The sequence below is a fragment of the Pogoniulus pusillus genome, chromosome 22, assembly GCF_015220805.1.
Source record: "Pogoniulus pusillus isolate bPogPus1 chromosome 22, bPogPus1.pri, whole genome shotgun sequence".
In the NCBI taxonomy this organism is placed as follows: domain Eukaryota; kingdom Metazoa; phylum Chordata; class Aves; order Piciformes; family Lybiidae; genus Pogoniulus; species Pogoniulus pusillus.
The window spans coordinates 12,257,130-12,525,056 of NC_087285.1; the positions used below are offsets into that span (position 1 = coordinate 12,257,130).

At 39.7% G+C, this 267,927-nt stretch overlaps 1 protein-coding gene and 3 long non-coding RNA genes across 14 annotated transcripts; 2 read left to right on the plus strand and 2 right to left on the minus strand.

The window, feature by feature from the left end:
* Positions 1 to 7,387: 7,387 nt before the first annotated feature.
* LOC135185044 (uncharacterized) lies at positions 7,388 to 8,667 on the minus strand. The gene is made up of 3 exons (XR_010306343.1): positions 8,612 to 8,667; positions 8,488 to 8,501; positions 7,388 to 7,544 (listed from the first exon to the last, which is right to left on the minus strand). It is a non-coding gene; the product is annotated as an uncharacterized LOC135185044 (long non-coding RNA).
* Positions 8,668 to 8,771: 104 nt separating this feature from the next.
* LOC135184997 (uncharacterized) lies at positions 8,772 to 134,471 on the plus strand. The gene is made up of 4 exons (XR_010306316.1): positions 8,772 to 8,853; positions 128,502 to 128,603; positions 128,947 to 130,026; positions 133,642 to 134,471. It is a non-coding gene; the product is annotated as an uncharacterized LOC135184997 (long non-coding RNA).
* Positions 134,472 to 143,835: 9,364 nt separating this feature from the next.
* Positions 143,836 to 211,565, plus strand: ATP10B (ATPase phospholipid transporting 10B (putative)). 7 transcript variants are annotated; one of them, XM_064161753.1, is made up of 27 exons: positions 143,836 to 143,992; positions 148,075 to 148,219; positions 149,018 to 149,112; positions 154,536 to 154,625; positions 157,036 to 157,163; positions 160,185 to 160,477; positions 161,495 to 161,689; positions 173,640 to 173,844; positions 176,390 to 176,475; positions 179,180 to 179,286; positions 182,833 to 182,964; positions 184,411 to 184,538; positions 185,605 to 185,857; positions 186,734 to 186,969; positions 191,952 to 192,131; positions 192,660 to 193,245; positions 193,796 to 193,902; positions 194,611 to 194,737; positions 196,212 to 196,396; positions 199,764 to 200,076; positions 201,253 to 201,329; positions 201,880 to 202,005; positions 203,373 to 203,573; positions 205,354 to 205,434; positions 205,545 to 205,649; positions 206,091 to 206,278; positions 209,249 to 211,565. In XM_064161753.1, the coding sequence occupies exons 6-27, from the start codon at positions 160,203 to 160,205 to the stop codon at positions 209,754 to 209,756; spliced, it is 4,401 nt and encodes a 1,466-aa protein (XP_064017823.1). In that variant the 5' UTR covers positions 143,836 to 143,992; positions 148,075 to 148,219; positions 149,018 to 149,112; positions 154,536 to 154,625; positions 157,036 to 157,163; positions 160,185 to 160,202; the 3' UTR covers positions 209,757 to 211,565. The 7 variants fall into 7 exon arrangements, with proteins under 7 accessions (XP_064017823.1, XP_064017824.1, XP_064017822.1 ...); XM_064161754.1 differs by having other exon boundaries at positions 143,836 to 143,940; XM_064161752.1 differs by lacking the exon at positions 143,836 to 143,992 and having other exon boundaries at positions 147,465 to 148,219.
* Positions 211,566 to 217,872: 6,307 nt separating this feature from the next.
* LOC135185213 (uncharacterized) lies at positions 217,873 to 257,514 on the minus strand. 5 transcript variants are annotated; one of them, XR_010306405.1, is made up of 10 exons: positions 257,084 to 257,514; positions 255,681 to 256,347; positions 255,368 to 255,580; positions 254,967 to 255,145; positions 249,201 to 249,285; positions 245,422 to 245,581; positions 242,608 to 242,731; positions 240,241 to 240,413; positions 220,665 to 220,888; positions 217,873 to 218,875 (listed from the first exon to the last, which is right to left on the minus strand). It is a non-coding gene; the product is annotated as an uncharacterized LOC135185213 (long non-coding RNA). The 5 variants fall into 5 exon arrangements; XR_010306406.1 differs by having other exon boundaries at positions 217,873 to 218,130; positions 218,698 to 218,875; positions 255,368 to 256,347; XR_010306408.1 differs by lacking the exon at positions 255,368 to 255,580.
* Positions 257,515 to 267,927: the final 10,413 nt, after the last annotated feature.

Consider the following 267,927-nt stretch of genomic DNA (forward strand, 5'->3'; position numbering starts at 1 on the left):
AAGACAATTTCTTAAGGTGTTGTACACCTGTCCCCAAAAAAACTTAAAGGATTGACAGCCCTTTCACCTCAGTACAAAGAGGAATTAATTAGCTAAATTCAATTTCCTTTCCCCAGCCCCATTTTAGCATTTCCAGGGCTCTTTGTCCTTTCCCCCCAATATCTCAAGCCTCAAAAATAGCATACACACACACACTCTTGCTACAAACAGTCCAGGAGAACAGGCAGTGCTATCACTAAAAGCCAAAAAATATCAAACCAGGGGAAACTGCTGAGTGCACAAGTGACATGTGATGAACTTTAAAGTTCTTTGATTTCAGTGAATATTTTACTCCTCAGCCAGTGGCATAAAAGGCTTCCGGAGCTTCACTGCTTCTAAGATAGTGAGCAGGGAGTGGATTGTAGCCAAAAGCTCCTTGTCCATTTAGCTGCATGAACATCTAGAAATGTCATGCTACAGTATTGAAGGATCTGAAGTACTTTTGGTGGAGCATGAGAGAGGAAAAGAATTATTGCTGATCAAAACTCCAAGCTACTAAACATTCATCTTTTCACCTTTAATTCTGTAGCTTCAGAAAATTCATGGTGAATTGTTTTCTGAATGTGTTTGAAGTGACTTACTTCTGCTTTATGTTGTTCCCATAATTACCTTTCTAATGACTATAAGAATTAACTTGTAAATATTTTGTCTCATTTAATGCATGGTTGCACAAATTTGTACTGAAACATCTTTAGAGCTGGCTTGTCTTACTTAAAATTCATCCTATAAGTGTATATGCTTTATAATATATAAAATAGCTTATTTTAACCAATTCTTCTTGTTCTTACTGGTAATTTTTCAAACGTCTATGTATGTATGTATTGAGGCAGGGAGAATTGATAAGCAGTGGTTCATCTCTAAGATGAGATGAATTTGGTGTTGCCAAAATGTATCAAAAGCTGCTGGTCTAGATAGGAAATTATTTCCCCAGTACTTACTCATTATATAAGTAGTTCTTAAACATGCAGTACATTACTGCCTGCCTTATTTGCATTTGTCATGTTCCAGGGCTATTCCCTTATCAATATAATACCCTCTGCAGTTGTACTGCTTGCAATAAATTGCTTCTGCCTTTTCTTTTGTTCTCAAGGTTATCCTAATCTCTCAAGAACACCTAAGGACACTAAAGCTATGAAGAAAAAGAGAATGACAACTGGAAGTTTCTTTGCAAGCTAGTAAGTTCAACATTTTGACATTTAGTATTTAGAGTGAAGAGTAGAGGAAAGATATGGAGTCCTTGCATTATTGTGCACTATCATTGCACTCTCTCAGCTTGTACTGTGAACAAAAAACTTCATAATGGTGATATGGAAAATTTAAGAATTTAAGAATTCTTAGATTCCCTCTGGGTCAAGGCAATGCCAAGCAGAAATATAGGCTGGGCAGTGACTTGCTGGAGAGCAGCCCTATGGAGAGGGACTTGGGGGTGCTGGTGGATGAGAAGGTCAACATGAGCCAGAAGTGTGCACATGCAGCCCAGAAAGCCAATCAGATCTTGGGATGCAGCAGAAGTGTAGCCAGCAGGTCGAGGGAGGTGATTTTCCCTCTCTACTCCACTCTGCTGAGACCTCACCTGGAGTACTGCATCAGTTCTGGAGCTCCTAATATGAGAGGGTTGTGGAGCATGTCCAGAGAAAGGCCACAAGGATGATCAGAGGACTGGAGCACCTCTGCTATGAGATAGACTGGAAGAGTTGGGGCTGTTCAATCTGGAGGAGAGGAGGCTCTGAGGTAACCTTCTTGTGGCCTTCCAGTGTCTGAAAGGGGCCTACAGAAAAGCTGGGGAGAGACTTTTTAGGCTCTCAGGGAGTGACAGGACTAGGGGGAATGGAGCAAAGCTGGAGGTGAGGAGATTCAGACTGGACATGAGGAGGAAGTTGTTCAGCATGAGAGTGGTGAGAGGCTGGAATGGGCTGCCCAGGGAGGCGGTTGAGGTCCCATCCCTGGAGGTGTTTAAGGCCAGGCTGGATGAGACTCTGGGCAACCTTATCTAGGGTAGGGTGTCCCTGCCCATGGCAGGAGGGTTGAACTAGATGATCCTTGTGGTCTCTTCCCACCCTGACTGATTCCATGATTCTATGAATCTGAGGAAAAAAGAATTTTGATCACAAAAATGGAATTCATAGGTCATGTAATGGAGAAAAGTATCTCAAGCAGTCTATGGAGAGAACTCAACCTTTTGTCACATGCTATGCAGAGGCAATAAATCCAGTACTACTTTGAGATGTTTTGTTTACATAAATATAGATAATTTTTAAACTACAGAGTATTTATCACTTTGAAAGCAAGGCACAAAATCAAGCTGACATTACTTTGGCTATGATGTGCATGGGAGAGACTAAGTTTCTTTATTCTTAAAAATAAAAGGAATTGCATGAGAATTACTAGAGATAATAATTTTGTAATATTTTATATTTTCATTATTATTTAAATTTATCTGAATAGTATCCAACTTTTGACATTTCCCTGTATTTCACAGCTGAATTTCAAACCAGTCATAACATCACTGTCAGAAATTCCTGAATGTTACAAGTTTTAAAATGTTTTAGTTTGTTTGGCTTATTTTTATCTAGTGTATCCAGCCTCACTTTACTCCCATTGTTTCATTTCTTTGGCTCTCAAACTAACCCACTGGCATTAATTTCAAACAGGTTAATGCAGTTCTAGACACCTTATAAATTATGGCAGCAGTAGAGCTGACTTGTTTGGTCGTCTTTTATCCTTCATCAAAATTCAGATAATATTGAGGTCCACTTTAAGTGGTGTCACTGTTTTGAGGTACTTTTCAGCCAAAAGGATAATTCTGCTTTTAATTTTCTTGGGTGGGGGGAGTTGTGAATGTTATTACAACAAATCTATTATTATATCCTTAGAAACACCTCCAAATGTACTTATTTTTGACAGTAACAATCTACATATAGAAAGAAATCTACATCTTGAATGAAATATTATTACTTGCTCTGTTTTATGTCCAACTAGATATTAAGATAATTTCTAATTGAGAGAAGGTTGGACAATGTAGTAACAGTTTGGAAATGGGAGTAATAGCAAAATTAGTTGCTCTGGCACAAGCTGTTGGCTTGTTATGGAGGATGATGATTACTATAATCAGTGGCAGTGAAGATGTACCATTCTCTTTATGAAATGGCTGTAGATGAACTCCAAAAAATTGTTATGCTGTCTGGCCAGAAAAATATGAAAGGGGGACCACCTGTGTTCCAGATAGGAACAGCTGTAAATAAGTTGTTACATAAGCAGTTACTCTACACTTAAGTGCTGTACTTGTTGCTGAAGTTGGCCTAAATTGAAGAATTGATTCCATCTGAATAGAAGGAGAGAGAGGTGGACAACAACTGATCAAAGATCCCTTTCTTTCATTTTTCTTCCATACTGTTTTGTATTACAATTGTGCTTGTATTGTGGATGTCAACCCAGGAATCCATCTTCCCAATTGTCTACTGTAATTTATAGACCACAAAGTAATATTCTACCTTTCCTCTGCTCCTAATCCCACAACAAGTGATCTCTGATTTCTTGTATGGAAGATGGCACAGCCTCCATAGGAAGCCTAGAAATGCCTTTGTCTTTATAGCTGTGCATCATTCTGGTCATTTTGAAACAAATAAAAAAATATTTCTGTGATTTTTCTTCTATTATTTTTTTTAAAGATAATGAGTTTGCATTATGTTTTAAAACTTTCAGGTGTAAGTAGGAAGGGGAATGCCATTTGCAGTGAGGTACATGACCCTTAACTCTTTCCACACTTATTTCTCACAATTTAGAGAAGCTGACTTCTTTTTATCTGAAGGACTTTTATACTGAACTTCCCCTTTGGTACATATGCTACCCCAGAATTAATGTAATCATGGGCACAGTTTCAAGGTCATGTCTTTGAATCTGGGAGTTTAAATCCCATGAATTTACATATTAGACATTTAGGTTCACGTTCTCAAGCTTCAGTATCTTATCTGTTTTGGGGTGATGGTCATTTAAAATGTGCTGTATGTATGTGTGCAGGCAAAGAAAAAGTCTGTGAACACAGCTGATCTGGTATTTAATTATCAGTTGTCCTACTACTGTGACACATTAACAATCTTATAAATCATATATCTCCCTCCTATGACTTCCCAGCCACTACTCACCACATATGGTTTATTTTCTCACCCTTAACAGTGCTGCCACCTATGATGTAGGAAGAATGAAGAATAGCTTGTAACAGTAGTTCTACACAAACTTTTAGACTGAGGAGAGAAATGCAGTGAATCCAAATGAAGATTAAAGTGAATTTGCAGAGCAGGAACTACCTGATTTGGAATGAAGTCAGGAACCCTATGGCTAATGAGCTCATCCTCAAGAAAAACCACAAGGCAAGTTATGAACTCAGGCCCAAAAGAACAGGCCATCAGAAATAGATCATTAGTTCCATATATTTAATGAAATATCAAAAAATATAATTCAACAATATCTGAAGTCATGGCTTAAATGACAATGATAGGATAACATTTAAATCTAAAATACATTTCTATGAGAAATCATGTTGCCCTTCTAAGATGAGGAGAAAATCTGTCTCAATAGATGACAGCAGAGTCCTTCTACTTTTTTTTTCTTTAATCTGTTTCAAAGGCCAACAGTTATTTTATAATGGTCCCCTTCTTTCCCAAAGCAGGCATCTGAGAAGGCCTTATATTTGATGCTCCATTTCCCAAACTAAAATCCCCTGCCTTGACATTGTTCAAGGTGAGCTTAAATAGGGCAAGACACATGCTGTTCTTACAGCTGTATTTGTTCAGGTGCACAGTTCCCAACTGCATGGGGCTATCCACTCTCAGTAGTAGATGCCAAGAAGACAGAAAAAAAGGGAAATAGGTAGGGAGGTGAATTTTATTTAAAGGTCCTGCTATTGTTAGAATACTTGCAGTATCCAAAAGCATTATAAATAACAGTATCAAACGTATGATTTTTTCTCCATTACTGTAAAAGAAAACAAATTATGTAATTGTTTAATGATGATAATGCTCAGATTTGGCTGTGGTTAAGAAACAGAGCAGTGCCCTCCTCTTTCTTTCCAAGGAAGTGCAGGATCTACCTTTTTGGGTTTTTAACTTCTCATGGAGTCCTTAAAAAAGAAAATAAATGTTAATAGGACACCTCTAGCAGTATAATTAAAACATTCTGGCTTGATTAAAGTGTGCAGACTGTCAACTGCTACATCGTAAGAGATTCTGCCACTGACATTTTGGAATATGCAACACATTCAGGGGAAAATGTCCCAAAGGGGGTCTACTTTCTTCTAAGTAAGCATAATTCATGACAAAATCTAAAGAAAATCATGAAGTGAGATAAAATAAACAAGACACTTGTAAGTATGAGTGAATCCTACTAATGTTCAACCAAAAATTGATGCTGTATTCCCGAGATAAGGCATTATACATTTATATATAAATAATGAGAAGTTATATAAAAATGTATGTGCTACAGACAGCATTGGTAGCTGGGCAGATGCCTTGCTTACTAATGAGGCTAAGACACTGGAGTGAGTCATATTGCCAAGGAATATGTTCTTGTGTCAATTTCAGAGAGAAATTCTAAGATCTGGGTGTTTCATTCGAAAGAGGGGGGGTGAGAGGAAGGGGCCACTAAATAATGTGAAGTAAGAGGTGGGGATGCCAAAGTAATGTGAAAAATTATTGTATGTTCTAATACAAATTATTCTGTCATCAGAGACTGAAATAAACTCTCTGGGCAGGTCAAGAGGGAGTTATAATAACTTGTAGAGGCTGAAAACCGTTCAAACACAAAATGACAAGAGAATATGATTCTATCACTCAATTATCAGTAACAGTCCCACTATTTTACTTTTCTTTTTTTCTGGTTGTTTCTGTAAGTGACCCAGGAATTTACCCAGTTTTCTTTAGAAAGAAAATACCCTTTGATTTGTTTTAGCTAGGTGTTTTTTTCTGTACATAGACTGAAACTTGAAACATGCCATTAAGGATTTCATATGAAATGAAAAACATCTCTGTAGCAGGGGTTTTTTTGTGTGTTTTTAAAATTTATTTATTCAGCTCAAGTCTGCTTCTTGTTTAAGAAAAAGATCTGCAGTGCATGAGACTGAGATAGGTGAGGCTGTGACATTGCATTGTGAGTAAATTCTAGCATCATGCCTCACTTTTTCAGTAGAACTATTCAGGTAGATGTGTTTATGCAAATATAAACCATGACCAACATTTGCATGTGTGCTTTAACAGTCTCAGTTAGAACTTTCTAGTGAGAAGGAGCAAAGCTGGAGGTGGGGAGATTCAGACTGGACGTGCAGAGGAAGTTGTTCAGCATGAGAGTGGCGAGAGCCTGGAATAGGTTGCCCAGGGAGGTGGTTGAGGCCACATCCCTGGACGTGTTTAAGACCAGGCTGGATGAGGCTCTGGCCAACCTGATCTAGAGTAGGGTGTCCCTGCCTGTGGCATGGGGGTTGGAACTAGATGATCCTTGTAGTCCCATCCAACTCTGTCTGATCCTATGATTCTAAAGTAAGGCAGAGATCCAAAATATGATGGGGTCCTTCCTCACGATGGTGGTGTAATTCATCTGGCTTTGTGCTAGGCCTTGTTTAGCTTAAATCAAAATTGCTTTACAGCATGAATCATACTAAGCACAAACAGCCCTTTGGAATGCTTAGTAGGCTTTCTTTCACTAATTTTATTTAAAGATATCTTTGGTGATTCAAATTTAACTATGGCTCAGCTCTGAAACTTTTGCCATATGGGTTTCCCTAAGTTGTTACGTAATTTCTCACAGGCTGAAGAAGTTCAGCTATTAATGGTTATATTTGAAACAGTTATTTTAATGATGTGGCAAAGATGAATAATAAAAAAAAATCCACATTAAAAAAAGAGAGGAAGAGAATGAGCATTGTTTATTTCATGTTCTTTGAGAGGCACAAGATTATCTGCTATCTTGTAAATGGGTTGTGAGTTTATTTACCCTCAAGGTGCAAAATGTCCCTGGAACATTACAGGGAAAATGGTTTTCAAGACTCATCTCTAAATGTAGCACTGTCATAAATTGTCAGCTTCTGTGAGGATCAATGTTTTTTAATGACTGCTCATCATGGACTGCTTCCTAACTTAAGTTTTCACTTTGATTATGTGTTTTTCTTTCAAGCTTTTGAGGACATAATGATCTTGGGAAAACTGAAATGTTGTCTTGCCCAATGACAATGATATTAAAAACTGTTGCTAATACCATCTGTAATTAAGCAAAATACTGTTAACAAGTGAAAGAAAGAACAAGTGAAAGAAAGAACAAGTCAGGAATTTCCACATTTTTAATAGACATCCAAATATGTCCAGTACCAAAAATGTCTTTAGTATCTTTTTAAAAAGTTCTACTTCATTGTTGTGGATGGAACTTCAATGGTAAGATTCCCAACTGTACAGGAAGAATAAAAGAATATCACCAATATTTGAACTTGAAAGAATTTTGCAGGTAGTATCTGTTACAATCTCCTGTGAAATGGAGATTTAGACAATTAGTTTTATTGTTTGTTTGTTTGGGTTTTTTTTATGAATACCATGTAAGCTTAAGTTACACATTAAGCTCTGAAGTTGTCTTTACAGTTACATGGGAATTTTCAGTAATTTTTCCTGGGAGTGTTTAGACACCTCATTAAGACAATTACAGGGAATCTAATTGTGGTGTTTTGGCAGTTCTCCCCCGCCCCCCACCAACCTGGAATCACCAGGCTAACTCAGACAGCTGGAAGTTAAAACGAAGCTATATTTACAGCACAGCACATGTTTACAAGCATATATACACAGTATATACAGATATTTACAATTATATGCAACCTAGAAGTAATACAGAAATTCTTTTCACAGCCAATGATTTAATTTCTCTCATTAAAATATTCCAATCAACATCAAACCAGCACAAGGAAAATAATTTGTGCACATTGTAACACAAACACTTTAAAAACACAGAACACAGATTTGTGCTCAGTAGTCAGAACTGAATGTTTCAGAGGGTTGTTGATACGCCTTGAGTTTGCTCTGTATGAATCTGATGCATACTTACAAGACTGCTGTTAGGTGTTGTAGTATGTTTGGAGAATTTTGTGTACCTTAGTTTCAGGTTGTTTTTTTTTCCTTCAATCATGAAGATACTAAGCCTTATCAAGGTTGTTTATTTTGGTTTACCACGGGCATTATTCTGATGGGTTTGGGTTTTTTTTGTTTTGGCTGGGGGGTTTTTGTGGGTTGGTTTTTTTTTCCCTTTCCATTTCTTCAGACCCTTTTTGACAAAAGGGAAACTTCAAGTAGTTAAGAGTGTGAAATGACAAACTTAACATATAAAAGGTCAATAGACAAAGTGCAAGACAATGTCAATGTTTGAGTAAATCTCAAAGCTCTTTTTGGATTTCATTAAATAGGCTTAGAAAAATGTTCTTACCTCTCATGTTGAACCTGTGTAAAACCAACAAGATACATAAATAAATACAAAGGAAGTTTTACTACTGCTGTTACTTCTGGGGTGTACATAAGATATTTATTCTATGTAACCAGAGAATACTTACCTAAGCATTTATATTCTGAACTGATACCTAATTTTTTAAACTTCCTAGGGTTTAGTCTTACCAGTTATAAGGAATAATTACCCACTAAAGATATAACCTGAGCTTAAGACCCGAGGACTTCAAATTGAGGCTCCTCCCACCATCTTGATAAACAGGCTAGAGCTAAAGCATTGCACCTGTTGCTGCAGGGCTGCAGTTTCCTTCCAGAAGCCAAGCAAGTTACATGGTGGATCTGTTTGCCAGTGAGTACACAGAAATTCCTTGAAATAGAATGCCTATAGACATGATAAAGAGTGTATTAATCTTTATGTAAGCATATGGAATACTATGACTGTTGATGAGCAGGAAAAATATGAGTGTAGCACTTGCTTGAACCTGTTGTGTTGAATTGCTGGAGAGACAAATTGAAGTAATGCTGTGTGACACACTGTTAGTGATGGTACCTTACTGCTACCAAATATTTGGAAGCTTCTCTGAAATGTCAAGAGGCCATTTTGGTCTAGGGGAATCAAACATGAGTAGCTTGTGTGAGCCTGTTTGAATGTTTCTCCTGAATGTGATGGGGAAAATGTGTCTGATCCACTTAGAGAGTAATTTTGTTAATTTCCTAGATGAAATACAGTGAAAGTTGTTTGGAGACATGGAGCTTTCTTGATTTTCTTGCTGTTTGCCCTCACATTTATGGTAATGTTAAGGGACCTGTAACCTTGAATAACAGACATACCCTCTGGTACCATGGGAAGTTGTTCTCCTTTATTCAGGGCAGTAACATTTGTTTTGTCTTGCTTTAAAGTGTTTGGAACCAGCATGCTATCTCTTTGTAACTGAGAAGTTTTCCCACTGTCTATCTGCACTAACCCTCACTGTTGACTTCAATTTGTTCATCCAATCCTTGCTCTACAGTTGCACAATTGTTGTCAAAAGTTCATAACTTGCTAGCTTATTAGGTCATGTGCTACACTTTGAGTAACTGGTACAAACACTCATTAATAGCAATGAGATACCCTGCCAGACCCATGGAAACTACTGTTAGTAGTGAGTGACAGTCTTATGAAGAATGGGGAATAAATCTTATGACTGAGGGAGCTGGAGGTGTTTAGTTTGAAAAAGAGGAGGCTGAGGGGAGACCTCATCACTATCTACAGCTGTTATGAATTATACAAAATTAATAATCAATACTAATTTTGATATCCAGGTGAAGATTGTTAATAACCATGAAAATTGTTTATTAACATTAAATCTCACCAGAAAACTTATTTACCATGTTCAAAACACATGGTTTGGATACTTATACACACAGGGAACAGGCAAAACTAGAACACTTTCAGAAACAACTAGCAAATGCAAACATTGAACTTAGAACTGGAAAGAGGTTCTTAGTTTCAGTTATACCTCTTGCCCACCAGGGGACTGGAGAGGCTCTACTAAGGCAGAAAGGCACAACGGAATCTAGTTATAGAATTTCTCAGAGAGAGGCTTTGAGTAATTTCCCACAAAAACTAGCTCCAGGGCTAGCTACAGCTTCAAACAGCACTCAAACATTTTCAGGGAGTTCTGTCGATGCCTTGTTCATCACTGAAGCTTCTGATTCTTCTCAGACTCTATCCAGGATGCTGGGAGAGAAGGCAGACAATCTCTGACCTGGTCCTGGCCCCTCTTGGGCGATCTGTGTGTCCTTTCCAGGGCTTCCCAGTCTTGGCATGAGGCTTGCAGGCGTAGGCAAGATGCCTTGCAGGCGGGTGGTCGTGGCACGGGTGTCACATTGGCTCTGCAGGCCTATCACGTGGCAGCATTTAGAGCCTGTTCCTGATACGTTCACAGCAGCGTAGCTCCCAGGCAGATAAGCATCAGGGCTTCTTATTAAACAGCAAGGCTAACTTATAGTTAGCACAGTATAATGCTGCAGAGGACAATGGCAGAATCACTGCCAGAAGCAGAGAGCACGTTGCGGCAGAGGCCATGGCAGTAATGGCAAGCCAGCAGCAGACAAGAACGCAGCAAGCATGTTGTCTCTGCCTGCTCATCTCTCTGATCAGTGCAGCCTGAGACTGCTGAGCCTTTGGACACACAGTAGCCAGTCGGAATGGCAGTTCCCTGAGCTTGGCCATATTAGGTGAGGCCATAGGCTTGCTTTACCCAAATTCAGCAAAAACACAGGTCTTGCACGAGGCAGGCACAAGCCAAGTGTGTGTACCTTGTCTACCACAGCATGTCAACTGGAGTAAAACAAGTCTGGGCAAGCCAGGACAGGTGCCGGCCTGTTTAGGCCTACCACGACAACAACGACCTGAGAGGATGTTGTGGAGAGGTTGGCGCTGGTCTCTTCTTAGAGGTAATTACTGATGGAACAAGAGGGAATGGCCTCAAGCTGCCACTGGGTAGGTTGAGAGTGGACATTAGGAAAACTTTTTTCACAGAAAGAGTGGCCAGACATTGGAATGGGCTGCCCTGGGAGGTGGTTGAATCGGCACCCATGGATGTGTTTAAAAGTCATTTGAATGTGGTGCTTGGGGCTATGGGTTAGGGAGAACCTTGTAGAGTAGGGTTATTGGTTGGACTTGGTGATCCTAAGGGTCTTTTCCAAGCTGAATGTTTCTGTGATTCTGTGAAATAAGCTCCTTAGCTGCTGCTAAGCCCCAGGAAGGCCGATGCACCTGGTTATGGTTTTTTGTCCTTAGCTGTACGTATCTTGATGTATGCAGAGGGACTGTTGTCTTTGCTCTCTGTTTCTCATGTTCCTTACTGCATTGTGATTTACCTAAACTGGATTTCAAATGACAAAAACAAATCGCCTCAGAATGAGTGGTCACTTAAACACAGTGAAAGATACCATTGCTGTGAACAGGAGAACCCATCTGGCTCTGCTGACAGGCTGGCTATTTTGCTGAATATTTTGCCAATTATTGCTGGTTTGCCTCTGGTGTGTGAGTCAGAAGTCACAACTGGTACACAGCAGGCCACAATGTCAGAACGTGTTTTACCAATGTAACCATAAATGAGCTAGAACAACAACAAAGAAAAGAAATCCTACAAGGTGTATTTTCTTTCTGTCTTTTGTGTCCAAGAACGTTCATAGCCACTTCACTCATTGTGGCACTACGTACACCATGGTGTAGGCTGAGCCTGCAAGACTGAAACCTTAGGCTCAGGTTTATGGTTATAGGCTTTCTGCTGAGATACTGCTATTACAAAACCCCAGGACTAGACTTTGATTATGGGCATGGTACAAAGGATGTTTGTGAACGCAGCTATTTCACCTCACTTTGCTCTCTGTAGTTTGGATACAAAATACTATGAGCATTGGGTGGGCCCATGAATTTCCTGGCATGCAAGATGAGTAGCCATTGAACCAAGAGCGGGCTGCACACTTCTGGATCCTGAATGGGAAGAGATAATTTACTGAGGTCTGATCACAGGGAATAGTTCTGGATTGAGTAACTCTGATATAATTCAGTTTAAATTTAAGAAAAACATAAACCAAACAGGTTAGTAATTACATTCTTTAATTACTTCAGAAGGGCAGGCTTTGAGAGACTAAGGAGGCTTGTCAGAATTCAGCTGTGCTGAAGAGCTCAAGCTCTTCAGTGTCAATGAGGCTTGATGGCTGTGAGTTTTGTTGTTGTTAATTAAAAATTAATAGCTTTCCAGAGTTATCTTTAAGAACTTTTGAATTTATTGTAGGAAATGGTTTCAAACCTATTGGCTTTTGGCTGCTTAAAAGAAGAATATTTCAAATATGCTGAGAGTATTTAGAGAATGGAGAGATTAATTGATCAGCAAATAAATCTACTTCAGATACCAGAAAGCTTAGAAAAAAATAATAACTGGTAGGGGGGGAAAATGTTCAGGTAAAATTAAAACAAGCCTGGTAAAAATTAAAGCAGATACTGAAAGATTTGTGGAGTAAAAATAAAGGATAATGTCTGCCCACAAAGGAAAATATTGCTTGTTTTTCAATGGAGGCAGATTCAAACTGGAAAAGGAGAGATCATTCCATGATAGCAAATAATCTAGTGATCACAGGTTTTATGGAGAGTGCTACCTCCTCCACACCCTTGGAGCATGTCTTATCATTTCTGGGGAGATCTATTTCAAGAGTGTTGTAACTTCAGGGCTGTGTCACTCAGGAAAGACCAGTTAAGCTTTGAGTCATCACATCTGTGATCTCTGCTGTATTTTTGTTTGTGCACTCCAGCCAAGTGCTCCCACATGTACCTGTTGATCAATTAGATTCTTGCTGTTCATGGATTACATTTAACCTTGCCTTGTAATTCATAACTCAAAAATGGTTACAGAGTTTTAACAATTATAATTTAATGGTAATTGTCAACTCAGGTTTTTGTATATTGTGTATATGAAAACACTCCCTTGTTTTCTCTTGCCATAAAAAGGGACCAGTGTTTGGTTTGTGGGGAAAAAAAAAGCCAAATGCCCTTGTCAAAACAGAATCTTCTTTCTGAGCATGATTTTTATCTGTGAGGTTTAATGGCATTCTTCATGCTGCAACCATCTTTGAAGACAAGTGAAAATAGTGTGTTAGTTGCCATGGACACATCTATGTGAAAACCCTGTCTTCCTCTTTTACTGTGTGACTGCATACTGATATGTGCTATACAGAACAGACTGAGTGTCCTCAGCTTAATTCCTAACATGCACTGTGACTTTTATGAAACTCCCTACACAGCTAATTTGCACAGCTTGCTTTCATTGCAGTCTATATCAATTTTGGCAATTTCTTCTGCTAGACATGGCACCACAAGCGCAGTGATAGCTCATAATAAGCCTGTATCTTTGCTGTAAAGATAATTGTGAACATTGTTAAATGAATGCTATGCCAGGGGGAATGGGTATCCTTCCAAGAAAGATTTTAATTTATCCTGCAGTGTCAAGCACAACAAACAAACTGTAATCATCTCAAGCTTCTTGGGATTTCTGGAATTGGAAATTTCTCCTACAGTGAAAATTCAGTACACTTATATATTGAGGGCATCAGTGCACCTTTCACCTTCTAGTAGCACCCTAGAAGTCCTAAGGTAAACCTAGTTTGTGATTTACTTCAAAAAATCTACTCAGCCAGATGCTTCTGGATGTGGAGTTAGGTAGATTTATCATTGTAATAGTGGTAAAAAATGAGATTAAGGGAATTGGGAGATACTGACGCATAGGAGTAATGTAGTGAATGCATTTTACATCCTTAACATTTTGCTGTAAACATTTATAAAGGGTATAGGTTATATATGGGTTATAGATGTTATAAATCTAGAATAAATAATAAATGAAACTGTGAATATCTTGCTGAGTATATCTCTAATAATGCCTTTTACTATAAAAATGACTTTATGCAGACATAATAAGAGTACTTTGATGAAATATGCAGCTGATAGATCTGCTGCCCTCTTCATCAGATAGTGTATATGGTGCAATTTGGGAAAAGGCTATGTTTAATTCATGTTTTGTCCGCTCATTCTGAACTAAAGGCAAGTCCTAAGGTCATAAAAATGCACAGTGGTCTTCTGACACCCTCAGAAGGAATGACTGTTTACTTTGGGGCAATATTGGATCCTTCAGATTTTGTATGAGCCTGGACTTGAAAGACAAAGAAGTAGCAACCTTAGCTGTTACCTACATAAACAGCAACGTTCATGTACACTAATAATAGCTATAGTCCCCCATTAAAGCACAACAAAGATCAATGTTACTTTATTCTGTGAAAGCAGCTTTGGTAATATTATCTAAAAGTTTTCATGCACTTATATTTTTTAACAAATGAAATTCAGCTTAGAGGGCTGGATTTATTCAGTCAAGAGTAGAGAGGAATAAAGAAATTCTCATTTGAAAAAATATGAAATCACAGTGGTTGTGTGGGAGACAATATGCCACCCTCTATATGATTCATGTGAGTCCTAGAAATATGTATGACAATGAAAGAGTCTGCAGACCAGGAGGAATGCATTTGTGCTTCCCTAATCATAGATGACAGGATATTGCAGCCAGCTGGGCTGCCCTACGTTGCAATGGCCCCATTAGGAAAATTGAATTGCCATAATGTAAGTGTATTTGCTTCCATCTGCCTGGAAATTTCCTGAGCCTGTGGTGAAAGCACTGAGGTATTTGTCTAGGATCTGTTCTGCTATTTTGCTCTGATCTACCTGTTAAAGCTACTTTGCTTTGATCTATGTAATACTGACAAGACAGAGAGTGACACTAAGCAGCCAGTTCTGCAGCAGACAGGGTGAAAGGCTTGTGCCAGAGCTGCATATCTACATTACAGTGAGACAGCATCAGCACTAGTGACCCTGAAGGAGATGGAGTGATAGGGTCATGAAGGCAGCAATTCATTAACATGGTTAGAGCACTATGGCAGCATAATGAAAAGTTTCAACACTAGAGGTGGATCATTGCAAAATATCTACTCCTGGCTGTTCACACTTCTCTGCTCTTGGCTTCCTACACTTGCAGATAGAGGCACTTTGTTTCCTTTTCTCCTTTATCTTTATCATAAATACAAGCCTATTCTATGTTAGAAGTGCTCTGGATTTGTTGGTGCCTCTCTTAACTGTGGTTCAAATATAGAAGAGATTTATACAGGCATCTGGATAGTTGCTTGCTCCTTCAGTAGAGCTAGTACAGGAAACATCCCTATCTATACAGCTCTTCTGTGGGCCTCCTAGATGGTAGTTCCATTTAATCAGGTTGTGTTTGAAAGGCAGAAGCTTAGGAATAGCAAAGTTGTTTGGTTTTTTTTTTTTTCTTATCCTATATATCAGGAAATGTGGAAGCAGAAGAGAGCAGTAGTATGCATGTGTCTGTGCTCTATAGACAAAGGAAACTGTTAAATGATACCATCCAAAAGTACAACAGGACTAGGCAGATCTTTAAGGCACTTCTTGCTTCCTCTGAGAGATCCCAAAAGCTTCTGTAATCTCTGTGGGATTCATCCCATCCTTCCTTTTCCAAAGCAAAATACTCCCATGGGTTTATGTAATAACATGATAATATTGTACCTGTTCAAAATAGATTGTTACAAAAACATCTCTTAGAAATCAGTCTGTACACTGAGCTCTTTTCATGGTGTTGTTGAAGAATTTTCATAAACTAAGTTTATGTTTTTTGAAAGCAAATAGGATTGTTTCACATCAAAAATGAACTAAACTTTCAAGTCAAAATAAAAATCCATCCTAGAAATAGCATTTCATAATGTAAAACTTTTCTAGTAAAATATTTTCAATTTCAAAAATTTGTTTTTTATATAGCTGAAATTTCCTGGTCAATTAACTATCACTGATGAACAGAAGAGGAATTTATTGAGCAAAATATTGTGTAACATTTTGGCATTCACTTCATTACAGTCCTAAAACATATCAGAGAATGGATGGAGCCATCTGGAAAAGGAGGGGGTGGGGAAACTATGTGTGTGTGTCTCCTGAGGGAATTCCATAGCTGCCCAGATAAATCATGAAGAGGTAAAAAATTTGTCAGCATCATCTAATCCTTCCACTTCCATATAGTTTGGCAATGCAGTACTTATTTCTAAAGGACTGATAATCAGAAGGGAAAGTCATCTTTTCCCACGTGCTATGTGATTAACACAGAAGCAGAACCAGCTTTGTAGTTCCCTCACCGTTATGATGCAGAATTGTAGGAGAGCTGTGAGGTCCAAAGTAGATTTATTACTCTCCTTTCCCTACTTTACCACTCTTCCTTAAAGGAAAAACAATACATGTGTGTTTCATACAGTGTAGAAAATGGAAGGGTCTATCTCCCTCCTTAAATTGCGTTAACCTTCTCATACCTCCTGAGTATGAGGAATAACTACCATTAAATTATGCATTTGATATTGCTTTAACAAAATATGGAACAAATATCTGAATATGTAGCTGATACATTTTTCCTGACAATAACCAGCCTGTTGAAGAGGATGGGAGGGTTTCAATGTGTAAGTCAAAGGCTACCTGTTGCACAATATTGCTTTTTCAACTTGGATTATATGTTCTTCGTCATGTATAGTTCACAGTGTACTGTGAATACCAAAACCTCTTCTTTGTCCCTCTTAACACCTTGCCACAGTTTGTAATACCACATCACTCATGGGCTGTATTTTAAGGAATCACATATAAGAGTAAGGTTCATTTTGTCTGTGAATTATTCAAGGCTTTCATGGGACAAAATTTCACAGTTCCAAAAGTCACCGAAAGTGCAGTACTTGGTGAGATTTGTTGCTTTCCCAAAAGCTGTCAGGTTGTGCAAACATTCCAAGTGCTTTTGGTGGTAAAGACTTTGTGTCAGACAGTGTCATTTTTAGTGGCTTTTTGCATATCTACATAGGTTTAAAAATATCTCTGCTTAAATGTTTATGTGCTTCTTTTAATTGGCACAGTTTTATTGCCATTTCCTTTGCAAAGCTTTGGTTATTTTAATTTTACAACATGTATCAGTAGAAATAATGTGCTGGCTGATTTAGAAGCATGACTGTTACTCTTACAGTATTGTGGGAGCTTTGTTTGTTTAGGTTTGTGGATTTTCTGTGGATTTGGTTTCTATTTTATTGGGTTTAACACTGTTTAGGTAAACTTTTATCCATTGTACAGTATGTACAATAAACATTACTTGTGTCCCGCACTGAGGATTGCTAATAATGACAATTAGTGCTTAAAATGTTGCTTATATGTTGTTATAATATGTTCCGCAATGTTGGATTATCTCAGAACAGGCATAGTTTTATGACTCAGTTGCTCATTAAAATTACCATGTTTAGTAGCAGCAAGCTACACATCTTATATTTCCACTAATTCTGAGTCTACACTACCAATGGGAATCAAATTAATATGGGCAGGTTAGTTCAGTACTCCATAAATGTCTTTGCCACTCTTCGTTAGGCATGTTGGGAATTACAAAGCAAACCACAGCAATAGAGAACCCATTTGCACTGTACCCAAGCTGTTTTGTATGCCTGCAGCATTACAGGTCAACATTTTGTCTCTCTTTGACCATTTTTATGGACTTTGGTGCACCAGACTAGCTGGCCATACTTCAAAATAACATTTGTAGTTGTCCCCTGTAGTTGTTTAGCTCCTTCCCTTCTTCCACCCAGGGTTTGGGATAAGTCTCTCATCCAGCACTCTAAACCTTTTTTCTCCCATGGAAACCTCTGGATCACTACCTGTCATTGCTCATCTGTAAAGCAAAGTAATTCCAAATCTGCTTTAATTCTTGTATTCCAGTGCACATGGGGATAGAGCAACAGTTGCACTATTCATCATGGCTTCTAAAAACACATGCTTCCTTTGCATAGGATAGATCAAAAGACACAAAACACTCTACCTTTTTGATGTAATATTTTATTTTAACAATAGCATTAGGAGTTAATGTTATTTCTCCAAGAAAAAAAAATGTTCTTTTCTGCCTTTTAGCAGCACCTAGGAATTGCAGGTATACATTTTAGATTTTATTTTCATTGGGCTTTTTTTCTTCTTTTAAAAAAGCCTAAACGTCTTTTTAGTCAGATCTCTGTGACTTTTACATCCCCTGCATCTATCACATCAGGTTGCCATGGCAATGCTATGAAAATATTCAGAATTACAAGGCATTCATGAATCATTCTAGCCAGGTTTCAGAAATTAAAGTTAAAACAAGTAACTTAAATTGACCCTGATGTCAAAGTGTGTCTTGAGACTTTACTATACAAGTCCTGAAATCAGTTGCCAGAACTAACAATGATGTCCATTTACATGTGTATGTGTACATTGTGGATGTTGGTACACTCATAGGACTCATGCAGTACTTATACTCCAGGGGTTTTCTTCCCTTCTCCCACATCAACTCCCAGTAGTAGAAAAGCACAAGGTTGAGCCACATAAACATCTTCAGTCACAGTTCTGTTTCTGTACAAAAGACTAACACAGAAACGTTACCTCATTTCCTCTGTCTTCAGGCATCATCAACAGTGCTGTGCTGTTCTTTACAGATGCTTGTGTAAACTTCTGTTGTAGCCTCCATTAAGAGATGGGGCTTCAGTCTTACAGGTAGTCCTACTTGAGAGGTCTTTAGATGTCCTTACTGCTGAAAGTGTTTTTTCCCTAATGACTTACCTCAGTCTTTCTTCCTTGAAGTTATTACTATTACTTCTTGTTCCATTCCTACCAACTGACAAGAAGAGTTTGTTCCTCTGCACTGTCCAGCACTTTTTTAATATAGTAAGGACTCTAACCATATTTCTTAGTATCTATCCAACTCCCTGTGCAAGAACTTTTGGATAAAGAATCATAGAATCAACCAGGCTCTGCCAACAACTTCCTCCTAACATCCAGCCTAAACCTCCCCCAGCACATCTTGAGACTGTCCCCCCTCATTATGTTGCTGGTTGCCTGGGAGCAGAGACCAACTCCCTCCTGGCTACAACTTCCTTTCAGGTAGCTGTAGACAGTGATGAGGTCACCTCTGATCCTCCCCTTCTCCAGGCTAAATAACCCCATCTCCCTCAGCTTCTCCTCACAGGGCTGTGCTCCAGGCCCCTCACCAGCTTTGTAGTCCTTCTCTGGACACGTTCCAATACCTCAACGTCTTTCTTGAATTGAGAGGCTCAGAACTGGACACAGTACTCAAGGTGTGGCCTGACCAGTACAGGGGAAGAATAACCTCCCTTGTCCTACTGGCCACACTGACCTGTTTCTAGATCTACTGTCATTTTGCTTGTTCTTTTCTGGGTATTCCAGCTGACACTTAGTGCATAAAATCAGATGTAATGCATCATCTGGGATCATAGGATGTTAGGGGCAGGAAGGGACCCAAAGAGATCATCGAGTCCAACCCCCCTGCCAGAGCAGGACAATAGTATCTAACAAAGATCACAGAGGAACACATCCAGACAGGCCTTGAAAGGCTCCAGAGAAGTAGACTCCACAACCTTTCTGGGGAGCCTGTTCCAGTGCTCTGTGACCCTCACAGTAAAGAAGTTCCCTCTTGTCTTGAGGCAGAACCCTTTTTTGCTGCAACTTACACCCATTTCTCCTTGTCCTATCACAGGGAGCAAGTGAAAAAAGCCTGTTCCCCCCATCCTGGCCAGCCTTCAGATACTAATGAACATTTATCAAATCCCCTCTAAATCTTCTTTTCTCCAGACTAAAATGCCCCAGGTCCCTCAGCCTCTCCTCATTAGCCATGCCCTCCAGTCCCCTAATCATCCTTGTAGCTCTCTGCTGGACCCTCTCCAGCAGATCCCTGTCCCTCTTAAACTGGGGAGCCCAAAACTGAACACAGTGTTTAAGATGAGGTCTCACCATGGCAGAATAGAGTCATTGCAAATTTATCTTGCTCTTTAGAACATAATTTTTTTTCCAGACAGATCTCCTATTCATCAAGACCAATGAGAGTTCTGAGCATATCATCCTAAGTACTGACAATCTTTACTAGCCTGATAATGTAATAAGCCTAATCTTTATTTTGTCTGCTGTATGAAATTATGGACTAAGAAGATAAACATATGGAATTCTATTCAGTGCACCCTGCTTTGGTAATGATTCTTATCTATTCTTTTTTTTAACACTGAATGGAGAAAACTTCAAAATTACCAAAATTATGGAGAACTGCCTAGGAATCTTTTATCTCTCTAATTCTGCCAATCTTAAGTTATACTGCAAATTGAATACAGTGTCTGCATTTCACTGAAATATATAAAATAACTAAGGCAGATATCTGGTATGAGAGCTGCTTCAGATGTCTTAATGTGGAGCTCCAAGGTGTAACCAGACAAACTTTTGTGGTACCTGTACTGCTCTGACTAGAATCTTCTGGAAATCTGAACTGTACTGTAAAGTGTAGTATTTCAGGCTGCTAAGAGAAGAAACAAAAGCTTTAGAAAAAAATTGCTTTATGACTGTAAATTACAAAGTGCAAAACAGTCAAGCTGGCTCCAGCAGCAAATGTAACACTTTCACAAGCCTCTCTGTCTCAGCTATCAGTCCACAGTAGCTAATTGGTTTGGTGACCTAATCAGCTTTTCCTTTCTCTTATCCTGTGTTTTATAAAGCTATCATTCACTTGCTCTATGGAATATGCAGTATTACTCAGCAATATTAAATTTGTCTTAAAAGAAGGAAAACCAAAAGTCATTCCCACTGAAATTAATACTCCTCAAAGTTATTTCTGGCAGAAATAACTAGCTGTGGAATGTACATTGCAATGGAATGTACAGAGTGTATCTGAGTGTGCTGCAAGTGTCTGCAGCAGTTCCACCAGAACGTTCTGGAAAAGACACATTTTAAATTGTCTCTGACAAAGTGCAGCATGCTTTGTAAACTGAGGTCAAACCCAGCACTTTGAGATGAAAACTTGTGTGAAGTCAGGAAAGAAGGAATTGTAGGAGACAACAAGGAAACATTACCCATTAGGATCCAATTCACAAATCTTTGGTGCAATACCTGTAATACTTCTTTTCAAGACAGCTTTTCAAAACAAGTTTCCACTGAAGCTGACTTTGCCACTTTTCCTGTTGTGTATCTTAGTGATGTTGTTGCTAGGAAATCTTTTACGAGAAAAGAGTTTAGCTGAACTAATGAGCTTCTACAGAGCTCTGTTGTTTCAGAGGAGACTTTCCCGGCATAGTCTTTTGCAAAATGTTCTTTAAACTTGCACTAGAGAGGCAGCTGTAGTTTCAATATGGTTGTTTTGCCTATAGCCATTGCAAGTTCTCTGCCAATCTTTTAGCCAGTGCCCCAGTGTGTGTTGTGTTTGCCTGGAACTGTCTTCATGGTGTGAGTCAGGATCACATGCATATTGAAATCTTTCTGCTGTTTCATAAGGTTATTAGCCTTGCTTTTGGCTTTTGTTAAAGCTGCCCTGTTGATTTTTCTTTCAGTCATATTGCCAATACTCCATCCACTTTCCAGTGTCAGGAAAATTAAGTATAGAATAAAGCAACAATTGTTAGCAAAATTATGCTAGTTTGTTATTCTAGACCCGAGTCATGAGTGCTCAGATGTGTTCATTTAAACTCTAAAATGGATCTACAATTCTTTTTTACTCAACTTTCTACACTGATTTCCCCACTTTTAAAATGTTGCATTTGCTGATTTCTAAGCAATATTTGATAGAGGCCTTAACTGGAATGATAAGTTTTCTAAAAGTGGGATGGTACATGAAATGGAAAAAGCTGCTCAGAAGGAGAGAAATCATGTTAGAGGATATGACCATCTTGTAAGTTCTGTATCTCCTATGGTGGTATTTCCTATCACAGTTATATGAAGTGATAACTTACTGTAACTGGTGTAAGATATCACTTGAAATCTTTTAAGGGAAATTTTCCCTTGCTCTCTTTGTGACTGCTGTCACAAGGGGGTCTTTCAGGGATTCATATTGGGCTCAACACTGTTTAAAAAAATTAACAAAGGAAATGTCTGCAAATCATCTGCCTCTCCTGCATCATTCTTTTTCTTGTCCTGCTACAATTTAGAATATAAAAGCAACTATGACAGAATTCCTTATTTCTACTAAGAATATCAGGTCTTTACTTACCACAGAAAGTCAAAACACAGGTATCTTTGAATAATGTCTCCCAATATCTGGAGACTCCATTATTGTCTCTGTTGTTTCTGTACATGAAGTGTCTGTGCTTATGTTCTAATACATCCAGCAGAGTTGAGTCATCAACATAATCTGTGATTCATGGTGCTGGCAGAGAAGTGAAATGACTCTGAACTGTCTTCAGGTTATGTGAGCTCCTTTGCCCGAATTTGAATCGCCAAATAGAAACACGCAGAAAGTGCAAGAGGTTTATTTGCTCTGTTTTGTTTTCTGTTCTCCCCAAATGTTTGGTTATATTTAATTCCCTTATAAGAAGCTTTGAGAGATTTCTGTACGTGTGTGTGTGTGTGTTAGAGACAGGAAGAGGGGATCGAAAGGGCTGGGACTGAAAGGTAAGAAACAGCCTGTACTTATATAACCTCTCAAAAGGCAGGGGAAGAGGATTTTGAGGTTTCATGGCTTTTGAGTACTCAATAGCAATCAGTGCATTTTGGGTGGAATTTTATAAATTGGCAATCAGTTTTGTAGTTAATATTACGCATAACAAGCATTTAGTTTCCAAGTTTTACCTTAGTTGTTTCATCCATAGAAATTTTCATCACTAAGTGTAGCTTCTGTTTCTCCATGTGTTGTTTCATCTGCTATTCAGCAAGCCATACAGATATCATCATATCTCAGCCCTAGATATACTTGCATCTGAAATTACTTTCTTGCTTTCTTAATACTTCATGTATTTAATTTGCTGCCCTTTAAAATTTCCTCCAAACGATGCATCTTTAATCAACCTATTTCTTGCTATTTAATAGGTAAAGTTGGATTCTTTGATATTTGCCATGTTATAGGCTCCTTTTTCTTCTGTTCTTTACACTGCAATTTCTACTGTTAAAATTTATGAATAAATCACAAACCTGAAAGATAACAGGAAAGAAATGAAGAAACAACAGCAACACTCATTCTGTGGTCCAAATATTGCTGTATGAATGTATATGAAGTAAAAATAACTCATTTAAAATTTCTGCATACAAAATGCATATAGAACCTAAACTGAAATATTTCGCTGAGGCAGACCCAAGAAAAGAGGCAGAAAACACAAGATGTGAAAACTCTGACAGACAATAGCTGAAAGGCTGAGCTCTGCCTGCTAGGCAGGTTTTTTTTAGTTCTCCTGACAACAGAAACAGCAGCCACCAATGACATATTATTTACAGAACATTATCTCCTTGGAGGGATATAAGCATGACTCTGATATATTTGGGCAAGTATTTAGCTAAAATTGGCATGAGCAGCTGTAGATGTCTTCAATTCAGTGACCGGTAGTGTTCAAATGCACTGCAGTTTTGTCTCTTCGGTGGAAGTGGTTGGCTTCTTCAGCTGCCCTGGAGCAGCTGTTTTAAAAAATTGGGCAAATATTTCTATTACCATCTTCAAAAACAGATCCAAGACCACACCTGTATGAAAACTTACGCTGAAGTAATAAGCTCTGGTAATGACATAACCCAAATGTATTTAATGTTACTTTTCTTATTTGGTTCGTTCAGGTGGATAAAGAGATGTGATATATTTCACTTCAGTACTCTTGCATGCCACCAAAACCTGACCTGCATTTGCAGTGGTTCCTTTGATCTGTTTCTTGCCTTAAGCAGAGTATCCCATGATGCTTAGGATTCATTAATTAAAGAATTTAACACATAGATGTTTAATCACAAATTAGGTGTGAACCACCAACTACCAATCTAAAATGCAATTCTGCTCTGAAACAGCTTTGGGTGAAGTCAGAAATTGTACACTGGGCAAATAATATTATATTTTACAGGTTTATACTCATATGCTCTGTTTCCTTCTTTTGTTTTAATGTAGAATGCAAATATCAAACCAAGACTGTTGGATTTGTATACAGAAATAGTAGACACAGTCCAACTGCCCATATCAATACTGGGGTGTAGGTACACTCTGCAGGGCACCATTCACCAACTGTGTGCCCTGATGTCTGTGAGCATATGGATAAAAAAACAAACATTAGTATTTTTTAACTAATAGAATAGGATTTAGACCATTTGGTCACACTTCACTAGGCTGTATCTACTTACATAACAAATGTTTTTATCAAACCCAAAACATTTTACCAGATTTGTATTTCCTGTGTTTCACTGCTGCTTAGTACTTACATATCTGCTTTCTAACCTAATTTTGTACTCTTAAACCCTTACAAATTTTAACAGAGTACTAGGAAAATATATTCTTCTCAAGCTGTCTTTAACATCCTACTAACAGACTGAAAAATGCTTATATTATACTTTTTTGTTTGGTTGGTTCTTTCCTTGATGAACTTTCCTAAATATTAAAGAACTTTGTCCCTTTTAAGTCTTTTTCTGTCTTGCACCTATGATTTTCCTTCATCATTATAGCCTTCCAGTGTTCATATTTGCCCCTTCCATTTAACCAAAGCTCTGAATATGTCTGCAGATCTTTCTCAGCTACGGTTTTTCTACAGTTGTTTGGAATGTATTTCTTACATTCTCTATGATTATTGATTACTTTTTTAAAAAGTCACCAGAATTTTCAAAATAATGAAAAAATTAGCTTTCAACTTGCTACTCTCTCCCCTCTTCTTCAGATTTCAGCATTTTTCATATCCTAGTCCTTTCCTGGTTTAGAAAAGAGTCTTCCTTCTCATCAAATCTTTGAGGCTTTGGCTGAAGTTTGCAAAAGTCTGGAAGTCTTTCCATATATTTCCCTTTTTCCCCTCATGAATATTGTGGCTAGCATACCTGTCCCTCACCTGAGCTGACACCGTATCCTGTCTCTGCAGCCCTCAAATATGTTCCATTACTAAGCTGCATTGATGTACAGGAGTAGTGCTGAATAAACAAGAGCATAAGTGTTAATTAAAAAGAAACAAGCAGACCAAGGCTATTAGAATACTTTGGCTCCTCCAATATTTCACAAGAGGTGAGGAATAAATTTCAGATACAGTATTATCTAGAGAAATATAAAGAAGTTAGCTGAGCATGCAACAGTTAGAAATATAAAAGAATCTGGAGAGAAGGAAATGTGCACTTTCCATTTTGTCAGGATGAAGTGTACAGGCTTGAAAGAGCCACTTAGATTTGTATTTTCACTAAAAAGCTTATGTTAAGCCTCTTACTAAATGCAACTTAATTGTGAAGCAGTAATATACAATTGAGAAAAGAGTTTTCTAATTTAAGTATCTCTTCCTAATAACTTACATGGTAAAGAAAACAATGATTTTCTCAGCCTAAATTTCACCTTCTTTTTAGATACAAGTAATCTAGCAGGCTGTGTGCATATTGTTTTCAGTATTGAGAAACAAGATGCTAAAAATGATAGGCAATCAGTTTTGCCTGCCTGGCTTGGAGTCTTTTCAAGGTGGGAGGATCTAACTTTATTCAAAATGAGCTGAGTATCAACCCACAGAAATCTGGCTTGAAAACAAAGATTGCTTTTAAGGAAAACAACCTGCCATAAATACATCTTTCTGTTTGTATTTGTAAGTTAGCAATATCTGTTCTGCTTTTATTTCAGCTGGGAGAAGAGAGGAGGGGAAAAAAAAGAATAAAGGTCAAAATCATAGTATTGGCCAAAAGTTTTGGTAGCTGCATTGTAGAACATTAATTATCTGACAGGGATTTGAGTTTGATCCAAGTCTATTGAAATGAATGGAAAAAAGATACTTTAATATTCTTACATGATTGAAAAATCACAGGATCAATTCACAGCAAAGATCAAAGTATCTTTTGAATGTCTCAAACGTCCACCAGGCCATCCCCATGCCCTCCCTTTCTCTTTAAATTCCTTTTTTCAATGCAAACTGATGATTCACAGGGAGGACTAAGAATATACTTTATTCCTTTTTAAAATGACAGCACTAGGTTCTGAAATCTAGTATAGCTGAGAAGAATATACTTCAATAGAATTTAAAGACTACTGCAGTTCTTTGTACTGTGCAGTGGTAGGTGTCTTCTGTTTGTTGGGTTTATGCTTGTTTGTAGGTTTTTGGGTTTGTTTGGGGGTTTGGGCCTTTGGTTAGGAGGGACATTGAGGTGCTGGAGCAGGTGCAGAGAAGGGCAACAAGACTGGTGAGAAGTCTGTAAAACATGACCTATGAGGAGCGCTGATGGAACTGGGGTTGTTTAGTTTGGAGAAGAGGAGGCTGGGAGGGGAACTTATTGCCCTCTACAACTACTACTAGGAGGTTGTAGTGAGGCTGGAGCTGGTCTCTTCTCCCGAATTACTAATGGTAGGACAAGAGGAAATGGCCTCAAGTTGTGTCAGGGGAGGTTTAGGTTGGATGTTGGGAGGAAGTTCTTCACTGAGCAGGTGGTCAGGCACTAGAACAGGCTGTCCAGGGAGGTGGTGGAGTCATCATTCCTGGAGGTGTTTAAAGAAAGAGTGGATGTGGTGCTTGAGGCTATGGTCTAGTGCTGAAGGATGCTGGGATGAAGGTTGGACTGGATGATCCTGGTGGTCCTTTCCAACCATAGCGATTCATGGTGATTAGATGTTGTGCTGAGGGATTTGGTTTAGTCAAGGACTTGCCTGTGAGAAACTGATGATTGGACTTGATGATTTTTCCAATCTAAGAAATTCTGTGGTTTTTGTTTGTTTATTTCTTTTGGGGTTTATTGTTTGAGGGTGTGTATGTTAATTTGATTTATTTTTTTTAATGGACTCCCACTGCCTTAAATGATCCAAATGTTTATATCTTCAGATATTTTTAATTAACTTTCTCACTGTTTTAGGGAAAAAATACAATAATGCAGAAATGCAAATAGACTCTTATCTACATTCTTTCTACTTCTGAATTGAAATTAAGTGGGGATAGCCTTGCCAAGTAAAAATGCCTTGGGTTTTGTGGTTTTGATTTTTGTTTTTTTTCTTTCTAATCTTAATGAGGAGTTGTTTTGTAGAGCTACACTCATTTTCACTACAAGATTACTATGTACACATTATGTATTTTAAAATACTGATTCCATGAGTTTTTCAAGAGATTGAAGTGTTAATTTATCACACTCTATGTCCATCTGTTGGGAAATAAGATCTTAAGACGTTCTAGAAAGTGATTACAGTTCTTCAATGAAATATATTTTTCCTAAAGCATCATGAGCTCAAGCATCTGTGATGCTGGCAGCCACCATATTCTTATTGAGATCATTTATCTGTCTTTCTGCTATGATGTCAAAAGCCTTGGGTACCTGAAAACTCCCTGTTGGGCTGTATATCTCATATTACTTATTCTGTTACAACAACTTTGTCATGTGGTACCTAAACTTAACAAAAACTATGATTAATGGAATTGCTGGGATATATTAAGTTCTTGGCAGGAAGAAAGAGTTCAAGAGGAGGCAATCAGATCTTCATAAACATTCAATAATGTTTTTTTCCCTTCAGATCAGGGTTATTTTTATTCCACTGCTCCTAGTGAAGGGTAAATAATGAAATGACCAGATTGTACTGTTCCGGGGAGATGCTGTGTTGCCTTAGTGTATCTTTAGTCCTCTTTCAAATGCCAGCGTGTCTGAATGTCACAGGCAGATTCCACTTATGAAATGCCACTTCAGCAGTTATCATTTGCAAAGAAGGAAGTGCAGAGAAGATGAGAAATGCAAATCAGTTTGGCTTTCTGTTCTAATTAAGATTTTGATCAAACATCCAACTATCTTTCCTGATCCCTACTGTTGGAAACAGAGGACGCCTAGATGTGAAGATGGGCAAAGACAGGTGTGATAGTGTGAGGGATCCTAGACCCCCCTCAAACAAAACAATAGGGACAGAGGCCCATCCCATGGGGGTGGACTGGCTTGTCCCAGGATATTCTAATGCTGTTATTCTATTCCTTATCTTCTCTGTTTCTCTTGATTCCCACTTCTCCAAGCAGTGCGCTCTTATTTCATGGTCCATGGGAGAGGTGGCGGGCAGGGAGTTGAATCACCGAGGCCATATAGGCCTCAGCTGGGGGCAGGGGTGGGGAAGGAGGGTGGTTTTCAGCCTACCTTCAGGCAACTGAGAGTGGAAGAGGTGGAGGATTCTAGAAAGCCAGTTTGGGTCTAGTGGATTTTATGCTTATTGTACCTGATTGCCTTTTGTAGATATGCTCTTGTAAATAGAATTTCTCTTTAAACCTTCTAATCAGTGTGCAGTATCCTCATTCTCATTCCTGCAAAGGGGTAAGAGTCAATTCTGTTCTCCAGAACCGGGTACGCTTGTGGTCCAAAATGGGACAATAGTTTATAGAAAAGAACAGACCCCATGCTTTTGAAGAACTAGGTCTCCTGAAATGCAAGGCTGCTGCAGTCCAGGGCAACAGGCTGTCCCTGGTGCAGACCACCAAGCCTGAATTCTGGGTTTAGAGCTGTCTGCTGTGGCTTGTCTTCCTGCCTTCATGATCCCTTGTGTTCTCTTCTCCTACTCTGATGCAGAATGATAAAACAAGCTCTTGTGATGCAGAGGGTAATGAAAGGGAGGTACTAAGATGCCCTGATTCTCTTTCATCTGGAGATCACAACATGATTTGGAGATGCACAGTTTGCACCATATTTTCAGTTTCTTTGCATACCTTGTAACACATGATCTTAGAAAATTTATAATTGCAGACTGAATGGCCTTCCAATTGGTCTTAGATTGATTTATATTCCTTAATCCAGATATTTAAGCTTGTTATCATTTTTTCTATTTAACTTCACCACAACCTGTAAGATTCAGTAATGATGCTATATGCAACTTGTAACATGAGATATAGGGAGGTTAAAACCAAACATCACTTATCTCAGGTTAGTACTGGCTTGGTTTAAAGGCATATAATTAGACAATAAGAAGTGGAGAGGTTTTGACAGAATTCTGAGGGGCAGAATCTCAGTTTATGTGTTCAGTCCAAAATAAGATGGAAAGTCTGTGATTTGCGTACAGACTCTAATTTCTGGACAGTCCTTTCCAATTCAGTTATTCCAGCAGGCAACTGGAACTAAGCCACAGACATACCCAGTGATGAGGTTAGTTACTCTGGCTGGAACTGAGGCAAGGAGCACCAACACATTGCAAGGCAAATGCTCTCAGTTAGCAAATACAAGCAAATTTTATGTTCTGTTGCCCAAAAGCTGTGTTCAATTTGAATGCAGAGTTTAATGATAGTTATTCTTGATACCTGATGTTTACAAAATCTTTTGAAATGTATTACACTGTCCCTGTAGATCTCCTCCCAATTTGTTCCAGCTATGTTAACAATTCTAAGACAAAAATGGAAACACAACTGAATAAGCTTCTGTTTTTGCATATACAATAATAAGAAATGCTAAAGTAAACCCAGTAGAGGAAATAATTGTGGGAAAATTCATTGGACTGAAATGCTGCTTGCTTACTTTTTTTGCAATCTAAATTGACAGTTTGAAAAGGAAATTATCCAAAATTATATAGGGGAAACTTGAAGGTGAAGAAGAGACCCTAAGTTTTCTCCAAAGAAAAATAAAGATGTTGCAAATGCTTTTCTCAGTGGTTCATGAGCTTGACACAAAAAAAAAAAAATGTATATATTTTTTTCTAGTATAAAAATTGATCAAATGTTTGGTTGTATAACCAATTGTCAGCCATTTTTAGACACTGAACTGAATTCTACCCATGATTGTACGGAGTTAAAAAGCAACCCCTCTGCTCCAGTAGTCCACACTAATAGGTTATGCTAAAAGTGAAAGCTCATTTTGTTGTGATGTATTACTAAAAGGTTACAGCTGTGTTCAGAGTATCATGTCCTATTTAGAAAGATATTGTGACACTAGACTCTAGGCTGAAGCCATCAAACTCCTAAAATGTTTGAATCAAAGCTTCAAGATTTTCAGTGGCAGAATGTCTATCCTGATGGCAGCTGAAAGTAGCCAACAATCTCAGTGCAGTGTGCTTGTAGATGAAAGCCTGAGTGTTCATGACTGTTGCATCTGGAGGGATGAAGGAGAGAGGGAGCTCTGTGTCTCAGGACCCATTTTGTAGTAAGACCAAAACAAAGATCCTAAGTCTGATCTTCAAGACATAGCTTCAAACTTTCCCATATAGGCTGTGGTAGGCCAAGGCTGCTTAGGATATTTCATTGCTCTGATTTCTGAACACGACCATTTCTGAAGATCACAGCTCACATATCAGTGTTGTGTTTTAAGACCAGTTTATGGCAGTTCATAAAAAAGTGGACAACTTTAGCTCTTGTTTACCGAGAGATGAAAGCAGGAGCTCTATTGATGTTGGCAGTTCCACAAATTGATTAGCAAAGGTCTGCTCCGTTTGTCATCTCTTAGAAAAGGCACAGGCCAGATTTAGCTTAGTCGCAGCCTGGCTGGGGAATGTCACTAGAAGCACAGAACATAATCTCTCCCCCTCTCCCCTTAGAGATTTGATAGTTTATGAATTGTTTGTATTGTTGAGCCATATTTGGGATGTATTTTACTGCTGATGAGCATGAGTGTTTTCACCCACATACTATATTTGAATTGGTTAAGAAACAATTTACTATAATTCTGAAAACTATCAACAGAGTTATAAAAACTACTTAAAACTAATCCATGTGTCAAATCCAATGAATTCTGGAGGTGAAAAACAATACAAGGGTTGTTTACATGACTTAAGAAGTAGGCTATTAATTTGCAAATACAAGTGCTTCTGCTGTGAGGATTTATTGTCTCTTAGTGTGGTATGCAGTAAATAGGAGTGATATTAAGCTGAAAAGATTTGAAGTTAAAACAGGTTTGTTACTTCTTGTAGAGTATTTATAGCAAACATAATGACACTTATTAAAAACTTTAATTCAAGTGCTTTTGTACTGTGACTATTCAAATGATACCTAATGTCTAATCCTCATTGCTGTCAATTAATATATATTTCCAAATCCATGGGGAGCAAACGTCAGTAAGTGATAAATGCAACCATCATCTCTATAAAGTTACTTCATTCTGCCATATGTGCAGATGGTAACACACTGTTCGATGATGTGCTATAGCTTCTGACAAGATGTTACTCTTTCATTGGTAGATAAGCATTTCCTTGAAGTGGTCATTTGTCAGCAACAAGCTGCCAGACTTAGCTGAGTTTTTCTAATCATGATAATGCTTAAAAAATAATGGTATGAAGAAGATTTTCTGGAATTATGTATCCAATATATGTTGGAGTACTGAACCATGAGCATTCTCATTGGACATTATGAAAAATATCTTTACAGTGAGGGTGGTGGAGTCCTGGAGCAAGTCACCCAGAGAGATGGTGGAGGCCCCACCCCTGGAGACATTCTAAGTTAAGCTTGATGAGCAACTTGATCTAGTTAAAGATGTTCTTGCTCACTGCAGGGAGGTTGGACAAAATGACCTTCAAGGGTCGCTTTCAACCTGATGCATTCTACAATTCCCTGATTCTACTCTACACTGTATCTGACAGGCTTGCAGATTTGGTGTACATGCAGTTAAGTTACTCCTGTATATATCAAGCACAGTTCTTTTAAAACTCTGAAAATACCCTTTTTGAGCTATACAACTGAGATCATAAGGGATAAATTGGAAATCCAAATAGATGTAAAAAATACTTTCTATCTATCAACGTTGTTCCTGATACAGTCAGAAGCCTGAAACAGCAGTTTTGCTCCTTGGGTTCTAGCAAATATCCCTACCTAGAAAAGTAATTCCACTGCATTAAACTAGAGATGCAGGCATTTCATTCTTGCAACTAGTTTCTACCTTCATATGACAGAACTTCACAAATAATGAGTCAGATTTGCTTTACATTTCAGGCTGTTGAATACACAAAGCAATTATTTTACTTCTTTGTTGCACTATAAGCTTCAGTGACAGAAAACTCATCTTAACACAATATGAATATGAAATATGTTTCAGCCCCATAGTTGAGAAGTTTTATATGGGAATGTGGTTACTTTATGTAATTTTATGTTTCTTGTATATTAAGTGAATAATTTCCCTAGAACTGAAAATTGACAAACTGGTACAAGCCTCCTAAATATTTCAGGCATTATATGGAACCTATCCTAACTCACCATAAAGCTTGCATGGAGTTTCTTTATCATGCTTGTTTAGATTCTTGGCTCATTTACCCAAGATTTCAATATGTGTTCCAGTTTGTACCATTAACAGTGTGGTTATGGAAATGTGAAATGGGACTATGACTCTTCAGGGAACACATACACTGTCAGTTTGGCACTTTGTTTTGCTCCTAGGATCTATTCACTTAGACTGTATTATGGTAATTTTCCCCCTGGGTTCCCTTCTGAAGTGAGTCATCTAAGTTTCTCTGTGGGAATTTGGGCACAGTTGATCACAAAGGCTCAAGGATTCTTCCAGAGATGCTGAACATGCTGCCCACAGCAGCTTTGGCACTTGCTGCCCGGGGTTTCCTCAGATGCCTTTGCAGCTGGTCCAGAATTTTTGCACGCCTTCCTGCCTCTGAGATGGGGTATTTAGTACTCACTCAGAGAGTGACCTTACACAAATACTTTACCAGGCTACAGTATAGAACTCTCACAATTTTAGGCACCTGAACCAAATAAAGAACACAAAAATGATTACCTTTTAGTGGTCCACAGGGATGACATGATGTATATCTGGACTCAGCTAAGTCAGCTGTGGGAATTAACAGCTATGGGCAAGGTGAATACAAGACCATCCAAGACAGCTGGTCCTGGCACAGTTCACAGGCACAGTGCATAAACCAAATTCCTTCACATTTATAACTGAATTCCACTATCTTAAATGTTTCTGCCAAGAAAAGAGTAATGAGCTCTCCACTACAGTCACATGGTTTGATGACAGAACCAACAAAGTTTCTGAGCCCCTGGAGCTGAAAGCTGAGTCCATTTCACAGAGAAGCTAAGAGAAAATCAGTAATGTCACTTGGGCAGAAGAGGCTTGAAACAGGATTTTTAAGTAGTTAGGAATTAAGTAAAGAATACACTGACAGTCTTGATATCTGATAGAAAAAAATGATCCAAATGAGAATAAACAGAATATCAAAGACAGATGAACAGAAAATGTCAGTAAGAGATGCTAAGATAAATGAAGATCATAGGGGAGAAATATAGCTGCTAGGAGTCTTAGAACATGTCACAGCTGGTGCCTTGTGAATGGTCCATGGAGAAGACAGGTCTGAAGACTATGTATAAGGGTTAATGATGTGGATACTAAACTTGAATGATGTCATAGAAACCATACTGCCAGAGCCTCTAAAATTGACTATTATATTTCCAAGAGAGTACTGTTTGCAAGTGCTCTGAAAGAAAAAGTAGGATTTCTTTCTAGGTGCAGAGTAGTATGTGAGCAATACCAGCTGATAGTTTAGAGTGTGCAGTAGCTACAAGAATAAGCAAAGCCATATTAATGAAATTAAATCAGTCAAAGCCAGTGGTACTTTGATGAGTCAGATTCAAATCTGTACAATTACAGCTGAATTCCAAATCTCATTTTGAATTATTCCAGAATCCTAAGAAAATCCAGCTTCACTGGGCTCTAACTTACATCAAAAGATGTTGTGGGAAAATTCTAAATGATTCCAAAGTAAATGTAATGCTTGCTAAGTTATAAAAGAATCAGGGATAAAAGTCCAGTCACATAAGTGTGCAGTGTGTGAGACTGGAATAAATTAGGTTGAAGGAGAGAGAAATTAAAGGAAGAAGAATGGTCCAGAGAAGAATTACTTGATATCTCAGAGATTCACCTTGTTGGCCCTTCCCACAAGTCTCAAACTGCAAACCTTCTGTGAGTGATGCCTGCTTACTGCTTCTGCATGAGCCAGACTTGCACAACCCATCCTTGCAGTCTGCTTTTCAGCTAATGTGATCCAGGTTCATGTAATGCAGTTGCAATTTCACACACTTGGACTTCAACTTTTTCTTCTTTTGAGGTGAAATCGAGCTACCACACTAATTGCTGTTACAATGTGAGATACATATGCAAATAAAGGATTGGAAATGTGAACAATATTGTGGCACGAGGAGATACTTTCCCGTTAGACTCCAAAGATATGTCACCTGATATTCAGATCCCCTAGCATTTGCTAGTTTCAGAGTTAGGACATGTGTAGGAATATTACCTTTACATTCTTAATCTAAAATCCAGTTAGCTATGTAGTTACTCTAGAGTTATGAGCTCATCTAGAATGAGATCCTTTTTGTCCTTCTATCCTTTTCTCTTTAATTTCATTTTGGTTTAGCTGCTGTTGATGTTTTTTCAGCTTCTTAGGTGCTCAGTTTATATATTTCACTTCAATGCTGGCATTAGATACTCAGCAAGCCTTGATTGTTTCTGCAGTAATAGGAGTTAGGAGAATGATTTGACTTTGAAAACGGGCTACCTGAAATGTCTTTTAGAACTGTTGGTTGCCTCAATCATCTCAGTTACTTTCTTGAAGTCAGTAGTGTGAGTACTGCCCACTGGTCTCTATTACAAACATGTTTCTGTCTTCTGCTCTCATGAATAGAAATAGAAAGAACTTGGCTTCTATTATTCAAACCTGAGGTATTCTGGAGCAGAACAGTTAGAAAGTGCAGAATGATGTTGCTTTTGACATTTATGTCTGGAATATTGTGTCAACCACCTTGTCAATGTAGAGCCTTTCATTTGTATGCTATTTAATGCTGCAGGCAGAGGTAAAATGTGTCATTATTGGGCAAGATATTGCCACTCTATGACTAAAACTTCCTTATACAGGAGCACATTCAACATTTTTAATTGTTTCTGAATGACTAATAATGACTAATAAGGATAATTTTATTTTCATTTACATTTCTGCCATAATGAACGTGTTTATTCTGTGTATTGTGGTGCCATTAATATTGCATCCCTTAATGTATCTTTGAACAGTTCTTCACTAATCTTTTATACTTCTGCTGCTAATTCTTTCTGTAAGTATTGCAGAGTATGAAACAAAACAAAACCATTCAGAGCATTAATATGCAGATGCCCATGTCCTATAACACTGGAAATTTTAAACCAGTTGTTGGTACAGGAAAGAAAAGGCAGGCTGGAAACATCATTGAAACAAAACCATTGTTAGCATGGCATAAAAAGTTTGAAAATTAAGGAAAACTACTACTCTTTCTGAAAACTGATATAAATGTGCAGATGTTTGCAACAAAGTCACAAAGCTCTTTTCTCCCTAGCTAATATTTTACCTCAGAGAAGAAATAAATTTCAGTGAATCAGACAAGCAAAAAAAAGAGAGGTGTTCAAAAGCTGAAGTGCACATTTTAGACACAAAAATTCCTTTCTCCTTTTCTCAGCAGTTTCTGTATGGTTTTTTAAACTGGCCTGAAGCACACATGTCTAGCAGCTGTACTGTGGAATCTGTGAATCAAAAATGTTAGGTAGGAAGTCAGAATAGATCACTGCAGGCACGTAGAGAAAGTTCTCTTTAAAAGGAATGCAAAAGTTTTAGTAGTAAAGTTTTCAACTTTATCTCTGATAATAGCTGTGATACCAGAATGCAGTAGTAACCCTTTGAGTAGTTACTTTACAAGTGGGATCCAAACTTCTGCGGACATAGGTTTAATTCATAGTTCAGAAAGTCCTCACAGTCCATGCCTTCAAAGTGGCTCATCAAACAGTAAGCTAGTTAGCCTCATACTAAGGTATGAGTTTCCAAAGCTTCACCTGCATTTGTAAGTTTGATGTATCTAAGCAGTTCATAGAGAGCAAAAGCTTAGACTGAGTTTTGTTATATTTTCCAGTATCCTGAGGCATAATACTGTTAGTAAGCACTATATAGGGTGTTAGAAGGCATAGCATTTCCGTCACTGCTTCTATTCTAGATCCAGTAGTGCTAGTCACCATTGTGCAGCAGCAGTGAATTCTGTAGTCACAATTCTGCTTCAGTTTTAGCGTACTTATCTCTAAACTGATTATGAAAAACTCTTTGGATAATTGGAGGGTTTTTTTAAAGATTGTTAGATACTCTGTGCACTTTCTACTACATCTGCAATAACACTTCTGAAAATGTTCTAAGTTCAGCATATGCATTTTGCTTGAAAGTAGACACACAAACAGGTATCTTGTGCACTGATATCATAATGCCTTTCTTCTCATCTGAAATTACTCAAGTAGGCTCAGAACAATAAATTTTTCAGTTGTATTCATATTTTTAAAACTGACTTTTAATGATTTTTTTACCACTTTTTATTCAGTTACCTAAAGAAATATCATATGATGTCTTAAGATCAGATGGCAGTTTCTTGTTATCAGAGAACTTTTCCTTTCTAACATGCTCTTTAAGCAATCATTATTTTCAAGTTTAAGGCACAAATAAAATGAATTCTGAACACGCTGAAATGCCATCTAACCTCTAAGGTTGTGTCTGTAGCTAATTCTGCTTCAATCTTTTCTCATTATCACACAGCCATTGTCAATTAAAACTAGTTAAAACTTAGTTCCCAAATAATTGTTTTAATATTAATTTTCATCATCCAAAAATTGGCTTTCAGTCTAGGCTCCCACTATAATCAAGGCACAGAACAAGGTGTCTTCATGGCAGCTTGTCCTAGGTCTTTTGGGTACTAGCTTAGAATGAAATTACCTCCAGAAAGCACTTATGTCCATCTAGCTGAGAGCACATAAGGTGATTAGCTTAGTTAATTATCTGTATCTTTAGTTTCTTTAAAATGAAGGACAGTGATATAGTGTGAAATTCATTACAGAGAGTTATCAAAGTGCAGTACATATACAAATGCAATTTGAACACATAGTTAATGCGTAAAGTGACAAAAATCTGTTAAATCCTCCTCTATTTACCTTTTCTGTATTTCTACTTTGGACATACTCAGACAATAATAATACAACTTCCAAAGACGTTTCTCTCTAAACATCCAATGGGAGAATAACTTTCTTTAATTAACACAGACATACTTTTACTGAATCTTACTGGCCTGTTCTGGATGAGGAGTACCTGCCATTTGGTGTGTTGCACAGCTAGTCAAAGCCATACATTGTCTGTAGATTATGTGATTCTTTAGTGACCCATATGGAGGACTTCTTTCCCTCTTCATGTGACCTAAAATAAACCAAACCACAATAAATAGAAACATAATGGAGGAATTTTTATCTCTTAGACATGATGGATAGAGGTTTGGATCTTGGTTTTCAATTCCCACAATTCTGGCAATAGACTAATTTCCTTTCTGCTTCAATTGTAAAAAGATTTTCTGATAAATATGCTTATTGAAATACTGTGTGGTCAGTGGAATACACATATTGAAGTTGAAGTTGTGAAATGTTGGGGACTTGTCAAAAACAACATTTCCTGGTGCACAGCAGTTTGGTTAGAGAACTTGCAGCCTCCCCCTCCTTTCAGAGAAGTCCTTACTAATGGAAAAAGTTCCTCATAAGACCTTCTTCCTTTATATGCTTCCTAGTGGTTCTAATGAGTTTGTTTGGTGTAGGGTTCTTATACAGACAAATGTTGAAAAGATTTCCATCTTCATTTCATTTAAAGCTGATATTTGCTTGAAATTATTAATTGTATTCTCTTCTTTTGAGACTGGTATAAAAGTGGCCATACCACGGGATGGGAAGAGCTGACTCACTGTGCTAATTATAAATCTAAAGGCCAATTAACTTTCCATGACTAAATTGAATTCAAAAACAAAAAGATCAGACAGAAGCCTTTAAACAAAGATTTAAAGGCCACTAATACATAAAGTATAAAATACATTCAGGAGACTGGTTTTGAATTTGACATTGATGAAGATGTACTGTGTTTGCAAATGGTACATGCAACACTAGTCTGGGAAACGGGCGCTTGGAGCTTAACAGCTGAGGCAAACACAACTGCAATGTAGTGCTCCAGATAGCTCTAGAAATTTATAACAATATTCTTTCCTGCAGCATTGCTTCAAATTGAGATTTATTTGATCCTTATTTTAAATTAAAATGTATTAATTCTATTTTTATTCTACTTAAGGGCAAAACCCACAGAATATATGATTCCTGGCAAGCTGGGGTTTTTGTAAGTTAAACAAAACTGCCCTGTGTAATTGGCAACATCTTTGTGGACTGGGAAACAAAATTAAATTTCCCTCACTGGAGCTGAATCAGCTTCACAAGGCCAATAGCAATAAAATTTTCCATCTGTCCAAAAAAAGCAAATAAACTTTATTCTGAATGGATGAATAGAAGACACTTGGTTCTATGGTTTTTATCTGTTTCCATTCCAATAGCAACTTAAATTAGATGTTAGTATGTATTGTTTTTGTGTTTTCCCCAAGTTTTTATTCTGAGAGAAAGACCAAGTAAATACCAAAGATATAATTTATAGCCACTGTCTCTAGCCTCGCTTATTTGGAGTGAATGTTCTGCGTTATTCCTTTTGATACTTTGTTATATGACTGCTAGACACTAGATCTTGCCAGTTTGCTAACTCATATGAGGACAACTCAGAAAACTACCTAAACAGGCTCACATACACAGTGTTAATGTATGGCTTTTTGTGAGCTCTTTAAGAGCTAGGCATTTAGAGGAAAGGCTTTTCTGAGCTATTGTGTTCTTGCTGATTTTGATTTAAATATTGTAATAGCTACGAAAGTATTAACTTCTGCTGCAGTGGTTTGCCTCAAATATGTGATTCCACTTTCCCTGAATAATTAATTAAAAGCAAACGTTGATGTTTTTATTAATAACTGTGCTCTGTAAGAATGTGCCTCTGATTTCTTCTTTACTGCTGAGGGACCTTATTAAACTAAATCATCTTTCAACAAGAAGTGTCAAAATCAGATACTTTTTTCAGAGTTAAAATTGTTGATAAAATTAGCCCAGACAAGAGAATGTCTGCAAATGAATGCTGCTGAGGAGGGCTTACAGATTGTTTTAACCGGCACTCTGTAAGAGGCTGATAGTGGCTATTCCTCAGCTGTGCTTAGAACTCCAATAGCCTCATTCTGGAAGCCATTGCTTACTACAGCTTCAGTATGAATCTACAGTGCTGCTCAATATCTGTCAAATTTAGGCTACTAATAAAAACAAATGCACTGTTATACAAGAATTATAGTTATTAATAACATTATTACTTAAAGAACTAACTCCTCTGTTTCTTCACTATATCATTAAGACCTGCTGAGCTAATTAACTTAACAGTAGAAAAACTCATTTTCACTTTCTGTTCCTTTTTTATTATAAATCATTGCTGCAAGAAACTGTTTTAAGAATGGAAAAGAATACAACATTTATTAATATGTTTATGCAGGTCAAAAGGTATCACTTAAACAGTGTCTGATTAGAATGGAAAGTGGAATTAAAACAGAGATATCCCTGTACATTAGTTTGGTGAATTTTATTGTATGAAACTGGAGGTTTGTAGTAAGTTTCACGTTAATGATTGTGGTGGTGTGATTCTACTCATGGGCTGCTGGCTACAGGGTGTACCCTAACAGAAAACTCACGAGTTTTTACATTTTACACAGTTTTCATGGTCCACTTATCATTTCTTTTTCCAAATGAGAAAATGCTTTCATGGATATCTGAATAACAGTTTAAAGAAAATGAAACCTATTTGCCTTACTATACAGTTTTATTCACCATGACAACCAGAACATTTCTATTCTATTGTGCCAGACCTTTCCTAGCCTTTATTCACCATAGTATTCTTTAAACAATTAATTTGTGTGTGGGTTTATATATATATGTGTGTGTGTGTGTGGTGTTACATGTATATATGTAGGTTTTATATGTATTTGTATATGTGTGTGGTTTATACATATATATACACACACATTTATTTTTCTTTAATAGAATTTAGGGGGAAAGCACACCCTCCTTTCTATGAATGGGCATCCAGATACGAAAACCTAGACTACGACACATTTATGGCAAGCTTTATGATATGTCTGCCTGATGAAATGAAGGGTCATTAAAATTCAGGGAAGGTTAGAGAAACCTACCAGTTGATCTGCAGAGATCTGAAAATTAGGTTGTCAATTCAACACCTGTTGTGAGGCTTGGCATTTAAATAACCAGTGGCTCCTATCAGGAATTAGCGAGAAGCTAGTTCTTTAGAGATGAGTGTTTTACTGCTCAGTGCAAGCACAAGAAGTCTTGAAGCACAGCATTGCATGTCAACGTGATATGTCATTGGTTTATTGTGGTGCAAATTCCAGTTATGTACCGTTAATACACCACCATGCAAACCACCAGGTGAACTACATCATCTTCAGATTATCCCAGTCTAAAGTGTTGTAATTGCAATATAGGACAAAAGAGACTAATTTTTATAACATAACAAAGTGTAAATATGTGGATGTGATTGTTTTAGAATATATTTTTGTCCTGACTTTTTTTCCTTTTTTTCTTAATCTGATCTACTTCAGTGAAAAGCTTACTGATGTCAGCAGTGTAAGAATAGATAGCAAATCTGTTAGTTTATGGTGCTTGAGAAAAACTAGGCAGGCAAAATATGCTGCTGCACCACTTGAACTGTGGAGATACTTATCTATGCATGGGATTGCTCAAAACGTTCGTCACTCTCGTAGTAGATGATTCTTTTACACATTATACACATGTGTCTTCTTGCATCTCATTTTTCTTTACCAGTTACAAAGTAATTAAGTAATTATTGCTTAAGTTTATTTTTTTTTTCTGTAGAAATGTTGCCAAAATGATTACTGTCATAAAGCTTCCTTGAGAAACCATGCACTTGCCAGAGGTGCTGGAGTTGTTCTGCACAATACTAGTGATGAATAGTCTGAGGTTTTGCAAGTGCTGTTTTTTACCTATGCCTCCAGTGAAGCACAGACACATCATAAAAACAATCTAATTCTCTCTTTTCCAGCTTGTTTAACTACATTCCTTTGTTGCGGGTGCAAAAGGAAAAGACTTAGCAGAGGGCATTGACCTGCATTTATCATACAAGTTTGAAGTAAAAAAGTGCCACTCAAAACTGGAAGTGGCTACTATCTTAAAATGTTTGACTGTAAAATACTAATTCATTGGTCTCAGAAGAGCAGTATAATGACATAGAAAATATGAGGTTCAAGGAGAGTAAATTAGATCTGAAAATTGCTAGTATAACAGATAAATTGGCACTAGGTTTTTAAGCTTTGAGATAATTGTGCATAAGTGATTATGTTCTCTACTAAAACTTTTTACTTTAATATCTTTATAAAATTTTCAACAACATAAGAGTGCGAATCAAGAAGGTAGAACTATTTGTACTTTGTTGATAAAATAAGCTTTTGATATAAAAACAATTCAAGCTGTCAAGTGGCAAATGCTGCCATTTGTCTCCTTAGCACCTGACTAATGATCCATGGCAGAAATATCAGGGCTGAATGATAACTATACAGTGACATAATCTGCTGTAGTGGCACAGACCTTACACCAAGGGTTTTGGTGATATTTTGACCACTTTGTTGTTGAAGACTGTTGTGGCAAAGACTGGAACAGAAAGGGCTTTCCTGGCCAAATTAATTAGTCTGGGTGACTCTATTGTTTGCATATTATTTCAAAGATCTAAGTGGAGATTATACAACATAAATAATGTTCTGAAAGGTGTAATTAGGATTGTAAGTCTGATTAAATCTGTCTATAAAGCAAAGGGATGCATGATTTACAGATTGAGTTCTTCTCCATGGTATTCTGTCAGGCAATGAGAAATAACCAGATAAGATTTCAAGAAGCCTCTGCCACTGTTTCCTACCCTTCTTGTCTAAGTTCTCATCACCTCACAGAAGCTAATAAAGATTGTACTTATACAGTTAATTTTAGAAAAGCATACTACAGTGAAACATAAATTCTTCTCATATTGATGAAAGGACAAAGTTCTGTGAGTGTTTAGCAGTGTACAGGTAGAGATTTACAGTTCTAGATGGGCTGCTTTCATATTGGGTATTTAATCGATGTCCTGTGGACTATTAGGCAGTTCCAAGCAATTTGACAAATAGGTAGAGGAGACAAACCCCACATCTTGTACTACCTAAATTCAGCTTAAGTTCATATATATGAGCTGACACATTTTAGCCAGTAGCAATGCCACTACATGACTGTGAATTTATTCTGTGGCCCAGATGTTACCATGTTTATGATCTCTCCATGTCTTTTGATAGAACCTCCTTAAACTCGCTGTCACAGTATGAGTTTCTGCTCTGAACAATTTGCCTTTAAAATACTTCCTCTACATGTTAACAAAAATATTTTTATATTCATTTTTCTAAAATTCTATTGATTATTTTTCTCCACAAAATGTACCCAAATGCAGACTCTTTTCTTTCTAGAACTTCAGTTCATAAATGGTATTTACCAGCAGATTGTCAACCAAGTCTTTGTAATGATAATTGTGCAGCAATCCAATGTTTCATCTGAGAGAATATTTCAAAGTTGCATGTTCTTGAAGACAGTACTTGCATGGGGCATGTTAAAATGTACCAGGCAGACAAGCTTGACCCTTTCAGGCACAAGGATTACCTGCTCTTCTGAGATAATCCTGATGACTGATTGAATAACAAAGGCCATAAAAGAAAATCAATTCTGTACTAATGAGCACGCAAGGCTGTTGGGGAAGCAAACAGCACACAATTGGTTAGGTTAAAGACAATATTAATCTACTCATGGTAAAAAGAGAAGTGTGTTCCTGGCCCTGTGAAATGCACTGTGATTTTTTTTTTTTTAATTTAAATGTTCTTGTCCTGTATGTCTTAACCACTTTTGCCCTTGAAAGTTATGGAGTCCCACATTTCTTCATTAATAAACTTTTTTGTCTTATACATGTATTTTATTTGAGCTTCTGCAATCACAGTGCATGCTCTTTTGTGTGGACCAGTATGAGTAGTCAGAAGGTATCAGTGCTAAGTTAGTTCTTGTGTTATCAGCTTAACTGAGAAACGTTAAGGAGGACAGAGGTAGCCTCTGTGACCAATTTCATTTGGAGGGTAGCTATACTTTTCATAGACAGTGCAAAGGAGATCTAGATTCTGTAGACTGACATTCAGAAGTTATATGATAATGGAGACTTTTAGCTTTCTTCATAAAACACCTCAGAATGCATAGAGACTACGTTATTCTATTTGCAGTCCCATTTCTTATATTTAATATCTGTAGTAGCATTCTCAGAAGCTATTATACTATTATATCATGCCTGCTTGGATACAGAAACAGAGCATAGTGTTCACTGGTCTCTGGTAGAAGATAGGCGATTAGAAAGTAACAGAGATTTAATGCATAATAACACTTCTTGTTTCATCTGTCGTGCCAGTTCCCACCCTAAACTAGGCATGCTTATTTTTCTTTGGCAGTGGTCAGTTTCCAAAACTAATCATAGCACCTGTCTCAGAACTGATGGCAGTGTGCTCTTTCAGGCAAAGGCTCTCAGCATACTCTCCAGTGTGTGTAATCTAATGCTATGCACATGTCTAACTCAAAGGTGCAGGCTATGAATCCCAAGTAACTAGACAGTATTGTTATCTTCCAGAAACTGACATTGATTGTCTTGCAGATGTATCCTGTTGTCTACTAAATATAGTTCATACTAATAAAAGCTGCAATTATGACTGATTGCTTCTCTGGCTTATAGCCTCAGCTGTGTCTTTAGGACAGCAAGGTCAGCAAGTGTCCACCTTAGGTCAGATATGAGAAAGATAGCTTGATCATAATTCAGATTTCTCTCTGTGTTCTTTGTTTCACTGATATCAGTCCAGCTATTTCCAACTATGTTAAGCAAGATTGCGCTTTTTAAAGAGGTTTCATAGTTTTGATTAATGGGATTGGTTTGTTTGGAACATAGAAGTTTTCACCTCAACATGAGGAGAAACTTCTTTACAGTGAGAGTGGCAGAGCACTGGACCAAGCTGCCCAGTGAGGTTGTGGAGTAGTCTCCTCTGGAGATGCATTCCTGTGTGAGCTACCGTATGGGATCCTGCCTCAGAGGGAGGTTTGACTCGGTGACATCTGGTGGTCCATTCCAATCTCTAAAGTTCTGTGATTCTGTTTTCCTAAAACTTCTCTACATGTAACTACAGGGGAAATAATTTGTTGACATGTTAAGCCTGTATGAGAAGGCTGGAAAGTAATACTTACCTGGTCCAATATAATTTAATCTACTTGGAACTCTTAAACTCAGTCTTCCTTTTTTGGGGGAGGCTTACACTCTAAAGTTCTACTTCTACCTACTTGGCTCTAATCCAGACACTTGTATTTCTCTCTTTCACTTTGTCTCCCTGTTAATGACTAGAAAAATCCACTATTCTCTAATTCAAGTCTTACCACTCCAGGAGACAACCTAAACTAGCAGGGAACTTCAAATGAGTCTATTGCCTTAGTCTGTGAAAGGTGATGGCTCTCTTCTCCAAATCTCTGTTCACACTTCCTATGTTATATGGCAAAAGGGATGCTGTGTCTCTGCCTTAACTATTATGTTCACAGCTAAGAATTAGTGACAGTGTATTTTGGGTACTAATGTGTCCAAAAATTAATTTTGTGGTTTTGCATGTATTTCAAGACTGTATTTAGACAGGAGATCAAAAATTGCAGAACAGATTAACAAAGGAGATGGATGAAGGGGAACTTTTAGGTAGTCAGAAAACTTTTCTCACAAGCTCATTCAATTCTGACTTGAAACACATCCTATAAAAAAGGCCTTTCATTGAACATTCTTTTTAGTAAAACACCCCTGGTACTCTTCAAGTGCAATGTGCTGCCCCACAGGTGGTGGCTAGAGCTCATGTGCCTTCAGCCAATTTCATTAGAGCCTACACTAAGCAGCAGGGTTGAGAATAACCAGCCTTTCATGTCTATTCATTGTATATAATTAAAGCCCTTCATCTGGCACCTATATTTTCAACTACTGCCTTGCTCCATGGAAACATTAGCTGAATTAAAGATCCTCCTGTGGTGTGCTTTAGATTAATCGCCATTTTCAGAAATTTGGGAACTCAACAGAAATAATGTTGCATGCAGAACATTGTGTTTTTGCTGAAGTGCAGGAGTAAGAGACATACCATGCAGAAAATAGGCAAGGTAGTTATTCGACTCCGTTGGACAGCGCTCAATCCGTAGCTGAAATGCTGAGGTTTTATTTTCTACCTAACACCTTAAAGCAATTAGCATCACAATAAAACCAGGTAAGGTTTCTAGAACTGGATGTCTTCCATTCTAGACAGAAATATTAAGGAGATATGCAACCATCTACATATCTTTTCGGTGAGGCTTGTTTGGTTTTCAGAAGGAAATATTAGCTCTTCAAAACTTTTGCTTTTGACAAATAAAAATTGGTCATTCATAGTGAGAGCAGAAAATAATAGTAATTGACTTGAAGGTCTGTGAAGACAACAGAAATTATATCCCAGGGAATAATAATCTGAGATTCTAAATGTGGACTAACCAAGTCTTAGTGTCAACTACTTCTTTTTGACTTCTCTGCTATTTAGTTTATCCCAGATCTGGGGAAAGAAAATATCTCTTGTTGTACAGGGTTTTCAGTCTCAAACCAAGTTTTTATTCCTTTGTTTCCCTGTGAGAGCCCAGACACTGAAATGCTAATCAAGCCCAAAGTTTTGCATGTAGCTTTGCACGTAACGCATGCCAGTGACCCTGCGGTTGCAAGTAAGGCAGAATGTTTTTTCCCAACATAATCATGTTTATTCTATCTCTTGCTTTTACTATACCTATTTTTTGTCATTAGTATCTTCATGTTTATAGCTTTCCTGAAATTCTCACATTCAAAAAAAAAGAGTAAAGCAAGAATTGATCTGACTTATGAAAGAATATTGGTCAATGGCAAATTTGGCTATTTGTGTTGATACATATATATAAAAATCGTCCTGCACTTGGACACTAGGCTTAAAGAAAACTCCTCCTCCAAAAAAACCCAAAAGCAAACTAGACAAAACTTTTCATTTCGTTTTGTGTGGAGAAATTCTATAGAGAAAGAGAATAAATCCAGACTGAAGTATATGAAGGCAATGAAAGAAGGGGAAATGCCAGTCATGTTCATTCACTGCACATCAGAATTCTAAACTAATCTTTGAAACAACATTTGCTTTTATTCTTTCTGACTTGAGCTAATAGGATGAAATGGTTTCAGAATATACCATTTCTTTTCCAATTTCACATAGGCACAAATCCTTTATTATACAGCCATGACCTTCAACACTCCAGTAATTTTTTTTTCTCTTTCAATTTTTACCTTACCACTGATACTTTGTTTCATGTCACTCACCACTACATAGACCATGCTGATTAGCTTTTAATTGGTTGATGTACAGAATGGCAAACTTTGTTTGAAGGAAAACACTGCCTGGAAGAGGAGTTTTCAGCCTTCTTGGAAGAGGACTTTTGGTAGTCCATTACTTGTCACTCAGATACAATTATTATTTGGAAAAATAGATCAGAAAGAGAGATGCAAATGATTAGAAAAGTATATTACAAGGTGCTGGAGATAATAATTTGAAGATGGTGCAGATTTAAGGTTTTTTTTCCTAGCGCTCCAGTGTGTGGAACTGTTTCAGTTGGGGGACAACATATCCCAGTCTCCCGCTGCTCTGGTTTGTCAAACAGTTTCTTCTAAGGCTGCTCTTTTCAGGTGGAACCTGAAAATAATGTCTTCCAAAACAAAGCCTTATTCTTTTGATTCAGGAGTAATATTCCAAGCAGTAACCTAATGAGACTGAACACCAATTCCTTCAACACTTGCTCTGACACAAGCAGCGATGGCAATGAAGCCTGAGGCCATGCAAATGGACTGGAACCAGTATTTTTGTCTGTTTGAAATTCAACAGCAGGGAGTCAAATTTTCATGGTCTTTAAAAAGTAGAATGTAGTTGAAATATGGGTCAAAAGTGCAAACTTTTGGCACATACCCATGGATTCTTCTAACAAACACCAAACACTGCACAGAGAACAGCTTGTCACTAGGTTGTAGACATCATTCCAGCAGATCTAGATTGGAAATGGCCTTTTACAGCAGCAAGTCCAATTATTAGCCTAACACTGATAAGTCCTCAACTAAAACATATCCCTAACACAGGAACTTAAATACCTTCAGGGATGGGTACCCCACCACTTCCCTGGGCAAGCAATTCCAATACCTGTTTACCCTTTCAGTAAAGAAATTCATCCTGATAGCCAACCTAAACTTCTCTTGGTGTAGCTTGAGGCCATTTCCTCTTGTTCTATCACTTGTTATTTTGTTGAACAATCAATGTTGATGTGCTGATTCAATCGATGTCTCATTTTGTGTCAAAGATCCCTTCCTCAAAGCATACGTGCATACAGCCCATGTAGGAACAGGAAAGTTACCTCTGACTGCTGTATTCTTGAAGTCTTTTCATTCACTGCAGACTCTTTTATTTCAGTCTGAATGCTACATTAGAAACAGATGGCAATCTGTGATCATTTATGGGTGTTTGCACATCTTCGCTTTATTTTCCAAGGAAAGCAGCTTTATACAAATATGCTGTCTGTGACTGCTGGCTTGTGTAACTCAAATCTAATAACTACTTCTGCTTTCAGCCAATTTATTTAAAAATATAAGTAGTAATAATAATAATAAAGGCAACTTGGGAACATTTCACAAAAACAGAGGAAAAATGGCCAGTTGATTCTGAGGTAACTCCTCCAGTCCATTACTTTTGCACAACCAAATATTCAAAGGATTTAATCTCTCTCTGGTTATTGATTTTCACAGAATCCTAGGCATTTATGCATTTAATTTTAAAGAGCTTTCTGTCACCCCTTATCATCCTTCCCTCCTCACTCTTTTCTATTTTCTTCATTTTGTGTGAATGTATTTTGTTCTTTTGTGCTTTGGCTCTGAGAATGTAAAGTAATGCCCTGGCATACTTTGAATGAGAAGCTGTTATATCTGACCAGTAACTCAAAGATTAGAAAGTCTGAGGAGATCATTGGCTTGTTGGTATTTTTTTTATACTCTGTTACCTCCCAAGAAAAAAAAAAGAAAGACACCTACTGTTTTAGCAGAAGAATTTTACTTCTATTTTATGTAGTGTCTTCTTTGAAGTTAAAAAAAAAACAAACCTTGACCAATTCATGAGTCCTGCCACTTGATAAGTTTGTTGTTGTCCTTACTGTTCTATCATGAAAACTTTGTGTGCAGAAGTGTGTCTAGAGGAACATTTGTTTTGATGGATTAATCAACACGTGTATGTTCTAGCATGTTAAATTTCGGTGGTGTTTTATGCAGTGTTAAGTTTTACCTTTCAGGACTGTTTTGGTGTCACCAAACAACGCAGTTTTGCCAATTTGTAGCCTTAAACATGCCACTTCTCTAATTCTAATGATAGACTTTACTCCAGTAAGGAGTGGCTAAAGATTTGTACAGAACATGCTGCTCTGTCAGGAAATCCAATTCTGGCTCAAGCTCCTGAGCCCTCATAAAGAAGTGTGACACGCAAGGTGAATTTTTAACCCCACAGATTATTTTATCAGAATCAAGAGTTCATGACTAGTTTCATAATTTCTTATACTGGTGTCATATATATATACAGACACTACCTTTATCATCATTTGCTACAATAAAAAAAAATCTTCCACAGGTAATTGTTCAGTGAAGTGAGGAAAATGTACCAGCTTCTTAATGTTTGCTTTTCTTCTTGCTAAAAGCACAGAGATGTGGCTTTCTTTTTATTGCCTGGAAGAGATATTTAAGGATGCATTGTGGGTTTAGCCAAAGAATAGAGAGGAACAAAGTGGAAGTGGTGACCCTGAGTTCATATATTTGGTCTAGAGGTTTGTTTATACCTTTCTCTCTCTACGTTATCTCTGAGGACAGTGCAGCTTAACATTACTACAGTAGGAGAAACAGGATTGAAATGAAAGCAAGGGTCCAAATTTCTCAGTTGGGAAAAGCTGAATTTCAGATTGAGAAACATCAAATCAAGAACTTCAGGACTAGCAGGCTGTCTAAGGTGAAATCTCTCTACCATTCTCTTTGTTCATGTTCTGTCAGGTCAGTGATGGTCTGGGTTTTTTAATTAAAAAAAAAATCTACCAAACAAATGACAAAACAACCCCAAAATGAAACAGTGCCCAAATACTGTCTGTCTCCTGAACATCAGTAAGGAATATTTATGTCTTGTTACCACTCAGAAAATATGTCATAGTAGCTCCCTGTTATCACTGAAATATTAAATGACAGCTTTAAAAGAAACCAACCAGGGTATGCAAGCCAGTTCTCCAGGACTGTTTTTCCTTGATAAGCAAACAGGATTTTACTGTAAATTGCTGAATGCCTAATCCTTCCTATTATGCATTATACTCTCTGTGTTTGTTAGGGATGAAAGAGGAGAAATGCATCCTGTTTGGATTTGGAATACAGATTGAAATGCTTCATTAGTAAAGCTCAGTAATGCTGATTATCTTAAATAGCTGTCATAGAACAGAGTATGTAGTCATCTAAATCACTGGTGCCAGATTCTGGGTTGGGTTTTTTTGTGTTCTTCCAGGCAATATGGCTGTATGCAACCTATTCCAGCTGGGGAACCTTGTCAGCAAGTACTTGGAAAAGGAGTTATGCAGCATAAGGACATTATTTTAACAGTGTTAGAACATAAATACCCATTCTGCTCTGTCTTGGATTTGTCCAGCTCCTCAGAAACTGAAAAGTTTTCTCAGATGTGACTGGGAACATATCCATTACATTCCAAAACATTGGTTTGGTCCATTTTCCTTGCACTTCTGTGGCTCAGAAAAAAAGAGGAGAGGGAACGGAAAAGACAAATAAAAATACAAAAAAATCAGAATCTTTTCTTAGTGGCTTTTGGCTGGAAACGCCTTGAATTAATGATGACTTTTGTATTGATTTGTAGTCTTGACTTGCATTAAGAGATTTCCAGTTCTAACAAACTTTTTCTCTGCTGTTTTGTTCTGTCATTCCCATTGATTCTTCCCTTCCAATCCCCTCTGGTGTGCCTGGTTTAGGAGTAGGGTGTACACAGATGCTATAGAGATGAGACAGAAATAGCAAATGGTCAGCAAAGAAAGAACAAAATTATTCTAGTGTTTCACTCACCACCAGCAGAAACAGCTCCCTGATAGATTGGATATGGCAGTAAGAGCTTATAGTGAGAAAAAAAAAAAAGGGGGGGGGGGGGTGTGGGGGAGTTACTTCAGTAGTAGAGGATGTGCTCCCATTCACATTTTGAGCTTGTGCCTGTTGTTGGATAAATCCCAGTTTGCTTGCTTCATAGACTTCTGCAGATCCAACCGTAGGCACAACAGAGGCGTCAACAGCAGATTCTTAGTGTTGCTTGTTTCTGAATGTGAGAGCTTGTCTCACCATAATTTGGCATTGGAATACTGCATGTTTCATGTGATTCTGTGCAAATTTGTTTCTATGTTCCCTTGGAATGTCATTGAGAACCGTTTCAAAGTAGATAGTGAAAGATTAAAGTGAGTGCTAAATTCTGTTGACTAGAATGGTTTTCCATCCTAAAAAAGAGAGCTCAATACACAAAAGAGGCCAAATTGTGCTTAGTCTTATAACAGCAATGTTTAAAGGTTTTTAACCTTTTTTTAACCTTATCACTGACATGTCTTTCAGTAGTAACTCTACACATAGAAAGATTAATACAATGGAAAACATGAACAGAGATGTCCATCAGTGGTGTCACATATATTTCAAATGGACATCCCATTCTTTATATATACAAAAGTTGTCTGAGGAGGTAATAATCGTGATTGTCATTCTTTAAAGCATATGCTCAGCACCCTGTAAGCAGTGTGCTCAGCTGTAGAATTGCAGGAATTCCGTAATGATTGATTGCTTTTGAAAGGGTTGAAATCAGGAATGTGTTGGCAACACATTAGAAAAGGAAAGTCTGAATTCTCACTGTTTAAATTTCAAACAAAATAAACAAATCTGCTGCTGTTTTCATGCTACTGAAAACAAATCTGTGTTGTGGGATGTATGCATTTTGAATTTTTGTGGGATTTTTGTTCTCAAGGTATCTAGTTAATACTTTATTTCATACCACTACAAGTGTGGGTTTTAAAGTTTTGAAATCATAAAGCAGTAGCTTTTATATGGTATCTGATTTAAAATGTTAATGTATTGTGCTGTACTACAATGCACTGTAATTTCATTTATGGCATTTGATTATTTTGTCAATTTACATCCAGGGTAGAAGAAATTGGCTGGGTATCAAGCAATAAATTTTAATAGGTTCACCATCTGCATCATTTGGTATGGTATTCAGTGATTTTTGTCCTGATGTGACATTCTTTAGGTGCTGTTGCTCTTTAGTTTCACGTGACTAAGCAAAATATACATTGGTCAGTCCCTGGTGCCTGCTCTGTACATTGTAATAACATCTTAGAAGTAGACATGATATAAAACACCAGAATGGCAAACATATACTCCACCAGAGCTGCCATTTCCAAGATTTTTGCTATGTTCAGAGCTTAGTGTTAGAAAAGAACACCTTTTAAGAGCTTATTGTCTGATCACCATTCATTAGGGAGACTCAGGGTTTTGGACAGGCTGAAAAATGTGGAGAAGTGATAGAAATTGTGTATTATGATCAACTGTCTTACGTACATTTTAGCTCTTGCGTCAGATTCTTCTCTGCACACTTTATCTTCAAGAACAACCACTCTTTAAGATAGTTGAGTGAGGGGCAATCCTTGGTGGGTGAATGTGGTCCAAACCCCTGCCACTTTGCAGGCTGCTAGAACTCAAAGCCAGGGTTCACAAGACAGCCTCGATATTAGTATTCTCTGAGGTTGTGTCCATACTGGAGCTATAAAAGATGTGCAGAATGCTTTTGTCTGTAATGTACCTCTCCTCATGATCTGGTCCATGCCTGTAGGCCTTCTATGGTGTTTACAGTATATTGATGCAGTAGTTTCCCTTCAATTTCCTGCATGGCTTATTAGGTAGCTCCATGTTCAAGTCTTGAAGATCATGTGTCAGGACTAATACTAAGCAGTTAGTGTTTAGCTGGGTTGTTGGCTTCGTTTGAGATTACCACTGAAATCTGCTACAGCTTCAACCCTGTCCTGGATCAGCAGCAAAGCAGAATATGTCGCTCTGTGCTACATACTTGGACAACATGAGAGCCTGAGAAGAATAAATCTGTAGTATCTTTCACCAAAAGATTGAGGAAGACAAAGCAAGCAGTATGGTCTGAACAAACCCAGTAACTTCATGCATTGTTCAAAGTGAATTTTCTGTTTCACTTCCTACTCTTCCTTTTGCCACTTACAATATGTTTTTTTTCCCTTTATTGCTATGAAGACAGACTTTCAAACTAGGTTCTTGTACTTGAAATGATATGAAAGCCTCTTGAAATGCAATGGCCAATAGCAGTAAAATAGAGTTGGGAATTCCTGGTGTAGGAGATGTTTTATCCCTTGTATTTATATTCTTTCTCACACTAAGACAAGTTAGAATTCAATACAGCCAGATAAACATATGCCACACAGCCTGCAAAGACTGACAATGAATGTGTAGAAGAGCAACAGTTAATTAAGGAAAGTTATTTAGAGTATTCTATATTCATAACCAATGGTTTGTTTCATTTTATGACTTTTATTGCTAAAGAAATTTCATTTGTCTGATATTCACAGCAAAAAGAGGAAAGCAAGCAAGGAAACATAACCAGGTTGTAGTGATGTATTGAAAAAGGACTACAGGAGTAATAGAAAAAATTGAGAATAAACAGAATACATAATCTTAGTATGCTGAGAATTTGACAATGTTTGCACAGTACTTCAAATGAGAAAATGAGGGAAGGGAGGGAGATGAAAGGTTGATAGACCTTCCTTGCCTGTAAGCAGCCAAATTTGTGTTTAAACAGTGCAGTGAGAGCTTAAGCGACTAGCAAGGAATGGAGCAAGCAGTCCAAGTGCACTATAATAACTGAGGGTTTTTTTTTGCCAGCCTCAACTGGTGGAAGAGGGAGAATCAATTTATCACTTCATTTTCAAATTATGGCTATCTACAGCTCACGGCCAGCTGTCACCTTGCAGCTTGCCTTTGCTTCCTGTCAGAGGTTGAGTGGATAAACTCCTGGACAAATTTTCAATTCGTACATAGCCTGAACTGTAAATCTATGTTTATCGAGATTTAAGCAGCTAATTTATTTCTCTTAGACAACCCAACACTGCAGATACAGATAATGTTTCCAAGCCATACGAATATATATATAGTGCCTTTCATTGTCCTTATATAGTTCCTTCTAAATTCCAGCTGAGATGCAGTGAAAGGGTTAGGTTTTGATCTTGCAGTTCTGAAGGAAACCAAGTGTAAATAATTTCACATGATTAATGCTGATGAATAATTTCCTTCTGTTAATAGAGAATAATAAAAACGTGACTCATTCTCCTAGCAGATTTTTCTAGAGCGGCATAGATGTATGCTAGCATCCAAAGAATCTGCACAACTTGTTTACACACCAGGATCAGTGTTATCTGTTCCATGGAGGTGCCCAAGGAGGTGTGATTTAATTTTTCTGTTTGGTTGGCCTTTTTTAGTAAGAGGGAAAATAACATTCTGTTTGAACTGGCACCATTACATGAAGAGCCACATTCTGCCAGCAGGTTACATCTATGAGCTTTACATGTTTTCCAGAGTTCTTGTAGGTTCTTCATGGAGTCTATATGGTCCACTGTCATCACAACACCTTGATTTCAAGTTCTTGATAACTACACCAGCTGAATGGTCCTAGTCCTCTTAATGCCAAAAATCTAGCAAAGGGATTGAATTATTTCCTAGATCACATCTTCTAATCTCAGCTTCTCTTCCCTGTTTTTTAATACTGTGCCTGAAAGGTGAATCATGTAGTCATTGCTGTCATTTGCTCTGAGAGACAGAGGAGCAGTTAAAATCTAATATGGGTATAGCTACAATTTCTTGTCATTATGCTGATGACTATCATTGAGTTTCTCATTTGCTTGTTCTCCTTGCTTTCATCTTAACTTCTTTGGTTTAGCTTGGAAACGTGAATATGACAGTGACAGAACACTGGAACAGGCTACCCGGGGGGCTGTGGAGTCTCCCTCTCTGGAAATATTCAAGACCCACCTGAATGCATTGCTGTATAGGTCTGATCCTGCTCTGGCAGGGGGATTGGACTGGATGCTCTTTCAAGGTCCCTTCTGCCTTCCTAACTTTCTGTGATTCTCGTGTCAATAAGGCCTTACCAGCATGTTCTCCAATATTAAAGAAATATTTTCCCATTTTGTTAAAGTATTGTGGAGGTTTTAGGTTTTGTGGGGTTTTTGTTTGTTGTTTGATGTGTGTGTGGAGGGGGTTGATTTTATTTTGCTTTGTAATGAGATGACAGCTGAGAGGGATGAGCTATTTTGTCTATTTCATTGAAGGTTTTGTAAAGAATAGAATCAGGTCAAGAAGCTAGCACGTAATAACTACAGCATCTTCCCAAGAGGTATTCCTTCGTCTGGGAGCTGCTAAAGTGTTTATGAGGAGCAGCTGAGGGAACTGGGATTGTTTAGCCTTGAGAAAAGGAGTCTGAGAGGAGGACTTATCACCTTCTTAACCTGAGAGAAGATTATAGTGAGGTGATTGTCGGTCTCTTCTACCAGATAACAAGCAATAGGACAAGAGGAAATGGAGTCAGGTTGCACCAGGAAAAGCTTAGAGTGGATATTAGGAAAAACTTCACCAAAAGTGTTGTCAAGCATTGGAACAAACTGCCAGGGAAGTGGTGGTGTCACCGTGCCTTGCAGGATTTGAAGGACAGGTAGATGTAGCACTTGAGGATGTGGTTTAGTGGTGATCTTCTCAGTGCTGGGTTAACAGACTTGATCTTAAAGGTGTATTTCAATCTTCATGATTCTATGATTCTAAATGAAACCTTGCTGATGAATTTATGGGAGGTTTGGGAGAGGGGGGAGCATTTGGAGGGTTTTTTCCCTTTTGATGGGCTGTGAATGAGCAATATCTGCCAGCCAAGTGAAAATAGAATGGGCAAAGGCTAATACTGCCAACTCTAAAGAATCTCTGTGCTTCAGAAACAATGTTTGTTTTGTTTAGCTTGTTATAAAAGAGGAAAAAATGCAACCTGAGACAAATGACATTTGAAACTTTCATCCTACCTGTCCCAAAACCCTCCAAGCCTAGTACAATGTTCCCTTTGAGTCTACTGCTGTGGGTTTAAGCTTGTACTGTGTTCCAGGGTGAGTGATTCACTGCATATTACCTCCTACTCTTGGAAACAGTCTGTGTGGTGGAGAGAAGTGGCTTTGGTCATCTTGGTTTGACAGACTTGAATATTGAGTTGATATTAAAGCAGAGCATAAAAATAAGCACTTAAGGCAAGATCTGCAACATTTAGTGTTTTTAAAAACATAATAAAAAGCCCACAGAAAATTGAAAGCCCAAGCAACAATTATTGGAAGCGGTGAAATCACAGCTTTGGAAATGTCTCTTAAAATCTGTTTGTGCTGTTTGTTTACCACATATGATTACCACATAACTTTCAGTGGTTCAAGGAAATATCTTCTGCTTTTATTGTAGTAGCTCTGTCCCCTTTCAAAAATGGTAAACAATACCTTCAAGCATCCTGATGGTGAGGGATCCTGATTTGTTGGGCTATAGAACCAGCTGTGGAGCTATATTGAATCAAAATGTTAAGAGTTCATACATTTAGTTCTGTAAGTTTCTGACATAAGAGATCAGAATGACCATTTGATTTCAGAATTGTGTTGGGAATATCACAGCTATTAGACCAGTATAATGTGTCCCCCCCCACTTCAGCAATGCTGTTGCCCATGATGACAGAACAAAATTAAGTCAAAGCATTGGTGAAAAATGCTTTTGTATTTCCAAACATGCATTTCCCTTAAAATTTTGTATGGCTGAGCAGTGCTTAATTGCAGAACAGTATTTCTTTCAGCAACAGCTGCAACATTGTACATAAACTGGCTGCAGGTGACTGAAATAATGTTAAGGATGAATGTTGAGATAAGTGTTGGGAGGTTTTAGGTATTTTGTTTGGGGCTTTTGTTGTTTGCTGGTTTGGCAGTTTGGTTTTGGTGTTTGGGGTTTTTTTGGTTGGTTGGGTTTTGTTGGTGTTTGTTTGGGATAAAATGCTGCTCATTTTCTTGTATGAAATGAATTTTATGTGCGCCATAGTGACATATCTGAAGATTTTTCTGTGATCCATTTAAAGTCTTGGGCCAGACAAAGTGAATAAAAAGTTAACAAGCATGGTTTAGAATGAATTACATTTGAGGAAATATGGCTGGATATTTTGCCTCTTTTTCTCCAAATATAAAGTTATGATTTTTTTTTAAAGGCTATCTAATTAATTAATTGCAATCAATTGCAATGCCTAATTATCTCTTTAGGAGGTCTGAAGAGAAAGTAATGAATGAGGCATGCTTTTCTCTCAGCACGAGAGGAGCTGGCTAGAACAGATTCATAACTTAAAATAAACAAACCTTCACCACAAGTGAAGAGAGGTGCAAAGCCTTAAATAACAAATGTGTACCTGATTTTATTTATCTTGTTTAAATCAGATAAAGCTAAGAGTGTGATGTTTGCTGGCAGATAATTGAAGCGGTAGTTTAGAGATAAACCCCTTTAAAGTTCTCTCAGAATCCCAGTAGAGATTGCATTTCTGAACAATATCTGAGAGAAAAAACTCTGCAGTATTAGGAGACCTTGTTAGTAGTTTGACATATACAGTAAGTGGCTTATAGGTCCCAATGGTACAGATGGAATTGTTAAAGGAGTCTAAGGGCATAGTCCAAAAGAAAATGGCATCACGTTTTCAAGGTCATTGTATGCTTACTCTATAGGAAAAAATCATCAAAATGTATCCCCTTTTATTAAATACAGCTGAATTGATCAGGAATTTATCTCCTTTTCCCTTCCTCTTAATATATGAAAAAGGGAATTTTTGAGCTTGAGAATAAAACTCCACTTTAACCATGTTGCCATGCCTTTCATTACAGTGGTAGATCCTGGGAACTACAGGACAATAATTTCCATGTTCAGTAAGATGGTACAGTCTGTGCTAAAAAGCACAGGATCTGTAGGGGGAACTCTATTTAGCTAACTTGCTAAAGTGCTGTGAAGTTCTCAATAGACAATGGAGTTAAAGAAGATCTTGACAGTTCAATGTATTTGTGTTTCAGAAAGCCTTTGACAAATTCCAAACTTTATTGAATAAATCATTATGATATTGGATTAGGTTTAATGTTCTGTTAAGCACAGGAAAGCTGATTAAAGGGCAGGAATTCATGAATGGGACACAAAATTGTCCCCTCTCACGATGGTGAAGTGTAAAAAGGCAGGGTAGGAGAAAAGAGCAAAATTCTGGATGTGGTCAGAGAAATAGGAACAGAAGGCAATATTTTTTTACTATATATAAGCCTGGGGTGCTTGTCTGTGGGAAGTTTTGTTTTGTCCACCTCAAGAAAGAGGTGATGCAGTTAGAGAAAGTCAGAGAATGGCAACCAAAATTACTAAAAATTTGGACACTGACTTACAAGCAGAGAGACTAAAAAAATCTGGGACTCCAGTGTGGAGAAGCAACATGAAGAAACATGACAAAGGTTTAGAAAATTGTGATGATAAAATGAATGAAAAACATTTGTTCACCAAATCCTTTCAGTGTCAGAAGTAACAGGTACTGACTGACACCAGTTAATTTAAAACAAAGTGTGTACTCCTCTATTAAGATGGTTTTGCACTTCTGGAATTTGTTGCCACAGGAGGCTGAGGTATCAGATGTGCAATATCTGCAAGTAGTAGAAGGAATTAGATACATTCATTTTGTAAAAGGAGTAAATTAGTGACTATTTATTAAAGAGAACCAGCAGTGATGTATGTTCTGGGACCACTAATGCAGCAGGTATGGATACAAGGGAATGGTAAGAGAAGTTGACTATACAAAAGGGCAAAGCGTATTTGTGCTCTTATTAGCTTCTTGTATGCCTCTACCCAGAGCAGAATATGAGGCTTGACTGAGCAATGTCTTAGTCAACAGAGCATTTTTTATGTTTTTATAGAAGAAAATATGTTTTAACTTCTCATAAGAAAAAAATAACTGTGAATTGTGGAGGCTTTCTTGCCTAGTTAACTTTGGATGAGTACGCTACTTGAGATGTGCTGTCCTTTACAGAGGAGTCTGGTTACTGGATTTGTTTCATTATTGTATCTTTTTAGTGCAAGTAACTTATCTCCTCACTTGAAAATTCTAATTGACCTTTTTTTGGTTGTGTAACATTCTTGAAGTCCATAAGTGTTCCTGGTGATTTTGCAATTATTTTACAGCAAGATGAACACTTTTGCCACTTTTAGTCCATACACTTATTGGAGGTGAAACCTTGCATTTAAAATGTAATAGATTATGCTTTTTCATCCTAACTAGAGCTCTCAAGTCTGTGCAAATAAGACTCCCATGCCTTGCTTCCTCTGCTAACAAAAGATGCCAAGGTGCCATTGTATGAGGAAAAACCGAAGACAATAATAAGCCAACCTAGGTTTCAAAAAAAAAAAAACCCCATCCTATTTCAAGGGAGTAAAGATGCTAATCATTATTTACTTTGAGCAGATGGAGCACATAAAATTGCTATTGCTGTTTCCCAGGCGCAAACAGAAGGTAAAAAATACCAAACACCCCAGAGTCACAGATAGAAAGCGAAGAATGACAAGAGATAAAAGTTTTCCTTCCAAGTTCCTGAAAACAGTATTGATATCTATGATAGACAATGAATTGCCTGTCTGTATTTCATCAGTTGAAAAGTTTTTGCTTTTGGTAAACAACTCCTCCTTGAGCATTTTTCATTTACACAGAGAGCAGCCATTTAAACTTCAAGCCATTCATCAGGAGGTGTGCCATGTGTCACTTTATGAATGCCCAAGTACACTTATTATGGAACAAGAAAAATGCCTTGCGTAGAGTTCTGTTAACAGGAAAAAAAATTCCCTCAGTAACACTCACTGCATTATCTTGTCAGACCAGCTTTATGCTCTTTTTGATAAGCTTCCTATTCAGAATACACAAAGGGTCCTGGAAATCTATATATATCACTTACCTTGCTGCTTTTCGTACCCTATTCTCTAGCTCTTCTTAGAGGCTCCCTTTAAAGCTGCTCCTTTACCTCTACTGCCACGTCTTAAACCTAAACTTTGAAAGGCAAAACTTTCCAGCTATAGAATTGATGGCTTTGCTCCCACTTGCCATCTAATCTTCCCTCCTATGAGTTCTGTCCTCTGCTACAAGATCAAGCTTTTCCATGCTCCTCTGCTGGCTTGTATCACTAGAGAAGGGAGACAGAGTGATTGTGAAGATTTCCTGGAAATAAAGGTAGCTAAGTGCTAAATTTATAGAGGGAGGGGGAAGATTCAGATTTTATTGCTGCTTCTTAATAAAGGCAATGGTAGGTTTGAACTCCTTTTCCTTTTTTTTTTTTTTTTTTTTTTTTTAATAATAGATGAATGGAATGAAATGGATGAAGGGGCCAAAGTGAGAGGCAGTGGCTTTTCACAGGCACTGATGTAATTCTGCTGGAATCTGCAGCATTTGGTGTTCCAAGTGTAATAGACAATGGATTGAAATGAGATAGAAAAGGAGAGATTCACACTGAGCAAATTTAAAACAGACTTTATGAACTTGCTTGTAACAAACTGCACTGAGGATGTTTAGGATGAGTACAAAGAATTGTCACCAAATCTGAGTTGTGATGGATGTGACTGTTATCCTAGCCAGTTTAGACAAGAGTGAAAGCTTGCTGATGCCTTGCGATGCTAGAGAGCTAAGAGCCATGGAAACAGACAGTAAGGCTCAGGATTATGTGGGGACTCTGAAAAATGATGACAAAAGATATTAAATGATCATTTAAGATGCTGAAGAGATCATTAAAAAGCAATAGAGATGCTAAACAGAACTTGGATTTCTGTCTCTCCACTCTCTCCCATACTCTGAAGTGACAGAAGGCTTTTAAAGCCAGAAATTATGATGAACAGACATTTTTATAGATACTTTTGCCAAGATATTTAAAGAAATAGATCTTCCCCATGTTAGTAATATGAAACACTCCACATCTACCCACGCTTCATAACTGATTAACCCTGCACCACTCCAAGCATTTTTCTTGTTCCAACTGCCCACGATTACAGCAGAATGTGGGGTGATGAGTTGTTGTTTTGGTGTTGTTTTGTGGCCTGTTGAGTTTTTTGTTTGTTTTAAAAAAAGGTGTGGGGAGAAAAAATATAAAGAGGGATTGTGGCATAAACTGTCATAACCTGTTGAAAAGATTGAATCTGAAATGAAAATACAGACAGCTCCTCTGCCATCTGTTATACCTGGAGATATCTGGCGTATAGCTACAGCAGCGTCAGGTGGAAAAACTACAGGAGACTTTCTAAGGTCATAGGTATGATAAAAACAGAAAGAAAGGATGCTGTGTAGGTGTTAGATGCCAAAAATGGTTTCCTGGTAAATACAAGTTTGATGGGGGGAGAAATAAAGGGACTCCCATAATGCTAAAAGGAAATACAAATAGTTCTGAATAACCACAGAGGAGCTAAGAAGGAAAAGTGAACTTAAGCATCTGATATAGTCCAGAGACAGCTGCCAGCTAGCTGCCTGTATGTTGACAAGTGAGGAGGCTGATTCCTGCAAAATAGATTGATAATTCTAAACACCTTCTAGGAGGCTTTTGTAGGAATTTTTAAGTATATGAATCTCTAGGGGCTTGGGTTTGGAATCTACTCATCAATGACACAGTCATAGCCCTGGGAGAATTTTGTCATCCTACCAATTAATTTAGCCACAGGACTGCCTGTTTAATCTTTTGTCATTGAGTGGGCATCCTTGAAAATATAGCAGTTCTCTTCTTTCAATCTGTTGCTGCTCTGACCAAGTATTGTGTTTGTTTAGAAAGTGCTGTTTCAGACACGTAATAGCTTGCTTTAGATATGTTTGGCTTTGTACAAACTTGTAATGTCAGATCCCTGCTTACAACCAAAGAATAAGCTCATCACTGTATATCTAACTATCAAAAAGAAAAAAAACACATTAATTTTTATGGTGAATTCATTTAATATTAAAATCAACTATTTAAATTCAGTTGTAAAAACAGACAAAGATGAATACTGGAACACAAAGTAGGGGAAAAATATTGTGAAGCAGACCTAAAAAAAGAGAGAAGATGTCAAGAGAGAGAGATTCATTTAGCCAAGTATTTTTCTGACTGATAATTACTTCTGAAAGGCCAAAGAACATGCACTCCTTATGGTCTCTGTGATTGGAGAGGATATGAAAGTATTTGGAATTTGACTTGATGAGTTTAATTTCCAAATGCAAATCTGTAGTGGTAGAAGCTATCAAATTAGAGTAAGGTCAGCTGGGCTACACTAATTCACACCAACTGTGCACCACATTTAAATTAGTTTCCATCACTTGTGAACCTGGATCAAAGCTCATTTTACTGACAGAAATCTTTGTCTATGGAAAGGACTCACAAGTCAGCAGCAAAAAGGTAGTAATAAAGCTCATTTTGTAAAAACTCATTTTGTTCATTTTGATCTAGCTACAGCAAAATTCAAGGAATCTGAGCTGAATCCTGGTATGATGTATATTTGGGAAATATGTAAGACTGAAGGTATGCTTTGGCAAAGCTCATTCCAGGTTTTGGGGTTTTTTTGACTGATAGTTTGCTTATCACCAGAAAATTTTAAAAGCAATTTCTACTGTTACACTGAGACAATACTTAAAGTCTGGGTTTCTGGCAGGAGGGAAAGTAGGAAGGCTTTGATTGTCTTTAGGATGCCTGTTGTCTCTTTCTGTCTCCATGCTGTTTTAGAAGGCAATTGCTATCTAACTAGGATTTAAAAAAAACATCATTAGAAGGTAGATAGGAATGCAAAGATGTAGCATTCCATATCTATTGATATTGCTGCCCTGTTATCTCAACAGATATATCAGAGAGCTCCAGTATTCCACTACCCTCCCTATTATGTACAATGTTTAAGGAGTTCAGTGCAGAAGTTGCAGATGATCAGTACAGAAAACTCTTAAAGTGCTGATGGATAAAGCCAGACAAATGTTTAGTAATCAAGTGATTTTCTTAGGCTTGCTATGTTCTAGTCACTATACTATAGATAATTTCAGTGTTTTTTTTCTGGAATTAAACTTTTTCCTTAAATCTGTTCATATATTTTACTTTATAGGTTTAGAAACTCTATATAATACATTACTCTGTTCTAATCCTGAGCAGTTAATTATTTAGGTTGCTAAATTAATGGTGAAGTATTGCATTTGGGTAACGCATGTTAGCTGATCATTGCTCGACTTGAAGTCAGTTGACTTTCACATAAATACTGGCATGAATGTAGAAGTAGACACTCATACTCCTATTGGCAATAAAAATTTATGGGGCTGTTTCTTGTGGAGTAAAATATCTTTAAGACCTAAAGAGTGATTTTGCAGTTCCAAAAATTTTTTGCAGCACAAGAGTCAGGTAAGAATGACTAAAATACCCTTTCTACTTGTTCATTTTCTGAATTGTTCAGGTCGTATCTATGCTTCCTTTTGTTCTGTGCTATAAAAACTTGTATCTCTTCACATAATACTACAGAGTCTTTTTAGATTTGTCTAGCTCTTATCCTGTGGAGACACTGGTTTCACTTAGAGAAGCATGTCTTTCTCTAAGTAATCATGATGACAGTGGACAAATGCAGAGTTTGGGGAAGACTATCTAATGGATGCACTTGCTAGTATTGAAGTCGAAGTGATTTGTAATCCAGCAATGACCTTATCATATTTCTGCAGATATTTTCAGCTGTGGCTCTATGGTTGTAACTGCATACTTGCAACAAGGGAACATGTATTAATTTTACATTCATTGGACACTGTTGAAAACAACTTATTATGTAATTGAGGATGATTGTGCTGCATTGAAATAAATATCTTATCTCACATCAGTGAATCAGCTGGAACCCTACCCTTGATGCTCTGCTAACTTTCCATGTAAGGAAGCTTGTATAGATAAGTGTTCATCGTATCTCAGGCATCATCTAATTGCTGTGTGCGCCAAGAAATTACCTACTACCTTCTTCCAGATCTCCAAAAAGCTGCTATCTCTTGTTTCAATTGATTACAACTAGGCGGGGGGGGAGGCTTGGAATTGCTGCCATGAACGGAAACAGTAAGATAGGGAAATAAGAGCAGTTGTTTCAACTTGTGAACTGGAAGTATTTAGACAAGATTCATATCAAAGTCAAAAAATAATCAAAAAGAAACTTCTGACTTTTTTACTCACAGGTGCTAAACCTGATTGCATACTTGGAGATTAAAGACGGTTGCTCCAACTGTAAGGAAGGCTATCTAATACTTTTGCTCCATTGCCTTCTCCTATACTCAACTTTATTGCATGCAGAAGAAAATCCCTGAAGTGCTTTTCACCAAAAAAGGACAGTCAAAACAAATCACAACTGTAGTGCAAACAGTGTTTATTTAATTTGATTTCCATGTGCCCTTCATTGTCTACTTTCTTTTACAGTCTCATTTCCATCTGGAAGGCTGGGAAGGCAGCTGGCTTCCCAGCAGACACCAACTCCACAATTAGGTAGCTGGCAGGCAGATACTGCTTTCCTGTTTGTGGAGACTGTCTGCCTTGCTGGACCTGATGGCAGACTTGCCCACTATAATCCATTTGCACTGGGAATCTGGCTGCACCTATTGGCCCTTGGTCAGGAATATAAAGGGTTCAATTGGCTCTGTAACAGCAATGACATTGTATACAGCCAGGCATTAGGAAACATACAGATCATAACGATTTGAAGACAGTTTGCTGGATTTTCTGTACTCTTCATTTACATCAGAATAAAAACTTTTGAGTATTTCTTTGGGGTACGTTTAGATGGTCTCATCAGGATAGCACAATCATGCTTCCCTTGTCCTGCTGACTACAAATCAGAAATGTGCTCCTGAAGCTCTTTCTTACATACTGTTCTGGCAGGATGTTTCACACAGCCTGTAACCTCTGAGAAGCACAAATCTTTGAGGCTATTTTTAAGCCTGTTCAGTTTGTCTTATCTTCTCTATGGCTTTAGGTTCCCGTAATTCAGAAATACTATGAACTTCAGTTATTGCCAAAGATTGTTCTGATATTCAAAGCCCCTTCAAAGCTTTGCTGCATTATCCTTGCTTCTCTGAGAACCAGTAGAGCATGATCCATAGCTGCTTGCTTGTTCTGATTTTGGCTTGCTGACAGACTAAAGAAATAACATTACTGTTCAAAATTTGGAGAGCTAGACTATTTGAAGGCTAGATAAGGGGAAAAGGAAGAGAAGCAATAAGCTTATGTAACACACACACACCTGGAGTGATATATATTACATTACATAGGCTCCCTCTGCCCCCAAAAGTTTTCAGAAATCAATCATAGAATTATAGAATCATAGAATGGTTTAGGTTGGAAGGGACCTTGAAGAACAGCTAGTTCCAACCCCCCACCATAGGCAGGGACACCTCCCACTAGAACAGATTGCTCAAGGCTTCCTCCAACCTGGCCTTGAACACCTCCAGGGAGGGAGCATCCACAGCCTCTCTGAGCAACCTGTGCCAGTGTCTCACCACCCTCACTGTAAAGAACCCTTTCCTAACATCTAGTTTGAATCTCTCTTCTTCCAGTTTAAACCCATTACCCCTTGTCCTGTCATTGCAACACCTTGTAAATAGTCCTTAGCCTTCTTGTCGGCCCCCTTCAGAAACTGCAAGGCTACTATAAAGTCTCCTTGAAGCCTTCTCTTCTCCAGGCTGAAGAGCCCCAACTCTTGTAGCCTGCCCTCATAGCAGAAGTGCTCCAGCCCTCTGATCATCTTCATGGCCCTCCTCTGGACTCGCTCTAACAGTCTAATGTCCTTCTTGAATTGAGATTACTTTTGAACGGATAATTGTGGTTCTTGGTGTGAGTCCTAGTTCAGCAGTTTTATTTTTCTGGTACCTTCTGTCTTTTTCTTCTTCCACTTTCCTGTCATGTTGCAGAGCTCTGTCAAAGGCCTAGTATTAAGACTTTGGGACCTCTTTTACAGGCTGTGCTTCTCCTCTCCTTCAGCACCATGCATCCTTATAAAATACTGCAAAAACCTTGAGGTCTCAAAGTTACCACCAGCCATGCTCCCCCCCTTTTTTTTTAACAAACTCTGATTCTACCAGTACTAATGAGCTCAAATAAAAGGATGTTCGAGCACATTCAGAGGCAGGTCATAGACAGTTCCATGCTCCTTCAAAGAGTGAGCATTTCCTTATCTCTAAAGATGAATCATGATTGAATCTGCTAGTTAATATTGTTAAAAATTAAACTTGTTTTACTGTAGGCTTCTTTTGTGGTTAGCTTTTGTTTGTTTGTTTGTCTGACTTTTTAAATTTATTTCTTTGTTCTCAATGTGGGTTAGTCTTGCAGAAGGGATTAGGAAGGCAAAAATCAGTAACAATTAAGAGTCTCATGCTTCTGTCTTCTAGGAAAAAAACAAACCACAGTTGAGATTTTTTTTTCCTATCCTCATTTTCCAGATATGTACAACAGTTATCTAAAGAGAGCATAACATTTTGTACACATCACTTTCTGACACCAGTTATTTTTATCTTTTGCTTTCTCCAGGAGACAAAAAGCTTTGTTATCTTCCTGGTGCAGAAAGGAGCTTCAGGCAGGGGGAAAGATCACCTTATAAAATCCAGTAGGCACCAGTCTGCATCTTAAAGCTATCCTATAACCAGATAGCATCTGAAGCAGGGATTTCGTCTCCATCCTTCAGTGTTATACCCTTTCTTGTTAACCAACCTTCTAGCTTCTTTACTTTACATCTTGTGTTTCTTTGTTGTACAAAGTAAAGGAAGAGTAGAAAATACAGGAGACAGGCTTCTTCTAGAATAAAATTCTAGTTAGTTTGAGCACTGGTTGCTGTTCCACCAAGCCCACCTCCTTCTTAGACAACACAAGTACAAATGTTTTCTTTATGTTATAACAGATGTCCTTCTGTGCTAATTTTCAGAGTATCAGATTTTTTTTGTTTTGGCTCTGCAAAACTAATCCACAGGTGAAATCTTAAGAAAATAAATAGTATTTCATTAAGTAGTAGTGAACAAAACCAGAAACCATGAGTGTGAGTTCTGGAAAATGTTATGGAACCTTACATATACTCAAATTATCATGCACATGATGACAGTTTTTTTGCCAGCTTCTTTTCCTGCAACTTCTGGAGCAGAGTTCATCAGCCACATTCCAGTGTGGTTTCATCTTTTTTGTCCAGAAGCTGATTTTTCCTCCCCTTCACATGTCAAGAATGCTTCGATCTGGTTTGACACATTCTTTAGACAGAAATGCTGTGCATATTCTTACAAGTAGCATCCACCTGATGTTAGAATCACAATCCTTAAGTTTCTGACTGCTGCTGCTACCATTCTCCAGCTTTTGAAATTGCATCTGCCTAGCAAAAAGAACACTCCAGGTGTTACTTGGCTTCAGATTTTGTTACAAGATTTTTCTCATCGTTCTGTTGCTAATTTGAATGTCTTGGCCAGATTCCAGTGCAAGTAATTACGTTCTGTCTGTCTAATTTTCCCTGCCATTTCCATTGCAGATGTTATTTGTCACCACTTGCAAGAGTGCTGAGTGGCACTGGTCTTGAATTTCCAATGCATATTTGGGTAATGGAGAAGAAAAGTCTGCATGGAGTCCAAAAGGAGTTTATCTTCTTCCCTTTGAGATTAAATGTCATATCAATAATCAGTTTTTGAGGGGAAAACCTCAAAATCTAGGTCTGATGAGTTTGATGCTAAAATTGGCATAAACATTTGCTTAGCAATATGTTCCTTATATCAATTGTTTAATTACCTGAAACAAGATAGATGCAAAGCCATTACACTTGAACATCCATCACCTAAAGGTCCAGGATTTAAAAATCTCATCTAGTTTACACTGTTAGGTCACATTTAATTGACCTTAATTCAATTGCATTTATATCAAATAAGGTCCCAAACTTTCCAATACTTTAAGTTCAGTTTTCATGATCTCTGTAATCAATGACCTCGAAGACCATAATCTCTAGTAATTAACTTTATTTCACTTAGTGCAAAAGGATTGATGTCTGTGCTCCAGGAAACACTGAGATTCTCTCACATTGCTACATACCTGGTTTCTGATGCAAGAAGTAGTTCAGGAAAAGCTATCTCAGAGCTAAACTGGAAAACCAGTAGGTACAAACCTTAACTTAAATGAGTAGGGTTACCTTACTTGTGGCTTACTATCATTTATTATGATTACTGTTATTGTGAATTAGTAATTTATTGTGACCTCTTTGGATTAGTTTGATTTAGACGAATTAGATTAATTCTTCAGATTAATCTATAGGAATCACAGAAGTGGTTGAATCAGAATGACCAGGCACCACCACAATTTAGTACTGCTTGATGTCAACTATCTGTGCTCTGCTAGAAACTTCAGAACCAAGGATTTCCTGTAAACTGAAAAGCACTAGCCTCTTGATTTTGACATGATTTATTTCTATGCTTTGGGGGTTTTTTGTTTGTTTTTAATTATACTAGCTCTCTAGATCAAGGCACAAACAGGTAAACCTAATTCTCTGTGTCAAAGAGGCCTGAACCTTTTTTTCCCTCAATTCCTCCCTAAGGATGGACTGCTAGTGCACTTTTACCATCAGAGCAGTTTCCAGCTCAGTGGCACAAGAACAGGTCAGCTGATTAAGTGACCCTATAGTACATAAGGCCTGTGGGAGGAAAAGGCATGCAGAAATTGCTTTGGCATGGCACAAATTTTTCCGTTAGGTCAGTACTGTTTCTGATACAGTCAGAACTGCAAACAGCACACAAATAAACACCAAGCTCTGCTCACACAGGATAACAAATACCATCTCACTGCAAAGGAGCAGAGGTAGAAATATCTGCAGTGCACTGAATACATCTACTTTTGCAAATTCCAGTGTGGCGTAGCCTGGCAGCTTCAGGTGCTAGCACCAGTTCAGCTATGGCAGCAGGAATAAAAGATCCTGCCCAAACTGGAGACCCACAAAGGGCATTTTTCAGTGGGTTTCTCTGATTGTTCCCATCCTGAGAAAAGTACTGCATTGCAGGTGAAGATTTTTATGCAGCTTGTCTTGAAGGAGGGCAGGGAGTCCCAACATGAGAGATTCAGTTTCCCACAGATGTTGGGATGATTTTGCTAGTAGTTGAGCACAGAGAGATTTTTATCATTTAATCTCTATCTGCTAAGCAAAGTTAGGAGTACTTTGCATCTTTATGTATTATTTTTTATGTAGTGACTATTTTGGAGCACTTTAAGTTACCCTTCTATGCCACGGGCTGAACACCATGGGTATTAGAAGAGACAGAGTAAGCTTAACATAAGCAAGTTCCAATCTGTTTATTGCATTCCAAACATGTGCTTTTATACCTTTCATCAGAAGGCTACAAATTGTATTAAACTGCAATTGGTTACATGTACTTGCGTTGGAAATTACATGCTAATTAGCATAGACATTCGTCATAGTCTCTCACCAACACGTACATTGTGTCTAACAATCTAAGTCAGCAAAGATACGCAAAAGCCACAGGCTCCAGCCTTACATTTGTTTATATTTCTGACACCATCCTCTAAGGTCATTCCAACCTTCTATTTTATCTTAACTCAGTACTTCTGAGCTCGTACACTCTCGCCTGTCCATGGCTTATGTTCCAGTGTATAATATTCAGACAATTCTATAGAATCACTACAATTAATATTACCATCCCCAACAATTCTATCCTTTTCTAATGCATTAAAGTGCAACCTAAACACTTGCAATACATTTTTCAATACTATTAGTGTGATTTTTTTTTTCTTTTAAGTTGTACCATTTCACTGGTTTTACCCATTTTGAGGTTTTCTTTTCACAAGTATTCAAAGATACAAGGAATGTTCCTTCTTGCCCCCCTTAAAAAATCATAGAAAGTAAAGCCCTATGTCTGTGTTTTCACTGAGAATATTATTCTACACATTAATTTAAAGGGAATGGCACAATTTCATCTCTATGAGATTATAAAAACTCTGGTGATTAAATATTTTATCTGGACCACAAGACTGAGAAATAATTTTAGAACTGTTACAGAAAATACATTTGAGAAGTTAAGAGCAATTCAGATTAAACAATTCTGGAGTACCTAACCTACTATAGTAACTGTGACTAACTCCATTTAACAAACTGAGACCGAACAAATGAAAACACACCAAAATCTTTGTTTTCTATCAATGCCACTGCATTAGCTGGTACATACATAGAAATTTGCCCATTCTCTTCAGTGATCACAGATATGACATCTTAAGAATGAATAGCCTTTGCAAAAAGCTGATATAACTCATGGAGTTAATTGGAGTGTTATGGAATCCTGTGGAAAATAATCTTTTAAACTACATAAAAATCAGTTGGAAATCATTTTCTTGTTGTAACAGTCATATGCCTTAAAAATTTAGAATGCCAGGACATTTTCTAAGAAATCTTTTCCTTTTTATTTTCCCCCCACCCATTACACACAGTTTGCTTCCTTCTTTAAAAGGTATTCTTTAGCAATACAATGCCAAGTCTAGTTCTAACTACAGGGGGAAATGCGCAGTACATGAACTGTGATTGTCTTTTGCTTTACCTTCTGCCAGAGCAAATATTTCAGAGGAAAATACAGACTCACTGGCTTAAAGGCTTACAGAACGAGTCATGTAGTTCTTGCTTATGTAAGTACTTGGTAAGATGCTTGTTGTGATACAACTGTTCTGCTTCCCAAGGCATTAGTTTTGTTCTGCCGAAATTGTATTACATTGTGTCTTGAAATATTTCTAACTAATAAAAGCAATATAATTTTGATCATCTTTTCGTGGATATCAGACTTCTCTTGAGGTATTCATTAGCATGCAAGAATGGAATCCAGTTGGTTGTTCAAGGTTCCCTCCTTCTCTGATTTAAGCCAGATTGTATATATATGAAATTTAATTAAGATTTGCATAAAATTAAATCCACCTGCCTTATTTTTCTCCTGCATCTAGAAGCCCTTGTGAGAAATGCCTTAATTAAAGAAGTAGCACCATTCCTTTTGTTTCAGATACATAGGTTAGAACTTTAGAGCTGGCATGATACTCTGCTCTGTAAAGCACCAGACCCAGTACTGATCCCTGAGGGACTCCATTAGTTACAGCTCTCCAGCCAGAACTGGCACTATTGATCACCACTCTTTGAATTCTGTCTTGTGACCAGTTCTTAATCCACCTCACTGTCTGCTTTTCCATTCCACATTTCCTGAGCTTGCTCACTAGGATGTCATGGGGGACAGTGTCAAAGGCCTTGCTAAGGCTGAGGGAGACTATTGATCTTCCCGAATCTACCCATTCAGTTATGTCATCATAGAATGCTATAAGGTTAGTCAAGCATGATTTCCCCTTGGTAGATCCATGCTGACTACTCCTGATAATCTTCTCTTCCAAGTGCCTTGAGATGCCCTCCAGACAGAGCCACTCCATCATTTCTCCAGAGATGGAGGTGAGGCTAATTAGTCAATAGTTCCCTGGAACCTCTTTCTTGCCCTTTTTGAAGACTGGAGTGACATTGGCTCTTCTTCTGTCCTCAGGCACCTCTCCTGTCTGCCACGCTTTGGCAAAAGTGATGGAGAGTGGCAGAGCAATAACTTCAGGCAGTTCTCTCAGCACTCTTGGGTGCATCCCATTAGGGCCCATGGACTTCTGAATGTTCAATTGTGTCATTGATCCCTAACCCAGTCTTAACTGACCCACGAGGAACATTATCTCCTCCAGGCTTCCTCTCCTTCATCCAAGGTCTGGAGTACATAGGGAAGTTCAGCCTTAGGTGTAAAGACTGAAACAAAGAAGGTATTCAGCAACACTGCCTTCTCTGTATCCTCAGTTTTCAGGGCTGCCTCCTCATTCAGCAATGGCACCACACCTTCCCTATTCTTCCTTTTCCTACTGATACATTTGAAGAAGCCCTTCTTGTTCTCTTTTACTTTATTTGTCTCTGAAGAGTACAAAGTTAGCTCTGCAGAAGTCCAGGGTTGTAATTCTACTCATTGGTCTGCTTCTACCTTGTTTAATGCTAAACACCACCATGTCATGATCACCATCCCCAGAGCTGTTCCCAACCTTAATGTCCTCAACCAGTCCCTCTTTATTACTTAATACAAGGTCCAGCAGTGCACCTCTCCTTATTAATTCTTTCATTACCTGCATCAAGAAGTTATCACTGAGACACTGCAAGAGCCTTTTGGACTGACTGTGCCTGTGTGAGCTTCCCAGAAAGCATCAGGGTGATTGAAGTCACCCATGAATACCAAGGAGTTAGCTCTAGAGGCTTCTAGAGACTGTAGAAGGCCTCATCAACATCTTCCTCTTGGTTTGGTGGTCTATAGCAGATGCCTACAACATTTTCACCTCCTTTTCCACATTCCTTAATTTTTTTGCTCCTGAACATCTATTTACATAAAGCACATCTCATGTTATTGAAAACAGGTGTTATGAGAGTGATGATATGTGGGTGGATGCTTTCCTACATTTACTGTGTTAGGAGCTCTCAGACCTCTGCCATTTGCATTGGAATGGGAATGGTGCCTACAAAATCCTTTTGTTCTTAGTGGCCCACTTCATGATTTGTGTCTTTGATACAATTTAAGTTTTGTTAAATAGGCTTACCATTCACCAAGTAAACACAATCATCCTGCATTAAATATTTTCCTCTGTGTAAAACACAGAATTCAAAGTAAATTCTCTAAAGCCAATCTGATGACTTTCAGGAAAAAGAAATCAGAGAGTTAACAACGTTTTTTTTTTTCATATTTAGGCTCTTTTCCAGCAAAGCACTTAGGTGTATGCAGAGGTCCTGTAGTAAGGGAATCATAGAATGATTTGGGCTGGAAGGGACCTCTAAAAGTCATTTAACCAAGAATCTAGTGTAATATCCAACACAGTTTTGATTATTTGGAGCTAATTAGCCATTGATTCACTTTTTGTCTTAAATCTTTTTTAACTCAAGGCTGATCACATAAATACATGGTTTATAGTTCAATATACAAATGGGATGTTATTCAAGCTGATTTATTAAGTTATTAACTATGGTAGGTTTCTAACTTGGATAAGAGCCATAGTAATACCCTCTCTTCCTTAAGATTTGCAAGATACAGTTTGGACCTTGTGTAAATGATGCGAGGCTGTGTCATATCTGTGTTATTCTCAGATCACAAATCTTTCTGTTCCACAGTCTTCCCTTTTTAATGACATTAATTGTAAACTTTCCTTTTGTCATAGGATTTTTGGACTTCTATTTGCTATTTTAACTGTTTCCTCTTTAAACATTGGAGATTTGCTGGTTTTATTCTGGGGAAAAGATCACTGTTTTCCTGTAGGATGAAACAGGCAGGGTTTTTCCCTTGCTATAGCTGCCATGGAACTTTATCAATTCTGTTTCTAGATAACTCTGAAGTTGTAAAGCAGAAGTTTATGGAGAACAGCAAGGAACTGTCATTTTTTTTTTTACACTGTAGGAATAAATTATGGAAATACTGTTCTCTGCTTATATTGCTGATGACAGATTTGTTGGGAATACTACTTCAGCTAGCAGAACAACCATATTAACTGTTACCATTTGCTGTATCCTTAATTAAGAGTAATTATTTTGGAATCTCTCTCATATGCCATAGCTTTCAAAAGGTACCACATAACACTGCTTCAAAACAAACAGTCTCAGTAATTATTTGTCCTTGTCTTGCCAGGTTTGTTAAATTGTGCAGCAGCCTGATTCTGGCAGAACAAAGGAAATGCAATACAAATGTAATCATATACTTGTTCTGCAGGTTTGGCCACACTTCTGCACTTGTAGAAAATGTAATGCCCATTAAAACATCCATCCTGATGCATATGCAAACAGCTGTGATTCTTGTGTGATTCTAAATGATCCTGTTCACCATGGCACTGTGAAAATAGGCAAGAAAAACCACCCAGATAGAAAGTTCTGCTCTCTGGTCCTCTGCTTGTGTTCTGTCAATTTTCAAACTGCTTGGCTAATGTAGAGCAGTGGTTTTGACAATTATGATCTGTTTTAAAGGTATTTAGAGTCAGTAAATTACTTTTTACAGAAAGATATGAAAGCTAAAACTACGCAACGTACTGTCTCTGCTACAAGGGACTTTCATCTTTGTACACAGTATTCAAACTGACTGATCCAAGCAGGCAGCCCTGTTCACATATAAACCATGCAGAGAAGATGTCAGAACTCTGAGCATACTTCTGATCTGTAACAGAAGGACAGTTAAGAAATCTTGTTCAATTACTTAGTAAAGCAAAAAACTCTTCTGGCTCTTAAAATGGATAGCCTACAGTAAGGGTACCTTTACAAATCACCAACTTAAAATGGTGAAAACTTAAAAGATTTGATATAAACTCACTGATTTTGAGGTCTTTATATTGCAGAGAGCTTTAGGATAGCCTTTGCCTCCTTTAGTTCTCTGTCTTTTACTTTTCCCTAGGCAAGTTAATAATGTAATGCATTGTCTCCAGGATTTTGAGTGGAGTTCTTTTACGCATGCTACTTACCAATTCAGACTAACTGTACCTTCTTACTTTGAGAAAAACAAAAACACACACACAAAAAAAAATGGCCTTATCACAAGAGCAAAGTACATCTGTTAAATATAGTCTTAGTTTTAGGGATGTTAGAACAGAACTTGAGGAGATTTTTTCTTCTTCTTCTAAATACAACAGTAAGAGTTTTCTCTAGCTGTTATCAGGGACCAGGAACTTGCTCAGTATTTACAACATTAACCATGTGTTAGTGTTAACACTTACATTTCTCAGTGGTCTGTGCAGAGATGAAGTTCATGTGAGGAGGCTAACAATTGCCAAGGTGTCTGCTTCCACCCTCCAGTTTTGGACTGAAAATTCCAGTATAGCATTGTGGTGATTTTCTGTATGTTTGTTGTGTTTTTTAATAAAGCAAGCCTTTTAGTGCAACATTCCTGATGAAGCCCACACATTAACTGACTGTTCTCTGAGATGTGCAAGAGCACAGCTAGTCCTTTCCATGGGGCTTTAAGTAGCCACTCAGTTCATCAACTCTTCCTTCCTTGCATTACTCTGGGCCAAGAGAAGGTAAAGAGAATCCTTTGGGCTTGTCAAGGAGGGAATGGGGAATTCCAAGAAAGACTTTGTTTATAGACACAAAAAATATTTCTGTTCCTTTAGCAGCTTTGGATATCAAACTTCTAAACTCCTCCTTTTTAACTCCTGTACATCACAAACTACTTTATAGTCAAGGGGGACTTCTGCAAAATACATTAAGCTTTGTCTTTAGCCCAATGGTTACTTCTGAGCCTCTCAGAGGAACAGAAGATCTCTTTTTCTCACCTTTTGAAGAACTAAGGATGCCCTCTCCAATCCTACTTTCAGCCCACATTCTAATAAATTCAACAAGGCAGGAATAACTTGTGCCTCTCAATCTAACTTGCCTGCCCTCACTAGTTGTGGATCAAGGTTTTTTTTCTCTTCAAATAGGATCTTTTCTTTCAAGTGCATGCTCTAAGGAGGTAAGAAATGTCTTTTGTTCCAGACTTATCTCTGTTTGTCCTAGTACATAACTATGAAAGTGCCAGGTGGATGGGACTGTGAAATATGTAGATTATTTCAAGTCTAGAGAAGGGCTTCTTTTCTTTTCAGGCTGCTCTAGTTGCTCCAGTGGAAGCCAGAAACTTGACTATGGAGCTTTAATCTGTTTCCAAAATATTCTGGGCTTCATTTTACTGAAACTCAGTTAGTGCAGCTGCTTAATTAACTGTTTCCAAAATCTGAGAAACCATAAATCTTTATGCCAGTAGGAACTGCATTCAGATTAATATTCTCAGAGATGAAAGGGAAATGAGAGAGTGTGTCACAGCATGATGCCCCTTGCTATAGGGATAGATATTCCACCTTATTCTTAGTAGCAATATTCTGTTGGAACTGGTATAAACAGACTTGTTTAGAAAATGGAAGTGATACTTTTGTTATCTGTCTCTGGTTTTTAAGTAGACCTTATGTATTACTTAGAAGATTTTTACAGCACAAATTAAGTGTCAGTGTCTCTCCTCCAACAGAATTATTATCTGAGAACACGACCCAGTCAACAATATCTGCATAGTGTCTGCATAGTCTGTATGTTGGTTTGATTTTTTTTCATTCAAAAGATTACTAACACTTCTCTCTAGGCATGTAAATATTTGGACTGTTGACATAAAATAAGTCTTGAAGAAGACTTTAGTGATTATTTTGAAGCCCAAACAAAAGTACCTCAACGAGCTGAAATTGTGAGTCCTTCAAACAGTGTCTGGAATTCTGCACTTAGTTGTGTTCTCACATATGGCTCATATCACAAGAAGGCATTAAGGACTGTATAAAAGTCAGCTGGCTGCTGCATTATGAACTATTTGTTTCAAACACTTGTGCTGTTCTCAGATGGAGTGTTGTCAAGAGGCAGAGACCGTGCCTGTACCTGCTAAATGTTTGTTTATATCAAAAGGAAGTTCGGGGAGAAATAGTCATGTTCCATATAATTTCAGAAGTCAAGACAGACTTTTCCATGATGTCTTACTTTGCAGGATAATTCTCTTATTATTCCTTTTGAAAGCACTTTTGAGTACACACATTTTTAGGTGTGCTAAAAAACGTAAGTGCTTACTGCAAAAAAGTTATTAATGATACAGCACTGGAAGTCTACTTCGAACAATGTACTAGAGGGACTTGTTGAGGTTCATTTGGCCAGAATAAATTGACCTTAAAATAATTTCTAGAGAACAGCATTTTATCTTTGTCATTTTTCTTGAAACAGATTCATTTGAGTTTTAAATCACACTAAGACTGGTCCTTTTCCTCCCCTCCTTACTTTTAAAGTAGTCACTGCATAGGATAAATTAATTGTCACTGGGTGTAATCGACATGAATCTTACTTTTAAGAACTTGTTTGTTAAGATTAAGCTTCTTTCTATATATGAAGCTGGTGAGGGGCCTGGAGCACAGCCCTGTGAGAAGAGGCTGAGGCAGCTGGGGGTGTGCAGCCTGGAGAAGAGGAGGCTCAGGGCAGACCTTCTTGCTGCCTACAACTACCTGAAGGGAGACCGTAGCCAAGTGGAGTTGGTCTCTTTTCCCAGGCAACCAGCAACAGAACAAGGGTACACAGTCTCAAGTTGTGCCAGAGGAGGTCTAGGCTGGATGTTAGGAGGAAGTTCTTCACAGAGGGAGTGATTGGCATTGCAATGGGCTGCCCAGGGAGATGATGGAATTGCAATCCCTGGAGGTGTTCAAGGAAAGCCTGGATGAGGCACTTAGTGCCATAGTCTAGTTGATTGGCTAGGGCTGGGTGCTAGGTTGGACTGGATGATCTTGGAGGTCTCCTCCAACCTGCTTGATTCTATGATATTTCTGTTTCTTTAAGGTAGCTGTTAGTATCTGAAGCATTATTTCATGGATGAATGATTTCTTCTTCTACCTTACTTTGATGCCTACATTTATATCGATTTATTTGTTACAGAAACAGTCATGTCTCTGACTGTGATGATTTTGTTGTCAGCATCTCACTAGTGTGTGAGAGATTGAATTTGTTTCCATTGCAGTTGAAATCACAATCAAACAGCAATTTGTTTTTCAGTACGTATACACGGCATAGACGCAGGAGCTGCAAAGTCAGAAGGGAAATACTGTGAGTGCTTGAGGCTCAGTCCCTGACAAACCTTTTCACAGTGTGCTTGTAGCCTCTGTTTCCTACACTTGAAGGTGCAGTTTTCATGACTGTTTGACCCTAGCAATACCCAAGGTCTGTAAGACTGAGAAAATGAACATTTACAGCAATGATCTTGTGTCAGGCTGAATTAAACCACTGATGCATGCTTTTCTCAAGAACTGATTTTATAGATGGTATTCACTGTGGTAGTTTGAGGGGGTCCCAGGTCCTCTTAAGAAAACTATAAGGATGAAGGTCTGTCCCAGGGGGTGGACTTGGGTATCCCAGGATATTGTAATACTGTTATTCCGTTCCGTTTTCCAGTATCATAGTTTATAAGGGTAGTGCCTGTCTGATGTCCCTCCCCTCTCCTCCTTGCCTTTTCTCCCTTCACTTCTTTTCTTTGGGAAGAGCATGCATCCCTTCTCTCACAGTTTGTGTGGGGGAGATGGCTCCTAGCTGGCAGGGAATTTTGAGCTGTGTCATGCAGCCTGCTTAGGCCTAAGCTGGAGAGGGCAATTTTGGTCTGTCCTCAGGCCTGCTGAAGGTGGAAGGGGTAGAGTATTCTGGATGGATTCAATCCGATAGACTTAGCTTATCTTGTGGATGTACTTATTCTACCTGATTGTCTTTCCTCTATATGCCCCTGTAAATAGTATCTCTCTTTAAACTTCCAATCGGCGTGCAGTGTCTTCATTCTTACTCCTCAGGAGTAAGAGTCATTTCTGTTCTCCAGTCCTGGGTTACTCATGGCCTCAAACTGGAACAATAAGAAAACAGTAATGACAAATGTTGAAAGATGGTCAAACACGTTCTAATTTATTTGCTTAAATTTATCTTGTAAAAGAACTTGTAAAATATCTGCAGGGATGGGGCCTCAACTACCTCCATGAGCAACCTGTTCCAGCATTCCACCACCTTCATGATAAAGAACTTGATCTAAATCTACTCTTCTCTACTTTCAAACCATTGCCCCTCATCTTATCACTCCAGGTCTTTGCAAACAGTCCCTCTGCAGCCTTTTCGTAGACCCCCTTCAGGTACTGGAAGGTTGCTATTAGGTCTCCCCAGACTCTTCTCCAAACTGAACATCCCCAGATCTTCCATTGATCTCATTGTGCAAACTTTAAATGTGGACTTCTGGATCATAAAGGAAAAAAAAAAAAAAAAAAAAAAAAGATTTTTCTTCTTTACCCTTATTGACACCTGTGATCAGCATGAGGGAAAAAAAAAAAGACTAAGGCAATTTGGGTATCTGTTTCAGGTACTTAGCTTGAATCTAGTTCTTGGGACTTAAATTCTGAGACACGCTTTCAAAGCATTTAAATGCACATGGTTTTGATAACGGTGTTCCCCTTTTTCAGTTGTAGCAGATTTTAAAATCTGTGTGGCTCATGCTTACAAATTCCCAGACTAGCATGTTTATTCCCATTGATTTAGCTGTTGCACCATGGAAAAATGAAAAATGGTGGACTGTGCTCTTTTGAGAGGTGCATCCAAGAGATCTCATGCTTAGAAGTACATCTTGATGCTGAAAACCTCTCTGAAAAGTTAGAACCCAGCCCAAATATCAAGTCTTCACTAGACAGTGTTGTCTTTCAGGGAGAATCTAACTGAACTGTAGAATCCCACGCTCATAAATGCCACTCCCCATCCTGCATTGATTCAGCACCCATGTGCATAGGATACATGTCATCATTTATACAGATAATCACTGAATCAACCAGGTTGGGAGAGACCTCATTTGCTTTGCCAGGACTCTTGCATCTTGCCTATACTTCCTAACTTTCTGCATGTCCCTAGCTCTGATTCCCTTTCAAGTGCCTTTCACCCAAGCTCTGATAAAGTCTGTGTTTTTCAGAGGTGTGAGGACTTTTTTTATGTTTGACAAGTCTCCAAAGAGATCATGGCTATAAGGGAAGACAAAAAACCTGGACCACAGGACTCTTTCCAAGATCATGCTGACTTGAAAATATCATTTGCTCGCTCTTCATCTTCATCCAAAATAGGCATAATTTTTTTTTCTTCATTTTGCAGAACATGTCAGAATAATTTTTATGAGTTCAATATAGGCTTTTTGTACAAAGAAACTCACAGAACAGTGCAAGGAAATTCTATCTGAATGCTGGAAGCTGCTTTCTGTCCAAATTTTAGCACAATATGATTCTTTGTTTGAGCTATAATAATGCAGGTTTTTTGGTGGAACAGAGTTAGTTGAATGGAATTTGCTTTAGAAAGAGAAGAGTTATATTTGCTGCCACTAATTACATATTTCAGAGGAACAAGCAGTAACAAAAGGGGAAACTGGAAGTCAGTGGGTAACTTACCTTTACTCTGATTAGTATGTGGAACAGTAGTTTTGTTTAGTGATTGGTTCTTTTGGTGATTTATTTTAGGTGGGGATTTTTTTTTTGCTGTTGTTTAGTGAAGGGTTTTTGTTTGTTGTTTTTTTCATTAAAAATAAATGTGAAGTAGTGCTCTACTTTCATCAACTGCCTTTTAAAAAATATTGGGTTGAAATTCTTTTGCCTTCTGCTCCTTCAGGCACAAATTGTTTTGTCAAAGCAGACATTCTGGGAATGTCTTAGAGAATTGTTTCACAGAACAAGTTACTCTTTGTACTCTTCTATATTTGTAGAATGAAAAGATGATGTTTTACTCTGCCAGAATTGGCAAGTCTGTTAGAGGTATGATGAAATCTCCATAGCAGCTTTCAGTATAAATTGGTGTGTAAATTGTCTTTTTGAAAGAGGCAGGGCAGTGAATTTCAACAGAAGTGCAAAGTTAAATGAAAGCACTTATCCTGTATTTACTCATTGATTTTAATTGGCTTCTTCACAGAAAGCTGTTTTTGAAATTATTGCAGTTGCTGTCATATAAAAAATATATATGTTTGCTTATTAAAATACAAAAGATTGCTTATGCAGCAAACTGTAGTATGACTTTTGAGAGTTTCCAAACTGCAAAAAGAAACAGAGCCAAGCTATAGCCGTGACAACATTTTTTTGGCGCATTTAAGCTTATAGGTTGCACAGGCAGTTGGATTTGACCCTAAAGAGGGTTTGAAACTGAGACATCCTTAATAAAACTCTGATCTGAAAGTTCAGATCCTTGGCTTCCATTTCCACTTTCTTTCACCAGTGAGTTGGCCATTGCTTTCTCTGCTTTCATTCTGCTGTCAGATTTCTGATAGCTGTCTAGAGTTTGCATGCAGTTTGCTGTATACCCTGGCTTATATGGCACTTATACCAGTAGTGCCAAAGTTTTGAGTTTGTGTAGTAGATATCAAAATCACAGTTTTAGTTGGATCCCTGAATTAGGCCTGTTTTCAAGTGCATTATGTTCTCCGGGGTTTTCTCCTGTATTACTCTATGGAAGCCAAATGATTGTCTATGCTCCTCAGATTAAGCATTGACCCAAATTTGGAGACTGTTATTGCTGATTACGTTATACCAAAACACAGTTTATTAAAAGGAGATTGTAGTTTCTATATGTATATGTGAGATAGAAAGGTATAAACTACATGGGGTTAGACTTCTGACATGAGATTAACTTTGTAAATAATTGGATTCTCAATTTCTGTTACCCTTTTAGAGACTGTAGCTCATTCTACTTGTTTTAAATTGCTTCCTACATATTTTTTTTTAGCAGCTACTGATACTGGATCTTGTAAATTAAAAATCTGATGATTTTCAACTAGAATTAAAAATAGATACCTTTTAAAGATTTGGACAACACAGAGAGTAGATTATTATGTATAACATTTTAAAGTTGTTTTTGTTTATACTTTGGGAGAGTTTGTTTTGGTTTTTTTTTTTTTTTTGCAAATACCATTGTGGAAGTTATACTTTCAGTGTGCATATTGATAATCAATTTCAGTGATTAATAATTAATAAGTAAACCTAGCCTGTTCCATATTTCTAGTACTGTTTTGTTGCTTTGTTCAAGTTTGCATATTGAGAATATCCAAATCAAGGTTTTGTTCCTGTCTGTTCTTTCCTACACCAATGTCTATCAGTGTAGGGATGTCTCTTATTATCATGCTTGTTTGACTTCTGTATATTTAATTTAAAAAGCACTGCCAAGGAAAGCTAAAGAGTGTTTAGAGGACTGGGGTAGGTCTGTTTGTTTCCATCTACTGATTGGTTCTGTTCTGTTAGCTTGCTTTATTTTCTCTGTATATTTGGCAGGGAGCAGCAACGAATACAACTGTGTTCTTTTGAACAGCCGCCACTGCCTCAAGCTGTTTCAGCAGCTCACCTTGCCAGAACAATTTTTCTTTCCAGTTTTGTCTCCTTGAACAAGGGAGGAGATTTGGGGCAGTGCTCATCACCTAAGAGTTACTTTGAGACTAGCTGGGTTAGTATCACAAAGTGAAATATTTTCATCGTGCTGAAGCGTGGCAGAAAATGTTCAAAACTTAAAGGAAAAAACACAAACCAGCAACTTTGTGCAAACTACATAAACTTAACTGATGTTTGGTAGGTTTTAAAAAATATTTCTGCTGTGCCATCAGAGTACCTTTTAAGTGAAATTACAAAGGGTTTGAAATTGAAATTTATCACTCAGGTTAGGTCTATATCAAACTACACTGTCTTTAGTTTTTATTGTTTCAGCTTAGAAATAGCAACTTATATTCCCTTGCTAATTGTTTCTGTTTGAATATTTCTCATAAGCTTAAACAAAATATTGAGAACTATTCAAGCACCTCTAGCAGCTAGGATCCTTCCATTTGTTGCTAACTTTGCAACAATAAATACATAAATAACTCTATCACCTGTGCTTGACTTAACACTTGTTTCAAAATCTTCTACCTACATGTTACTAGTTTGCTTACAGGCCACAAAACCCTGCGTTTTAGTGAGAGGAAAGTTGTTTCATATAGGTTAAGATGTAAAAGGTTTAAAAGTGCAACAGAGAATCCACAGCTATCGGAAGCTACAGAAGGATCTACTTCATGTGACAGAGCTTCTGATTTGCACTTCACCTACTCTGTGCTGCAAAGGCAGAGGTCTGCCCAAAGTGAGTCTGTTGGTAACCAGTGACAGTCTTGTTCCTCCTGCTCTGTAATTTTTAATGTGATGTCTGATGTGGCAGCTGCAGTTTAATGAGAATTCTGGTAATTAATTCAAACTAAACTGTTGAAAATGAACAATTGGTAAATAAGTGAATGTGATGTGATGACTAATTAGTAGATGTAATAAATAGTCAGAGTGCAGTTCATTTTTTACAACAAATACTTGAATTGTTTGAGAAAACGTTCTGTAGTGCACACAACAATACTTTGTTCTTTTTCTTTTTTAACTGCAACCTCAGCTTACTAAAAAATTACTTGCAGTCTTCGTAAGAAGGCAGGTTTCAAGGTCAGACTTAATCAAAAGGTAGATTATGCCTATGACTAAGTGGCTATGGAGATAAAAACAGTCAACTTCTTTTTTTCTTCTCAGTTGCTATTGAAAAGTTTACAGTAGTTATTGGAGAGTTTACAGTGTATTCCCTATCCACAGCATGGAGTTGCAAGTCATTAAGAGATTTCAGTTTTTCCTTGAAGTGAACCACCATGGATTTATTCAAAAGTTTAACCATCTTCCTCCTCTGATTCCTGTTTCCTTATACAAGAAAAATGTATTAATGAAGTCATGATTAACAGTCTGATTGTTAGCAAGCAGTATTTTAATGGTAGTCATAGAGCATAATAGAAGGTATTATTGGAAACCTTCTGCTTGCTGATCATGAACAGCACTTAATTAGAAATGTAGCCCTGGAGCAGGAGGTGAACCTTTTCTCTGAACTGCCTCTGCTGACAGTTCCTCCCTTAGGCAGCCTGGTGGCCAGGTGAGACACAATGAGAACAGGGAAGGTGAAAGGTGCTGCTGCTTTGGGCAGAACTGATCCTCCAGCCAGGGGATCCAGAACCTTCACTTGTTTGGTGTGACCTCGACAGTCCTCCTTTCTTCAGCTCTAAGGTTCAAATACTATTCTGGTTCTCTGCCAAGCAAGGTCTGTAATGGGAGGGGAATTAGCTGAATTTATATTTTTTTTATTATCACATAATTTTTCTTCACTGAAACAACAGTGATGTTCTAGGGAAGAAAATAAGAGTCAGTGGTAGGTTAAATTTTGCCTTCATTTAAATGAAATTCTGGGGGCGTTCAGTGTGAAAAATAGAGGTATGCTGAGCTCTCTTATGATAACCGTTCTCTAAACCCAGTGTTTTCCTCAAAAGAATTGGAGTCCTAGGAAATTTTAAGCACAGACTAAAAGAAATCTCATTGTCTTGTAGGAAGTAGTCCTTTGGAGAATTGTTTGTTGTTTTTTTTTTTTTTTTATCTTTCCCAAATATTCCCTAGAGCACAGCCTTACAAGTCAAGTACAACATAAACTTCATGTGTGTGTTATGAGTACTCATTTGAAAAGCAAGGAACATTAGGAATGTTCCTTTCTTACAGCTGGAGAATTTAGTGACACTCTGAAACGCAAACCCCAGCTCATAATGTGTTTCAGTTCCTCATAGTTAGAGAGAAATGCTTTCAGGTGAATCCAAAATAGGATCAATGATCTTGACAGTAAGAATCCTGGGTGATAGTAGGGACTTCAAAATAGGTGATTGCCTTTCTGCTAGCATGTAGAATGTGTTTTCTGCTTAGATGTTCAGGCAAAAACTGTATCTGGCAGCAGCACAATTTTGGTTAATATTGTAAGTGGGATGGTTTTGACTTGTGTCTCTTGAAGGAGAGGAAATAATTTGAAAGTGAAGGGGATAAATAATGAAGAATTTTGCCTTAATTGTCAGACTTGGTTGTTTCATGGAGTGTGAACTATCCATTTCACTGTTTTCTATTTCTGTGAACTATCCATTTCATTGTTTTCTATTTCTGTTGGTGTTATTGCAGAGAAACCACCATGTGGAGATAACTGTTCTAATTAAATGATGGTTCTGTTAAAATTTGACTCCACTTATCAAAAATTGAAGACTGGAATGGACCAGTGATCCCCTCAATATGGCAGTCTACCTCTCACTGGGACCAGTGCTGCACATTATAAAAGTAGGCTACAAAAGCACCACACTGGCTGGTGTTTCACCCTGCCTAAAGAAAACCACCTGGAATCCTAGAACATGTTCTTCCTGAAACTGCAAAATACACTAGAAATGTCCATTAGATGAGCTAGTTATTTTTAAAAAGTCAGTAGGAAAATTCTGCTTGGGAAGGGTTCACCTAATTAATTTGAAGGCTGGAAGTGTGGCAGGTTTGCTCAGTACAGCTCTGAGCAGTTAGTTGTGATTCTGCTGGCTGGCCTCACTAACCCAGTTTGCACAGACTCTCATTTTATTTTTTTTCCAAATGCCTCTTTCAATTTCTCTCTCAAGTGACACTAATCCCTCTCAGTCAGTTTTGAATGCTAAAAATATGAAATGCATTAAGGAAACCAGGGAAACAGCTCTGGTTTCCTAGTTTGACTTTCCTTACTCCTTCAGAGTTGTCTCTGCTTCTGCTGTAGAAGAGTGTATGGTCTGGGGGGCTCAGAGGGCCAGTCCCATGAGCAGGGTCCCTCTGCCTCTATATCACAGAATGCCTTCCATGTGATAAGCCTTGAGGTGCACTAAGCCTTACAGTGAGGGCTGCAGGTGTCCACAGTCATACGCAGCAACTGGGCCATGTGGATTCTCCTGCAGCCACTTGCTCTGGACACCAGTAGGTATTATTCAAGTTCAGCAACTGCCAAAGGCATCTAGGAGCATTAGTTATCTGGGGAAGAGGCAAGACCATGGTATGAGAAGACAGCAGTAACAGCTATAATCTCTTGCTATATGAGATAAAAGTTGTATTGAAAAGAAATCCTACATCTGGAGAGAGAGGCTAAAGAAATATCTTGGAATAGTATGAACTTATTTCTCCCACTATCACATTTCTCTATAAGTAGACATTTTCAGAAAGATACTTTTCAAAATTCTATACAGAATAGATCCCTCAAAATGAGGAATCTGATTGTAGGATTTGAGTCTTTGTACAAGAAAAATGATCTCATTGAATCGAGGATTGTGTGCAAGCCTTGTGCTAGATGTAAACCAATCTAATGAATATTTTCATGTTGCTGTCCAAAAGATGATCTGGGCTTTGAGTCTTTTTTCACAAAGATGGCAGCTGCACCTTGCCATCAAAAGTTACTCCACCCACCCCAATCCCCAAATTATTGGATTTTTCTCTTTTGCTTTTTCAAGCCAGGCTGAAAAAGTTGTGAGCTCAGGGTAGATCAGCTTTTTGGTTTAGTTTATCCTAGATTATTCCAATGCACTTTGGTTTTGGAGGATGTATGTCTGGTTCCTTTTTCAACAGCCCTGTGTGGTTGTGGGATCTTCCATCTTCAGTGTATCCCTGAAATCAGACCAGAGCTTTACTTATCTTGGGTCTGAATCCCAGCCTCAGTCATTGCTAGTGCTTGTGGTCACTGCCTCTTTCAAAACAGGAGAAGAACTCCTATAATTTCCTCTGCTCTGGGTATTTCTGGCTTTGCTAATGTGTCTTAGAAAAATTTCAAAGAAGAGTTCCATTTCTCACTTCTATAGATGATGTAAAGCAACTTCCCAATTTCTGTTCTTAAATTAAAAAAAAAAAAAAAAAACACTTTTGTAAAAGGGACAAAGAATCAATATTAATGATTTAAAAGTAACATATTGATAATGCTCTGTAATATGAAAATTCTTTCTTCCTTTTCCCTCTTGCCCTACTGGAGGAAAAAAATAGTAAATTAAGTTTAATGTTCATCAAATATGGCAGGCACACTGAGCTTAGTTTGTACTGTGAAATGTAGTTGGTTTCCAGCCATCTAGAGGGGAAAAAAAACATTTTTTAGCTGTCTTAGTAAATTCCTGTCTTTTTTCATTTGTGGAATTTTGTCATCTCCCTCTGGTGGCAAATGCCTGAACTATCCATCACATAACTGCTGTAAGAGAGAGCAGGGAAAAGGAAAAGAAACCTTTAAGTCTATTGCAAGGTGCACACTTGAAATCAGCATACTTTCAGTTACAAATATGCAGAGTATAACAGACCTAATCTCTGGAGTGTGGCTTTGACGTGAGGGAGAGCTGGCCCCAGAGCTGGGATTTGTGGTGTCTGATTTGAAACAGTGCTAGAAGCAAGCAGGTTTTGCCTCACAGTCAGAAGAGCAGGTTTCCAAACTTCCATGTGGCACAAGCCATTAGCCTGCAAATGCATTAGTCTTCAGCAAAATTAAATACAAATTGACAGGGAGGAGAAGTTTTAAGCACAGAGAAATGAAGCAATGAAGTATCATTTGTAGCATTCTATTTTGTTATGGGTGTAATATTGCACACTTTGTATATTAAATATGTTATATTGATAAATACTTTGATGGACCAGAACCTACTTAGTTTTGTAGTTTTTAAGACACAGTGATGAGAAATAGGAACCATTGCTTCCTACCCAGCAGGAAGTACTTGAGTCTGTACTTGAATGTTATTGGTGTTGTCTGTTTGTTAAATATTTTTAATGAAACTCAGCTCTTTTGGTGAGAATCACAGTTTCATTTTTCCAGTTAGCTCACTCCCTGCCCCTTTTCAAGTGTGTACTAATATCAAAGTATTTCAAACTTATTTTATCCATTAAAACTATATTGCAAACAGATAGAAACTTGGAAGGCCACCTTAAAAATTTGTGAGTGACTTCAGAATAAGTGATCTATCTTCACTGTGTCTGTCCCGGATAATTTAACAGTGTAAATGTTCTGGTTTTCAAAAAAATGCATCTTGAATCCTCTCCATATGGCTGCATCTTTTTTACCCCTGATAGTGTGTGTGTATACATATATGTGATTGTGTTCTTCCCTATCTGCATTAATGCTCCATTTAGTCATCAGTCCTTTGTGGGTTTACAGTTCAACTTTCAGTGTGCAGAATATAAGTAGGTTTTCTATATCAATAAATTCCCAAAAGGGAACCAGATGCTGAACTTTATAGCTCACTAAACAGAACCACTGAAAGGTGATATAATATGTTTGGCATCTGTGAATCAGCATCAAGATGTGCTCTAAATACTACTGCGAACAGTGACAGTTTCAGGATGTAAGGAGCTCAATGTGTTCTCATTAGCGCTGTTGGAACCTGCTCCCAAGGGCTGTGGTTCTCGCTCAATTCAGATCACTTATGTAATTTCAGACTATGAACTGTTTCAGGGAACAGCAGTGTTCGCTGAATTTTGTACTGCTTGGTGAACTTTCTATTTAAAGGTTTCTCAGTGTTGGAGCCAAGGTGGTAAGTTCGGTAACCTCTAAGAACTCCTGAAATGTTTGGATTAGAAAATATTAGTTGGAAGATGCCCCTTGCCCTGCTTAATGATCTGAATGGAAAAACAGGGACATAAACAGAGGCGGTAGGTTGGGTCAGGGCCTGGGTTCACCTGTAACCCGTATCTTCATTAATTTTGTGTTTACATTATTGAAAAAGTAAATGCTGCCTGTAAAGTGAGATAGCCTCGTAGTCAAGTGTGATATCTGATTCTTGGTCTGGCTCTCGGTGGAATTTTAATGGGCTTCCTCTGTGCAAATGTGTGAGGCCTCGGTGATTAGAAAGTGGTTGGAGATCAGTAGTGAATGCCTGCAAGTGCTGCTGCTGTGCTCAGCTTACCTAATGAGCTCTTCACAGCCTTCCTTACACTGAGAATTTGTTTTTGCTATCAGTGAGCTTTACAGAGAGCTCATCTTGGACTGAATTTCCTTTTTTAAGGGAATTTTTGTATCAGTCCTGTTCTGTGTTTTCATTGTTACTAGCCACCACTGAGTCATGAAGGTAGTGATCTGCTGACAAGCCATTCCTTGCTACTTGCAAATATACAAGACACTGAACGGGCAATCATTGAACTGAAGACAAATTTAGTAGGCAGGCTGGCCACAGACACACTGTTGAAACTTTTCCTTTTTTTCAGACAAACTTCATGGAAGACACAGAAGTTCCATCTGCTATGACTGTTTGGTTTTGGTTGGGGGCAGAGGTGTTTGTTTTGTTTATCCTGTAGATGAGTAAAACAAAAAAAATCTGGATATACCCAGAGCTGCGATGGTGCTATTATTAGGCATACACCAATGTTTGAAAGTAACTGGCTGATTCTCTCCCTGAAGAGTGATTTGAAATCTCCCTAAGATGCAGAAACATCAAACCCCTCATAACGCTGTCCTTACCCTTTCAGTCCCCTAGTGGTTTTAAGGGCTCTTCTCTAGAGAAGGAAATTTCCACCGAGCCATATAATGGATGGTTACAAATCCAGCAGTCATTTATCTGAACACGCCTTGAGCGCGGAATGAATTAAACATTTGTAGGCTTAAGCCCCGATGTAAATTCTGAGCAAATATTCAGTTTATGCTGCTGCTCTATGCATGTTGAGTAGCACACTACTCCATAATGGACTTCTCTGAAACAGATGGGTAACCATAAAATAAATACGTTTTAATGTAGTAAGGGCATTTGAATGTAGTTACTATACTTATGGAGCACTTGCCAGTTCTTTTTAAGCAACTGGTCCTGAAATATGGGGATCTGTGGCTTGGATTTGGGGCAGAAGGTTAAGAGGTGCTGAGGTTTGAGGTTTTATTTGGTATTTTGGTTGGCTGTTTCTTGGAGTGGGGGTGTCTGTTGAGTGTGTGTGTTTGTTTTGTTTTTCATGATTCAGACAATAATAACTGAAGCATATAAAAACATGGTTTAGTTTGCAATTTGTTAATCCACTTCTATGCAGTATCGTTGGGATGTTTTGCAATTAAAGATCTTTCTTGGACAGTGTCTCATTTTATAATGCACATTTTAAAGTACTTTCAGTTAAATATTTATTTCATTATTAGTTCTGTAATATAAAGAAAATCAAATTGCAAGGAATACAGAGGTTAAAAATGGATTTTTTTGCTGATTCTTATATTTTAGCACAGTTTATGGGAAGGATGTGCCAGGCATAAGAAAATAAGGTAATATTTCACTCTTCTGACAGGAGAAGGTAAAATACTAGCAAGGATTTGACAAGCACTTTTCAACAGCAACCTTTTCAGTGTTAGGAGAGCTTTGGACAGTGCACGCTGCTCAGGCTAGCTGTGATGCTGGCTTGCCCAGGAAGGCAAACAGGTGCTTTGGAAAATCTTGATGGGTAATTACGTGGGTGTGATAATGAGGTACTGGTTTAGTTCTGTGTTCTCTTTCTGACAGCAAACTGTTGAGATTCACATTTCGTCTATGGACAAAGATCTTGCAGGCAAAAAACAAAGGCATGGCCAAGTCTGCAGTAACTTGATTATGGTATGCTGCTGAGTTTTCAATGAGCAGTTTTTGCTTTTCTTTTAACTTCAAAGAGCACACTAGCTGAAACACCTTCATAACATCCAAGGGTTATTTTTCTCTTTCTAACCAAAGCCACTGGTCTGTGTAATTTATATCATGGCTTTGCATTTCCTGTCTCTGATTACAGCCAAGTACAGAGGGCTTTACTAATCTCTTTGCAGGGATTTATGAACTGTCTGTTTTTTCTTGTTACAGGTTCCCAAGCCAGATATTTGGTTTCAATTTGGGGTGTTTGGGTTAACCCAATATATCAAAGCAAAAGACATCTAATTCAGCATGAACATCATGACTTTTAGCCAATGTTTCATAAGTTGGGAATTTCCACAGACACAGAAGGGACATAGCTTCCCAAATCTCTTTGACATTCAGAGGGTTTTGGACACACTTTAAGCTTCTTTCACAATCCTATTCTGAAACGACCCAGCTCTATTTTCTTTTTAAGTAAACATGTCTTTTTTTTCTTACATTTTTTAAACTCTTGTTTGTAATTCTCTATATTTAAGACTTGTACCTCCCTATGAGACATTCATCTTGCTTCTTGTAGATTCTGAGCTTAGTATGATTACACATGATAACAAATTACTTAAATCAACCAGTAGGTCATTTTCAGACTACTCCCATTCTTTCAGAAAATGCAGGCAAGAGATGGGCATTGGAAGCATGACCAGAAAATCTTAATTTTTGATAAATGCTATCTACATTTAAATTTCTTTTGTGGTCATAATACAGTAGGTACCAAGGACAGACATTTCCACCTTCTTAAGAAATTTTATCTTCAAGAATATACTGAAACTTTTTACTAAGGATTACCATTGTGAGCATTTTTGTTGTCAGCATTTTAACTGAAGAGTGGAAAGAAAAATGCCTTCAAGCATAGCAACTTACGTAAAAAAATACCTTAAACTTAGATATGTTTAAGACTGGAAATTGCATTTGCACCTCTGGTAACCTTTGATATTCTCCCCAATATTCTCTTTTGTCAAATTTACTCAAATTTATGAGCTCATTATTTTTCATGTACTAATACAGTTCCCTTATCTAATTAATCACTGCTTCTAACATACTTACGATGGCACTCTCACATTTACTCTGGCTTCTCTCACTTATTTCGGTGCAGGTCTCCTGCTGTATTTGACAGAGTTGATGCTTTGATGCTACTCAAGCTGTCTTCTGATGTCTTTTTGCTATCTTCTACAAGTGCACCTGGTTCCAATTCAGCACTTAACTCACAGCAATAAGAAAGACCTGATCATCTTATCTTGATGTTAGTGTTTGCACAAATGTGTTTGTTCAAAGCAAATGGCTTCTCAAGAATCATTTGAAGAGCCTGACCTGAACACACTGTCCTTCCTCTTAACATTGCACCTTATTGAAGTATAAACTCATTTCTTTCAAATGGCCTATTCATATAATGAAAGTGGGGTCTGCAAGTAGTCTCTGGCTAGGGATTCCAATTGTCCTTATCTTCTTAACAGTAGACCTATTAATGTTCTTCACACTTTTAGTAACAGGAAGAGGCACAGCTTCCTCTGGAATTTTCTTTTTCTTCTGGAAGGCTGCAGGTATAACAGCATACTTTCAGCAGTGACCTCTTATCATACCAAAGACAATAGTGTGAGGTTTGTTAATCCACTGTTGCGTGCTTCAGGCAAATGTGATGTCTAGAGAGACAAGAAATCCACTCAGTAATGTCATCTCCTTGCAGAAAAAAACAAGATCACAGGGATATGCTTTATTATCATTGCTCACAATCATAGCTTGCTGGTTTTCAAAATATCAACAATATGTCAGAAGCTTTCAGGAGACCTGTAAGGAACAGCACTTTCCTCATGTAATTTACAGTCATGGCAGGCTGTCATCTGCTGGCGTGCATGTGTATTTTCCATTTCTTGTTGCCTTTTCTTCCACACAGAAGCAAAAAAAAGAAAAACATCAAAATGTTCTCTGTTGTCAAATGAAGAGAAAATAAATGGGAGAGAAGAACTGCAACATGAGTTGGAAGTCATTATTTATTTGATTTGTTGAGGGGAAAGTTCAGATAATTATCCAGGATGTTGCAAAGCTTTGCCTGTCAGCCTTGATACTTAATGAGAATTTGTTGGGAGACATCCAGAGGGAAAATTGCTTTGAAATTCTCGCACTGAATTTTACAGTGTGCTCTTTCTGTTCAAGTGAATGGGTAGTGGTCCAACGCGTGCATTTGTGTTGAGCTGTAACCAAAACTTGTAGTGCTTGGGCAATGGGATGGTGCCTCTCTCCTCTGCATATGTGCCCATGTGGAGCTGTTGCAGTGTTAATGAGGCACCAGCCTGTCTTTTTGGTGATCCCTCTGAAAACAAATGTATTTCTTCCAGCACAGCATGACACTTATATCAGTTTCAAATATTGCAGTGCAGTCTTCCTGTTGCATATTGTAGAAAAAAAAAATTAAAAAAAGAAACCAGAGACCAAACTCCTCAGCCCTCTTAAATAATTTAACTTGTTTACTTTTACCAGATCCTGATTTCTTTGTCATGGGCTTTCAGCTGCCTGTGTTCCAAAGCTTTGCAGCTGTTTTAATTACAAAGGATAGTGAATGACTACATTTTGTTTTGAAGCTTGGCCCTATGTTAACGCCATGTTTTAAAAAGAAGTTGGAGAACTTCAACTCTTACCTGAAACTTTACTGATCATGTATCAGGATTCATTTTGCTAAACAATATAAAGTAGTTCTTACTGGGTAAATTTCAACAGTTTCTAATCTTTTCTTCTAATTTCTGTATTGATTTGAATTAATTGATATTCCGGGGATTGCAAGCTCTTTCCTATGATCATCTAATGACTTCTACCAATGCTCTATCACACTTGCTTTGAATGTTAATGATACAGGAGATGGGAAGTTTCTACAGTGATTACTGTCTAGAAAGGAAATTTAATTGGTTAAGAGTTATTGAACATGGTGTTCCTTTTAAACATTGAACATCTGCGTCCAGCAGAGGGCTACAAGGTTGATTAGGGGACTTGAGGGCGTGCCTTATGAGGGATCTGGAACTTTTTAGTCTGGAGAAGAGAAGAGAAGACTGAGAGGGGATTTAATAGATGTTTATAAACATCTGAGGGCTGATCAGGAGGGGGGGAGAGGTTCTGCTCGCTTGTTCCCTATGATAGAACAAGGGGCAATGGGTGTAAGTTGCAGAACAGGAGGCTCCACCTCAACACAAGGGTGAATTTCTTTACTGTAAGGGTCACAGAGCACTGGAACAGGCTCCCCAGAGAGGTTATGGAGTCTCTGTCTCTGAAGACTTTCAAGGCCTGTCTAGAAGCATTTCTCTGTGATCTGTGCTAGATTGTGTGGTCCTGCTCTGGCAGAGGGGTTGGACTGGATGATCTCCTTGGGTCCCTTCCAATCCCTAATATCCTGTGATCTGAATTCACTTACAATGTTTTACTTTTGCAGTGTTTTCACCAAGTCACATTTCAACAGTATAGTATTCTGAAGGATCTGAGAGATTCTCATTAGAGTCAAGAAATTCTGTGATTTACCTTACTAATTTTTCTGTATGTCTCTACATATGTACCTTATATTTCCTTTTGCTATAGAATCCAGGTTTCAGTTTTCAGGCAGGGGCAAGATGTGACAAGTGGATGGCATTTTTTATCTCTCTTCCTGCCTTATAGAATGCCCTTCCCACTTATGCTCTGTTTCCTGTTTAACTTCAAGTCTCTCAGAGGGTGAGGACGTGACTTGCCATAGAATCATAGAATGTTAGGGGTCAGATGGGACCTCTAGATGCCATCTAGTCCAACCTGCTTACCAAAGCAGTTCACTTAGAGCAGGTCACATAGGAACACATCCAGACAAGTTTTGAAAGTCTTCAGAGAAGGAGACTTCACAACCTCTCAGGGCAGCCTGTACCAGTGCTCCATCAACCCCACAGTAAAGTTTCTCCTCATGTTGAGGTGGAACCTCCTGTGTTCCAGCTTGTGCACTTTGCCCCTTGTTCTATCACTGAATACCACCAAAAAGAGATTGCCACCTTCATCCTGACGCTGGCCCCTCAGATATTCATAGACAGTCCCATTTTTTTCAGCCTTTCTTCACAAGAGATATGTTCAAGTTCCTTAATTAGCCATAATAGGGTCCTTGTTTTCTGAAGTCTATAATGTAGTAGAAATAAAACCTTTTTACACCATTTAATTTCATTGTCCAGCCCTATCCCCTTTAGACAAGATCTTTTTCCACTGGTAGATGAACAGTGAAGTCAACAGCATGTGAATTCACAAGCAGTGAATTCAGCCATCCAGCTGCTTGTGTGGGTTGTGCCTCTGTTTCTGTTTGTTACATGTGAGAATTCTTTCTCTAACTCACTGAAAATTATGAGAGAAAGTAACAGAACATTGCAGGATCCTTTGAACAGTAGTGAAGTGTTCACTCAATCACACTAGCAGTTTTAGAAAGCACATAACTGAGGTATTCATTTCTATTTTATTTTTCTTGAGCATTATGTTGGTGTTTTATGGGGACTAGAGGTCAAGCTCTGTTTAATCACATCAAACCATAGGCTAAGTAAAACCATATATTTATTTCTCTTAATGAAGCAGATGAACAAAAGATGAAAAAACAGGAAAGAAGGCAGGAAGAATGGAGAGAAAAATGTAAGAGAGAAAACACTTAGATCTGACACTAATTGGATTGGACACCAATTTATTGAAGACGAGTTTGGAAAGACTGGGGTGGGTAACACTGCAGTCCTTCCAAGGCAGATTTACAGCTACTTACTGTGTTAAGTAATATTACATTTTGTCAAAATTCAGAATTTTAGCTAATCACCTTTGAATGTTAATTGCAAATGGAGTTTATCCTACAGCTGCAGGAAAAACAGGAACAGGGTTTAGGAAGTATGAAGCAGGTTTTTCTTCTGTTTCTGAGGCTTACTCAGTCTGCTATTCACGGCAGAATGAAAAATGCTTCCATAACTATCTTTGATGGGGAAAAATTCTTGACATAATTTTCAAAAGCAGGGAACCCAGTCGTGAGCTATTCTTCATAGCAAGTTATAGATTTCTCTTGGGTGAAGCAGATAATCTTGGTAAATTGTAAAAGTCATTGTAATTTAAGAGTTTAGTTCCTAAGAGTATCAGAGGACAGCTGTTGTATGCATGATTAAAGGAGGATTGGGTAATTTTCCAGGTACATCTACTTTCATTTAGTGAGTTTTGGTGACATTCTCATGCAGCCTTTTGATTAAGCTAATGTAATACTCTGATTTTTAGGACCAGTGATGAGATGATTTATGTACCAGTATTTCCCAGTGCTGCACTGCCAGTGTGTTTGCTCTTGAGACACATGACTGATAGTTTAAAATGACTGAAAATGTTTCTTCCAATTCCGTGTGACAGTTCATTAATGAATTACACACAGAAACATCCTTAGTTACATACAAATCAGATTCATCAGCAAACATGTGAAACATTCATTTAATTCCATTTACTTACATAAAGATGATTTATTATTCCCACTTGCCTTATCTTGTATGATCAAACTGTAATCAATAAGACCTATTGTTCTTTCAAGTAAGAGATTTATAGACCTTGGTGTAATAGTCAACATGCACATAAAAACCAGTTCAAAAAGCCCTTAATTCTGTATTCGAGTGTCCTTGACACATAGCTACTGGATTGGATTCCATATCATGAAACAAACTCAATTACAGTAGCCTTAAGTCAAAGAAACTGGAGGGGGCAAAAAGGTGTGTCGGTCTAGTAACTGATTTCTTTTTCCACCCATACCATGTTGGAAACATAGCTAGACTACATTTTTATAACTATGTAAGCAAGGCAGGACTTTCAATACTTCACTTAGAACCTCTTGTTCTGTAGTATTTTAGTTCTTGCTCTGTAATGAGTCAAGATGCAAAAGGGGGCTTGAAGACCATATGCTCAGAGGAAGAGGATTCTGTAACTGCATGATGTATTCATCCTTTGATGCAGCAATTTGTACATGTTACAATACCAGCTTGCAATTTGCCACCTGTGCAGGAACTTCTAAATTGTGCTTTCTAAGACTTTAAAAGTAGTCTCACCTCAATTTAAATAAATGTGAAAAAGTTAAACTTGTTAATTTAATGCTGCCTGACTTCAGAGTCAAACCCTTAATGAAAAAAATTGATTTTTCTTGGGGCCATTGTTTCAGCCAGTCTGTAGATTTGAGTTAATACTGTCAAATCCATTTGCCCAATATTTATCTGCTAGCTGTTTTGATTATCTTAAAAGAATCTCCCTTCTGGATTCCCAGCTAATCCCTAACTCTGGATATGTACAGTTCAGGAGAAACTCTCTTATAGTAACAGTTGAAAACAGATTCCCACAGTCTCAGCTTCAGTCACAAAAATATTACCTGTGGATTAGTATTGGCTCCTCAATTCAAGAGAGATGTTGAGATACTGGAACATGTCCAGAGAAGAGTGATGAAGCTGGTGAGGGGCCTGGAACAGTCATATGAGGAGAAGCTGAGGGAGCTGGGGTTGTTTAGCCTGGAGAAAAGGAGGCTCAAGGGTGATCTCATTGCTGTCTACAACTACCTGAAAGGAGGCTATAGCCAGGTGGGGGTCGGCCTCTTCTGCCAGGCAGCCAGCAATAGAACAAGGGGACACAGTCTTAAGTTGTGCCAAGGGATGTATAGGCTGGATGTTAGGAGGAAGTTCTTCCCAGAATCATTTGCCATTGGAATGGGCTGCCCAGGGAGGAGGTGGAGTCACCATCCCTGGAGGTGTTCAAGAAAAGACTGGATGAGGCACTTAGTGGTCAGGGCTGGGTGCTAGGTTGGACTGGACAACCTTGGAGGTCTCTTCCAATCTGGTTGATTCCATGATTCTATGATTAAAGGCTTGGGATGTAGGTAAAGGAACTTGTCAAATCTGTAGTTTTTCCAAGATACATAAGCCCCCCAGGAGAAGAGCCATTCCTATACTCTTTAATATAGTCTCATATCAGAATTGTGCATTTTAATAAACTAAAGTAAGGGTTCGTATAATGTGCCTGGAGTCTCTGCTTTTCTCCACACTGTGACAGGTCTGATGATATTATGACATGTTCTGTTAAAGTTTCATTTTGACTCCTCCAGTGGGAGGCAAGTACACTGTGGGAGAATAGCTGTAGTGCTTCCTTTGTTTTTGACATTCTGTAGTAGACTGTTGGCAAACTGCTGTTACCTTAATCCTTCCACTCCAAATAGTAAATTAGATTTACAATTGCATCTACACAACAGCAAATGAATTTCATTCTCTCTCGTGGCAGAGCATTGCCTTGTGAGAACATGTGTGGCTAAGGCTGTTAAGAAGTGCTAATTTATTTTCTAACATTATATACTTGGATCTATTTAAAGCTGTTATTTGGCTTATTGTTGTGATCTTAAAAGGAAGATTTCCCTCTGAAATCATGTATGAGCTTTTCTGAGGTAAGATGAAGTTTTCTGCAGATTAAAGGCTCTGCATTTAGCCTTCCAATGTTTTCAGGTCTCAACATTGTAGTCATGACTAACAGGTGATTCTAGATTATAAACAAATTAACTGCTATATGAAGATACTAATCAGGCAATATATATATATAATTGTCTTTTGAGGATATTATAATTGCCCATAATAGTGTATACTGAATGTTTTATCTCATTGGAACTGACAACTTCTTTTTTCCTCTTTACCTGTATGAACTAATTTAAATTCTGCTTTTGTTCTAATTTGTAAATGTTGCTGATTTTGCTCTCTGTTGTCCCATCAAAATGCGGTTATGAAATCTTGTATTTTACCTTTGATTTAATATCCGTTGGGATTGTGAATATATGTCTTCATGCTATGGGCCCACTGAACTGAGTTTTAACACATAGAATGAAAAGAAAAGTTTTAAATTCCTATTCTCTCTTGCTTTCCACTTCCCATTCCTGTGACTACCACGGGGAGGTGCTGTAGATTGTTCGGAGTTCTATAGAAAGCATCTTTTCTGCTTCACCTGCACTGATGAATGACATATGAAACGCTGATTGGAGTAAAGGATGGCACCTAAGATTCCATTCCTGTTTCAGTACCTGAAGAGAGATAAATTTGCCCTTTATAGGATTAGAATGCAGAGACTGGTTAGTGGTCTGATATTAGTGCCTTTCTGGGCTGGCTTAGAGTTGAGGCAACATTGCTTCCAAACTGGTGAGCAATCAGCTTATGTTCCCCAGAGCTGCAGCCTTTTTCTACAGTCAGTGATAGCACAAGCTGAACTCACACTACTTCTCATCTGTCAAGGTTCCAGATGATTTTCTAAAATTCCAGCACATGGAATAACTCAGTCAACACTTCTTTAAGAGCAGGTGAACAGCTACTTAGTTAAACAACTGAAGGCAATTGTTAGCATTTATAGCCTGTGGTAATTTCTAGGTGGAGAGAAAGTAAGTTATATTAGATAAAGTACTCATGTATGTTAGGATGTAGTGATAACCTGAGTATCTGTATCAACTGCTTCCCACCAGATGGGCTATAAGTAGGTTGGAGTGCTGGCAGCTCAAATTTAGGACAGGTAATCTGAGAACAGGAAAGTAGAAAGCAAGGGGAAGACTGTGAGATGGAATGAAAATGGAAAGAAATAAGCAGTGAAAATAGGAACCACGATGCTGTTTTCCTGCAATATAATAGCTGCAGTGCCTAATTACTTTTCTGGGGAGTAAGTGTGCTTGTTTTGCAACAGTAGAGCAAGGTATAAAGGGAAATATTTTGACTGGAGAGCCAGAGTAGTTCCACCACAAAGGGCATCCTAGTTTAAGTGTGACAGATTCTCAGCTGAGACACACCAATGTAAAAGCTAGCCAAAGCCCATGTCTGGAGCAACAGCTGTGTAAACTAAAATGCTTTCTGCAAGGGTAATACAAATTTCCTATTATTAGTGTTTCATGTCCCAGTGACATGATGTGTGTGTCTTAAGGGGTTTGCTGTCTCGTGTACAGCTCTAGTTCTTTCTTTGTTTTTATTAATTTGTTTGACAATACATGTTAAAACAGATCCTGTCATCTACTGTACCAAATCCTATGGAGCCTGGTGAAAAAGGGAATGTGTGAGATGCTCCATTTCATGAATACAACTGACTTCTTCATATTCTCCAGGGAGTATAGGGAGACAAGATTTCACTTTAGCATCTGTGTGTTATTGCTGGCATCTGGCAGTCCACGTGCCCGCTGCTGGTAATAAACAAGACGCAAACATTCTGCCTCATTTGTAGACTACTCTTCCTCGTTAGCTTCAAGCTTACTCTTCTACCAGATGTCACTGAATTTAATGGTAATGATTTGTCCTAAATGGACTGGTGATTGCTACCTGCTACAGAAAAAGCTGGAAAAAAGTACCCTTTGCTTTTTAATACATGTTTATCTTTCACTAATGTCTTTTCTGTTGTTAGAGTTGTGACTGACTCCTTACAGGACTGCATGGTCACAAATGAGGACTTTGTAGTCCTCAGCTGTTTTTTTGCTGCAGCTATAGCCTGTCACTACTTTTGGATACCATTTATTCCAATGTTTCCTACCCTCTTCAAGTATAAATGTGCATTAACAGTGTCTCCTGGAGTATTTTTCTACTGAAGAGCTAAAGCAGTTCTTTTAAGTTAGTTTGCTTTTCCATGGTACCTTGTTTCTATTTAATTTCTGAAAGCCTATGGCCTTCTCTTCACTTGAGATGGACAGCAGTTTAGTTTGACATATATAAACATGATTAACAATTTCACTTACGCATGGATTTCTGCCTGTCTAGCAAAGCATGTACATTCAGCCACGCTCCTTAGAATCCTGTCTTCTTACTAAATCAGTAGTTATTAAGCCTTGAACCCATTTTGTAGTGAGCTTCACAAGCACTCCATGAATCAGAAATCTGATGGATTTCTAGTATGTGTTTAGGATTGTTTGTAAAATTAGATATAAACCATGGGATTTTCACTGACGTGCACAGGGTGGAAAAAACTTTACATGTCATCCCACACACTCTACATAGCTTGTTGTCAGAAGAGGCTGGTGTTTCAGGGAGTTAGTCCTTGGCCCCACATGCTCCCCTAAGCTGTCTGTCTTGAAGCAGTCACCCTGCTGCATCTGCTTTGGGAGTCTGGAACAATGACACAGGTGGTGCTTCTGCCTTCCTAAAATTTGCAACCCATAAGGTACTGTGTTTAAAAATGTCAACATAAGATGTATGCTTTGGTGCTTCTTCATGTCATTACAGTTTGATCAGAGGTAAATTCATTCATACTTTAGCCCTATCCTTCACATTTAAGGCTGAGCTGATGCTATTGAACAATGTGTCACCAGATTGTTTAGGACACAGTTTTCTAATGTCTGGTATAAATAAATTCAGCAGACCAGATCTTTTGTTGCAGCTTGTTTTCTTCTTGAATTGTTAGTACCTTTCCCGACAGCATGAAGACAGTCTTTTGTCTTCTACAACCAAGCAAATGTCACTTAATAGCTGAGCATTCTGAAAAATTCAATCAAACATGACTGCATCACTAGGGAATACACAGATTATAACCCTGCAGGAAGCACATGTATCACTGAGAGGGATGGGAGAGTGCAGAAAGAGAGTTCCAACTGAAGCTGTGTGCAAATCTCATTATGTATTGATTATTTTACATAAAGACATACTAAACCTACAGGCAGTTACTCTTCCAATTGTTAAGTAGCTGTATAGGGACCTGAAGCAAAAGAGGCATTTATCATTTGTACAAATGTTTTAGATGGGTTTTTGTCAATGCCATTTACATCTCATTATGGGAGGTTTTCTTTGGTCATGTCTGATGCAAAAGAGTAGATGTGGTAGTTTCAGGCTGTGGTACTGGTGACATGTCTTTGTTTCATTTGTTTTATGGAGACTGTTGGCATCTGATATGTCAAAAGGAAATCTCCTTTTTAAATAGAAAACTGCAATAAAGTCTTATCCATTTTCTATATTACAGCTGTAGGTGCAGGGGTATGTATAACACAAGGATGTGCTTGTAACTAGCATACTTATAAAAGCAAATACACAGTTCAAAGCAACTTTAAGAAATGGGAAAAGAGAAGCTGTGATGGACATAAAGGAGCATACCCAACAATTTGAACTACTCCTGACCATGAGTGAAAATGCTAACTGTGAAACACGTGAGTGCTCTGAGCTTACTGTTTTTTGGTACTAATAGGGCAAAATCCTTTAAGATGTTACAGCTTTTTCTTATGCTGTCTTGTAACATTTCAGTAGTCACTCCTGCTTAGGTTCATGATTCAACAAAGTTTCTGCAGTGTAACTTAATGCTGCATGACTAATTATCTCTGTAATGACTGATCTTACAGCTAAGCAAGAACAGAGAATGACCATAGGAAACTGGCTTTAACTGATTAAGGACAAGGGATGCCCTATGTGCCACCTGCTTATAAACAGTAGGGACAAAAGTGACCCCCCAGAAAAATAACATGTGGGCAACTCACTAAATACATGTTTAACATGTAGTGGATTCTTTGCTGGATTGTCATGGATCCATATGCAGTTAGAGAAATAATTATTGGTTCTGACAAAAATATGATCTGGTCAAAGCATTGCATGCAAAAAATACATATTCATTGTTTCCATTCAAAAATACAGTTTGTCACAAAAAATGAAACTGTGGGTACTGGAACAGCCCAGTATCTATCATTAAACCATGACAGGAGGTCTCCTTTCACCTCAGATTATCAGCTTGATGAAGTAATTACATTTTTATATTACATTCAAGATTTTGGAGTAAAACCTTTTAACCAAAAAAGTGGGCCAAATGAAGACTGCCAGCAAAAGGCACATCTTAGCTGTTGTAAATGGACAGATGGCAAATAGTGCTAATAAAAGGAGAAGACAGTACCTCACTGGAAGAGGTGAAAGAGATCCTCTATCTGCATTACAAATGCCACCTCTCTAAGGATAAATTAAATGCCTTTGGTGAATATGAGGAACAATGTACAGATGTCAACCTGAGGCTGAGACAAGGACTAAGCACAGATGTCCAGCCTAGGGCTGAAACATCCCCTTCATTACAGTATGTTTAAAAATAAGAGTTGAAACTACACCTTCTGTTACTGTAAATACCAAATTGTCACTCTGCTTTACTGTCATAAACAAGGACATGGGAAGGGTGGGCTTCCAGCAGTCACCATGATTTCCAGATGGGCTGACCTAGGTTAAGGGTTCTAGCCATGCCAAAGGCTTCTGCTGTGGCTTATGAACTCAACAGGAGATGGTGAGTCCAAAGACACCGTGCAAAGCCGTTAGTAAAACCTCTGCAAAAATTTCAAGGTGGAAATAAAATGTCACAAACCCTTCTGAAGCCAGAGTCCCCATTTCAAATTCTCCAGTGAAGTTTCAGTGTTAAGCTCCATTTTGCAACTTCCCATACAGCTCTTAACTCAAATTTTTAGGCTAAACTGTTGCTTTATTTCACTAATACATAAGCATGCAGATCATTACTGAAATTCCTACTTACAGAGCTTAACTAATAGGAAACTCCTACTGTGCTTATGCATCATAAAGCAGATCATTTCTGCTAAGAAATCACAGTAGAAATAGGTAGCTATTACCTTTATTATAGGAAGAGAGGTGAGAATTTGTCCAAATCCTACAACTTCTGAAATGCTGACAGAAATCAAATCTACTTTGTCTAAAGACTGTTCTTGCATGCCCTTTAAGTATTTATAAACATTAGTGAGGTCACCCCTCAGTATCCTCTTTTCCAAGCTAGAGACCCAGCTCCACCAGTCTTCCCCCATAAGGGAAATGTTCCACTCCCTTCATCGTCTTTTGGCTCTGCACTGGGCTCTTTCAAGCAGTTCTCTGTCCTTCTTGAACTGAGGGGCCCAGAACCTGACAATGTGACACAGACCTCATTGATTTGTATTTTCTCTCTTGTTGAACTGCTGAATGCAAATTGAAGGAGTACTAAATCCTTGGATTTGAGGGGATTCTGCATGCAGATTTTCAGAAGAAACAGAGAAAGATCTCTTATGCAACAGTTAAATTAAGGACACTTTAGCTTGAAGAGTATATAACTTTTTTTAAAAGTATTTTTCCTTGATAAGGTTACATGGTCTGCTCTATTCTTCTATCCAGCTTCCACTCCTCTTCAATTTAAAGCAATGTGATTGTGACTGCATTAAAAAGTCCAAAATGAGAGAGAAGAACACTTCCAGTTCATTTTCATCCCTATTCCTTTCTTCTGCCATTTTGCTGTCAAATGTATTCCTATTATTTTTCAAAGATACTCCTAGGGTTTCAGATAGGAGGAAGGAGTTTGCATTGCCTCCCAATGTAGGGAAACATTGTACTGAAAACACTTTTACGCATGTTGATGCATTGGTTTTGTTAGGTTATTACTTCTACATCAATTGACTTCCGTACGAAACAGCAGTGACTACACAGCTCGTTTCTTGTCAGATGTTCAGAGCAAGGAGTGAGCTCAGTGTTTGGTAGTTTTGGGAACAATTTCCAGCATCTTTACATGTACATTTAGACTTGGTATTCTCAGAGAATCAGGGTGCTCTCTGAGACTGTAGAGATGATGTACAACTGAACAAGAGATGGCATCTGTTCTGGTTATAATTCATAAGAGTTCTTACAGAGACTTTAAAAAGACATGAAGGTTGGCTGCATGCAGGCTCATTAAAAGTCTATGTGCTTCATATCATAGTGATTCTGGTAGAAGTTGGAGGCACACATTAAGGGTAGTAGCTGGCCCTTAGGGCAAAATTCTTAACTTGAACTCTTCCTTGCAGAACACATCCCAAACATGTCATGCCCTTGTTCCATGCATAGGACTTGGCATTACTCAGAGACCCTTGGTTGGTTGGTTTGTGATTTTATTTTATATTATTTTTAGAAAAGTCTCACTCCCTGGACCAGCTATCAGGCAGATTGGTTTGCAGCTGTGCTAAATGCTAGAATCTGTAACACCAGATGTTGAGTTCTGACATCCATGCTAGAGAAAAGGTGCAGAAGACACTAAATTTCTGAAATCTGTGAAGCTACACCATGGATAATTTGACGTCACCCAGAGCAGAATCTCTCTCAAAATGTTAGAAAGAAATACATGGTAAAACATTAATATTTTACGTTAACCTCAGAGGAACTAGCTAGCGTGATTGCAGAAGCGACATTGCAGAACAGTCTGGCCAAGCTTTCTCGCTGCTTCTTTTGAAAACACAGCAACAGCCTTCATAGTGCACTGCATACAGCTTAATTTATGGATTCGAAGAAAAGTCTTTGCAAAAGTTCCACTTCACAGACTTCTGCTTAAGCTGAAAGCTGCAGCTAGCCAAGGGAGGACATAGGAGTGGATACAGAGGATAAAAACTAGCTTAAAAAAAAAAAAAAGGAACAAGCAATTGCTTGTCAGAAAAGCTCTTCTAAATTGGAGAGAAGTATTAAGCAGGGCTCCCAAAGGGCTAGTCCTTGAACATAGACGATGTCTAATCTGTATACATGACTGATGGGGAAAGTGAACTAGTTAGTTGCTGATGAAAGTAAATTTGGAGCAGCAGAGTCTGTGGAACAAACAATAAGGGAGACTTGAAAGAATTCCAGACTGAAGTATGAGCCCTAGTGTATTAAGCTTTAATACAGACAGATGTATACTAAGACGGAGCGAAAAGCAAAAGTGCACAAAATAGAAGAAGTTCACTTAAACTCTAAAAGAATGAAACTCAAAGACCATAACTTCTGCAGTCTAAGTAGCAGATGCAGAGAGCAAACAGAAAGCATGTCTTTGCTTCTAATATTTCCTACTGAACTAATCGACTGACTGAAGTAGCACCAGGCTTGTTCTACTTGTACATACCTGATTGCTTGGCTCATGTTATGAAAGGGGCTAGTTGAAATTTGAGTTCGGGGTGAAATGCAATGAGGCCCATTCAAAAGTTATTAAATAATTTATTAATAGACACAAAATAATTCCCCCAAACTTATTTACAACTATCCACACAAGTTCTTGGATGCGGTTAGCAGAACTCTTTCACAGAGTGTCTCTATGCAATGGAATTTTGAAAGGTTTTAGAAATGGCAGTTTAATTCACTGCGCGTGAGGTTAATTAAATTCCTTTAGTAACTTGAAAAAAGAATTAAGAATACTCACTAGTCCTAATGTTTGTGGCCCAAAACATATGCAGGAAAATATTCAACAGAAGTCCTGTGGTGAATTCCATGTGGGCTGCGCTGTGGAATCGACTGCAGGCTGAGGTGGTGGGTGGGCGAGCAGCAGGTGAGTGAGGCTCGCAAGCCCCTTATTCACCTGTTCACCCCCTTTTATAGGACAGTGGCCGAGGCTAATGGTCTCATTGGCCACACAATCACCTCTGGCAATCACCCAAATAGACCCAAAAATGGAAGAACCCACAAGCTGTTGTCTTCCAAAGATGGGGGGTGCATACACCTTGCACGCAACAGGGGCGTGGGCCTTGTGAGACCCCTCTCAGGCGACCGGTTTAAACCAGACTCGGTTGCCTGGGTTTCTTTTGTCCTGTTTTCCTGCCTCTGGCTGCAATGCCTCTTGGGTTTCTTTTGTCCTGTTTTCCTGCCTCTGGCTGCAATGCCTCTTGGGTTTCTTTTGTCCTGTTTTCCCGCCTCTGGCTGCAATGCCTCTTGGGTTTCTTTTGTCCTGTTTTCCTGCCTCTGGCTGCAATGCCTCTTGGGTTTCTTTTGTCCTGTTTTCCCGCCTCTGGCTGCAATGCCTCTTGGGTTTCTTTTGTCCTGTTTTCCCGCCTCTGGCTGCAATGCAGACAGGCAGGTAAATATGTCTGGACAAGACAGGATATGCTCAAGCCCGTTTTGTGCCCTTTGGGACTATTCACCACAGCTCACAGAGGATAGTTCCCAGTCCTTTCCCTGAAACTATTTCAAAATACCAAAGTATTGGTTTGTGAGGCAATTCTGTCCAAGGGTTTTCAAAGCAGTAGGAGAAATTGAGGTAATTCTGTGGTAAAAACTGTCTCATATTCCATTTCCCCATTTGTAGGAGTCCAGTTACAGAGGAGAAAAAACAACAGTGAAATTTTGAACTATCAGATTCCAGGTAAAGGAATATTTTTTTCCAGTTACACATAGTTTTTATTAGTTAATGCTATGGCTGTGCCTTCTGGCATTGTGCTGATACACATAGACAATGCTTTGAAAAAGTATGTGTCATGCTACTGGTGGTGGTGGTCCCCTTTTTAAAATCTCACTATCTTCAAACTCCATATAAAAAGGAAGTTTCATTCTCTTATACTAAGAGACTGTATCTCCATTTCTCATGTTTATGGATTTCCAAATGCTGCTCATCCAGTTGTAGACCTTTTGTTCAAAAAACTTCAAGGTGAATAACATAAACAGGCCCATTTGTACCCAACTTACTGCAAGTATAGAAGATATGAGTCTAGTCTGACCAGTCTCTACTGCCATACCAGATAGGTGGGCCCTTTTCATGATCTGTGGCAGTGTTTCCCAGCTCTGGTCTCAGTCATGCATATGTATGTGACTTAAAACCTCATCCTTTCCTCCCATGGAAATGTATGAGTAGTGTTCAGACCATTTTCAGTATGTATTGCCTAAAAAGTTCTTATCCATGTCTTCTGGTGAAAAGATGACAGGGTAGATAGCTTCCTGCTATCCGAATCTAACCAAAAGAAGATAATTGGTCCTGGCAATCCTTTGTGGCTGAGATGAAAACCTGTAAATCCAAGCTTCTTCTCCCTTTCCTTAGAGATGACTTCTGTGAGTTACATGCCTCACTTTGCACTGTTTCATTTTTACACAACCCGTAGGAGCACTTCACGGTCACGTTAAGAACCCATTTTTCATATGGTCTCCTTATAATCTCACATAGGACTGCAGCAGTGCAGTGCTGCTGGCCAGGTGAGACTCCAAAGAAATCAGTGCAGTGAAGCAAATAATTTTTATTGCTGTTGATAGTGTAGTTATATTTTATTGTCCTGTCTGTGTTGGCTGTCACCTTGAACATCTTTTCTGGGTCTGGCTGATGTGGGTTAATCATTGTTACTGGGATAGACACAGGGTTGTCTATAAATTAATAGTTAGCTTGGTGAAGGGGGAAAAAAATCAACAGGAGTTCCACATCTTTTTTTTGCCTGCTTTTAAATGAACTGGCAAAAGTTTTGGGTAATGATTTAAATTGCATCTTGGATTTGCTTTTAATTCTGATTAAGGCAACTGCTAAATTCAACAAGATACAATTAAATATCAGTTTATTAAGTTAGGATTTGTGGTTGATTAGCAGTTACGCATGATGTGCAGCTTTAATATTCCTTAATCTTGAATTAATGGTTTGGATAACCAATTGGTATTTAACACATTAATAATTTTTATCTCAAAATACAAATAAACGCATGCAGTGCTGAGTAGTGCACTGTATCTGCCCCATCTGTTACAGACCTGAGCCCTGGCACTGTGCCACTTAAAGCAGCTCTACAAAAATTGCAAGGGAAAACTTCAGAAACTCACTGAAATGGAGTTTAAAGGCTACTCTGTGTCTTGGACATACAGATGTTTCGAAGAGAGCAGTGGTCAATGAGAGAAAAGATGACTAACCTCTGTCCTAGTCTGGGCTCAGTGCTGAACATAACTCACTTTTGTTTCTTGTACGACAGTAATTATTCTTTCTCATGCTAGAGAGTCTGGACTTAGTAAAGACCTCATGGCATTGCTGCACTAGAAATAAGTAACAAGTAATCAGATGGGAGAGAGTTGTACCTTGTGACTGCTCATAGAAATGTGCTTCTCAACTTTGTCTTCTTTAGCTGGTATATAGGGGCTATATTTCTCTGCTAATTTTGTGTCTTCTTTGCCCAAGTTACTCTGACCACTTAGTACTCATCAGCCATATTTTGAATTCCATATAATTTTAAAAGGAAAATTAGGCTGTCTTTTCTGTTCACTTCCTGTTGTGAGTTTTTTGTGGTTGTAGTTAAAGGAAATCAGTAAAAATATGAATGATCGCAAAGCTGTTGGAAGGAGAGATGACAGATTAATTTGGCTGAGACAGGTAGAAAACAGCTGTGATTGGTTTCGGTGTTGCAATTGTATTGTATCTCCTGCTCTGCTTCCCTCTTTTTAACCACACTGCCTAAAGTGTTTCCACTAGATAATCAAATTAACGTCCAAGCATTTTTGTCCTCATGGTTCTGAAAAGTCATCAGCATAGCATCCCACCAGACAGATTGGATTTGATTAAGATTCTTAGGTTAGAGAGCAGCAAGCTGTAAGACAAGAAAACTGGGAAGTTCATGGTAAAATGTAAATCAATATTCCTGGTCTCTTTCTGATATTATTTAACCTTGAGCCTATTCTTTGCTAAGAAAATTGTCTCTGATGTCAGAATCACTATCATGATCGTTAACATAATTTAGTCACAATACTAAGTTTGTTGGTACATTAAATCTATCTTGCACAGGTGACTTTATCAAAGCCTATGAAAGGAAAGACACAGCTGGAAAGGAAAATGGCTTTTTGGGTGTTGTTCCTTTGGATGTTCTTTAAACAATGTGATTCTCCCTGAATATAACGATAAGCAGAAGCAATGCTGAAATAATAGAAACATTTCAGAACTCTATTTGCCTGTGAAATTGGTGTAAGTTTCCCAACAAGAGTATGAGGGATTGCATGTTTAATGCTTCCAGGACAGCATAGAACAGTGTTTGATTGAGGCGGCATAGGCAGACCAGTAGATCTTAGTTTGCCTGGTCATTACTGTATTTAAGGATTGCTCATGTAAAGAGACATATATTTAAAGTTTTAAGAACCTGTTAAACATTGTACAGGAAATTAAATTCACTAAATGGGTGCATTTCAGCAAGGGCAGACAAAATAGCCAGGGAAGGAGGAATGGAACTGATCTCAGTACTTTTGCCTGACCCTTGCCCTTAGTTGAAGAAAAGACAAAGAGAAAAAGTTGTTTCTGTTAGACTGGCAAAAGAAAAGAAAAAAAAATTACACTTTCTCTCACATGTTTTCTGTTATGTAGGTAGACAGACTCAAGCCTTAACTCTCTGTGATACAGGTTTAAAGACAGTCTTAGTAAGAATCTAGACTTCCTGCATGTTATAAAGATGTATTATCTCTCCTTCAACTTTTTCTTATAATCATTCCTCCCAGGAATAGCCCTAAAAGTATTTCTTCTTTGCAGTCATGTACATTAGGTGCATATAATGCTCTTCCTTACTAAAACAGGGTTGTCTCCTCAAGACTGTAGTGAAATTTAAACCTAAATTCCTAACAGGTGGGAGAAACCTGGAATCCTCAGCTGACTCAATACCTTTTACATACAGAAACGAAGAATTTTGTAAAAGACTGATAAATTTACATTTCTTTCATATCTTGCTTTAAAGCAGTGAAACTACATCATAAAATGGTGGGTTGTTTTTTTTTTTTTTAGAGACAGTAATAAAACTTTAAGGCTTTACTGAATGTTGTGCCCTTATCACAACATGTTCTTTCTTAATCTTCTACTTGATGAGTATATCCAAATTATCTATAATTTCCGTTCTCAATATTTTTTTTCTGATTTTCCATTATTTTATATAGATCATTCAGTAGGATTCAGTTGTTTATTCTTACTTAGCCAGAGCAAAGTCCTTTCTTGCTTTGTCACCCAAAAAGACAGGGGTTTTCTCTCTCAGCAGAACTCAGTTAATCTTTTTCAATCACATGACTAAATAAAATCTAACATTGCCATCTAGTGTCCAAATACTGGATTATATATACTGTTTTAGTTCCATGGTATCAGACAGCCTTTCTGAATACCTTTTCTAACAGTGGGGTGCTCAGCTGACAGAAGCCTTGTTTGTTTCCAAGACTTCTATTTTAGTCTTTTCTTTTTTCTCTGAACAATAACTTCATACCTAACACCACAGTAACATTGTGCTTTATAATGGTGCTAAGAGTCTTTTGTACAGTTTTGGGAGGATTGTGATCAATATTGTGAGGAGTCAGCTGAGACAGGAAGCACAGAGAAAAACTCTGCTATCTGTGCTGTTATTTTCACTGTTCAGCTAGAAGCTGTTTGAAGAGTTGACACAAATGAGCATTGTTCCACATAGTCTGAGTCAAGTGGGGCAGGAAAAAAAATCACCCAGTAGTTGCGTGAAAGGAATGGTCAAAATGACCTTCAGTGAAACAAGTAGAAAGGAAAACCATGCAAAAAAACCCCCAGTTTATTAAAGTCTCAGGGTGTTTTAGAAATAATTTGCTCTGATAGGGATAAGCTTTTGCCTATATGCACAGCTTCTGCTAGAAGTCTGCAGTTACAACACCATAATGATGTAGGTGCATTGAAACACAAGTCACAGCCTTGTAAGAGTGAAATTGAAAATCATGTTGCAGCTCCAGCTACCCCCAGACTGGATTATGAATTCTTTTCAGAATACTGAGCATCATCACTTACTGGGGAAAGTCCATTTCTTAACAGTGATCTCGGATAGCTTGATGAAGGACTTGTCCACAGCTCCAAGCATGCTGGGTGATAACAGAAGTGGGCTGAGTGTGCCTAGTTTAGGTGCTTATGACATAACTTAAGCGTATGTGATGACTAGAAGGCATACCTCTGAGAGATGCATTGATTTTAGGTCTATTCACTTCCTAAGTAAAATGAACTGCTATGCTGAAAACCTCTTTCAGAATTGCAGCCTGATGTCCCCAAGCAGACTGTCAGACTGCATGTTTATCTACTGCTCCATTGCACCCCTATGATTTATTCTCTTTTACACGTTCCTAGTATTGATTTTTTTCTTTTCTGTCCTTCATCAAACACAAATATGAAGAATTTCCTTGTGAGCTAAGGTGCTTTAAGCACCTTTTGAAGAACCCTTTTTTCAGAGTCTGTCTTCCCATCCTGTGACAGACAGGAGCCTTTAGCATAGCCTTCCTCCAGCTGCATACACCTGCACCATGGCTTGAGCAGAGCTCAGCATGATGTTAAGTGCAGAGATCAGACCCAGCTATTACAGTGTTTCAGAGGAACTACAGAACACCCCACAGTCAAAATCTGTGCTGAGATCCTAGGTGACTGTCATAACTTGATTTTTCCTGGAGTTGAGCTGTGGGGAAAGGTGTTTTGCTTGTATTTTTAGAAGATGTTTTTATTGCCATTTTCCCATCACAAACATAGAAGATCAAGAGATGTCACAAAAAAAAAAAATTCAGAGACCCCTCTTTATGAAAAGTTTGGCAGGTGGCTATTGTTCGTGGTTAATACAATCTCAATCTTTGAAATTTCATCTAAAAATGTCAAACTATTTGGCTGGGACATGAGGTAATAAATCAGGCAGGGTTGGTTAATATGCCTTTAGATGTAGTTAAAAGAAACTTCCCTTCTCCACAGTTTGAATACGTTTACAAATTTCCCCAATTAATATTTTGTATTTAGTCTTGCCTATGTAGTTCTCATGTGGTTTCTGTTTCTAGCTTATATTTCTGCCTAAGGAGATAATAAAAGAGTCAGATTTGCTGAATCATATTGCAAACTTTGCTTATATGCACGGCAAAAGTAACTCTGGTTTGGTTTTCGAGGCTGGTTTTGTGGTTGGATTTTTGGGGTTTTTTACATTGGATGTTTTGTTGTTGTTGTTTGGTTGTTGTTTTTTTTTTCCTATTCAGTTGAAAACCAATGAAACTTTTAAGCAAGTATCATCCTGTAGGTTCTCATTGCTGTAATATTTTTATGTCTGACTGACATGTGTTGTTTAATTGTGTATACATACTGCAGGATTGTAGACAACCTGGTTTTGCAAGTCTTCTATACAAAGAAAATTATGTTTATTGAATATAAAGTAAATGTGTTGAAGTGAATTTGAATTAACTTCTTTCTATTGATATACAATACTTTATTATTGGCTTCCTTGTATTCATTAACAATATGCTTGCACTCTTCAAGACTAGCAGTTACTTCAAATACTCATGCTTCTCACATTTTATCAGAAGACATTGGAACTAGGGATATGAATTTATGTTTCCAGAAGTAAAAGTCTTTCAAGTCCATTCTGAATGTCAGACAATCTGATATACCGCTATAGGCTTGTGCTGTGAGCTCAGGTAAGTTGATCATCCATACAAAGATGTGACTGTTGTAGGTTTCTACAGGAGAGAAAGGCCAAATAGGACACCAGTTTGGGTTTTAGGTGGAAAAAAAGCACTTGTAAGATGGGTTAAATCAACCAGCAAGTTTTCTATCAAATGTCAGAGAAACATGACAGCAAGGGAGTTCAACTGTGGAAATTGGAGAGCATCCATGGTTTCTCTTGTCTGTTCTGCAATGAGCTGTCTGGCTCAGACCTTACCTCATTCTGTTGTAGCTTTCTTTGAGGTCAGTACTGCCCACTTTGAGGCTAACTAATGTCCAGGGAGATAAAGGAAAGAGTTGACCAACCATGCATGTATTCTGCCAGGCTCTTATTAATGTAATTACTAAAATAGTCTTCTAAAGCCAGTGAGATTGATTTGGTGGTGTGGATTTCCCTACAATAAAACTAACAGGTGCTATCACAAGACTTGTCAATAGTTCAAAAGCAATGCTTTCAGTAGCTCTGCTGTGTAGTGTGCCTCATGCAGCTGGAGCAAGATTAGTCCTTCATATTTTGGTGCACTCCAAGTTGCAATAAATAACACACAAATTTGCCCTTCACCCTTTGAAATAGCTACAGATTCTCATTCCAAACAAAATGATATTAGAATTGCAAATCGTTATGAATACCATCAAGCAATCAAAACCTAATATAGAAATATATGCAGAGATAAGGCAGATATAGAGTTCCCCAGGTTTAATGAAAATCTGTGTTACTTTTCTAGTCCTGTTTTCATTTGATCAATTTCTTGGGCTTCTTTGTGATGGAAAAAAAAAAAAAAGGCTATTTTCTAGCCATTTTCTTTCATAAATATCTGTTACAATTTAGAGCCCACCTCTATTTAAAAACTGTTCCCAGGGTGGGGCGAGGGGGTGAGAAATGGACGCTGGACTTACTTTTGTACCATTTGTCTTGCAGAATTTAGAACTTCCAAGTAAACAACTCAAAGTCTTTTATTTTCTTTGTACTTGCAATATTTCCAATACCACCCAAAAAAGCTTTCTATGCAACATTAAAACTAAAAGATTGTTTTTCCCTTTTTTGAAATGGAAAAAAAAAAAACAGTCTAAACCATGTAAAATTGATAAGTCTCTAGGAAGAAAATGTTATTGTTGCTTGAGGAGTGAGCTGGCTATCTTTTAAAAGGAAGGCAGTTTAATACTTGTAATTTATTGTGGCTTATTATAGTATACAGTAATGTAAAAAATATTACAACCTTTTTATCACAGAATCATAGAATCACTCAGGTTGAAAGAGACCCTTGAGACCATCGCGTTCAGCTGCTAACCCTATTCTACCAAGTTCATCACTAAACCATATTGTTAAGTGTCATTTCTTAAATGACCTTTATAAACACAACCAGGGGTGGTGACTCTACCCTTGCATGACAAAAAAAAAAAAAAAAGGTTGACACTGTATGTAACTAAAACTGAATAACATTTCAGCAAAGTGAAACACTAGTGATTACCTGTTTCTGGAGGTGAGAAAGAAGGCTGTGAATATACGAGATCTCAACTACCTGAAAGGAGGTTGTAGCCAGGTGGGGTTGGTCTCTTCTGCCAGGCAACCAGCAACAGCATGAGGGGACACAGTCTCAAGTTGTGCCAGGTGTAGTATAGGCTGGATGTTAGTAGGAAGTTCTTCACAGAGAGAGTGGTTTGCCATTGGAATGGGCTGCCCAGGGAGGTAGTGGAGTCATCGTCCCTGGAGGTGTTCAAGAAAAGACTGAATGAGGCTCTTAGTGCTATGGTCTAGTTGACTGGATAGGACTGGGTGCTAGGTTGGACTGGATGATCTTGGAGGTCTCTTCCAACCTGGTTGATTCTATTCTATTCAATCATCCAACTAAACTCTGAGGCACAGTGTTTTCATCAGTTAATCTGTCCTATTTACATATGCCTTTTTAAAGTGATTTTCATGGATTAGGTTCTTAACAATAACTTTCAAACAATTTTTTCCAATAGTTACATGCACCACTCAAAGCCAGAGTATTTATTTTATAACAGCTACTGTCTCTTTTCACTTAACAGTGAGGCTGTTCGCAGCCATAACAGCTTAATGGCAAACATTTCCAAATAGCACATTATGTGCATTATCGAGTTAGTGCTCCTTCTACTACTTAAGAAAATCATGCTCCCTCTACCCATAAATCACCATATTGCTATTTCCATGGTTGTACAAGTCTTGCCTACTTTTTTGAATGCTTCTGTTACCCTGTTTGCTGAGCAGCTAGATAGGGAGCAATGACTGAAAGATATTTGATGCACAAATAACAATAGGAGTTTAATATCTGGTTTAGCTGGTGTGATCAGGGAAGTCCAAGATACAACATTAAGAAATTCTATGCCAGCCCTGTTTCACTGTAACTCCTGACATGTAGCTGGAAAATCAGTTTAGATTAAAATGCACAGCTTTCAGAAAGAGGAATGAAGGAGCTCTGTTCCTGAGGACCTACACTTGTACTCTAGATTTCTGAAGAGCCTCATAATGTTGGACAAATAATTTTCTCACTGTTTGATTTTTTTCTTTTCTTATTTCCTTGCTCTTTTCTTCAGTGAAATTCTGTATTCCTTCAAGCAGGAACTTTTTCATATTTTGATAAGTTACATGTCTTGACACAAGAGATATCTAACTGTTGTAAAGCAGATTTCTGAGGTCTTATAAAGAAACAGTAAGAGGTATTTCAGTGACATCATATACCACTGGGTCATTGAGTCTTGCACATTTACACTCTGCAAATCTATGGCAGAAGTGTCATCTGATCTGGCAGATGAACAACTCAAAGTCTTCTGGAAGAAAGGCAGGTGCGGAAGATGTGTGTTCTGCCCAATACAAATGTTGTTCAATACATTAAATGTAAACTCACCAGGTAAGTTAAAATTAACCTTAACTAAAACCTGAAGAGGAGAGGGGTGAAAAAGAAAGGCATTGCTGACATTGGCAGGTTGGTTTTCTTTACCAGAACTTTAGTCTGCTCCAGTCCAGTCAGAACACAGTGACAGTGATGCTGTTTGAGGCCAGTGAGTCAGGCTGGCCAAATATCTTTTCTCCCATAATAGCTGGAAGCCACAAGAAATCCTGTAGTGGCTAATTATGAAATTAGTGTCTCTAAGGAAAATTTCTTCTTAACTGCATGAGCTGGCTTATTCCCTGAAGGAAGAATGTTTTATATTCCTCATATAATTATACAAGGGAGCTTAGAAAGTGCTGAAATACATGTCTTTTTCTTTTTTTAATTTTTTTTCCTCCAAATAAGTGGATGTAAGAAAATTAGAAAATCCATTTTCAACTGAACTGACATGAAATCTGGAAGAGAAGATTTTTCCTTTGAAAGGTGGATATGGATTGAATATTACCTCTTTCAGAAGCAGTTAATGGGTGGATTTCATACTGATTGCTGAGGAGAACAGGGGAAATCAGGACTGCCATTGTGGAGCTTTCCCCATGCCTAGACCTAGATTTGCCAGGTCTAACCCACTATAGGACAAAAGCTGTTTTCAGCTAATCTCAGAGATTGAAAAAAAAGTGACAAATTTCTTCTAGCTATAAAAACCCTATTAAGTTTGTAGACAGTAATATAAGTTAATTGAGCATCTCTGTCCCACAGAGACCATATAAAAGCATAACCAGAACTGACTCAAGACCTTCTGTAGTTTTTAGTCTATCAGTTTACATAGCATGGTCCACACCCTGAGGGTGGGCTGAAGTTAATAACTGATCCAATTAATCATCTACTAAAACTGTGTAGTTATGGCACAGGGGAGAAGTATGCAGTAGGGGCACAAGCCACTGTTCACTGATCCTGATAGGTTCTGTTAACACTAAAATAGGAAGCCCTGCTTTGCTGGTCAGCACTGGTGAATCCCTGGAGAGTGCAAGTGCTGTCTTGCCATGCAAGTGAGCAGCATATGTTGAAGAGTAAGACTTTCCAGTAGGTTTCATGCTCAACTTGATGTTTTTTCTGTCATTTCTCCCCCCAACCCCTTCTGTAATGTAATGCTGGGGTAGAGTGAGTAGTTGAGTGCTGTCACAGGGCTGACCACATCCATGTGGGGTGTTTTGCAAGGCCTTGGGCTAGAGCCAAGAGCTGATCTTGTCTTAAAGCCAAGAAAACCTGACTCATGAACAGTACTACAGGACATAGGATTCACAAGCCTGTCATAGCTGGGAACACCAAAAGACCTTGATTGCTGCCTGCGCTTGTCTCCAGGGTTATTGTATTACTTCTGTTTGGTTTTCAGGGACCTAGTGGTTGTCTACATGGTATTTTAAGGTGGTGATTGAGTAGATTGACCTTTCAAACAGGCTGATGGAGGCTTGGGGAGTTGCTGGGCCCTGCCAGCCCACCTCAAAATATCATTACAAGATAGAAAATAGTATATTATGTGCTGTGGCTACACACGAAGAGCAGCACAGGCACTTGCATTCAGAACTGCCTTGCACAAGCAGGTGAAAATGATTTATGCCTTTGGAAACACAAGCAGCAAACAGTCTATTGCTGACTAAAGACAGGATAATTATGATATGAAGGAGACATGCAGTGTTTAAAGCAATGTGGTACCAGGAGGGATGGAACTAGATGATCCTTGTGGTCCCTTCCAACCCTTACTGATTCTATGATTCTATGTAAGAAATTTTAGACTGAAAAAAAAACTCAACACCCTCTTAAATGTCAAATATGCAGGCTGGAACAGCTTTCACAATGTTTAAGTTATAACTATTATGATAATTGAGTTTATAATGCAAAGAATGAAAGTCTCTTCGCCAGGTTACAGCAGCTACAGGGCTATCAAAATGTTGCTTTGCAAAATGTTAAGTTGACACACATACATTATTTAAGTAATTTCTGAAAGCCAGATGTCTGCAGAGGTACTGAGGTTGCATATAAATTCTGAAATGCAAGGGATAGTGCAGGGGACAGGTACAGCACAGTGGAGCATAAGAAATCCAAACTGAATTGCATAGTATACAAGCAGTATTAAAGGAATGTATCTCAGCTTCTAGTCAGTGAACCCAAACATGTTGTATATTATGCAGACTGCTTAGCAATTTGCATAATTATAAACTCCCCTCGAAACAGTAAACATTACTGCAGAATTTGGTAATACAAAAAGCAACATTAATATGCATTCCTGGTTTGAGGTTTTAATTTTTCCAGGTTCTTTAAAAGCACCCAGGTTTTGGAACAGGCCAAGTAAAGACTTTTTCAGTAACAAGTGATCCATAATATTGGGAAGAAATGGAGCATGAATATAAAAACTTTCAATTTTAATATAGAGTAGGTGTCTTGTTGACTTTTGAAGCTGTTCTGATAAAGTTTTATTTTACGCTTCAGATATATTCTTAAACTTCTCCAAAGAGTAATCCATTAAACCACGGACTGCCAATATGTGAGGAGGTTCAGAAAAGATTATCTTTATTGCTGCAGATAGCAGACAATAAGATTACGTTAGGATAGTCTGCTGCATGGCTGTGGAGCAGAGGAGCAGAATTAGCAGCAGAATACTAATATTGATAGTACTTCACGGAAGACTGCAGAAGAGCTCCTTCCAGGGAGATTCAGGGAAGAAATATAGAAGTTTAAATATGAAAATGAAAGAATTCTCAAGGAGACAGGAATAAAAAAATAATCCTTTTGTTAACAAAACAAGAGGAGAATACTGAATTGGGAATTTCTGTGAGCTTTATGCTAGGTTCGTATTTTAAAGCAAGGCTGGTTTGGGAAGCAGTCAGGGAAAGAAGCCTACACACCACTGAAAACTGTTGTCCGCTTTATCCTAAGGTAACTTGTGTAATAGCTTTGGGTAGTTTCGACATGTTATGTGGAAATGAGTTGCAGAGAAAGTGACCCTGCTAATGCGAAGGCAGCAGAATGAATTCCCAGTATTAGGCACTAAGTCTAACTGGGAGGCAGCCACAATAAAGGGCTGCATGGTGATGGAGCAGAGAGCAGTATTTCTCAGAGGTGGAATACTGATTCTGCTTCAAGGACTGAGAAATGAATTAAGGGAAAAAGACACAAAGATGGACTGCTTGCAGAGTCTAAAAAAAGAGTTCAAAAGGATGTGTGGCATGTTAGTAATGCTGATGTGTCAGTACTCTGCTGCGTGTTCCCTTGCCCTCAGCTATTTCATTGCAGGGCCATTGTGTGAACTCTCAGAAAAGCAGTGATGTGTTTGCATTTACTTCTGTGAGCATTTTGAGTCATCCTTCACTATTCCTTATTCCACAGGAATAATCTCCTTAATTCCAGTCTTAAAAAAAAAAAAAAAAGGCAAGCTTTTAGACATTAAATAAATAGCAGAATCAAGAGAGCAAACAAGTATCAAGCAAACAAAACATAAACTCTAAGCTTCTATGCAAAAAGAGATAATTACCTCAGCAGAGAAAACTACCTCTATTTTTTTTCAGCAAGAAAATTGACATAACAATAAGTAATATGCAGTATCGCTTGCTTTCTGTTCTTAGCAAACAGAAAAGCTTCTAGCTCTGGCAAGACACAATCCAGTTAATTTCCTATATCCTCAGGCCAATTAGACAAGTGGAAAAATCAGTCTCTGTCAGTCTTGTCCATGGGCATGGATTATGTGCTTGGGGAACAGTTGTGATGAGCAATCACATTTTTTTTCAGAAATAACTTTAATAATACCATGTTTTGTCCATCTGTGCAATAATATTGTCATTAAGATTTCCAAAAGGTTAATTTGGAATACTTTCTTCACAAAACTGTGGGAGACTCAGATCTCCTTCTCATTATTGTTCTGTCTATTAGTAGTCTTCCTATTAGTGTAACCAGTAATGAGGTTTACCTGCAAATGATCACTAACTGACTAAATCCACAGTGATGCTTTATTTATATGGTAATTCCAGGAGGATTAGGAGGCAGTGGACTAGTAGCAATATTTGAATTGTGTTGTATTTCTGATGCTTAATTTGGACCACTAGCTCAGCTGCTTGTTCTTCCCATCTTTTGTGGATAAAGTTGTGTGCAAATCTTGTATGAATTTAAACGTCTTAGCTACTGAGTACTAGATAATGCAGATAGTGGATCTGTGGGAGAGAATATACCAAGCTTCCTGATGCTAAGAACCATTTTCTAAATGATTTAATGTTGCTAATAGCCATACCCTTTTGTTGGTCTCTCTGCATCCCCTGTATTTGACAGACCAAGACCTTGCACCCCATTGTCCCTATACCCATCGCTGTTCTGAAACAAAGCCAATTTTGGCAGATTGCTGCTATTATAATGCATAATAGAGACCTCTGAGTTTTACTGAAGAGTAAGGTTTTATTTGCTTGTTAGGGAGCATGCATATTTATGGCTTTGTGCTATTTTCTGCTGAACAACTTTTTCTCCCTGTTTTAGAGATGCATCGACATTTAGATAATGTTGTTCTGGGAACTGCCTGTTCCCATTTCCTCAGCTTGTGCCAACCTCAGGTTCAACATCCTGTGCCTGCTCACCTGCCCTCGTGCACCTCTGACAACAAACACCCTGGAGTTATTTTGCATTTGGGCAAGTTTTTCTCCCATGTGGTACTGCAGGCAGATCCCTCCAAGCAAGTGCCCTAATTTGACATTATCAAGTTCTAAATGGTCTTGGTCATGCTGGCACCATGCTTTTACTAGTTTCTCCAACAATTACAAAACTGAAACTTATCAAGCCTTCATTTTTATTACCAGTTTTACAAAGACTAGCAAAGGTAAGTGAAATTTTGTTGTCACTCTACCCCTGTAAGCATAACACTTAAATTCACAGAATGGTCCATGTGCTGATTTTGGGTTGGGCTGTGTCACTTATAATTCTGCCTTCAGTTCTGTGCAGCATCAGCCAAACAAACCAATCAACACTATGTTTTCTCTTCTTATTTTGAGGATGCTTTTTAATTTTTGAATAAATGTCTTGACTGAGCCCAGTTGTTTAGAGGTGCAGCCCTGGCCCTGCCTCTCTGTGTGCAGCTTGGGCTTGTGGGTATTCTCACAAAAATTCTTTGGAAAAATTGAGTCTTTGCTGTCATCCAGAGTCTCCTGTTGGAGTAAAGTTCATGTAATGAGTAAACTCAAGCAGGCTGTTTTCAGTAGTTTAATGGAGCCTATGTGCCTGGATCAAACAATGTAAGTAAGAAACAATTAAAGAAAAGCCTTTTTTTGTTTTCTTCATTAGCATTCTCCAGGGTCCTGTCAACAAGCATGTTTCACTGCCTGCAGTCTATCTGTTACCAATTTTCACCTTTTACCACAGATATTTATTTATTTATTTATTTCACTGCCCATTGTTTTAGTTTGTTCGTGGATAAAGATAATTTGCCTCAGTCTTAAAGCTACTGCATTTTTAAGTAATTGCAACTGATATGGGGCTATTAGAGCTTAGCATATTATAGTATGTATTAGTTGCTCCATCCAGCTCTTGTAAACAACCTCTTTCAGTAATATTTCATTTCTATGCAGCTGGAGGTTTGCCTGAGCATGCAGCATACATATTTTAGCCTAGAACAGTTAAAAGTATATTTGAAAAGCAGAAATTCAGAAGTTAAAACTTGCATATATTGGGCAGTGTTAAAGTTCCTGTCACACTGAAACAATTCTGCAGCCTCTTATTTAAAATTAATTTGTGGGTTTGAGTCTTGCAGAGAACTTGTAAATAGTCTGCTCTGGATTGGATAGCAAACTGCCAGTATTTACTTGAAGAAGTGTTTGGGGGGCGGGCAAGGCTGCTGTCTTTCTCCCAGGCCATCCTTCCTACACTCCTTATCTCTGCCCCTCCTCTCCACGTGCACAGTCAAACTCTTCTTTCTAATCTTCTGAAAGATGATACCTTGCTGTCCTCAAAATTGGCTCTTCTATAGTAGGTGTACAGCTCTCTGCTTGTGGAGTAAAACATGGATGGTTGCTCTTTATTACTACTTTTTATTAATTCATTGTTTTATTTTTGCCAAAAAGCTGGTAGTTGTACAAGCAACTACTTATCAGCCAGCCAGCACAGGATGCAGAGAGCCAATACAGTAATTTTCTACCTTGTCTGGAATTCCATTAGCCAGAGAGAGGTTCAGGGAGCTCCAAGGGCTGTCTGAGAAATGTGGCCAGCATCATGTAGACCTCTGTGTGTGTGTGCATGTTTTAAGGCCAAAGTCTCCTCTCATTTCAGTCTAGTCAGAATCTTTTTTTCTGGTTATAGACAGGAGTTGGCAGGTTTAGCCAATATTAAAGCCAACTATCCTATTAGATGCACATACCTCTCCTCTCTTAATTAGCCTGTTGGCACATGAAGTAAGCTTTTGTCAAAGCATTTGAGGACATGGATCACTGTTTTCCAGCACCTATGAGGAACATCCATAGTACTCACAGCTGGAAATTTGACCTTAAGTAATTCTTGAAGTATCTAAACCATATAAATAAAAAACCTGCAGATGTTACTGTAGGTTTCCAGGACTGTAGATTGTAGGAGATCACAGACTTACCATTGTTCATTTATTCTTTGTGCTATATGCTGTCTTGTCAGAAGCTCTCATTCATTTCTAACATTAACTAAAATCTTTACCTTTTGCAAAGTACATGTAGGTACCATACATGCTTCAAAACTACTCCTCTCTGGTGTGCTTTCCAGTTGTATCTTTTCTTTGTTTCTTGTGTTAGACCCGCTCAGAATAGAAACTGGCATGTGAAGGTCTTTGCTCCCATGGTCTCTTCTCCTTCGCTCTCCCCCTGCATTACATCTGCTGTGACTGACTGGTAGCTGACATAGCCATCACTTTTCTCAGACCTCAGAAAAAATGTAGGTGATGTGACAGCTATGTTACTCCCACCAGTGGTGTGATGGTGCCAAGAAATTAAATAAGTTGATGTAGACACAAAAAGTGAGAGTACAAGAAAAGTAATGATATTGATATAAGAGGAAAGTGCTGTCAAAGTAAAAACCACTTGGGAAAAGAGGCATGTTTTGCCTCTCTTGTCTCTTTGTACTATGATAATCTCAGGAGACACAGGATCTGTAAGAGGAAATTGCATGTTTTGACTATATTTTTGAGGAAAAGAAGTATTGCAGGAGTATACTAATCCTGATCTTTCATGGATGAGTATTGTCTGTGTCTTCTTGAGAATGACAAAAGCAAAACTAGGCAAAATGGCCAATTTCATAATTTTAAAAGCCTTTGGTAATGTAAACTTGACCCAAAGGGTTTTTGGAAGGTTTGACTTTACCAAGAAAGCACCCTTCATATCTCGAGCTTGATAGGCTATACTGTTCACAAGTTGTTTGGTAGTTTTGCATGCTTCCAGGACTAAAACGCCAAACAACTGAAGTTCTTATACAGTATGTTTTGTTTGCTTTGCTCTTTTGGACAGCAGCACTTCACTCATCCTTTCCTGATAATGGGAGAATATAAGTTTTGATGCTACTGTGGTTTGTTTACAAGGGCTCCAAACGATGAGGTGGGTTGAAATAGTGCCTCTGTTGTCCTTACTGTTGTTTTACTGTTTCCGACATGGTGAAGTAGTCAACAAAAGGAAAGACAAGAGAATTTCACATAAAGGCAGCTTGTCAGAGGATAAGAAATAGTACTGGAGACATTCTCTCTAGCGGGTTTTTGGTCTTAAATGAGGTAAGTGCCCATTGAGAAAGTTGTAGGGTCTAGTATTTTATATGTCCAGTAAAAGCTATGAAATAAGAGTTTCCTGTAAAAATGCTCTAAACTACCTCCCTGGAGTTTAGATTTTTTTTTTTCTTATGTTATAGTTCACAGTTAGAACTTCAATAAAATTGGCTCAATGAAATCAGAACAGATTTTTTTCCCAGTTCATGTTGTAGTGTCGAAAGAGAGAATATGGCTCCTAAATGAAGTTTGATGAGATACTACTGCTCTAAAACTGATTTGTGGATTTTCACCTTTAAATCTCCTATAGTCTCAAAATAAATATTTTGAGACTATAGTACAATGAAGAGTGGAAATTGCCTTCTTTGATAAGAAAGAGAGATAAAGTATTCTTAAAATAAGTTCAACTCTTATTAAAACTTTCTTTAATACAAAAGATAGTTTGCTCTCTCATCTTGCGCTGCAGTATCCAAATGCAACTAATTAACAAAAACAAAAGAAGCAGAAGGGAGTACAATAAGCTGCCCAGGACTCCTGCAGTATCATTGATCCTTCACAAGCTGTTGAAGACTGTAATGCAATCTGCCACCAGCTTCCATTTTATGATGGAGCTACATGCAGATTCTGTCTGCCAAGCTTTGGTGTCTCTGTAACTGAAGTTCATAGGAGCTGAAGCATTCATATTTGACCTGAAATCAGATTTTTCAGTCCAGTCTCTCCATTGTGATTATCTTTTCTACCTGTGAGTGTGCAGGTTTCTGACGGTGCAGTTCCTGAGCAGTGTAGAATTCTCAGTGCTGTCCACAACAACCAAGTGATCTGGAGAGAATTTAAACCCACAGCCATTTATCCCACATCTGCACACAATTTTGCAGTATCTCTTCATAGGTGAGTGTAAGTAAGTCTTGTTACAGCAGTTCTGGCAGGTGCTGACCTGAGCTCTGGGTCATTGTCACATAGAGGAATCAGCAAGAAGGTTGTGCTGGTTTGAAGCTAGCTAGAATGTTTTGGTGAGAAAAACTAGATTACAGGCTGTGAAAGGGAAACAGTGGTGATGTCTACTTCACTCATAGGCTTGCTGAAAGGTATGAGCAAGAATCAAAACGTAGATATGGTCATCACTCTCTGTCCGGGCTGTGGGCTGCATTCTTTTTCTCTCTCTCTCTTACCTAACCTGATTAATGCACCTACTTCGTAACCCCCCTGGCCAGCCCTCCATTCTTCCTTGGGCACAAGGCAACATCTGGGGTAAGGTAGAGGGGTGGGAGAAGGTGGAAGGGTGGTTTGGAGCCCTTCCTGGGGACTCAGGGTTCTGGGAGAGCTGTTGTGTTTCTGTATTACCTTTTACCTTATACATTTCTGTATATATATTGTAAATATCTGCTTGTATATTATGCTAAGCTGTAAATATAAGCTTCATTCAATTTCCAGAGCCAGCTGAGTCTTGTCTGGGTGATTTACGAAGTGTGTGGGGGGGGACAGGTAACACCCAAACCATCACAAAGGTTCATAGTTCCTGTCTCAAAGCAGTATCCTGGTTGAGCTAAGAGTCGATGCCCTGCAGAGCTACAGGTTTGTTCACAGGCATGTGTTCAGTCAGGAGGTGTTGTAACCTCTGGCAGAAGAGCCAGGCAGAGAGCTTATGGACACGACCTGCTGAATTGCTACTGCAGGATTTGTCAGCTGGTTTTGGTCAGTCCTGAGCTAGGATATGCAAGCTGAATTATCAAAAGTACCTGTGTGATTTAGGAGTTTGCTTCTGTATGAAACCAGTGGCTCAGGCTCTTAAAGGAAAGCTGAGATGCCTTTGCTAGCAGACTTTGCTCCACCTACTCAACACCAGTGCCTTCTGAGGTATTATCAGGCACTGAGTCCAAGCCAGTGTGTCTCGAAGGGGCTCATTAGCTTGGGCTCAGCACTTTTAACCACAGATAAACAGCTTTCTACTTTGGAATTGATTCACATCTGATGAGCTCGAAATATGGGTTGAGAGAACTCAGATCTGCAGACAAAATAAGAAGTAGATAAACCAGAGAGTCATATTGGGTCTGCTGACTTCAGTGAGGAAAAAAATGAAAGTATACAATCAAGATCATACTCCTGTAAATGGAATATTTTTGAACTGAAAATAAATTACCACATGAATGGGAGAAGTTGCCATAATCCAAATTATCTGATAATTCACTGCTGCTATCTATCTATCCAGAAGTTAATTCTAAAAGTCAAAGACTATTTCAGGAGTGTTTCCTTGTATCTCCTAGCACTAGGAGCTCTTAAATCACACTAGAGAACAAAACCAACAAACTGATGCACCTTGGCTTTTTACCTAGAAAACTGTTCCCAAAATACTGGTTGTAATAAGATCCCAACCAGGAAATATTAAAGATCCAAACTTTTTGTGTCTTTTTACCACTTTTTTAATCCCTTCTCCAATAATACTGGAGGGAGTAGAATGCTACTTAGAAGCTTAAGAGTGGTATTTCTTTTCTTAGAAAACCTTGTGTTTTCACTCTTGAGTTCATTGTCCTGTTTATTTATCTGGGCTTATCCATGAGCAGTACACTAAAAGATGTTTTGCTTTTTAAGGGTATAGAAAGTTAATGCTTTCAGTGTTTGTCAGTGGTCTCAGCAGGTGAAAATCAGCTGCAGATTTTATTGCTTCCAGACTGATGACCACTGTGAATGCTTACAAAATAAAATGTCCATTTGGTGTTTAACTTCTCTAAATAAAAACAGTTATTTTAAATATTGCTGTTACTCCATGATTAATTTTCATTTATCAAAACTTTTTCATCTATGAGAAACAAATTGATATTATGAAAGAAACATTTCTGGATCATTGATCTAATCTTTTAAGTAAAAATCTGTTGCAATGATTATTTCACAGAATCACAAAATTAACCAGCTTGGAAGAGACCTCAAGGATCACAGAGTCCAACCTATCACCTAACTCTTCTAATTAACTAAGCCATGGCACAAAGTGCCTCATCCAGCCTCCTTTTAAACACCTACAGGGATGGTGACTCCGCCACCTCCCCAGGCAGCCCATTCCAATGCCAATCACTCCTCCCACGAAGAATTCCTTTCCTAATGTTCAGCGTAAACCTGCCCTGGTGCAGTTTGAGACTGTGTCCTCTTGTGCTATCACCGGGTGTCTGGGAGAAAAGACCAACCCCTGCCTGACTACAACCTCCTTTGAGGTAGTTGTAGACAGCAATAAGGTCTCCCCTGAGCCTTCTCTTCTCCAGGCTGAACACTCCCAGCTCCCTCAGCTGCTCCTCATTGTCTTTTTCAGCATGAATTGATGTAGGATAAAGAGAATAGACAAGTCTGTGAATTGTAAATTGTGTTGCCATGTCTTAATTTAAAATATTTAACTGGGTAGAACTTGGACCTTTTTGATTGAAGGCATTCAGAATGGTGATTTTGAAAAAAAAAATCAGTAATATCAAATGTGTTAAAATTGTCATAGTTTAGAAGTAGTTTAATATATTACTTAAGAGTAAAATGGCAATGCTGACCACTAAACTCACAAAAAATTGGGAAGACCTGAGGCAAACTGAAAGACATCTATGTCTAGCCTAGTCCCTCAAAACTATTTCATAGTGTTCTCAATATTCTAGTTTAATAAATAATTCTGTTTACAGAAAGTGATGAAACAGGACTGATACAGGGGTTTAGGAAAATGCAAAGTACATTTTGATCATCACTTGACTGTAAAGAGATGTTTAGCACAATATAAAACAGGATAGCTCAGGTCTGTGAGAGACACCCTAGGGCATGTCCTTGGGTAAGAAGAGAGTAGTAATGTGGTCATGTTGACGTGATAAAAGCTATAAGAGGGGAAAGAAATTACTGAAAAGCTGCAAGCAAAGATTGATTTACAAAAGGTTACATAGAAAGGAAGTTCAAGAGTTATGTAGTGTGCTAGTTTGAAGCAAGCTAGAATGTTTTGGTAAAAGAACTAGATAACGGGCAGTGGAATGAAAAACAATTGATGTCAACTTCTCTCACAGCCACGCTGAGAACTCTGGGAAGAAGAAAGACTTTTTCTCCATTTTGTCTTCTCTTGCTTTTGCCTTAGACTGAGACACATCTTTCTAACATCACTGCTTTCTGACCCTGCTCCCTAACCTCTTGGCTGCACCTCTCTTCTTCCTGAGAACTGGGGTAAGGTTGAGAGGGACCGGGGGGAGGTGTTGGGGTGGTTTGAGAGCCCCTCCTGGGGACTCAGGTTTCTGGGAGGGGAGTTGTGCTTTTGTATCGTTTATCCTTTGTATATTTCTGTATATAACTGTATATAACTGTATATATTGTAAATAGCTGCTTGTAAATTCTGCTAGCTGTAAATAAATTGCTTCATCTATATTCCCAGGGTCTGTCTGAGTTAGCTGGGGCAAATACAAAGTGTGGGGGGGCGGGTAAGAGCCCAAACCATCACATTTTTTAATTGGCGCCCAACGTGGGCGCCCAACCATCACATGTAGGTAGTGTGATTAGTAGAACCATTATCATAAAAAGGAAGAAACACAAGTTTGCAGAGAAGTTCAGAAAAAGACTACAGAATCCTTATTCCTATCACACATTCCTGGAATGTTTTGCAGTCAGGTACAAGGTACTTCAGTAATGCACACAAGTGCCATGAAATAATAAGGTAAAAGAAATGTGAAGTTCTCTACACAGAGAATGTGGAACTTTTTCAAGTAACTTCCATGGCAATATTACCTTGAATGTCATAGCTGAATTACATGACCACAGATCAGTGCATAACAAAATCATTTCTAGTTGACAATGATTCTTCCATTTTCCAAACTTAAATTAGGGAAATATATAATCTAGTTTGTCCTTCATGGCTTATTGCCTTGGTTGACTAGTTGGGTAGCATCATGTTTAGCACAGAAAGTTTAATGACCCATGATTCTAATTTATAAGCAAGAAATTAGGTTTTTAAAATGACTGTCTGCAGAGCACTCTTTAGGTTTGCTTGCCTAGACTTTCTGCCAGTCAAATCGCAGCGGCATGTTCTGATACCACTTGTCACTGTTTATTTGTTTATGCAGTAGAAATAAAATTTCTAGAATTATTGCCCTTATGAACAGGAGTGCAGAAATGTTTGTATTCGTTTTTGGCTGATGTGAAATCTGTCCTTTAGTTATGTATGTGTGTTTTCCAAGGGGAAAAAAGGAACACTTCTCAAATGCTCATTGACCCAATGCTTGATGTGTAAATAGGGGATGGAATGTTCCACTCCAGTGAAAGAGAGCAAAAAATATCTGTATGATTATTATTCTTATTCTTGTTTCCATGAACTTCATTGTCATTTATGGTAGCAAGCAGCGAGAGTCTATTCTAAGTCATCGTATTGACTTTTGATTAATTGCTTTTAATCTTACTATTGTAAGCAGTCTTAATGCTAAAATTGTGTTTACTGCAAAATGGAGCATCTGCTATACAAAACTTAACACCATAACTATATTTTGTATTGAAGCTCTTTCACTGGGGTTTCTTTTCTTCTTTTGCCTAATCAAATTTTTAACAGACTCTTCATTGCAAAATCAAAGGGCTTTGGTGTTTGTCATCTCCTTCACCTAACACACTTCAGTTTTATAATGGTAATAATTTCTCCTTAATTGTGGGGCTTAGTTTTGGTTGTTGTTTGGTTTTTTAACCTGGAACTACACAGATTTAGGAAATTTTTTTTAAATATTTGTTCCCCATACTACACTTGATGACAAACTTCTAAGATGGAAACAGTGATTCTCCTTGACAAATGGAACCTATAAAGGTGTTGGTGCAGATAGGAAAGAAGTGTTTTTGTAAGCCATGTCCTCCCCACTTTGAATACAAATGTGTAAGTTTTGGGCTATGACAGAGTTCTGAAATAAAGGCAATTTTTTCTAACTCTAAACTAATTGAAACATTTCTCAGTCTTCGCATTGTTTTATCTACTTGTTTTAATAAATCTCTATAGATAGTTAAAAATAAAAGAGGAAATAGCAAGTCTCAAAACTGGAATTTCTGAAGAAGCAGAAAAAGTAGAATACCCAGCCCCTCAGGTCCTTTAGTTTTATGAAGTAGCTGCTCTTCAGCACCCTCAATGCTTAACCTACATTCAGTAAGTGTATCTGGCAGTTGCTTATGATGCAGGATCTTCGATATAGTAGTGTCTTTGATATCCATGTTGACACTTGAGCCTGTAGCCCTCCCCTGATATCTAGATGAAAATTTCATTAACATGTAGAGAACAAGAGCTTGCTTCTGTAAGACGAAAAAAGAGGGATATTTCTATTTTAAAGAAAGCCCAACTTGTGTATCTGCAAGCTATTAGACATTTCAGTGTTCAACACTTTCTCAGACTTTTCTTTTTCTAAGCATCTTTATAAAGAAGTTGCAATGGAAATCTAGAATGTAACCTTAGGGGTGAATGTTACTAGATTTCCACTATTAAGAATGGAGAGGAACACTCTTCTACTAGGCCACCATATTTCCTGGGTTTGTCAAAATGTTTGTTCATTAATTGTCTAGAATATAATTAGCAGTGACTGTCCTGTTCTGAGGTAATTGATGCTGTATTAAAACAATCTCCTTCTCTAAAAACACTTATATTTGGGATATCATTTTAACCACTGGAATTTTCATAACTCTATTTAGAAGCAGTTCTGTTGGACCAGTGCCTCAGAAGTGGAATATCCAGCCTGATGAAGCTTCTTGTCCCATCATCCATGATAATAGTCATCCTCTTATGTGCATGATGTAAGTCTTATTAGTCTTGAATTTCTCATGAGAGAATAGACAAACCAATTTTAGATCTTCTGTGTACTTGAGAAAGTAGTTGCAACCTTTTTGTATCTAATGGGATGCTTTTGTTATACTTCTACATAGGGATTTTTTCGTTTGTCTGTTTACTAGTAATTTAATTGAGTGTTTCACCAGTTCCTGTCAATGTGTCCCCATACTGATATTGACAAGCAGCAATGTGCTGTATAGAATATTCTGGTTTGCAGATAGCATCAAGACCACACACTTTAAAATTATGTGCTTTAATTAGATATTGACATCTGCTTTGAGCTAAGAATGTTTATTTGCACACCTGCAGGCTATTTGATATGAAGACACCCAAGTATCTGGAGAATTTGTCTGCAGATGGAGTTCAGTGATTTGATTTATCATAGTGATTGGGCAGAATGCATAGAATTTGTCAGTATTGTAAAATTTGTGTGCCACATAGGTTTTATGCACTTGCAAGCTCTTCATCACATAAATAACACTTTTCCATTCTGTTGATTTTCATAATTGATTGAACGGTGAAGGGATAATCTAGACAGCATTAAAATCTTTGAGAGTGGAAAAGGCTTCATTGAAACCTGCCTTGATTTATAATAGCATTTAAGACTTAACCAAGGACTGAAATGGTTATCCATGAAGAAAATACGTTGTACAGCAAGCTCATTTTGGTTGAGGTGTATGTGAGGAATTTCACATCAAACAGAGGACAGTGAAACTCACTCAATATTCATAATTGCTGTAATGACCTTGCTTGTTCTGGGGTTTAGTTTTATTCACAGAGTTTAAATTGAATGTGTTCCCATGCCTTTGTATAATAACTATTTTGTCCTATCTATAAGTACTTAATGAGAACACTGCAGAGTCTTGATGTTAAAGATCACATTAACAATTTGTCATGGCAATGCTGAAATTTTGTGTTTCAGGATGTGTAATTCACTGGCATTCTGTACTGCTCCCTCTTATTCGTAAAACTGTCTCAAAAAAAAAAAAAAAAAAAAAAAAAGACAGTACTGGCAACAAGACCTACACTTTGAGTTTAGTGGCTTCTCCTGCCTAAAGTTACAAGTCCTCATTTTCCAAATTGTTTTGTTGCTTTCAAGTAGGAAAGAGAGCTGAAAGAAAAAAATGTGAGAGAGGACTTAATTAATATGGGGAAGCAGAATAAAGAGTTACTTTATTTCCAGTAATGCTGCATGCTCTGCCTCTTAAACTATGTGCATCCCTCTTATGGTACTGATTGTCCTTGCAAAGGATAGCTTCTTTGTTCTATCCACTAATCTCAAGGACAAAGCATGAAGTCACTGGTGCCTCCTCTCTGCTACTCTAGCATGAGAAAGGGATTCATCTGTGGAAGCTGCAGCAGATGTTGGAGCTGTCTCTTCCCCTTCTGGTATGCAGAAGCCTTATTCGAGTCTTATTTAGGTCTTGGTATTCTGTCTGAATTGCAGATGTTTATTTGTTCACATACAGGCATATAATATAAGGACTTGCAGGGCACCAAAACATGTGCCTCGAGATGTATAACCTCTTTTATAGCTTTGTATCATCTGGAGGAAATTGTACCTTGTGATTTACATTTAGTTCCTAGTGATCTTGCTGTCACTATCTCCACCAGGAAAAATTCAGAATGCTCACATTTGTTGGCTTGAAAGGGACCTCATACAGCACACACACTACAGTATTGTCAAGTTCGTCACTCCTGGAGAAAATATGGGTAGGCAAATGAGGTGGTTCAAAACAACAGAGCTACCATCAGTATATGCAAAGAAATAGGAGTGGAATTGGATTAGGAGAATGAGCTTTACAGGAAGAGCATCACTTCCATTCAAATGGCAGAGAATACCTTACTGAAGAGCTGCCATCCCACTAGCTATGATCTATTTTTACAGCTGGTCAAAAGCAGTGACTCTAAAGCTTGCTTCTTAATTGCTCAGTTGGAAACACTATGACTGTGAGATGTACAGCCTTTCACTATAACAGTTAATCACACATAAATGCTACATCATTAGTGCCTGCTAATAGGGAAATCCTGCCATCCTGTTTGACCACCAGGCATGACTGAGTGACACCGCATACACTCTGCTAATTTTCTTTGGCTACAGAAGAGTCTAACAGCAGAAGAGAGGGGTTATATCAGATGACTGTTTTCAAAGGTGTGTGGCAGTGGTGGTTGACCTCTGTGCAATCTCTGAAATCCTACACAATTTCTGGATAGTACATATTCATTTTCAGTTACTAGCTATTTTGTCAAGAGGATGAGAGACTGAGATTATTCTGAATGTATTAATTACTGTGCCAAGTTCAGGCTCTTTCTCAGTGGCCTCAAAAACTTGAACACCACCAGAGCAGGTGCAGTAACAGTGCGAGGGAGTCTTACTTGTCTGATGCGATGAGAGACTTTGCTGTACTATGTTCCGTAAGTTCACTCTGTTCTGCTGCCTTTGTAGAGCTGTTGTCAAAGGAATTTAGCTTATCTGAATTTGGTCGCTTCTCTTGATCCAAAGTACGTTGCTATTATTTCTGTATTTTCACTATTTTTCCCTTTACTGCCTTGAAGTTGGACCTTAATGTCCTTAAGGATAATAATGGAAAATAAATACAAATTGTTTTGTTTTCCTAGAAGGTGCTACCATTTGGCAAATAAGCCTTTTAAACATACTGCTGGAAAATGTATGATTTCCTTAGTGGAAAAAGATGAAAAAAATATTTGCTATGAGCTCAGCTTTTGGTACCTTGTTTCCTAGTTAATGTAGTTTATAATAGCATCAGAAAGATGTTTCAGCCTTTCTTCTTTGAGAATGGACACAAACCGCCTCATCTACAGCAAAATAAAACATCTTTTGGCCTACCTTGTTAAAGTTTCCTATATCTACAAGAAGTAGGAGTAACAGGATTAGAAACTTAAGTCTGTTCTCATTATAAGTAGAATGATCCTCCCCACTCCTAGCAGAGTCCCTGACAGCTCCCTCCCCAGTGTATCACTCTTTTTCACTTTCTTCAATATTGTGTCATTCTTTCAGCTAATTGGGCAGTTTTAACTAGGTCACTCAACTCATTCTCTGGATCTGCCTGGCAAGAGCAGAGGTAGATGTAAGAGTACAAACTGAAATATGTCTGATTCTCTTGGCTTTAGCTCTAGATTTATAGTCTGTTATTACACAGTTGGGCTTCTGTTTCTGTCAAACAAAGTGCTATAAGCCAGAGCCACATGTGGACAAGTGAAAAAGAAGTATTTCAAAGCCAATTGTGTAAATTTTATCCATCTTTCAGTTGATGATGTTGCTGTTGATTTTTTTGGAGTTTTTGTATTTGTTTGGTTGGAGTTTTTAAGCTTCCTGTTCCCAACTATCAGTTCTGATCAGCAACTTTATTGACATGTTTAACACCTCATTTCAAAGGCTAGACTTGTACCTTCTCTGTCACTATGCCTTCCCTGGGGGAGTCTGCCTTTCCCAGACTAAATGCAGACTTGCAGCTAGTGTCAGCTTCAGCATCACTAGCAGCTTTGACAGTCTCTGGTTTCCTTCAGCTCTGGTAAAGCTGCACTTCTTTCACCCTCAGGGTTAGCCACAGCTCTGAAAAGTCATGGTTGCTCTAAACCAAATAGTAAACCTGCTGAATAATGGGGGGACAATGAATTCTCCACAAGAGCATTGACCTACGCTGCATGCTAATGGGAGAACATGAAACACAACTACCAATTATAAAAAGTTAATTTATGTAATGGGCCAACAAAACATACCTCATGCAGCTCTAAACCTGAGTTTAAATTGGTGTTCGTGGTGCTTCTACTATTGAAGTTCATTTTGCCTGATGTTCATGTTCTACATCTGAGTATTATTAAGGATGTACTTGTGTATCTGCAAGTTTGTGCTTTGGAGAGAAGATGCTTAACAGTGACAATGTTTAACTCTTTCTCCTTTGAAGGCTTGTTTTAAAATCCTGGTTAGATGGCAAATGAAACCTAGCTTGACTGACCCTACCCTCACTAAGCAGCTCAAGTTTTCTAGCTGTTTGGACAGAATTTGGCAGATATACGACCCTCACAATGAATGTCTTTCTAGGTCCTGCACAAAGCTGGATGCAGCACTGTGGAGGGGAAAAGTAGGAGGCAGCAAAGCCTTCTGTGTTGCTTGCAATGCTGTCTATTCAATGAGTAAACCTACTTCAGGTTTCTAGCTGGTTCACCCTTTCCATGAGTAGTTATTCTGTGTCACTGAGTGATATTTCAGGAACCAAGTCACACATGTTAAAAATAACTATTTCCTATCATTTATTTTTATGAATTTCTATTATTTTGGGCAGCAATTACTGGCTGACTCAGTCGCTGTCAGTTGAGAACTGTCATTTTAAGTAACTCAGGCCAAGATTTAAATAAGAATGAGACTATTTGATAAGATGTCAACAAATGAAGGTTGTAGCCTTGTCAGTGATGATATTACAAGTTCTATCGTGTCCTGTGCGAACTGTCATAACCTTTAAACAGGGGCTTCAACAAGATGAATTGCTTATGTCAAATAAAGCAATGGGTCGGAGCTAGACTGGAATAAATGAAAAGTTCAATAGGCTTTTATTTTCTGGGATGCTAAATCAATTCAGAGGTTTATTAAATAAATATTTCATAAAGATTGTAGCACAGCTTCCTTGGCTAAAGAACCTGACTTTGGGATTTAAGAGGCATAAAGTCAGACTTTTAAGGCTTTTATGTACTTTGAAGCTTGTCTTTAAAACCACAAAAATCCTAGATGCCAGAGTAATTGGATGTCTGTTTCTGGACTAATTAAGTGTAAAGTAAGGTTATTACTACGTTACTGTAGAACAGATAATGCCATATATAGTTCTGAATGCAGATTCTTTCCATGCATCAGTTTTTGAACTGAAGCAAACATCTTTACACTACAAAACCTTTCTGCTGTTGAAATAATTTCTCAGCCTAGTGCACTTTTCTGTATAGAACTGGAATGAAATAAATAACTCTGTGTGTCAATTGTTTTTTTCCACACAGAGTGAAAAAAACAGATTTGGGACAGCAATATTCTGGAGGATAGTAGGCTGGATTGCTAAAGCTCCCTCAAAAGTGAATGGAATTGGCCTATGAGTGAGTGCACCCAGCACACCAAAAGGAAAGTAAAAATACAAATCAGTTTTTCCTAGAACTGTAGTGCTCTCTGAATCCTCCCTGAGTCATGAAAGTTGCTATCTTAGAACCAAGTATTTACTCAGAGATGTTCTGTGCAAATATAATCAATGGGACTAACATCAAATGAAAAAACATTGAGAAGCTGATGGAAAAGATGTGACAAATATAAGGAAGTGTGCAAGTTTTAGCTAGTGCACAGTAGTGTTTCATTTGTAGCTGTTCATATCTGTACAGATGGTAACAGTTTCTTATTATTTCTTTCTTAGCAACTGGGGGCCTTTCATCTTCCTCCTGCAGAGTGAACCATTCTTTTCTAACTCTGGATGTGTGTGGTTTAATAACTTCTGCTTCACTTGGACAGTAGAATGGCATCTGATGCGTTTTCTAAAGCATCCTCTTTGCAAAGCTTTTAAAACCTATTTTTATATTAGTTCTTTGATGTAAGACTGTTTTCTTCCACCTAGCTCATAGTACATGAAAGGCAAAAAGATGTAGGTGCAACAATAATTGCCAGCTGAGAACACTGGACTGGAAATGACAAGTTCTTTCCAATAAAAGAACACAATGGGTTTTATACAGATTCATTCTAATCTCTTTTAAGAAACTTATATTAAAGATTGTATTTCTATTTAAAATTTTACAGTCAGATGCTTTGAAAGATCATCATCGTCATCATTCCCTTATGACAAATAATTAAAGAGCTTTTGGGTTTTATTTGTTAAGATATTTCATTAAGATGTCCACTGTCATGAATTTCCTAGAAGAAAGTGTCTGTAGTCGAGATAATAGTGACCAGTTTCTGTGACAATCACTCCAGATGACAGACAAAAAGTGGAGAATTGGCTGGCAGTGCCTCACCTAACACTCCCTGCAGCTATTATTCTTTTTTTTCTGTTATATCTATTCTTTATATGCATTGACTTATTGTCATCTTATCTCTTCAGGTATCTTTTTTTTCCCCCCTCCAAATGGTAAAAATCCAATCTTGTCCTTATTTTTGGACCATCCAAAAATAGCTTTGATATCTTTCAATGTCACTGTCTTTCAAGCTTCATCTAAAGAATGAATTTGTGTTCATAGATCATATTGAGCCTTAGCATTTGTTGCTTCTTTTTATGGCAGGGGAGCTGAAATGGCATATCAAGACATAACTTCCAAAAACTCTTTTGTAATTATTGATATCCATTCTTTTCATAGCAGTATCCTTTAAGTCATAGAAGTCATCCTCAACAGTGCAGCACTGCCATAATATGGCACAATAGTGGAGGCTTCTTGTTTGTCTTTTCCCTTGCTGAGATTTCGCATGTGAAGTTATCCAGCCAGGGCAATAATCAGGAAATCCATCTGTGCTTTCCCAAATGCTGTACTTGTATTGAAATTCATCTACAGTAATATATTATGTAGGGGTTTTTTTCCTACCCCAGCCATCAACAAAGACCTGAAAAAAAATGCAAAGACCCAAATTTTCTTGTTAAAACCAAGTAGTACTGGAATTCAACAGGGAATTTATAGCAGCTAGTCATGGAGACTAAGTGCATCCCAAAGCCCAAGGGGAGAGAGAAAGGATCATCCCACTTCTGAACGCTTTCCTTCAGTGCTTAGCTAACCTCAATCTGAGTTAGATGCATGCCCTAGGTCTTCACAACTATACCATGAGTCTTTATGAATTCAGCATCATTAGCCCCTAGTGTTCTAAGTAATTAATTTCAAATGCTACAAGCTGCAGCACAACTGTTACATTCAAAGTGCAATTTTTGCCTTTACATTTGGGGCTGCTTCTAGCCAGTTCCAGAAGGTCTCTTATTCTTCCATCTGCATGTTGCAAAAAGTGAGAGAAAATGTCTTTAACTGGTTTACTTCAGAAATGCCAAAGCAGATCCTTCAAGGCTGAGGGAAAAGCAGGGATGCTTGTGGTGCAGCTGAGGTGGATAGGTAAGAATGATAATAGTAGGGCCTGAGCCCAGACCCTAAAGATCCTGAGGGGAGCTCCTAAGTTGGGATTTATTCCAGTGCCATTTTGATCCAGTTCAAACATTGCATATTGAATCTGACAGTATGGCCTAGATTGCTTTACTTGTCTTAACCCAAACAAGTTTAGAGATGAGATTTTTGGGGTGTATGAACCATCACTATTTCATCTTCCAGCGAATACACTTACTGGTTAACCACTACTGAAAACCACCATCCAGTGTGTACTACACATAACAGAAAGACCTTTTCATCTGTTCTGCACTGAAAGATTCTCTCTTTCATCAACATGATGCCATGTCTCCTGAGAAGAACTGATTCCCACTCTTCTGTATTCTTTGCTATATTTAAAATGTTCCTTTAGATCTGCACCAGCTCCAGAGAGCACTTCTATGGGCAGTGCGTTCTCCTGCTTGTCTTTTCAGGTCTTCATTTAGTTACAATATTCAAAAGACATCAGGTATTTTCACTGCTCTGGAAGAGTTCTTCCCTCATTTCAGAATGGCATTGACAGAGGGCCAGGCTGTTTTGTGTGTCAGCATGCCCAGGTGGCTGAACAGTGTACTGGAGCTGCAGCAACCGAGGGATTTCTACTGCTAGGGGCTCAGCAGAGCCATTTGCAGGAGATGAGCCTGCATTTTAAACTCAGCCTGCTTAACTGAGGCACTGTTTTTGGGTTCCTGCATGGAAGGGGAAGTTGTAGGGGAAAGCAGAGGAGGCAGGCTGCTGAGAGCAGCAAAATACCATTTCAGTCTGAAGGCCTAAGAGAGCTTCTGCTGGGGTGGGGGCCAGGGGTGAAGGTGAGCAGTACTTCAGACTAGGCAGCCTTCCATCTGCAGATGAAATCTGCTCTCCCTATTACCAGAACTGTTCCCTGCACAGTAGTAACAAGATGGAATAGACATACTCTCATATAGTCTTGCTAAAAGACAGACTATGGCATCTACTCCACTTTAAATGTCTCAGGGTCCAGAACATCAAATATGTTTTCTGTCTGAAAACAGATAGAATTTTTCCTTCACAGTTACCAATGTACTGTGTATTATATGTGGCTTTAAACTGGAAGAGAGGAGATTCAAACTAGAAGTTAGGAAAGGGTTCTTTACAGTGAGGGTGGTGAGACACTGGAACAGGTTGCCCAAGGAGATTGTGGATGTTCCCTCCCTGGATGTGTTCAAGGCCAGGTTGGATGAGGCCTTGAGTGACCTGTTTTGGTGAGAGGTGTCCCTGCCTATGGCAGGGGGTTGGAGCTGGATGATCTTTAAGGTTAAACCATTCTATGATTCTATATCCATTGACTGTCCCATTTTATGTTTGTAGACTTCTCCTTCTCAAAATGCTGTTCAGGTGGGGTGCCCAGATCATTTAACTAGTTGTTTAATCTCTGGAGACCTTTGATTGCAGCTCCCAGTTGTAGGGGTGATGATCCCTTCCCAATACCAATACAAAAACTTCTGAGATTTTGCTGAATAATTACAGCAATGTGCTTGCAGAAATGAAGCTCAAAAGAAGAGCCCCTTGCATCATAACTCCTACCCTCCCTAACCCCCTACCCTGCCTCTCTAGTGCATGCTCCAACCTGTCTTGCTTTCTGTAAAATGCTGCAGGCAAGTGAAATCCCAGGAGATCAGGCTGCCCAGGTTGGGGTAACACTGACTGCCTGGTTTGCCAAATTAGCCTGTAATACATTCTTAAACTGGTCCATTTTCATGGTTAATTTGGCTGGCAGAAAATGAAGAAGCTATTTCTGTAGCATATACACACCATATGAATATAATTACATGGAAGCACTGTGGACTTCAGGATTGAATGCTTTGCAAAAAACATTTCTAATGAGCATGAGCAGCCTTGCTGTTTGCAGTTGCCTGGGTAACTGGGATCAGACCTCTACCTGGCTCCTTCTGTTGCAAATGGAGGAATAGACACTAATTCTGATATTTGGACTCTACCCTGCAGTATTTATGGTGAGAGGAAAAGTCAAAAAACATCTTTAATCCTGCCCCTACTGAAAAAAAAATCAAGCAAGTGATCCTTTAAGCAGGAGAGATGTGCATGACTGGAAGAGAAAGAAGCCTGGCTCTCTTTGCTTCTGCATCTAATTGCAAGTTCTGTCCTGTGATGCCAAGCACGAGCACAGCATTGTGAGTGTCTGCACTGAGTCTGATTGGACTTTTAGAAATGGTTCTGAACCCCAAGCATGGGGATTGCAAAGATTGATTTTTTTTTCCATCTGCACAGTCAAGAGACCTGCAGGACTCCACTGCAGGAACCCAGGCTTTTGTGCCCCCAGCCTGCATCACTGAAGAGGGCTGACTCTGCAGAGCAGCACTCAGACATTTCAGTTAACGCAGACAATGTCTGTCTGCTTTCACAGCATTGCTTCCTGCAGGGAACATATCTTCTCTGTGCAATTCAATGAGCTGCTTGAAATTTCCAAATAACTTGTGTCCCAGTAACCTTGGAGACTACATTCTCCCTACTGCTACAACAAAATTCTTGGAACTAAAGTTCAGTGGCCTTTGGAGCAGGCCACAAGGCTGATTTATCTGGGTGTTTAATAAATGGAGGAGATTTGAAGGTGAAAATGGCAGGGTATATTGACACCTCATAGACATGGTAAAAGGGAAAGGCAATCTAGTCCCTGGTGGTGAGGTGGATTATGCTGCATCTGGCTTGTACAAGCACAGGAGAGAGAGGCTAGACCGCGCAGGAAAAGGACTATCGAAAAATCCCACTTTTTATCAGGAGGGAGAAAGGATGGATAACCATTTTAAGTGTCAATTTGAATTGTACTTTAGCTTGTTCTGACTGAATTTGGCAGTTTTGACTGCAAGAAAGGCTTGAGTATTATTAACTATAAGCATACTGGGGTTTTCTGTTGAATAGATGAAGGAAATCATTAGGCAATAACTATGGCAGAACAGGATTGTGCTGCTAGAGCTCTACTGGTAAATCTCACTCTACTGACAAGTTCATTGGCTGCCAAATAGAGAGACACTGAAGTTATTGCTGCCTCTGTTTTGTTTTGGTGTGTTTTTTTTTTTTTAATTTATTGGGAGTTTTGTTTTTGTTTTTTTCTTTTCTGCAGGATGTTTTCACAGATGAGGATATGAGGTGGATTCTAAAATGTTTAACTCTTTTAACAGTGGAAAGTGGGGAACACAGAGCTTGATTTTTTTTTTTTCTGATTCAAACCACAAGATTTCAGTCTGCTACTTAAGAAAGCAATCTCTATTCTTTAAGCAAATCAAGAGAATTGTAACTGTGAAACATCCTTATCTACAGCTTCTCCAAAATGCTTGATCTGGCATTTAACCTGGCATTTTTAAGCGCCGTTTTCCAGCTGTATCTGTGAAATTGTGATTGTGTTGTTCAAGTTCTTTCAGTCAGAGAGCTTGAGGATAGTCATACTGTATAACATGAAAAAAGAGAGGAGGAGGATCAGTAGAGTGTCCAGATATGACATAAATCCACTGAGACACAAACCTTCATGACACTGCTGTCATCTTCTTTTTTATCCAGACATGTGCAATGGACTTTTTACTTAAAAGGGCCATTACTGAGCCTTTTGTTAACACATTTCAGAGCAGAAAAAGTTCTGTGCAGCAGACTAGCACAGATAAACACACTGACAGATGCCCAGGAAAATGAAGTGGCAGCAGCTTGTAAGATTAGCTCACTTGCAAGTTTCACTTTCATTGTTCAGAAACACCTTCTTCCTCTGATCTTCTGCATCTGGAGAGCTTGAGACCTGAAAAGACTATTAGGGAGCACAGGTTTTATAGACAAAACAGGAAAAGGTCAGAAAAGCTCCTGTTGCCATTCTGTATCTTAGTTCCTCATATCTATTCAGTTTTCTGTTCTCTTTGGAGAAAGCAGAAGGGACTTTATTCTGAGTAATCCCCAAGAAGCCATCAGTTTTCTCCTACATATTACCTAAACATTGCTGAAAACTCAGCCTCTTTCCTTAAACTTTCTTCTAGTGATATTTGAGCTGATGAGAGGTGAATGATGGTGAACGACTAAGGTATGATGGATTTCTTGAGTTTGTTTCTTGGGAAGGTAGCAGATTGTCTGGAACTTGCTTGAGACTCAGTTCTGAGCTCTGCTGCAAATCTGCCTAGGAGTTTCTCTGCAAGAGCAACATACTGCCAAGAAAACCTAGAGATATGGCTTCAGTTACAGTTTCTTAATTTCCTGAAAATGCCTGGAGGTAAGCTCTGTTGAGACTTGATTCACCACAACCTATGCAGCAGCCCTGTGAGAGCCTTGTGAACCTCCTGTGCAGCTGAGGCTGACCTTTAACGTTGAAGCTCATCCCCAGCACAGATTGCCAACCATGCCAAATACTGCTGCCATTTTATGGCAAAGATTCCTGTTCCCTGGGTACTTAAACAAGAACTTGGGCCCAATCATGTTTCCTGAGTGACTTAAGCAGGATTTGGCCTCTAGGGTTCTGGATAGCAAGTGCTAATGTAGTGCTTCATCCGAGATTTTTTTCTTATCATGCCACTAGCAATCTTTTGTTCAAATGTGTTGCTTGGCTACAAGTCCTTCTTTCCATTTGAAAGCTCACATAAAAATCAAGAAAGTTTCAACTGATTTCTCTGGTAGTGTTGGCTGCTGAAAGAATATATTGCTTTGCAATCAGGAGCTCAAAAATGAAAATATCCTATAATGCTTTGCTTCCTTAGCCTTTCCAAAACTTGTGCCATCCTTTAAATAAAATCTAATAATAAGCCTCACATTGAATAATGGATGCAGAAAATCACATAGCATAGCACTCCGCCATTCAGTGGCATGGACTCTGTTAGTTTCAGTGGACTCAGTTGTGGTTCTTCCAAGTAAAAGATGTAGCACAACTGTGTTGTGATTTTCTGCCCTCCCCAATCTAACACTGCCATCACAGGTTTTAAACGTGGACTCTTAAAAAATTGATTCATTTCCATCAGTGATATGGTGGGCAGTGATGGGGCAAAGCACAGAATGTACTGAGATAGCTGCATCTAGTTTCTGCTTGACTAGCTGAGGCTGTTCAAGGAGCAGGGGAAAAGTTTTCTGCCAGGAAATGATGAGTTGCATTGCTGTAGTTTGAATAATTCATCCAATGTGTCTGAGTGTAGCTGTGGTTCTTGTTTGCTGACAATCAAATAACAGCTTTAAAAAAAAAAAAAAAAACAAAAAACCTCAAACTATTTATTTGACACTTACCAGGGTGAGGAATGAGGTAGCTTCACTTTTAATCCTCATCATTGCTACCCAAAACGTAGGAACAGCTCACTGCCTGTAATGCAGCTTAAAAACCTTATTATGTGCTAAGCTCATTTTGGAGCTTGAGAGTCTCTATTGTAACACGTGCTCTGTTTTCTACCAAGGATGGACTGAGGTGATCTGGCTGGATCTCTTGCAGTCTTCTCTCATCAGGTGGGAGGTCATCAATCCTCTCTACAGCACCACAGAAATGTTACAGTAGAATATGATTCAACTTCAAAGCTGTTGTAAAGAGATTTCAAATATCTGCTATGGCTTTAATGAAAACAAATCACAGTTCTGATTTTGCTAAGCGTTTTTTTGTCAGTTTTGTCTGACCTGAAGTCTACACCAAGCTGATTCAGATCATATCCTGACCAGACTACAAAATTTGTTGTGTCCATCAACTAATAATTAAAAACTAAAGCAGTCTGCTTCAAAATACGCTGGGTTTAGACAAACATGATGCAAATGCTGTTGTAAGAGGAGCTGCACTAAAGACGTAGTTGCAGGTAATTTCCTGAATGAAAACAAGTATCATAATTTCCAGAATGTTAAATTATGACTGAGTAAATCCTTGAATCCAATAAAACTGAGCTGAATCATTCTACTATAGCTTGACTAGGTGCTCCACTTCTGATGTAGTAGCTAATTAAAGGCATTCTGTCATGGTTAACAGCCCTAAAACGTATATTGAACTGATAATTAAAAATAAGGCCATGCTAACTATAACAAACTAGACTCACATTTCAATCTGACTGCAGAAAAGTTTGGCCTTCAATATGTACCTGTCTGGAGCGTGAAAGAATTTTGCAGTGCAGAAAGAAAAGTGCCTGATTTCTTCTCCTAATCTTTTTCTACTGCCACTTCCAAATGGCTCTCATAAAGTAGTTATTTAAAAAGCTATTTTACTTGAATAAAAGTCTGTTGCTTTCAGGTTATGCCCACCTCTCAAATCAACTATATTTTGCAGTTTATCTTGTCTGTGACTAGTCTGACTGTCTTGAAGATAAGAAGTCCATATAAAACTGGGGAGATTTCTGACTATGTTCACCAGTGTCATCTCTGGACAGTCATAGTGCCACATTAATAGTTAATGGACATGTTTTTCTTAGGTTTTCTGACATTTAGGATATCATCGTTTGCTGGACATTTACCCCCTAAATGTAGATATTTAATTTAAGGCATTGAGATGGTAGCTGTCCTTGAACAAATTCAGAATTTATGTGGATTAGGCCCTGAGTAACTTGGCCTAACTGAAGTTGGCCCTGCTCTTGCTTGGAGATTGGATCTCTAATCTAAATTATTCTGTGATACTGAACTCAACAGCTCAGAGTATAATCTTGCAAGAGTTTCCTTTTAATGTCTCAGTTCAGGACAAGATCATCACCTGAAGCAGGAAATGAGGAAAATCCATAAGTCTTATCTATTTATAAATGATACAAGTATTGCTCTAACCTTGATAGTAAGAAATGTGCTCCTAGTGTATCATGCATTTTCCTGTATGAATTTCTGAGGTTTGCTGCTACTCTTTGAGATCTAATCAGTGCTCGAAAGGCAAGGTGCTGAGGAGAACTGCCAAAAATCACTTGTGCTCTGTCTAATAAATCAGTAGGGAATAGAGGTCAGGATCTGGGCAGGCAGCTACTTACTCTGTCTACTATGTTGCTTTCAAATGGGGCTTGAACACATAGGATGAAAATAGCCTCACAGATTACAGCACTAACTTGGTGAAGTGATCTGCATGGACTCTCAGGGCTTCTTTCCACCTTCTGTTGTTAACATGGGTAATATGTTTGTCTCATCCAATGAATAGCACAGCATGGAGAATGCTGGAAAATGGAAGGATAGCGTGTCCCCAGAGGACTCTAGATGACCAGTTAAGTGCAGAGAACGTAGCTTTGAGTGTGTCTTGTTGAAGAGATGTGATTCAGTTGGCACTTGTTTCCAGCTTCAGCAGCAAGTCTGGAAACAGAAAGCTACTGTGAGCCAAAGCACAGATAAAGGCAAAGGAGACCAGAGAGGGGAAAGTACCCTTCTGCTGGAGCTGTCAGCAATGTGTGAGGTTCCCCAGGGACTGTATAAATAAAGGAGCTGTTTGGGCGGGAGGTTTGAAAGAAAGCCAGATGGCTGTAGTTGCTTGCAAGAAGTTTGATATGCCAAATAACCTTTTTCTACTCTAATGTGTGAAAAAAAGGATTGCCCTAAGTAGAAAGTAGCAAAATTTGCCTGATACTTTTCTGGCTTTTTTTCCTTCCAGACAGCAGAGTTTGCTACCTTAATCCTGCAAGTAACTCATGAGGTACCCAGTGCTTAATCTGTGCAATCTGCCTTGCAATCCTGCCACGGCAAATCGTGGAGATGCAATGCAGTGTTACTGGCAATAAATGCAGAGTTCAGAGTTGTGTGTGCCTGGCTGAATTCCAAATGGATGATTACATTCTGCTTACCTGAAATACCCCTTATGGCTTTTAGAAATCTCTTGCTCAAAGCCATTATTATAATGTCACTATCTGGTCGTAATTGGTAACTACCTTTCTCTCCACAAGAGACCACATTTCAGTGACAAGTGAGGTGACCTGGTGTACACTGTGGTGTCTCCCACTGCATATTCATCTTCAAAAAAAAAAAAATTAGTTTTTCATGCATGCCTCATCCCAGATGTTCTGTCCCAAGTGATACATTTCTGAAAAGAGTACTTGTCACCTCTAATTTGCACAGAAATAACTATTTTTTCAAACTTCTTCTATCATAAATTTGCTTTTTGCTGTTTCAGCAATAACTCTTTGTTACCTCTTCCTTGGTTTTTATCCTTTTCTTTTCATTTTATGCAAGGTATCACTTGTTGGTGTCCCCCGTCGTTAAAGAGACCTGAAACTCAGTGATGAGAAGAATTATTTCAGAGCCAGAGACCTCCTGCAGAAGCATCCTCACATCCAGAATTTGGTTGTAATGATGAGTCATAACATCTAATCAGACCTAATGAAGTAGTACAGAAGTAGGTAGATTAGTAATAGCACGTTCAATATTGCAGGGGATTTTGTCAGCCCACTGGTTGGACCATTCGTACTGTGTGACTCCCATTTCCAGGTCCATTTGAAAGCTGATGCTCAGAGTGTTTATTTCACAAAGCTCTGATGTGGGGAGTGCCAGGTGCAGGTATTGAAGGCTGAAATTATACACATTCTCCTATATTTAACTGTAATTAAGCAGACGCTGAAGTGTCCTTTCATGTGGTTTGTGCTTTTTTAGGCTTTCCACCATTCAGTAAACAGATCATTTTCACTCTATTCCTCACATAAGGTATATCCATGGAAGCGATTAAAAATGTTAAGCCGTGCAAGGTAGACTTCACATTATTCTTGCAGAAAATGTGTTTCGATGCCATTTGCATCCTGTCTCCCACAGCCTCCTCTTAAAAAAAATGGAGGAAAAGAAGTATTTCAGTTTAAGAGAATATGTTGCTCACTGGCAAAGAAAAGAAAGCGGAAGGAACAAAGCCTGTGGAGCACGTTGGAGAGTTGCAGACTTATGCTCAGTTTCTGAAAACAACACCATAATGAGCTTCCCACTTAAAAATCTGTAGTAAGAAAAATGAATTTGTAATGTTCCTGCTAATAACACCACATTTCTGTAACCCAGATAATACCCTCATAGTGTTTATGCTCTGCAGGCTTTGTGAAAACAGACAAGTAGTTGCTTGAGCAGTACAATTTCTAAAGCCTGGTTTAGGGAAGGAATTAGTCTCCTACTTGTATCAGCCACTGCAAAATATCACAACTGCACTTTCATCGCAGCACTTCATTCCAGGGGAGGCTACCTGGGGCCTCTTCCCATAGTTGGGTTGTATTCACAAAAGTTTGGAGTGCTAATGTCTTTGGACTTGGACTTAGGCAATTCAAACATTCTTGCTGGGGAGAGAAAAAGGGAATGATACCATAACTTCACATGCTTTCCATTGCATCCAGGCTGAAAAGAAACATGCTGCCTACAGCATAATCTTGCCAAGCTGAGCAGCAGTCCTGGTTTTGTTCACTTTTATGCTTGTTATGAGGAGTCTCTGCCCCTGGCCCCTTGATAACACAGTTTAGTTAAAAGGCACAATTGGCTTTCCTTTAATAGTGACAAATACCAGAGGCATTTAATCGACATTTATGTTATTCTCATTAATTGATTCACCTTCAGTTTGAATGTGGTATATTCTTCATTTTTCTTTAGACAAACTACAGAGGCACTGTCAGTTCTCTCCCTGGCACCTGACACAACACCTTGTGTCCATCATTTCATATCTTCCATAGATGCAAGGGCTTGGTCTTTCAGCTCTGCTGTTAGGACTTTGGTACATCTAGGAAGAGATTTATTGAATGTGGAGCAGGTCCAGAAAAGGACAGCAAAGTTGGTGAGGGGTCTGGAGAAGCAGATAGGGGAACTGAGGTTGTTTAGTCTGGAGAAAAGGAGGCTGAAAAAGGGTGGATGTTGGTGTCTTCTCAGTAACTAGAGACAAAACAAAAAAAAATTGCCTCAATTTGCACAAGAGGAGGTTTAGATTGGATATTAGAAAAAACTTCTTCACTGGAAGGCTTCTGAAAAACTGGAACAAGCTTCCCAGGGAGGTGATTGAATTCCCTGGAGATGTTTAAAAGACACAGAGATATGGTGCTGAGAGACACGGTTTAGTGCCAGACGTGGTAGAGTTAGATAATCATTGGACTTGATGATCTTCAAGGTCTTTTCCAACCAAAATGATTCTAGGGTTCAGCTAATTTTCCCTAGTGATTAAGCTATTGTACTGATGCCAGTTCAGATACAAGCAAATAACCATCAGTTTGATCTGCCTGTAGTTCACATAATACTTAGAGCATCTGGTGGGTTTAATGTATTTATCATTTTAATGAGGGTACATTTGTGGGATGGCAAATAATATTGTCACCATGATACAAACAGGGCAAATCATCCAGCAAGAAAAGAACCATATATGCTAAGCTGCTCATTCAGTCAGTATGTTATCAAGGTCTGCTTTCTGATCCAGTGCTCCAACACTGCTGTCATTTAATTGTAGTCCACTGTGCTTTAGTTTTCTTTCAGGTTATGGTTGTTGTTTTTTCACTATTTGTTTATCCCACTGTCTTTCTTCATGGTCATTGGAGTTTGCCTGAGCATGGATAGAAGTGTTGTTGCTCAAGCTTACCTGTTACTTGCTCTTTGAGAGCATATTTCTGCCAGCCGGCAGTCCTGTGAACCAGATTACTCCATTTCATATTTTACAGGACCTGTAATAATGAAGCTAGTAAAACTGGCCCAAATGGTGCCATCTTCCATTCTGACCAGCAGGTGAAGCTAAGATTTATTGGCTAGAAATACTGCCACCCTGCCGTTAATAAAACTAAAGGTTTGGGGTAGTGCTGTGTGGTGATTTCTTCATGTGAATTTATGAGGACGTTCGGGGAGAGTCGTTTGTCTTCACCTGGTTCCCTTTTCTTCTGAGTGAAAGATGATTGTGGTGCTGCTGGCTGCAAGGCGAGTAGAGAGCAAACAGTTCATAAATGTAACTGCCTCCAGGAGAGCTCTTCATGTGTGCAGCAAAGTGCTCTAATAGAGGAAGCAGGCAGGCAAGGTGGGCAGGTCATAAAATAAATATATTGCTACTTAAAGAGTTGACATTGTTCTGTGTATACCTCACTTGCTGCTGGATACAAACCGAGTGGAAATTTTTCAGTAGAGGCATCTCTGAGCCTTTTGATAGGCAGTTCTTCTGCTCATCCTCAATGTGCCATGTTGATCATCTACTGCCTTTGTGCCTGTTGCCCTGTGAATCTCTGCAGTGCTGCATAATAACAGAAAAAAAAAAGGCTGTGAGCAAGTAATAAACATAGAGAAGATGTATCTAATTCTATGTCTATTCTTACACATTGTATAAAAGGAAAGATTCTTACTGGTTTTTTTCCTTTGTGTCTTAAATCTTAACACCATATGGCTCGGACAGGAAAATTGCTTATTTTCTGCAGCTCAGAAAGGCTTCTTCTGGGTTTCATTAATTAAAAAAAGGAAAAAACAATTAATACATTTACATTCGGAATCTAAGCAAGGAGAGAAGTGTCTTTTTTACACTAAAATCTGTAGATTACCCTTAGGAGAAATAAGACAAATGGAAATATCTGTTTGCACCAAAACATTCATTTGTTTTTTATGTATGGCACTGACCTACTTTAATACTGTTGCTTGTGTAATTATGGGCAAAAATAATGTGTTAATCTTTATTTAAACATGGGAGTGGACTTCAAAGCTAAAACATGTAAAATACAGTCCTGAATTCACATTCTCTGCCTGCTGTTTACCTTTCAAGTATTGTGTCTCTTAAAAATAATCTGTTGGCCGGACTCTGTGACTTAGGACTTACCCAGCAGATGTGGGTTAACCACAGTTCTGCGTTTATACAGGCAATTGCTTTGTATCTCTCTCTATGCTGAAATCCTGTTGGGAGGGAGCATAAGGCTGAGACAGTTGTTCCTGAATTTTTGTCCTTGCTGTGACACTAACAGCCATTTTCTTCTTTGCACAGTGGGTGGTTCGTTTACATCAAATCTTTACAATGGCTACCTAGTTAATGATTGCAAAACAGACATGGTGAAGTATTTCTTATTCTGCTCTTATGTCAATCAGAGAGAGAATCCACTGCTTAATGGCATCATTTCATATTTGAACACTCTGCCTGTTTATTCAAGCTGTCACTAGCTAGCAGTTCAGTTGTGGACCTTATTTTTTTTCAGCTGTAATCCAGCAATGAGGTTCCAGGGGTTTCAACTGAGCCAAAAGCTCTTCCTAGTTGCAAGGTCTGACAGCAAAGCAGACTCGACTGTACATTGTGGTTTCTGTTAGAAGGAAATCTAGTCAAGGGAACATGTATGTAGCCAAGATGTAGTTAGCTATGTTCAGGGTCCAGGCAACCAAGGAACCATGTCTGCAAACCCTCTTCCAGGTGTGACAGAGGTTGGTCCTTGATGATGGTCTAAGCTTCTGCAAATGCCTTGTCATCCCTCACCACTGAAAAATCACTAAAACACATTTCTTTTTTGATTCTAGCATCTGTGCTGCTATTCTTTGGGTAACCACCTATATACAGCACAACGTGTGACAGATTTCTTCAGAGCTGCCTAGTGTGGCACCACAAATCCTGACAAACTGCCACCACCAGCTGGCAGCGCTCTCCGTTTGTTGTCAGGAAAAGGTGAAACTTCCTATGCAGTAGTGTGAAAATTATACTTCTTCCTTTCAGATTACTGTTGGAAATCACTGTGATAGCCCTATTTTGTGAAATTAAGGGAAATATGTTGTAGGAGAGACCCCCTATTTTAGTTCTTAGTATTAACAAATCAGTAATTCCATCCAGCACAGACTTCTACTAAATAGAAGAATAATTTGACAAAATAATTGCCCTGTGTTACTAGGAAATCAGGTGAGACAGTATTATGTCCCAAACAACTAAACTAGGAATCCTGGCATTTCAGTTATAAAAAGAGCTCACTTTTCTTTAATCAGTGGAAACACAGCCCCTTGGTAAAGACTACACCATTAGCTCTTGTGAACAAAGTTCCCAGGGTGTATATACTGTTTTTCATAGTACAGTTCCCTGAAGAAGGTCCTCAGATAATACAGCTTAGTTAGACTATTGTGTAAGGGCAACATTGGCCAACGTGACCTAGGGATTTTGTCTAAGAGGAACTTGCTCCTGAAAATAATTTCTTTTATGGAATTCACATAATATAACAAACTATGTCTTAAGGTGCTGCAGTGCACTGACGAATAAAAGGGTATATTAGCTAAGAAATGGATTATTTTGTTAATTAAAAAAAATGTCTTCTAACTGCTAGGGAAAACAGTAAAATTGCTGTGCACTGAATTCTGCTTTAGACCTGTAACAGTAACTGCAGATTGCAGTAGTTCTGCTAGAGCCTTCACCCACTCAAGTGATAGTGCTGGTTGAAGTTATTACAGGCAGTCTGCAAATGTTGCACTTTTTTTCCAGGAGGTGTAACTCCCAGCACCCAGTGACATTTATAACTTCACTATATGTTAATGTGATGAGAAAGAGCAGCAGGATCAACGCCCAGGACACTCAAGGTAAAGAAAATATTGAAGAAATGGGAAAGAAGAAATACAGTGTAAGAGTTTGAATCCATCTCTCTGAATTTAGAAGGAAAGAATTTCCACTCTTTTCAGCAGGTCAGCCAGGTTTAGAAATAAATGAATAAAACTCCAGGAAGTTAGACTGACTACTTCAAAGGCTCATAGCATTGCCAGTTGAAAACAAAGGAGTTAAACAATTATGGTTCCCATCATCCACTTCAGGGTTATAGGTAAACCTAGCAGAGTTAATAACCAGTGAAGATGAATGAGTCAAGTACCAAGTGTAATAGCAGGTCGTAATTAACTTCGGCATGAAGATATAAATTGCAATCAGGTGCTTGAAGGCAGCTTGAAATCACTGTGGCAATGAACAGGTAGAGTGCAGGGACAGAAGAACAATCTGGATGCGGTGGTAGAGAAGCTGTTTCGTGCACTCTGTAGGATCAGTTGTAGCTCTTCAGATTTTGTTTGGAGGTGTTGGCTGCAAGTCTCTCTCTGTTTATCAGTATGGTCAAGGAAAGGAGAATGCTTTTTTTTTTTTTTCTCTCTTGACTCAAAGAGGCTCATGACCTAATACAATTTCAGTGGAAACTATTGTATGTGAAAAGCCTAGAAGGGGAATCTTTCATACATCAGACTCAAACAGCATTTATGCTTAGTAACACTTTTTGTTGTGTTTGACTTTGACTGTCATCTGCTTTGTGTTCTAACGAAATGAATGGGAGTACTTTGAATAATGAGTCTTTAAATTTGCATCAGAAATCAGCCCCAGTTATTCTTTAAAGGCAAGCAAAAAACATTTTCCTTTTTTGTTGAAACAAGCCTTGGCTACAAATGATCAGAGTGACAAAATACTAAATGTTCTGCTTTTTAATTACCTAGTAATTAAAACCCAAATTTTGTGCAATATTTGTAATATTAATACATTTCAATCAAAGAGCCCTCAGGATGGATAACAAAACAGCTTTTTATTTGTTAGAATTAAGGTTCTTAAATGGTTTCTTGGATATTTTAGAAATTAAAACAGTAATAGCAGAAAAGTGGATTTTTTTTTGTCATTTAAGGAAGTTCTTCAGAATGTTTTCAGTCCGATACTTACTCTGCTTTAAAGGTATGTTTTAGACTTGATTAATCTCCAGCAGAATAAAAAAAGTCTCATTTCCATTGGTTAGATAGTAATTAACAACACAGGTAATCGTCGTAAAGTCTCAGAAAGTTTAACCAATAGCAAATTAAACTCAGGTTTGGAATTAAGTCCTGTTGATTTCAAGCTTAATCCTTGATGGTCTGGTATCATTTGTACTCCATTCTGCCTCTCATGTTTTGGAATCAGTCAACTGATAGCTTACTATCATGATGATTTTGCATTCTTGTAAATGGCTGCACAAGAAGCAAAGCAGCAAAAATGCATGCCTAGGGAATCTTCAGAATGACAACTGTGTGTTTGCTTTCTGTCTTGAGGTTTCAGGCCATAAATATGAATTTGCATTTGTAAAATGTTGAATCCAGCAGGCATTGTTCATTCCTTATAATAGATACTGTGTTAAACGGTGTTAGAAACACAGAGCTTGAACACAGATTGGGAGATCAGTTTTAACTCTGTGTCTGTGCTCCTATAAGATTCTGGCAAGGAACTATCTGTACCACAGGAAGATGAGAAGAGATACTCAGTTAGGATAACTGTCTCTGTGAGGTCCAAAATAGTCTGGGCATGGAACAGTGCAGCTTTATGCTTCCCATCAGCCCATTTCTCTTGGCAAGTCTTTGCCTTGCCTAATTTTATAAAAAGAACTTCCCCACAGAATAACAAAGAGGTGCTTCATCAGGTCTATCCCATTTCTGCTTAGTAGTGCTGATACTTAAATATAATCACCATTTTCTCTGCATGCAGCCTGAGTAAATAGAGTAAAATTAATTTCTCTGAAATTTTTCTGAAGTCTCTGCTTGTGCTACCTCACTATAGTACATCTGATGCTCCGTAAATACATCGTTTCTGAAGAGCCTGGGTTAATTCCTCTTGCTTTGAGTGTGTATGGTTCTGCAGGAATAAGACATGAAGTTCCCAAAGACTACTTCATAATCACAGTTCTCTTACAAAAGGTTTGGCTTGAGTCACCTCTCTGTGAAAACATAATCTTCCTTTCTCTCTGTGGAACATTGATTCTAGGCCACAGCACCCTGATTTCTTGCCATAGAGCAAGCCAGAATAGTTTCAGTAGTTTTAGGCACCTGTAATAATTTTCAATGTGAGTGGAGCAGCATTTCCCCCTACTCTTGTCCTCTCCCACCTTCCCCTACCACTACTGCCCAACCTGCCTACTTGTCGAGTGACTCACTTCCCCTGGGACAAGGTGGCATTTACTAAGGTTAATGTTATATCTCTGTGACTAGATAGGTGGAGGAAAGAGAGAAAATTGCAGAGGAAATGAGATATAGAATTAAGTAGCTGGATACTTTTCCAGGAAAACCAGCCTTGACTAGATATATTGTAAATTTTGGTCTTTAGGTTTTATTAACATGGGGTTGGGAGGGTGTACCCTCCCACCAAGTGAACTTTTGTACCATACTTTTTTGTGTTTCTGTTGTATTATCTAGCTTATTTAAACACAAAAATGTGCATTCCAGTTACCTTAGCGTGGGGAAGGATGAAGGACTACAAGGAAAAACCAACCAAACAAAAAAAAACATGATTGAAAGGACTCCCAGTTTTTAAAAGTAATTAATGCTCACAAGTTGCTTTTCACACATATGTGGCACTCTGCATTCCATGCCCAGATTCTGTGGGCATGGAATCTGTGATGCTCTTCAAGGCCAAGGAAACCTGTGGCTGAGAAGGAAGAAGAGATCAGCTTCCTGCATCTTGACTTAGCTCCACCTTCCACTAGCTGACATGGTCTTCTCAGTTCTGATTCTCTCTGTGTGCTGCACCTGGCGTAGCTTTCTGGTCTGAAGGCACTTTCAAGTAATCCTTTCAAAAAGGTCTTTAAAGCCTTGCTCCTGATGGAACCTGAAGAGCTGTAGTCTGTCTACACACCTGTTTCACCAACCCAGGTGTTACTGGGCACTTCAGCAATACTGTGTGATTAGAGCCTGATTAAGCTTTCCCTTGATCTTGGATTGATATGGAGCTGTGCCCTACTGAATTGGCAGTTGGTTTAGCCTCTCTCTTTTTTCTTTCCATTTCACATAAATAAGTAACTATTCTCTTTGAGGCACTTTAATATTCAGATTTGGAGAAGCGAAATTGGAGTCAGCACATTCTGACAAAAAAACATAGTTGCATAAAAGGTTTTTACATATAAAGGATCTTCTGGTCACTTTCCAATTTATTTTCACATTTTCTGCTTCCTTTTGGACTTTTTCAGTATTGCTGAGTTCCCACATGAACATCTGCAACATAATTTTGATCATAAGTGCTTTATAATCATACATGCTATAAATATTAGATTGTCTTTTAAAGGCCACTTCACTTTGATTTTGAATATTAAGTGGAACAAACAAACAAAAAAATTATTATTCAGACAATTGCTTTAATTTTGGTGTCCTCATTTCTGGGCTAAAATGCAACTAAATCCTGCCATTGGCCAGAGTTTTAAATACATGGTCTTCTAATTAAGTAGCATGCAGGATCACTCAGAGAGCTAGAGAAAGTGGCACATATTGGATTGGAACAGATATTAGCCTCTTTTGCAATACAAACCCAAAAGATTTCTGAATCGCCAGATGAAAGTACAATGGAAAATTCCCCCAACCTGCAGCAATGGGAATGCTTCTTGTGATTTAGTCAGAAAAATGAGAGACAGCTGTGGAAAAAGCCTCCCCAGACATGGATACTGGAATGGATGTGTATATTTGCAGTTTACCGAGTAAACCTCTTGTGAGCTTCCAGTACTGTGGAAGCCTTACTCTAACCTCAACTTGCCTCTCTGACCTGGCATACCTGCCTCTCCGTGTGTGCTTGCTTGCTTTCCAGGATCTGGGTGGAGATGACTTAGCAAACCATATGCTGGATTTAGCAAACCGTATTGCCACCTGGGTTGTGAGTGTCATGGAAGTTTCTCTGCTCCAGCAGAGTTTCTGTAGTCCTGCTTAACTAACGTTTTGGAGCTCTTATTGCAGTTTATTCCTCAACTGCTGGTTCTGGATGGATTGGTTTGGGCCCAACAAAAAAGTTAATAACGGGACCCAAACCTTAAAGATGGAATTTCCCCCACCATGGAAAGATATGGGAATTGTAGAACCCTGGTGATGCAGGTCACTCCTGCTTTCGCTGATTACTGGTGTCTTAAATGTTTTATAGATGGAAAAGCCCTCAGATGAAGAACTTGCTGCCTACCAAAAAGCAGAGGTGAGCTGGAGACATAAGACACATCAAATGAAGTAGTGACGGGCAGCTTAGCATATGCAGAATTTCCTTTCTTTCACTTCTTTAAGTTTTCATTTCTGATAACCAGGCTATGGATAGAATGGAGATACAGTTTTCTGGAGCTCATCTGAATGGGGCAATTGTAACTAGTGTTGGAAGGTGGGAAAGCTGGAGAAGCTACCTCTGCCCACGTTCATGAAAAGTGCAGCAGGCCCAGAGGTAATAAGTATTACTTACATCACTGTAGTATTTGGGCACACTGGCAGCAATGATAATCACTGCAGCTAGACAGATAATTTCAGTCTAGCTCTGTTTAAATGAGCATTTAATATGGGAGAGCAGAGCAAGTTCCTTATTCGCAAAATGAAGATCAACACAGCATCCAGCATTACTGTTTGCAAGTTGGAAACTTCCTTCTCGAATGATATCTAATAATCATCCTTGTCTGTATGACCCAGATGTCAGCATATGCTGAGAGCACATCTATTTTGAAACTAGTCTTAATAACACAGCTGCAGTCCTGCAGAAGATTGTGCTGCCTAAACATGTCTCCACACAGCTCAAGCTAAAGGAAAGTTCTGCATCAGGCACTGAAATGCAGTCAGTCCTTGGAAAAGAGTCTTATAATTAATCTATTACTCCAAGATTTTGGGATTTATTGCCTGAGGAAAGAGAATCTAGTTGAGACATGAAAAACTGATAATCATAGAAGAGTGAAATCTGTGGTCTAATGACACATTGAACTTATGAAGAGCTCTTTTCTGTTTATCACACACAAACACAAACTTGCACTCAAAACCCTTATATAATTGTTAATCCATAATACATTTCTCTTGTCAGCTGAGTGACAGCAGCCTGCAGTGACCAGCTTTGTTTGAACGAAGGCATTCTTTGGAGCTCTACTTCCATTTCTAGCAACTTTCTTTCATGCTGCAAGTGTAATTTCTCTAACATAAAATGTTACAGTATCATTTTAGGCTGTAGGCACTATGCTGCTAATCGATGTAATTACCTTCTTCATTCTTCCCAACCTCTTTTCCTTTTCCATTAGTCTTAACCACCAAATATTTCCTCTAAACTGACGAGGCTGAGGAGGAGTTTCTGTACAGTATCACCAAAAACTGACAGAGCTTCCTGCCAGGTAATTGCAAAGCACATAAAGTTTTGAACCGAGATTTCTGTCATACTCAACTCACTTGACAATGTTTACCTCCCTAGCCAAATCTTCCCCAGAAGGGATCTTGGCCTGGATCAGGAACAGTGCAGCCAGTAGGACAAGAGAGATTATTCTTCCCCTGTACTCAATACTGGTCAGTCCAGTTCTGGGCTACTCAATTCAAGAGAGATGTTGAGATACTAGAACATGTTCAGAGAAGAGTGATGAAGCTGGTGAGGGGCCTGGAGCACAACCCTGTGAGGAAAGGCTGAGGGAGCTGGGGGTGTGCAGCCTGCAGAAGAGAAGGCTCAGGGCAGAGCTCATTGCTGTCTACAGCTACCTGAAGGGAGGCTGTGGCCAGGTGGGGATTGGTCTCTTCTCCCAGCAACCAGCAACAGAACAAGGGGACACAGTCTCAAGTTGTGCTGGAGGAGGTATAGGCTGGATGTTAGGAGAAAGTTCTTGCCAGAGAGAGTGACTGGTATTGGAATGGGCTGCCCAGGGAGGTGGTGGAGTCACCGTCCCTGGAAATGTTAAAAAACAGCCTGGATGAGGCACTTAGTGCCATGGTCTAGTTGATTGGACAGGGCTGGGTGCTAGGTTGGACTGGATGATCTTGGAGGTTGGACTGGATGATCTTGGAGGTCTCTTCCAACTTGGTTGATTCCATCATATTTGAGTGGACATCACATTGTACATCAAGCAGAAATACTGCTGCTGCTTTCAATTAGGAATGAAGTATTTGAGGGGACTTGTGTTGTTTAATGCTTTCTTTCTTTTTGGGAAGTGTACAAATTAATATATCAGGTGAAAACCTGGAAGGGCATTTTCTTAGTTGTAGCTCTTGATAATGCACACATCTGCACTTCAGCTTTACTGCTGCATTTTCTCATAGCGATTTCCAGAAGTAAGCTCCACCATGTCTGAAATTTTGCCCTGAGGTCAGAATTTCAGAAATAGCCAACCAGCTCTTGAAAATCAGGTAGACACCTTGTCTTTCTTTGATAGCTCTGAAAGTTCCTTCTTTGTTTTGCTAGCTTCTGAAGTTGTTTTTGCATATGTCTACGAGCAGGATTAGTTTTCTTTTAATATGGTTCTATCAACTCCTTTAATAAGCAGCACACAAGGCAGGATTGTGGAGAATTTTTTTTTTTTTGTGGATGTGCAGGAGAGGCAGGATTCCTCTCTCCAGCTTCTGAAATCTGGCATGCAGAGATCTGCAGACGATTCTGGAATCTGGCAGAAATGAGACCATCTCAAAACAAAAAAAGCTGTTTTCAGATTGTCGAACTCCTGATGAGTTCTATTACAGTCAACAATACCTTCTGAATATAAGAGTCTTCAAAAAGGAGACAGCACTTAAAAAGAGTGCTTCTACAGTATGTCACATGCAATCCTTCCTTGTTAATAGCACTGACATGGCTCTCTAATGCACTCTGTGCCTTTAGTATGAAAGGAAAGTTTTCTTCAGCATTGAATGAGATTAAGCAATCACAGGGAGGATGTTAACGTGAGTAGTGGTGAATGGTGCCACATCCAGTTGGCAGCCAGTCACTAGTGGTGTCCCCAAGGGATCAGTGCTGGGCCCGATCCTGTTCAATATCTTTACTGATGATCTGGATGAGGGGATTGAGTCCATCGTCAGTAGGTTTGTAGATGACACCAGGTTAGGAGAAGGTATTGATCTCTTGGAGGGTAGGAGGGCTCTGCAGAGGGACCTTGACAGGCTGGATGGATGGGCAGAGGCCAATGGGATGAGATTTAAATTTAAATGAGGTTTAACAAGACCAAATGCAGGGTTCTGCACTTTGGCCACAACAACTCCAAGCAGAGCTACAGGTTGGGGGACAGAGGGGCTGGGGAGCAGCCAGGCAGAAAGTGACTTGGAGGTGCTGGTTGATAGTAGGCTGAACACAAGCCAGCAGTGTGCCCAGGTGGTCAGGAGAGCCAATGGCATCCTGGCCTGGTTAGAATACTGTGGCCAGCAGGACAAGGGAGATTATTCTTCCCCTGTACTCAGCACTGGTCAGGCCACAATTTGAGTACTGTGTCCAGCTCTGGGCTCCTCAATTCAAGAGAGATGTTGAGGTACTGGAACATGTCCAGAGAAGGACACGTTGATTCTATGAACATAGAGGCTATCCAGGAAAAGTTGGGAGGGGCTCTTTCTACTGTCAACACAATGCTGTAAGGGGAAAACACTTGCCATCAGTGGGCTGTTGTAGCAACTCTTTTCTGATAAAGGAAAATATTTCCAAATATGTTTGCTAATTTAAAATAACAGTACTAAGAAATAGACAAACTCAAGATATTTGGGAATAAAAATGCCAAGTTCTATCAACTGTATGCTGGGGCTTATAGTGCTGTCTTCCCTCTGATTTGATTCTTATTTAAGGTATGTCTCATAACAAGTTCACCACCTCTTGAATAAGACTGCCTACATATTCACACCTCACTACAATAAAGAGAGAGAGAAACTAATTAAACAATAAGCATAAGCCCGCTTGAGAGGACATGAGACAGGTAAGCATTCAGTAGTTCATCTCTGACGTGCTGAACTATCCAAACGTGTTGAAATGCACACTTGGAATGGATTTGGTATCATTTCTTCTATCTCTACCTTTCAGCTCTTCTCCCAACAAAAGGAACAAATAATTATCACATTTCTCTGTAGTTTTTGTATGTTTTCATGTCCCCTGGATATCTTATCTTAAGGATACAGGGAGAGGCTACCTGTAAATTCTTACGGCAGTGTAGGCTAAATCATACAACCCACCTGGATACAGGTCTATGCAGCCTGCCATAGGTGACCCTGCTTTGTCAGGGAGCGTTGGACTCTGGAGGTCCCTTCCAACCCCGAACATTCTGTAAATGAGCACACTTTGACTTTGCAGGTGATGTTTAGGGCAGACTCATTCATTGGTTAAATGTAGCAAGGAGAAAGTAAATGAGGCTTTCATAACATGAACGGTGGCCTCAAGGTTTGATGAGATACAGTTAATGGTTGCTTACTGCAATAAATACAACCCTATTGAGTTTACTGCATATGCAAATTCCTCTCCCTGAGACAGGGTAGCCAAGAGCTTTGCACAGCGTATCTTTTTCAGAGTGCATGACAAAACTGTTAGCAAAACATGCATTTTTTCCAAGCATGGCACGATGTACACTTTTTAGTTAGCAGAATGTAGATATTTTAATAGGGATTGAAGTAGCAGAGAAAAAAAATAATGACATTGTCCCTCTGAGCAACCTGATGGTACAAGTTATCAAATTGTACCCCAGACTCTACAGAAAGACTATGATATCAGTCCTTTTGTGACAAAGACATTCTGGTATTTCAAGAGCTTCCTCACGACAGTGTGAATGATGCCATTTCAATTTGCAGCACATTGTTCATACCACTTTTTAATCAAATATTAGAAATCTTGAAAACTTTCTTCCATAAAACATACATTCTTCCATAATTTTATGGGAAAGGCTGCAAAGGTTTTCATGCTTTAGTTATCGCTTCACATTTCAGGAATTTTGATGCAAGCTCATGAAATAATGTGACTACTGCATCTAAGCTCCTGTGCTACCAGCTCACACATTTCTCATCTTGCATCTTAGCATAACTGGTTGTCTAGTTGACACATTTCTGTATGGCTAAGTTACTTTTGCTATGAATGGATAATAGTTTAATCACTTACCTGTTGCTTTTCTTGTTTGTGTTTTTTTTTTTTTTAATCCAAATGAAGTTCAGGAATCAAGATACTTAGACATAGTTTAGCTTTTTACCTGTTTCTTGAGACCACAGTAGCTCCACTGGAAGGTCAGGGAAGAATGACTTAAAGTTTGGACTGTGAAAATGCATGCTGCTCCTAAAAGAAGGATTAAGACAGGTAATGAGTCATCATCATTTCATATAATGATTATACATCTGTAGTTCTGGGAAATTTGAGGGGCATCTACACAAAGAGGAAGAGGTTTTCTCCCCAGAAAACTATGTAGGAGTTACAGATAGGAAAAACCTGCTTTCTGTGTTGAGATGCCCACAGTACATCCATCAATAATGGAGAAGAAAACAAAGAGAGCAGTTTCTTGAAACTGAGGCTTTTGAGGCTGTTAGTAGGACTCCATGGGAATGATGATAATAGCATTAACTGCAACCTCACATGAGATCAAGAAGGCCAGTATGCAGTGGGAGCTGAATTTGGCAGGGACTGCAAAAAGCAGGTCTTCTACAGGATGGGTAAAGAAAACATACCCACACTGAAGTGCAAGAATGGTAAGCTAGTAACAACAGATGAGGAGATGACTGAGGTTCCCAACAATATTTTTTTCCTCAGTTGTGAGAGGCAACTTTGCTCCCAACACCTCCCAAGGTAAAAAAACACAAGGCAGGGATAAGGAGAGCAAAATCCCTCCAACTGTGTGTGAAGATCAAGTTTGTGACCACCTGAGGAACCTGGTCCTACGTAAGTCTAAGGGACCTGGTAAGATATGTCCCAGAGTCCTGAGAGAATTGGCTGATGCAGACACCAAGCCATTCTCTATAATATTTCAGAAGTCCTGGCAGTCAGGTGAAGTATCTGTAGACTGAAAGAAAGGACACATTACACCCATTTTATAAAGGGTAGAAAAGAGGAGCCTGGCAACTACCAACCTGTCAGCCATACCTCTGTGCCTGCGAAAATCATGGAGCTCCGGAGAGACTTATTAGTGGCTTTCCAGAGGGGACAGTTCTGCTCTGCAGCAATCTCATATTTAGTACTTCATTGTTGTAAGGCAGCTTCCAGTCCTCAAACTCTTGCTGCTGGATTGAGATTTCAGTGTGTCCAGGTTGAGCATAACATCTGCACCTGAGCTGCTGGAGCCTGGCAGTCCTGCACACTGTATCACAGTTGCAGTCGCAGATGTGCAAACAAGTCGGAAGCAAAGTGTTCAATGACAACAGGATTAGTATTGAGAGATTAAATCCCTTTATCTGTCCAACTAATAAAATATCCGTTGTTTTACTGCTGACTTGTGTTATCCATTCAAATCAGATTTCTATGGAGACTCTGTTACGTGAGTGTAAATGAGATTAAGCTGATGCTGCAGTTCTTTGTTATCTGGAGCTGTTAAGATGCAACACCTAAAACAGTCCCTTTATAAAGTAAGTGTGAACACAAAAAGCATTGCAAGAGAGTCAGGCATTTGAAGAAAAATGCCTGAATAGATGTGGTGGCAGTTTATGACCAAGGAAAACGATACAGAATTTGTGATGGAAACGCCATTGTTCACCTCTGTTGAATTGGCTTTATCTATGTTAGTTTGCTGTTCTAACACAGGGAAAATAGATAGGAGATATTCTTTCCCCCAGAGATAGAAATAGATTTTCTCATATTGAAGTTTTTCTTCTGTCTTTTATTCTGTACATTTTCTGCAGGAGGAAACAGACTGAACATGCAATACACTGGACAGTATTGTTTGCTGCTTCAAACCTGTGCTAGCAAGAAATGAAGTGACTTTTCTATCAGAATGGAATTGGTTTTCAGTCCTTGTCATGCATTTGTCTTTCAGCCTGACATCCTGCTGTGAATGGCTTTGTCTGTGGACTCTGCTTTGTACCGTTGGAGGCGACTAGGAGCTGAAAGTTCCTCCCAGACTTTATCAGAGTTGACACCACTGCTGTTTTCTATCAGAGATAAACCAAAACTCAACTTAAACAAATGGAGGATTGTGTTTCCTGGCGATGAGAGACAGTGGAAAGACTGGAAACAAGCTTCTACATTTTATTCTGGAAACAAGATACAGACCACAAAATACACGTGGCTCACTTTTTTGCCCCAAAATCTTTTGGAGCAGTTTCACAGGTAAAAAAACTTCATTCAGTGATATATGAAATTTGAGAACTCTCTGAAACACTGATATTCGAGGCTGCTGGAGAAGGACTGCTTTTGGAATAGCCACATTGCTTAAGTTCAGGTGATGATAATTTGCATGCAAATACCAGTTGATTCACACTGAAATGCAGGTTTAAAGCAAGGAAACACTAAGTGTGCTTACCTGATGTCATGGCCAGCTGTCTCATTTGAACGCTGGAACAGTTTGCTATGTAAAAGTTGTTAAGTTTTCATTTAAAACTCCTTCTGCTTCTGTGTTGAATAAGCCTCTAAATTTTAAGGACATAAAAAGACATTCATTGGATGTGTTCAGACACCTATAAAATTTTGTAGATGTCAGAGGTTCACAGGTTAACTTTGGTATGTTTATGATGGCAGGCAAGTGGCTATAAATGGTTTACAGATACATGTAAATACTGGGTCAGGCTTCTCTTCAAGCCATGGTTTGAAATTATGTACAGACCCTCCCCTTTGCCCTCCCCAGCATATTGTCTCATGTCAATAGGATGCCCATATCACTCTGATAAAGATAAATGAAACTTCTATAGCCATGTCTAGCTTTGAAATTTTCCTTCTGTATTTAGATTCACATATTCATAATTTGACCTTTCACCTGTGGAATTCTTCAGGGATTCTTGATGGAAACCTTTCTATAATTCTAAACATGGTGGGTTTACGCCCATTCTGTTACACTGGTTTGGCTTTTATTAAGTTTCTTTTAGTATTGGTTTTCAAGACTGAGGCAGTGGGAGATTGTTAAAGAATTTTTAGTTCCCAGAGACAAAAAAAAGGTTCCTAATGAGTGGGAAATGGAGTGTTATGGAAATGTATTTCACAGGATCTCGGTTAAGCAACTGATTAATTCATTCTGAGGAAGGTAGAGAAGTGAAATGATTAGTGCTCTTTTGACACAAAATGAGGCATGTTCATTAAGAAAAGGACACATCTAATTTTTGTCTGCTTTTAATTTCTTTTATGCCTTTTCAGACTGGGTAATCTTTATTTTCTCTTTCTGGTGGTTCTGAACTGGCTCCCACAAGTGAAAGCCTTCCACAGGGAGATTACTATGCTGCCTCTGATTGTGGTTCTGCTTGCCAGTATGATTAAAGATGCTGTCGAAGACTATAAAAAATACTGTTTTGATAAGCTGATAAACTTCTCTAAAACCAGAGTATATGACAAGTAAGTAAACAAATTATTTTGCCTTGCATTTGGTGTGGTGGAAACTACTTGTCTGATTCCGTAGTAATTCCCTCACTGACCCCTTGAAGTACTGTAAGTTTGGGAAAGCTGTTATAAAAGACTTCTTTTCTGCCTCTAAAAATGCTTCATTTGTCTCACTTAAGTCATACTGATATCACTGAAGTTTTGTTTCCTATCACAGCAGTGTGTGCTGATACACAAGTTTTCATTCCAAGTTTCCAAACCAGCTTGCCAACACACACAACGTCCACTCCAGGTAGCAGAAGGAACTAGAAGGAAAATGAAATGTATCCAAGTCTGAAAAGGATTACTCAGGCTGTTTAACAAATTGGACCAGTGTCTTTCAGATGACTCACAATAAAGCCATTACTGGAAAAATTAATAATCAACTACCTTCAAGGTGAAGAACAATCGGGAACTGAAAATAATTTTATAGGACTTCCAGTAACCAGAGGCAATCGATACAGCACGGTTCTGCTGCAGGGATGGTACAACACCTGCAGTAAGCTGTGGTGTTTGCTCGATACTGACTCAGAAGGAAGTATTTTCCATGTGCAATTCTTATTGCAACAGTTCTATTTCATCAGAGTTTCTCATCCAAGGACTAATTTGAGACTACTTAGCTTGTGACTACATAATGCAATATATAGGAGATTCCATTCATAAGTGTAAATGCTTGGATCTCTTTCTGTTTTTTTCACATCTCCTTAAGCCCAGGTCATTAAAAAAAAAAAAAAATACTATGGTTTGTACGCATTTCATTAGCTCTCTGGGAGATTAAGCCTCATCTTTGCTTACATATTGACGTGTCAGAGGCACATGGACAGATAATGAAGAAGAAATGAGAGACTGGGAGGAGTTACTGGGTGAGAGAGTGACGTTAAGTTGCCCAGAAGCAGGAGGTGTGTCAGAGGAAAAGGATCTGGCTGAGGGGTGATTTAAGTAGACCGTCCTTCAACTGTCTTGTCATCGATTTCCTAGACTTGGGGACGTAGGGTTTGCTCAGTTGTTTAATAATCCATCTTATGGATTTGCAAACAAATAGTAGACAGAGGAAGTAAAGAAAGATTGTTTACAGCAATCTTCTGTTGACTTCTGGGACACAGAGCTCTGACTATTACCTTTGAACTTCCTGGCAACTCCCAGGCTTATAAAGAGGTTCTGAAAAGCGCGTCATGAACCATGAAAACTGTGTGCATGCTCTCAGCTTTAACGCTGGTCTGTGTAAAACCAGAGCAGATATTCAATGCCAGGGAAGTGCTCTGAACAGGGCCTCTAGGCACAGGCTAACAGGAATAACAACACATTCAGGATGCCTCTGTCATAGCTGAGGTGCAGCCTCCCCAGCAGGCTGTAGGACCTGGAGCAGCTGAGTCAGGATGATACCTGTTCCTAGGTAGGTGGAGGTTGGAGTAGAAGGACGCGCAGCCCTGGGCTTCAGACATCTTTGCTCTTCTCTCTGCTCCTTGGGAGTTTATTTGGATTGTTGAACTCTTCTAAATTTGTTGGTTTCCAACTTGAGGCTACTTTTCAAAAGGACAGGAAGATGTCAAGGAAAGGTATTCCAGGTTGCTTCTCTAGAATGATATGGAAAAAACATTTTTTCAAGGAAACATGCTGCCGATGTGGTGCTCCAGAAACTGAAGCCCAAAATGAAGAGCTGGACAAGAGAGGAAAAGCAAAGAAAAGAAAGAAGAAGAATGAAAATAAGCGAGTGATCACCTCCAACTTGACTTTTGGAAGAAAGTGGAAGGAAAATCCAAACAGATACTATGACTCGAACAAAATTAAGACCACAAAATATACTGTCTTGACTTTCCTCCCTAAAAATATTTATGAGCAATTTCACCGTTTTGCCAATATTTATTTCGTGGCCATTGCACTGCTGAACTTTGTGCCAGTGGTGAATGCTTTCCAACCAGAAGTTTCTCTGATCCCAATTTGCGTTATAATGGCCATCACAGCCATTAAAGACGCTTGGGAGGACTTTCGGCGGTACAAATTAGACAAAGAAATCAATCATATGGGATGCTATATTTACAGCAGGTGAGTTTTGTATAGCTTTTATTACCAAAAATACTTTCAGTTGAGGTATTTTATCAACGGTGAGGCTTTTTGGTTTAAAAAAGCAATTGGGAAATCACAGTGGTGAGGGCATCAGGAAAATGTCATAGTGACTATATATCACCTGGTATTTGTTCTGATACAGGGAAAGACATGTCTTCTTTTTGTTTAAATCTCATTTTCAGGTTGGGGAGGTAAGTTTGAATTTCGTGGTATCGTCATGGCTGTTGGCCTCTTCAAGGTAGAGTGCAGTGAAAACAGGTGCTTAAAGAGCAGGTGGATTTTAAAGGAATTTCAAGAGCAATTAATTCTGTCAGTACAAGGTAGCAAAGCACAAGACCTTCATGGAACCTGTTTTCATTCTTAGAAGCCAAGAAATACCTTTAAAATGTAGCTCTTTGAAGTCCAGTTAATTTTACACTATTCACTGTAGACTAGCTTTTGGTTTTATTTCTTTTACTAGGTCGTAGGTGAAATAGAACTGGAAGATAGTAATATGTGCCTCTGTTCAGACATCTCCAAATGAATTAACTGCATCTATTTCTGCTCAGCTCTTCAAAATGTTTTATCACCTCTTGCTTTAAGGACTTCCAGAAATTTGAAAATGATGTTTTATTCTATTCAAACTGTTCTCTCAGCAAAGCTGAAAATTACTTCTCCTTGTTAAAAATCTCACATCTGGGAGCCGGAAGAGCAGAGGTTCCCATCTCTGTGAATGTTATCTGTCATCTCTCAAATTAATCAACAGCGCTTTATATAACATCTGCTTTCACAAGCAGGATCTTGCAGAACTCTGGCTTTTATCACACAATGTTGTCATCCCTGTTTGTTCCTTCTGCATGTGTTTGTCAGATTTTTATTTTTATATCCTGCCAGTTAACCAGGGAAACAATGGATTTGCTTGTCTGGGGGCTAAACTTATCCCCACATATAGATAATTACTTGTCAGAAGTAAAATCCCACAGCTCTCCTTGCCAGCTTGTCTGAAAAAGCAGACATTTCTGCAGTGTCTAAATATTGTTCATTTAAGACTTCTCCTCTTTCACCATGAACACTGTTCATAGCTGTAGCTCTTTGGGTAGGGTAGCACAATTGCCCTTATTTTCCCCCTATCTCTTGAGCTTGCAATCTAGTTGGATTTTTGTAACCCTTGCAACGTTGCATTAACCTGTGAGGCAATGGATTATTTGTTAATGCTTGTTAAAACCTGTTTGAATTATAATAGATGGTGCAGTAGATATTGATGAGTGAATCCACATAGGAATCTTATTTGTTTCCTCTTTGCATAAAGCAACCATGTTAATCTAACATGGGAACATGAGAAATGTGGAATACAACAAAATTCATTTTGTATGAGAGAAAAATGTCCATCATGGCATTACACATGTTCACTCCAGATTGAAGTTATAGCTAAGAGTGTTTATACAGAAAGTTCAGGTGGGTCTGTCATAAGGTTGGTTATTCTATCTCACCAAAAAAGACTTTGATCTATGAATAAATCTTGTCTAGAATTTTGTCTTTCACCCAATTTTTATGGCTCAAAATGGCAAAGAGAAAGGAAAATGAGGAGGGAGGGCTTCAGTCTGTAGCATTCATCCTGTCTGGAAAAATCCTGGGTAATTGCAATTGCCATAAGATCAGTTGCTACAGCTTATTATATCATGAATAATTTTAATCAGGCTTCTATAGTGCTTTGGGAAGCTGATATTTCTTGTTCTGCTTGCTCGCTGTAAAGTCATGGAAGAGCCTAATGCCTTCTAATTTTCTCCCTTATGAATCATTTGACATGGGTAATTTTTTTAACAAGGTGAAAGTATTTCTGAATACACTGCAAATTTTATTAATCTTGCAACAGCAAAAAAGCTCTTTTAAACAGATCAATTGATATTCCATCCTGCAAGATTACTTAGATTTTCAGAGTTAGTCTGAGTTAGTCTTGCATTTATTTCTAATTTCAATAACAGGAAGTCTGGTTCCTGTTGAAAAAAAATTACAAAGGCAGAACAATGTTTTCCAAATGCTGAATGCTCTTCAAAACTTTCTTGAAGACTGAGGGAGATGTAGTATTTTGCCCTCTTTCAGCTTAAAGCAAGGGAAATTGACTTTAAATAGGCTGCCCTGTAAACACATTTCTTCTAATTTTCTTTTCACAGAATCAGCTGGAATGGGAAATCTAGTCTGCCAGTCAAATCAAAGAAAAGACACTTCAAATAGTGTACTTAAAGAACATTTAACTGAGAAAATAGGAGACAATTAATAGTCATTAAAGTGTCTTGGGGAGATGCAATATATTAAATCTAATGTTCAGTTGTGGAGGCTCTAATTTCTGAACCAAAAACTTTTATTGTATACAAACCCTTGTGTTGTCAGAACAAATTGTACAACACCAAAAGAAAGCAAAACAAACCAACCTTCAACTGCAGATAGTACAGACCTATGTGGAATTTTATCCTTTGCCTGGCATTGTTTAAAATACTTTGTCTGCTTTTAAATTTTCCAAGTGAAGGGGCCTCCATGACTAGAAAATGTGACTGTCAAAGCACTTTCTATGATACTATGCTTTGTTACCCTTCTTTAATTCCATTTCATTTCCTCATGTCACCAGGTTTCATGCAACCCTAATTAGTTATTCTTCATCTGTAGCATTTAATTATAGTGTTTAAACACATGTGATTTTTATCACATTCATTTTGCTACACCCAAACAACTTTTAGCGTATAGATCACTCTCATCTTTCTTGTCAGTCAATCCCTCTAAACCTGCTGTGGTTACTTTTCTCCAAACTCCTTCCAGTTTGTTGTTAGCTTATTAACAACAAAGGCCAGCACTGAACATAGTATACAAATCTCTTCTATGAATGTCAACTCAACAGTTGCTAAGAGCTGTTATTTAATCTTCTTAGAGTTCTATAATGCTCAAGAAACTACTCAATAAGTAATTAATGTGTGACCTGGATCTGATACACCCCTACAATTAAGCTTTAATGGATATAAATTAAAATTCCATAAAATCTAGACAGGTATTTACACCAGGTTCACAGTTCTGAAAGAATTCACCTACTCTTTTATCAGTGTTTCAACAGATACAAATGCAAGGACAACACACAGTTCAAAATGGCACAGCAACACATTAGACAGAAGTAGCCATATAAAACTAACACTATTTAAACTATTCACGTTGCTTAATTTTAAGCACCTAAAGTCAGGTATCTGAGATAATGACTCAGAGAAGCCTAGTTACTTTGGCTCATCCTGTGGATAACTAGGTAGTCAACAGGCATCCAAAATGAGATAGCCTGATTTCTCTTTCAACAGAAAGTTCCTCTGTGATACTTTCAGGCTCTGTGGTTTTCAAGTAGTACCTACAAGCATCATCTCCCCTTCCTCTGTAGACCAACTGATGTCTGCAATACAAAAAGTTCAGGCTGACCTTTGCTGTGACTCTTCATCTCCTGGGTGTAAGATTTTGAAATATTTAAAGGTTTCTGCACCAGCACTAAGTCCTAGAGCAGGAGAAATAAGGGGGAGGAAAATCACCTCTGAGTTGCACGAAGTCAGAACTGACAAACGCTGGAAATCTGGAAGTGGCTCAAGATGGACACAGTGTTTTAAAAGGGAGATAAAATATTTCAGTCATCTTAGGTTTTGTAATTCAGTGCTGTAATGCATCTATATGACAACAATGGCAATCTGCTTGTATATAGGTTACAGTATATATAGAATACTTAATATTTTCTTAAAGCTAAGGAAGTCGCTTTTCTGTTTCCACCACCTTCATATGCTCTGATCGGCTGTGCCTCCTGAAAGGAGGAGAGATTTTACCTCCCTGGAACACTCCCAGTTACTCTGGGAGAGTAACTGGCATTGCCCAAGGATGCAGTGACCAACAGAGGTCTGTGGCATGGGGAAGACAGAGAGAAGGCAGGGCACATGCTTGAAAACAGGAATTGCCCTACTGTAAAATCTCAGAGATGGAAGGGAAAAGACAATTTTTCCCTCACATTCAACGCAGAGTGAACCTGAGATTTTGTTGAGTAGAAAGCAGGATGAGAGGAAAATATCATCCTGCCAAGGGCATAGTCAGCAAAAAGAGATGAGTTGCCAGTGCTTTAATTTAAAGTGTCACTCGGCAACACTGAGTTTTCACTTGTTAAGAAGTCTTTTATTTCTGCTTCTTTTTTTTATTTTCAAACAAAGCATAACTTTAAACACTAGAAGCTTGCTGAAGGCTTTCATGGGTTCATTTTATACCCCAAAAAAAAAAAAAAGTCTAAAGCCTGTGGCCTACCTGAAGTCCTACCATTTTTCCTGTGGGTTAAAATCAATTTCCTTTGGAACAGCAGTATCAAACTTCCAGTGAGCTGAGAAAATGGCCTTAATCACCACTACGCTCAGGTTTGTTATGTCACCACGCAGCTATTTGAAAGAAGTGGTACAAAATTGTGAAGAAATAATTAAACCACGAATTTATCTTACAGCAAACGTGCTGACTGTGTAATGAAGAAATATGTGATGTGCTGAACCGACTAAATGCAGAAGCGAAATGTCAGGTTTTCAACAGGCAGCAGCAGGTCCAGACAGCAGCACTTGAAAGTCAAAGAGCAGCAAGCTAGCAGTTCCTGTCAGTCAGTGTGTTTGCTACAGTGAGGATCTTGGTCTCTGTGGAAGAAAATCCATAAACACATTTCTAATGCTACCCCTGGTTTGTGTATTGCTTTATCAGAGCTTTCCTCAAGATCTATTACCTGCCAAGGCATTTAAGGCTGCTTTGCAGAAAACTTGTAATGGTTTAGCAGACAGCAGCAGAAGCTAACGTCTAAACACAAAGGGCAAATAAATGAGAAGTTATGGTTTGGGCTCAGAGACCTGAAGAATCATGACCTCACAGCATTAAATTCCATCCTAACTGCCTGATTTTTTCAAATACCTGGAGAAAAGCAGGTTTCTACCACACGACTTCAAGAGCTACATGGCCATGTAGGGAGGTAACTGGAGAAAAAAAACAAAACACCAAAATCAAACAAACAAACAAAAATCAAATGATGGCTTCCAGAAAGTTGACAGGGCAATGGGAGTCTTTAGAAACTAATGCTAATGATTAGCAGTTGTTAAGTGACCTTGAAGTTACCTGTTCACTCCAGCTGGTGCCAGGCAGAATTGTAGCAATAGCATTTTGTTCACTGAAAAATTTGCAGTACTCTGTAACTTGCAAAATTAACCTAGTAAAGTCTAGGAAAATATAGTTTTGAAGTACTTGTTACCTTATTTCCCCCCATTATTTCTTCATTTGATACAGATCATTATAGCATTGAGATGAAGGTGAGTTAAAAGAAATCCAAAACCTTGTATATGCATATTAAATAAATTTATAAAGCTCTGGTACTTACCTAAGGTTCACATAAATTTGAATTGCTTACAGAAGTTGAACATAGACTTCTTTTGTCATTGAAAGAATGACTTCCTTGTTGGATATTTTTAGCACATAAAAAGATAAGATTTGTTGCTAGCATTAAGGAGTTTGGAATGCCAAATAGGTATAATTAAAGTTGTATTTTATTAGACGATAGAAAAATTCCACTCCTGTTATCTTTAAACGATTCTAATTGCTGTCTCAAAGTGGCATTAAAATCCTGAGAGAGAATTTGGGTCTGTGAGGAAAGGCTGTTGTTCTTTGCCAGTAAGGGCTTGTTACGGGACCAGCTGCTGCTAAATGACATCACTGATGCTGCTGGGCTGATGTCCACACCATAAAAACAACCTTCCCAGCTACTGGAAGGGCAACGTGGCAGAAACCAGTGACAAATGCTCAGACATCTCTAGCTCAGGAATCCTATCAACCAAGGTGTGCTGTACTCTGGCCTATAGAAGGGTTTCAGAATAAGTTCCTCCACTAAGTCTATTCCCTTCCTCAAGTGCTTTATCTGTTCCTTTGCTATTTTTTCAAAGCTTTATGGCAGTAGCTCCTATCTGTGAGGTCATAGCCACAAAGAAGTCTTTGAAAACATTTATGAGTTTTTTTCCATCTAAAAGCTGCTGTAGCCTTTGATAGCATAAAAATGTGTGGATTTTCTATCTGCAAAACTAAGCTGTGAAGAATAAGTAGCTGTGTGATACTACCTGTTGTCTATGTAGAAATGAGACTCTCAAAACATTGGCATTTTTCCTTCAACAGGTGATACTCAAGGCAGGGCATTTTCAAATACAAAAGTCTAGTGAATCTATCTGTGATAAAGTACAGACCTTTGGGTTTGTCTTTTCATGACAATGATGCTTGCTTTCAGTGTGTGTTATAAACTGATGGCAATTTATGGAGTGAAAGGTAGAGCAAACAATGTCTTTACTCCATGCTGCAAAGGATCCTGAGATTAATCCTGCAGTAATTCAAGGAAATATGACTCACAGAACTAATGGTTGATACAAGTGCTAAAGATTTCTGAAGATCTTTCTCTAAGACAGTCTAGGACTCCTAGACATGCTGTGGAGATCACATGAAAAATTACTTTCATTTAACCTTATCTGGGGAGCAAACAATAATTTTAATTTGCTCCCACTCACCATCCATCTTGACCCAGTTTTTGTTTGAGATTTATCTTCATTGAATCCAAGAATGAGAAATTAAACTGTTGACATAAAGTCAATAATTTATCCATGTTCCCCCCACAATCTCTAGCCACAGCAGGATTTTTTTTTTATGATGCTTCTTCCCAGAAATGACTTCATAAAGTCTATTTAGTTCAGGCCTTCTGGTCAGATATGATGAGTTCAATAATGAATTCTGGCAGACTTCACTTTGACTGTTCAAGGCTAACGGCCTCTTTTTGTCAGCATTATGCTGTAATTGGTATTATCATGCTATCCCATTATCCCAGAACTGCAAAGGAACACCTTTTAAGTGTGCTGTTGATAAATTGACTGGTAAAGGAGAGAAAGTACTAAGAAACTTTTATCTTAGACCATGTCTTTGACATGCCCCAGCCTTGATGCTATATGCTATAAGAATCTGAGTTCCAGCTTTCTACCTCTTAAAAGTCACCACATCTTGTTTATTTTGTTGAATAAATGTGTTTGCCTTCTTTATATGTTTCTCATCAGACCATCTTGCCTTTGTGAAGCTCCTCTGCTCACTTAGCAGCTGGAGTTTGTGCTATGAACTTTAATCACTAAACAGAAAATGGGCAGTGTTCCCAGTTACAGGAATTGCTAACAGGAAACTACTTCATTTAAAACTTGTTTGACAACTGACCCAGTGCTGCTGCGGGGTGCCCTATGTTCTTTATGAAGTTCTTTTCTTCCTTTCATCCACTAGTAATCCTCCTCAGATTTGTAGATCTTTGTACTGTAAGAAATTGTTAATCTTACAGCTCCAGCTAAATAGTTCAGGGGGAAAAAAAAGGTGTTCTTTACCAAATTCAACACTCATTGGGAGAGAGGGACAATCTGTGCTTCTGAATGCAGGTGTGGGGTTCCAGTGATTCTTTAGTGCCTGTGCTGAGATGGTTCCTCTGAACTGAAACAGGTTATTTGGCTTTTCTGACTCACCATCTGCTCTGTAATTAGTAAAGGGGCAGAACCTAAAGCTTGATGTGTAATGTGTGTTTCATAGGAAATTATTGGGAAAAAAGGTTGCAAATCTACGAGTTCTGTGGATTAGTTTTGCTAGCCTGGCTTATTCAGGATGATGTGGAAAAGAGCCAACTGGGCAAGGCCCTTCTATACCATTTTATGAGCAGAGAAAAACAGAAGTGTGTTCTATAAACTTCAGAATGATGCAAGAGTTGATGTACAGAGATAGGATTGCCCTGCAGAAGTTATAGCAAACATTGCATGGAAATTCTAAATGACTGAGGTAGAAAGACAAGCTATCTACTTGCTCTAAATTGCTTCTGTAATCTCATTTTTATGTTTTAAACAAACAAATTTCAGAAGTTCTACCCTGGATAGTTCTTGACATGGGAAGCATTCACACTTGCTTAGCTGGTTTGCTGTACTAACATTATCATCTACTTTGCAGAGCATTAAATATTCAATAAGCACCTGCTTAAAAAGTGTTCAAATACAAATTAATCTGAAAGGTTTTTGGTTGGTTTTTTTTTTTTGGGGGGGGGGGGTGTTTGTTTAGCTTTGTTTTAATTTAAATGCATAGCAACATCAAATGAAACTGCAACAAACTTCTGATCTTCAGTGTGATCTTTTATAGCTGGTGTTGAGTAAAAGAAAAAGGGACATATAGATAAGTCATAAAAAAAAGAAGAAAGAAGAATTAAATATTCCAGAGCAAAAGATTACAGCTACAACAGTGTTGTTTAGCAAGTGATTCACATATAGCATTGAAGGGATTTTAACAGGTTGTGGAAGTTGGGGGTTCGTTTTTGAGTAAGGAGTGGCTACCACTGGGAACTGCACAGAATTGAGCTGCATGCATAACCTTTGCAGGAAGCTGCTATTTCATGTTGTTTTACAGCTGAGCATATAAGCCAAGCACAAGGGTTTGCCTGTCAGCATTATGGCTGCCTCTCCTTTATGGCAGACCAGGAAAGTAGGTTAGCAGGAAGTAGCCTTTGGCATGACTCTGAAGCAATGCTTGGATGTACGCTTTGAACTGTAGCAAAACACTATCTGCTTGTATCGCTGCTCCCCTTCTCATGATACAAACACTTAATTGAAACACAGGATTCTTCAGGCAATAGATGAGGATGATTAAAAACTTTCAAACAAAAATGAGACTCTGAGTCATTACAAAAAGCCTTTTACTGTCTGTCTGGTAAAGTACAATGAGCATTTTCCCTCTTACAGAGCAAGGCATAAGATGATTCAATTATTCATATTGAAAAAATAATTTCCTCTCAAGAGTTAGAGGAACTAGGCCATTGTTGCCCCTGAAGTTTTCCCATTAACTAATTTTAGAGCTTATTGTGCAGTTTTAAGTTTGCTTAGATGGTTAAGAGCAGTCAAAGGATCAATTATTGAAAATCTAATGTCAAATAAAGTTTGCTGTTTCCTGAACCTTGAACCCCACAGCCTTTTTTTTTTGTTTTTCATTTAGAAGCTCTTTGTTTCTTAGTTTAACTTTTCCATTAAACTTGGACTCCAGTTGCTTTTTTAATTAATGTTAAGGAGTCATTTGTCTGCTGTTCCACCTTTTAAGGTTGTTTCTTTGTGGTAAGTTCAAAATGCGTAAGTATCTTTTGAGAGATGTGAACTGGAAAGACCTGAAACAAATGTAGCTGAGGTATCAAGTTTTCTTCTTTAGGATCTACATGTTGTTGTTGAAAAACATCTGAGAAAAAGTCATGTAGTCAAAATCATATTTTTTGGTTATTAAGCATCTACATTTCTTGATTTAAAACACTTCAGAACACCTCTGTTAGCCTGGACAACTGTGTTTTGCTGTGGAGATGCCACAACTAATGCTGGAATGAAAGAGGAATTTTGTTCTAGTTTCTTTTTATTCCATGTAAGTATTTTATTTGAACGTGAGAGTGATTTGCCATTGGAATGGGCTGCCCAGGGAGGTGGTGGAGTCACCATCCCCGGAGGTGTTCCAGAAAAGCCTGGATGAGGCATTTAGTGCCATGGTCTGGTTGACTGGATAGGGCTGGGTGATAGGTTGGACTGGATGATCTTGGAGGTCTCTTCCAACCTGGTTGATTCTGCGATTCTATGGTTCTATGATATACAGTGAAGTAATACTAAGAAAGTGTCTAAATCATTAATTTCTAGCTGTTGCTCTGTGTCTTTAAAAAATATATTAATAACTAGAATATTGTGTCACCACTCTCCTATTTCCTTTCTTTAAAGCCCCACTAACAAAGAGTCCTGCCTTCCTAATGTCTCTGTTCACCCACGCCATGTTTTTAATGCAACAGGGAAGAACATGCTTATGTGGAGAGATGCTGGAAGGATGTCCGAGTGGGGGATTTTGTGCAGCTGCAGTGCAATGAGACCATCCCAGCCGATATCCTATTGCTCTACTCCTCTGATCAGAATGGCATCTGTCACTTGGAAACCGCCAATCTCGATGGGGAGACCAACCTTAAACAACGACAAGTTGTGCTGGGGTTCTCCAGCCAGGTGAGTCTGCTGAAAACACAGTGCAGGGCTGGCCCAGGCCCATTGGCACAGGCTGCAGCCATGAAGTGCACCAGTTCCAACAGGCTGCTTGTGCTGATACATCTCATGAAAGTGTTTTGCCATTGGAGCTAATGCCCTGTGCAGACATCAGCAGTTTGGCCTAAAAGATCCTTGTCATTCCAACATAGGAATTGCTGTAGAAAAAGGAAGATTAGCTCAGACAGTATTTTTTTTCAGCAAACTGTATCAACAGATGCTCCCCAGAGAGGTTGTGGAGTCACCTTCTCTTGAGACTTTCAAGACCCATCTGGATCCATTCCTGTGTGACCTGCACTAGATTAGGTCCTGCTCTGGCAGAACTCAATGATCTCTGGAGGTCCCTTCCAACTCCTAACATCCTGTGACGCATAGGCAACAACACACGGTGCCACTGTTAGGACAGCAGCACTGTGTTGTAGGTTAAGGGGAAATAAGAGTTAATTGGTATAACCTTAAAGAAAGTCCCCCAGCAAAGCTGCTTCTACTCAGAAATGTTTTTTCTGCATGGAAATTAGAAAAGAGCTCATGGCCCCACTTTCAGAGTGGCCTCAGGCTTCCTTACGGATTTCGCTTCTCCGTTGCAGCTGCTGTACCATCGCTCATTTGCTAGGCAGGTAGATGTATGGCAGTTTAACTAGGAACTGCTCCAAGGCACACAAAGTTGTCATGAAATAATGGAATCTTTTCTAGGAGTATAATAAGCAACCTAATAGGTACTCAAGGTAAATGAAAATGCAAAAAGTTAAATAAAAGTGATGTATTTTACATCAGTTTGATTGTTAGCAGAGGTCAAGTAGGAATGTTTAAATTCACCTTATTTTTTTTTTCCCATGAGCCATAACAGTTTCTTTTTGCAAACAATTTACTGGCATATTTTCTTGACTCATGTTTGATAAAGCTGAAGTAAATGAGAAAATGTGACTTAGGGAGTTGTACTTGTTACATATTTAATATCTTTTCAAACATAGCAGGGCATGTTTTCAAACAGAACAAGTTTAAGGGGTTGTAGCATGTTCCATTGTTTGTTCCATTAGAATCACTGCAGCAGACAAGAAACCCAAACACATGGCAGGGAATCTAAGATTTGCATCCATTTTCTTAGCCATTAGTAGCTGTGCCATTAGGAAGAGCATTTTGTGCTATTGGTGGTGAGACACAGCTGCAAGTGAGCAAATGGATTTATTAAACAAAACTGCACCATCTTCCATGGACAGTTGTGCTCAGGTACTGTACACAGGGAAAATATTCGAGCACATGGATCAGAAGGTATACAAAATGCCCTTAAAGTCATCAAACTTTTCCATTTATATTTAGATCAGGTCTCCTGAAGAAAAGAGGGAGAGAGAAGGTAACATAAAAATTGAAGTACAGTGAAGAAAAAACTGAGACTTGAGGACTAGCAGTGAAAGAAAGTCCTCCTCCAATTTGGGAATATTTTGGTGAATTCCAACCAAAGATTCCCAGGGTTTGTAGTTTCTGAAGGAGTTTTATCTTTGAAAATCTCTCTTGTAGAAAAATGTAGGGAGGCCCAGCAGCAGACTTGATTTCCACCCTCTGTAATGGGAGATGTTTGGATTAAAGTGAGTTTCCATTCTTTTCAAGATTTTATGGCACAGCAGTAATAATTCTCTTTTGTATTTCTCCCATCCCATTTTTATCACAAATTTCTTAATTGAAAAATGGAGTGTTGTGTGTGTTTTTTTCAGTTAAATAAAAAACCAAAACAAAATACTTAGAGCACTCAAGTACCTCTCACGCTGTCTGCTTTCTGGACTGCTTCACACAGTACAAAACCCCAGCCTGTTTCCTTGATCACAGGGGAAATCAAGCAAAAATTGTGTCTTGGTTCACTCCAAGCTCCTTTCAAGCAAGTACATAGCTTGAAAAGCTCTGCCTTGCTTTGTGTCTCTCAGCAGTTTGGACTTACTTTACTGCCTTCCTTCTTTTGCAATGGCTTGTTCATTTTGGGGTTTGTGGGTTTCTCTTTTTTGAGCTGCTGTTGCTTTTAGTTGTATTTATACGTGATAGTTTTGGGAGTTGTAGCATGTTTGCACTTATTTTATGGTTATACCAGCCTGGCCAGTAACTCAACTATTCTGACAAATTTCACAGTCCAGGTAAATCCTGAAATGATTTTCATCTGAGCTTGGCTTTGTTTGAAGGCTGTTTTATTTAATACATCATTAGAACTCTGTGTTATGTTCACTTTAAAAGAAGACAGATGTTTTCACTAATTGAAATCTGTGTTGTCTTGTCCAACAAACAGTATTTTCTTCATTTAACTTAACTGGGTCTTAATCCAAGAGAGGAGAATCTCAGATCTCTACTCAGCCCTTCTGAAGCTTTGCTTCAGGCTGAACGACCTAAAGTCCCTCTGCTTCTTCTCATAGGGCAAGTGCTCCAGCCCCTAACTGTGCTGGTAACCTGTATTTAGCTAATCTAATTGCTTAGCATCTGAAGTGCTCATTGGGTTTGACACTCACTATTGGTTTGTTTCCTCTTGCAGAATACTTTGTTTGAACCTGAATTTTTCCAAAACACCATCATCTGTGAAGTACCTAACAATGATCTCAATAAATTCAAAGGGTACATGTAAGTATTTGTTATCTATAAATGCATTTTGTATCTGAATGTTAATATTTCTCCTGGAGGAACTGGATTGGAGGAACATATTTAAAAGAATTGATGGGTATCACTATGATGTATTCCTGGGTTCAAAAGTCAGTTTGGACTGGAATCTGAGGCATGGCAGAATTGAGACTTGGCATTGAGTTCATGGTTGTTTCATAAAAACTGTTCTCACAAGCCTTCAACTCTTTTCAGAACTTGGACACAGGCTTATTTACATTTCACCTGAGGGTTAGGCTGGGATAGACTTTAAATCTAAATCCCTCCTAATTTTTAAAGATATTCAGCTGCACGACTCTAGTTTCTTCATATCTATGCCCACAAGGAAAAGCTAACCAGGATCTGACAAACAAATCAGACCTTTTTCTTCCATCTAGAAAAAGCAATCAAGTAAGAAAAATCCTACTGAACCAATGTGCTAGACTAGTATAAAAATATAACATTTTAATTTTAGTGTAAACCTGTGTATGTGAGGAAAAGGACAAATCCTCTGTCCATGTTCTTTCTCATTAAACCATTCTGGCACAGGCATAACAGGAAAATTTACACTAGTAAATTCAGCAGATTTGAGTTCATTTCCTGACTTTAAGGCCAGTTTGTATTTCATGGTTCACATCCTAAAATCCTCTTGCACTCCAACACAAGACACCTGTTTCCCAAGGTGAATGATTGTAGGTGCTTCCCACTCCAGAGAACTGTCTGAAATACTTTCTGCCCCAGACCAAATGCATGCCCAACATTACACAACTAACTGTATGAACATGTCAGCATCACTATCCATGTCCCAACTTTGTTACATTTACTAGTAGCTGAACTAGGAGTTAATGTTTCTCCGAGAGACTCTCTGCAGTGAAAGCCTTGCACTCAGAGTAGCTGTAAATGGCCAGAGCCTCTGACACAAGTAAACCAAAGGGTTCTCACCCATTAGCTTAATCTGGTCTTGAGAATTTATGCCATGTAAGAATGATGCCTCTAATAGCAATGTCATTTCCCCTCTGCTGTGATATCTTAAAAGAGAAAAATAGGTCAGGTCTGTATTGATTGCTGGCTGTGGTTGCTAGCTTTGAGGACCACTGGATATAATCTAAATTGGAGCAGCCCTTCCAATTAGCCTACTGTACTGTGGCACAAGAGCACTGAGATTGTAGAAATGTAGGTGATATGTCACAAGAAAACACATACAGATACACACCCTTAGGGCCCAGGGCTGGCTTCAAAATCTTCAAATCTCTATTGAAAGTCTGCAACAGAAATCTCTTTTGGAGATGCCTATTATCTCACCTGCTTGGTGGAATATGGAATTAGCTGCCTTATCTCTCCCTGCTTCAGGGCTAGATGAAAGGATTTGCCAGGGAAAATTACTTATCAACAGTTAGTGAAGTTTCTGTCTTTAGTTCTTTAGTATGCTGTTATTTGAGCTAGTGAGCAAAATTACTTGGAGCAGGTTACATCTTTCTCCAAGAACCTATAATAAATTATTGAAGCTCTGTTGCATTGCTATAAAACAGTAGCAGTACATTCTCTGGCTGAAAACGTAGCAACTTAATGACATTCATCTGACATGCCTGTCCACAGCAAATTCTGCTCACAGGAACGCAAGAAGGCTTTTTCTAGATGAGTTTCACCAAGCCTGAATCTAAATTCCCAGAGAAAACAAGTTATCTTTAGCAATTTTACCAGATGTAGGTTGCTGGCACCTAAACCTTTTAATTTGTCTTGTTTGATGTCATGCAATAATGTGCAGCTGCACATAGATGTGGAACTGTACCTAGCCCTGAAGATAGCAACTGATGTTGCCCTCCATTCAAGTGACACAGCAGTTCACTGATAACTGCAATGTCAAATATCAAATAAAAAGTAGCAAAAGATACATATTCTAGACAAAAATCTTTTCTCGTGCTGATATTTACATAACAAAACCAGATGGAGTGACTGAAGTGAAAAATCTTAGCTTTAGTTCAGATCACTGGAAAAGCCTATCAGAGTATACAATAAAAGTGTAAGCAAAATTAGTTTTCTACTTTTGTTGTCAGAGCCAAGTAACAACTTGCCTCCTGATGGGGCGTTGACCTTATCATTTCCACTTTCATCAGTCTACTCTGTTAGCAGAAGGATTTAGTGTGTAATGGGACATCTTCAGCCAGGATGAAAAGTCTTCTGTCCGTTGTGAGAATAAGGAGGAGAGACTCAGCCTAGAGACTTCATCTGAACTGAGCTTCACAAAGACGAGAAGCCCTTTACTGGCTGACAGAAGCCCTTGCAAGGTGCAGATGTATTCATCTGAACCTCTACCAGCAGGCAGACCTTGCTCAGCTTTCTAAAACAACTCCATCTGGATTAAGTCACATAATGTATCCTGGCTTCATTTACAAGAGACTGAACCTGCCAGATAAGGTCCTGAGTGAATGTCAAACTTGCTTCACATTGACATCATGATACACAGCCCTTGAAAGCGTTCTTTAAAAGAGACACTTGGACTTTGTAACCTCTTACTGGACAACAGTAAGAAGCTACATGGAACACAAGCAAAATAGGTCCTTCACAGTTCACTGAGTTCAACTTAAACATGCATACAAAACTTAAACATGCATACAAAAAATTTGTTTAATATTCTATTAGAAAAAAAAAAAGAAAACTTTTTTTTTCTGTTTTGGTTTATTTCTTCTAGGGAGCAGCCAAATCATGAAAGGATTGGTTTTAACATTGAAAGCCTCTTGCTTCGTGGATGTACAATCAGAAATACTGAGGCTGCAGTAGGAATTGTTATATATGCAGGTAAGATATATTTTCTACCCAGGTAAATACAGAATTTAGCTGGAAATAGCCTTAAGTAAATATAGGTAGTCTAGCATTGCACCACAGTTTGACATTTGGTTCTCAGAACTGGTAGTACCTGGGAAAATTACGGAATTTTTTTGAAGTAAAGATATTGTTCATCCATCTCCAAAGCCAGCACATCCTACACTGGGTCTCTGGCAAGTGGCAGTTATCTTTGTATATGCCAAATATCTTAATGCCTTTGGAATATCTTGCAGAAATATTCAGATAAGTTTAAAAAAAAAAATTGTTAAGGTAAGTTTAACTCTCACTTCTGCAGCTCTGATTATATTGACTGCCCTCAGGGAGAAAACAATACAGCTGAAGATCTACCTACCCCCCAAAATATTTAATTGTTTTAAAAAAATCATTACAGAGGCAGGCTGTGCCTGTGCCAGCACACGGGAGGCAGTGAGAACAGCAGCTGCAGGTGACAGAAGCAGCAGCCACAGCAGCACAAGTTTGTGCTGACAGAGATATAGTGTGTCCATGCAGCCACGCAGTAGAGACATGAACCAAACACACGTCGGTACTCAGATCAGCTGCAGCAGTGCCAGGTTCAGCAGTGGGTGGGTTCATCTTTTTCTCAGCATCTTTTACCTCTGGAGTGTTTACCACTGCTTTTACTCACTGAGCATGATTCATCATTGGCTTTGCCAGCTGTGCTCTCTTCCGCTTCAGATACAGTCTATCAGCTACCCTTTTTATTTGGAGATTAAATAAAAGTCAACTTAAAACACAGCAATTAATGCCATTGTTGCTTTTCAGTTTTCTTCCCAGTACAGTCCTGTCACCTGTTTTACATCTAATCAGCAGCAAAGGGTTGAAGGCTGAAACACCTAAGAGAAAACAGAAATCAGCAACTTTTAAAAGTCATTCATCTTAGATGAATATGCACAGTGCAGATTACCTGCCAGCTGACTGGTTTATTTTGCTGTTGTGGAAGTGAACTCCAACTGGCAGTAATTCCTATATGTTTCCATACTTTGAGAGTCTTTCATTGCCTGTTTCTCTGAACAGTGCATGTAAGGATGGTGCTTACCACACAGAGGAGGGCCAGAGCCAAACTCATAACTTAATTTTTCTCAGAAGTAACTATAGGGAATCATTCCCAATAAAATTGGAGTAACTTATCTCCCCCTTCTCCTCTTAGGATTCTTATTTTAATTCTCTTTAGTCAACATCTCCCAGTATGTTCCTTTGGCTATCGGCACAGATCCTAATCTGGATCTCTATTAATGTTGCTAAGCTGCTAGTTGGAAAGATTGGAGTTTTAAAGTCATTCTCTAGATATGGTGTCTTTGAGTAAGTCTTCCATTTCCAACATCTTATTGTAAATGTCAGTATAAAAGTTTTGGGTTGTTTTTTTTTTTCTAAAATTAGATTCCCTTGAGCCAGAACCAGATTAATTCCTAGGGTTCTTTGACATTGATTATACTCTGACTTTTAATCATGATCTGTGACCTTTTCTGAACAATCAAGATCAGTCACATAATAAGATGGCACATTCTCCATTTTTATAATATTGCTCCTCGAACTTACTTTCTAATGGAAGCCTTTGTGAAGAGTACAGCCATCACTTAACATGATTATTTAGCCCGTGCAGTTCTCATCTGACCCAAATATGGCTCTCCTTTTCCTGGCTGCTTAAATAGTTCCACACAAAGCAATAGCACTAATGCACAAAAACCTCATTACAGAGTGACAGCCAATACAGTTTCCTCATTGTGATAAGGACAGCAGCAAGAATGATATGCTTTTCCAAATAATGAAGTACCAGAATGAAGTTTCAGATAAGCCCATCAGCATCCAGAAATAGAGAGACAAGGTTCTAGAGAGGTGGTAGGTGAGGTGCTGTGTTGCACAGCATATGAAACCACGAGGATCAGGGGAGAACAAAGTCATTTATTCTTCTCATTTCTGATATTCTGTTTCTTGCAAGGTGATAGCTGTATTACAGGTGTATCCTTTTCCTGTTGGTCAGCTGAAGCAGAGCTAATATTTGGAAAGAAATCTCTTCTGTTTTCTTCCCAAAACAAATTCATCAACATTTCCTTGACAGTTTTCTGGAAAGGGTTAGAGGTTTGGGGTTTGTTTTGTTCTCAACAAAAACCTCTCCATTAAGCCTGACATAAAGGAAAAGCGAGGGACAAGATTCACACAGCTGCTGGAGGAACAGAAGTGCAGGCAGCAGTACCCTCCTCTCCTGTGTAGCTTGGTGGTTAGAGCATTTGTTTGCCAAAGGGAAGACTTGAGTTTTGGCCTCACTTTTGCCTGTGTGGGAGTTAACACGCATCTCCTACTTCACAAATTGAACTCTGAATACCTGACTGTGTGGAAGATGTGGGTATGTGCCTCAACATGAGTTGGAAATGAAGGAACACTGGTAATATAAGCTAGTCCCACCGCCATAGCCCCAGGTTGTGTAAATAATTACGTGTTCATTGGAATAGGAAGTCAGGAGTCCCAGCTCTTGGGTGAATGTTCTGAACATAAGGCTGGAGAGTAATTTTCTCTCTTGCTCTCTGCCTCGGTTAATAACCTTTGATGTAAACCTGGAATTAATCCAGCAGACATGGCTGAATCACACCTGACTTCCAGCTTTTGGTTCAGATCACTTCCCTAGAGAAAGCCAAAAGGTCACCTGGAAAACAGTTGCTCTCACATACACTGTGCACATACAAATGAAAACTCATTACATGTCTACAAGGTCTGCATTTCAGAGGAAAGGGCTGGAGAAATAAATATAGCATAGAGCATTTAACACAGCGACAGATGGTATCCAGGTATCCCACTTGTTGAGCCACAGTTTAGATGATATTGATAGACTAGAAAAAGCAATTTCTGCTGCTTGGCTTCTCTTTTTCCATTACAAATATACCAGCTCAATTCTAATTCAGTGAATTTTAAGCATTGGTTTGGTTTTGTTTGTTTTAATTTCTTGTCCCAGTGCTTTGTTAGCACTTTACAACCACATAGTGAAGAACTAAATAACATTAGTGTCTGTTGCTGCTGGATCTGACATCTTGAATTTTATTGAATACATTAAATGTGGCCGGTGCCTTTTTAAATAGCAGCTGAAAAGTATTCAAGTGTAGGTTTTGGGAAGCTATGTGGCACTTAATCAAGTTGTTTGTAAAACAAAAAAAAAAAACACAATGCTATTGTTCTTTTTGCTTTTATTCTCGAGGAGATTTGGCTTTTGAGTATTTATATCAACCTTGTGAGTGATTGACTGCTGAGCTTGCAGCCTTTGGGCAAGTGAAATGCATATAACAGATGAAATCTGTAATGTAATGCAGGACTTTTGTAAACCTCTGGATTTAGTCTCCGTTATATTCTGTTCCTCACTCAAATGAGAAGATGGGCAATAAAATTATTGAATACAACTACAGTCAACTTAACAATGTGAGCACCCTGCTCTTATTTTGTGAGAGAAATAGGGCTTTTTTTCACCCTACAAAGTATTACATAAACATGATAATATTAATTTGTGTTTTGAAGGTCATGAAACTAAGGCCATGCTAAATAACAACGGCCCTCGTTACAAGCGCAGCAAGTTGGAGCGGCGGATGAATTTGGATATTTTCTTATGTGTGGCACTGCTCTTTGTGATGTGTCTTGTTGGAGCTGTAGGTATGAATCTCCTATTTCATTGCTTATTTTAAATGTTGATTAAATTTGATCTTCTAGACATGTGCTGGATGTTCCTAGGATCTTCAAGCTCTTTGGTCTTTCCAACAGCAACGTAAAATGGCAAATCTGAGGAATTCAGATGAAAGAAAACTCATCCATGGCTATAAACATTTCTGATAAAGCCATCTTCCACTGTGGTAAAATATGTGTAAAGCAAGTAAGATGGTTAATGTACTGCAGGAATGGGTACTTGCCAGCTGAGATCTGCTTCTTGAGGGGATGCTTGTTCACTGTGTGTAACAGCAAAAGTAAAATCATGTAGATTTACCATTATTTTATCTGCTCAGGTTTGGAAAAACAAACAAATAAAAATAAATGTTTGTAGTCTAAGTGAAACAAGTCTTTAGCTTACATCTATTCAAAGTGCTCCTTAGCTGTACCATGAATTTGTGCTTGGTAGCCTTGTCTGAATGCAGGAAGAAATCTAAGAAGAAATATCAAGGTCAAAACTGAGGTGAGAAGTAGCTTGTAGAACATAGTTGCTCTTGCTCAGTTGTGATCATGGTGTTTAGCAGCCAGAAAGTATTGTTGAAATAACTTAGATTCTTTTGGCTCCATTTTAGTGGGCAGCTGCTGCAAAACTGCTTGCTTAACTGGTGCTACTGGAAGTCTTTTAAGAGCTAGATATTCCAAGGCAGCTAATAGAGGATATTGGCATCTGGAGAAATGCTGCAATGAGGGAAACTCGTTTACACTCTGTGTAAAATTTCTGATGCAGTAAATTAGTGGCATCCTTGAGCAAAGTTTATTTCATTAAGGGCAGTATGAAAGGTGGTAAAGTAGTCATGGTGGGACATTGTTAAGTCCTGAAATGGAGACTTCATTGTAATAATGCAATGATCTCTACTAATATTTAAGACATGGGGGAAGAAGCAATTTCAAGGTATGACATAATTGAAAGTAATGTAAAAGTGAGCTGCCCAGACAGAATTACAAGGGGTTTGCCAACAAAGATAGATTGAAATCAAGACTGGTCAGGGAGGAGAAGAAAGATTTCAGCTTGTCTATATAAAGGTCATAAGATTTCTTTTAGGAATGGGAGTCTTAAGCACTGACAACTTCTAAAGGCAGGTGGTAGAGATGGACATTGCTGCAAGCTATGTAGAGTGAGCAAAGATCTGTGCAGAGCCCTGGAGGACACTTGCTGAAGGAGAAATTAATAAAAATGTCCCTGACTGTCTAGCATATCAATTGTGTGCATCTGCTACAGAGCTCTGCATGTACTTTGCATTCTCTAATAGACTTACAGCTTTGCTTGGGGACTGTTGCTTTGGAATAGTTCCTTCTTTTTAATTACCATAGCAGTCCATATCTGCAAGTTTCAGAAGCTTTGTCAATCAGCTTACTGCTCAGCATATTTCAGTATTGTATACAATGTTCCTACAGGGCATGGCATTTGGGCTGGAAACTTCTCAGAGCATCCACCTTATGATGTCCCAGATGAGAACGGCAATTTTCTGTCTCCTGCTCTCGCTGGTTTCTACATGTTCTTGACGATGATAATCCTGTTGCAGGTAAAAGACAAAATCCTCTCTAACCTCCAAGGACAAAGCTACACAGAACTGAGGATAATCACTAATGAACAATTAATATCAGCTAACAGTTGTGCAGTACCTTCTTAATCCCCTTTTTAAATATTGCTAAGAGTGTTTCAAATCACTCAAGTGTGAAATAATGTAGCTTTTTTTCTTTTCCTTTCTTTCTAACTGCAGTTTTTTTTCTTTCTTGCTGCTGAAAGGATATAGGTAGGAAGGGCATACATTATATCTTTAAATAACTCCAGAATCTTTAGCATATGCAATAAAGAGGATGTTTACATTCACACGTCAGCATCCTTTTCTGTTGTTGTTGTTTTCCTGTCCATGTCCAGAATTCCAAAATATGAATGTCAGTTCACATTTCAGGAAAACAGTGAAACAAAAATGGTCATTTTTTGCCACTGGGGAATAATAACTAGGTATGGTTCAGCTGGTTTAGGAAAGAAGCTAAATTAGAGGTAGGATGCTTGTATATTTGAGTCTGATTAAACCTAATTGGGAGAGAACATTTTATGGGATGAGGGGGAAAATCCTGTTTATTTTTCAGATGTCTTGATCTAACTGCTGATATTTAAGTGGACAGAACTTCTTTAATATGAATGAAATATGAAGATAGCTTTCAGAGCTGCTCACAGATTCCTTGGGGGGTTATTCTTCATTACCAAAACAGAATACTTGTGCATCTTAGGTATTCATTATTATTTCTGTGCAGAGAAGCTAGCAGGAGGAAAATGTTGTATGTCAAGTAATTGCTTGTGGAGCACATTAAGAGGTAGTCTGTGCTAGTGTACCCTTTCAGAGTTTTGTAAGAATATCCTCTGAAAGACCCATCCTTCTATTTACTATTCTAAGAATTTTATCTTAAATTTGTCCCTTATTGTCCTTCTTTATCCATTGCAGTTGTGTGCAGGATATTTTTCTCTCCCCTGAATTGTTACTGTTCAGTCTCTGAAAATTGTTGGTGTACCTGTGCAGGGACATTGCTGACAGAAAGCAATAAGAGTTTTCTCACCTCTCACTGAGTATTTAAACTCTTTTTCAGGTTTTAATCCCCATTTCTCTTTATGTGTCCATTGAGTTAGTCAAGTTGGGCCAAGTCTTCTTAATTCACAATGACATTGACCTGTATGACGAAGAAGCAGATTTGCCTATACAGTGCCGTGCCCTAAATATTACTGAAGATCTTGGACAAATCCAGTATATCTTCTCTGACAAAACTGGGACACTAACAGAAAACAAAATGGTATTCCGCCGCTGTACTATCAATGGAATTGAGTTTTCACATCAGGAAAATGGTAAGAGACACATTTTTTATATTTACTTTGCTCTCTGGGCAACTAAATGGTACTCATTTTCAAAGTATTTTTTAAGCATAGAGAGCCTTCTGACTGAAGGTAGAGCTTTGTGGATCTGTCTCCATTTTACAAGGGACTCCTATTACAGAGTATTATGGAAGCAAGGGTGTTTTAAATGATTCAGAAGTCAGATGGGAAAGGTTTTTCAGTTCCCTCTGCAGGCATCTCAGGCTTTGCCACGCATTCAGTACCCACTCAAGTGCAAAGAGAACATTTTCTCTTTCATTTCTAAATGAACACCAGCCAACCTTTTATAAGCTCACAAACTGAGATTAGTTAGCAATTAAACTCAGTGGGTCCAAAAGTAATTACCATGTTCTGTGTGGTGTGCAAGGTACAGCCACACATTTTCTTCAGTTAACCCCAGCTGTAGTCCATACCTGATATTTGATGCTCTGAAACCGAGGGTTTGACTCGGCCCCACTCTTGGTCACTACTTTCTTTACATAGTGCAAAGAATTTTATTAAGCTGACCAGCAGCTGCCAAAACCATGTTTGTGCTCTGTGCCTTGAAAACATCAGCAAATTCCCCCTCCTGTCCCAGTCAACTGCAAAATGCAGATAGCATTAGCAGAGGTCCATAAAAGTGACTGATGACTTTGAAAATTCATTTTTGTTTTCTTGCCGTTGTAAGTCTTGGACAGTGAAAGGTGCAGAAACTGAAGTGGATAGTGAGGTTGTTTTTGTCTGGTGCTGGCTTTTGCCATGTTTTGGCTTTGATTTACTTTGTTTCAGTATTTTTAACCAGCCATGGGATTTCTCCCACACAATGCCAAAAAAAGTGAAGAGGTAAACTTTCATTTTCTCCTTTTACAGCCAAGCGCCTGGAAACCTACAAAGAGTTGGATTTCGATGATGAAGAATTTGCAAAACTTCAGAGCTTCACTCTCCCTCCCATGAATATTGAGACATCAGCCACTTATAAGCAGAGGACCATGAGACCTTTAAGGAGGTGCCAGAGTGCTAGGGCTCATTTTCAGGGGCACACAAGGAACAGGTCGCTTGGTCGTTGCGACAGTAACAAGTCTCAAGTGGCATTCAGCAGTACCATTGTAAGTACAAACAGACTGACCTAACATCATCTAAGTTCTCCTTTCTCTGTGGCATTTTGTGATGACAGACCAACCTTACAGTTGAGAGCTGCTGCCTTGGTGGAGGCGAGATGGAAGGGGGAGACAAAGCACTGAAACCCTCACTTCTACATTAGAGTATGCAGGCTGCAGTAAGGAATGAGCTAGGTAAGGGTCTGGGAATCTCAGTCCTTGTATCAAACACTACAGCAAAAGAGTAGGGTCACACAGGTGAGATTTTGTGATGCTTGCTTAGTGAGAGGAGGAGACACTAATTTGAGGTCCAAGGATTGAGGCTGTGATTCACGACAGCAAGATACACTTTACACAAAGAGGAATGAGGGAGTTGTGGTGTTGTGGTACTCTAAAATGCCACAGAAAATGAGGCAAGGATCCTAGGCTGGAGTTGTACAACAGGAGTTAGGGACATGAGCTTTTGCAGAAACAGGAGGCATAGGTCCTCCTGGGAGATGGTGACAGGGAAATGGTTACATGTTTGAAGTCTGAGTTTGGAACACAGCTTGAAAAGCCACAAACTACTTTGGCTACTAGCACTGTAACATACTGTGTCTGTTAAAGCATAGCGACCCCTGGCAAATACCCAGGCGGCACTCTCCAGAGTCCAGTCAGGACTCCTGCTTTTGCAGTATGGGAGCTTTGTCAATTGTTATCCTAAAATTTTTCAGCTCATGGGTTTTTAAGAAACCATGGATGATGACTTTGGAGAATTTCTTATGGATCATGACTTTTTGAAGTGTGATAAAGGAATTTCTTGCCATTATATTTCCTCAGTTATGTTTTTTCATTGCTAGACCTCTTCGTTTTCATCTATAAATAAACTGCCATGGTTTGGGTATTTTTTCCACTGTAAAGGCAATAACTGAGGGACTGGTATCTAACATCTCCTTTGTAGAGGAAGATTATCTGCTGTCATGGAAATGACTAGCCATAGCTTCTTACAGATGTTACTCTACCTGGATAAATCTTTTCACCTCTATAATAAAGACGTACTAAAAACAGCAACACTTAAATATTGGCAAGAGGCTGTATCGTATGGTGTTATCCTTCCAACGATGCATAACAGTATCTTTCCCTACCAGCCAAGCCAATTGCCTATTAATAAAAGGGCTGTAATAAAATGTTCTCTCTCAATGGCTCCTGCCCTTTGGAACTTCTATCACCTTGTCTGATGCATTTGTATTTTCCTACACATCTGAAGCATCTTGAGTGCTCCATTTACACAGACAGTGTTGTGGGCCTGAACGTATCTCACTAGTCAAACTTTCTTAAGAACAATCCATCTTTGGAATGAAGACACAAAGACTGCTGTTTGACTTGATAAAGGCTTGCAGAGCTCTTTGGGATGAATAGGTCCACTAAAATAAAAGCTTAGAAGTACTCTAGTGGCAGCCAATGATTGTAAACCGCAGTCCTCGCTATGAAATGCCGAGGCTCAGTTTCTTCAGATCAACAAAATCCAAGAAAAGCAAAAAGGCTTTACAGAATAAACAATATAAAGTCCAAAGGCCTGTAGCTGGCATTGTAGTTTGTTGTTTTCTTAATAAATGTCAAGTTTCCAAGCGTTGATGTGCCAGCCACTTGGAAACTATTCATGAAAACTGGTAGCCTCAGGTAACAGTAAAATTGAAGAACTTCCCACTGCTGAGAAGACACAGTGGTTTTTGGGTAAGGGTTATCACAGCATCTGCTATGAGCACCTGCATGTCAGAAGTGTTGCCAAGAAAAGCATTCTGAAGTAAGGAGGCTTGACATAATGGTATCCTACAAAATGTAAAGAGTTTAATTGGGAAGTAACTGTGCCAGACAAAAGACAATCATTTTAAAATGTCAAATTTAGATCTGAATGGTTTTTAAAGGAAAATTATCTCTGCAGCAATCACAAACTTTGCTTACTCTCAATCGGCCTTACAGGGACCAGTGATAAGCAGGTTGCATGTGGCATTTAAAGTGCACTTGTGCAGCAGTAATTGATTGTGCCTGCAAACCAGGGTGTTTGCACTTTGTCTCAGCATTCTGAGCAGTTCTGCAATTAGGATGCTCTGCTGCTACAGAATGTATTTCAGCCTGCCTGTTTGCGAGAGTGCTCTCTGCTTGACAAGTTTTGATGTTTTGCTGAAATCTGAGGAGCTCTCATCAATTAACATGTTCATTTCAGTGTGTCTCTGAGATAGAGATGGGGATGATGGGTTTTTCATGGCATTTGGTAAAGTTAATTAAATTGGAGCCTGCAGACCCAAGAATAACTTAACAACATTGTTTGCGTTTTCTGGAGTAAAAGTAACAGGTATGATGTAGAACCTAACTCCTAGGTCTCATCCTCTGGTTTTGTTCTTTGCAGTATTTTTGTCCATAGTCTGTACGGTTCATAGCAGTGTGTGGAGCCTCCTAACACAAAATGTATGCAGTTCATCAGAGATTTTGAATCCTATGTCCAGTTCCAGCTTCCAAAAATTCAATAGCAAAATCTATTCAGTGGGTAAGATCTTGGCCAGGGTTTAGACAATTGCAAATTCATATTTTATTGTCATCATTAGCAAGCTATTCTCAGTAAACATAAATACAAAGAGATGAGATCTATCTATTAACAGTTACCCTTGGAAGATGAACACATCTGCTTGAACATGAATTCAAGCTACTCCAAAACCTTACAGTTGAGAGCTGCTGCCAAGTCTGTCGTATTTATGTTGATGACCATTAAAATGTCAAAGTATGTCTTAGGCTTTATATGGAAAGGAAAAGAAAGAATGTTGTAGTCTTTACTTCAGATATCTCCTAGGATGTCTGAGAGAGAAGTATAGTGACTGATTTATTCATTGCATAATCATTTATGAGAAATCTGGATGGAGACTTAAAAGCATTTCATGAAGATTCCAATTGTCCTATTGTCATCAGGTTTTATTGCCACCAAGTAAAAGGAATGGTAACGAATTGAAGAGGAAACCTTAAAAACTGGATGGCACTAACCCTTTTATACCATCAGCATTTTCACTAATTGCTAACACTGAAAAGGTGGTAAATTTAACTGATCATCGTAATTAATGCTACTTTATTTAAGCTTCTTCATTTGTTTCTTTTTCTATGTATATTCAGGCTGGTCAAAAAACAAACTTATTTCTCTGTTTTGGTTTGGGTTTAGTTTTGGTTGTTGGTTAGGTGTTTTTTTTAATCTGAAGATCCTTAAGGCTGGAAATTCAGGTTAGCTCTGTTTTCACTGAATGTGAAAAAGAAAATGAGGAAAAACTCTTCTGATAAATATTGATTTTTGGTTTATTTTAGTTTTATTTTGGTTTTAGACAATTCCCTATTTTTCCAGGGGAAAATCTTTACCTCCGAGAGTTTCTGCTGAAGTGGAATATCCACTAGCACATTGTCATTTTTAGCATGAACTAGAAGCAGAAAGTATATAGATCCTAAAGGAATCGTGTGGGATGATGATGGATAGGAGAGGCTGAGATTCACATGTAATAATTCAATGAGGTTCATTCTAATTGTGGCAATGCATGAGGAAGTGATATGAATAGCTCGGCAAGCAGTCAGAGAGTTCCTAATCTTTCATGTTTTGATTTTTAACATCATTCTCAGCATAACTGTTTTTACAGTTGTGTCTACATATGCATGTTCTTCATCAGAACTGTCCGGTTAGGCTATTTGGGATTGCTAGATGTGCAAAGAACAGTACTGGCAGCAGATGCAGTTACTTGTCTGCTGCAGTCTAAAATTGTGAAGGGGTTTCTAAAGAATGACAGCTTTAATTTTTATGCCTCTCATTGCTTTTGAGAGACCTGAGAAGATAACTGAGAAACCAGGCTTATCTTCAGTATGTATCAGTTTGCTAGAGAAAGGACAGCAGCTATACTTCAAACATTTCCCTGTGTGTGAAACCAAAAAAAAGCACGCAAACACTGAGCCAGAGCCTCCTGCAGCAGGGAAAGTGTAAAGCCTTGTTCCATCCTTGGCTTGCAGTTGAGGTCTGTGCTGCAGAATGGGCAGATTTAGCTGCAATTCTTAGGATGGCTTAACTGCTGCTATTCACAGTGCAATATACTCAGCACAACACAGGCTTGAAGATGGTTGGTTGACTTTTGTTGCACATTTAGGGAACTTAGGAAAATTGTGCCAGATCAAAAGAGGAGAAGGTAATATCTGAGATGAATTAGAAAGCAGCAAAATCACTTTGGCAGTTTCTTAAGGTATCCAAAAGTGTTGGCTCACTGGAAAGTCTTTTAAATTTGGAAGCTCTTGTTAAACATGGCCCTGAATTAAATCCAAACCAGACTATGCTAACATGAAATTTCCATTAAAAGTACTACTCCCACAGCCCTACATCAAATTAAATTGTAGGTAAGTGACATTGTTAAGTAGTTTGGCTTGCTAATTTAAGTTTGATTAGAAAGAGTGTGGCAGGAAAATTACAGTAACATTTCAGGAACAAATGAAGTATGTATGTATGTATTTATTTATTGTAAGAACTGAGGAAGAACAGTTTGACATAGCTTTTCTTTCTGGGTGCAAAGAAAAGTGGAAACAGAAAATGGCACTGCTGTAACAAGGCCATAAGCATGGTAACTCTGTTGAAATAACACTCAGATGGCAACACTGAAATGGGAGATCCCAAATCCACTTCCATCTGGAAGACCCTTTAATTCAGCAGTCAGCAGTTTCAAAGTTTTGCAACACAGTAGAAGTTATTCTTGATTTCTAGTAGATATCAAAAGAAATGAAATTCTGAAAGCATCTATTTCAAGATGCATTTCCTTCTAAATGATCTAGTTATGAAGCTTTTAGAAATGCATCTTTTTTCCTCTAGAACTACAAAAAGCATTTACTTACATAGTCCTAGCTGTACATTTGGTAAGAGGCAAAAATAAGCTATCAAACTGATAGTTCTTCCTTGAGGACAAGGATAAATGGGAATAATCCTCATTAAGTAATTTCTCTTGCAGGAAAAGGATGTGACTCCAGATAGCAGGCTGCTGAGGCGAGTGAGAGAAGCTGCACTCCAGATTGAAAGTCTTTCTCCTTCTATACATATAAATACTTCCACAGCCCTTACCGACTTTTTTCTTGCCCTTGCCATCTGCAACACAGTCCTGGTCTCCACAGCTACCAAGCCAAGACAAAGGGTAATCTAACTTAAAGTATATCAAGAAAAATGATTATGCTTTCATCTAGCAACATAGAGCAGTGTTCAGGGAAACCAAAATGACAATAAACAGTTTGTTTGGGAGTTCTCTTCTAGTTCTTTTCACCTTTTATGCACTGTCTACTGCTTCCTTGCCTGTCTATATCCCTTCTTAACATGTTTTTTTGTGTTTGATGAGCAACTGTGGCCATCACAGTATCTGAACTTTGTTCTTTTTAGATTTTATATTGTCAAGAAGTATGTTGAACATGCTGGCTTTTCTCTGATCTGCCAGGCCATTGACAACTGCAAGGGGCTTCATTCCATTCCTACTTCAGAGGCAGAGATATGATTCTCCATCAAATTTATATTGCAACACATCTATGACTCCTCTGCTGAATCTCACCACCACAGCTAAATAGGGGAGGGGAAATTCTTTTGTTGTTTTTCTAATTATCATAATTTCTACATGGAAAAACATACGGAGGTTTTGAAAAGCATTTAACTATAGGTTTTCTCATATTTCTAGGTCACCATCCCACCACCAATAAAACCTTCAGGAATCACCCTGGAGAAGATTCATCAGATATTTCAACGGCTAAAATTAGCAAGCCTTAGTCAATCTTTTTCATCTTCTCAGTCTAGTTCAGACCTAGGTGCTAGCTTCAGTGCAAAGAACACTGAGGAGTGTCTTGCTGCATTGGAGTGCCGTGACAATGAGGATGACCACTATGCCAGTGGTGGAGGTGATGAAGTCCAGGGCAAGAACAGCACAGATATTGGTAGTGCTTCCTTGGATGAGGTTTTTAAATCTGTGACTAACAGTCCTTTGCCAACAGACTTTTGTTACGAGGCTGAGAGCCCAGATGAGGCAGCGCTTGTTTATGCTGCCCAGGCATACAGTTTTACTTTAGTGTCCCGAACTCCTGAGCAGGTGACCGTACGGTTGCCACAAGGCACACTTCTGACTTTTGATATTCTCTACACTTTGGGATTTGACTCAGTAAGGAAAAGGATGTCTGTAGTGGTGAGACACCCCCTAACCAAGGAGATCGTTGTCTACACAAAAGGAGCTGACTCTGTTATAATGGACTTGCTGGAAGACTCTGCAAGAGGTAATTAGCCAAGAAGCTATTTCTGTTGTGTCTGCTGTAAAGAAACACAAAAAGTTTGCAGTACTCTTTCCTGCATGAAATATTATATCTAGGCATGAGGAGTATAAAAAAAGAATGAGCTTTCTCTAGTGTTATCCTTGCATTTCATAACTGAGGTATTTATTTAACCTGAGCAACACTTAGAAGATGGAATTGGCTAATTAAAATTCACTGACAGTGCTAACTCGTGTGGATTGTGTCCTCTGCAAGAATATTGCCATAAGGGCCTGACCATTGTATTTCAACTTGTCAGCAAGAAGGCTAGAACATTAACAAACAAACAAAACCCCAAGTAAGCTTATCTTAAAGGAAACTAGATTGCTAGAACATTAACAAACAAAACCCCAAGTAATCTTATCTTAAAGGGAACTAGATTCTTTAGCAAGACTTCAGCGTATATACAGCAAACAGTTTTGAGCTTTTAAAGGATTGATGTTTTCTCTAATCTTAAGACACTAGATCTGAAATTAGCTGTGCTTACAATATGAAAACTTTCCCTTCTATTTCACAGCTGATATTAATGCAGAGAAGAGAATAAAAAGAATTAAAGAAAAAACACAGAAGCATCTGGACTACTATGCCCGTGATGGCCTACGAACTCTGTGCATAGCTAAGAAGGTAGGAGGGTGTCAGCTGAATACATAGCTTTGCTCTGCATGCGTCAGTAGATTTACTTTAAAATGTTATAATTCTTTCTGCTTCAGATAACAAGCCAGACAGAGCCCATCTTTTTGTCCCTCTATTTGTTTGCTCTGCAGTCTTTTTTTCCTCTTTTCCCCTCAGTGTGAGCAGATGATGGATTTTTGGTCAGCCTCAAAACATTCATTTCTGCTTCTCTTACGGTAACTGTAGCTGACCTTCTCTACAGCGATTCCAAGCAAGTCTGCAGAGGTTCTAACCTTGTTCTGTTTTGCCTGGCATTCAGCTTTCAAAAATAATGCCCTCAGCCTGGGTTAGTACATCTTAGCCTGATGATAACAAAAGTTGTCTATGTGCAACAAACAGGTCATATCCAAGCTCTGGAGAAATGTAGAGCAACCTGCAGAAACTCTGTGTTCCAGTTCAGAGTCCAGCTGTGTGACCACGAGTTTCTCCAGTTCACATTTTGAAGTCTCAGCTCTAGGCCATTTGTACAAACAGGAAGGCAGGTTTATTTTTCTCATCACTACTTGTTCTTGCAGTCTTCTCTTGGAAAAGTTTGTGTAATTTTGAAGATGACACAGTCCTTTACCAGCCCAGATAAGAGTTAAGTCTCTGTGATCCTGACTGTTGGCATTCTTCTCAGATTTAAATTTAAAATGAGCTCTGCTAAATTGCATTCTGCAGGTCTTGAATGAAGATGACTTTCAAAAATGGGCCAATTTTCGTCGGGAGGCAGAAGCTGCAATTGACAACAGAGATGAGCTGTTAATGGAGACAGCACAGCATCTGGAGACCAAGCTCACCTTGCTGGGTAGCTAAAAATAAGAACCATCATTGCGCAAAGTATCACTTGCTCTCCTGTGATATTCTTGGCAGTCAGACAGACAAGAGCTTATACTAATTTAGACCAAAAAGTCTTCCTCTGAGATTTGATAATCTCAGGGCTAGGCTATAGAGTCCAGTGGCAGCATCTAAACAAGCTCTTGTGCATTTTGAGTAGCAGCAACTTTGAAAAAGTGTGCTGGAACCATCATGTGCCCAGAGATGTACATCAGCTGTTACTGTGCCTCGGCTGACACAGCAGATAATGAAGTTCCTGTAATTCAATCACGTCTCTGTGTCCTTAGATAAACCTGTCAAGCACTATAAATTAACTTCACTTTTGAGCACAAATTCCAAGGGAATTTTGGTAATAACTCTGTATTATAAAACCAGGAGACTTAAATGCATAGGTATTTCTGTTAGTGAATTCCTGATGCTGTTGCTTTGTCACGATTGCTTTCAGCACTTTGTAGAAGGGTATTTCATGCTAAAACTTACATTCGTTGGCACTTTGGCATGATCCATGACCACTGTATATAACAGCACTATTCTGTTAAACTATGGACCACTGCAGGGCTTTCTTTTTCTATTCCAAACATTCTGTTCTTTTAGGACTGATTTTCAGAGTTGCCTCAGCCTCATCTTTCTGTAAATCTAATCTGTGCCCAAACCTCATTATCCTGAATTTCTGTGATTGCAAGCTATTAGCATTATGGCTTCTCATAATCTCTGCAGTGATTTAAAAAATTAGAGTAATAACGGTAAATGGCATAAGCAGAACCATATAAGAGGTAATGTAGATCCTGTCAGAATATGTTACCTTTGCCAACTCTTAAGGCTCTGTGCTCAAACTTTATTGCACACAAAACAATTACCTAAATCAAGATCTATAGTCAATGTATCACAGTTACAGCATCTTCAAACTGACCTCTAGTGGAAGAGATAAGAAGAGTATTGTAACATTCAGGTGGTGATTTACCATCGGGATGAGTGCTGGCATCTCCTTTAAGTTTGCACATATTCAAAGAGAAAAATTACTGTACCTTTTCTTCTCCTTTTGATGGGTGAAGCATCTAACCTGAGAGTGGAGACAGCATTCATTTAAATAGTCAAAGCTGTTCTTTTCTGGTTGCTTTCACAAGACTTAATGCAGTGTATTACATATATATATGGTATAATTCCTCTGCCAGTACATTGTCATTTTGGTTTATTAAGGAGAAATGAAATGCATTGTTCTAGGAACAAGTAAAAAGAAAACTCAATTGCTGACACATTCAGATCTTAATCCAAATGCAGATTTTGTGCCTTTGGTTTTATTTGCTGGGAAATACCTTGGCTCAGCTCTTAATAAGTTCAGGATCACAGCTGGAAGTCAAAGACCTTTTCTTAAAAAAAGAAAACATCATCTTGATTTCCAAATGGGGGGGGGGGAAAAATAGTTCACTTCTTTTCCTGTTGTCCAGGAGCAACAGGGATTGAAGATCGACTGCAAGATGGAGTGCCTGACACTATTGAGGCTCTTCGAGAAGCTGGGATACAAATCTGGGTGTTGACAGGAGACAAACAGGAAACAGCAGTAAACATCGCCTATTCCTGTAAACTCCTGAACCAGAGAGACACTGTCTTCACCATTAACACTGAAAATAAGGTGAGTACAGAGAGACACACAGAATTTCCTGTCTCTCTCTTGCTTTGTGTCTTCGGTTGACGAAAGCAAAACAGTGCCAGGCTGTTAGTCAACCAAAAACCCACAAAGCAGCGTTAAGCCAGAAACCCTTTAGATCATGATCTTTAGACATTTACATAAAGTTCTGTTCAATCAAAGTAAAATGGTTCTTCCAGCTGAAAATATTCCTTTTTTAAATTACCTGAAGAGTGAGCTGTAGAGAGAAGGTAATATGCAGTTTAAGTGCCTGGTTCCTTAATAATATGGACATCTGACTTTTCACTTCGCAATGATGATTTACCTCTAGGTGATACCCGTAGGAAGACATTTGAAAAGTACAGGTATGAGTTGGTCTGGCAAAAGTATGCAGGTGTCGACTTAATTAAATTCAGAACATTCTAGTTGTGTGTTCCCTGGTAGGATTATGCTTAATTAGAAATTTATTAGTGGACAATTCAATTGGGTATCTTTTTGTGTAAGCAGCATTCCACCCTCTTGGAAACCTAAATGCAGTTCTTGTGAGCCAGTTAAAAAACACTTCCTTGACGTTCTTGGTGGCAAACATAGTTGTTGCTGTGCAGAGATAGTTCCTGTGTTTCCATGGGCAGTAAGGTGAGGCAGTAGGCAAAGCAAGCTCTCCAAAATGAGGATAGTCACTCCAAAGTCACGTCTGTCAGCTTCTGTGACTGACTAAAATACAGTAAACAATCTGTGGTGCAATCTATGGCTATTCCTGAAACTGTCTGAAAGGAAGAGAGAAAATAGAGTCCTAACTTTTGAAGTGGATAAACACCATTTTTCACGGCAAAAGCAAAAGGCTTTAGAAAAGCAACCTTGACTTTTGCAGCTCATGAAGCAACATAAGCAGTATAACAGAAAAAAACATGCCTTGCTTTTGGACAGCAGAATAGCCACCACTGTGCACAGGCTAGAGACTCATCCCTCCAGGCATCATGATGGGACAGGTGGCTTTGCAAGATAGGTTTAGATATTATGGTTAAACCAGACTTGTTTGCCAAGGAGAGGTCAGCCCTGATCATTTCTAAAGCACACAAGCTTTTACTATCTTTTTTTTGCTAGTGAGCTCTGTACCTCCCATGCAGCCCTCTGTGCCCCTAAGGTGGTAACAGGCAGCAGCCGCTGCCCTTTTCCTAAGTGTGCTGCTCTGTCCTTTCTGTGCAGCCTACACTTGTGGTGCATGCTCACCGGACTTAGCCCGAGATGAGTCTTTCTGTGGATAGACAGGAGGTTGAGCAGGGAAGGCAGGGCTTCTTTCTGCCACAAGGCAAGGCACTGGTCTCAGGTGCCTCCGTTTTTCTTGCCGCAGAAAGGGGTTATCCATACAAGCTCTGCTTTTCACTGTAACACTATTGGGAGGGTTAATTAAACAGTTAAAACAGAGACTGTTTCTCTTGTGATAGGCAATTGTTCAGAGCACTTAGCTGGCCTACTTTCTAACTGCTTTTGTCTGAACTTAGTAGCTCTCTAAACAAGAACAAAATCCTATGCAAATGTCTCTCTTTTAATGTCATGGAAATAGGGAAACACACAAAGACGATATGGAATTTGGCACAGATTACATTCCTTGCTTCAATGTGTAATTTCATTTGATACACATATCTGCTTTAATGGAAGGCAGAATGAATGTATTTAGGATGGAAATTAGAAGATGGTGTCTGTCAGAAAAGTGATGCTGCAGGAGGGACCACTTTGACTCCAGGAAACTGGCACCTGCGTGTTCCCATAGCACCTTACATGGCCTCAATTCAGGCTCAAGAGCAAGCTGTGCTCATCTGGGTACTTGTGGGGATACATGTGGTAAAGTGGGCACCTGGAGGTGCTCCACAATAAGATTTAGCTACCTCCCTTTCCAAATGAAGCTGAGGACACTACTTCTAAAAGACTCTCCCAACAGCAGCGGAGGAGGAATACAAATCATACACACTAAGTGTTTAACCCATTAATTTTGCCTAACTTAACCTCTGAACCCCTTCAGTGTGAAAGGTCTCTCTTGAATCCCTGGGCCCAGCAGCTTATTCCAACACTGAAAATTAAATATCTTCCAGGAAGAAGCAATACAAGCAGGTAGTTTGGAAGATTCATTTAAAAACACAAACCAAGGCAGATCAGGAATTTCCACTACATTTTTTGGTTTAGTTCACAGAAAGATGATACTTCTTTGATGTTTTTTAGAGGCTTTAAATGTGCAGGCTAGATGCAGCTTTTTATTAGATGTCAGAGGTACGTTTGATTCCAGAACCTCCCACTTCAGTGTAATTTAAATCTTGCAAACATCCTACACATGTACCTTATGCAACATAAAGTGAAAATAACATTTTAGAACTGAATCACCACTCAATAAAGCTGACAGAAAAGGTAGAAAAGGGATTGATTAGTTCCTCAGGTATTCAGTTCCACACCACAGAAGGAGGAATTCCAGTATTTGTTGGCAGCAAAATTACTTTGAGATGATTCTGGATTTTCTCTGATAGCGACGTGCCAGTTTAGGAGATCTTAGAATCAACCAGGTTAGAAGAGACCTCCAAGATCATCCAGTCCAACCTAGCACCCAGCCCTAGCCAGTCAACTAGACCATGGCACTAAGTCTTTTCTTGAATACCTCCAGAGATGGTGACTCCACCACCTCCCTGGGCAGCCCAGATCTTTATGGGAGAGGTATAAACACCCACACCTCCCCTTAAATCTGTTTCTGTTTGATACTAAGTCAATTCTGGTCATCTGCATCTAAAAGCAGACTTCTGTCTGGTTTGATGAGAGGGAAAGAGCTAGTTTGTGTCTGAGGCACAATGCTGGGCAATATGAGACTTTATTTCTGTCCCTAGCCATGACACACACCTGAGTCATGACCTAGAAAAGACCAAACTGTCAAAACTGATGGATAATGTTGGAAATCTGAACCTCTTGTTTCTCTACTGCAATTTCCTTCTGAGGCAAGCAAATGCTGCAATAGCTACAACATTTATATAAGGACTACAATTTTAAAATTTCCTTTGGAACAAAAAGCTTTTTTGTAACATTCTGGACTCTGACTATTGCCAACACAAACATGTACTCCTGGTGTGAAGATTATTTTCTTTTCTTTTAACATCATTCCTTACTGAAGTGAGCTAGCTGACAAGATGCAGTGTTTTCACTTGAGAACTTGATGATGCAATCAAAATAATCTCCAATCTGATGAATCAGTGCTTATCTTAGCCAATTTTCCCTAATGTTTATCTGATAGGCTTAAACCCACTGGCCTGCTTGTACAAACACACCTTTATAGGGTTCTGTGCTGTAAAGGGAGATGGAGATAACTATTTCTAGAACCACTTATGTTTTCTCACAGGAGACTTGTGAATCTCTTTTGGATTTAACCTTAGAAGAAGTAAGGAAGAATTACGAGATTGAAAAACCACAGAGGAAATTTTTTGGCCTTATCCCAGCATCTTTCTCAGCATCGGAGATGCCCAGTCCTGAATTTGGCCTGGTGGTTGATGGCAGGACACTGAACATCATTTTCCAGGGAGGCCTGGAGAAGAAGTTCCTGGCACTGACGAAGCATTGCCGCTCGGTGTTGTGCTGTCGTTCCACCCCCCTTCAGAAGAGCATGGTGGTCAAACTCGTCCGGAGACAGCTCAAAGTGATGACTCTCTCTATAGGTACCTCCAGTCTGATTCTCACAGGAGAAAGGGGGAAGCAAATTCTTCCTTTCTGAGCTATAGAAATGCATGGAATATATTGCACAAGCTACTCCTTCAGAGAGATATGATGGGAAAATAGCATTGAATAGCCCGATCAAAAAACATATGAAAGTCCTTCTTAAGCTTTCCTTGAGCAAATCTGGCCTGCAGTTACACAAGATGAAGACACTCTAAATTCAGAATCTCCCAGCAGTCCCTTTCATGCACACCAGTACAAATGTATGTACACATTCCCTCCAGAATGCCCTAGCTTTGGGCACGGAAAGCAGCAAACAGTAGTTACTGTTGTGTCTTTTCATAAAGCCCTTTTCCTGATGTATTTTCCCAACTGGCGAAAACAGAATTATCCCCAAAGTGGTATTTAAGCACTGACTCATTTGATTTTTACCTCCAAATAATGTGAAATATTTTGAGTTTCCTGCTCCACTTTTGGTAAGTGATCCCACTAAAATCCTTGCCAAATTGATTTTTATGACTTAAAAGTGAAAAATATACCTCTGTGGACCAAACAGAAAAGACAGACTCTAATGTATTTTAACACTTCTTGTATTTGCCTTAGAGCTCAAAATAGAATCTTTCAGCCTTCCACTTCATTTATTTTGCTTTACCAGCTAACCTAATTCACAATCTCCACGCTGCAATCAACAACCATAGCTGTTCATTCCATGGAAATTTGGTTATGTATTTAACATACTGTTGCACGTTGAAATGAGCAGAATAACTCCTGAAACTGTCTTGTTACATTGTCAACTGCAATCAAATTTATAGTATAATTTGAAGAAGTCAGAGAAGTAGGGTGCTTCAAAGCATGATGATGAGCATGTGGAGTTCACCAAGCAGAAATGTGTGAAACAATGCAGATGTAGATGGTGGCTGTGCCACCACCCAGCTGGTTGCAGTGTCAGGCCTAGCCCTGGTGGATCCAAGTCTCTTGGGAAGGAGAATGTTCCAACCAATATCAGAGCCTAGAGGTTATGATCACCCGATGATGAATTACCCCAGTTAAGATGCAAGGCAGTGAAGAACAGCCTTTACTTAGTATTTCTAGGCTTATTTTCTTGTTCTGATATAGTCACTTAATATCAAGAACCCTTTCTTGCACCTTTATTGTTCCCTCCTGTCCTCCCATTCTAGGCGATGGCGCAAATGATGTAAGCATGATTCAAGCAGCTGATGTGGGAGTTGGAATATCTGGCCAAGAAGGCATGCAGGTATCCCTTCAATTCATTTCCATTCTGCTGTTGTCACGTGGTCTCTTGCTGTTTAGTGAGTTTCACAGCAGCCCTGTACTCTTGCCTGTCATCTGCAAAATGTAAGTTGGCATTATTACAGTCATAAATTAATATGCAGTTTGTGATTATGGGTCCAGCCAAAAAAAAGAGCATTTTGAGCCAACAATTAGCATGCATGAACAAATGTGTGTTTGTTCATAAGCCTGGAAAATTAGCAGATGCCTGGCCAGTGTCAGGTTAGCATCTGGTTTCTGATTCATTTCCAGGTTTTGTTCACTCTCTACAAGGGTTTGATGCCCAAAACTCTTTCCCATGCATCTCCCTTCCTTATTCCCTAAGGTGGCAATTTCTGCAGCGATCAAAAACTTCCAACTATTTTCTCTAGACTCTTGCATGGTTTTGGTTTGGCTTTGTTGTTTTCCAGACCATGCAGTACTAAGAGATGATTCCAATGCTCAGGTTCAAACTTCATCACACTGGGTGGAAAATCAAGTCTGTTATGAATCACTTTGTGTTCTTTCCCCCAAAGGCTGTGATGGCTAGTGACTTTGCAATAGCCCGATTTAAGCACCTCAAGAAACTGCTTCTTGTACATGGACATTGGTGTTACGCTCGTCTGGCTAAGATGGTGATTTACTTCTTCTACAAAAACGTGGTAAGGTTGTTAAGCTTCTGGAAATGTCCATCCCAGCAAAGATTCAGTCTAGAGAAGGGAGGGGTGGAAGGGTGTAGGCATTGGGGTGTTCTTGTTTTGTTTTTTCCAGGTTATACTCTCTGAGTTTTTAAAAAGAGACAGTTCCTGTCTCTTCCCTTTGCAAGTTTATAGTATGCTGCCTCCCTCTTAGTGATGTGCTGTATAAAGCAGTGAGGATAATGTGAGTTCTAAATATGCTTTAAAATAGCATTACTCCAGAGGGGAAAAAGGACTCAAGGCTTAGTAACTTATATACAGTAGTTCAAGAAACTTTATTAATAATACCCCTGAGCCTTAAAATAAAATTTGCATGAGGAAGAAGAGATTATTAGTGCTAGAATGCAGGAGATGACTCTGCACCAAAGATTGGGTTGCCTGTGAAGCCTCTGCATTTTTTTGCATGTAATTTGATAGGAACCACTTTGTAAGTAATGGTGCAGTCATATCTGGCATTTTTATTAAAAGTTTAATGTATATGCAAATGAGCTGTGCATTGAAGAATAATGTGAGGTGTAAAAAACCTGATAGTGATACAGTTTTTACAGGACTGTGCAAACAAGGCTGTTTGACATGAAATACACCAAGAATGAAAAAATGTTTGCTTAGAATTTGAAGTGTCTGTTGGAATTTTTTAATAGCTGTTTTGAATAAGGATTACTTCTTATCACTGTTAAAATTTATAGTAGAAATTGAAACTTTTTTTTTTCCTTGACTGGATATCTTTTTAGAGTCCAAAGGGTATTTATTTGCAATGTAAAGTAGCTCTTCAGACTGGGCTACTGCTGCTCTATTATCTTCCAAGTACTATGAGGGAACAGGAGGCCTTTGATTTTGGATGGACAAGCAGTCTGTAAAAGGATTTTAAAATTTGCTGCTCAGAGCTGTGAACAGTTTACTTAATTATTCTCTGATATTTTCTTAAAGGAACCAAATGGCTTTTTAAAAAGCTGCATCACAGTGGATTGATGTGAAGTAGACCCTTAAGATATAGTGCTCTGTGGAATAGAAGTGCCAAGCTGCCTGGTGGCACCATTAACCAAAATAATGTCTCTGTTGGTAATAAATGTGCTTGCATAAACTTCACAGGTGAAATTATGAGAGACATAGACCACCTATGCATTGCAAACTAAAGGATCCAGATCAGCTTTAACAGTAGGGGTGGGGGGGAAAGAGGATGTAAAGGAGAGGCCACAGGAAAGGTGCAGCTTCATGACACCCAGGACCTAAAGAAAAATGAAATAAAATCAGTGTGAAGAATGTGCTTCTGCCCAAGTGGGGAGCCACAGTTCAGCTTGTAATAGGATGGTTTTGTATCTGCTTCTCCACAGAGCTATGTCAACTTGCTCTTCTGGTACCAGTTCTTCTGTGGGTTCTCAGGCAGCACAATGATAGATTACTGGCAGATGATATTTTTCAATCTCTTCTTCACCTCGATGCCCCCTCTTCTCTTTGGAGTCCTGGATAGACATGTCTCTGCAGAAACACTTCTGGGTTTGCCTCAGCTGTACAAAAATGGACAAAATTCAGAGGTATGTCTTGACTGCTGAAATAACTGCTTAATAAGCCAAAGGACCACCAGGGGGGTTGGTTTTGCAAAGGAAATAAGAGTTTAGATGTCCTTGGAACCAAATGACCTCTTTATGGTTTCTAGTTTACTGATGGTCACTGAAAGAAGGTATAATTGTAGCTGTCAGAAGAACTGGTAAGGAACATTATGATCAAAGTTGCTTCCTGGAAGCGAGGCTGGGTGCTTGGTCATAGTTGGAATATGTAACTGGGAAGCTTTATCCTGCTGTTAGATATATGGAGCAATTCAGTTTGGAACCATCATGCTGCATTCTAATGAGTAAAGTTATGTGTCAGTAGTGAGTCAGCCTTTTGTTTGGTGTTCCTGATCTGAAGAGATGATGGAGGAAATATGTCTATGTTTATATGCATACACATTTTGGACATATATCCATTGGATATATATGCAATTTCTCAGTGAAGGCATTGGGAAAAATTGATAAAACAAGATGAGAACTGTAACAAATAAGGGTAAAATAATCTAGCTGATCCCTGATTAAACTCTGCTCAGATTTGATGCTTCAAACAGTCTCAACCCACTGAAGAAGAAATGCTTGTTGAAAAGATTACAGGAAAAGTGACAAGAAAATGTAAACACTTACATTGGTAAACAACCCAACATTGTTTTCTGCTCTGAAGTTCAGAAATACATATGTAAATACATACAGGATTTTATCCAAAATTGCTGTCTTCACTCTTCCAGCCATAAAGTGTTTCATTTATTTAGTTCTTATAGTCAGTATTGATAACCCTCAGAAAACACACAGGAAATACGTTGGTTTTCACCTCAGTTTGGCTGCCAGGTTTAGAGAACCAGTCTGCTCTCCGTGTGTTTGCAAGGAGCACACATATACAGGCATACACATCTGGGTTTACATATGCACAGAGTGCAGCACACTTATTCCCAAATTGCCTTTGCATCTTTAAATGAAAATTATTAAAATGCTAATAAACAAAATTGGAAGGGGCTTTAGTTTTACATCACAAAATTGTAGGGCACTTAGGAATTCTTCTCTGCTCTTTGTTTCCCAACACCAACTTTCATTATCCCAGACTGTGCTTCCTTAGCACTGATGAGCACTGGGGATTCACATTGTGTTCTGAAAAACCCAGGCAAGGGAATGCAGAATTTGAGAAATCTTTGTGAGATTTCCCATCACTTTTCTTAGGAGCTCTCAGACCTCAGATACATGTGAAATATATGTTCTTTACCATTTTGAAGAGGTCATGGTTGTTGTTTCTATATTTTGTCTGAAGTGAAACAGCAGGAGCCTAGCCTTCTGTCACTCCAGTGATGCACCCCACTCCCTGGAAGCGTGGCCCCACAGATCACTAGATAAGTTTAAATATGATCAGTAGTCAGATTAAAATGTCACAAAATAGAGATTTCAACACAATGAATCTTAACAGGAAGGATTTTTGACCAGTTCTATAGCTCTAGGAAGAGGTTTGCTTGGAAAAGGTTTTGAGGAATGGGATTGTTGGAGGAGGGATAGGGCTTCACGACATCCAACTTAGCTGACTGGCTCATCTTCCTAAGGTTTGTCTTTATTTAACACATAGAAAATGCTTGTTATGAGATAAGCCTTGGGGCTAAACCAGCTGTTCAGGAGGCATTTACTCATGAAGGGATAGCAGCTAGCTATAATCAGTAGCGTGAATGGAAGCAGAACAGACAGCACTTGCGTCTGCACTAGAGATGTGTGTCCCATCGCAATGACTGTTATCTATAAACTCCTGCAGATATACAAGCTATCGGCCTTTGCTCTTACAATGTTGGATGCCTTCTATCAGAGCCTCATTTGTTTCTTTGTTCCCTATTTGGTAAGTGCCATGCTCATTAATATTCTCATTCTCCTATCACCCTTTTAAAAATAGAAAAAATTACTTCTGAGTAGCAAAGTTTCATCACAGTCTGTCTGCCTGCTTTCTAGACGTACAAAGACTCTGACATAGACGTGTTTTCCTTTGGAAACTCCATCAACACCATCTCCCTCCTGACCATTCTCTTACACCAGGCACTAGAAATGAAAACATGGGTATGTACTTCACCTGTCCTGTTTTGTTCTTTTATGACCATAGCATACTGCGTAGCATTGTCTTTCAGAGTCATTTACCTGAATTCTGGGTCACAAAAAGCAAGTAACAGATGCACAGAGATTTCACAATGTGCCAGAATTATTACCCTCAGGATAATACCTTCATGTGCACAGCAACAGATTTTGTTTCTACTGTGCCTTTGGACCAGGGCAGGACACAGTTTTTACATACTTCAATATATGAGAATATGTTTCTTGAAGAACTGTATTCGCTGTCGCTGTTGTTTTGTAAGTTAATCTCCAGGAGTTTCTCCTACTATACTTTTCAGTAGAGTGACTATTGCTTATGTTCTTCCCAGCCTGCCTTTGTAACCTTCTATCTTACACCCAGAGCCAGAGTCTCACAAGCATTGCTGTAATTTCCTGCAATTCTACTTACAGACCCTGTACCACCTGGTAACAATGACTGGCAGTGTGCTGTTTTACCTCGTCTTCTCTCTCATCTACAATGCCACCTGTGTGGTCTGCAACCCTCCCAACAACCCATACTGGATTATGGAGAGACAGCTTTCAGAGCCCACCTTCTGGTTACTGTGCCTTACTACCCCGGTCATCGCACTCTTGCCAAGGTCTGAGTGATGCAGTTTCCTCTCAGTTTTCATTTTGGGGACATGCAGTCATTCCAATGAAATAACCATAATCATGTTGTGTATAGAAATGTGATATGTGGGGCACGTGTGCTGTATGGGGATGAGTTATCAGTGTGGAAGTCAGATGTCTGGGTTCAACTTTCCAGTTCATGAGCCATTTGCTTATCCAGTTATATAACCCTAGATGAGTCACTATATATCTGCTGCTTTAGTTTTCCCATCAGGAAAACCTTTCTTTCTGGGGTGCTTCAAAGTTTACCAGCACAAAGCTGCTATGTAATTGTTCACTATCACAGACAAAATGTTGTCTTGCTGATCAAGGCTAGAAGGCAAGCCTTTGAAATACTCCTATATGCTTTAATCTGTTTCTTAAGCACATTACAGTGCATTACTAAGCCAAATTTAACAATATTTCTATGTGAAATAAGTTTCTGCATTTCTGAATTATAGTTTTACACTGTGCAACAAATCAGTTATGTTAAAGATAGCTTTAACTGAGACTGAATAATATTTGGAGAGGAATAATTACTTTGATAAGTTGCTTTTTAAAAAGTATTTGAGAACATGATCCTGTTCCCATATATGTGTATGTTAACCTTACTACCTTAATCATTCTTTAAGCTTTGTCTGAGTTGCACCACTTATGTGTGCCTGAACAATGGAAGTAATGGGCTTGTTTGACTATCTTCAATGTTTCCTCCTCTTCCTAATTGTCATGAAGTAGTGCAGCATATTGCAGAAATCAAGAAAATATGTTTAGTATCTGATTTTGTAGGTACTGTAAGGCATTAGAATCTGAGCTTTCACTTTGTCTAAAAAAATGAACCTTTCAAGACTAGATAATATTTTTCTTCACATTATTATTTGCCCATTTGAGTTAAGATGCTCTTGTGATTTCATGTTATATAACTTCAGGTCAGGATAAACAACACATAGTTCAGTAAGGTCTCTTGTCTCCTAGGCAGGGCATCTCTTTCCAGTCTGTTGTGTCCCTGTGTGGTTTTTGTTTTCCTATCAGCCTTCATTCACAGTGTCATTTTTGACCTTGAGCTACATCCAAAAAAAAGTGGTTAGAAAGCTCTTACATCCATCTTGGGAATTCAGCAAGGTTAACATTGGTGGTGCCTCAGCAGAACATTGAGCTTAAAGATTTATATCTTGATATATTCAAAATTGGAGTACTTCTGTTCCTTCACATAGGTATCCCAGATTATTATCCAGCCCCTAGTTTCTGCTACAACCTAGCTGTGCCAGCATATAATAGCAGTGGTGAAAACACCTTTTGTTAAAACACACTTGATTTTAAGTTTCAGCTGGTTCATCTCACCATGCTGTCTGCTCCCCCACTATCTCCTTCAGAAATCAGTTGGAACCTTGAGATTCTGGTTTCTTTCTAAGAGGTTTTGTTAAAATCCTCACTGTCCTTGGTTCTTCCTTTTGCTGTTGCCTTCGATGCTAGCTGACACTTTGGAGACCCTGCAGGCACTGTGCAGGTGCTCACCAGAGTCCCTTCTGCATGCAGGCTCTCTCTGGAGCACAGTCTGGCAGTGCTTGGCACAGACTGCATCTTCTGTGCATCTGCATCTCAAAGCTGCCTCTGAACTCAGCTTTGGGACATGAACAGCACAACATAAGGTACTAAAACCCTCGAGTCCGAGAAGAAAAGCATCTGAATCTCATGTTCATTTATTGGCAAAGCCAGGCGCTATGTCCCTTGGAGGATTTCAAAATACAGCTTTGGAAGGCAGACTGTGGTCTGTCAGGAAGCCTTGCAGAGGTCCTACAGATCTCACACACCACAGGGCTGTGGGAAGGGCAGGAGCAAGTGAAAACCGCCCACAAAATACTTCTGGTTGGAAGAGATCTGGAATATCATCCAGCCCAACCTTCAACCCAGCACTAAAGGATCAAGACTAAGTTCCACACCATGCTTGAACAGGATGGAAGACAGAATTTTTCCTTTCCTTCTCTGTCCTCTTGCCTGGTTCACCTGCAACTTTTACAGAAGACAACCTGAGATGAAAGACAGGCCAATATGATCCATACTAGATCCGCACAGATGGACTTAGGCCCTCTGTAGTTGTGTTCTTAGCTGTCCAACCGCACAGCTCCCAGACCTGAGATGCTATGGGACTGACCAGCCTGAGCGCAGGCTTAGCCCAGTATGTGTTTATCCACTCCTACTCATGCAGATAGACCTGCAAAACTCACTGCCTTAAAAAAGCCTTTTCTGTAATAAGCTTGTTAGGCTTTTTAATCTTGTTATACTTATTTATGCATGCATTTAGCAGCAGGATGTGAAAGTGGCAGCTTTCTTAATACAATTTCAAAGAGTCCTCATGTTTGCTTTAAAATATATATTGAGGCCATCTATGTTAAGGTCAAACACTCTTAGCAAGTTGCTTTGCAAGAGACTTTAGTTTTCAGACAAAACTAGCTTGACACAGAGAGAAGATGTGTGCTCTCTCACTGCACACAATATACAGTTATATAAGTTCTCCATCCTACAAAGGGCAGGTAGGGCACATTTTATTTACTGCCTCTCTGAGCAAGTCCACAAGCTGAGGTTTCTTAATTTGTAGGTTGGTATTATCTATCAAATTAAGAGTCCTTCTTTAGCTTGTTTTAGCACTATAAATATAATCCAATCTCCTCAGTTGCTACATCTCTTAGTGATCTTCTGTGTGTCCTTCTGGATCTGTTCAGCAATCAGACAGCACTGTTATTTATTTAGTATTTATATACACCTAGTTGACTCTATTAAGGTCAAGGTAAGTATATTGTTACATGTTGCATAAAGACACAGGAGTCAGCTTCCATCTACCTTGTACGAGGTGTCTACCAGATGCCTGTATAGGAAGGAAAATTAGCAATGGGATTGGTGTTAGGTGATGCAGATTATGGACAGAAGCACTGGTAACACAATGCCTTCTCTTCCTTTTTCATCAGGCTCTTAGTTTATGTTCTGCAAGGAACCTTTGGAACATCTCTGCTTCTGAAAGCACAGCAGATAGATAAACTTCCCAAAGAGCAACGGGACCTTGAAATCCAGAAATTGAGATCAACAAAACTAACTACTTCTGGTGCATCTGTAGCATCACCTGCACCTAATGAAGACCTTTGCCAGAACATGAGCAACTTATGTGTGTCACCGTTTTTACACCCAGCAGCCACAGCAGCTATGCCTGGAGACACAGAAAGCCAGGGACTTCCCATGTCTGAAGTGAATCCTCTCAGGAAACAGGTACCAGAAGAAGGCTACTATTTCTTTAATAGGTGGGCAGAGGAAGAATCTACTGCCACAAAGGCTTCAGCAGGACCTTTCTCTGGCCATTACCCCGCTGTCACCAGCAGAGTAACAACTCCAGGACAGAACGGTGGCAAACTAACTAAAGCTAATACTAACAACTTGAGCCACGGCAGCCATCGGCGATCTGTGAGTGCAGTGACACTCTGAAGAAACACTCCAAAATGGGATCCACAGCCCATGTGGAGAAAGATACCATAGGGAAAATAAAAAAGTCTCTTTATACTTAATGATGATGCTCACTACAGAAGGGGAGAGAGCTGTGTGGACTAGTGCAATAATGCCTCTAATATGCAACTTTTCTTAAGTGCATATATAGTTTGGATTTGTCATTACATGACTTCTTGATCTACCTTCTTTTGTCTCATTAGAGGAATGTTCCATGAGCATTATAGAGTTGCTGAGAAATGTACAATTACTTTCTTTCATCAAGGAATATTTTCCTTTCATAGCAATAGGGATAATTGTACTAGTGATGTTTCAATGTTGTTATGCTATTGAGGTAATAGAAAGAAAATCCATTCTACATTAAGCTGCGTCTTACAGCAACACATTCTGCTTGAGCTTTTACTGTCAAAGTTAGAACTTACTAACTTAAAAGTTACAGTTCTGCCTGCAAAATATGTTACCTCCTGGTATTAAAGATATTTTCAGAATAACAGCTTCTGAATAAGACTAGAGAATGATCTGAGGTTTAATATATTGACTTCATTTATATAATAATATCAAGTCTATAGTTTGTTTTCTCTGAACAGTAAGCTCAGTATTTTTATGCAGGCAATGGTTTGGTTTGCCCTGACACTGTTAAAATAAGGAAAACTGAGGTTTTGAATTAGAAGAATGCTAAAACAGAACTACATCAGCTAACTTGGGTGTAAGTGGGGTCTACTTCTTCATACCAACAAAAGTAGACCGATAAACAAGTCAAATTCAAGGATTTATGTTGCAGAATTCTAAAGTTGTCCATGCTTTTTCATCTAGAAATTCAGTTCCTTCCTTCTATTTTCCACATTATTATGTAGTGTTGCTGGATTCAATCAAGTATAAATCATGCTCCTCCCCACAGTTGGTTACATTCAGTAGTTGATGGAGATCTCAATGGAGATTTGGACAAGCAACATATGAAGGTCACTAATCACACTGCAGTAAGTACACGGTGCAGAATGGCCTAAATATGCATAACAGAGTCACCTTTTTCAGTATCACAGGGCAAAAAGATGCAAGAAAAAAAACATAACATGTCACCATCATCACTACCTATTGCAATGCAATGGAAGGTGACTTTGGTATTTCTTATAGAAATGTTGACTAGTAAGACCAATAGCCAAGTTTTTCTTTACAAGGTGGGATGAAATCTTAACTATGTTTTAAATTGAAGCCATGTCTACTTTTTGTGGTTCTAAGTAGTTTTTTTAGTCATTTTTTTTTAATACATGCTAAATTAATTTAGCTATTTACTACCTATCACAGTATGTGATCTGTTTAATAACCCGTGTAGGAAACACTAATTTAACTGCTGTGTATTATAATAATTATTGTAACCATATTCAAGAAGTTACTTAAAAGCAAGTCAGGCACAATTGAGTAACATGCCTGCCACTGAGATTTCTATGAGCCAGAGCAAGAGCACACATAGAACTGGAATTCTTGAAGTACTGTCAGCTGTAAAACAATTCAGAGAGAGAGCTCTGGGGGTGTTTTTTTGTGTGATGTACAAAATGAATGGAATTAGGCATAACTGAGATTATTGTTAATGGGGTGTGAGATTGCTCAAATGTTTCCTCACTTGCTGGCAATGGACCTTGGGTGATAAGACCTAGGATCAGGCCTTTACAATTCACAGGCATGTTTTTATATTAAATGGTCCACTTCTTGTGAACTTCAAAATGATGTCAATTCCTTAGACATTTGATTATAAAATGTGAAGTGTTTTTATAGTAATAAATGCAATGTGGTTGAGACTTGGTGTGTTATTGAGAGCACTAAAGCAGGGGCAGAGTGGTTTTCTAGTTGCCACCCACAAGTGGCAAATTTGTGTTTTCAGAGGCCACACTACAGGGGTGCTTATCATGTAAACTAGGTAACACAACTCTATGAATGTGCAAGAGGGATGACCAGGTATGGGAAAAGGCCAAAGGGAAAAAAAAGCAAAGGGAAGAATTGAGTTTGTTCTTTTCTCTTAGATATCTCAGAAATACAAAATAAGGTTTTAAACTGTGTAAAGAGGTGTGCCTTGTGCTCCAGCACAGAAACCAGTTTTCCCAAGGATGAACTGTGTATGTTTTGTCACTTTGTTGGCTGATGCTGCAATGTTTAATTCATTTGTTTGATTGCAGTTTGAGGTGATGTGGGAGTACAGAGCTGTTTGCTCTAGGGTAAGGTGACTGCGGGCAGGATGTAGCATGATTAGGTACTTGCAAGCAGCACTGATGAGTAAAAATATAAATGCAGGGACAAGAGACTCTTGAAGATAATGATCACAGAGGGTGGGATTTAGAGAGGTGACCAAATAACACTGAAGATCTATAAAGTACTTTTGACATTGCCAATGATTGGAACTTACTGCAATTATCAGTACCTGAGACAACTGTGAACGGTACTTGCTGCCTTGCTCTTTAATAGAACACCTGATTATTCTCAGCTACATAAACAAGAGTGAGAATTAAGAGAGTCTGAACCATTATTTTTCCAAAAATATCAAAGAGTTAGATGTCTGATGTCTGAAGGCACTGAAGGTGATGGTTATTTAACCATCATCCCCAGTGCAGCTACCGAAGTGTGCTCCCACCTTCAGGCATACTTTGCAGGTTTCTTTCCATGTTAGCGCCCAAAGAACTCATGTGGTTGTTGAGTTTTCCCACAGCAGAGCAGGGCTCTACAAATTATCATCATTATAACTCAGATGTTAAGCTTTGGCTCCACAGAAACAGATTTTTGACTGACTTCACAGAAACAATGTCATTAGCTGCTGCTTTGCGCTCATCTGTTCAAGCCCAATAAGCTAAGCCAAGACCTCTGTAGGATTGGGGAGGGGAAGCAAATTTAACCTATCACTGCTGCCAGCCCTGGAAGCTGTTTCTCTGACATAGTTTATTGCCTGCATCACAAGAGTGGCACAAGAGCCACAATAATCCCTTCAACTACTTCAGGTAATTCTGACAAGAAACTTATCAGAGCTCTCAGTTATGTTTTGTGCTCTTCAGATTTCATTCATTGTAGTCCACGTAAGAGTTTGAGGACAGATAGAAAGCAAAGCTGGAGTTTGAAGGTGAGTGCTTTGGTTTAACAGCTGTTGTGCTTACAGTACTGTGGACTGTTCCAGTGGATCATCAGATATTTCAGTCTTCCTGGGCAGTGTACTTTACATGAGATGGTAGGCATCCAAAGAGCTGCAGATGGAAAGAGCATATTATTCTCAGTTGCTGAAAAATATGGAAAATAAACACCCAGTGCTTTGGAAGATGAGTTCAAATACAGCCAGGGTCTTCCTTTTGTATCCTGGTATCCTCCCTGGCTGACTAACATTGTTCTATTTAGCCTCCAACAGACAATTTAGGAAACTCCTGTACCCTTATTAGTTTTATTCAAAAAAAGGACAAATGTAAATCAGCAGGCTGCAAGCAGGCCAGCAGAGCTCATTCAAAATCAGCTGGATTCAAGTGAAGGTTCATTAGAGCTTATCTTGTTTTGTTGATGCTTTAATTCTAAAGACTTCTGCCTGCAAGAGCAAACACCCCCATTTGCTCCATCCAAGTGGGTCCTCTTTCACAGTGTTAAGCATCTTCTGGCCAATAACACCATGATCTAAACCAAGATCTGAGGTGGACAGCAGATTCTTCATTTTCTTACTGTGTACATGGTGTGGAGCAGCAGATGGACTGGTAAGAATCAAGACCAGGAGTGCAGATTCTTAGGTTACTTTCAAGTATTATTCAGTGGCCAGTCAGGGCTTCAGCTGTTTTATGAGGAGAATGAGTAAAGTACACATCCACATATGTGCACACTCAAGTGTGAAGGACTATGAAGATTGGTCCCACTCTTAGTAGTCTAAAATAATTTTGCATTTACTCTTGTTTTGAGAAGAGATAATGCTGTAAAGATCCAATTAAGATTTCTCCAAAATTCTGAAGATATATATAAACTATGGGAATATGTTCTTAAGGTTCTTTGCTCCTTTTGATAATCTTCAGTTTCATGGTAAGGAGGGAATGTAGTCCAGAGACATCAAAGAGCCAGAATATTGCTTGAGGCTATTAGTTCTCAGATGGAAAAAAAAACCCAAAAACCAAAACTAAAATTTATAGCCCAAAGGAATCTAACTCTCCAGCACTTTTCAATAAAGGAGTCCAAGCACACATCAAATAAATATTTTAAATCCTAACTCTTAGTTGGAAGGTGGTGGCTTCTTTCAAAGGAATATTCTGAATTGACTTGCATTCATTTAAAATTCAGACTAATTTGCAGTTTCTTGAGCTCACTCCACGTAAGTGGTCATTTGTGGTGCAGCACCATTTCACAGAAATGCAAGACAGCAGAGCATCTCAAGAGAGAACCTGATCTCTTTGCAGCAAGGAGTCACACACAATCCACAGCAGCTACTTGCCTACCCAAGTCTTTATTATTAAAAAACAAGCAAACAAAAAAGAAAACCTGAAAGAAATGAGATTAGAGCTCTAGTGGGGCTTGTTTGAAGAGAACCTGCTTACTGGACCTCTGAAGATTCATCTACTGTCCATCATCAAAGCTTTTCTTCACTGCCACCGAAGAGAAATATATCCCAGTAATGGTCAGGATCCAGAGCAACCTCATATGCTGTGATAAATGACAAGACTTCCATGGTGTTCAGAGCATTATCAGAATCCATTTCATACCTCATCTGTTATTATAAGCATAAACTGTGCAAGCGTTCTCCAGTGCTGTAAATGTCAGCATGCTGGGGGGGGAAATGCTTTGGTTTTCTATCAGCAAATAATGTTAATTTATATGGTGTTTAATCATGCTTAGTGAGAGTGACGAACTTTAAAGAATGAGCTGCTTTCAAATCACTCAATCTTCAGCTCTCCTGGAAATGGACATCATCATTTATAAAATCCTGAAGATAACTTCCCCAGCCTGGAGGCTTCGTGATGGTTCAGGGCTGACAGTAGAGGACCGAAACACAAAACCATTTAGACATCAAAATGGTTTTGACAGAGGTAATCTGGTATTCAAGCACAGAACTTGGAAGTTAACTTTGTAAACTAGAACCTTCACATAAAATAAATCTGGCATCTTTTAGTGAAGTTATTTGCATTTTTAGAAGAGTCTTCATTACCTGGTATGACACAACCTCAAAACTGTTCATTTCTAAATAAAGCAGCTGCATTTACCAGGCCAGATTGTAAGTGGTTGGGAGGTAGGAGTGCTCCACTGGGGGAACTGGAGGTCTCTGCCTTTAGACGTGTGGAGAATCTCACCTACACTCTCCACCTGCTCTTTCTGAAAGGAAAGGTGCAGGTAAATGTATGGATGCAATAAATAGAGGAGACTTTTACAGGAGGGCAAGAAACTATGAATCTTCAAATCCCAAAGACATAGTGAAAGGTAATACTGCTAGTATCTTAGCAACCAGAGAAACCCAAAGACAAGCTGTAAAGGGAAATCAGCTGTAGCCCATCTTTAAGAGCTCTCTCTGGTTTATATTTATTATGTGTTTCTGAAACTAGATTTTTAATCACAGTGTATAAGTACAAAATTTTTTTTACTTGAAAGGCTTCATCATTTTTGGAGGGGAGCTGCATTTGTGTATTTGGGTCAATAATCACTCATTTATTAGAGCAATTTCATTAGCACATCCTAGACTTGAAGGGCAGGTTGGAAGAGAGAAGAAATCTTCTCTGAAAGCAGGGGTGGGTGCTGTGCTGGAGTGAGCACCCTGACACCCTCTGGGGTCAATAGCAAAGCCTCTAGTGCAGTCAGTGGCACTGAGGCATGCCCTACACACATTAAGAAGCAGGAATGTCTTTGATATTTTCACTTTTACATTTTCTTTTGAGTAATTTGGCTTAGACTCATAGAATCATTTAGGTTGGAAAAGACCTTCAAGATCATTTACTCCAACCATCACTTTTACCAGAGTCTAGATTTTCTGCATTTATCTACCTGGGAGTCAACTGAACTGGGAAATCAGCTGAAACAGAAGCATGTATTTCATGGCAGTCATGTGGCTGATGACATTTTATCATGATGCAGTCCATTTTCAAGACATCAGCTTTCCAGGCAATGTTTTTGGAATACAAAATTCACAACTCTTAAAGCAAAATGGAACTTGCAGAGTTAGTGAAACACTAGGATAACAGATGCATATAAATGTCAGCACATAGAAGCTTCATGCTCACTTTGTTGCTCTTTGTAAGAGTTTCAGCAGCTATTGCTTGCTATTATTGCTATTATCATTAACCTTCATGCTAATGACCACAAACATCACAAGTCTGACATATATTTCATTGCAAGTACGTCCTTAGATATGCTCTGTTTGATAAATGTAATAATATTTTATTCTCTTACTGGAAAGTTGCAATCCCTTTTAAAAATAGGAAACATGTTAAAGTGCAAATGAATTGCATTTGCTAAAAAGCAGAGAGTGGTTTACAGGCAAAACTCCATTTTATAGTTTGTTCAGATATGGTGTTCAGTGATAAAGGGAAATTCTTTTAAAGATTGAAAAGGGATGGGAAATTGTTCAGAATCCCCTAAATGCTCACAATCCAGAAATATTCTGTCTATAACTATTTATCAAGCATTAATCAACTGTCTTTCAGCATGGAAAATATTGTGCTTCAGCTCACGGAAGTCAAAACAGGGAATTTATGGTCAAAATGATGTTAATAGCTTGTGCAGAGTTCTTTCTGTGTTCAGCCACTGACAGTTCAACTCTGCTAAGCAATCAGATCTTTGGGAAGAGGAAAGTGAATAATTCACCTGTATTTCTGAAAAAAAAAAAAAGCCACAACTGTACATAAGTGCTTTTAAACAGCTTTCAAGACCTAAGGTCTATGTGCTGAAACCATCTGCCTGTCACCAACAGCAAGGTCTTACAGGTCTTCTTATTTACTGAACACCTATCCCTCTCCAGGCCTTTTGGGGCATTCTGTTTTGTTACCTGACTTGGAGCTGACTCAAGGGCATTTTTTAATTAGCACCTCAAGGTTAAGAAGTCACTCACTGGCCACATGAGCTTTCCTCTCGGGATGCTCTTTCCCCAGTGCAGAGGTCCAGGGTCAAAAAGATGCAGGTGCCAATAGCAAAATGGATTCTGTGCTGCTAAAGCAGAAAGAAAACAGACTGCGGGCAGTGTGTGTTTTTCTAGACCTAACTGTGCAACAGATGGTTTAGCAGTCTCCCCCTCTGCAGTGGCACTCTTCAACCAAAACACAATGCATAAATACCCTACAATAAGGGAGGTAAGGCTGCCTTGCCAGCTGATGGGTCCCAGGGTGTTCTAGCCCTGGGCAGCTCTTGCCTAGGAAAGTAAACACGCTGCCTCAGGGCTCACCAGTTGCAGGTGCCACTCAGCAGTGCTGACAGAGCTCAATACCTCCCAGGAGCTGGAGAGCAGGCTCACTGCGGTTGCCCTCCGAGTCTGCAAGTGGAAATAATAATCCCTAGCACAAGTGATATAAGAATTTACTTTAACCCATTGGTGGCTGGCACGCTGGCAAAAGTGATGGAGTCAGAGGATGCCAGGAAATATTGGTGCCAAATACAGAGGGAATCCAGATCAGAGTGGTCAGGAGAAATCTTTGCTATTTTGTGACGGTTCAATAAGAACCAAAAGCAATTGTTTTAAGGGAAAGCTGAGCAGATTCAGGAAGTGTAATTTTTAAACATTCTTTATTTGAATACTTAACACCTTGGAAAATAAACTGAAATTAGCCTCTTGTGCAAGTAGAAATATTTATCATCACAGCTTCATGACCTGCCAGTCTAGCAGGTGACATCCATAGCATTCAAATTCCTTTAAGTCTTGCCAGTCAATACTAATGAGACACTAAATACCTGATTGCACCTGTCCATTAAGAGTAAATTGAGTAGTGTATTGTCTTCACAGTCTTTTGAAGAGTGATAAGCTTTGAAAAACTTCTTAGCAAGGATTTCTTGATTATACCTTTGAATTTGTTCTGGGAGGTGGCTGACAGCTGTCCTTTCTGGTTTGGAAACAATCCAATTATACTGACTGCTAACAAATGATGCTACTCAGAGAAAAAGCTTATGTGATGCAAGAGGAAATAGTGCCTCCATTCCTTTATTCACACCGTAAAGCAAAGATTGACAGGAGAAATTCGTAGCAGAGAGATGTGCTGTCTTAATACATGGAGATTTGGCAATATCAGAGAGTGAGCCACTCGGTGCTGCATGAGATGTTCTTAATATAGAATATACTCTCCTGAGTTTCCATTCAGGGCAATAGGTGAGTAAGCAGGGGTGCAATTCAAAGCAGCATGCTCAGCTGGCACTCCTGCAGGTGCTCCGGGTTCCAGGGAATCTGTGAAGAGGACTCTTGTCAGGTATCAAGTAGTGAACATTTGGGGTGAGAATCTCAGCCCTGTCATGCACCAAACTGAAGGTCTTTTTTCTTCTGGGATTGGCTATGACAGGAGGTGCTCATTAATTGAGGGTTTGAACTGTACAATAATGAGAAATCTCCCAGAAAGGCAATTCTCATCAGGCAGCAGCAGTGTTACAGAGGCTTGCATCTTGGCCAGAAGCTAAATGCTTTTCTTTAGATACACACACACGTTTATATTTATAGTTAATGAATAAACAGAAGAAAAGTGGCTGCACAAAGAGGATTTCTATCCCCAAACAAATGTGCTAGAAGCCACGCCAAACTCACAGAGCTGTTTCTCTGGACTCAGGTTCAACCCTGACCTTCTCTGTAAGCTCTAAAAGCTCTGCTGTCCCCCAAGGGAGGACCTCCACCAGGTAGAACCTTCAAAGATGAGTTCACAGTAGCCATAAACCAAGGGTTCTTGTTTGTGCATGTAGGTGCACCTCAGAGGGCTTCCCCAAGGCCACTGAGTTTTGCACCTTGCTCTAATTTTTCACAGACCTTTCTTTCTGGGTCGCTGTTCCTTGCACAGATACAGCCCTGCTTCATATAAGCCTTGTGAAATGAGGTCTCTCCTCATTAATTTTTCACTCGCAATCCCCATCCATTTCTTTTCCTTTGCCTTCTGATTCTTCTGCTTGGATGTTTTCCTTCTGCTTCTTATTTCTGAAGGAGGTATCTAGACATGAAAAGCAAGAACCAAACAGAGCTCAGCTAATTAGCAGCTGCTTTAAGCTATTGTTTACCCTGAAGAGGAACACATCTCAAATCAATGTCCATTTGGATCACAAAAATGTTGCTATAGAGAGCCAGGCCAAAGCCCTGGAAGTCCATTGACAACCCCTGTTCAAACTCACAATTCTGCTGCACATAAGCCCTACTGAGAGACATTTTCCAGCACCATAGGAGCCTTCCTGCAGGGAAATTTTGTTAAGACACATTTCTCACCAATTCCATGTAAGTGGAAACACCTCGTGAACGCCCTGAGCCAATGTAGCATCATTACTGTTTCAAAACAAGGGAGAAAGAAATCAGGAAATGTCTGGTTTAAGGGGGGGGAAAAAAAAGAAAGCAAGGAAATTATGTGAAAAAAATAAAAGGTGTTCTCTCTTTTCATCCTCTTCTCCCAGACAACTAGCAATAGAACAAGGGGACACAGTCTCAAGTTGTGTTGGGGGAAGTATAGGCTGGATGTTAGGAGAAAGTTCTTCACAGAGAGAGTGATTGGCATTGGAATGGGCTGCCCAGGGAGGTGGTGGAGTCACTGTCCCTGGAGGTGCTCAAGAAAAGCCTGGATGAGGCACTCAGTGCCATGGTCTGGTTGACTGGCTAGGGCGAGGTGCTAGGTTGGACTGGATGATCTTGGAGGTCTCTTCCAACCTGGTTGATTCTATGATTCTCTGCCATAAAGCTCTAATATTAGCGATTATGGTTCCAGCTCCTTCTCTCTGCTGGGTTCACAAGCAGGCACATGCACTCCTATGGTTGTGGATTCTACAGAGGACCTTAGCTCCACAGTGTTTGGGGGTGGGTTTAACCCACCTTCCTGAATGTGAAGGAGTGCTACAAAAGTGGTGTACCCTTCAGATCAGCTCTTCTCCGATTAGTTCAGGCAGGAAGAGAAGGAATTGGCTATTCAATAAATGCAATTCAGGTCAGAAGCTGTGAAAATGTTTGGGTTTGTTGGTTTTGTTTGGGGGGGGGGGGTGTTTCAGAACCAGTCTACCAATAGTGTTGCTCATGCAAATAGATGAACTGCCTCTGATTGCCACAAAAAATAAAGATTTGCATTGACTTTATGAACCAGTTTAGTTCTGAACAAAATCGTAACTGCTGAAAAGTATCATTTGAGCTTGCTTGCAGCTCCTAACAAACCTACAGCGATTTGCAATTGGGAGGAGGAAAAGAGCCTCTGAAGCAAGGAAAGCAGGATGTTTGGTGGAAGTCACTGCATCAACATTGCCAGCTCTCATTTGTTCTTTAGACTGAGGTATGACAGTGTCACCTAGCAACTTCCAAAGGGCATTCAGACTTGCTGGTACTGAGTGCATATAGAAAAGCCTATAAATAAATTAATTTACAAATTAATACTTATTATGAGTGTCAAAAGCATCACACTTGACATTAAAAACTTAACACTGTACAGGAGGAAAAGAAATGAAAATTAAATTTCGCCCTGGCAGTTCTGCAGTGGGAGGATTTAAAAGGAGTAGTCATGAAGTGCTGTAGCCCTGGGAAGCAAAGGTTTGCATTTGCAGTATGTGCAAGGCCATCAGACTTATACACACCTATGTACACATGCATCTATGGATGGTGGTTTAGATAACTTCAATGTTTTTCCAGGTACTTATGAGAACAAAGGGAAAAGATTCACCACTTATGTTCTGTCCACATTATTTAGTACCTCTCAGTAGGTACTACTCCTTATTTTCAGTAAGTTCACGGCTGCCCCTGCTCTGCCAGCTCACCTGAAGATTGAGGCAGAGAGCACCACAGTGGTCTGTAATGTCGAAATCCAGTCCATTTCAGTAGAATTACTGCTGCCAGAGCTGCCTGGATGGAGCAGGTTATTCTCTGTGTCTGGAAGAGCTTAGCCAAAACTAACTGGCACAACGGGCAGCAAAGCTTAGGCTGGTTTTGACTGATGTATTTGCTGTGGTGAGGATCATGTCAAGCAGCCAATCCTATTGGGCTATGGAACAAAATCAGGAAAAGGCAGAATTAACAAGAGCTAAATTAGCCCTAATCATTTGTAAGGAGGAGCCTTGAGTACTCCGGCATCAGAGAGGGAGGGTCTAGGTCCTCCTCTGTACAGCTGAGAAGATGAAGTGTCCCTTGCAGTAATATTCTACATTGTATTTGGATTATTACAAACTTCCACAGAAGAAAAAACGTTAGACAAGGACCTTTCCTAATAATTATCAGCCATGCAACGCATCAGGGCATTTGCTAAAAGCAAGAGAAATAGAAATTGCAACCATTCCAGAAAGGGGGAGGAGAGGGTGCATGCTGTAGTGCCTTCTCTGGCTATCTGTGACATGTTATCCTTGCCCACGCGTTTACGGGGGGTGAATCGGTTGGTCCCTGCATGTGTGCTCATGGCTACCGCAGTTGCTGATTGTCTCTGAGTTTGCACCTCCAGCTGTTCACCACCCTCCAGGTCATGCCAAGGGACTTCACCCAAGTGAGGAAAAGAGTAGGTGCTAATGGGATCTGCCTGCAGGCTTGTCTGAGCAGGGTAATCCAAAATAGATACAAGGAGCCTAACAGCGCTTTAAATCAAACCTGAGCCTGGAGAAGAGGAATCAGTTCGAGCAGTGAAAAAACCAACAACAACAAAAACCCAAACCTTTAATAGCAGTTACAGTGGAAAAAGCACTTTACAGGGATTCACTGATGGCTTTACCCCAAAGCCTTGCTTTCCTGCTTTCCTCTACCCCAAAAGCTTTCCTTTTTGCTTTCCTCCTGTGACCCTGGGGCTTAACCTATGTTAAAACAGAGGTTTAACAGGGTGGGTATCTGGCTGCGTGAAAGGAGTACATCTCCTTTGGGCTCAGCGTGACCTCTCATTTCTACCCTGGGTGGGCACAAGCAATACCTTTGCTGCATTCTTTTCCTTTCTTCTTCTCTTCTTCTCTTTCTTTTTCCTTTTTCCTTTTCCTTTTTTTTTCCCCCACAACCATGTCAAGGTTTGACAGGAGAGCAAACAACTGCCACATGCTCCCTTCCCAGCCATAGTGCTGGTTTCTCAGTAGACAGAGGGGATGTTAACTGGGCAGGGCAGCTCACTGCCTATCCACTCATCAAAAGGCAGACCAGCGTCAGAGCTTTATTACTGTTAAAGTCTTGCTACTTGTGGCTATCTTATTCACACACCTAAGAGGCAGGGCAGGTTTCTTTGCCTGTTTTGGCACCAAACCCTATTTTCTGTAAATTGATAAATACGGGTCTCAGTCACACACAATCTTCCCCTCCCATCTGAGCAGAAGAGGAAGAGGCTCCAAATTTCCCATGCAAAGAAAGTTGCCAGTGGTGGCAGCCAGAAAGTCTGGTTTGCCCTGGCACAGGATAAGCCAGAGAAAAATAAAGCACTGAAGCTTGCTTCTGCTTCTGAGAGAACTCTGGGTTCTTCACCCTCCAAAAAAGCTGGTAGCAGCTGTATGACCTAAAAGCCCATTTGCAGTCAGCTCCAGGCTGCTCAGCCAGGGAGTGGATGGGTGGGAACGAATGGTTGCATTTTGTGCCCACTGATCCAGGACAAACAGACCTTTTTTTAAACATCATTGACACAGCTAGTCCTCTTTCAGCAGCCTGAAATAAATCTCTCATTTCATGAGGTCTTCTCCAGCATTCAAATGCTCATGGTGCTGGACTCATCCTGCTCATGGAGGCACAAGGGCATCTCACCCATGCCCTGCTCTGCATGGTCCCAGGAAGCCTCAGGACCAGAAGGAAAAGGAGCAAGAAAAACAAGGAGAGACTGAGGCAGTTCTCAGCAGGGGAACACCGTGCTGGTTTGCAGTGTAGTCAGTGGGATGTGGTACTCTGATGCACCCCAGCAGGTAAGTGTGGGCTGTGTTAAACACAGCTGGGAGAGCGAGCCCAAGCCTGTGGCAGGAATTTTCAGAGCAAGCTGCCTCCAGCAGCAGCTTGAGGAATCACAGAAAAGCCACTGGCTCCTCATGCCCATGCTCACTGCATGGGGACAGCATGGCTTTGTGCACCTGTGTAAACCCACCATGCCTCCCCACGGCTCCTCCCCACTGCAGCAGGATCACAGGTGTGAAGCAGCAGATTTTACTCCCAAATTTGCTCAACAAACATAATCAAGTGTTAGAATATTTTCAGTTGTGTCTTGGTCAACCTTTCTTACTGCGGCTGGGAAATGGGCAGAGATGTGACACCACATTCAGCAGAGCTGCAGCTTTGCAGGCACCCCAGGGTGCAGACACTGCTGCACAACAGCCTGCGAGGGGAGGTAAGGCTGGCAGGGTCTAGGCAGGGCCTAACACAACATAAAAACACTATTTCTACCACAATGGTTAAAAATGGGGTTTTTTTCCCCTTATGAACATGTACTTTGTGTCACAAGGTCTGACACCAACGTGTACACACCTACTTGTGCTGCAAAGTTCCTGCAGCTTCAAAACCCTGACATTTTACTGAGCACTTTTTCACTTAGGCTGGCTACAGAACTCACCTGATAGTAATTAAAAACTATCTCCTTCTGGCAGTGCTGCTGCCAGTCAGAACCTTCCTGCACCACAGGTTAGGATGAAACCAGAGCAGATCAGAGAGGCAGTTCATGCTCATGATCACACCTTCTCTCTCTGTGTTCTGTCCTCAGCTCCCTCCCAAACTGGGGATATTTATCATGAGAGGGAATAAACCACTCCTTTGTTCCCAAAGCCACTGAGCAGTGCAGATTGCTCTGTGAAGAGCTGAACAGCAAAAGCCTTGCTGCCTCAAAACAGAGTGCAATAAAGGTAAGGTGATAATCGCCCCCCAACATTAACTGCTCCCCAAAGGCATCAAGGCTGTGCTGTTATCTTCTCCTGCTCTCTGTAGGCAGGAGCAGCCTGGGACCGAGCAGAGGCCACCAGAACAAAGAGGTTTGCAACATTCCGAGGTAGAGGGATCCCCTTGGGACTGCCAAGAGCAAAACATGGGATCCGGCTAAAGAAACAGTGAAAAACAAAGCTTATGTGATTTTATTTCCCCCTGACAAACTAATTAATCACTGAGGGAGCCTATCTGGGTGGTATTTGATCTGTCTTTCCAGAGTTTTAAGTCCCACCTTCCATCTGTAACAGAAACTGCCTCTGCCCGCCCCCCTATCCCCCTCCTCTTTCTGGTTTTTCAAACACTGCATTTCTGCATAGCTACTGGGGAAAACGAAATCTGGATTTCTTCATCAAAAGGAGGTTCCCATTTAGGAAACAAGTGTTTTCATTTCAGAGGAAAGGGTTTGAACTGTTGCACAAAAACACTTTGCAGCCCATAGGCTGATGAGGTGATGAGTTTCAGTATTAAACTTTTCTCCCTGTGGTTCTGCCATAGCATCAGGTACCTGTATTTCATCTCGCTGATAAAGTGATTGCTGGTGGGTGGCAAACAAGGTGGAACACCCTGAAATTTGCCCAGCTAACCACACAGTGAGGGAGCTGTGGGAGCTGATGTGTACCAGCTGCACAGTTGGGACAGAGATGTATGGAGGACAAAGAAAGCCCTACATACCTTCATCTCCAGGTGTTGTGTGCATGACAGCAAAGGGAAACCAACTGCTGTTCTAAACGGCTAAAAACTCTTTGTATTAATCAAATCAATGCAAATTATGTAATTTAGATGACTGACAGCTGTAATGGGCTGTACAAAGATACTCTACCAGCTTAAGAAGAATCAGGAATCAATCAGCTCTGAGTTGAAGAAACAGCTCACAGCAGAGGTTAAGAGTACAGAGACAAGACAACCCCCTGCTGATCATCTCTGGACTAAGAGTAGTGGGGGGGGGGGGGGGGGGTTAATGGGTCTTTCTAAGAGACCTGCTATCGATGTATTCCTGTCTCTGCTCGTTAAAAGCAGGGCTGTACCTGTAGGCATCCAGTGGCTCAGATCAATCCACAGTCCCTGATAAATTTGGCTGCAGGAGTGGCAAAGTCTGCTGCCTTGCACCTCAGCTACATCCTTCACCTGAGAGGAAGCATGCCTGGTCTGATTCTTACCAGCCCACACTTAGAGCAGGGCTGCTAACACACTGACACTGCGCTCCCATCCCGAGTCACTATCAGGATGGAAGTAACACAGTGGCAGAGGAGAGTCACCAGTGAAACTCTCCGGGGAAAGAGTTTCTCCTCAAGGCTATTCCTGCTCTTACACGTGCTTCTGTTTGATCCAGCTCTGGGCAAAGGCACACAGGCTGATTTAAGCTGCCAATGACAGCAACCAAGGTCATCCTTTGACTTTGACTTAAAATGGGCTATGTACTCCTTAGGCTATTTATAATCCACACAAAGGTATTCCTCTGCTTAATCAGTCTCCTGAGGGTGTAAGTCACATCATGGATGTGTCAAACTCCTACCAGACACCAGAGGATGAGCAGCTACTCTATCTCTCCACCTTCCTACCATGCACCTTGCAGCACCCGGACTGAAGGTCTTGCAGAAGTACCACACCTTCCAGAAGGGTGCAACCAGGGTTTAACACCGGGACACAAGGAAGTGCAGGGGACGGTTTGAGGCATTGACTGAGGTGGGAGAGGGAGATAGGATGCAATACCAGCCTAAAAGAAAGATGAATGCAGATGTATGCTGTGAGCAATCAGTTTTGTCCTTGAAGAGAGGACTCCCACTGTGTTCTGTGTTAGGTAACTTCTGGGGATGAAAAGCTATGACAAAGTAGTATTTTATGCCAGAGAGGAGCTGCTTCTTTAGCCGCTGTCCTCACCATGCACCATAAGGTGCAAGGATGTAATATGTCCTTGTGTCACTCGGGGCAATGACTGTGATTGCCTGAAGTCTTGTTTCACTCAAATCTTGTTGATTCAAGGACCATCCACATGATGCTTTCCCAAATCTAACATCTCAACTGAAGTGTCAGCCTGCATTTTACAGACTTCATATATGGTGAAAGGATGCTCTCTCCAAGCTCAACCCACACCACAGTTTCCCTGGGGTTCTGTAATGGAATAAGAAAAACACTTTAAAGAGAAGAAATTATATTGAGTTCTCATACTCCAAATTAGATTAGCATTTTAATGTCATTTAATTACTCAGTTGCAGGGGGTTTGTGCACCAGTTTATAATGTTGGGAAAGTGTTATTTTACAACAGTGCACAGACAAATAATAAATTGTGCAACACAGATGTTGCCACTAATTGTAATATTTTAAGTGGTGAGGAAAACCCTCTGCTTAGCCTTTAATTAGGTTTAGTCCAAGCAGGCACAAATAAAAATGTACTTGTCTTTTAAGTAAATACCATCTGCAATATATTTCTACACCATGACCTAGAGCAAAGCATGTCTGCAGCAGCCTGCCATGCTCCTGCACCATCTCTTCTGGTGGGAAAGCCTGTTGGCACTGGGAAGGTAAATTTGTAGCTGTGGCTGTATTGCATGACCCTGACATGAAGTGTGTCCCCACACAAACCCTATGAGGAGAGGCTGAGGGAGCTGGGGGTGTTTACCCTAGAGAATAGAAGGCTGAGGGGTGACCTCATTGCTGTCTACAACTACCTGAAGGGACATTGTAGCCAGGTGGGGGTTGGTCTCTTCTGCCAGGCAACCAGCAATAGAACAAGGGGACACAGTCTCCAGTTGTGCCGGAGGAAGTATAGGTTAGATGTTAGGAGAAAGTTCTTCACAGAGAGAGTGATTGGCATTGGAATGGGCTGCCCAGGGAGGTGGTGGAGTCACTGTCCCTGGAGGTGCTCAAGAAAAGCCTGGATGAGGCACTTAGTGCCATGGTCTGGTTGACTGGCTAGGGCGAGGTGCTAGGTTGGACTGGATGATCTTGGAGGTCTCTTCCAACCTGGTTGATTCTATGATTCTGTGATCTGACCTCCCAGAGGTGAGGCTAGAGGTGCCTTTGGCAGAATATCAGGAGCACACAGGAGCACTGTAACCTGTCTGTAAGTCACTGTGGGACAAGCAGCGAGTGGCACACTGCAGACCAGAAGGAGAACTCTGTAATGCCTTGCTGAACCATGCACAGACAGGTCTTATTACTTAAGTGGTATGAAAGCACTCCACTTCTTGTGGGAAGAAGCCAAAATGCCTCCCATTGCCCCTTTATTGCTAGTGTCTCAGCACGCTGCACAACCAGGGAGTTTCCTCCTTTTGTAAGAAAAGGTAAGGCCAGGTGAAATAACCCCTAATAAGTGGACAATTTATTTTTCCATTCACATTTTGCACTTCCAAAGTACAAAAGACATCAGTGTAAATCCCTAATGCCCCAGGAATCAGGCCACATTTGTCATTGTTTACTGATGTCCAATTTGCATATACAAGTTTACTTCCAGCAGCAGGGTTACAACACATTTAAAGTAAGAGACTTAGTTCCATGTCAGGCTATTGCAAGAATTATTTATGCCCCAGGACCAGCGGCTGACAGACAATGTGTGGAGGAAAGTAAGCCAGCTCCTAGGAACTCCTGGCATCAAGTCTTCTCATTACCAGAAGCCTTTAAGCTCAGCCCAAGGGTAGAGAAGCAGAACAGGTTGTGCATGTGGCAGCTGAACAGACCCTCAGTCATAAAAGAGTGGGACCTTTGCCCTCTTGCTGTGGCAGTTTAAGCCTCTCAGAAACATCTAGTCCAAAAGACGTTGCTGTAGTACAGCTCCAGGCAGCTCTGCAGGCTGTTTCTGCAGTCCTGCAATTCCCCTTCAATCCTCACCAGCAAGTCAGACAGGTACTGACACTCTCCTCTTTGGATTGATGTATATTGTGCTTACGAAAAGTAAAACTGCTTCAAAGAAGTATCTTCAACTCCCTCCTCTTTTGCAAAGCAAGAGGACACAAACAAAGAACAAAATCATGGGGCAAACTTCTTTACTTCGAGGGTGACAAAGCACTGGAACAGGCTGCCCAGAGAGGCTGTGGAGCTTCCTCTGGAGACTTCCAAAACCTACCTGGATGTGTTCCTTTGCAACATGATCAAGGTGACCCTGCATTAGCAGGGAGTTTGGACTAGATGACCCCCAGAGGTCCCTTCCAATCCCTACCATTCAGTCATTCTGTGACTTTTATATCTAAACCCTTGTATCCACTATTCCTTCTAATCATTTTCTAAAATATACAAAGCCAAAAAGGCTAAAGCCATGCCTGAGGCTGTCTTCAACTGCTGGCAGACTGATGTTCTTGCATGTGAATGCAGAGGGAATCATGACTGTCATCATCTCCCCTCGGTGCAGTTGTGGTACTGGTTCATCTTTAAACCAAGCAGAACCAAAATATGGAAAAATAGATAATAACTTGTTTGTTTCATGTTTTGCCTGCTTTGCTTATTTGTTGTGGGGAACATGGGGGTGAGAATGGGACAAAAGTATTAACTTAAGGGCTAAAGGGCTAGCAGAGTGAATAATTTTGGTCTGTTTTAATCAGCTGCCTCTGAAATCCAGGGGGCAGTTGCAGAGCTTGGGACTCAGAGCTTCTGCACTCAAAGCAGCTGAGGCACACATGGACACCTCTCTCCTGGTCCCCCACTCACCTCCAAGATGCAGGCAGCAACATGTCAAGCACAAGCATCCAAAGCAGCCCCAGCACTGTTGTGAGGTCCTCTGTGTGCAGCCACTTGCTCCCAGCAAACTCCAGCCTGGGGACCTGGAAATGCAGCCTTCAGTGCCACTCACCGAGCACAAGTGTCTTCCAGAGGTCAGCCCTCCTGAATTGCCACACAGTGACCTGCACACAAAATAATTACCTTACAGACACTTCCTTTTCCTCGTTAAGAAATCCTGCACTATTCCAGGCAGCCCTACTTTTCTTGGCTTATTAATTTTGCTCGGGTTAAGTGAAAGCTGATAAAATAGAAAGTGCTGTGAGACCCAGGGAAAATTAGGTTATGTAACCTCATTTTTTATTTATTTAGCACGATATCAAAGTTGTTTCTTATCATTCTTCAGGTACATTGTGCTCAGGAATAAATTAAACTGTCTATTCAACAAAGAAGACCTGCTTTTTCTACCGCTAATTTTCTCTCTCTTTCTCAATTCTCACTCTATTATTAGTGGGGGGAAAAAATAACAAGCTTAGCCAAAGCCAGAGGAGCCCTTCCAGCTCTGCACATCCACACCGGGCGACTACCTCGCGTAATCCAAGTGGTCCATCTATCGGTCTCCGGCCGACACGACACGCACCAAAGTCAAAAGTACAATGGTGTTTTTCTTTACATAATGACTTGCTGATGTTGACAAATGGAGTGACAGCTGTGCCCTTTTTAGGGCGAGATTTGTGCAGCAATCAAAGTCACGTAACTAATTTCCCTGGGTGTTTTTCCCCTCTCCTGCTCCTGCTCTCGCCCACAGTCCCGCCGGGTGCCGAGCTCCGGGAGCAGCCGCACTGCCTGGAGACGCAGATGGGTCCCGCTCCCCCGGGTGCCAAATCCAGCTTCCGACGGCCTCTGCCGTGTCCTGAGCTGCTTCCACTGCAAACTGGATTTGGGGTTTTTTTAATACATTGTGATGGGAAGACCCAACAGAGATCTTAACAACCCCGAAACTGAGAGAGAGCAAGGAAGCAGGCGAGGGCGGAGGGCAGCTGGGGACGGAGCTACATGCTGGGCATTCCAGCAGGGCCACGGAGCTCGGTGAGTTACAGCCCCTTCCAGAGCTAACCTCTGGAGAGCAACCCCACACACCTCCGGCTGTCATTTGCAGACAAAACTCAGCGCTCCCGTGGGGCTGGGGCTCTGATTGGAGCATCAGCAAGGTGAAGCAGGTATTGGCAGGGAATGGGGTTCAGAGTACAGCAGAGAGTCACCCCACTGCTCTTCCCCGCACCTGCAGGCTGAGCAATCTGCTCTCCCTGCCCAGCTGCACCCTGGAGACAGTGGTGAGTGCTGCACCAAAATGCTCTTTGTCCCCACTACACATGAAAAGCACAAAAGTAAAAAAAGAAAACCCTAAGAAAATCCACCCCTGCTCCTTAAGGAGTTCACAGTACCAGGGCAGAGCTTCCAGAAATCACATTGTGTTTCTGGGGTGGTAGAGGCATGGGTGAAGCTGCCTTGCTCAAGGTCACCACCCCAGCAGTTCCTGGGGGCTGCATCCACTGCACATTTAATGCAATGTCTGCCTCTTCTGGAGTCGTTTTATGGCTCCATTTTAGACAGAAGCCATCAAGGAGAGCAGTAACTCGAGTCATCCAGGCAGGCACAAGCCAAAGCCAGGGGCTTTGTAGGGGCAGGTTGCTGGGCCACACTGATTTCTGACCACAGGACATGTGATGCCCACAGTTTTGGATAAACCCAAAGAGTATGGCAAAGGATGTAGAATCATAGAATCAACCAGGTTGGAAGAGACCTCCAAGATCATCCAGTCCAACCTATCCCCCAGCCCTATCCAGTCAACTAGACCATGTACATCAGAGTGGGAAGGGATGGCAGGGTCTATGTGCACGTATGCATGTGCATATGTGGGGCGTGGGTGGGGGAGTTCTTTGTGCACACTGTGAAGGGCAGGATGACATGAGTAGGTCTATCCCAAACCACTGCAAATATATAACTGTTAAAATAACTAATCAGAACCTGACCCAGCAAACAGATGAGCAACTCTTGAAAGGCATCAAGGGTCAGTTCCTGTGCTAATACTTTAACTGTCTATGTTAATCTCAATTAGGCAGAAAAGTCTACACTTATTAAAATTGCCAGCTTTCTATTTTATGTGTATAAGGGCAAGAAAGAAGCTAAGTAAATGTGTGGGCGACACTGTTGAGTGTGAAAGCACAAAGTACACAGGGACAAAAGCCTTCCTGTCTCTCTTCTTCTTCAAAAAAATACACCAGTATAATATCAGGGCTTCTGAGTATGACAAGAACCTGCTCCACCACTGCATGCCATGGTACTGTTCCAGAAGCACCAGAGACAGAAGGTGGTGTCATAAGGGTCTCACCAGCCTGCCACCTCCAAGGTATCATTCCAGCATTAAGCTGGAGGAGAGATGATGGCTAACAGTGAGAAGAGGGGAAAGAAGGAAAACTGAGAGGGTGGAGGAAGGACTGGGGAGTTTTACCCAGCAATGAAATATTACAGGACATACATTTTCTGTGTGTATCTGTGAGTGGTTATGCATGCTTTGGTGAACCAGTGCAGCTAGAAACGACACTACCAAGCAGTGATATTTTTCATCTTATTTTCAGTAAGACTTTCTTGTGTTCTGCTTTTTCTGCTCCACACCTGCTGACCTGAAAATGGCAGTTCACCAGTTCAGATTTCACCATCAGCTTTGGTAGTTATCACCTTCGTGCTTACATAAAGGCTATGAAAAATTTCAGTTCTTCTGCTTAAATGAAAAATAAAATCAATCCTGTATTTTCTTTTCTGTGTTTTTTTCTTTCTGGGGGGATTGGGGGATGGTTGGTTGTCTTGTTTACAAATGGCTACGAAACTGTGAACATAGGTAGAAAAATAACTGATGCATTCTAAGAAGCTGTCAGGCACAGAAAATGTTGAAGGCTCAACAACCCTATTAATGCTATGAGAAGGTGTTAGACATCAGATTTATGTAGCAGCATCAACACAGCATAAGAGCTATATGACAGAAAACAACAGCATTCTCTGCATCTAGCCTATTTTTTTTCCTAGAAACAATGCTGCAGCAGATGATCTGAAACCCAGCAGCAGACAGGGGAGTATGGGGCAGGTCCACCTAGACAGAGACAGCCCCCTCCGTAGCAGGTACCCCCTGCACATTCTCCCCTGGGTTTCCATGAGCATAGCTGAAGGTGGGAACGAAAGGGTAGAGCTCTCTTTCCTCCATGTTTTTGGTAGCAGTTCATTTGCCAAGGAAGTAGATAAGATACAGGCTGAAACTGTTTCCCCACTTCAGGGGCTTCTTCTCTCCTGCCTCAGGCACTCTGTCCTGCCCAGAAGCTAGTGCAGGTGTCACACACCAAAGGGACACTTGATTTCCTTCTTCCCTGTTACCAGCCATGCATATGTTTGGCCTGGTCCAAGTCCTCCCTTTGCAGCATCCCAAAGTGGGTCCCTGCAGCCATACTACTTTGTGAATAGCCCTGAGAAGCTTTAGTCCTATTCACTCTCCAGTGTTTCTAAGCAGGCTTAAAGAACTGAGGGCTGTCTATGCTGACTCTGGTGCCCTCAGGGAAGCCAGGTTCAGTGATTACCCTTTTCTTCTTTCCACCCTTCAACACTATCCTTTACCTCAGCCTGCATGGTATCCTGCCCTGGCCAAGTTCATCCAGCTGGAGATAAGGCCACTGAAAAGTATCTGCTGTGTTTGTCTATAGATAAAGCACCACGACAGAAACATAAATTTTAACAGCCTGGGGTTTTCTTCTTTTAAACAAAACCAAACCCAAAGGCCTGAAACACATCCATTTCCCATTAGAACTGGAAATGTTCTGGCATCCTACGGTACTGCCTTTGCATTTCACTGTTCTGCTGCCATTTCAGAAGTTTAAAATGAAGAATTAGCTTTCAGAAAGTCAGATTTTCTTCATTGGAAGAACTTGTTGAAATTGCAATGGAATGATCAGAACAACTTCATTAGTCTTCATTAACTAAAATAAATGTTATTTCTATTCCCTTCACATACAAGCATATATTGCAACTATTAATATTGCAGAGATGTTTCTTTTGTCTCTGCACTTAATGTATAAAGCTGCAAACCTCCTTGCATGAAAAACAACTTAAGATCACAGGAATGATGTGCAGTTCATCTTTTTTATGTTCATTAATTTTCTGTAAATAGAGCACAGTCGCTTTGCATTGTTTGCACTAATGGAGAGCTCAGAGCAGTTTACCCTGTTACTACTTATCATTTATTTGGGTGATAATTTTAAAAAGCTTTTAAATTAAAATGATAAAGATGGTTAGGGGGGAAAGATACAGCCTGCCAGAATGTTTCAAGTATGATAGATTATCCCAGCAAAACAAGATGGTTCTCATTTAAGAGACATGCCAGGGCTGGCTGCACATCTCGAGCAATTTTTCAAGCCCCCCACTTCGTTTTAGGCATCCTGCCCAAAGCCATTCTGGAGCATAATCACATCAGCCTCCTGCTTGTCCTCCCTGTTGAGGGCTCAGCCTCATCCAGCTGGTCCCTAGAGCACCTGCCAATACACAGGAGTGATTTTACCTGGGTGCCTGGACTGTGACAAATGGCCCACCACTGCTCTGCTCAGCTCTGTGGCTTGGGGTGTCAGGCAGCTACCACCAGGTTGGTAACACCTCTGGTTGAACTCATCATAGCATTGGCCTCATTAAGTCCTCTGCCATGGCTCAGAGCAGAAGTTAGGGCAGTAGAAGTTGGTACCAGGCACAGCTCCTGGAATACTTGGTCCAATATTTGCATCTTCTAACACCAATGAAAGCACCTGTGCCCCTTCCCCTTGACACTCACCCTTTAGATATTGATCCAGTCAGTAGCATGTCCCCTTGTCATCTCTAGATGTTGAGAGATGAGACAGGCTCACCCTAATTTGAAACAACTAACACCAAGCACCAGGCAGTCAGCCAAGGAAAGTCCTTTATACTTAGATTAGCATCCAAAATCATGAGCCATCCCAGCATCTGGATGCTGAGAATGCTTCCATGCATTATGTAACCAGTGAGGCACTGCTATAAACTACAAACCTAATGTAAATTTAATACACAGACTTTATACAAGACAGTACTCTGAGAGTGGAGCAGAGATAGACAACACTAAAACTTCCCTCAGATTAAGAGTTCAGTGTCCAACATTTCTAAATCCAAGCCCTCTCACTCTTCATTTCAGCAACACCCACAGAAAAAGAGGCAGAAGATACTTCCTAGCAGTGAGAAAGAATTGACTATTTCTTGCTATTAGCTGCAAACTGAGTTCACCACAGCACTGAGGAGCAGGTTTTGCTGGCACTATTAGGTTTGGGGAATGGCATATGGCGTATCGAGTGATTAAGGCTCTAAACTGTACATTTAAGGCCTGCTCATAATGAAGTTCCAGAGATTTTTTCACTCAAAGGGAGAATTGGGCCTTTCAAAATCTACTGAAATAGAATATACCATGCATCGTGAGCAGCTCCACTGCAAACAAGCAGCCCAGGTATTTGTGCCCCCTTGGAGCCCAGAAGCCCTCTGGACCATGATGGGTCCAGCAGGCTGTGCCAGGGGACAATGTGGCACAGGCTGCACAGATGGCCACACACTCTGAGTTAAGCAGTGTGATCTCCCCAGTGCCCCCCTCCTGCAGCCTGACAGCCACACAGCATGGCTGCCTGCTTTAGACAAGGAGCATTTCTCATTCTCATTTTGAGTGCTTTGCAAAACCTTGTGGAAACGACTCCATCCCAGGAGCCTCGCTCTCGCTCCAGAGCGTCCTGCTCGCCTGCTTTGCATGGGCAACTTATACATTCCTGAAAACAAGGAATGTTAATGGGAGTGCTGATTCAGCCTGAACTGTGCTGTACCAGCACAGAGTGTATTGAAAGGATAAAATAAAAGGACTTTACAAACTCCAGCTCTACGTGCCTGATCATTTTCTCCAGGGAACAACCTGGCAAGAAATCTGACAACACCCATCCAGAGAAGCTTTCGCTTTGCCTGTGTGCAGCGCATGCCAATGAGGTCTGGAATAAACAATCCATGCAGCAAAGTGGTGTATTATTTATGCATTGTCACATCCATCTATATAGAAAATTGGCCCTAAATTAAAAAAGCAGGTATCAATACTGCCTACGTGCTGACTCCTGGGGAAAAACGTGAGGGAGGAAGGCAAAATTTCAGTAATAAGGGCTCTTTTCCTCCTATTGATGTAAACAGCCTGTGCCACTGGAGCAATGTTTATGCTAGCAAATACCCTGAGGTGCTTCACAGAAATCAATCTGCAGAGAGAAATAGCCTAAGAAAATAAAAATTCAGCAGCTTCCCAACTCAAGCCCAGGCCTTGCTGCATGTTTGGGGCTGGGGGTGAAGGGTGAAAAGAGCCACGTGTCAACTGCTCATTTTTCCAGTGCACAGCTGATGAAATGACATCCTCTGAGCCCTGAATACCAGCTACAGCTTGGTTCGATCAAACTCAAGGACAGAAGAAATTGCGGGAGGGAAGGGAAGTGGAATTGTCAGCAAGCTGCAGGAATACGTGTTCAGAGAAAACTTCTGCAGTGGAATGAACTGGGAGGGGACCACTCATACAGAAACCAAATGACTTGGCAGGTAGTTTTCCACCCTCCTCCTGTGGTTACTTATTCCTGTTGCAACACAGCCAGGCCAGAACACGGCAGCCTGGAAAAAACGTCATCCTCTACCCTGTCACCTCAAGGAACTTTGTGTCATGCAGTGACGGTGACACAGAGGACAGAATCATAGTTCCACTGTAGTATCAAGCAGAGTAAAACCTTGATTTGCTGTTAAAACGGGCAGTGGATGAAGCAAGGGGCAATGGTAATCTGTGTGGCTATTCTGCATCTTGGTCAGCAGGTCAGGTAAAAGCAAGCTAGTCAGACAGCCTTCATTTTAACATCAGAAAAATCCAGGCTTTGCTGCAATTTTCACCTAAAGCTCCTGGCATCCTCTTAGGCTGTCTGTTCCCTTGCCTTCCGAGCACAAAGGGCTGCAGGTAAGGTAGCCTCTGGACTATGGTATAGGTCCTGAATCACTCTATAGCTCAGTCAAATGCAAATCTCTGTATTTTCCTTCAGCTGCTCTTAAACTGTCCTCCCCGCCTCACAAATCACAGCTAAGTAAACCTTCCCTGTGCAGAAAGGTTAGGGAACTCATTCTGAATGACCCTGCAATTACACTGAGCTTGAGCTGCTACAGGGTGCTGATGCTTCATGGTGCTCACAGTGCCAAAAAGAAATCACACAAATCCTAAGAGTCCACTCCCCAAGTACAAACACCCTTGAAATTCCACGAATGCTTTTAAATACTGATCTTACCACTAGTGATGTCCATGAAACTTCTTGAGCAGGTGGTCTATTTATGGTGTAAAGCTCAGGTTAGGAATTCCCTGAGGTCTGATGAACAAAGCTGTGCAGTACTCTTCAACTGGAAAGAGCTGTCAGATAGCAGAATGGTATGAAACAGCTGAAGAGACTTACTTTCTCAGAAGGTAAGACAGAGAAGACTTCTCTTCTATGACCAAGATGCCACAGTGCCTCTGTGGAGCCAGTTCAGATCAGTGACTGATCCAGCTTTTGCTTGATCATTCAACGCTTGCAGCTCTGCAAATCTCAGGTTTCAATCACATACATCCTTATGAGATTTTCAGTTATGACACAATGAAAGGCAAGACTGATGCAGTTTCCACTACTGTCAGAAACCCCATGAGTACTCATGTCCACCAAGACCCCCTTATTACCAAACCTTGTCAGAAACCAGATATATCCGGGGAGGGGAGAAAGTGTGGTGTTAAGCAGCAATGATCAAAATCTTCTTTTCAAACTTCAGACTTACTTTTTGTGCCAATTATGAATGAAGATTGAAGGTGGCTTTTCTTCTATCGATTGAAGAAAGGACTGATGGGTGAAACTCAGTGAAAAGGACGTGAGATTTTTACAAAGGTGCTCAGATATGATTGATTCTTATTGCTGAGCTTCAGAAAGCTACAGCAAATCCATACAACGAATAGGGAGGGCTTTTCAGATCTCAGACATCATCAAAGTCACCAATGTGTGCTACTGCGTTTTCAACATGAAAAATCCACAGGTTGTGAGGAGCCCTCAAACTCCAGTATTTTTTGCTGAACTACTCTTACTATAGATTTTAGATTTCCCCTCACAGTATCTGTCCCTTGTTTCATCATTCTTTTCACTATAACGGAAAAGGAAGAAGCAGGAGACCCACAACATACAGTCTTCCCACTCACTGCTCTTTGTAAAGTCTTCTGAGTATAGGAAGGAAGGAAGGAAGGAAGGAAGGAAGGAAGGAAGGAAGGAAGGAAGGAAGGAAGGAAGGAAGGAAGGAAGGAAGGAAGGAAGGAAGGAAGGAAGGAAGGAAGGAAGGAAGGAAGGAAGACTTTTGATAGTCAGGAAAATCTAGAAAGCACAGTCCCTGCAGCTACACAGTCCTAGTCCTTAGGCTAGGTTTGTGCTAAGGGCTGACCAGCTCCAAAAATCTACCAGCAACCTGATACAATTCCAAGCTAGAACCAGGTCCAGATCTTGACCAGATCCAGTTTTGAATTCAAATGCCTCACAGACTCACAACCTTACTTTTTCTTACATGGGCACTTTTCATGCATAAGTATGTCAAGAAAGTTTTCTTTGGACAGTCATTGCTCCAGCACCCTGTTAGGCTCTCATACCCACACTGACCAGGAACAGGTCCAGCAAAACTCACACAGCAACTGAGTGAAGGCGAAAGCAGACTCTAGCCCCACTGCCTGTGGAATTATTATGGCAGTCCTGTGACACAGCTGCCTTTGTTTGTTGGTTTGTTTGGGTTTTCTTTGATAGAGTTTTGCAGCCAGTCCAGTTTCAGGACCACTTTGGTTTTCTGCAAGTCTGCTACTCAACCAGTTTTCTGGCCTTTCCCTTGTACCCTCTGGAAGTAAGTGCTGAAACCAGTCAACTGTGGAGAGCAAAAAAGCAAAGGGTTTTCATGATACATTTCTCTAAGACTGGATTCACAAACTAGTTACACAGTCCTTCAGAAGTTCAAAAGGTATTTGTAAATAAAATGCATCAATTAACCCAAAATTACAGCACAGTGCAATTCTTGGACAGATGAGATTAGTTGGCTTAGCCTTGACTAGCCATTGGGCTGTAATCCGAAACTGTGTCCTACCTGTGCAACAGCATTTGTGTCCACAGGCATCACTTCCAGTGGTAACCCTTGGGCTCACCTCGGTGGAGATGCTTGGGATCAGGACTGGCCACAGGAAGCTGCCAGCTAATCCTTCCACATGGATTTCACAGACGGCTCCATGTCAGCACCCCTGAGGATCCCACTGCCTTTCCCTGGTTTTGCTAAGGGGACAGTAATGGCAGAATCACTGGCCAACAGGCAATGCCACAGGCATTTGCTCACTACTTTGGATCCTGGCTCCAAAGCTCTCCTCAGATGATTTCGACTTTTCTCACTACTCGGGTTCTTTAAACTACATGCCACAACATCAGTACAAAAGTGTTGAGGTAAAGTGTGATAAAGCTAAATTGTCCAGCTAATGCTTGAGAATATTTTATCTCCTTAGTGTCTGATAGTAAAATTAAAACCTAAGAGGGTTTCATCCCTTCCGGCACAATCAGACTGTACTTCTTTTCCTGTTACATTGGCTATGACCCAAGGCAGGTGATACTTAATTTGGGTGACAAGGAACCACAAAGGAGTTCTTTTTCTGCTGCTGGCAGTCTGGTCATCACTGCAGACCCATGGAGAGAGCTTTCCTCTTCCTACATCTCTGGAGGAACACCCACAACACTGAATGTCTGCAGCCTCTGCTCTCTCAATCCCAACTGCACAGCAATCCAGGAACCTTGAGGGGCACAGCCCCTCCACAGGTAGGCAGCACACACCTGAAATGGAATCACTGCAATCTCCAAAGTCTTCTGGAGGATCTAGAGAGGGGCAGAACCCGTGCAGGTCCCAGGGCTGCTGCATTCCACCTTGGGAACCAGGGATGCCCATCAGCCTGTCCAAGTGCTTGCAGCAGTCAGCCTCCCCCAGTAGCTCAAGATCTTTCACTCCAGTATTTATCTGCAACATATACTAGCTCAGACTATTTAAAGCAATCAGGAATTTACATCAGGAGGCTTTAAATATAGCAGTAATTTTGTGTAAACTCCTGCCTTTACCGCAGCAAGGAGAAGGGAGGGAAAAGCCTTTCCTTTTTTAGACTTGGCAGGAAACAAGCAGTTAAATAAGTGAATACTATAAAATGAAAATCTTAAAGTGATTACAAATATGAAAGGAGTGAATACCAAACTGAAACAGCCATTTAATCAAGATAAAGTACAGAAATCCAGCAATTGGCCTCTTTCCATGATCCTGCAGAGCTGTGCAAGGGAGGCGGATACTGTGGCATTACCAATTTCAGCTGCTAGGCTGCTGACTGGGTACCCCAATGACTTCCATCCTTCGCAGCTTCTCACATGCAAAATGCCTTAGATCACCCTAGATGAAAAGTGGCTTTAATTACTTAAGAGCTGAAATAAAGAGGGAAATGTAATTGCATTTTAATTTCTCTAATAATGGCAGGATGCTGCACTCTGGTTTAAATACTGGAAAGTGAAAATAAGGACTGTTTAGATGTCTTTCCTTCTACCAGAGAATCCTTGTATTTTGCGCCTGCCTCTCCTCACCCCATGATCAGTCACACTAAAGCATTGCAGGTTTACTCCTAAACTTGTGAAATGGTTTGGTCTGTTAGTCAGTGATATCTAGAAACTGGAATTTTTTCCCATAAGCAACTTTAAGTTAGAGGGATTTTCTTGTAATGTACCAGTACCAGACCTCTCAGCTTGTGCTATCTGCTTACTCCAAGCATCTGCAGACTGGGCAGTAAGAGCACTTTGAGAGAGGTGAGAGCAGTGGGAGACTGCAGGGATGATGTTCTATGGTGGGAAAATCACTCTGTGTAATGGACAGCTCCCACTGCCTGACACACTTTATGGCTCTGGCAGCCCTTACCATGGGGAAGCTTGATTTGGTTTTCCTTGGTATGGGCAACTGACATGCAAAACCACCATGATTCTGGAACAGCAGGGGAGATCATTAAAGAGGATTTGCTTTCTCCTCACTGTACTTTAGGTGTCCGTTATGTTAAAGTATGGATGGGAACAAATCCAGTCAGCCAGCCGCAGCAGTGAGCATAACCTCACTAGGCAGCCTTTGGCAAGGAAGCTTCAAGACCTGACCTTGGCTGACACTAACAGCACTGTGGAAATTAGTGTGCAAGCCACTGCTCAATACCCATGAACTACATCCACATGTCTCAGCTGACAGTTTTTCCTTCTGCACGAGGAGGTTTTCTGCTTTTGTTGCCATCTCTGCCACCAGAGATGCTTTAATACCTCACACCAGCTCCCTACCACAAACCAGACTGTTCTCTCCTGCACACAGTTCCTCCTATGACTACACTGCCCAGCAGCATCAAATCAGACAGAATAAGCTCAGGAAAGGAAAAGATGCAAGTGGAATACAGAGTGAGGCATGTGCCTTGGCATGCCAGACATGGGTTGGAGTCAACTCCAGATGTGAGCTGAACAACAGAAAAAAAAATGTATCCCCTTTTAAAGTACATGGAGGGATGTCCAAACAATTGCTTTTGGTGAATGATTTCAGGCAGTCATTAACCTCATAGAGAGAAAATAACACACATAAATGCACAGGCAACTCTATTGTGAGCAGAAAAGGTTATCAAAACAGTTTTAAAGACACAATTTAACATACGGTGTGAAGTGAACTTCAAGTTCATTCCCTCTTGCATTTGTCTTCCCTTCTTCATTGGTTATGATGCTCAGTACAAATTCAGTGCTGACGGAGGTTATGCAGCATTTTTATCAGCAGTCCAAAGACAGACCTCAAGGTTATAAAGCTGTTATTATTGAGGCAGTTGGGTTTTGCTGAAAGAATCATTAAATCAAATTGCAAATCAAAATGGAAGCAAATTCCTCTATTTATTAAGTAATTGCTCATTAAACTAAACCAGATATTGGCTATGCCTCAGCAGACCCCTGGTCTATATTAGACTGCTGTAGGTTGGACTGACACACTTTCCACCAGGAGGGAAGCAAGAAGGGAACTGTAAGTCACAGCAGGGCTCCTCCAGGTGTCTAGGAGACTTTCAGCCCTGGTGATGTTGAAGGTCTGAGTCAATCCTTCTGTGCAAAACTGCCACCTGAAGAACAGCACAAAAGGCTGCTCCAGGATGAGATAAAGCTTACTGAAAAAAAGGTCTGGCTAAGTTAAACACAAGAGTAAAGTAAATATTATAGATGTTCTTCAGCCCTGTGTAAGGCAAATACACATAGTTAAGGCTGAATTGCAATTTGCATTCAGAAGTAGGAAGAAATTACTCCAGTTCACATTTCAGTGAATGAAATTCATCTAATGAATTAGCATATGTTGCTGTGAGACAATTTCTGGTTTCAGAGGAAGCCAAATTATATGCATGAGGCTTTCAAACTAAAATATTCTCTGTTTCTTGCAGAAATACTCTCAAATGCTCCTTCCTCAAAATGTTGCCTCTCCCCACTGGGGAGTCCTGCTCATGGGAACCCCCAGATTCCTGTTACAATATGGGAATTTTCTGCAGCCTGCTAACTTTTTTCAAAGCAGAGTAAAGATCAGTGAGGCATTATCAGTTGTCCTGAGGAAAGGCGTTGGTGTGAGGCCAGGTCAGGAGGAGAAGGGGCAGCAGCCATGCAGAGTGAGCTGAAGCCTGCCCTAAGCAGAAGGATAGACTGACACATCCAGAAATGCCTCCACGGTTTTCTTCAGGAGCCTTGCGCCCCTGAAAGGCAGTGATGCTTTATGCATAAAGCATCCTGTAACTCTGTTTACCACTGGATGTACTTCCAAACTCCTCAGTAAAAAGCCAAACAGAACAGCACCTTAGCAGCATGGCATGTTGTGAGCTGCTCCAAGCTGTATGGACCCACAGCTGGTCCCCTCCCTCCTACCCTGCTTCAGCTTCATGCTCCTTGTAGGATAGCTTTGGGACACATGGTAAGGTTTCAATCTCATTATTAATTGGACACATCAGATCTGAATATAGCACTAATAGATCAGAAGTAAACAGAGCAGATGGTGCCAATGGCCACATGATCTTGAAACCTCAAACCCATGCCTGTGGTCCTATGTCAAATGGAGCTCCCTAACAAGAAACAGCTCTGCCACTGGTTTAAATACAGGCAAGATTTTCTCCCTGTGCGCACAGCTTAGACCCTGTGCCTGAACATATCTTCTCTGCTGGGCTGCAAGGATAAAGGTAAAACTCATTCATATGCTGCAAGAGCCTCTGAAGTACTTTTCATAACACCTGTAAATAATAAATCACCCGTGGCAATTGCAACATTTTCATGGTCACCCCAAAACAGGGTGCAGACATGATCTAGCACGCTGCACAAGTGAACTTAGTCTCACAAAAACAAGCATTCTCACAAGCCAGTTGTGGGTTTTGCTCCTTCTTCAAATGTAAAAAAAACCCTTATTGTTACCATTAAAAATTCAGTACTTATATTGTCTAAGCCATCAAACCTATGATGAACAAAGTGCTAACATATCTTAAGGTAATGAACCAAGCACAGTATCTAAGAGCGAGGCCATTGTATTGTTCTTGGCAAGTGGAGTAGAAGGATGAAATTAAATTTGTGACAAGGGACATCACTGGATTTGAATATCAGCTCTATTAAGGAGAAAATAGTGAATGCATCAGCTCCACAAGACCTCTGATGATAGCACGCTGAGGAAAGTATTTGGTAGGGTCAGTAGGTAAAAACTGAGTACAATAATTCTCCTCGTTGCTGCCTTCCCAGGAAGCTCCAGAAGCAATATGCATTGACAGGGAAATTTAACTGAGCCTGTAGAAATTTATTCTGTGAGAATTTTCCTTTCTTCCATGGTAGCTGTTTGGATTTTCTTTTCAGTTTCAGATTACGAAAGGGATTATTCACAGGGGACAACAGCGTCGTATAGATGCCACTGTGCAAACAACAACTTTCAGAGGCGTAAAACATTATCACCAGAGAACATTTGATTTAAAAGTGAGCAGACAGGAAGATGTGACAGCAAGAGAATATAAAGACTAGCTCTCACCTGGTGAAGCCACCTGTGGTGCTGACGTGGGATGATTGTGCAGCCACTGCAGAGCCTCCTGCTGTGCTCACCAGCTTGTGTGCTGTCTCTGTCATTTGCAGAGGACACAGTGGTCTGGAGCAGGCTAACCAAAGCAGAGATGGAGTTAATCCCAACTTCCCCTTGGCTAAAGCTTCCTTGAGGTTATATGAAGCCTATTCTGCTAAAGGACAGTTATGCCAGTATTCCCAAAATTCTGCTCCCCCCATCTCAGGAGAAGTTTATGTCTCTTTCTAGAGCCCTCTTCACCTCATCAGGGTTCCACTTCCAAGGAAACTCTCCAAACTCTTCAAAACCCTGTTCCAACCTCAGCCTCTGCTGGTGCCCCTACTCTACAGCTCACACACCAGACTAAGGGCATATTATAGGCTGTCCACTGACAATTTCAGTAAAGGCACAGGGGAGAACACTTTTACAGAACGCATCATCACACTGGCAGTGGCCTCATTAAGCAGAGGGCACCTTGGTCCCCAGAGGTGCAGGGAGCAGTGTGTGGGCCATTAGTAAAACCAGGGCTGTCCAGGACACAGCACAGGCTGCTGTGGGGCTTACAGCAGGACAAGCCTCAGTGCCCTGGCAAAGGAGGAGGCAGAGAGCAGGGAGGTTAATTAGCTCATACTTTTAATTAATTTGCCATGCCTAAGAGGTGCTGCAGATACAGACCTGAAGTCTTACTTCTCTGACAGAGTAAATGTATTACATGTCAAATGAGCAGCATATGCTTTCCCAACCAACTGTGCCCACGTGGGCAGAGTTCCTGTGAGCTGTGCTTAACCTGAAGAAGGTATTCAGTTCCCAAGGCTCGTCTTCTCCTTTTCAGATTGATTATTAATCTGGTTTCAGACAGGCTTCTCTTTACTCTACCATGATGTGCTCTGCATGTGTTTGTGTGTGTTTCTTTGCCTATGTGTGCATGCACTGCTGTGATTTCTTATTGCTGGAAACAGCCATGTTTGAGTCTGCCACCTTTTTTTCCTTTCTGCTCTCTCTTTTGGAAAGAAGGCAAGGAGCTGCTGACCCTCTGCAGTAATTCCTGCCCTTGGCTAGAGCTGCTGGGGGTGTAGGACCTGATGCAGAATTCCTCCCAGGTCCTGCCAGCATCCGTTCTGCACTGCCAATACCAGTGCTGTTCCTGTCACAGTGAGACTGCAGTTGCACCGTTTCTGCCCTGATTGCCATGCTCCTAAAGCACAGCTACTTGCTTAGTTTAAAGCAGGAGAGGTGTCTCACTGAACATAAAAAGATGTGCAGAGATTTGAAATTAATCTTTTGCACAAACATCTGCAGGAGCAGGCTTCTGCTCCACAGTCAGCACAGCCTGAGGAGGAAGGCTCTGATATCTCCTAAATTGTCACCCTCCACTCATCACAGTTCTACCACAAAATAGCAGAGTTTAGCCCCAGAAATTATCAGCTTGCCACACTGAAATGTCTGCCATGCTCCTCAGTGGCTGAGTTATTGTGCTTGCTTTCAGGGAAGCCCATGGCACCCCTGATTGTATTTTAGCACTAAGCAATGTTCATCACACCACTGAGAGGTTCAAAGTCCAATGTCAAGTGAGGAATGCTATTTCTGTTTCTTCCTTGCTGCTTGAGGGGAAAGGGAGGAGAAAGAAGAGGTGAGAGAATCAGACACGAATGTTTCCAACAACAATTAATAGCAAATTTGGGCAGCATACACAAAGGTCTCTGTGGCATCCATGCTGAGGAGCTTGCTCGAGTCCAAAAGCTGGCCTCTGAGACTGTTAAATCATCTGGGAATATTGATGTGATTAACAATGATTTGATTTGGAAATCAATGTGAAGGAGATTGTTTGCTTGCTTTGTCCAATTTAGTCCATGAAATACTGGCTTCAACAGAGGGAGAAATTCAGACGAAGCAGGAAGGGGACGTTGAGGAGGGGTGGTGTGGGGTGTGCTTGTTATTTTATCAGACATCCGTCTGGTTTCTAGCTGGTGAAAACTTGAGCATTCAATCAAATGTTTTATGTGTATCTATAATAATCTGAACAAAAGAACAGCTGACAGCTCATGATCATTTAAAGATAGAGCAATTTCTATTTAGCAATCTTGTGACTGCATTTTCTGTATCTACGTGCAAGGCTTCCTAATCATTATGTGGGTTTTGTGGCAGTTTGGCTGCAAATGAAACACTGTGAATTTACAGGAAACCCAACATAAACACTAAGCTTTTAAGAGGAATATTAAGATGCCATTCTCCTGGGTCACAGAGCAAAGAGGCATCATAAGCAGAGCTATTAAAGGTTGCCAGGTATAAGTTGTTGGGCTTATTTTCTAACCCTAGGAGGAATGGTAATTCATCACAGATAATTTGTATTAGAAAGGAGAGAAGCTTATTTTAAACTTCAGTCATAGTAATTTGTCTCTTCCACTTTAGCTCCAGGGAGCTGCTTCTGCCAATAACTCCTGGGAGCACTGAAAGAACCTCTGGGTGAAATTTTTGTGGTGTGGGCTGGGAAGTAAACTACTAAGTAATTGATACATGAGCTCTCCTAACATTAATATGGCTTTTGAAATATGTGAAAGAGCTCAGTGATGAAATCCCAGATCCTATATGAGGGTCATATTCTGCCAAATTAATTTTGCTGAGTAGACACTTGTTCCACAGAAACCACTGTAAAAAAAAGATCAGCACAAGAGAAGTAAATGACACACAAAAGCTGAAAGCTGGTAATCTTAGCACTGCCCTTGGAAATGTTATCCTCCTTAAAATCAGCAGCTTTGTCAGCTATGATGCAGTTACCTCATCACTCACCGTGGGAAATTGAGGCTTTGTCATCCTGTCTCCCCCCATTCCAACAGGTTACTCAGATTCCCGTGAAATGCTTGGTCTCTCCACTTTGGAGTTGGAAGATTCTCCTTGTCTTGAATCAAGATTAGTTGTACAGCACTCGCTCAGTGGTGAGCAAGGCATGCTGATGGAATACAACAGTAAGACAGTTCTGACTTTTGTGCAGATCCTCCCCACAGCCTGCCATCAGCACAGGCTGCTGTACCAGGCAGCTCTGCCTACAGAAGCCAGAGGTGGCTGCTTATTCCCTTCTTCCCTCACAGCTCCCAAGACAGCACTTCTCTTGGGTCCAAACAGAGGTGTAAAGGGCTGTTAGCTCTGCTGCTGGATTTCTTCGGGACAGAGAGCTGAGAACTGGCTTAACAGTGCCGAAAGGAGCAGGGCCGACTACATGGCTTACTAGAGTCATGGATACCTTGGTTAGCCTCTGCTGAAACTGCTCACAGACCTTCTCCCCTTGCCCTTGCCATCCTTCAGAACAGTTTCTTCACAGCTGCCACTTTTTAAGGGCTAAAACTTTAACCTCCTCAGAAAGTACTCCACTTTCTAACCCAGTCCTTGAGCTGCTAGGAACAAAGTACCTCTTTCTGACACAGGAAATCACATCTGCAACATTACTGCCACAAATTAGGCATGCCCGTGTAGGCTTGGACTCCCTTGACAGAAGAGTCTCACTGGCTAAAGAAACCTCAGTGCCTTTAAGCAGAGGGATCACTGCAGCTCTGCTCTTTATACCAGGATATGTTTCCCTTTCAAACAGCTCAGTAAAGGTGAAATAACTACAGACCAAAGGAGGTGCCAAAATATCAGCTTATAGAAGATGCTCTGGTGCTTAGAAGAGATTAACACACTTTACATACAAAAGCACTGAATGGAAACATTGAGTTACTCTATATTTGGACATTGGGCAAAACCAACATAATCCAAAGAAAACTTGGAGGTGAACAATCTTGCAGTGGCAAATGCTATCAGCAATGAGGCTGATCCCAGATTGCTGCAGTTAGCAAGACAAAATGATTACAGCAGTCTGGGCTGTGAGCCCCTCGGATGTTCAAGGTTTTTCTCTAAACTTTTCTCTGCAACTAAATTCTTCACCCAGTAGATAATCTGAGTAATGATTCAATTCACTGCAGCCTCCTCTGTGAGTCATTACTAAAGCAACTCTTAAACACAGGTTAAGCATTTCAAAGAAATGGCTCCACCTTTTGAGAATGGATGCAAACCCCAGTTGGTCAGAACTAGACATTCAGACAAAAGGGACTTCAATTCTCACAGGTCAGATCCATCTACATCCAGTGGTGCATGCTTTTATTTCAGCACTTTAGCTTCTTTGTGCAAGACTAAAGTGAGTCTACTTTTTTGTCATGTATTTGTAATATTTATTCACATTAAAAAGATCCAGATTATCTGGGCAGTGCCTATAGCTTTTCAGATACAGAAAATAGCCCCACTATTAAACGTATCAACTAATGGGAGTATACCTACAGAAGTGACAGGAGATGAGACTATTCTCTCTCCTGTGCCAGAAGAATTTTTGGTGCTTCTGAGCGCTGTGGAAATGCAGCTCAACCCACGGGAGGGCAGCGCCAGGTGAATTGTTTCTATTTCTGTAATGTACTCTTCTAGCAAAGCACCTGAAGAGCTGCCTCTATCTTTTTTTTTTTCACCACTGTGGATAGAGAGTGGCAGACACACAGCACCAGCCCTCCAGCACACCATACCTCCATAGCAACACAGTCTTTTAGCCTCTTTGTCCAGTCTGAGACCACTAAAACTCCTCTTTTGCCACAGCACCGCACTCAAAGGTCTGCACCCATAACGACTCTTTGCACTGGCCCTGGAGGCAATTGGCTCTGCAGCTCAGTATTAAGCTCAGCAGCTGTCTAGGCTTCTACACAGGCCCACTTGTACTTAATTCCAACAACATTTGAAACTAATGCCACCACAGCTTGTAATGCAGTAATAGCTGAGCCACATCCAAACTTGGTGTGCGTGCGAGATAAACACTACAGCGGCTCTCAGCTTGCCTATTACGGTGTTTGCCCTGTTGTTCTCACCAACATCAGCACTGCTGACAAAAAAACAAGCACTGCATTTTAATAAATTTGGAGAGCTGTGTTTGGCTTCCCAAGTAGCTCTGCAGGCAGCCTGATGAAAGGGAGCTACATGCTGCTGCAAACCAGACTTCTTTGGGAAAGAGGGAAGGAGATGAAGCAAATGTTTCTGAGGTTCAGATGAGCAATCTTCTGTGTAAACAGATAATCCCCGAAGGAAAGGCAACTGCAGAGTTATTTTGATTAAACAAGCCTGGAATCACTGAATTTCTTCTTCTGCAGAGTCCAGGAAAGGAATGGGACAAATTCCCAGTGCCAGTCCCAGTCAAAGGAAGTAAAGGTTTTGAGAACACTCTCTTACTGACTTTACCCTTGTTCCAATACCACCTGTAAAGTCTTAGCTAAAGCTAGTATTCTCAAAGCAGAACACCTTATCTTTCACATTTTCTACCTACAGAATCAGAGAACCATTCTCCAACTCTACCAAGTCTGGTGCTAAACCGTGTCCCTCAGCACCACACCTTTGCATTTTTAAGCATCCTCGGCGATGGGAATTCATCCACCTCCCTGAGGATCCTGTTCCAGCGATTGGGAACCCTTTCAGTCTTCTAATATCCAATATAAACTTGCCCTGTTGCAACCTGAAGCCATTTCCTTTCCTCCTATCACTCGTTCCTAGGGAGAAGAGACTTTGGTGACCTCACCACAATCTCCTTTCAGGTAGCTGTGGAGAGTGAGAAGGTCCCCCCTCAGCCTCCTCCACATTAAACCCCAGTTCCCTCAGCCATGCCTCACCAGACCTGTTCTCCAGAACCTTCTTTGCTTCACTGCTCTTCTCTGCACACACTCCAGCACCTCAGTGTCCTTCCTGCAGCAAGGGGCCCTCAGCTGGCAAAGGTTTCCCCTCTAAAATGCTCGGCAGACCCTTATTTCACTAGATGCCCACGCCAGTTTGTGCCCCTGCCCTGTCCCTTCCCTTCCTCTTCTGAAAGCAAGAGCTTTAATTCTCTGAAAAGCAGAAGTGCATGAGCACGGCCCCTGGCTTTGAGCGCCAGGGTTAGCCGGGCGGGAGCAGCGCAATGCGAACGGCGCGGAGCGATGTACGCGGTACAGAGCGCAGCCGTGCGGATGCCGGCGCCGCTCGGCGCTGCCGGCGCTCCCCCACCTCCCTCGGCACCGTCTTTGCTGTTCCGTTTCTGCCCCCTAATGGACAAAAAGAGCTCCGCAACTTCTGCTGCTGCTCCCGAGGAGAGGGAGGAAAAGCCCCGCAGCGCTGATGCCTTGGAATTCTCCCCAGTCTGGCTGCGGCTCTGCACCGCTCCCCCCGCACAAGTAGGCGAGGGCCAAACGCGCCGGGAAGACTCCAATGCCGCTGAGGCGGCAGAGCCAGATGGCAGGAGCCAGAGCTCAGCAGGCTCCTATAAATATTTGTTCTGCTCAAAGAAATAAGCACGTTTTGGGTCTCTCAGCCAAATTGGAGGCGTTTGCACCAGAGAACTAGGCTTTATCACAGGATTTCTTGAGCCTCAAAAGGGGTTTGTACACAGTGGGTTTATTTAACCAGTTCAGAGCACTTCTCCCCCACCCCCTTTTTTTTCTTGAGGATGCAAGCTCCAAGACTAAGGAGAAAGAGAAAACTCTGTGTGGGAAACTAAAGCTAAACAGCAGAAATAGAAGGCCAGAGCTTACCTAGTGTCCAGACAGGAGGGAGGAATGAAACTCTACAGAGACCAGTTGCAAAGTTCCTGACCCACCTGATTCAGGTGGAGAGGTCCTATGAAAAGATGGAGAGCAACAGATCTTGTCACTGGATCTGTTGGGCACACTGTGCTGTGGCTCCCTAGAGCAGCCAGATGGGTGACAGACACATTTTTTAAAGGTTCTTATAAGTGTCTGTACATGAGTTCCAGTGAGAGCTTGTGATGCCAGGTCCTCCAGGCCAGTCGTGTGCCAAGCCACAGCAGTGCAAGTGGCCACAAGCTGCCTTGGCAGCCGGAGCACTACTCAGAGAGCGCTGAAGATGTGAAGTGGCTCTGTGGTTCCTTCAAACAGCTTTTGAAAGCAGCTTCCAGCAGCTACAGCTCATGTTTTCACTTGGTCAATTCATTCCAGTTGTGAGCTGTTTTGAGTAGCAAGGGGAGCTGGGGGGACATTTTTCAGTGGGAAACTACAGAACAAAACAAACACTGTTGGTTCCTTTCCAAATTGCATTTTGAATTCCATTCTAGTTCTGGGCATGCTGTAGCATCTCCCACAGCTTCTTAACTGTCTCCTTGCACGTTTAGCTGGTTGGTTATCTTCAGTCAGAAAGCTTTGGCTTACGGTGCAACTGCTTCTGGACAGCATCCCAAAAGAGACAATCTTGACACTATTTCAGTCCACGTCATAGAATTTGCTGTCATAGAATCAGCCAGGTTGGAAGAGACCTCCAAGATCATCCAGTCCAACCCATCACCCAGCCCTAACCAATCAACTAGACCATGGCACTAAGTGCCTCATCCAGTCTTTTCTTGAAGACCCCCAGGGACGGTGCCTCCACCACCTCCCTGGGCAGCCCATTCGACGTTTTGGTCCTGATCCTGCCATATCCACACCACACAGAAGGCAGTGCAGGGAGGCCCTGTGTCTGTGTGCTGCATGTGGCACTTTCCAAAAAAGGCAGAAGAACTGAGCAGATGATTCTCTGCATAAGATCCAGAGGAAGAGAAGATGGACATGCCTGGGTGATGTCTCTGCAACCCTGTACCTCGAGCCTCTTTCAAGCTGCACTGGTTTATAGCAGACCTCACTGAAACTCAGTGAAGGATGGGCACACGGCTGTCCTCATTCCTGCAGTCACCTCCACACCAAAGGCATGCAGGGCTGTGCCAATCCTTTGATGTGTGGTTACTCTATGACAGTGAAATCTTAAAACATAGAACTGCTAAAGCCTGAATCAGCCCCAATGTCCATGAATGCCTCTCAGCAGACTGCATGGTCTGCGCAAGAGGATTCCTTAAGATCCTGGCCAGATTCAGTTCCTTTGATCCATATCTATTCTCCAACCAGAAACTTCCAATACCAATATAATTCCAACCCATTTGGCAGCTTTTCCAATCTCCATTAGTGCTCCACAGCCCAGAAGAAAATGTAGTTGGTTTAGAGCAGTCAATGGAGTGCAAAATTTCATCATTTAATCTCCTCTGCAGTAGTGTAGCTTCCTCTTCTAGATCCTTGCCTAACAGGTGTATACTCTGTGTCCTGATCCTGTCTCATCTGATCACAGTGAGAGAAGTGGCATATGAATTAGACCCTGGATGTCTGTTGTGCTGGGAGGAGAGTGGACACATCAGTCACCCAAGATGCAGAATGGGAAGGCTGGAGGATGTTGAGTGTTTCACACCTCTTTGCATGTTTTCTCTTAGATATATTGTGAGAAATATGACCAATTCAACTCTTTTTTCCCTGCAGGTTCAAGAAACACAAAAATCCTCTTAGTGCCATGCTTTTGTTAATTAGAAGGGATAGGTGATAGGTTGGACTTGATGATCCTAGAGGTCTTCTCCAACCTGTTTAATTCTGTGATTCCGAGATTCTAATTATTTGATAACACCTCCTCAGCTGGCTCATCATAACCTATTGTGAGGCATTTCCAACAATGAACATTTCACTGTACAGATGAGGAATAATCCCACCAGTATAGACAAAAGGCGCCAATGCTCACAGCTAGTTTGTGCTAGCTGAGAAAAGTGCCTGTCCTCACCTCTGGCATCTTCCAGGGCAAACCAGTAGCTTCAAACCTCACCCAGAACAATGGGGCAGTCAAACACTTACAGCAGCTAGAGGCCAAAACCCCCATCACTAGCAGCAAACTTCCCTGCCACAGCACTGGGAGCTACCGAGCAAAAAGCCCTTGCTGTTACAGCTGTAATTACATAAATCCCTTCCATGTGTTTGTGTCAAAACCACTGATCAAGAAACAGTATTAATTAGACCTAATCCACACTTCGAAGGCAGCAGAACATATCATCACAGCTCAAGGGGGTTTAGGGCAGCAGAGTGTATGTCTCAGTAAGGCTTCCTTAATTTTATCCCCGTGATTTTGAAGGTGTGAATGCTCAAAGAAAAAGGAAGAAAACAAAAGAAAAATAACAGCTTTGCAAATTTAACCCTTCTAAGGTGCAACTACCACTCTAAGCTGTCTGTCAGATTAAAACCTCCTGTGACTGTACCTAGACAAACTGAGCATACCCTGGAAGTTTGTACCTTTGAGAAGAAACATTGCAATATCATGGAGGTACTAAATAATCTAACTGTGAGCACATCTGTTTGCTTCTTTCAGCAAACCTGGCAACTGCATGAGCAAAGGGCTGAACAAGCCACCTAGGTTATTAACTGCAAGAAGGCAAAGTCTGAGATCTCTGGCAATGCTCCAGCCCCACCAGCCTGATCCCAACACAACTGGTTGCCTTGCCCCACCAGCTGTCTGCTAGAAAGAAGGGGCAGAAAGGAGGAGCAGGCATTTGGAAAACACCTCATGCTTTAGACTAGGAAGAGTTAAAGAGACCAGGAAAATCTAACCAAGCAAGCAAACAAACAAAAACACCAAAAAACCCCCCCAGCAACTCACAACAAAAATTCAGTTCCAACAATTAATGACATTTTGATAACCACCCCCCCCCCCCCTTCAGAAATGGAATTCCATTTTAAAATGTACAAAGACTAAAATCTTCATAAATATCCTATTAAGAAACTTGTGGTGCTGTTTTAAAGTTTCAACTGAAATACAGTGCATGAAGGTTGCCATAGCTACAAGCAAAATTTTAAATCACTGTTTTTCATCAGAGCAGCTGCAGTAGCATGCAGAAACAAGGGTGAAGTGGGGAAGCTGGAAGGAGTCCGACCAACTTCAAGCTCCCAGTCAAGTGACTCTGAGGTTTTCACAAACACAGCTTAGGAACTTTTAGTATGCTTTCTGCTTTTTAAAGAAAGTATTGCCCTTTGTTATTTGGCAGCACCCCAGCAAATGCTGTCAGCATTGCATGAGATCTCAGTCAGGAGAAAAGCTTTGCTTTCATGCTGGAGAAGATAAAAATTTCCACTGCTAAGCCTCTACCATGGTGCAAATTCCCAGGCACTGAAGGATGTGCTGTGGCCTCAGGTCCACTCTGAAGGGCTTTCTGCATAAACTGATTGACTGGCAGCAGTGTGCCTAAAAATACCACAAGAACAGATTTCTGTGCCCAAGAAAAACAATTCCTTGCCTGAACTTGCACAGGAAAATGCGGAAAGGAGGAAATGGGAAAAGCAAATGAAGCTCTAAAATACTAGCTGGAGGCTTTTCAAGTGGAGTTATGATTTAGATGACCCTGCCTCTGATGGTGTTTAATGATTCACGGGCATCAGGAGGCATTGTCCTCTCCTGTAAGAGCTCTACCTGGCAGGAACGGGCAGAGCACCTTTCTGAGCAAGAGTACAATCAGAAAATGGGCATCTGTTCAGAGGGAACCCAGGCTAGGGACAACACTAATAGCCTCCCTTATACTCAAGCCTTTCAACCAGAGATATTAACTATGGCAAATTTCCTAGAAAACTTCAAATAGATTCATTTTGTGTCCTCAGCCAAGTATGTCCCTGTGCCCCAGTCTATAAAATGAGAATAAATGAAGAATAACATTTCTCACAGGAATACCAGGAGAATTACCTTCAGCACAACAGTAATTGAATTGCTATCTACAGAAAGTGGAAATGCTTGGCTGGGTTTGGGTTCTTTCCTAAACAACAAATTAATGATCATTATTTAATACACTGTTATGAATCTGAAAGGATCATCCCAGTGATGATTATTTTTACACAAATTGTATCGTTTATATATGACCTGCTCTTAAGAGGTACCTCCACAGCAGTGAAAGTGCTGCCTGGTAGCATGAAAGCTTGCAGTACTCTGCCATCACCTGCACAACAGGCAAGCAGCAGATCTGTACAGATAAATCTTCTGGGCAATGAATTTTTCTTTCAAATCTGATTTCAAAATTTCCTTCACATCTTGAAATTAAACAGCTTCCTATCCCCATGAATGTATGTTTATTCATTCCAAAACTGAAAGTGTTTTTGTTCCAGAGGGTAGTACACAACAAAAATTTGCTGGATAAAAGAGAGTGGCAAACAAACAGGAGGAAAATCAGATCAAAGCTTTAAAGTATATAGCAAAACAAAAGTAAAAAAAAAATAGTGTCTTGGCAGCTTGTTCTACTAAAGTACATTCTCTGACTAATTTCCATTATCTAAGGCCAGACTGGATGGGGCTTTGGGCAGCCTGATCTAGTGGAAAGTATATTTGCCCAGGGCAGGAGGGTTCAACTCAATGTTCTTTAGGGTCATCTACAATCCAAACCATTCTGTGATTCCATGATCTGCAAGTGCTGAGGCAGAGGAAATCCTATCTTCAACACAGAAAATGAAAACAACTTTTAGAAAAGGAATGGTGCCTCATTTTTGAAACTACACACTTAATGGAAGCCTGATGCCACCCATCTCAGTGCCTTAGACAGGTAATGGCACAGCCTGCTCCAGCTGGCCTTATCCAGCTCTCCTCTCTAGGTCAGCAGCAGGAGGTCAGAAAATGAAAAATAAGGCTGACTACCAGAAAGACAACCTAGTAAATACCTTTCATAACAACTTTATTATAATTTAGTTTTTATAGGTATCTCTTTGCCAGTGCAAAAATAGGCTAGTATAGCAGAGTAAGGGAAGGATGTCAGTGAGCAGAGATCTCCATACTTGAGTGCATATATCCTGTCAAAGGGACAGACCTTCTAGGATATCTTTAGGCATTAACTTTTCTGAGGCAGAGTTCTTTTGAAAGGAAGGAAACAGAAGATAAAAAAAGCACAACCTGCTGTATGGTTCTGCTGCCAAAAAAACAGATTGTGAGTCACTGAAAACTAGTGACCTTAGTCAGCATATTGCACTCCATAGCTTTTAAGCCCTGCTGTTTCTTCTCCAAGGCAGATGAGAGGCTTGTCAAGGATGTAGTTTCCATATATACACATGCACACTCCTGCTCACGTTAAAGTGCTGTTTGTCTCCACTGTGCAGACTACTGAACCTGATGTAAACTCATCATTTTCCTGGAAGCAAAAAAGGGATGGTAGTCAAAAAGCCACAGTCAGCAACAGCTATCTTGTCCCGGGGTACCAAAGGTGAGCAAGGGCAGAGCCACCTCTAGAGGAGTGTGCCATGTGCAGCTACTCATTTGAAAAGGCCTGAGATTATTTGCTGAGAATAAATGCCTGTCTGCAGCCTGCACTAACACCTCTCATCAGCATTCACTGGACAAGGCACACAGAGTGTAAAGAAGAAATGCAGAGGCTTAAGGATAAGATGATGTGTGGGAGGCAGCAAAAGGGAGCAGTGTTTAATGCTGAAGAGCACTTTTCTCACCTTACCTGCAATGCAAAACATGCAAACACTTACAGATCTGCTGCTGCAGCTCCTTTCTCTCTGCCTCTGTCCACACCAGTCTGTGCTGTTTCACCATTTGTTTCCCTTCTGCTTTTGAAGTAGTGAGCAATCCCCTCCAGCACTCATAAGGTATTTTTTCACCAGACCAAAGCACTATCTTGAAGCAGGGAGGAAGAGTCCTGGGGGATGAGCTAAAAAAAAAAAAGAGAAATAAAGAAAAATATTTTTTAAAAAAGAAAAATAAACAATCATACAATGTACAGAAAAGCCAAAACCAAAACACCACAAAAGAGATGTCATGAAAAAGACAGGGAGGGATCAAGGACCAAGAAGACAGCACAGAACATGAGGCAAGGGAGGAGGCGGCAGCTAACCACACAGTGACAGTGGGTGACATTGGGGCCCAGTCATACCAAAAGAAGGGTGTAGGTATTTGTCCTCATTCGTGTGTTGTGACTAGTAAGCAGACATCCACAAATGAAGAGCAGCAAGCATGCAACAGAATTCAGGGCAGCTTCTCCGTTTAAGTGCTTGGACTCCCAGTTTATTCAACTGCGAAATGTAGGCAGCCTTGCTGCTCTGCCAGAGCTGTGCTAGGGAGATGCAGCACATGGATTTATTTGGAACTAGATAAACAGAGTAAGAACTGTAAGAACCAGAAGGTGGCATAGATCAGCTTGAAAAAGATACAGAGAGGGATGTCTTTTTAGAAAATACTTTACCTGCCCCAATATCAACTTCCCAATCTACAGTGGCATTAAATATGGCTGCATTCACCTGAATGATTCTGTGAAGAGGAAAAGAAGTACAATGAAAAAAATCAGAATTTCACTTCAAAATTAAACATTTAGAAGACCAGATTAAAGAGATCTGGCTGGCAAATGAGGGAACAGGAGACGATGAGAAAACCCTTCAGAAGAGATGCAGTCATAAGAGCTGTGACACTTTCACTTTTGCTGCCCGTGCACAACGCTGGTGAATTCAGTCAGGCTTTGCATCAATTAACACACGTAACACGTTGTGCATCTGGCAGGAAATGAGTCACCTCAGCACTGTGACACTGCATTACTTTGGTGTGCTGAGAGGCACCTAGGGCCATGCAGGCTGGCTGGAGTGTGAGCTGCAGGATGGGTCATCCATCCAGAGGACTGCTCTGGCTACAGTGAAGCAGCATAAACTTGTATAGTACAAGACAGTATAATTACACAGACAGAAGGTACATGGATTTGAAACCACATGCTTAAACTACTTTCTCTTCTGCTGGAAAGACACAGCATGTCAGCAGGACAGTCTGGGATGTGAAAACTTATCTGGTTTAAAGATCCCAAGAACATCCAGAAAGAAGAAGCCTTCTCATCCAGGGCAAACAAGTGCTGAAACTAACTCCAGTAGACTGTAGCAAAGAAAGAACACAGAGTGGTCAGTCACTGCAGGGTTTGCCTCTGCTTTCAAAATAGCTCTGTGCCTAATCATTTGTGCAGGTTAACTTTCACCCAGCAGCAGCTGTGGAGCACAGAAAACACCAATGCATTTTTGAGAGGAAAATGGGCTGAGAATAACAAACTCTGGGAACAGCTCTTTCCTTCACCACTTTTCACATGAACAGCTATGATCAGAACATATACTTGCTGAGGACACAAACACCATCTACTTTTTCCTTACACATAGGCTGTGCAGCTGTTTTGTTATATGCAAACCCAACATTCACAAAGGGCTACAGCTCAAAAGCTTGGCAGAAGTCTCATTACTTTCACCTAGACACAGGCAGTCTGTGGCACCTCTTCAGCACTGTGCAGATGTACCTACTGACTTTCTGATAGCAACAGCCCATTTGCAGTTCACCAGTGGTGCAGTAATCTGGTGTGTGAATTTGCAGGGAGCAAGGAATCACACTCTGGGGGTATTCACACAAAGCCCTTTGGGTCTCCCTTTGCCCTTCCTGTGAGTACAACCACAGGTGCAAGCCATTACCAGAGTAACAGCAGCCTTGTATCTGTTCCCTCATTCGCCCAATGGTGACTTGTTTACCCCTCCATACTTTGACTGCTTAATCTTAATTTGGGATACTATCGATAGTGCCATTATTAGTTCACAACTTACCGTAGACTTGAGATAAAAGCATTACTTACACCACAGTTGGAGGTCTGCCCTCAAAGAGATGACACTGCTGAGACTCCTGTAACTAAGACCATCTTGGTTGCACCAGTGGCCTTATGTGGTTACCACCATGAACAAATCATCTTCTCTGCTCCACCACTGGCTGGAGGTTGGGCATCATAGAGAAGGAAGTGGATGAAGTTCAGTGTCTTCAGCCACCTAATATCCATCATGCTGCGTGCAGCAGACATGCTGTAAAACTGCTCTGCCACTCTCTCTTCTTTTGCAGATTTTGCTAACTCCAACCTTAGAATTAATTCCCTCATTCTGACAGGGAAGATAGATGACATTAAAAAAAAGAGAGAAGTTTCAAGATCATCCTTTGTTTTGTGTATTTCTCCCTCTTATTTAATGGATATTCCCACAGCAGGAGCTGGTGGAACTGGTGAGCTCTTCCAAGAACTGTAATTTCTAGACTGGTGAGCACAATACTTTCAGACAGCCACAAAGAAACTCTTCAGTGCCTAGAATAGTAATTTATATGAAAAGCACATCAATATGAAGGTACGTCTGTATCCACAGGCAACACTGAATATATCTGATTATTTTTAGTGTAAATACATTTTCAGAATAAAAGGCACATGACAGTTTTAAGCTACTTAGCCGAACATGCTGCTCTTGCACCTGTGGGATTTTAATATCTCTGTGCTTTTAAGAGCATTGCACCACAGGGATAAGATCAGTGCATGATCCACTTTACTGAGATGGGAAAATGTAATTTAGGAAGGTGTTATTATTGCAGGAAAGAAGTGGAAAGCTCATTGGTAATGATAACTCTTTAGATGCTTAAAGACCAAAAAATGTTATTTTCCTGAAGCCTGAATGAAAAATTTGCACACAGATCCTTCAAAATAAATAAAATACCCATCAGGCTGTGACTTGAATGAATCCCCCTCTAAGGGGACACTTGTGCTGCTTTCTAACACATACACATTGCCATCACGGATTACACTAGAAGCTTCCTAATCCAAACACTTTGGAAGCACATTGCCATCTTCAGGAAACCAAATGTCTGTTGATGTGAAGCTGCTGGTGACTGGTGCTCTTTACAGCCACAAATGAGAGTTTCTTATTTTTGACTGAAAATAAGTATTTGGGATACAACAAAGCAAAATAAATAAGAACTGTAGAGCAGCAGTACTAGGCAGAGGAGGTTACAGCAGACTGTCCGTTGGCAAAGCTGCCTTTCAGACCAGGAGGTTCCAGGGTTTCACTCACCATAGCAGCACTGCACTGCTTTGCAGTATTTGGGGCCCATCATGCAATCAACAGTGTCTGTGAGATTCATGTGTAACTTTGATAAAGCTAAGAGGAAAGAGTGGAGTGAATTAAACTGTGACCAGCAAGAGAGAGCCCATCAGCTAAGAAAAGATTCAATCTGTATATAGCTATTTAACATGAGAGAGCCTGGCCACTGCAATGAAACCTCCCTGTAAAAATGATTCACATCAGTTATTCTTTCTCTCCTGCTTGCTGCTATCACCAACCAAAAGAGTCGGCGAATGATCAAGTGCTTCTTTGATCGCCTGTGCATGTGAAGACAGAAATATCCAAGCTAAAGAACTGAGCCCCATGGGTCTGACAGCAGATTCAATTACAACCCATGGAATTCAGTTCTCAAAGCTGAGAATACATGACATTCATTTTAAGGCTGTCCTGACACACAGCAGTATCTCACGCTCCCACTTGCGCTCTCCAGTGCCTGGCCTTCTTCCAGGTGCTGTAAAACAGAAGAGTGAAACCTTCACTGCAGCCAAAGCAGCTCTACTCAGACTGTAGGTCAGATGCAGAAAAATGGCTTGAGGACATATGTATTGAAAAATAGGCTATTTCGTATTTTCTTTTGGCACCAGAAGTGGCCACACATACAGAAAGAATGTGCCTTAACACACAGCAGAATTCTTAGTAATAAAAATGAAATTTATAGCCAAGAAGTATAACAGTAAAACATATTGCACTTTCCTGGACACCTCTGAGAATTTCAAAACAGGTAAGTTATAAATTGCCTTCCCTCTTCCCCCCCCCCAATTTTTACCACGTCACAGACACAGAGGCAAACTCTTCCAGTCACTCAGGAATCTTTGCTAACAAAATAATCCATCCAGAAGATCAAAAGAAGGAAATCTGCCACTGATGCAGCCCTTGAGAGTCATCAGAGTCCGGGTGGCAAAAAGACAAGCAGAAACCTTCAGTATTACAGCTGCACAGTTGTCCCCTGACATAACTTTGTCTGATGTGACAATCTCATCCCAGGGTGACAATCTCACCCAAGGGCAGGAGGTCTGAACTACAGATAAATACTGTTCAAACGCACTTAAGATCAAAGCTGACATCTCAGACAGGAACACCTCATAGCTTCTGACAAACCTGAGAGAAGTCACAAGTTCCATTAAACTTCATACCCCAACCTTGGAATTTTTGAAGAAAAATAGATTGGATAAGCTCTTGGCTGATGCATTCATCTCTAAATTAGATGTTATGTCTGCATAACACCATGTATAAGCAGTGGGGCTAGTTACTAAAAAAAAGAACATTTAAGATTTGGAGCATTTAAAAAAATGTTTTCTTTGTGTTCTAGTGAGATGAGACATCACCAAAAAAAATCCCTTTGGGTTCAATTAAAAGAAATATTTGGTCTGTAATACAACATTTGGAGGTCAAGGAGAATTCAGATGAAATCTTTTAGCCTTAAAAATGAAATTGAAATACATTTCCTCAACAGAATCGTTCAAAGAGAATGAAATATTTTGCTTCAGCATTGCTTTTCTTGAATTATAAATAAGTGTAATTTGGATGGGTTGTTTTTTTTTAATTAAAAGTCTTGACTAAAAATCCAAAAAGCATCAAGGAGTTTCTAGCTTTTCCCTGAGAAAGCAAGTTCATTCAAAGCTGCAAAATATTTCCTTTATTTTTTCTTCTGATAGAAAAATGCCAACTTATTCCAAACAAAAGTTTACCCAGCCCTGGCAGGGATCCAAAGCAGATAAAGCTCCCTAGTCAGGCTGAAGGCAGAGGTACTGGTGACTGCACAGCCAGCACTGAGTGGATATGAAAACCTTACTCCCTGCACAGCCTTTCCTAGAGCTATTACTGTCTAGTTTTCTAAATCATTTAATTTAACTAGGAACCCACTCTTAAATTTATCTCTGAAACCTTCATCTCAAATGAACAACAAATGCCTAAGAAGACTGCAATGAATGACTCTTGATATCACCCAGTGTCACTTTTTTCAGCTAAATTAGTGACACATGCAGCCAAACCAGCAGAGGCTCAGCGCTGAGCACGTTGCTTGGCAAGATATCCAACAGCTCCGCTGTGTGGCCTCCAACAGTGTGCCTATGTCTTCTCAGCTCTAATTGTTTTCTTAGGCTGCTGAAGCAGTCAACCAAACAAGAGAAATTAAAAATATGCTTCTTTAACTATTTCCCTTGCTGAGAAGGAAAACTCTGAATAAACATTTTCGCAAAGAAGCTGTCTTGTGGCGTCCACAGCCCAGTTCAGTTCCGCTGAATTGTCTCAGTGAGACTTCTCTTAGAGGAAAAACAAATGAACAAAAGTAGTGTTTTGTTAAGGTCCTGAAATAAGACACAATTTTTATCTGCAACTCTGAAATAGGACACTGGAGCAATAAATTTTGTGTGTCAATTTTTTCTGATTGGTCACTTGAGTTTCTGCTGAGTAGCAGCAGAGTTTCTGCTGTTACCACTGCCCTTCTGTGGTAACTACTCTTCCAATATTGAGGTGGAAGAACAAAAAAATCAAATGATCAATGAGAACATGATGTAGAATTATAAAACGAGTTGTGTTGGAAAGGATCTCCAAAGGTCATCTAGTCCAACCCCCCTGCAGTGAGCAGGGACATTCTCTGCTAGCTCAGGTTGCATGATCAAACAGAGAATGGGTCAAGAAGAATAAAGGATGGAAGCAGCCAGCCTTTGGGACCTTGCCCCAGCCTGCATCAAGTGCACAGCATCTCTGTAAAGTACCTGGGAAAAGATGGCACTGCCTGGGCACCAGCACGGTCAGCACACACAGCTGGGGACACCCAACTTTAGCACATCCACATTCCACCATCAGGCAGGCTAATGATAAGGAAAAATACAAAATGCCCCTCCATAAAACACTAACCCACTTCTCACATTTCTTGGGTGAGTGCCTGCAGAACTGCCCCCTTCCAGGGAGACCAGCATGGGGAGCAGACATTCCCAAGCCAGGAATGCAGATGAATATATTTTAAGATTGCTGCCTCAGAGTTGGGAACCTGCAGCACCCACTGGGGTCGGCAGCTCCACTCTCTTCCAGAACTCTGGGATGGCCTTGTCCCAAAGGTCTCCCTGTGGAGGACAGCGCAGCAGAGCCACTGCTTTAGTGAAACCCCTCCCAGGCAGATGTGGACTGGTTCATCCTCATAATTCCACAGTCATTTTCAAGGTAAGTTGGCTTTAGAGGTTTTTTTAACCAAGCAGGAGAAAAGGTCAAACTCTCTCTCTCAATTTGCCCACTGAGTTTAATGTGGTCGCAGTGCATTAGTTCTCTCTAATCTTAAAGACACAGTGCTAGTTTCAGCCATGTCCTGCCTTTGACCCTTTATCAATTTCACATGTGCCAGCCTCTATCCTTTCAGTGTCATTCCTGGAGTGGCCCCTTCCCTTTGAGAACTCATTTACTCAAGGATTAAATTAATGCATTTGCAAACAAGAAGACGGCCCATAAAATTATATCATTCTGCCTTTGCAAGAGCAGTGAGGAGGCAAGTCTCTTCAACAAGCCATAAATCTACTGTTTGAGGAAACATTCTTTTTTCTTATTCCAGCAAGGTCACTAAGCACCTTGTAGCTTGGAGATCTTACTACACCAGAATCAACTATTCCTACAGGACAGATACTTAATAGGCAATCATCATATAAAGTTTTACTGCTATACCAAAAGGCAAAGCTTGTTAAAGCGATTAAGTAATGTTAAGTGCCTGAAGACTATTCTTCCACAAGTTTCCTCTTGAATAAAATATATTATAACAGGAAAAGAACATAAAGATCCTAAAGCCATCAAGTTAATGGGATGTGTAAATTCTCAGTATTTTCCTTATCATCCCCTACTTATATTCTCTGTCTTGCCATTATTACCTTTCTCTTTAAAACAACATCCATATTTGTCTGAAGATACAACTGAAAAGTGAGATTTTAATGCTTCTTAACCAGTCAATGATCTACTGCAGCTTCCCATGAAATCCAGATACTATTCAAATGAGCTCATCGTGGGTGGTAATTAATTAGCACCGATGGGGAACTTGAAATAAAATACGAACATGGTCACATTTCATTAGGAGCATAATGTCTCTTCTTCACCCTTATTGAGTTAAATACATTTTCCCTACAGTTAGTGCAAAAATACATATCTCACAGCTACACTGACATCTGGTTGGTTGAAACAAGAGGGAATCATTCTAAACATCTTGAGATTTAAAAAATGGAAGACTTACATGGAGAAAGGAGCACAGTGACAGCAGAGACAACCATACACTCAAGCTCAGCAGAAGCAGTCAGGTTAAAACTGGCCCCGGTGCTTTGCAGGGTGAGAGAGCTGAGGGTGTCGGAAGCAGGGACGTGGGCTGCATGCTCTGCAGAGCAGAGGGCTGTTTGCTTGCTGGGCAGATCTCTTCATCCCCTGTGACAGCACTTTCAGGTGCAGCTGCAAACTGACCTCACAGCTGCCTGTATGTTTGCTTGGTAGAGCACTGGTCAGCAGGCAACTTCTGCTCAGTGTGATGAAACCCCATCTCAACACTTGAAGCCCAGACCATCACTCTTTGAAATCCCTACCTGACCTTCATGGTCTTCTCCACTTAAAATGTCCTCATTCCTTTGACTTTCACTCTTTCCTACATTTCTTGAACTTCCCTGCAGCAGTGTCCCCATATTTCCCCAGCTGGACTGGGTGCTCGCCCTGGCCTGTCTGTCCAGACTCAGCGCAAGGCAGGCAATTTTCCTCCCTCACTCTCCACAGTAACTCAAATTTCTTCCCTGATTCACTGTTCTACAGGAGCTGCATGGTGTGCAGGGTATTGGATAGCCTGCCTTGCCCCCACCCAGGGCTGCACCACAGCAAAAACTATCTAGCCCTTTTTACAGTGACCAGGTCATCTCCCATCACTGCTACCAACAGCAGAGCAGCTCTGCTCACAAATTAATCTTCAACAAGAAAGTCTTGACTCTGTTGCTTAGGAACAAGGCAAACACTGCCCATACCTTAACCTACCTTAAATACTGTTAATCCCTTTCAGTAAAACTAATAAGCACATTTACAAACAATAAGTGCTCACATACAGAGAAGCTATCCATCTCCCCTCACTCTGTAAAGATCATGTTCACCACTGAAAAACCCAAGAACAAAGTTTCAGTGCAGGCTTAAAGAAAAAGCACACCTAAACTTTGTCTTGAGCTGAACTCTACCAGCATCAACCAGTTCACATCACAGATACACAGATGCTAAGCACATCTTGCTCCCAGATTACATCCCAGCTTCTCACCACATCAGTGAAGACCATCAGCAATATCAGATGGCAAACTGCCTGTAGGTATTCCTTCTCCTGAACACTTCAAGGTGACAAATGCATCAGGTCCATAATGCCTTCAGCCCAGCAACTACAGAGACACTTTTCATTCTCATCCCTTAAGAAAAAAAAATAGAAAGAAAATGTTAAAAAAGATAAACACCTAATTTGTATTAGGGGGGGAAAAAAGCATTCACATCTGATGATGAATCAGTATTAGCCCAGCACAAGTTCTGGGCTTGGCAAAAGCAAGTGCATTTACTCCCAATATGATTTCTGAAACTCCCAGTTTCCTGGATGCATCTTTAATTTCAAGCAGTAGTTATACTTCCACTGCCAATGTCTATGTCACGAATAACAAGCATTCAATTTCCTTTCCTGTAGAATTATTCCACTCTGCTTATCTGGAGGTTCAATTCTGTTGTCTCCACTTTAATCACATTTTCCAAAAACATGTACTGTGTGCAACAGACCATTTTCCTCCATTAATGATAAAAATGATTGCACATTCCATTTCATTTTTCTGACCTAAAACTTACTGATGGATTTTGCATATTTTCACCAACTTAGAGAAAAAAAATAGATGGCAAAATACATCCCAGGCATAAATCACTGAGAAAAATATCCATTCACACTTGGTTGACCATCTACATACATTACAGTTGGTTACAACATAATGTGGGAAAGGGAATAATGAAAATGTTATTTTGCATATCATCAGTAATAACAAAGACTTCTAATACTAAGTATTATTTCACAGTATATGGCTACAGTAGAGTTACAATATTGTATAGTTTCAGTTATAATTGCAGTAAGCCATAACAGGTCACAGCCCTGAAGACAATTTCAGCAAGTTTTTGGTATTGAAAAATACCAAAATAATTACAGAGTCCATAATTATTTTTGATATGGATTCTCAGTGTAGAAGAACATCAACGGTCTAAAGTATGCTGACACAACTGCAGTAACATCTGTATTAACAGTGCCCAGATGTTGCAAGAAGCAGGAGGGATAAACGGGAAAGCCAATTTTCAGTGTACTAATTAAAGGCAATGAGAACAGAGAAGTTAAAAGCTCTCACAGCTCTGTGAAACTCCACCTCTGTTTTTTCCTTATAATTTAATCAATAGATTTTTACTCTAAGCAAACAAAGATTTTCATACCAGTTGACTCATGTCGAGGATGCAGGATAAGGCCTAACTGTTTGAATATGGAGCTGCCTCCAAACCCAGTAATCCTTCCTGCCTTGATCAGGATATCTGATCTCCCTACTCACAGCAGATGCTGGAGGTGACACACATGCTGAAGTGAGATGAATTGTTCATCTGAACCAGTCCCTGATAAATGTAGTGGAACGAAGTGAGCACAAAATGACTGCTTAATCCACATGTTCCAGATGTGATCTAAACCCAAAAATAAATAGGAAGAGAGGAAAAAACAAAAACAGTAGAGAGAAGATGACCTGTTCGTGTTCCTTTCCAATTTCCACATTATTAACAATACAAAAGAACTGGCAATGTTTCGACTGCTGGAGGTACACTGATATATACAGCATTTGTCACTACACAACTGCTAGACTATATATAACTAATCCAAAACAGTAAGGCTCTGTATCAACAGTCAAAAAACAAACAGGAAAACATCAATCAATTACCTTTTTGTAACCTGCCCATTATTCAAAAAGGAATGTGACAATCACCCAGCAAGGAGCTGATCTGGAAAAGCCCTTCGTGATAAATAGCTGCAATGTCAGGAACCCATTACAATCCAGGATCATTTTTTTCCCTTCAAACTGGTTCAATATATAAATATTTGACATATAAAAGATAACTGTAGTTATATTTTATACTGTAACTAAACTATTGAAAATAAGGTAGTCAATGAACAGCAAACAAACTTTCAAGATATAGGTAGTCTGCTTCAGTGTTAAATCACTGAAATAAACCAGTGTAATACTGGGGTAATGAAACAGCTCAAGTACTGTAGAAATTTGCCACAGTTGATTCAGACAAAGGTGCATAACAGTTACTAGACTAGTCTGAGAGCAACGAATTGTGACTTGGTTAAGGCACCCTAGCCCCTGCAAGCTATTTTTAGCTAGTATTGCTCAGCCTGTGGGCTGTGGACCACTGCTGCCAGACACTAGAAGCTGGTCCATGACCAATCTCATTTAGGAGATGAAGAAATGCACATCTATCCCCATACACTTGGCAGCGATGCATGAGTGCAGGCAGAGCTGGGAGCCAGTTTCCGAATGCTGCCAGGGACTGCCTGCAGGTGCAGACAGCTCCTTTACAGGCATGTGAAATGCTCCAAGATTTTTGTTTCAAAGGAGCTCCATTGGAAAAGGCTGAGAAACGCTGACACAACCAGCCTGCAGCGACCCGATGCCGCCTTCCTCTTGGATATGCTTGCATCCTATTCAGGATTCTAAACCTTGTTCCTCTTGAGCACACCAGAACTGATTTCAAAAGAATAATTTGAGGTGCTCTTTAGATTCAACGCAATCACATTTAGAGTGCTTAGTCAAGTATGTTGACTGCAATTGATTATCGTGAGAAGTAAAGACAATCTTTGATGCATGCACAGAATCTGAACATAAGGTCACTAGAGTTTTCAGTATGGCCTTCGATATCCAGTATCCACTAAAGGATGAAATGCAGCTTTGAATTAATTCTTGCTCCTTAACGAATCCTCCCAAGAAGGTCACAGGTAGTCACCGACATATTTGAAGCCTCTGTCTTGCAAAACAGTCTCCACTGCTACCTCAGGTCCTTGTCCTGCCACCACATCAATCCTCAAACTCACATTCCTCCAGGAGCTCCAGCCCTGCTCGTTCAACAGCAAAACTGTTTTAAGTACCTGTGAAGTCTCATCCCTGAAGTACATTGAGATGGAATATAGATATTTGAAAAGATGCAGAAGAGAGAACAGCTGAAACCTTGCTCATGAAATTAGGGAATTAGTTCAAAAATGAAACACAAAACACTAATGAAAACTGACTTTTTAACATTGTGGGCAAAGATAGACAATGCATTTCCTCTGACTGATAAGAAAACATTAAAGTCTACATTTTTCTCATCAAAATAATTCATTTTTTCATCATAATTTCCCACAGAAAATAATATCTCAACATTCTGCCAGATGACTGTGAAATATAACTGGTCCAAATAACAGCCTGCCCCAAAGCTACAGCAGTTAGCAATTTTTTCATCCACTAGCCAAAGCAAATGAACAAAAATAAGAGAAAAGAAAAATGGCACTTGGATGAACCTGGAATGATGTTTTCTTCTTAATTATTTTCTGAAGAGAAAATACATTCATTTTAGGTACACTACAAGGTGGGGGTTTTTTGCCTAAACAAAGAACATTTGCTTCTTTTATTATTATTATTGAATTAGGGTAATTAATCAATCCATTTAAAGAACAAAAATAAAGCTGAACTCTGAAAATGTTAAAACATTTTTAGCCATTGGATTATTTACCTGATACTATTTGCCGCGCTCAGGTCAGCTTTGGAAATAACTTCAGTTAAATCACAACTTCATTTTTCAGCAAGCAAACTATTCAGACAAAGAATAAAGTATTTGCCTGTCTATAAACAGGTTAATAGATGGAGGGATGGGAGCTGTCTTAACCTGCAGACCAGAGAAACTTATCTCCGCACCCTGCTGAGTCCAACCCAGCAGGGAATGTGTTGGAAATTCCACCACAGTAACTGTGGCATTTCCTTCATTGTTTTTTTTTTTTCCATACTAGAAAATAAACTTTTGGATGTTTAAATAAGTTCAGAGCACATCAAGGATAAAAATATATAAATCATCTTTAAAACAATAAAGGGTCAATGTGAAAGAAAATACTGTATAGCCAGCCAGCCTCGGCTGCCATCAAACATTGTACTTTCAATATCATCAGTGATACCTGATAGCAAGACAGAAATATATATATATATATACACTCACACATATACATACATCAATTAACTCACATTGTCTCGCTGTTTAAATAGTTGTTAAGTAAGATCTAGATTTAAAAGGCACAATGAATATACATAAACGATAACACAAGGGAAATATTAATCAACACAACACTATTCCTGGTTTCTGAATTGCCACTGGATTCAGAATAAAGGAGTATCAGTGCTGGAAGGACAGCAGCAGAAAATTGCTACTCAGTGAAGGAAAGCATTAGAAAAAGTGCAGATTCCCTGACAGAAAACTCTTTAAAAGTCACTGAAACGTTCTCATTGCTTTAGCATAAATAGAA

What these genes read in the sequence shown, in the direction of transcription:
- ATP10B (XM_064161753.1), top strand. Translation starts at nt 160,203, where the DNA reads ATGGCTTTGTCTGTGGACTCTGCTTTGTACCGTTGGAGGCGACTAGGA. An exon ending in CTCTGTGCATAGCTAAGAAG is followed by an intron (nt 193,903 to 194,610) that starts GTAGGAGGGTGT and finishes TGCATTCTGCAG; the next exon opens with GTCTTGAATGAAGATGACTT. An exon ending in AGTGATGACTCTCTCTATAG is followed by an intron (nt 200,077 to 201,252) that starts GTACCTCCAGTC and finishes CTCCCATTCTAG; the next exon opens with GCGATGGCGCAAATGATGTA.